The 240,389-nt window shown below is 43.4% G+C and overlaps 3 protein-coding genes across 9 annotated transcripts; 1 reads left to right on the top strand and 2 right to left on the bottom strand.

Moving 5' to 3' along the window:
- The first annotated feature begins 27,209 nt into the window (after window positions 1-27,209).
- Window positions 27,210-39,374, top strand: Inip (INTS3 and NABP interacting protein). The gene is made up of 4 exons (XM_051162766.1): window positions 27,210-27,670; window positions 35,495-35,597; window positions 37,691-37,781; window positions 39,107-39,374. The coding sequence occupies exons 1-4, from the start codon at window positions 27,646-27,648 to the stop codon at window positions 39,200-39,202; spliced, it is 315 nt and encodes a 104-aa protein (XP_051018723.1). The 5' UTR covers window positions 27,210-27,645; the 3' UTR covers window positions 39,203-39,374.
- Window positions 39,375-61,169: 21,795 nt separating this feature from the next.
- Window positions 61,170-189,593, bottom strand: Kiaa1958 (KIAA1958 ortholog). Of its 7 annotated transcripts, XM_051162743.1 has the most exons (5): window positions 146,951-147,368; window positions 126,390-127,584; window positions 97,250-97,333; window positions 77,909-78,081; window positions 61,170-61,987 (listed from the first exon to the last, which is right to left on the bottom strand). In XM_051162743.1, the coding sequence occupies exons 2-5, from the start codon at window positions 127,558-127,560 to the stop codon at window positions 61,181-61,183; spliced, it is 2,235 nt and encodes a 744-aa protein (XP_051018700.1). In that variant the 5' UTR covers window positions 127,561-127,584; window positions 146,951-147,368; the 3' UTR covers window positions 61,170-61,180. The 7 variants fall into 7 exon arrangements, with proteins under 7 accessions (XP_051018700.1, XP_051018683.1, XP_051018692.1 ...); XM_051162726.1 differs by lacking the exon at window positions 97,250-97,333 and having other exon boundaries at window positions 146,951-147,365; XM_051162735.1 differs by lacking the exons at window positions 61,170-61,987; window positions 97,250-97,333 and adding an exon at window positions 67,945-68,057 and having other exon boundaries at window positions 146,951-147,358.
- A 12,427-nt stretch (window positions 189,594-202,020) lies between these two features.
- Hsdl2 (hydroxysteroid dehydrogenase like 2) lies at window positions 202,021-238,861 on the bottom strand. The gene is made up of 11 exons (XM_051162789.1): window positions 238,685-238,861; window positions 229,952-230,115; window positions 229,701-229,799; window positions 228,068-228,182; window positions 225,242-225,345; window positions 222,982-223,080; window positions 218,446-218,640; window positions 215,336-215,407; window positions 209,885-210,250; window positions 207,568-207,696; window positions 202,021-202,481 (listed from the first exon to the last, which is right to left on the bottom strand). Exons 1-11 carry the CDS (start codon window positions 238,699-238,701, stop codon window positions 202,369-202,371), a joined length of 1,473 nt encoding a protein of 490 aa, XP_051018746.1. The 5' UTR covers window positions 238,702-238,861; the 3' UTR covers window positions 202,021-202,368.
- Window positions 238,862-240,389: the final 1,528 nt, after the last annotated feature.

The raw sequence follows: 240,389 nt of genomic DNA, 5'->3' as shown, positions 1-240,389 counted from the left end.
CTGTCTGGCTTCTGTAGCTAAGGTGGGTTTATGTAAGTCGAAACCTCAGAAGCGTGAGCATCCGTAAATAGCGTGTGCTGCGAATGATTTATGGCCCTTACGCGCACACTTAGCCAACCAGTGTTCTGCAAGAACCGTGAGGTTCCAGTTATTTTTCATGCATTAATGCTTCCTATCCTGGCCTTGGGCCGAGCTGCATCCTCGGCTTTTATTTGCTGGCATGATGGAGACAGTAAAGGCTTTACTTACACTCTTTAGAGTGTATGTTTGTCCCTTTTTTCCACTTACCTGTCATTGAGCTTCTGTCCGGGAAGGCCAAGTTAGAGGATCGTCTGCCCATCTGGCGAAGATTTAAGTCCTGTTTGTGGCTCACTGTGAGGAGACACGTTTCCAATCCCCAAACTCCTTAGGGTTGTCCAGGTTGCCTGTTAAAAACGCTGGCAGGGCTTGACATTGGGATTCACAAAGGGTTCTATCTGCCACACTTTCTCTAGAAACAAAAACTGGGAAATGCAGACTTGAAACCAACCCAAAATAACTATCAGAGTCCCATTTAACTTCGGTTGCCTCCCTCAGGCATAGGCCGAAGAGTTGAACCCTGTAGCTGTTGTTTTTTTTTAAATCTCCTTCAGAGGCATCTACCTTGATTAGTACTATTCAATACTTGATATAGTATTGAAAGGACATTAACAGCAATGTTAAGTGTTGCATCTGTCTCATGGGAGTATTTGGGTCTGATCCTCTTAGTTGGGCAAAATTGTCACTTCCTTTATATTTAGGAGCTGCCTAAAGGTATTACATATCCAATTATAGTTATAATATAACTAGAAATGATATCTCAGCCGGGTGTGGTGACACACACCTTTAATCCCAGCACTCGGGAGGCAGAGGCAGGCAGATCGCTGTGAGTTCGAAGCCAGCCTGATCTACAAAGCGAGTCCAGGGCAGCCAAGGCTACACAGAGAATCCCTGTCTCGGAAAAAAAAAATGACAACTATAGATATCTGGCAGATTTTCTTATTTATGTATTTTATCAATAGGGCCCCCTCAACATAATAGAGCTCTTAAAATTTCACAGAAGTGGGGCTGAAGAGATAGCTCAGTGGTTAAGAACATTGATTTCACCGGGTGTGGTGGCGCAAGCCTTTAATCAAAGCACTTGGGAGGCACTGGCAGGTGGATTGATGTGAGTTCAAGCCCAACCTGGTCTACAAAGCGAGTCCAGGACAGCCAAGGCTACACAGAGAAACCCTGTCTCGAAAAATAAAAAAATAAAAAATAAAAACAAACAAACAAACAAACAAAAAAACCACTGACTTTTCTTATAAGGGACCTAGATTCAACAACACCCATTAGATAGATAGATAGATAGACAGATAGATAGATATCAAAAGAAAATTCCATAGAAGAGCAAATTACAGGCTCAGTAGGTAAAAGAACTTGCCACCCATGCCTGAGGACCAGAGTTCAGTCCCCAGTACCCACATGAAAAGCCAGATGTGGTGGCATTCTTTGATCCCGGCACTTCTTTTGTAAGATGGAGGGCACAAGCGAATCACCCAGAAGCTCTCTCTCTACTCTTCTAGCCTGGAGTAGCCAGTGCTGCACCCTCAACAGAAACCTAAGAAAAGGCAGCCACAGTGAGACATGTGTCTCCTAGCCTACCAAGCAGAGTGAGCGGTGCAGAGAGTAAGTAGTACATGAGACCACTGTGGGAGTCAGCCAGGACTCGCAAGATCAAGGCCATTGCTGGATGTTAAGAGCTCCCTAAATGTTAATGCCCTTTCTTCCCCTCAGGTTTTCCCCTCTACAACCACCACAGAACACCCATAAATTATATGCTGCATTCCAAACTCCATTTCCTTAGTTTGAGTGAAAAATGACATTTTTGTATGCCTCCCTACAGAGGAAGGTGAGGAAGAGAAAAGAGGAGAAAGAAAGAAAGAAAAAAGAACCAGAGTTCCTAAAAGGCCATATGAAAGATTCCTTATTTACTTTCCTGGTCAGGCAGAGGCATCTGGCCACAATGATCCAAGGGTGGTAGTCATCAAAATTAGAGAAAGTGAACCATGGGAAATAGTGTTGGTGGAAAGTTCCAGCATTCATTTGCAGCTGAGGCCTGCCTGTTCCTGTCCACTGTTTCCTGTTTCATGTCAGTGTTCCTTGTGGTAAGGAATAGTTCCTGAAATAACCCAAGTCCCAGAGCACGTGACTCCGTGCCTAGAGCAACATGGTGGTGAAGAAGAAATGTGGCACGTTTATCGGAGCAGAAGTCTGTGGTATTGGTTGGAATTTATGGAGGGAAACTTGGATTTCTAGGGCTGAGTTCTGAGAAAGACACGGGAGTTTGTAGGATGCCCACAATGTCTCTACAATCCTCAACCATCTTGGGAAACTCTCTGGGAAAGCCTATCTACGTTGAAGATTCCACAGACTAAATGATTACAACTTTGGGGTGTTGGTATGTTGCAGATCGTCCATATCCCTCTTTAGTCTCCTTAACAGTCATTTATTGCTGGACATGGTGGCACATGCCTTTAATCCCAGCAGAGGCAGGTAGATCACTGAGCTCAAGGCTAGCCTAGTGTACAGAGAGAGTACCAGGGATGCCAGGACTACACAGAGAAACCTTGTGTCTTTAAAAAAAAAAAAAAAAAAAAAGCCATTTACTCCTAACCTCTGTATCTGACCTAACTGCCTTTTGACTATCGAGTAGAATCTTTAGGATGTGTTAACTCACTAAACCACAAGCTTCCGCCACTCCAAACGCAGAGAAACAGTCATCAGAGAGCATCTGAGGCCTATAGCAGAGATGTCCCTACTTCGCTATAGCCTACCTAACTGATGTCCCCACCAATGTATTTGGTAAACACATTGATTTTTCACTTTGTTGTTCTGTGACTATAAAGACTCATCTAAGTCTGAATATGATGACACATGCCTTTAATTTCAGCAGTGGGGAGGCAAGCGGATCTCTAGGAGGCCAGCTTAGTTTACAGAAGTGAATTCCAGGCCAGCCAGGGCTACATAGTGAAATCCTGCCTAAAAAAAAAAAAAAAATCATGTATTCCACAGTAGAACTTGGCATTAAAGGAGCCCTCAACATGCGTGGTGGTACACACCTTTAATCCCAGCACTCAAGGGAGGTGGGAGGCCAGGCTGGAACCCTGTCTCAAACAAACAAACAAAAGAGTACCCTCAACAGCTGGGCACACCTTTAATCCCAGCCCTCAAGAGGGAGAGGCAGGTGGATCTCTGTGAGTTTGAGGTCAGCTGCATCTACAGAGCAAGTTCCAGGACAACCAGGGCCACACACAGAGAGACCCTGTCTCAAAAAAAAAAAAAAAAAAAAAGAGCCAGTTGTACATGCCTTCCCCATCCACAAAGAGTGCTGGGCACTTAGCCTGGAATCTATCAGGAGATAGGGCCCTGGACCCCACAGTTAGTAACTTTGCCAAACAGGAACCCCCAATTGCCTTGCCCGGGTGTGATGGCTTTTTATTGGTCAAACAGGAATAAGCTCTTAGCGAGGTAAAACACTTTGGGGTACATTAGTCTGCTCATCTGGGCAGACCAGACCAACCTCCAGCAACCTGTCAACCCTACTAGCAAGTCTGTCGCTGCATGTGAGTGCTCAGTGCTCAGATACCGAGCAGTGCCAGCAAGGCAGTGTCCCACCTCTCCCTTGGTACAGAGTGTGCTTAGGCATTCTTGGTGTTTGTATTAGCTGCTTATCCCCCTCTGGCTTCTAATACAATCATAGCTTTCTTCTGTATGGCATCCCAAACCCTGCCTCAAAATAACGCCACCACTTGTGAATGGATGGCTGGTGAGGACAAAGGAGGTTTTCAGAGAACATGCAGAGTGACATGTAACAAGTCACAGAGGGCTGCCTCAAACAAAGGGACGGGTCCCCAGCTGAGAAGGCACAGCCCCCACAGAGAGAAATCTGTGTGGACAGTTTAATTCAGCTGGTGATGTCGCAGGAAAAAAGGCAAATCCACTTGAGGCCAGAACCTGAAGAGTCTTGCAAACAAGAAATTATAGATCACGCTCCAGAGATGCAGGCAGATGAGTTTGGGGGTAACTGGCAGGATCATTTTGCCTCTCCATATCAGAACACTGTGACATGATGGGTGAAAGTGCTTGCTGTGCAAGTATGAAGGCCTGAGTTCAAATCCAACTCATTCACCATGTATGCCTATTTTCTTTTCTTTTATTTTGGTTTTTCAAGACAGGGTTTCTTTGTGTAGCCCTGGCTGTCCTGGACTCACTTTGTAGACAAGGCTGGCCTCAAACTCACAGAGATCCACCTGCCTCTGCTTTCCAGAGTGCTAGGACTAAAGGTGTGTGCCACCATGCCCTGCAAATAAATAAATCTTAAGGGAAAAAAAAAAAAAAAAAGAGTCAAGTACAACAGCAGAGAGGAGAAAACAATTGGATCCTGGAGGCTCGCTGGGCAGTCAGGCTAACCAAATTCGTGAGCTCCAGGCTCCACCACCACCGGGCACTAGCCAAGAACTTCTGATCCACTTACCTCAACCTCCCCTAGTGCTGGGATTACAGGCATATGCCACCAAACCTGGCTTAAGTGGAAGCAGAGATTGAACAGCAGGTATCCTGCATGGTAGGCAAGCTCTCTACCAACTGAGCTACATCTCCAGCCCACCCTAAAATGATTACATCTTGTTTGAGTGGTGGTGTGGTTTTTAGTTTAGGGTTTGTTTGTTTGTTTTTTTTTTTTTTAAAGATTTATTTATTTATTATATATACAGTGTTTCGCCTGCACATCGGAAGAGGGCACCAGATCTCATTACAGATGATTGTGAGCCACCATGTGGTTGCTGGGAATTGAACCCAGGATCATTGGAAGAGTAGCCAGTGCTCTAAACCTCTGAGCCACTCCTCTAGCCTGGTTTGCTTTGTCTAAACATTTATCAGGTGCTTAAACTTTAGAAGTCAGGCAGAGGCTTGCTCTGACTACTTTTCATAGTCCTGGACAGGAGAAGGTGTGGAGGTGACAAGTACAAGGAAACACACCAGGAAATGTTATCAGCAGTGATTCTTTGCTGAGGATGGATATGCCTCATGATGGCATTAGGGTCATCACTAGGAAGTGCCACTAGCAGCATCTAAAAGTTGGACTTTCAGACATTATATGATCTCTAGAAAACATCTCAGGGGCCTGAGGCTGGTGGATTAGGAGTTGGGGCACAGCCTGGGCTACAAAGTCAGTTTCAGGCCAGTCTGGGCTATATATGGAGACTGTGTCTCAGAACAGAGAAAGTTCTGGGATTTTGTTTGGTTTTGTTTCCATTAATTAATTAATTAATTAACTTTACCTCCCAGTAGGAAGTTCCCTTCCCTTCCTCTCCTCCCAGTCCCCTCCTTCTCACCTCCCCTTCCCTCCCTCTGGGCCCTCTCCTTTTCTTCTAGGAGAATGGGAGACTTCCCATGGGTAACAACCTATCTAGGCATATCAAGTATGACTGGGCCCATCTTCTTCTATTGAGGCTTGATAAGACCACCCCCCTCCAAAAAAAGAAAGAAAGAAAGAAGAAGAAGGAAAAAAAAGAAAGAAAGCATTTTGTTTGTAAGGTTTGTGCTGTTAGGGTGTTTCTAGAAGACATTATGTTATGTCTAGAGAAAAAAAAAATTCTACCCTCTTTCCTGGTTGCTTTTTTTGTTTGCTTGCTTGCTTGCTTGCCCAAGACAGGGTTTCTCTGTGTGGCCTTGGCTGTCCTGGCCTCACTTTGTAGACCAGGCTGGCCTAGAACTCACAGCGATCCACCTGCCTCTGCCTCTCGACTGCTAGGATTAAAGGTGTGTGCCACCACACCGAGCTCCAGGTTGCTTTTAGTTCCTGTGAATGAATTGCAGAATTTAACAAAGTTTACTGTTTAAAATAAATAAATAAATAAACTGGGCATGATGGCGCATGCCTGTAATCCTAGCACTCAAGGGAGGCAGGCAAATCTCTGTGAGTTCAAGGCCAGCCTGGTCTACAAAGTGAGTCTAGGACAGCCAGTGATGCACAGAGAAACCCTGTCTCAAAAAACAAAACAAAACAAAAAAATCTAGAACAAACAAACAAACAAAAAAAGTTCTGGGTCTGTGTAGGCCTTTGTTTATCTCCTCTTCAGGTCTGGTGGCACATGCCTTTAATGACAGCACTCACAAGGAGAGGCTTGAGGCCTGCTTGGTCTACATAGCAAGTTCCAGGACAGCTAGGGCAACATAGAAAGACCCCCATATTAGCCGGGCATGGTGGCACACGCCTTTAATCCCAGCACTTGGGAGGCAGAGGCAGGTAGATCGTTGTGAGTTCGAGGCCAGCCAGGTCTACAAAGCGAGTCCAGGACAGCCAAGGCTACACAGAGAAACCCTGTCTCAAAAAACCAAAAGAAAGAAAAAGAGCCAGGTATAGTGGCACATGCCTTTAATCCCAGCACTCAGGAGGCAGAGGCAGGGGGATCTCCGTGAGTTCAAGGCCAGCCTGGTCTACAAAGTGAGTCCAGGACAGCCAAGGCTATACAGAGAAACCTTGTCTTGAAAAAAAAAAACAAACAACAACAACAAAACAAAAACAAACAAAAAATCAGAGGAGGGAGGGAGAAGGAAGAGGAAGAGGAGAGAGAAGGGGGAGGAGGTTGGGGAGGAGGGACAGATGATGGGGTGGGGGGCAGCAAGAGGCATACTTTTTTTTGCCAGATGGACCACAGCACTAGGCAACGTGGCTCAGCCATTAAGAGTGTTTGCTGCACAACGTGAGCACCTGAGTTAGAACCCACAGGAAAGGCTGAGCAGGGTTGAGTGCAGCCTATAACCTCACACTGTAAGGATGAGAGCGGGAAAAGCATGGCTGGGGCTGGAAGGCAGCCTAGTCCAAGGTTCAGTGAGAGACCTTACCAAGAGAATGAGAGTGACACAACAGGACACCTGATGTCTTCCTGTGGCTTCCATACACACATGCGCATACACGGCACTCATCTACCACACCACATACAAAAAGACAGGGGGATAAAACTAAAAGGAGCTTTCATGACTTAGCACCACTGTAATACATAAGTAAATGGGTGTGTGTGAATAACAGAATATCACACGTCCATAAGAATAAAGGACTACTTTAATCCCAGTACTCAGGAGGCAAGGGCAGAGGCAGGCGAATCTTTGTGAGTTCAAAGCCAGCCCGAGCTACAAAGCGAGTCCAGACTACACAGACAAAGCCTATCTTGAAAAAAACAAAACAAAACAAAACAAAAACAAAAACAAAAAGCCCAATAAATAAAGTGAAATGAATATATGGTAAATGAGTCTCACAAATAATGATTAATGAAAGAAGCCAGGCACAAAAGAACATCGACTCTATGGTTCTATTTACATAAGATTAAAACAGGCAAAACCAATGTATAGTGCTGAGAACACTTGTACGTCTATAGGGAGTTCTGGGGGGGTAATTATAAGGTTCTTTTTGTGTGTGTGTCAGGGGGGTGGTTTCTCTGTGCAGCCTTGACTGTCCTGGACTCACTTTGTAGACCAGGCTGGCCTCGAACTCACAGAGATCCACTTGCCTCTGCCTCCCGAGTGCTGGGATTAAAGGTGTGTGCCCCCATACCGGGCATGATAAGGTTGCTATTTCTAAGACTCCAAGCAGTACATATATGACTTGTGAACCTTGATGGTCTATTGCATTAACTTTATATTTTAGGCCCAGCAAGATGTCACAGGGCAGGTAAAGACACTTTGCTGTCAAAACTGATGATCTGAGTTCAACCCCTGGGACCCACATGAACAAGGAGAGAACTGACCCTACAAGCTGTCTCAGCATCCTCATTGTACATGCACAATAAATAAATGCAATGAAATGTTTGCTATTAAAATGCATGTACTTGGCCAGGCGTGCTGGCGCACACCTTTAATCCCGGCACTCGGGAGGCAGAGGCCAGCAGACTGCTGTGAGTTCAAAGCCACCCTGGTCTACAAAGTGAGTTCAGGACAGCCAAGGCTACACAGAGAAACCCTGTCTCGAAAAACCACCTGAGGTCAATCAGTCCTCTCTTCTGCTTGGTTTCATGTTGGTGGACGCCTGAGTGTAGGAGCAGGCTAGTTTAGGTAAAGCTAGGAAGCCGTGGCTATAGCTCAGTGGTAAGACTGCGTGCTTGTCCTTCAGGGACGCAGCCCCGAGAGGCCACCCATGCACAGCTGGCAGCACTGAGTAGACTGAGTGGGTTTCAAACAAACGAATAGACAGACAGACATAAAATCAGAGGGAATAGTGTGGGGGTGACCAGAGGGGAGTGAATGGGCAATGGAGTAATCAAAATACAGTATAATCATATATAAAATCCTCAAACAGTAGAAGAAAAGGAGGAGGAGGAGGAGAAGGAGGAGGAGGAGGAGGAAAAGGAGAAGAAGGAGGAGAAGGAGGAGAAAGAGAAGATGTTCTTAGCATGTGTGAGGCCTGGGTGCCAGCTACAACAACTAAAGCTGCCCATCAGTCATTTGCCCTTCTGCAGTGTCTCATTGGCTTCTTGCTTGTAGCCTGCCACTGTCTCTTCCTTTCCAGATGCAGGCAGGTGTGGACTGGCACCTGGTGCTACTGCAGTCACGAGCAGGGCCACTGCTGTTTCGAGTAAGTGGGGAGAGCGCGAGTCTTTGAGGATGTCTAGTTTGCTTTTTGTTGCTGTGGCAGAAATTCCTTGACCAAAAGCAAATTGGGGAAGAAAGGGTTTCTTTCATCTTATACTTCTAGATCACAGTCCATCACTGAGGGAAGTCAGGGCAGGAACTAAAACAAAAGCCATGGATGGATGGTGCATGCTGTCTAGCCTCGTGACTTGCTCTCTGCTGTCTTTCCTATACCTGCCTACCTACCTAGGGATGATGTCACCCACAGTGCACTAGACCCTCCCACTTTACTCATCCGTCGAGACACCCTCTCACAGATATGGCCACAGATCAATTTGATCTGTGAAATTCCTCAATTAAAGTTCCCTCTCCTTAGGTGATGCAAGGTCCCACATCATACTGACAATAAAAACTAACCAGCATAGATCGCCCCCATTATATTAGTCGTGTGTGTGTGTGTGTGTGTGTGTGTGTGTGTGTGTGTGTGTGTGTGTGTGAGATTGTGACACAGTACAAATGTGGCAGAGGACAATGTGTGGGAATTGGTCCTCTCCTCCCTCCATATGGGTTTCAGGGTTCAAACTCAGGCCAGCAGACCTTGCAGGAGGTGCTTTTATTGGCTGAGTCATCTTTCCAGCTCACACCAGACTTAACTGTTTATTGTTTCAGAGGCTTAATCGATTGTCATAATCACGGCAGGGAGAATGGCATGGGAGCTATAGCTGAGAACTACACTCTGATCTGTAGGCAGAGAGAGAGAGAGAGATTGAGAGAGAGAGAGAGAGAGGCGTGCTGGAGAGCTGGGGTGGGCTTTTGAAAGCTAAGTCCATCCCATCCCACCCCCAGTAACACACTTCTTCTAACAAGACCATAGCTCCTGATCCTTCTCAAATAGCCCCATTCCCTAATGGCTTAGCATTCAAACAGCACAGCACGAGCCTATGGCTGCCATTCTTATGCAAACTACCGCAGGGGGTAATAAGGAAAAAACTGTAAGCATGCTGGAAACCTTCCAAAACGGAGGGGGAACGGTGTCTCTAGGTTCTGAGGGCAGAGTTCTGGCTTCTTCCCAAAGGCTCTGAACTCCTCATTCTCAGAGCCACTGTGCCAGCTCCTGCCAGGCAGCTCTGCTCACTCCCTCTTGAGTTCTGTAACACAGGTGACAAAAGATTATGCAGGTCCACAGATGAGCCCTCACTACATAGATCAGGAGACTATTTATGACACAAGTCCTTGCTCTGTGTAACTCTAAACAGTGGAACAAAGGGTTTAGGGCCATAGTAAGAAAACTATAATCAGGGCTTGGGCATGTAGCTCAGTTGGTAGAATGTTTAACCTGGAATGCCCAAGGCCTTTGGCACTATTCCTAACACCATAAACCAGACACAGTGGCGTACACCCGTAATTGCAGCACTCAGAAGGTGAAGGTGAGCAGATCGGAAGTTCAAGGTCACCCTTCACTACTTCAAGAGTTTGCGTAGCCTGGGCTAGAGACTCCCAGCTCAAAAATAGTCAGCTGCTCTATGACTTAGTTAGCAAAGTGACTTCCCACACGCACATATGAGGTAATTAATTATGTAGGAATTTTAGGATTCTTTGACTTGTTGGGAAGCTTACATTGCCCTGTGGAGGGCTTACTGTTTTGTGGCAAGAAGACCACTATCACTACCACTCGTGCAGAACATGGAAGGACCAGGAAGCTGCCCTTTACCATACCACGCATTCATCTGGCTTCCTCTGCTTGCTCAAACAGTAGCTTTGAAGTTGGGCTAGTAAATGGAAACATCTAGAAGTTTAGTCTGATGAAATGCTCAGATCTTAAAAATCAAATCCAGCCCTCTTCAAGACTTTGTAAACAAACTGGAGAGATGGCTCAGAGGTTAAGAGTGCTGTCAGCTCTTCCAAAGGCCCTGAGTTCGATTCCCAGCAACCACATGGTGGTTCACAACCATCTATAATGAGATCTGGTGCCCTTTTCTAGCCTGCAGGTGTACATGCAGGCAAAACATTGTATACATAATAAACAAATAAATCTTTTTTAAAAAGGGGAAAAAAAAAAAAAGACTTTGTAAACTACCCAGCCCTATGCTAGAATGAAGGTTTGTGCTGCTCCCAGTTTCTAGGGCATGCTGTCCATCTTGGTTTCTCCAGGTCAGCATCGTTGTGAAGCAGTCATCTCCCATATGTGCCTGTTCACCAACACCTTGGCATCAGGCCAAGGCAGGCCGCAAGTCTCCTCAAGAAACATCACACATACAGGAGGCGTTGATGCTAACAACTTAGCACTGGAGTGGGAGCAAGACTCTAGACTCACCTTAACCAGAGGATTTCTGCAGTCTCATGCAGCAGCGCCATTGCTACCCAGAATTCCTTGGGAGTACTGATTCATGACTGAGAAAGATACCTCATGGGCTCATTTGAACACTTGGTCCCTAGTGGGTGGCACTGTTTTCAGAGGTAGAGAAGTCAAGTTCTCGCTGCCACCACGTAGGCTCAGACTCAGGTCCTTAGGCTGGGTGACAAGCACGTTTAAAACACTGAGATAGCTCTGGAGCCCAAAGCCCAGCTACTCACATCTATACGAGTCCCATGTGTCCCATCGTGGAGAGGGTGCTCTTTATCTTCGATAATACAGCTGGTGATAGTATATGGAGCGTCTAATTTTCCAGTTATATCCCACAGCCGGCCTTGGGCTAGGAAAGCAAGCAAAGCAGGGGTGGAAGCAATGTCAAAAAAGAGCCAGGGCAGCCGGGCGTGGTGGTGCAAGCTTTAATCCCAGCACTTGGGAGGCAGAGGCAGGATTGCTGTGAGTTCAAGGCCACTCTGGTCTACAAAGTGAGTTCAGGGTAGCCAAAGCTACACAGAGAAACCTCGTCTCAAAAAACAAACAAACAAACAAAAGGAGCCAGGGCTCAAGAACCAGAAAGGGCACCACCTGGGAGGGACCGCTGAATACTGGGGTGGGTGAACGGCATGGCCTGGGACCGCTGATTGCTGGGGTAAGCAGGGCAGTTAGAATCCACGGTCACAGGCAGTGTCTCTGAGCTAGGTGTGGTGGTGGCAGTAAGTGTTAAGAAACGACTCCTCAAAATTCCTTCCTGACCATCCATATAATTTGTTCAAATTAAGCAATGGGTGTAGATGCATGGACTCTATTTCGGAAAGCCAGGTGCTTTTTTGGCTGAGCGAGGTGGCTTCAGGAAGGATGTGGCTAGAAGTAGTCATTGAACCCCTCTCTTTCACTGAAACCTTTTATTTTAGAATGCTTTTTTAAATGTCCAGAAAAGTTTGCAAAGGTGGCGCAGAGACTTTGTGCGTATGCCTCACTCAGTGTTTCTTGGTTATGGTATACTTGTCACAGCTAAGGAGCCAACTTGGTACACGGCTATTAGCTGGACTGCATTCTCCGTTCAGATTCCACTAGTGTTTCCTTAATATTCTTTGCCCAGTTCAGTATTCCACCCAGGATATGCCGTTATAGTGTGTGTGTGTGTGTGTGTGTGTGTGTGTGTGTGTGTGTGTGTGTGTGTGTGCACTATATGCATATGTGTGCCCACACATGCACAAGTGAAGGCGGGACACTGATGTGTCTTCCTCTATCGTTTGTTACCTCGTTTGTTAGTTTGCTAGTTTTTAAGATTTATTTATTTATCTTTATGTTCTGTTTATAGGGTTTTGCCTGAATACATGTCTGTTTACCATGCACATTGAGTACCTATGATACCTAGAACTGGAGTTACAGATGGCTGTGGGCAGCTGTGTGGGTGCTGGGGATCAAACCAAGGTCTCTGGAAGAGCGGTCAGCACTCCTTAACCGTCGGGCCAGTCCTCCAGCCTCACCATCTTGTTTTTGAGACCAAGTCTCTCACTTAATGAAGAGCATACCAACCAGCTAACCTGGCCAGTCAGCAGCAAGTCTTAGGATCATGTCTCTGCCTTCCAGTGCTGGGACATGTGTAATGCCAAATGGACCCAAAAAATTGTATTTATATAATAATTTACATGTGCACATGCATGTGTGTGTGTGTGTGTGTGTGTGTGTGTGTGTGTGTGTGTGTGTATAGCAAAAATAATCAAAGACAGAGAGGAAAGAGGCCATCAATTTGAGAGTGAGTGTGGGGGGGTGGCGTGAGAGTTGGAAGGAGGGACATGGGAGAAGTTGGAGGGAGGAAAGGAAAAGAGAAAAGTAGTGTAATTAGGTTTTCATTTAAAGGAAGAAATGGAGAAAAGAAAGAAAATGCCTTCACAGACTTGCATACAGACTAATTTTATGGAAGTAGTTTCTCAATTAATTGAGGTTCCCTCTTCCCAGTTGACCCCAGCTTGTGTCAAGTTGACAAAAAACCAACCAGCACAGAGCTCTTGCTGATCTTCCAGAGGACTCAAATTTAATTCCCAGTAAAAATAGCAGGCAGATCACAAACACATGTATGTAACTCCACCAAGGGGACCAGACACCATCTTCTGACCTCTGTGAGCATCCGTGTGCATGTGCGCACAGACTCAGAAGAGAAAAGAAGTAGAGCTCTATGTACTGGGAGGTCTGTGACATACTAAAGAAAAAGGCAAATGGCAAGTATTATGCAAGTTGCTGTGTGCTTTTGGAAAGAAGAAAGTGTTGTTTTAAAAACTGAAAATCCTGATCATTTGATTTTACCAATAAAGACTCATGAGCCAGATGCTGGGGTGAAAACCTGCTAGCTCAGGGAGGCAGAGAAATCACCCAGCTGACCTTCCTACTCACCTGATAGCCCAGGAGGAAAAGGCCAAAAGCCAAAGAGCTTGCTAGCTCAAAACTCAAAAGCCACTTCTGCTTCCCTCCCCCTACCCCTTCTTCTTCCCCCTCCCCCCTCCCCCTGCCCCTCCCCCGAGACAAGGTTTCTCTGTGTAGCCTTGGCTGTCCCGGACTCACTTTGTAGACTAGGCTGGCCTCAAACTCACAGGAATCCACCTGCCTCTGCCTCAGGAGCGCTAGGATTAAAGGCCTGTGTGCCACCACGCCCACTAACCCCTTCTTCTTATCCACACTGTCTTAAATACCCTTCAACTCAAAGTCCCTCCTACTCTTTAATGCCTGTCAGGTGGCTTCTTGCTCGGCCTCTTAACCCAGGGTTAACTTTATTAAATCCCCTGTACAGAAAGCTCTTGGTGTAAAGGTGTGTGTTAGGGCTGAATCACACCAAATGAAAGACAGGTTTTTACAGTTCACAATCTCAGGGTTCACAATGGGGCCAAATATCCTGCAACAAGAGAGCTGCTTCTAAGAGCCCTGACTGGTCTGCTGCTCTTCCAAAGGTCCAGAGTTCAATTCCCAGCAACCACATGGTGGCTCACAAGCATCTATAATGTGATCTGGTGCCCTCTTTTGTCATGCAGGCATACATGCCGGCAAAGCACAGTATACATAATAAATAAATAAATCTTAAAAAAAAAAAAAAAAAAAAGAGAGTTGCTTCATCCATACCTATTGCTACCCACACATTGCTACCTGCACACATATATGAATGCATCTGTGTAGAGGGCAGACATTTACGTGGAAAGACATGCACCAACCTGTTAAAGTTTTACCTCGGGAGGAGGACACAGCAGAGTGGAGGGGATGCATGGGGGGACAGGCCAGATTGCTTCCTGTCTACAACTTCATATTATTTATATCTATGCACTGCCATGATCATTTGCTTCTTTTTCAGTTCATAAATTTGAGTGAAAGCTTAAACATTAAAATGTAGGGAACCTATGCATTAAAAATATCCATAGTGCCTCCTACATCTTTCCCAAGACTATGCAATATATTAATATCTGGGATTTTTTTTTTCTTAACCTCTGAGCCAGTTCTCTAGCCCCAGTGGATTTTTTTACTTGTAAAAAATAATTATTTTTATTTCAAATTCTGTGTATGTGTGTGTGCTGTGTGAGGGGTATGGGCATGTGAATGCAGTTGCCCCAGAAGCCAGGAAAGGGTGTCAGATCCTCTGGAGTTATACAATCTTTTATTTTGTTTTGTTTTGCTTTTTAAAGACAAGGTTTCTCTGTGTAGCCTTGGCTGTCCTAGACTCGATTTGTAGACCAGCCTGACCTCGAACTCACAGAGCTCGGCCTGCCTCTGCCTGCAGAGTGCTGGGATTACAGACATGCAACACTGCAGCAGCTATACACTCTTAACTGCTGAGCCATCTCTCCAGCTCCTCTCCTTTCTTTCCTTCCATCGTTCCTTCCTTTCCTTTTTTTCTTTCTTTTGTCCTTCCTTCTTTCCTTCTCTCTCTCTCTCTCTCTCTCTCTCTCTCTCTCTCTCTCTCTCAAGTTTTTTTCTTTTGGTCGGTTTGGTTTGGTTTGGTTTTTTGAGCAGGGTCTCTCTGTGTAGCCTTGGCTGTCCTGGACTTGCTTTGTAGACCAGGCTGGCCTCGAACTCTCAAGTTATTTTTTACTTGTATGGGGTTTTTGATTTTTCTGAGAAAGGCTCTTACTATGTAGCCTAGAGTAACCTGGAACTTGATACACACACACACACACACACACACACACACACACACACACACACACACACACACCAAGCTGGCCTTGAACTTGCAGCAGTCTCCGCCTCAGCCTTTGGAGTACAGGCAAAGCATTTGTGACTCCAACTCCATGCCTATGTTTCTCCACTACAGAAGTGCTGGAATTCCCGAAGAACTATCCATGGCACCTTTGAGAACCTTGAATTCCGTGCTACTGTGTGCTAACGAGGACCGTGTCAACAAACAAGCCTGAAACTCCATCTTCCAGCTGTGTGGCCACCCTGTCCCCTACAAGCAATCTCTCTTTGAACAATGTATTTTGAAAACTGTGTTAACAAGGATAATTAAATTATGTCCTAGGATGTAAAGCCCATTATAGATTTTCAGTTTTTAAAAAAAGCTTCACTATTACTTCCAACTAGAATTTGTTTTTGTTTTTGTTTTTCTTTCAACTCCAGGGTTGTTTGTCATTTTGTTGTTACCCGTATAAGTATGGCGTATTCCTAACTGGAGCTGCCATGTACCCTCAATGTCTTCATTTAGATCAGTGGCTCTCAACCTTCCTAATGCAGTGCCCTTAATACAGCTCCTCATGTTGTGGTGACCCCAACCATAGAATTATTTCATTACCATTTGATATCGGCAATTTTGCTACTCTTAGAAATCGTAATGTAATTATCTGATCTGCAGGATATCCTGAATATATGCCCCCCCCAAGAAGGGTTGTTGTATCCCCAAACGGGTTTTGACTAACAGGTTGAGAAGTGATGATTTAGATAATGACTTTTCTGAAAACCTGAGTGTGAAATAGCAAGATATTCTCATGGGCTAGATGAGCCCCATTTTACTGACTAATAAAATGGATTATCTGTCCTGCATTTACATAAGATTAAGACATCACCTGGGCTGGGGCTCCCTGGTAAAGTGGTTGCTTTGCATATCTGGAAAATTTCCCAAGAGGCGGGTAGGGCCCCTCAGCAGGGCTATAGAAGCAAGAAACAGCTGCCAGGAGGAGAGCCTGGCCAGCTAGGCTGCCAAGTGGAGACTCCTGCCCTCTGGAGCCACCTGCAAGCTGTGCAAAGAGCTTCCCTGATTGTGGCTTTCCCAAGTCATCACCCGTGTTGGAGTGGGCTTTTTGGTAAAACTCCTTCACTTGAGTCATCGTTAGTCCCGTAAGTAACCCCAGCAAATGCCTGTTGCTTCACCAAGATGGACTTTGCCTCTTCAGTCTGTTATGGGCCCCCTAACTGGGTTGAATAGCTGTGTGTGTCATTTCATGTCACCAGAGGAAACGTCTCACATACAACATTCTCTGACTCCACATGGTTTGGTGTGGCACCCGTGTATTCACACACATACACATATATACAATAAATAAGTACAATTGTAATAAAATTTTCAAAGGAAATCAGGACAGATTTAGACCTAGGAAGGTCTAATGGCTTTTTTATTTTGGTAATGGTTAAGTGCATAATACCTATTCAAGCTGGGCATGGTAGTGAAACACACCTTTAATCCCAGCACTCAGGAGGCAGAGGCAGGCAGGGATCTCTGTGAGTTGGAGGCCAGCCTGGTCTACAAAGAGAGTTCCAGGACAGCCAGGGCTACACAGAGAAACCCTGTCTTGGGAAAAAAAGAAAAGAAAAAAAAGAAACCTACTCAATATTGAAAGTGTAAAATAAAAAATGTGAGGCTTCGCAGCCTCTGCTTCTAGCACCAATTCTAACCATGTATAAGGCCATTGAGTTGCACAGACTTTATGTTGGTTAATTTTGGTGTGTGAAATATTTGAGTTATTTGCAAGAGTTAAAAAAAAAAAACAAAAAACAAAAAACTCTTTTTGCCGCTGGGCAGTGATGGCTCATGCCTTTAATTCCAGCACATGGGAGGCAGAGGCATGCAGAGCTCTGTGAGTTCAAGGCCAGCCTGGTTTACAAAGCGAGTCCAGGACAGCTAAGGCTACACAGAGAAACCCTGTCTCAGGGGTGAAAAAAAAAAGGTGGCGCCCATGATGGACAGGAGCAGAAGTGGAACCTTTGGACCACCACAGCATTGCAGCGCATCTGCCTTCTGTTTCCAGTACATGTAGCAAGAGACCTAACATGCTTCCTTGGGGCCTAAATGATGTTCGCCACAGGGGACGACGCTCAAGACTCCATTTGTGCAGGGCTTGTGATGTACTTATTTGTTCCTTAATGTCCTGTTTTGCGTCAACTTGACACAAGCTAGAGTTGTAGGAAGAGAAACCTCAATTAAAAAAAAAAAAAACCACATCCATCTGAATGCCTGTAGGTGGGTCTGTGGGGCATTTTCTTGATTAATTATTGATGTGGGAGGACCCAGCCCACTGTGGGCGGTGCTACCCTGGGCTGGTGGTACAGGGTCATCTAAGAAAAGCAGACTTGAGCAAGCCATGGGCAGCAAGCCAGCAAGTAGCACTCCTCCACGGCCTCTGCTTCGGTTCCTGCTATGGTTTCCTCCTCAAGTTACTGCTTCCCGGAGTGATGCACCGTCTTGGGGAAATGTAAGCCAAATGAACCCTTTCTTCCCCAAGTTGCCTTCCACCACTGTCTTTATCACAGTAATAGAAAACAAACAAAGATACATAAAAAATGTATGTGTGTGCATGTGTCTCTATGAAACCCTCTAAAATGCGGGGGCAGGGGTTCCTCTTGCTTGGCCTTGCGGGTAGTGTTAGGTATACTGAAAGCCAGTGTCTTCAAATCTTGCCATATAAAGAAAACGTTGCGGTCCTTTCGGTAGAACATGTGGGAGAATTGAGTCACTCAGGTCACTCAGCAGTCTCACAGCGATGCATGCTATAGCTAAGGGCAGCCTCTTCATAAAGAGACATGTGGTGAACCCATCAATGACTCATAGAGCTTAGTGTGCTGGAGTCTTAAACCTCCCTTCCAAACCACCTACCCGACGGAGGAGAGAAAAGAGGTTAATGGGAACAGGAGAAGCAGACCTTTCAGACTCAGTTCCTTGGAGCAATTCTACTTTTCATCATCAGGATTCCAGCAGCCCCGTTAAACAGCAAACCTGCAACTCAGCAAAGGTGACTGCAACTGCTGTAGCTGGAATCGGAGCAGCAGCTGGAACCTGGAACCTCAAAGCATTCTCTGGGGCGTTTCTCTCTTGGAACCTCATGAAGAAGAGTGATGAACAGCCAAACAATAGGAGGCGATGGGGGGGGGGGGGGGGGGGGGGGGGGGGCCGGCGGGGAAGGCCAGGCCTCTTGTTTTGGGCACACACACACACACACACACACACACACAATTTCTGAAAATAGCAAATTGATTTCTCTTAGACTGCTCTAGGAAAACAGCAAATTTAAAAGAAGCCACGTGAGGATCAGCAAGAAATAGAATTTTACTTATCTAAACCTCGAGTAAATAATGGAAGGCACTAAGCAGGAAGTTTTCTTTAACACAGTAGGACAGGGCGGAAGAGTTGGTGTTTGCTGCTCTTCCAGAGGACCCAGGTCCTAGTTAATCGGGAAGTAACAAAACTCTCTTTGCTGTTGGCGAAATCACAAAACCAAGTCTTGAAGGTTGCTGTTGTTCCTCAGTTTTGGGGGTTTTGTTTGTTTGTTTTTGATACAAGGTTTCTCTGCTTAGCCTTGGCTGTCCTGGAACTCACTTTGTAGTCCAGGCTGGCCTTGAGCTCAGAGGTCTGCCTGTTTCTGCCTCCCAAGTGCTGGGATTAAAGGCGTACGCCATGCCACCGCACTTGGACTTTCAAATATTTTTTGGTAAGATATTTCAAATACCTTTTGGTGAAAGCGTGTCAGAAGTGACAATGATCTTGCTTTTCTCAGTTTTATGGTCACACCCCCTCCACCAAGACTCCTGCTTTCCAGTTCACCTTGGTTCTCTCCTGGAGAATGCTCAAAATTGGCAGCATCCATGATTCCTTCTACAGGATGGGTGCAGCCAAGTGTGAACTTTAAAATCTTCTTCTCCTCCTCCTCCTCCTCCTCCTCCTCCTCCTCCTCCTCCTTCTTCTTCTTCTTCTGCTGCTGCTTTTTTGAGACTAGGTTTATTTGTATAATAGCCCTGGCTATTCTGGACTCACTTTGTAGACCAGGCTGACCTTGAACTCACAGAGATCCACATGACTGCCTCCTGAATGCTAGGATTACAGGTGTGTGTCACCATGCCCTTTTTTTTTTTTTTTTTTTTGCCCCACTTTGCCACAAAGCTTTTTCATGGGTGCCATGGCAGCAGAGGTAGAAAGGGTGTAATATAGTTTTAAACACTGCAAATGATGCATATTTAATAAAGGTTTAAAATATTTCAAACAATGTAGTATATTTTTCAGAGATTTAGTGTAGTGGAGGTGTGTGTGTGTGTGTGTGTGTAACTGGAATATTAAAACCAACAAAACAGGCCGGGCAGTGTTGCGGGACAAACTTTAAACCCCGGCACTTGGGAGGGAGAGGCAGGTGGATCGCTGTGAGTTTGAGGTCAGCCTGGTCTACAAAGAGAGTCCGGGACAGCCAAGACTAACACAGAGAGACCCTGTCTTGAAAAACCAAAAAACAAACAAACAAAAAAATCCAACAAGACAAGTGAACAAAACAAAACAAACAAAACCCACCACCAATAACAAAAAACCATTTCAGGAGTCCCAAGGACTAGACTTGCAGTTTACCAAAAGCCCTCCCTGCATCACACACAACAGAGTCTTACTATGTAGCCCTTGCTCCTTTGGAACTCACTATGTAGGCCAGGCTGGCCTCAGATTCCGAGATCCTCTGCCTTTGCTGGTATTAAAGGTGTGTGCTACCACCACAAGTAGAAAAAGTATCTTAAGAGGACAAGAACACACTGTATCTTTCCAGTGCCTCACACAGCACGTGAGTCACTGAATATTTATCAAATGAGTGGTTTCAACATTTTTCTTCTGGAGGATTGAATTTAGGGCCCGAAGCATTAGGCAAGCACCCTACTGCTAGTGTACCTCTCCGGATCCACATCTCTACTTTAACTGGGTTTAAATTAAACATTAGTCAACACTGGACCTGCCTGACATTCTTCTAGGCACTTGGATAATACTAGAAGATACTGGAAACTTGGCTCTCTAGAGGTACTCAGATTAGAAGTAGGCGTTAGGAAATAATACATTGTCAATCATGCTGCCATTCCACAGGAAACCTAGTGCAGTTAGGTTTCTCTATACAACCCGCAGAAAACACCAGAGCTCAATATAGGCAATATTGAGACAGGCTCCAGTCTAATTACAAATTATCACACACTAAAGAATGGTTCGTATATGGCAGCTAGTAGCATATAGTCCTGTTTCACACTGTTAGCATTCTTTGTTTTGTTTTTTTTTTTGTTTTTTTGAGACAGAATTTCTCTGTGTCGCCTTAGCTATCCTGGACTCGCTTTGTAGATCAGGCTGGCCTCGAACTCAGTGATCCACCTGCCTCTACCTCCTGAGTGCTGGGATTAAAGGTGTGCACCACCACCACCTGGCTCTTTGTTTTGTTTTTCAAGACAAGGTTTCTCTGTGTAGCCCTGGCTGTCCAGGAACACGTTCTGTAGACCAGGTTATCCTGGAACTCAGAGATCCTCCTGCCTCTGCTTCCAGTGCTGGGATTAGAGGTGTGGGCCACCACCACACCTGGCACTACTAGTGTTCTTGAGTGTTCTTGATGGTGGTTCTAAACACAAAGGCGCGTCTTCTGCTGGATCATAAACAAACCAAACAACGTGGCATCTTGGACACATTGCTTTATTTCTCAAGTCTCAATGACCTTCACCTTTAACATAGGAAGATGACAACCACCAAAGCCTTCTGAAAGGTTGGTCTTGAGAAATGTATGAGGATGTTCTAGGACACAGCGAAGGTTTCCTAAATGACACTGACATCCCCTATGGTTTCTAGAAGTTTTCCTTCTGCCTCCCCGAATCATCAAGCCATGTACATTTGAACCTAAACCCGCCTCTCCTTTAAGGATAAACTTCTCTTGTGTTCATTTCATGCAACAGAGGAAATGTTCTTTGAGTCCAACCACATATTATCATGTATCTGGGCATGAGAGAGAGAGAGAGAGAGAGAGAGAGAGAGAGAGAGCGCGAGCCCATAGGCACCCAACATCCAATACCTTCACCGTCAGTTCCAAACTATTCATCTTCCACCGTGTGATGAGAGCACCGTTGCTCAGAAAGCTGCAGCGCTTGTACTGCCGCATGCTCTTGTCTTTGCTGCCATCTACAGTTCAAGTAAACGGAAGCCTCTCTTATCAGCCTTGCTGTCATCCTTGAGACTATCTCAAAGATAATTCTTTCTAAAGGAATCAGGCCATTTCCCTTAGCTAGATAATTCTCTCGGAAGGCTAACAATGTCAGACACGTTGTAGTACCCGTAGTACCAATAGGGGAGGATTACTTTTTTGATCTTGGTATTTTTTGATTGGTTTGTTTGTTGAGACAGGGTTTCTCTGTATAGCTTTGACTGTCCTGGACCAGGTTGGCCTCGAACTCACAGCAACCCACCTGTCTCTGCCTTCCAAGTGCTGGGATTAAAGGCATGCACCACCACTGCCCAGCTTGATCTTGGTATATTAATTATATATATTGTTATGTAGAGGATGAGAGCTCCTTGTGCTCACAGATAAGCACTGGGGAAACCAGGATTATTAAACATGCAGAGTTATCTCTTCAACAGAAGAGATGTATACCAATTTTCTGCCCAGATTGCTGGGAATGGGTGTAGTTAATAGCCTGGGCACATCCGCTATCAGCAGGGCCAGATCATACCTGAATCTCTCAGGCTGTTTTGTTTATCCCAACTCTTCCTCTCAGACCTTTATCTTAAGCATTGTTCCTCAGTCAATAGAACCCATCTTTGGGGCTGGAGAGATGGCTCAGAGGTTAAGAGCACTGCTTGCTCTTCCGATGGTTCTGAGTTCAATTCCTAGTAACCACATGATGGCTCACAACCATCTACAGTGCAATCTGGTGCCCTCTTCTGGCCTGCGGGTGTTACATGCAGGCAGAACATTGTATACGTAATAAATAAATCTTAAAAAAAAAAAAAAAAAAAGAACCCATCCTTATGGAAGATGCCATACCATAGCTTGCTGGCCTCTAGCTATCTGTATAGCAGAGACACACCAGCTCCTCTCCTGGGCCCTTAAGCTATAAAACACATCTCTATGGAAGAGATCACATGTGCTTTGCAGAAGAGTTTCAGTGTCATCATTCCTTAAGCTTTGCTGTGCACATGGGGATTGAGATCATTGTTACCAGGGAACTTAGTTCCAAAATTACACTGAGCTTAAATGCCCCAAATAACCAGCCAGTGTCACACTCTAGAAGTTTGAACCAACATTGGCTCCTGAGTCACGTTGAACTGGATTTCCTTCTTGCGTCACAAAGCTCCTTACTTTACAGGCTGTGGCATTTGCAGAGACAAGCCCCGACCCCCACACGTACATTAGTGTATATAGCCGGGCGTGGTGGCGCACGTCTTTAATCCCAGCTCTCGGGAGGCAGAGGCGGGCGGATCGCTGTGAGTTCGAGACCAGCCTGGTCTACAAAGCGAGTCCAGGACAGCCAAGGCTACATAGAGAAACCCTGTCTCGAAAAACCCAAAAAAAAAAACAAAACAAAACAAAAAACAAAAAAATAACATTAGTGTATAATGAGGCATCCCAAACTTTAGTAGCTTAAAGTGACAGGTATTTATTATCTTATATTGTTCCTGTGGACTAGAAGATCTTTAGCAGAGAGATACAATCAAGATGGTGATGACTAAGTGCTCTTCCAAAAGACCTAGGTTCCACTCCCAACATCCACAACCGCCGGTACATCCAGCTCCATGGAACCCAACACTCTTTCCTGGACACCACAGGCACCAGACATGCACATAGATACAAGCAGGCAACACACACACACACACACACACACACACACACACACACTTAAAATAAATAAATAGTAACCAATGGGTCATACATCCTAGCCCAGCTACTCTGAGAAGGTGGAGGCAGTGGTATTACTTGAGCCCAAAGTTTGAGAATAGCTCTGTCAACAAAAAAAAAAAAAAAAGAAAAAGAAAACGTGCAAATAGTTTCCTGGGTGGTTCTGTGGCTCATGCTCAGGGCTGTGAACAAGGCTGCGGGTAGCTGAAGGTCTGACTGGGGCTGAAGGAGGACAACTCACCCAGAGACCGGCCGCTCGGTACTGGTTGTGGGTGCAAGCGTTGCTTCAGCTCCCGCCATGTGGCCCTTTCCACAGCACTGCTTCAGTGACCTCCTGGCACGGAGGCTGATGGGCTTCCCTCAGAACAAGTGACCCAAAGTGGGAACGACAATGCAGTACACTAACATCTGCACACTATTCTGCCAGTCACATCGATGAATCTTTTTTTTTTTTTAAGATTTATTTATTTATTATGTATACAATGTTCGGCCTGCACATGTGCCTGCACTCCAGAAGAGGGCACCAGATCTCATTATAGATGGCTGTGAGCCACCATGTGGTTGCTGGGAATCAAACTCAGGACCTCTGGAAGAGCAGTCAGTGCTCTTAACCTCTGAGCCATCTCTCCAGCCCACATAGATGAATCTTATTCAGCCTTGCACACTACTCCTTTCGGTTGTACAAAATTTTCACAATATCTCCCTCCCCTTGTTTTTGAGACAGGGTCTCTCTATGCAGCCCTGGACGGCCTGCAGAAGTTCCAAAAACTCTCAAGGAGAAGACAGATGAGTTAAGGATTACTGTTCACTAAATAGAAGGCAAAGCAATTGGTTGTAAGTTAAATTTATCTTTCTCCCTATCGTGTCCCACCAACCCCGAGATATTGAATTGGCCAGGAAATTATGAAATGTTCTGGAAGAACTTTCCCCCACTCCTTAAACAAAGTTCTTTCAGAATGTCCATTATCTTAATGTGTTATTATTTTTATTGTACATATGTAGGCAGGAAGGTATAATAATATGTATGCATTCACCATGCCATGATCAGAGTAGCAAGCATTTTCATCTATTTAAACCTCTTTTTTTTTTTTCTTACTTAGAAACTAAGGAGCTTCCTGTGTCCTAGTTCCTGTACTGACTCGCCAGACAACGGAGAAAAAAAATATTTCTCCTAAGAAAATCCAGTCCAGAACAGCCAGGGTTATAATAACAAAGAGAAACCGTATCTCAAAAAACCAAAACCAAAACCAAAAAACCAAAACAAAACCAAACCAAAAGCAAATACAAAACCCCCAAAATCCTTGTTATTGAACTTACTGTTTCAGTCGTGAACTCTGTACAACAAAATTGTGCATCATAAAAATTAGCAAACACCAATTATTATTTTAGAAATAAGGTTTTGTGTAGTCAAGACTGACCTCAAAGTTGCTATGTAGCTAAGAATGCCCTTGGACAAAAGATCCTCCTTCCACTAAATTCTCAACACTGGATATGCACCTACCATGGCCAGTTTTTTTCCCTGAGACAGGGTCTCTCTGTTTAGCCTTGGTTGTCCTGGACTCATTTTGTAGACCAGGCTGGCCTCGAACTCACAGCGATCTGTCTGCCTCTGCCTCTGCCTCCCCAGTGCTGCGATTAAAGACGTGAGCCACTATGCCTGGCCCATAGCCAGTTTTAGGCGGTGCTAGGTATCAAATTCAGGACACCCTGTATGTTAGGCAAGTATCCTACCAACTTACTTACATCCCTAGCACCCAAACATTCACTCTTAAGAGCCCAGGTACAAGTTGTGGAAAGTGATTGGTGACCACAGAGTAAGTGATGCACATCAAAGCACGTTTACTTCTCTTTAGTTTGTTTCCTGATAGGGTTTCTCTGTATAGCCCTGTTGGTCTTGGAACTCACTCTGTAGACTATGCTGCATCAGGAAATTCCCAGTAGCTTCTTGGGTGTGACATTCACTTTCGTTTGCTTGCTTGCTTGCTTGCTTGCTTGCTTGCTTGCCTCTGGGGCAGGGTCTCCCTGTGCAGTCGTGACTATCGCTATGTAGACCAGGCTGGCTTCAAACTAAGAGGGATCCATTTCTGCCTCCAAAGAGTGCTGGGATTGAAGGTGTGTGCTACCACTCCAGACCGACACTTTCACTTTTAAAATGCATATTATGCACATTAGTGAAAACTGTATCTGTTTAGTGCTCTTCTTGTGTATAATTATTTATTCAGATCCTAAACAACAAAAATATTCCTGAGATGGTTGTGAAAACCAGAAAGCGGTGCCTGCCGGGTGTGGTGGTGCGCGCTTTTAATCTAATCCCAGCACTCGGGAGACAGAGCCAGGCGGATCGCTGTTGAGTTCTAGCCAGCCTGGTCTACAAAGTGAGTCCGGGACAGCGAAGACTACACAGAGAAACTCTGTCTCGAAAAAAACCAAAACCAAACCAAACCAGAAACTTGAAAGTGTGCTCAAACTCTCTCTGAGGTTCCGCTGAAGTGAATTAGCACCAGGGTCAAGTCCTGACAGCTAGTCTGCAAACCTGGAGGAAAAAAGGTCAGTTTAAGTGCTAGGGGCCCCGGCTCCTCCTGACCTATCAGCGTGGGGCCCCGCTCCCTGCCCCGCCCCGCCCCGTCACGCCCCGCCCCGCTCCCAGCAGGAGGGCCTGCATCTCCCGTGAGCCTCCTCGACTGTCATTCTTCGGAAGGGAAACCCTTTCCCACCGATGAAGCAATTAAACTACGAATCAACTGGAGTAAGCGCCCAGGCGGTAGGCGGGACTTCCGCTCCGTGGGCTCTGTCAGTCAGGAGGCGGAAGCTGGTGCCGGCGGGAATGTTGTAGTGCGGCGCATTGCTGTGCTCTCGCCGTGTTCTGCGTGGGCGCGCCCCCCTAACACAGAGGGAACCGGAATAGCGAGGCTTCTCGAGGCTCCTCGCATCCTGGTAAGTAAAACGGACAAGTGACCCCAGGAAAAGTGTGGCCCGAGTGCGGGGCCACGGCACAGCGGCCTCGCGTGGACTAGTGGGCGAAGGCTTCTCACTTCCCGTTTGGTTTCGCCCACCTCGCTGGCGGGTGGACTCCTAGGACACCCGGTCTCTTTCTCAGGGTGGCCCTGATTGTCCTCACAGTTAGCTCGGCTTCTCTCACGCTGTGCTCCAGCCTCCAGAGACGCGATTCGTATGCACCCGGCATCTGCTTTGACCCCGTGCCTTTGGCTCACAGTTCTTTACTTCCGCAACCCTGTTCGCGCCTTGTTTTTTTTTTTTTTTTTTTTTTTAATTAAATTTTATTTTATTTTATCTTATTTTATTTGAAGATAGGGACTGGCTGTGAAGCTCTGGCTGGCCTGTTACTTGGCGGTTCTTCTGTCTCATCCTCCCTAGTGCTGGAATTACCTCTTTGTGCCATTACGTTTTTAAAGAGCGCAAATTTGTTAAACTGCTTTTTTCTCCCCATCCCGTGTCTTGAATGAAACTCAAGGGCCGAGCTTCTCTTGTGATTTCGGCCCGGCCTAATACAAAACTTATTTCTAAACTTAGAAGTAAAAAGGCATGGGGTTGGAGCACGTGCTGCCCAAGCATTAGGGTCTGTTTTGGAATCCTCGCGAAGCCCATGTAGCTGTAGTGCCTGGACACCAGAGGCGAGGGAGGCGGAGACTGGAGGATCGGTGAAGATGGCTGGCTGCCAGCTTAGCTCCAGGCTCGAGAGACCCTGTTTCAAGGCAACAAGGTGGAGAGTGATAGAGCCAGGCATCCAATGCCCTTTTCTGACCTGCTCACACATGCGCACCGCTGGGTATACACCACACACACAAAGAAACCAGGAGCCCGAGTCGGCTTACTAGTTTTGTGACAGACAGCTGACCTCCATAGATACAAAAACGCTCATTAAAAACTTTGTTTGAAACATTTTACACAGTATATGTTGCAGAGTAGATACTTGTTAGATTCTTTCTTTCTTTCCTTTTTTGTTTTTTTTTTCCCTTTCACTAGCGCAGCAAATGATGGGATATGTTATTTAATGAATGGAGAGGTTTTTTTAAGAATTAAAAAACAAAACTTTAAAAACCGGGCGTGGTGGCGCATGCCTTTAATCCCAGCACTCGGGAGGCAGAGGCAGGTGGATTTCTGTGAGTCGATGCCAGCCTGGTCTACAGAGCGAGTCCAGGACAGCCAGGGCTACAAAAGAAACCCTGTGTCGAGGAAAAAAATAAAAGATTTTTTTTTTTTAAATAGAATTTTATTTTTCTTCCTTGCACTGATCATATGGATACTTTGAACAGGTTGATCTATTTGGTAAATACATCTTAATGATGTAAGTTAAAGTAATGCTAAATGTTGGTGTTAACAGCTTCAAGTGTTCTTTTAGTAAAGTGCATGAGGGATTTGCAGAGTTAAATTTCTGATTTAAGTCTGCTTTTTACATGTCTCTCTGAAGAGACTTAAGAAACCAAACCCAGCCCAGCTGTCCTTCACAATTTTGAGGCTGTGATTTAAGGCCAGTGCATTTTATGTGTGCACATAAATTTTTTTACAGATGACTGTAAAGTGCTGATCAGTGGCCACTGAATATAATTGAAACAGAATAGGAAGATGGCAACAAATCCTTCAGGACCAGGTAATGCATGCTGGGATTTCTGTTATTGCTAGGAACTCTTCCTCCCGTACAATGAATGTATTTGAAGTAGAGAAAATTTAATATAGAACAGTCACTACATCCAGAATTAAAGGATGAATAGCAAAGTGGAAACCCCCACTTTAAAATCACTTTAACACAGCTACACATTTTTTTTTAATATTACTAATCCTGTATTTTAACCTGTTAAGATTAGTGATTCACATCATAAACCTTTCCCCCTTTTCCATTTATTTTTGTATAGTGTGCATCTGTGTATGTGCATGTTTGCATGTGTGGGGGTGGGCATGTGTGCATGTGGAGACCGAGGTTGACCTCGGGGATCGCCTTCCATCACCCTTCACCTGATTCATTGAGGCAGGGTCTCTCAGTCAGATCCAGGGCTTGCTGACAGGCTCACTCCTGCTAGCCAGCCTGCTCTGGGGGTACGCTTGCCGCCTTCCACAGGTGCCCACACACCAGGCATGTGGGCTCTAGGGATCTAAGCTTGGTCCTCACACTTTTGGGAACAAGTACTTAACCACTGAGCCACCTCCCCAGCCTGCATCATCAGCTTTCTCCTCCAGCAGCTTCTCCTTGAAATCAGCGTTAAAGACTGTGCCTTTATCTTTGTTGCTGTAAACAGCTTCAGTCATTTCACCTGTTAATGTCTTTTTTAAAATTAATTTATTTATTCACTTTACATTCCAGTCATAGCCTTTCGCTCCTCCCAGTCTCATCCCCTCTCCCTCATCCCTCTCCCCTGCTCAGAAAAGGGAAGACCCCCTACCCACCCACCGCACTGTTACTATCTCTTAATGAAATCAAGTTAGGCACAAGTTGCTGTTAATTTTTTAAAACTGTTTTGCTCAAGCCAGGAGTAGTGACGCACATGTTTAATCCTATCGCTCGGGAGGCAGAGGTAGGCCTCTGTGAGTTCAAGGCCATCCTGGTCTACAAAGTGAGTCCAGGACAGCCAAGGCCACACAGAGAAACCCTGTCTCAAAGAACCAAAAAGGGGAGAAAAAATGCTGAAGAAAATGTATTTTGTTCAAAATTTTTTTGCAGCTTTTTGAGAGCTATGTGTTGAACCTGTGATCTTCCTGCTTCTGCTTCCCAATTGCTAGGATTATAAGTATGTGCCAGATTCAACTTAAAAGTTTATTTACTTATTTATTTATTTAGACAAGGTCTTGCTATGCTGTCTTGGTAGCCTGGAACTTATTGAATAGACCAGGCTGGCCTTCAACATAGAGATCTGCCTGCCTCCCTAGTGCTTGGATTAAAAGTATGTCCCACTACACCTGGCTTGTAAAATGTAGTCTTTAGAATGTATTAATTATCACTTTTTAAGTATTTTTATGCATAATACTTGAAGCAGGTCTTTTTCCATATCAGCTCTGAACTGTTTGCCTTTTAGGTATGTTTGACCCATTATCACAGGTAAACGTTACATATCTCTTTTAACTTCTTTTTAAAATTAAGTTAGAAAGGTTCAGACTAAAGTAATTTGTATTTGATCCTCAGTATGCCCCACCTCTTGCCAAAACTGAGCCAAAATGAAAACTAAGAAAAATCCGTTTAGGGAAGGAGAAAAAAAAAAAAAAATGCTAAAAAGGCACACAGTTTAGTCACAATGAAAACATATTTTAAATTTTCCTGTGCTTTTAATAAACTCTTCTGGTAATTTTTTTCTCTGCTTTAGAAACAGCTATTGTTAATACTGCTTTTGGTTGGCTCATAGTCAGGTCTACTATCATGCCACCAAAATCTAAGGAGTAGTTGGATCTATCATTTGACTTTCATTACTCTGTTAAGAATTGAAGCCAGGTGGTGGTGACACAGGTCTTAATCCCAGCACTGGGAGACAGAGGCAGGCGGGTTTCTGAGCTGGAGGCCAGCCTGGTCTACAGAGTGAGGTCCAGGACAGCCAAGAAACCCTGTCATGAAAAGCAAAACAAACAAATAAACAAAATTCTGTGGGTCTTAGCCATGTGTGGTGGCGCACACTTTTAATCCCAGCACTTAGGAGGCAGAGGCAGGTGGATCTTTGTGAGTTCGAGGCCAGCCTGGTCTACAAAGAGAATCCAGGATAGCCAGGGCTACACAGAGAAACCCTATATTGGAAAACAAAACAAAACAAAAAAAGACTTTTGTTGGTCTCTTGGAGCTGCTGCATTTGGACACCAGCAGAGGGAGTCCATTTCATGTTCTATAAACTTGCAGATTCACAGTAAATGTTTAAGAAAAGTAACATTTATTGATGTTTATTTATTTTGAAACAGGATCTCACTGTGTAGCCCTGGCTGTCCTGGAGCTCACTCTGTAGATCTGGCTGGACTTGGAACTCAGATCTACCTGCCTCTGCCTCCCAAGTGCTGGGATTAAAATTGTGTACCACCCCCACCACCTGGCTAACCTAGGACTCTATGTTACATCTTCGAATGTTTTGCCTGTGTGTATGTCTGTGCATCGCTTTGAGACTGACATTACAGTTGTGAGCCTCCATGTGGGTGCTGGAAGCCTAACCTGCGTCTGCTGAGATAGCCACAGTGCTCTTCATTGCTGAGCCATCTCTGCAGCTCCTCAGGAAAAAATTTAACATTTGTTATTTATTTTACCATGTATAGTAATACTTCTGCACTGTTGATGTGTATAGAAATTAGATGGAGGTTGATTGGCAAGTGCCTCAGATACTCTTAAGTAGTGACTGAATGAAACATGATTTACAAAAAAAAATCTCAATATATGACTTGTCATTATTAGCGCAGGGGCCAGACACCCATTGCGTTCTTGATTATTGGCTAGGTTGGACTGAGAGAGCCTAGAAGAAGGTGAAGCACGCTGGGTAGATCTGTGAAGGTATTTTAGAGGCACTTAAATCATAAGGAACCCAACTAATCAAGGACTTATTCAGCTGGTGGATTCAGAACTTAGAAAGACTGCTGCTAGGAGGTGCTGGGACTGAAAGGATGGGATGTAATTGGAGGAGGTGGGTTTTGGAGTTCGGGGAGGGCTTTGAATGTCTTAGCCCTGTTTTGTCTGCTTTCTAGCTGCCATGAAAGAAACCTCCTCTGCCATATCCACTTGCCACCATGAAATTATGTCTTACCTCACGCCCAAAACAGTCGATCCATACAGCCATGAGCAAACCCTCTGAAATAATGGGCTAAAATAAATCATTTATGTTTTTGTTTTCTCACATCATCTTCCTTCTTGTTCTTCTTCCTCTTCCTTCTCCTCCCCCTCCTTCTCTTCCTCCTGCTCTCTTCCTCCTCCTCCTTTTCTCTCTGTGTCTCTGTGCAGCCCTGGCTGTCCTGGACTCCCTCTGTAGACCAGGTTGTCCTCAAACTCACAGAGACCCAGTGTCCTCTGCCTCCTGAGATTGAAGGTATGTGCTACCATGCCTGGTTTCCTCTTTTTTAAAAAATATGTTTTAAAATTTAGGGCCTGGAGAGATGGCTCAGTGGCTAAGAGTAGTGGCTGCTTTTTCAGAAGGCCTGGTTGAGTTCCCAGTACCAATGTGACAGCTCATAATGGTCTATAATTTCAGTTTCAGGGGATTCGATGCCCTCATATGGCTTCCTCAGGCAGTGGACACACATGTAGTGCGTAGATATACATGCAGGCAAAACACCTATACACATAATACCTTTTTTAAAAAAATTGATTGGTATTTGTGTGCTTGTGCTATACATGTGTGTAGAAGTCAGGAGACAACTTATAGGAATTGGTTCTCTTCTTCCACCATATCTGATCTGGGATCAACCTTGGTTTGTCAGTAAGCCTCAAAAAAAGAAAAAAAACAAACAAAAAAACAAACAAAAAAACAAAAAAACTTAACCCTCTTTCAGATCTAGCAGTCTTTTTTTTTTTTTTTTTTCCTCGAGACAGGGTTTCTCTGTGTAGCCGTGGCTGTCCTGGACTCTCTTTGTAGACCAGGCTGGCCTTGAACTCACAGCGATCCGCCTGCCTCTGCCTCTGCCTCCGAAGTGCAGGGATTAAAGATGTGCACCAGCATGCCCGGCAAGATCTAGCAGTCTTCCATAGGATAGTAGTAGTCAGAATTTCTAAATTTGATAAGCTTTTGGCAGTCACTGAAGCCTTACTTTTCATAATGCAGGGAGTGCTGAACATCTGGTAGGTTCTCAATAATTACAGGATTCATAAGTTGATAAATTGTAATATCTTGAGAATTGTACCTGTTTTGGAGAAATTTGACATGCAGAGGCAAACCATCAAACTGGATTTGGCTGAGGTACCATTTCTGTATCCTTTTTATGTTTGTTTTTAGGTTGTTTACATGCAACATGTTTATGTATAGGCCGGTGTGCCCTGGTGTACATGTGGAAGTCAGGAGGCAGCTTTATAGAATCTGTTCTCTCCTTCCGCCTCTGTGTGGGGCCCAGTGTTGAACCCAGGCTGCCCAGCCTGTGTGCAAGTACCTTTCCTATTGAAACACCTACTCTGCCTCCCTATTTTATACCTTGGATGGTGTCTCAGTTCTTCCTTATTGGTAAATGTGGCAGCCAGATAAGTCTAGCTTGATTTCAGAAGAGCCTGAGTAATATGCATGGGAGGACTGGAGACTCTCATTTCAGTTTCCTCAGAAGAGTGGTAACTGGAAGACCTGGAGATGGGATGAGTACTGCTGACTTGGAGTCACTCTGCATGCTCTCTTCTGATTTTAGGGCTCTGTATAGGAATGGATTGGCATAGCTCCTGGGTGGGGTCCTGTTTGAGCCCTGCTTAGTTCCGAGTTTTAGCCGAGGGAATAAGGCTTGTGTTTTAAAGTGTAACCCTTCTCAAGCATTGCTGTGTTCTAGTGACGAGCATGAAAATTCTCTTAAACTTTTTGTATTTGTACCTTTTTTCCTTTATTTTTATTTTTTCGCTTTCTCGAAACAGTGTTTCTCTTTGTAGCCCAGGCTGGCCTTGGACCCCCTAGAGTGATGGGATTAGAGGAGTGTTCCACCATGCTTGGCTTGTATTTGAACCTTTTACGGAGTATAGATACAGGGCTGGAAAAGTACTGTTTTGTATAGGTTTGGGGTTGTGTTTTTTTTTTTTTTTCCTGTTTGTTTTTGTGTTTATGGGGGTGAGGGCTTCTCTGTGTAGCTTTGGCTGTCCTGGTACTCACTTGTGTGAAGACCAGGATGCCTTTGAACTCACAGAGATCCACCTACCTCTGCCACCTGAGTGCTAGGATTAAAGCTGTGTGTCCCCACTAGCTTGGCAAGGGTTTTTTTTGTTGTTGTTTTGTTTTAAACTTATTTTAATTTTATATGTAATGGTGTTTTGCCTGAATGTATGTCTGTAAGGGTGGTGGATCCTCTGGAATTTGGAGTTACAGACAATTGTGAGCTGCCGTGTAGGTAGTGGGAATTGAACCTAGGTCTTGAGCCATCTCTCCAGCATCTAAAAGCCCTGTTTTCAAAGCAGTATAATAGTTGTTATTAAGAAGTAGATTATTGGGGCCAGAGAGGTGAATCAGCAGTTAAGAGCACTTACTTCTCTTCCAGAGACCAGAACTCAGTTCCTAGGACCCACGTTGGGTATAGGAATGCCTGTAATCCTATAATTTCAGTTCCAGAGAATCCAGTGCCCTGTTCTGGCCTCCGGTGCACTGGCATGCATGTGTACACACACACACACACACACTTTTTTTCACGCACACATTTTTAAAAAACAGTTTTCTTTAAGGCAGTGGTTCTCAACCTGTTGGTTGCAATCCCTTTGTGGAGGTCAAAAAAAAAAAAAAGCCCTCAGGGGTCATATCAGATATCCAGAAAATCAGATATTTACTTTATGATTCATAACCATAGCAAAGTTATAGTATAAAGTAGCAGTGATAATAACTTTACGGTTGGGGGTTTACCATAAATGAGAAACTGTCCTAAAGATTCACGTTCGCAACATTAGGAAAGTTGAGAATCACTGCTTTAAGGGAAGCTCTGGTTTTTATTTTTGTTTTGTTTGTTTGTTTGTTTTTGGTTTTCTGAGACAGTGTTTCTCTGTGTAGCCTTGGCTGTCCTGGACTCGCTTTGTAGACCAGGCTGGCCTCGAACTCACAGAGATCTACCTGCCTCTGCCTCCCAAGTGCTGGCATTAAAGGCGTGCGCCACCACCGCCCGACGGAAGCTCTATATTTAAAAAGAGAAATAAGCCAGGCGGTGGTGGCGCACGCCTTTAATGCCAGCACTGGAGGTGGGGCGTGGGGGAAGGGGGCATGCCTGTAATCCTAGCACTCGGGGTGGGTTCATTTCTGAGTTTCAGGCCAGCCTGGTCTACAAAGCAAGTCCAGGACAGCCAAGGATACACAGAGAAACCCTGTCTCAAGAGAGGAAAAAAAAGTGACTGTGACTATCATCTCTTTTGTCCTAGATGTGCATCGAGAACTGGTTACTTGGGAATTTTTAGTGACATAGGAAAACATGGGAGTAAAATGTTTCTGTGAGTGTTAAAATGAGAATATGTAATTGTGAATGAGATAAAACTATCATTCAAAAATGAAAACATTTTAGCATGCTGATTCTAAGAAAATTGTATTCGACAGAGGTGAAGATATTACATAGTTCCTGAGATAATACACTAAATAATCCTTGTGCTTCTGAGAGTTAACACATTATAGCATGATCATAGGTATTGAAGAAAAATCTCACATAGTGAGTATAACCTTTTAAGTAGTTTATCTTTGAGTTTGTATGAATTCTGATGATGAGAGATGGTTACATCATATAACCAGACAGGCTACCTAGTTTGCCTTACATTTTAGGTTTGAAGTAAGCAACTAGTACTTAAATAGTACTTGTTGGCTTTTATATAGTTTCATAATGTAAATATTTTGCTCAAAACTCATACTCGAATAGTAGATTGTGTTGTTTGTTTTTTAGATTACATGAGGTTTATTAAGTGAACATGAGGAGAGAAGGAAAGAGGGCAAGGGGTACCCCAGGGCGGCCGGGGTGGGGGGTCGGGAACGACATGACAGAGACAGGTAAGAGAGCTTGCTGTTTGTTTTCGAGACAAGAGTCTCGGCCAACTGTAGACTTGGTGTTAGGAAATGAACCCCGGTCCCCTGGAAAGCAGCCAGTATTCCTTTTTTTTTTTTTTTTAGATTTATTTATTTATTATGTATACAGTGCTCTGCCTGCATGTACACCTGCATGTCAGAAGAGGGCATCAGATCACATTATAAATGGTTGTGAGCCACCATATGGTTGCTGGGAATTGAACTCAGGAGCCATCTCTCCAGCCTGCAGCCAGTGTTCTTAACTGCTGAGCCATCTCAACATTCCCCTACCCATATCCCTTTTCTTTTAGTGTCAAACTAGCCCTGGTTGGTCTGGAATTCACAGAAATCCTCTTGCCTCTGCCTCCTGAGAGCATTAGGATTAAAGTATATGCTGTCATTGCTGGGTTTTATTTCTTTTTTAATTATTTTTATTTTATGAACATTAATGTTTTGCCTGCATGTATGTCTCTGTGAAGGTGTCAGATCTTGGAGTTACAGACAGTTGTAAGGTGCCATGTGTGGGTGCTGTGAGTCCAGGACAGCCAAGGCCACACAGAGAAACCCTGTCTCGAAAGACAAACAAACAAAAAAGAGATAGGGTCTCATGTAGCCCAGGCTGACCTTGAAGTCTAACTCTCAAGTGCAGAGACTAGAGAGAACGGCCCGCCACATCTGGCACTGTATTATGCTTGGGAGAAAGACCTTACTTGTGGATTTGGGGCTGTGTTGGAGAATAGGAAGTTTGCTTTCTGGTTTCTACACGGCCTGGGTCTGAAATGCTTCTTATTCCCTTCCCTTCTTTTCTTCTTTAGGTTTTCAAAATAAAAATAGAGTTGCGATTTTGGCTGAACTGGACAAAGAGAAAAGAAAATTACTTATGCAGAACCAATCTTCAACAAGTCACCCTGGAGCTAGGTATTAACTGTTCTTTGGAGGTGCTGTTATTAATCACACGTACAGGGAAAGCCCTGCCTTGCACTCTTCGGGGGTCTCGCTTTACTGTTAGAATTAGGTCTGCACTTTCAGCTTCCCTACCATACTCCTAATTGTGTCCATAGTCCACTCAGTCCTGTTACGTCCCGTGCGGTCCATTTCATCACAGCTGCTGCTGTCTGAGATTTGTTCGGCATATCCACACAGCCCCAGTGTTTAGCACAGAGCCAACTTTCTAGTAGCTGCTTTAGAATCACGAACAGCCGGTGGCGCACGCCTTTAATCCCAGCCCTCAGGAGGTAGAGGCAGGCGGATCAATGTGAGTTTGAGGCCAGCCTGGTCTACAAAGCGAGTCCAGGACAGCCAGGGCTACACAGAGAAACTCTGTCTCAATAAACCAACCAACCAACAAACAGAATCGTGTGAAGAAGCAACTGTCAGTTTTTTTAAAATTCACAGTTGTTCAACCTGTGTGCAACATGGTTTTCATACATTTAATTATCATATGGACAGTGAAGTATGGTTCACTGTTGATGAGCATTGTGCTGTTTGTTAACAGTGTTTTAAAATGTTAAAGTCTGGTGTGGTGCTGCACGCCTTTAATCCTAGCACTCAGGTAGGCAAAGGCCAGCTGTGTCTACAGAATGAGTTCCAGGACAGCCAAGGGTACTCAGAGAAACTCTGTCTCAAAAAACAAGACAAAACAAAAATCCAAAAGAGTAAGTTAATAATATTAATAAGGATGATGATAGACTGAGGTTCTTCAAATATAGTTAAAAGTAGGGGACTATAAATTATGAAATCTATGTGATAGACTACTTGAAAGCCCATACAAATAACATAGGCTTTCTTCATATATTAATTATAGATAATGGGAAGAGGAGGGGAAGTGCTTTTAAGTTTTTTGTTTGTTTGGTTTGGGTTTCTTTTTGTTGTTGTTTCTGCATGCACTGGGGTGTATGTGTGTGTCTGCGTGATCCCCTGGAACTGGAGTTGGACAGTTGTCAGCTGCCATGTGGGTGCTAGGAATTAGACTCGGGGCCTCTGGAAGAGCAGACACTGTCCTCAACCACTAAGCTTCTCTCTCACCATAAATTTTTATTTATTAAGTTTTATGAGATATGGTTTGTTGTGTACTCTTGGCTGACTTGGAACTCAAGATTCTCCTGTGTCCACCCCTGAAATGCTGATACCATATGAGTGCACCACCATGTTCAGCTTAGAAATTGTTTTATTCCTACAAAGAATACACAGGGCTTGAGAGATGGCTCAGTGGACGAGACGGCTCTTGCCTCCAAGCCTGTCAACCTGAGCTCAATCCCCAGGACTCACAGGGGATAAAGAGCTGATCTCCAGATGTGTCTGACAAAAACCAAATAAATTGAAAAAAACTTTTTAAGTGCATACATAGTAAAAACTGTATGATTCATTGGAAGTCCTAAAGGCTTAGGGATTAGCTCAGTGGTTTGGTGTGCTGGAAACCTGGGGTGTGGTTTCTAGGACACACAAAAAAAACCTAACACACCAGATGCTGTCTCTTCAGATTTAGTACAGCATGGTGATTAGTTAATAATTGTGTACCTGAAAATTATTGAGATCTGTGTCCATAATAAAAGTATTAGCATATGACATGATGGATAGCTTTTTCAGCTTGATTTAATAATTTTATGTATATTAAAACATTACAGACCATAAATATATACAATTTAAAAATATTTTACTTATTTATGGCATATAAGTGCTCTATTTGCATGTACACCTGTATGCCAGAAGAGGGCATTACATCACATTATAGATGGTTGTGAGGCACCAAGTGGTTGGCCGGAATTGAACTCAGGACTTCTGGAAGAGCAGACAGTGCTCTTAACCGCTGAGCCATCTCTCCAGCCCCGATATGTATAATTTTTATGTGTTGGCTTTACCTCAGTTTTGAAAAAGTAGCTTACTATAATAAAAATGTGCCAATCTAATAAATCCCCTTGTATGTTTTTTATATTTTTATATTTTTTATTTTTATTTTTTTAAGGTAAGGATATATCTCTTTGGTAGCTAAGTAACTGAGATTTCCATTTTAGCATCTCCCTCTCCAGACCCTCTCTTAATAAGGACTTCCGGGACCATGCTGAGCAGCAGCACATTGCAGCCCAGCAGAAGGCAGCTTTGCAGGTGAGCAAAGGGACCTGACAGTCTGGTTTCATTGGAGAGTTCCAAGTTCCAGAAGCCAGCACGTACTGTCTGTATCTCAGGGGAGCCATATTAAGGAACTGGTTCCACACATCATTGCAGCGGTTTGCTGATGTTCACTTATGCTCAGAGGGATTGAAGGACCAGGACAGTAGTAATGAAAGTACTCATGATTGATTCTCTGCTGTGCTTTGCCAAGGGATTTCTTATTCACAAAAATATTCGCACAGAATGCTCTAGAAAATTGAACTGGCTAGTTTAATAATACCATATATATCTTTAAATTTGTCACACCATTACTCTGCTGAGTGTCTTACTGGTTTACTCTTTGGGTGTTTTCATAATGGTCTGCACTGCTTGCATGGAAAATATAGAAAGGCGCTTCCTGTTAGACTGTAAATGCGATGGTCCAGCTTGGAGACATTCTTCTTTAAAGTGATAGCTTCAGCATTACATTCATCTTGGGTAGCTGACGATGCCCACAGGCCTGGGGCTAAACATCTTTCTTTTTTAGGTAGGTTATCTGTATAACCCTGCAATATCAGCACTTCAGGGGTGCATATGGAAGGGTCTTGAGTTCCAGGCCAGCCTAGGCTACGTAGAAAAACCCAATGCACGCCTTTAGTCCCAGCACTCGGGAGGTAGAGGCAGGCAGATTGCTGTGAGTTCGAGGTCAGTGTGATCTTCAAAGTGAGTCCAGGACAGCCGAGGCTACACAGAGAAACCTTGTCTTGAAAAACAAAAACAAAACAAACAAACAAATAAATAAAAATTTGAGAGGTATAGTGTAATTATCTTTGCTTTTAAGCAGAATTCCAGAATTGGAAAGGATATCATAAAGACCATCTCACTTCAAATTACTAAAAACAGCCCTTTTTAAAAATTTTTAGCAAGAGGGAAATTACTGGTAGTTTTTAAAGTAGTTATATTCCAACATTGTCTCCTTGTTGGTGGATTTTAATCATAGTGGTCACTGTTCTCCCTTCTGAGGCTGCTCCTCTGTCTCGGGCTCCTTGTCTGCTACTTGTCTGCTACTTTTTCTCACTCCAAAGAAGAAAGCAATCCTGTCTGCTGATGGAAGAGTCCTGCGGAGATAGAAAGGCGCTAAAAGGGTGCCTGATGCAGTATGTTAATCTGAATTGTGTTATTCTATCTGTGTAAACAAAGCATTAGCAGTAATGCTTTTTAACAAATAAATTAGATCTTAGGAATTCAGAAAGGATAAGGAATTTTAATGCCTTGGTTGAAAAATTGTGAGTCTTAATAGCTTAACTGTTTCTGGGTTTTGTTCTGTTGCTCTTTCTCAGCACGCGCACGCACACTCATCTGGGTACTTCATCACCCAGGACTCTGCGTTTGGGAACCTTATTCTCCCCGTTTTACCTCGCCTTGACCCAGAATGAAGAAAGTGTCTGTGCTAAAGAGACTCTGTGATATCAAATGGCAAAGCTCTCACTCAGCTCTGTGCAAACTCTGACTTTCGGAATCTTGGGGAACTTAGTTTTTGTTTCTTTAAAGGAAAGACTAAGCGAGAGCGAAAACAGAAGAAGCCGAGATGCTGAGAACTTTGGAAGTGGTATTGTCGGAGGACTTGGCCGTGCTGGCCTTGACTAACTTTTTTGTGTTGCCATTTGACTTATCACTTTTGGACTCAGAATTGCTTAGCGTTGTAACATCTGCACCACCTTCAACAAGCTGGACTGAATGTATCATGCATGAAGCTCAGGGTCTGACCCCAGCACTGCACGAACAAGCTCTGACGGCACACGCCTGTAATCTCAGCTCGAGAGAAACAGACAGAAGATCAGAAGTTCAAAGCCATCCTTGCCTAGGTAGTGATTTTGAGACCAGTCTGAGGTCTGTGAGACTGCACCTCAAAAAAACAAAGAAACCCAAAAAAGCGAACAAATGAGCCATTAATAGCCCTAACTTAGAGAAAAGAGGATGCTTTTTAAAATGTGAATGATAGGCGTTAAGAAACAACATATCCAGAAATACGCTCTAAACTAAGAACTCATTATTCTACTCTGAATTTTAAAAGAAAACTCCAAGTAAAACTAAATTATCAGCTAATCCTAAATCTTTTTCAAATAAATGCTACTACAAATGATGTGACCAAATGCTGTTATGAAAAACAGCTAAAGTAATATGGTGGTTTTAAATGTATGTGCATTCTCACTTCATGTAAATAGTGTGCTTGAGTGGCTTTATTTTCTATTTGTGTCTCACTGAAAACCTAAAATTAGGCTGGGCATGGTGGTGCAAGCCTTTAATCCCAGCACTTGGGAGGCAGAGGCAGGCAGATCTCTGTGAGTTTGAGGCCACCCTTGTCTACAAAGTGAGTCCAGGACAGCCAGAGAAACCCTGTCTCAAAAAGAAAAAAAAAAAAAAAAAAAAAAAAAAAAAGAAAGAAAGAAAGAAAGAAAAGAAAACCTAAAATTAGGCAAATTAAGTCTTTTAAGTTATTTTAAATTAAAAAAAGAAAAAGAAAAAAAAAAAGAGACTTAGGTTAAGCAAGTTGTTTAACAGGGCCAAACTTTACCAAGAACTGAGGGCCTTATTTAAATCATACTTCCTGCTGCTCTCCTGTAGAATTAGCCTTTGATTAAGGGGTGAGAAGCATGGGCTAGAAAGTTCTATAACACATCTTGCACAGAAGTGTCAGAATCAAAGCTTTTTTTTGTTTTTCAAGACAGGGTTTTTCCGTGTTAGCCTTGGTTGTCCTGAACTCGCTTTGTAGAACAGGCTGGCCTTGAACTCACAGTGATCCACCATGCCTGGCCCTCAAAACAGTATTTTATAAGGGGGTTATTTTGTAAGGATCTCGGCATTTTCTGTTCTAAGGATGAACCTAAAGGGGTTTTTAAAGCAATGGAGGTGTTGTCACTGAGAAGCTAAAACCCCAATCCTCATAACCTCATGTAGCTAAGTGTCTTGTAGTTTCGTCCTCTCTGGTATTGGGGGAGTTTAGACAACATTTTTGTTGGGTTAATATTTAGCTACAGTTTTAGTCCCTTCTGATAGTTTGCTGTAGGTGTTTTCACCAGTCACATAGCACCATCCTGCTCAAAGTGAGCAATAGTGAGCAGCAGTTCCAGAAGAGGCTGTGTCGCTTAGGGCCTCGAGCTGATTTCTCCACTTGAGTAAGATGGAGCTATCGCAGCTATGACACCGCTTCCTGTTGCAGGGCGGCGCCTGTGTCTGCTGCTGACCAGGGACCCTCTCGGCTCCAAAAGCCCATCCAGGGTCAACTCAGGCCTCCTAATAGTCTTCATTTTCTTGAATTTCACTGGTTTCTCTTTTGTGTGACCCTTGGCGTGCTCACAGGATTTTAAATCTACCTGCTGATGTTTGGAAATTAAGACATGTATATATTTTTCTCACTGTGGAAGCCTTTGCCTACTGTGTGACTTTGTAATCTAAATGCCTATTTTCCTTTCCCGTGTCTGAGATAAGATACCCCGATGGAAACAATTTAAGGGAGAAAGGGCTTATCTTGACTCAGGGTTCAGGACATACACCGTCATTGTAGGGAAGATCAAGGGAGCTGGAGCTTGAAGCAGGTGGTCACATTTCATCCTCAGTCAAGAAGCAAAGAACAAAAAATGGATGCTGATGCTCTTTCTCTCTCTCTCTATACAAGGCAGGGAGTGGTGCCACTCAACAGTGGGTGAATTTTCTACCTCAGTTAATACTATCAGGGCAATTCCACAAGGCATGCCCTGAGGCTTTCCTCTAGCTGATTCTAGATTCAGTCATGCTGACAACGTCATTCTACTAAGTAGGAGGACTTTCCACTGGTTCTCTGCTTTGTGTAACATGCTCCTTTCTGTGTGTATCTATTAATACTGACTCTGGCGAGTACTGTGTTTGAGGGACAGAAAGATCACAGAGGCCTACATTGGGGGTGACATTGTTGAGGATCCTGCTCTGGCATTCAGGTAGTCACAAAACAAGCAGTTACGGCACAAGAGAGGCCTCTTGGCGTATACTGCAGTCTGGATATAGTTAGACATATGTAGGGATATAACTGGCAAGGGAGTGCCAGGCAGGCCAGAATTGCAGTCAAGCCCAGTGTGGTGGTTCATGCCTGTAATGCTAGCTCTCAGATGAGACAGAAGAATCACTACTAGTTCAAGGCCAGCCTAGGCTACAGAGTGAGAACCTGTACCCCACCCCCAACCCTCTCTCCCTAAAAAATATGAAAAAGAGTTTCAGGGATGAAACTGCAGTGTTAAACATAGGATTGGACTCAGTTGAAGCCTTGAGGTAAAATTCCAGTGTAGTTTCTCTGGGATCATGGGTAAATAAATTTAGGTTAATCACTTAAGCTTTCTGCATGCCATTCCATCTACACAATAGGAAGAGTATCAAGCAGTGGTGGCGCACACCTTTAATCCCAGCACTCAGGGGGCAGAGGCAGGCAGGTCTCTGAGTTTGAGGCCCCCTGGTCTACAGAGCTAATTCCAGGGCAGCCAGGGCTACACAGAGAAATCCTGTCTCAAAAACAAACAATTGGAACAGCACACAACTGACTATTGTCTCATACTTATTTAGGCCAGTATTTTTTTTTTTTTTTTAACAGTACAAGACATCCTGTTTATTAGTTGAGAAGGCAGCTTAGTAGTTTAATGCATTGTATCAGCCTTAAAGAAAAAGAAAACTACTGCAAGTGTTTAATAGGTGCTTTAGTTTCATGAATGTTTTGCAACTATAATGTATATTTAGTTTACATTCTGTTCTAGCATATACGTCTTCAAAGGTAAAGTTTGGATTTTGTTCCTCTGGTCCTACTCTACAATAATGTGCTCCACCTAGAATAATACCTGGTATACTGGGGGTATTTATACCGACTTGTTGAGGGAGTGAATATAAGAATACATGCCATACCCAACCTTGGTTGCAACATAAAAAATTTTCCTGTCTTCTTTTTGAAATAGGGTCTCCCACAGGACCTGGGCTCCTGATTTTGCTAGGCTGCAAGTCCCATGGATGATCCTCATCACTACTGGGATTACAGGCATGTGGGTGCTGGAGGTTGAATTTAGGTCCACATTGCTCGTAGTTTACAATTTGAGCCATCTCCCAAGCTCCCAAATAGGTAGTTTTGCATGTGTCTGTGTTTTTGTTTTTGTTTTTCTCTCTCTCTTTTTTAAATGGGGACACCAAACCATTGAGATGACAGTACTTTTTAGGATGCTAGAATAAAACTGTAGTGGCTCAGTAGTTTTAAAGGTAGGTATGGTTGTTTTTCCTTCCATGCTTGAATCTGAACTATTTCATCAAATCATCTCAATTCTTTGCTTTTGCAGGAGAAAGTCAGCCTTATATGAGGTCAAAACCTAGTTAGGCGAGGGCTTTGGCAAGCTACGGTTCTGAGAACAGAGGAGGAACAGAATGGGAGTGGCTAACTGGATTCAGCTCCCACCAACAAACAGATTCTCCCCGTGAGCACCAGGCCTCCTGCAGCAACGCTAGAGTCAGCCAGCAGTTCTGAAGTACCTCCTATCCACAGCAGTGCGTGGTGGCTGCTGCACACTCACTACATACCTTTGATTTTTTTTTCTTTTCTTTTCTTTCTTTCTTTCTTTTTTTTTCTTTTAAAGATTTATTTATTTGCTGGGCGTGGTGGCACACACCTTTAATCCCAGCACTCGGGAGGCAGAGGCAGGTGGATAACTGTGAGTTCGAGGCCAGCCTGGTCTACAAAGCGAGTGCAGGACAGCCAAGGCTAACGCAGAGAGACTGTTTCGAAAAACAAAAACCAAACAAATAAAAAGATTTATTTATTATATATACAGTGTTCTGCAGGCATACATGCAGGCAGAAGAGGGCACCAGATCTCATTATAGATGGTTGTGAGCCACTATGTGGTTGCTGGGAATTGAACTCAGGACCTTTGGAAGAGCAGAACAGGCAATGCTCGTAACCTCTGAGTCATCTCTCCAACTTCCTTCCTTCCTTCCTTCTTTCTTTTTTTTGGGGGGGGTAAGTAAGTAAAAAATGAACATGGACCCCCAGGAGGGGAGAAGAGTCACTGTACTAATGTCAGGCGAGAGTGAACATGGCGGGAATGTGTATTAGTGAGTGTGCCAAGACAACAGGGCATGAGCAGGAAAGGACTCGCGAAGGCTTTATCACACAGCAGCAGCTGAACTTAACTTACAAGACGGAATGGTCTGAGACAGGAAGAACAACATTCAAAGCAAAGGCGGTGTCTCCCTGGAGGCAGGGCGACGCCAGGTGCAGGGCTCACCATGGAGGAGCAAAGTGGAGAATGGATGTGTATAACACATTTTAGAAGTGACTCTTAGGTGGATGGGGAAGCTAGTTCATTGGTAGAGCTTAGTATACATGGGATCCTAAATTCAGTCCCCAGCAGTGGTACTTACAAAATGAACCCGAGTCTGGGATAGAGTCCCCACTTAGTACAAAGATGGGAGCCACTGGACATTTAGGGGCAGAGCCTGGTATAGAGATAAATACGCTTGGCCCTCATTGGCTCTTAGAAAAGGGGAACTTGGGAAATACCCAAGAACATGGCTAGTTCCGCTCACCTCTATGCCATTGATCTCTGCCGTCTTTTCCGTTTCAGTTTGGACCCCTTTGCTCTCCTCCTCTATCTACCTGCATTCTCTGCTGGTTTCTTCTTTAGCTCTGTCTCTAAGAACTGTTTAAGGAAAAGGCCAGGTATCATCAGATGGCATTAATTAACCGTTACACAGCTCTTCCTCCTATCCCATTCTTCCTAAAAGTCATTTTCTTGTATGGGAGCCAGTCCAGCCACCTCGGCAGAAATGGGCCTTACATGCCTCACAATCCAGCGTAATTCCCCGTTGCAAAGTACCAGTTTGGTAAGTCCCTCCTGTTACGTAAGTGCTGCCTGAGCTGGTCCCAGCATTTCCAGAACACAGAACTGGTTCAGATGAGACCCGGGAGAATCGGCTGGGGTTTTAGAAAAGTTGCATTCTCATCTTTATGAGAAAAGTTCCAAAAGGGATGCTCTTCAGATGGCAGCCAGGTGGCCATGAGTGGAGCCAAACTTAGGAATAAAGACACCACCCTAAATGGCAGAGCAGAGAGGTAAACCCTGTCGGTGACATTCAGTCTGTGACTGACATTACTTAGTTAAATAACCCCAAGATGCTGCTGGCTACCCTTCTGAAATGTCCAATTTGGCATGTGATAAACTCATTAAGTTGGACTTGAGTAGAGTTAGTTCAAGGTGTATTACTTTGCTGTCATCTCAGGCACATGGGGTAGGCAGCTTCTCTTTCTGACCACATAATGCTGTGTCAGCACACACTACGATGCTATCTTTGGTAGCCACAGAACTTGATAACTGATTCCTATGTCTCTTGCAGCTCAGCCTCCCCAGTACCTGCTGACCTTCCTTGACACACCCTTTCCTGATAAGTTCTCCACTGTAATGTGTGAAATCTTTGGTTCAATCACAAAAATCCACATATGCAACACAACTCTCACCCAGTGCCCCTGGCGCCTGCATTCTTACATGTATTCCTCTCTGGAGATAGCAAACGTTTTGGACCTCTCAAGAGAACACAGTTCAGGAGTCTATCCTGACTGTAAGTTCAGTTAGTCCCTGGCTCACAGTTGCCACTACAGGGATGTACAATGCCCAGGATACTCAGTTTGATTCCCATAACTTTTTAAGGACGTCCCCACGCACACCAGTGCCACTGTCAAGTGCTGTGTTTCTTTACATCTGGAAGAAGCTTCACTGCTGTTTCCTAGGCCTGTGACTATTGCTGCTGTCCTGGAGCCATCAACAGCCATGGCCACTGACGTCTGGCCCAGGGGATAACATAGCCTCCAGATCCTTGACTTCTTTTGCTCCAAAGGCTGCCCTGGGAGGAGACATGAGCTGGAAATGCGTGTCCCATCATGCCCCTCACCTGTGTCCTGTTGTAGGGCCACACACTGAGGTTGTAGTTACCACCCTCCCTTCCTGGTGTCCTTACAGAGCCATGCTTTCATCACGTCTATGTGTACATTGTTAAGGGCCTTCCGGTATGACCTGCCTGTCCAAGCTTGGGCCAACTGTCCCTTCCCCAGGAGACTTGACTACTACAGCAGCCTCCCACTAAAAATGTCCACTGGCTCGCCCTGGTGGCTGTCCTAATGTAGACATAAAGCGTTTGCACTCTTGTAAGGCTGTCTACGCTTGTCTTCTCTCGATTTACATCTCATTGTGTTTCTACTCCATCTCTCTCTCCCCACCTAACAAATTCCAAGAGTGGCCAGGGCTGGCTGACACCAATTCTCTCCTTGACTCTGCTGCACCCCTCCCCGCCAAGTTACGCTCCCAGGGTTCCTCCTGCCTTAGCAGCCACACCCTTTGCCCCATTGGCCAGCTTCTCTTTCCAAGTGCAGAACATTGGAAAGCCTTGAAGATGAGCTTTAAAAAGCCCTCTTGCTTATAGTCATCCCGAGTCAGTCTACCCAGCAGCACAGCTGCCAGACATTGAGGGAAGCGTTCATGTGCCTTCCTGATTGGCCCAGCCACCAATGGATGAGGTCAAATGACCCCAGCTGATGCCACAGGGACCAGTACTACCTAGACAAGCCCTGTCAACCCACAGAGCTACATAATAGAACCTGTCTCAAAAATCCAAAAAATTGCTCAGTGGTGGTGGTGCACACCTTTAATCCCAGCACTTGGGTGCGGGCAGAGGCATGTGGATCTGAGTTCGAGGCCAGCCTGGTCTACAGAGTGAGTTCTAGGGTAGCTCAGGCTACACATAGAAACTCTGTCTTGAAGACAATAAAAAAGACCATAAGTAGATAAATATTAAAATTAAAAATAAGTAAAATTACATTAAAATGTTTGATACTGAGCTATTAGGGAAATGCAAATCAGACCACAATCAAGTACTATGTCCCACTTGCTAGGATAGCTATAATTCCTGATTGTCTCATGGTTCTTCCTGATGTATGAGTTTATTTTATGTATGTGTAACAACAAAAATGTATATGTTAAAAAAAGAAACATAATAAAAAATCACACACACACAAAACAAAAACAAAAGCCAACCAAAAACCAACAGGGAAAGGTGTGGAAAACTGGAGGGCTCATGCATTCTGCTGGAGAAGCGAGCCCTGCAGTCACAAGGTCTTCTTCAGAATGTGTGGACCTCTGTATTAGCATTATGCACCTCAGCGAACCTTGGGGAGCTGAGAAAATAGGCCCTGAGTATTTTTGTGCGAGTCACACACCGACTGCAGTTGATTTAGTCTGCGTGTGCTAGGCTGTAGGGTGGGTGAGATCACCCAAACAACGTAAGATTGACTCTGTAAATGAACCTCAGGATGCGATGTCTGACGGAGAGTCGAGAGATGCAGCCGAAAACCCAGGAGAGTGCTGGCTTAGTCACGGCCACTGCAGCCCTGTCAGGGAAGCTGTTTAATGGAGCTGGCTCACAGCTCAGAGGGTTAGTCCGCTATCGTCACAGACATGGTGCTGGAGAGGGCGCTGGGAGTCCTACATCTGGATAGGCAGCAGGAAGAGAGAGAGACATACTTCCTCCATCCAACAAGGTCACGCTTCCTAATCCCTTCAAATAGTGCCATTCCCTGGTGACCAAGTATTCAACTCTCAAACATTTTGGGAAGGAAAAGGAGGAAAAGATGTCAAGTTATTGCCCAAGGTGACCCTGCTGTGCCACTGGAGGATGTGCATAGACAGAAGGCTGAGACCTTATGTGCATATTTCTAATACAAATTCCCGCATTTGTGTAGCAACAGCACATACAACCACAGCTAACATTAATACTTTATCCAGATAGTTACTGCATATGAGGCATTGTTCTGTGGGATTGCGTTAGCTAGATAGCCTATATATGTATGTGTGTGTGTGTGTGTGTGTGTGTGTGTGTATGTACGTATATATAATGTGTCTTAATCCTCACAACCCTATAAGATAAGATGTATGTGTTGCCCTCACTTTTGTTTTGTTTTTTTGAGATGGGGTTTCTCTGTGTAACCTGGCTGTCCTGGGCTCACTTTATAGACCAGGCTGGCTTCGAACTCACAGAGATCCACTTGCCCCTGCCTCCCCAGTGTGTGCCACCATGCCCAACTCTTGTTGCCCTCACTTTAAAGATGAAGAAATTGGAGCTGGAGAGATGGACCATGGTTAAAAGTACTTGCTGCTCTTGCAGAGGACCCAGGTTCAATTCCCAGCACCCACAACAGAGCACAACTGTCTAACTCCAGTTCTAGGGGATCCAGTGCTCTCTTCTGCCAGCAGCACTAGTAACTCATATGTAACACACACACACACACACATACATACATACATACATACATACATTCCCTGCCCAAATCATATGTAAATAAATCTGAAATTTCAAAAAAAGAAACAGGCACAGAAAGGCCAAATTCCTTGCTCAGGATCACAGAGCGGGAAGAGCCAAATTGGAATTTGAACCTGAGTATCGGAAGTTAATCATAGAGGCTCCTTTTGTTTGTTTGTTTAAGGCATTTTTTTTACTTCAATATAAATTCAAGATTTCTTTATTTGAGACAGGGTCACTCTTTGTAGCTCTGGCTGGCCTGGAACTTATGGCTTTCTACTCCCAGAGATCTACCTACTTTCACCTTTCACTTCCTGAGTGCTGAGATTTTCTCTGTGTAGCCTTGGCTGTCCTGGACTCACTTTGTAGACCAGGCTGGCCTCGAACTCACAGTGATCCACCTATCTCTGCCTCCCAAGTGCTGGGATTAAAGGCGTGCGCCACCACACCCGGCTAAGTTCAAGTTTTAAAGCAAGGGATAAGTGTAAATATAAAACATCAAATAAATAGTAGAGTAAGTGAACTTGTTATAACAAGAAGTGTGGGAGTTGCAGATAAAGTCTGACCCTTGGCACTGCATGCTGACTGGTAGTTGCACTGAGACAAATGAGAGAGCAAGAAAGTGACATGGACGTTCACTGTGCACAGTCAGCCTGTGACTGAGAATACAGGACAAAGGGGAAAATCAAGATCACACTTCCCTGCCTGGGAGGGGTCAAACTGCCAAATTGCATCCTTTCCATGCCGGGCTGTTATCCAAGGAACAGAGCAGTAACAAAGCACAGACACAGCATGCCCCTCCACTGTCAAAAGTGCGTTTGCTATTGCTGCAGTAGACTCTCTAATGCTGTCATAAAAAGATTGACTGGGTTCTTTAAATTTGGCCAAACTCTTAAAGATGATTATCACAGCTAAGCGTGTTAGAAACATGCTAAATTGCTTCCTTGATTGCACGCCGAGCATTTTAGCAGATGAGTACACTGTAAATACTCCAGCAGGAAATTCTGTCTCTCATCTTTATTTCTTCGGGAATCCCATGAGAAATATAAAGATCTTGTTTATTGTTGAAATGCTGCTTGTTTAATGTCTTTTACATCTGTCCCTAGTGTCTTACCAGAAAAAAATGGTAGTGAAAACGCCGCTAAGGCGAGGAAGGAATCAGACAGAACCCAAAAGAGGAGGAGGAGGAGGAAACGGGGAGAAGGGGAAGGAGGCCACATACCTGAGAGAAGCCCAAACACTCCTGTCAGGAAAGGCTCTAGGCCCTGGGAGACAGGACCCGAGCTATGCACGGTGCACAGCAGGCGGCCAAGGCCCGCATGCCTGCACCCTGGTCCCCACATCTGGCTGGTGCTCTCAGAGGGCACCTCCTCTACAACAGCACCTGGCCATCTGCTCTCCTTGCCAATCGGCAGGGGCCACGGGCATGAATGAAACACACATCTGTGCATCATCCCGGCACACTGTCTTAGGGCTACTGAGGAACCCACAGACCTACCTTACAGGAGCCAGGTTAGAGGGCACACACACGTTCACTGCATGCTTCTATCTCAGTACAGCCGTACTGCAGTCTTCATCTGTGTTGTTAACAGCACTGCTCCCATGTCTCTGGGGCCAACCTTTCAGCTGAAGATACTCACCTCTGAGGCTGGACCATCTCTAGGACAGCCTTTTGGTCTCCGGTGTTTGTTTGCTCACAATTGTCCTTGTGGAAAATGTCAGGCATACAAAAGAAGAGAGACATACAACGACTCTCACCTAGCTATTCCATTTTGCTTTGACATTTACCTGCTCAGCGTGTATGTCATTCATGTCTTCAATTATTCTGCCCTTCATTGAGTATTTTAGATGACGTCCCATAAAGCAACTGTCTTTGAAATATGTCCAGTGCAAGAGTTCTTTCTTTCTCTCTCTCTCTCTCTTTTTTTTTTTTTTTTTTTTTTTTTTTTTTGAGACAGGGTCTATATTGTCGTATCTATCCCAGGCTGGTTTCAAAATTGCTTATGCACCTTGAGTGTATTATTTTAGTTTACTTAGTTTAATGGATTCAATTTTGCTTTAATTTGTGGTACTGAGGGTTGAACCCAGGGCCTGGTTCATGAGAGGCAAGTATGCTAACTTTGAGCTACATCCTCTTTTCTCAGGTAATTATTTTTTTTTAAGATTTATTTATTTATTATGTATATAGTGCTTTGCCTGCATGTACACCTGTGTGCCAGAAGAGGGCACCAGATCTCATTATAGATGGTTGTGATCCACCATGTGGTTGCTGGGAATTGAATTCAGGACCTTTGGAAGAGCAGCCAGTGCTCTTAACCCCTGAGCCATCTCTGCAGCTCCGTCCCCAGGTATTTTTAAACCTAAAAAATTCTGTTTAAGTCTGTGATTATGTACCTGTGTATTTGGGTGCTCCTCAAAAGCAGGCAGAGTCAGACATCCTGAAGTGGAGTTTTGGACTTTTGTGAGCCACCCAGTGGGGGTGCTGTGAGTGTGCAGCAAGTGCTCTTACTATTCAATCGTCTCTCCAGTTGTTATTTTTGAAGAAACTGTCTTAGTTAGGGTTTCTTCTATTGCTGTGATAAAACACAACCAAAAGGAACTTGGGTAGGAAAGGCTTTACTTCATCTTACAACTCCCAGGCCACACTCCGTGGAAGATGCTGCTTACTGGATGCTCCCCGCCCAGGATGTTGACCCCCAAGGTGCTGGCCCTCAGGATGCTGACCCCCAGGATGCTGCCTTGATCTCGCTTCATAATGTACTGCAACTCTCAGATGAGAATAAACTCTTTCCTCCAAAAACCGCTTTTGGTCATAATGTTTACCATAGCAACAGAAACCTAACAAAACCCACCAAATTCTATTCTGCTGGAAATATTTATAAAATTTTGTTCCTTTGAGATGAGCTTAGCTGTTGCAATATAGAGAGCAACACATTGCCACTAGGAAGTTCTGAGGACTCAGTGTCTCCAAAGTAACTGGACGAGCTTAAAAACTTACAGGCATGAACACAGTGGCCAGCATATGACTGTGAGACCTTCCCTGCCTGGGACTCAGTTTGCAAAATTTTCAGAGGACCAGAGAAGGAGGCAGCTGAAACAACAGGACTTCAGGAGCATCCAATGTGGACAAGGAAGCACTCCTAACATGTCAACATTGCCACTTACAGAACTATGATGCAGGGTAAGAACACTCAAGGTGAGTGCTGCATAGCACTTTTAAATAACTAGGTTACTTTAAGAAAACAGACACCGGCAGCGGTGGCACACGCCTTTAATCCCAGCACTTAGGAGGCAGAGGCAGGTGGATCGCTGTGAGTTCAAGGCCAGCCTGGTCTACAAAGCAAAGTCCAGGACAGCCAAGGCTACATGGAGAAATCCTGTCTCGAAAAATCAAAACCCAAACCAAACCAAACAAAAAACAAACAAACCCAACCAATGAAACAAAACAGACATCAAGCAGGGCGGTGGTGGCACATGCCTTTAATCCCAGCACTTGGGAGGCAGAGGCAGGTGAATCTGTGCGTTCCAGGCCAGCCTGGTCTACAAAGCAAGTCCAGAACAGCCAAGGCTACACAGAGAAACCCTGTCTCAAGGAAAGAAAGAAAAAACAGACATCAAATATACATTATTTTTTTATTTTTTTTAAAATCTGGGTTAAACAGTAAAGCTGTATTAACATGAATAAAACCGACCAACAACTTAAAAACAAACAAACCAACCCCAAATATTGCAAATTATTAACAGACTCTACTAGACCATCAACCAGAGAAAAAACCTCTTCCAACACTGACAAAAAACAGATGCAAAGATTTCACACTCACAGGCTCCCAAGTGAACATTCCTGTGTTCTCAGGTGTGGCCACCAGGGGAGAGAAAAAGAGTACAACAAAACCAGTCCTTAGTGAATGAACACCAGCCAGGACCCTTCTAGTGTGTTTTAAAACACCCAGGAGAATATAAACAATTTTTGTTACAAAACAACAAAACAAACCGTCACATAGAAAATACTAGAATGTTAAGGAAAGACAACATATTACTTATCTAAGTGGTAAAATCAAACAGACTTGTCAATCACAGCTGAGCAAAAGAACCCTGGAAAGCTTACGTCTGGTCTCCACCCAGAAGAGACTGCTGGTCTCTGGGGAGAGGGTGTGCAGTATTTGAGAGTGACAAAATGAGTCCTGTATTGCTGACCTACAGTAAACATCTGGGATCACTGGAAATTTAGTTGAGAGCGTGAACTGGCCAGACAGCTGGGAGCGGGAGTCGAGCAGGAGCGAGTGAGGAAGCTGATGGCATCCTTGTTTCTGTTTTCAAGCATGTCCAGGGCAAGCGAATGAAAACAAGAGAACCCAATTTTAGTGCCAACACTGATGCTTAGGTTCTAGAAGTAGTTTTTTCTTGCTGCTTTTATTCTCTTACTGTGTGACCCCAAGCTGGGCATCAAAATTAGGGCCTGGCTGGGCACGGTGGCAGACACATTCAATCCCAGGACCTGGAGGAGGCAGGCAGGTGAATTTCTAGGAGTTTGACACCAGCCTGGTCTATATGAGTTCCAGGCCATCCAAGACTACATACTGAGAGCCCATATCAACCAACAACACAAAAACAAAAAAACCTAGGACCAGTGCTCTAGCACTGAGCTACATCCACAAGTTCATAATACTTAACTTTGACAGATGTCTATAATTTCAAGTATTGTTTAGGAAAGCACCACTGCCTTGGCCAGCTTCCTGCAGTTAAAAATCAAGCTTCTCTTTGCATCTTAGAACATACCATTTTCCTAATCCAGTTTTTAAACATTCATTTTTGGCTGGGTGTGGTGGCGCATGTCTTTAATTCCAGCACTTGGGAAGCAGAGGCAGATGGATCACTGTAAATTCGAGGCTTAGTCTGGTCTACAAAGCGAGTCCAGGATAGCCAAGGCTACACAGAGAAACACTGTCTTGGAAAAAGAAACTAAACAAACAAAAACCCATTTATTTTATGTGTTTTGTATGCATGTATATCTGTGCACCGCGGTCATGCCTGGTGCCTGCTGAGGCCAGAAGAAGGCTTTGGATGCCCTGGAATTGGAGTCATAGGTAGTTGTGAACTCCCATGTGGGTGTTGGGAATTGAACCTGGGTCCTCTGCAACAGCTGTCAGTGCTCTTCAGCACTGAGCCATCTCTCTAGCTCCCCTCCCTATATCTTTACCTGTCTACGTTTGTACCTGTTGTTACTGACTTGGGGGAGCAAAGCAGCACATGTGATGCGGTGAACAGGCCCAGTCCCGGCTTTGCGGCCCCCAGAACAGAGCTGGGAGAGGGGAATCCCTGGCCTTGGCCACTTGGAAGCAATGGGCTCTTTCACAGGAGTGTTTTGATGTTGGTAGGGAAAATCTAAAATACTTTAATTTTATTTGTTAAAGTTCTATTTATAACTGCCACGTAGTACGCAGTACTGTCACACTACACTTACTTTTAGATACATCTCATACTGACAGCACGTGCAAGGGAGGACTCGGCATTTCTGGACGCGCCTTCTAGCCTCATTGTCTATCTAAAAGCACACACTCGTTGCCTCAAGTAGGTAACAACCCAATGTTGTTTACTCCAGAGACACTGAAATCAGTGACCCACTTAATCCAGATGAGGTTTTATAGGCTGCGGGGTAGCTGGTATTTTCTTAAATTTTTATCATAACTAAAATAGTTGGGAAATCAAAATAAAAAATTACGAAGCTACAACCTCTCTCTTCAAAATTCCTACAGTTTCTCAGCACTTGCTGCTGAAGAGGACTGGAAGCCAGACTCTCTGCAGTTGCCACCTTGGGTGGACGTCTGGAGGACCCCAGGCATCTTTCATCCTCTATAATGCTTTAACATTCTCCCAGAAGTGTGAGGTACTTGTTTATGTTTCAGTGTGTGTGTGCAACTGGGATACACCGAGCCTTTAAAAATTTTATAAACACAGATGCTCATCTGTTCAAGGAAGATCCTGTTTCTCTATATAGTCTTTCCATTAAAAGCAAGTTGAAACCAGGCTGTGGTGGCACACATCTTTAATCCCAGCACTTGGAAGGCAGAGGCAGGCAGTTTGAAGCCAGCCTGGTCTACAGAGTGAGCTCCAGGACAGCCAGGGCTACACAGAGAAACTCTGTCTCAAAAAACCAAAACCAAAAATCAAAAACCAAACCAAACCAAAAAAAACTACTACCAACAACAACAGAAAACCAACAAAAACCAGAAGAAACAAAAGCAAGTTGAAGTTACTGTTGTTTTCCATATCCAATTATTTCATTAAAAACTTTTAAACAGGAAAGGTTCATTTGTCCCTCACATAACTGCCATTTTTTAAGGCTCAGTATTGCTCTTCTCTTCCAATATAGTTTTTCTTTCTTTCTCTTTCTTTCGTTCTTTCTTTCTGAGACAGGGTTTCTCTGTGTAGCCTTGGCTGTCCTGGACTGGCTTTGTAGACCAGGCTGGCCTCGAACTCACAGTGATCCACCTGACTCCGCTTCCCTGAGTGCTGGGATTAAAGGTGTGCGCCACCAGCCCGGCTGTAATCTCCTAGTGTTTTAACTTTCCTTACAGTCCTTTCTGATCTGTCTGCTTCCATCCCATTCTGCTGCTTTCCTTCCTAACCCTTTAAGGTAATTTACTACACACAGAAGCCTATTATTTTACAATTCTGACAAAGAGAATACTAAAATTTTGTTTCCTACATATGACACTTTAATTTCAAGAATGCTCTTGGTCAGATATGGTAACACCTGGAATCTGAGCAGGAGGACTGTATGAGTTCAAGCCAGTGACTCCATGAAATCCTGTGTCCCCAGTGCTTTGGAGGCTGTTCACTTTCCTCAGGCACACTCTTACTGAATTTGCTCTCCATTTCCACCCTTAAATTCGATTCTTTCTTCTCAGGCCCCGGCACTCACTTGTCAAATTCCCTTTTCAGTGAAGTCCTGGGTTCATGGTGAGGTCAGATGTGCAGGCTTCCATCCAGTTTCCAGTCTGGTGCAATTTACTGACCCGGCCTCCTACCGCCTGGTGGTAGTTTGAACCTCTGAACCAACATCATACAAGAAGTCCTAACATTTGCATTTCCTGGTATTCCGCCATTGGCTGTTTCTGCTTTTGCCTGAAGGCTTTATCCAGCAGTGCACTAGCGTCTAGCTCTCCCTTCAGCTTCCTAGTCATTGTAGCCCTGTGATTTGGGGTCTTGAACTAGAGTTCAAGTCTGGAGTTTTGTATATCTGTCTATGCAACATGTACTTGTGTAGTACCTGTTGAGGCCAGCAGAGGGCACTGGATACCCTGGGACTAGAGCTAGACAGTTGAGCGCCTCCATGTGGGTGCTAGGACCCAAACCCAGCCCCTTCTGCTAGACAGTGTGCTATTTATATTAATTTTTAAGTCCCAGTCTTCCCAGGTATGCTCTGGAGGAACAAGTTCACTAGTTTCCCAGGCCCGATTCTGCAACCTGCCCCTGGCTGGTTAGTTTTTAAATAGTTTTTGTTTGTTTTCTGCAGACAGGGTTTCAAGTAGCCCAAGCTAGCTTATGTAGCCAGGGATGACAAACTCCTGGTCCTCCCACCTCCAGCTCCCGCCTGCTGGGCTCCCAAGTGTGTGCCACCATGGCTGGGTAAGACTTGTCAAATTAAAATTTCAAAGTTAAATGGGCTTCAGTGGCCCTGAAGGGAGCAGTTTTTGTTTCCTAACAAACCGAACACTGGATTTGGAATCAGGATGTGATGCTGGCTTACGCTCTCCGACTTACTAGCTCTGTACGGATTTGGGAAGTTTAACTTGTCTGAGTCTTGGTTTCTGAACATCTAAACGGGAAAAATTAGATGCACTTTACAGAGATGTTGTGAATGTTAACAGGGAACGAGGCGGCCCAGGGCCCAGGGGAGCCCTCATCACGGTGGTCAGCTTGGAGTCTTCACCTGAAAACTGGGTGGACGCCATATACAGCTAGACATGAAACCACCCTACATGGAGCATGAAGCTTAGGAGCTTTCTTCCCTTTCAGTGGGGGAGGGGGAGTCTATGCAGTCAGTACGAACAGTGACGGACTACTGTGAACTTACCAACACACTGGGCAGTCTGTCTTTGGGGGTGGGGTGGTCTTAAGTACTTCCTGAAATGCTTAATTTCCATATAAGCTGCTATGGAGAATTTGAGTTGAATGCAACGAAGTGATTCTGATCAACAACATGAGGAAAGTCTCTTGGACCACACAGAGCCAGGGAGTGTGGAAACTCCTTGTTGGTAACAGTCACAAGGAGGACTTTCCAAGGATATTCATTTCCTTAATATCCTCCTGGCCTTGTCTCTCAGAGAGGAGGTGTAGCTACAGTCGCTACCATGGTGTCTCGCTTTATGTTTTATTTATTTGAGACAAGCTTTTGCTGTGTAGTTCGGGCTAGCCTTGGAGTTGCAATCCACCTGTCTCAGATCCCGAGTGCTGAGGTCAGAGGTGTGCACCACCACCTTTACCTGAAATTGACTCATTTACATACATAGATGAATACAACAAAGATCTTAACAACGTCTAAACAACAGAATGCTTTTCTTTTGACAGAGAATTAAATTTTTGTTTAGAAGTAAAATTATTTAAACTGTACAAATTTGAAATTTTTACTATGTTCTGTTCACAGCTGTTAGCAGCTCCAAACCAGGCTCAGCCTTAGCTTAGACTACAGCAGAGCTCGCCTAGGGCAAACCAGCAACTTTCTTGAGGTCTTGTTTGAATTATCAGTGCCTAAAGGTAACTGGCTACAAGCTCACCCTTTTTAAATTTTTTCTTTTTTAATTTAAAGAGCAGTCGATGGCTCATAAAATCAATAAAGTGATGAATACTTATTAAAGATGAGATTTAACCGTTCTGTTCATCTAGGAGGCAGCAATATGGCTACCATTAGCTTAAGCTGACACAATAGCATCCTGCTGTCTAGAGATAACAAAGTAACTTTAGAACTTCTGAAACTTGGAAACGTAAGAGAAACTTGTTTTCCAAGAAGACATGCTAGTGTACTGAGAAATGAGAGCCTAGTAGTCCGTCGCTGGCCCTCGAGAGGAGCCAGTCCACAGAGACCACTGCCTAGCCGAGGGTGCCTCCATCAGGAGCTGCCGCAGTGACGGAGCAGCCAGGCTCTGTCCAGACATTTCACTTTCCACACAAATTCTCTTAGTGAATGTGTCTTGGAACATACTGAAATGCCTGATGCTTTTAATAAGACTGAGTTAATTTAAAAAAATATATAATTTCACATTTTTTTTTCCCAAACACCATTTTTGGGTCTGAGCTGACAAAGCAGAATAAATTCCAAAGAAGGGACCATGCCATGTGGCCAGAGACCGTTTCTTTCACAGCTTTGGTTAGGTACAATATTTGTTGTTTTAAAACACAGAAAACAATGGAAAAACTTTCCTCTGAAGACGTCTTGGTTTTCCTTCTTGTTTTGCTTGTGTGTGAGGTATCAGGCTTGGTTGTGCTGGAGGTAGAATTCAGTGTAATCAGTGTGTTCACTGGACCAGCTATTGGGTTGGTTTCCTCTTCAAGTTTAAAAATGTAAGGAAGAAAATCTCAGCAATGGAGGAAATGAGTGATACATGTTACTAAAAGCTTTAACTAAAAAAACAAAGGGAAGGAAGGAAGGAAGGAAGGAAGGAAGGAAGGAAGGAAGGAAGGAAATGCCTTCCATGTCTAAGATATAGCAGTATGTTAAAGTCTTCATGTCAATGGGTCCCTTGCAGCAGGCTGATAATCTAGTACTTGGCAGACCATTCCCTGAAGGGAGGCCTGTGTGCTCGAGGGAGGTACCACCTACAACTGCTTTTAATTACTGTTTGTTTTTGTCTGTGTGGGTGTTTTACCTGCATGTATGTCTGTGCATTATGCTTGTGCCTGGTGCCCATAGGGGCCAGAAGCAGGTGTCAGATCCCCCCCAGGCCTGGAGTTTCCAGATGGCTGTGAACTGCCATGAGGTGTCAGGACTGGAACCCAAGTCTTCTCAACGGCCGAGCCATCTCTAGCCCTCTAATGAACTAATTTAAGTTTTTTGGGGACAAGGGCTCGCTCTGTAGCCCAAGGTAGCTTAACATTTACTATGTAGCCTAGGTCGGCCCTGAACTCACAGCAATCCTCCTGCTTCAGTTTCCTGAGCGCTGAGCTTGCAGTGTGAGCCACCATGCCTAACTCCGCTCCTTTTATAGCAATGTAAAGGGAGGTGTGACATGATCTCCCCCAAGAGTCCCTGGGGTCCTCTCGGACCACAGATGGCAACTTCCCTTATAAACGGCCCGGAGGCAGCTTGCGTCTGGGTGAACTAGTGAAACGGTTTCTTTCTTTAATGCTAGGAGTGGAACCCCAGGCCTTGCACATGCTAGGCCAGCATTTTGCCACTGAGCTACTGCCCCAGCTTCAAGTTCTTGACAATCATGACAACTCTAGTGCACAGAAACGCAAAGGTAGGTGGGACAGTGCTTGGGGCTTGCCACATCCCTTCCCCTGTCTTGCTTACGCACAGAGCTGACTGGGAAGAAAACAACTGCTTCCTTTGAACCTCAGCCACAGGCTCTCTGCTTCCTCCAGAGCATGGCCATCTATGCAGCCAGCCACAGGCTCTCTGCCTCCTCCAGAGCATGGCCATCTATGCAGCCAGCCACAGGCTCTCTTGGCCTCCTCCAGAGCATGGCCATCTATGCAGCCAGCTTCTTTGCCGTACCAGTGGCCCTCTCCAACTTTACCACACGTTGATTTAAAGTATGTTTCACACACACGTATTTGCACAAGTACACAGTAAAATTGTATATATGGCATACGGCAGCCCTTGAAGTAAGTGTTCTTCCTCACTCCCATGACCCAAGGAGGCGTAACTCAGAAGAATTCTTTCATCAACTGTAACTGAAAATTTGGCCCCTGAGTTTTTAGTATAATTGTTCCCTTCTGAATTCCAAGAATTTACAGTACATCAAGTAGGTAACAGGCAGCAAGCTGAGGCAGAAATGGTTATTCAAATGCTGAAAAGTCACAGTTAACAGGAATATCAACAGCCTCTGGTCAGTTATTGCTATGTTGGGGAATGTTGAAAAGATTCCAGCATACCTAATGGCAACATTTGAAGCTATTTAAAATAACATGAAGGTGTAATTAAGTTGCAGGCTTTGCAAGGTGGCCATACAAGTCATGCCTCCATCTTACATGCACAACAGACAAGATGACTGCTTTCCACAAAGTAACCTTTGGGTGTTTAGCCAACTAAAGAAGACAGACCCAATGTTTGGTGTCTATCTCTTCTCCCTGCAGCCCCTGCCCCCAAGACAGAGTTTCTCTGTGTAGCCCAGGGTGTTCTGGCACTAGCTCTGTAGACCAGGCTGGCCTTACAAAGATCCACCTGCCTTTGCCTCCCAACTGCTGGGATTAAAGGCATGTGCCATCACGCCCGGCTTGTCTATCTCTTCTAAACAAAAACCCTAAAATCACAATTGGAAGTCACTACAGACCAACACGCAGGATCAAGTCAGAACACTGATTATTAATTACCTGTTGTTTACACAGAGATACTAAACCCCATCACCACCCAGGGAAGGTCACCTAGCACACAGAACTATAAACATGTAGTCATTAGAAAGAGAACAACATGAGACCTTAAGGCAGCACTGGGCGAATCTTCTCTGGTAAAGCATCACACACTTCCATGACTAGTGAGTGACTTTAAAACAATGATTTCTAAATAAATACTTAAAAATGCTTTGAAAAGGAAATGACTACTTTAAAGACTCGTGCAATATGAATCTGCATTGGGATTTTAATTTAGGATTAGAAAGCATACACAGGAACACAATGGTACAATTAAAGCAGTCTTCCCTTGAATAGAAAATAGAGTAGAAATTACTACTATTAATTAGCACTCTTTGGGCTCCTTTTTAAAAACTTGTACTCACAGTAGTTACTAGAAAATTCTGCCACTTAAGTAACACATGGTCAGTTGAGTTTTATTAATGTGACATGATTCTTAAATGCACGAATGACCTTCTGTGATGCTCTGACCCAGTAACTACGTCCCTGTGCTGGGCTTGCTTTCCTGGCAGGCTGCCTAAACCAGTGTCCCAAGCATGGGTGCTGACCTGCAGGATCCCCAGGGTCCTTGCAAACGCCCTGGGGATGTGTTCTTCTTGTGGCTTACTCTGTTGGCTCTTCTGGTCAGGCACGAGCATCGAGGTTAGCTTTACATGTCCAGGGACCCTTGCCAACACAACAACTGCATGGTGTGAAAAACAGCTAAAAACAAAGCAAACAAACAAACAAACAAGGTTCAACCAGCAAGTGCTCTCACGGGAGAACTCGGTCAGACGCAGGCACTTCTGCTTCAGGAGGTTTCATGTCTGGGTCACAGGTGGCTTTCCAAGACCCCCTTCCACTAACTAGGAACTGTCACGGTACAGACCACCGAGGCCACTGCACGCCGTGTCACATACACACCCTTTTGGAGGACTTATCTTTCGTTCACGAAGCCGTCCCTATGGACAGATGGGAAATGTGTCTTTCATCTCGGTGAGCAGCCCCGCTGTACTAGCAGAGCATGCACCAACAAAAGCAAAGGGTGTTGAGTGCAAGCTTTCTGTAATATGTCTGCCTCTCTTGCTCTAGGTCCCTGTGTGAAGGAAACCCACAAAGTATATAAAAGTCTATATCAGTCTAAAGCTACTGGGCTACTGGGCTATTTTTTTAAAAGTAACTACTCAAAACATTTTTTTCTTTTCTTTTTTCTTTTTTCCCAAGAAAACCTGTGCTAAAAAGGCACTAGATAAAATGAATTTCTTCACTCTCGTATATAGTAATTATATACTATTAAGGGTCCATGATTTAACAAGGTGTCACACATTTAGATAAAACCCCAAATTATCCAGCTGTCTACTTTCATGTAATTTCAAGTCTGAGGAGTGGCCTGTTGCAGAAGCGGAGGCCAGCTGGACATGTCAGCCTCTGTCGCCTCAGAACCTGCTTGCTGATGCCTCTGGCCTTGGCCACATGAAGGAGGTCGCCCAGGTGAGCACGCAGGGCCCTGGCGGCTCACTGGCAGCAGCTGTGGGAGCCAAGCCGCCGGGAGACCTGAGTGAAGGAGACAAAGGTGAAGTTCTCGCAATTGTCCAGCTTGACCTTCCTGGCTAAGTTGGGAACAACTCCCCGCAGAGAGCGCAGCCCCATCCTCTGCTCCTCATACCACACACCGCCCACGTCTGTGGCCTCCTTCCGGGCTGTAAGGTAGAAGGGAGACTTGGCCTCCATTTGGGTGGGCGGCCGGTGGATGTACATGTACTTGTAAAGGAGGCAGTAAGGGCACTGCTTGTGTCCCCTCGAGTGCTCATGGTAGATCTTCCCATGACACACTCGGGTAGAACCACTCCGGCTCTCCCGCTTGACACTGTCCGTCCGGGCAAAGTAGGGCTGGTTTTGTGGGTCCTTGAGCAGCTCGATGTCCCCGTACATCAGATCCGCATGCTCCTGCAGCGTCCGCATATTCAGGTATTGGCTGTTGTACTTGACCACCGTGGACAGGAGAGTGATAGGACTGTCATCCCCCAGACACCCTGCCTGCCACATCTCCTCCTCATCAGAAAGGGAGAAGTAGACGATATTGCGAGACCGGGCGCCCGACATCCCTGCCTTACTCAGGACCCACAGCTTCTCCTTGAGTTTCTTGGTGGAAGAGCTGAAGGTGCTGCTGGTGATAGAAAAGCCCACGCCTGCGTTCTTCAGGATCCGGTCCAGGCCGCGGCGGATGGCATGGAGTGAGGTAGCCAGGAAGTCGGAGCCGTCACTCTTCTTGACGGTGACGTAGAAGTTCTCAAGCAGCTCATTCAGCTTCACGGCAGGGATCTCAAAGGAGACAAACACTGAGGTTATACACTTGAAGACGCCCCAACAGCTGCCCCCCCCCGGGGCTGCACTATAGAAAGGTTTCTTGACCTCTATGTGATATAGTAGAGAACCAGTGAATTTCAAACTGGACGATGTAGGTTTCATAGCTGGCCCCCTCTTAATTTCTTTGAAACACAGCATTTTAATCTGCAAAACAGAGCATATAGGCAGCCGCTGTCTCCGAGTAGACAGGGATGCGTACAGTAGATATGGACCATGGGTCTGGTCAGTAGCACTGACCTCCTTACAAATGTGTCTACAAGTACATACATGCGTACAGGTTACTATTATGGCTCGCCTTTTGTAACACTGACTGCTCCTCTCTGGAGGGTCCTTTCTTTTTGCTGGCAAATCATTTGCTTCCTTCTCTTCAAGTTCAGGCATCCTCTCTACAGGACTCCGTAAGGACCTTTTAATCATCCCAGCATTGATGGCCTCGACACCTGCCCTTACCGTTTGGTACCTGCTACTAAGCACGGCCTTCAGGAGAAGAGGACGGACACATGGATTTACACAGGAGCTTCATGCTCTCTAATCTTTCACTTGGACATATCCGAATAGATGCCAACATACCTCTAGCTTAATAACCAGCAGGTTTTCTGCTGCTGCTGAATATTAATAATTGATATTTAGTCACATATTTAGTGAAACCTTATTTATTCATTAATCAAAAATTTCTCTAAATATCTACACATTGAGACTATGATTCATTCAAAATTAAGCACAGAGGTGAACATAATCACTAATCTATTATCCCACTGTTAATTTATCTTCCTCCCAGCCAAGGTCCCAAGTACTTGCTGCGTTACTATCTTCTCTGGAACCCGTCCTTTCTACTCCTCTTCAGCGCCTTCTCCTCCAATCCACCCCCCCCCACCTCTGGCCTCATAACCTCAAAATCCCACCCCCTTCTCTTTTGTCAAATCTCAAGCTTCAGCATTTTTATTAACCAATCAACTGTAAGTTAGGTGGAGCAAGGGTGACACAACAAAGACAGTAATTAGCATTAAGATAGGAGGCTCCAGACCAACCCCCAACAGCTTTCAATATCAGCCTTACGAATTTGGCTCATAATAACTATTTGTATTCAATATGGAAATGTAAGAGCAAGCAGCCTTATTCTATCAGATCAGGCTATATTACAAATTGTTTGGGCAAAATGGAAATTCCGATAAAAATGTCTGAGTAGAAACTATACAGTTAGCACTCATTTTGCTGATAGCCCAAGAGTCAAAAGAAAATAAAAGATGAACTATGTATTAAAAATTAGCCCAATTACGGGCTGGAAAGACAGTGTCAATAGGATTACAAGTTCTTGCTGCTCTTGCAGAGAAAGAGTTCAGTTCCCAGCACAGATGTCAGTCAGGGGCTCACTGGCACCTCTAACTCCATCTCCAGGCATCAGATGCCCTCTTCTGGCCTGTGCAGGCACTCACATGTGCACATATACATATGCACACGCATGCACACACACATACACACACACACACACACACACACAGTTTGCGTATATTTTCAAGACAGGGTTTCTTTGTGTAGCCCTTGCTGTCCTGGAACTCTCTCTGTGGACCAGGCTGGCCTTGAACTCAGAGATTTGCCTGCCTCTGCCTCCTGAGTGCACCACCACTGCCTAGTCTTAAATAATATTCATGAAGAATTTGATTTAAAAACAAAAAACAAAAATTGACTAAACTATAATTATATATAAAACTGTATCTCACTTAGTATACTCAGATAACATAAATGAGAATGACTTGCTAGAAAACTTTATTCTCCGTAAGCAAACTGATTATGTACCTCAAAAGCTAGAAAAGTAAATAAAATTCAAAAGTAGTAAGCTGACCCAATAAAAACAAAAATCTAAATTAGGGAAGAAGGGAAACAACAGCCTTTGAAAAGACTTATCAACTTGACAAAGTCCTAACAGGTCTAATAGGAAGAGAAAAAGGCAGAGAAATGTACTTCAGAAATATTATAAATAAGAAGGGAAACATAGAATAAAAGTAAAGGACATAAAAATACTGCACATTACATTAATTAATGTACATGTAATACTGAACATTGCATTAATTTGAAAATCTATATAATCTGAATTATTTTATTTTTACATTTTTGTTTAGTGTGCATGTGTGCATTGTATGTGTGTGTGTTATGCCAGCTTGTATGTGGCCATGTAAGCCACTACACTTGTGTGATTTTACTCAAGTGCTAGGATCCACATCTATAGCCAAGACATATGAATGTCTAAACATAGGCAACTTAAAAAAAAAAAAAAAAGACTTATTTATTATGCAAAGTTCTGCCTGCATGTACACCTGCCCGCCAGAAAAGGGCACCAGATTTCATTACAGATGGTTGTGAGCCACCATGTGGTTGCTGGGAATTGAACTCAGGACCTATGGAAGAAAAGCCCGTGCTCTTAACCTCTGAGCCACCTCTCTAGGCCCCTAAACATAGGCAACTTTTATGTTGCTTACAACTATGTTGAATACGGTGTATTCAGATTAGCAGAATGTCAAGAAAGCAACGGCATGGTTGCAGAGATAGCTCAGTAGGTGATGCTCACTGTACAAGCCTGATGACCTGGTTCAAGCTCCAGAACTCACTATGTGGTGGCACAGATCTGTAATGCTAGCACTCCCGCAGTGAGATGGAGGGCAGAGACAGAACTGGCTGGAAGTGTCCAGGCCAGATAGTATGGAGTACTTAGTCAATAGAGCAGCAAGAGACCCTGCCTCAGAAAGAAAGATGGAAGGCAAGAGCTGGCTTCCACAATCTGCCCCTTGGCTATCACATGGACATCATGGCATGTATGTGTGCACAAATGCACAATAAACAAGCATTAAAGAGCGTGTGCAAATACAGTGGCTCTGGTGTATACAAGTTTTGGGTAACATGGTCCCTTGTAAGACACCAGCTGCCTGACCACTACGACACAGTCAAGATGTGGCATCTACCTTAAAGTTTTTAGAATTGAATTTGAACTGACATTGCAAGAAATAAATCCACTTAATAAAAATAAAAGAATTTTGCAGGCAAGAACTATAAAAATATACCCCTGGACTGGAGAGATGGCTTAGAGGTTAAGAACACTGCCTTCTCTTCTGAAGGTCCAGAGTTCAATTCCCAGCAACTACATGGCGGCTCACAACCATCTATAATGAGATCTGGTGCCCTCTTCTGGCCTGCAGGCAGAATACTGTATATATAATAAATAAATAAACCTTAAATACATATTAAATTAGGGCTAGAGAGATGGCTCAGAGGTTAAGGGCACTGACTGCTCCTCCAGAGGTCCTGAGTTCAACTCCTAGCAACCACATTGTGGCTCACCACTATCTATAATGTGACCTGATGCCCTCTTCTGGCCTGCAAGTGTACAGGCAGATAGAGTACTGTATGTATGTATGTGTGTATGTGTATATATATATTAAAATATTATTAAAGCCGGGCGGTGGTGGCCCACGCCTTTAATCCCAGCACTCGGGAGGCAGAGGCAGGCGGATCGCTGTGAGTTCGAGGCCAGCCTGGTCTACAAAGTGAGTCCAGGACGGCCAAGGCTACACAGAGAAACCCTGTCTCGAAAAACCAAAAAAAAAATAAATAAATAAATAAATAAATTTAAAAAATTAAAAAAATATACCCACAATGGAAACTAGATTTCTCCTTATGAAAACAGGCAGGGTGACATGCTGTATTAAGAAAAAAAAGAAGGAAAGAAGGAACACCATGAAAGGTCATTTTGATGATGTTAGCAGATTAGTTCAACAGATTAGAGCAACTGCGTACACAACGTAAGACTGGCTTCCTTATCAACAGAACAAAGCTAAAACAGTTAGTTGGGATTCCTTTGGTTGTAGGAAAAAAAAAAAAAAATCAAACCTGAACAAACCTAGACCTTAAGAAGGGCTAAAGAATTAGGAGATTCCAAAGACATTAGATAGTCTCTCCCCAGCCCCAATCTCTTTTTCTCTGGCTTGGGGGAAATTAAAATTCCATGAAATTCCACTCCACCCTCTCTACAATGACTAGCATTAAGAAAAGGAAGATAGATGATAACGAATGCTGGGCGGGATGTAGGGAAAGTGGAATGCTCATACACCTTGATGGGAAAATGTAAAACGATGCCGTTGTTGACAGCACATGCCCAAACAACAACAGCAACAACAACAACAACATATATATAAATGTTTGCTGTAGCGTTTTTCATAATGGCTGAAGTATGGAAAAAACTAAATGTCCATCAGTAGGAAAGCAGATAAACAAAATGAGGTGCATGTGTGTGTGTGTGTGTGTGTGTGTATGTGTGTGTGTGTATGTGTGTGTATGTGTGTGTGTATGTGTGTGTGTGTGTATGTGTGTGTGTATGTGTGTGTATGTGTGTGTGTGTGTGTATGTGTGTGTGTGTATGTGTGTGTGTGTGTATGTGTGTGTGTGTATGTGTGTGTATGTGTGTGTGTATGTGTGTGTGTATGTGTGTGTGTATGTGTGTGTGTGTGTATGTGTGTGTGTGTGTGTGTGTATATATATTTATATAGGAATACACATACACACATATATATGAATAGAATTTTCTTCAGTAATAAAAAGGAATGAATCTTGGAATGTTGTGCTAAACAAAGCTCACTCTTCCCACTTCTACAGACACAAGAGGACCAGTAAGTCATAAAGGACAGTAATAATTCTACTAATGTGCAGAATCTAGAGTAAGCAAATTCACAGGGGCAGACGGCGGAGAGTAGTTATCAGGGCAAAGAGGAAATGGGCGCTAGATTATTCAGTGAGTTGGGAGTTTCTATTTAGAAGGATGAAAAAATTCTGGGAATGAATAATAGTGATAGTTTGCAGAACACTGTGAATATAATAAATGCTACTAAGTTGTTCAGTTAAAATTAACCATCATGCCAAATATCTCCAAGGGTGCAATAGTAGCACTTTCTTATATCTGGTAAGCAATCAACAGCTATCTGACTGGAGTTAGTGCCAGCTCAATAGGAGAGAATTCATGCCGTGTGTGTGTGTGTGTGTGTGTGTGTGTGTGTGTGTGTGTGTGTGCGCGCGCGCGCACACACACACAAACACAATGCTGTCCTGCCTGCAAGATACACTAGTGCAATGGTGGCAGGTTTGTTGGAGTAACCAAGCAATATCTGAATTGATGTAAGGCTCACTCCACAAGATGGAACTCATACTGACACTGCTTGGATGACCAAGAATCAGAGACTAGATAGCCCAGGGTCCTAGGGTAAGACCAAATATTTCTGGTCTAAAAACAAAAAGGGAAACAAAACAACAAACAATGTATCAATAACATAACTACTAGGCCAGGTGTGGTGGCAAACGCCTTGGATCCTAGCACTCGGGAGGCAGAGGCAGGAGGAGCGACGTGAGTTTAGACCAGCCTGGTCTAAAAAAGGAGTCCAGGACAGCCAAGGCTACACAGAGAAACCCTGTCTTGAAAAACAAAACAAACAAACAAACAAAACCTACTAACGATATTCTGCTATACTCCTAGACCAGTGCCTTGCTCAACCATCTACAGAGAAGCTGCCTCCTGCGGCAGATGGCAACAAATACAGAGACCCACAGCCAGACAATATGCAGAGTGAGAGGCCTTGAAACACTCAGCCTTAAAAGTGATGTGTCCATCAAATGCCTCCCCTGAGGGATTAGGGAACTCTGCATAAGAGGAGGCAGAAAGAGTGTTAAGAGCTGGGCAGGGAGGATGGGGGTGGGAGGACCCCCCTAAAACAAGGCACTCTAAATCACCATGACCAAAGCTCATACAAACTCACAGCGACTGAGGCAGCATGGTGCCTGCAGGGGTCTGTACCAGGTCCTCTGCGTATATATTATGGCTTCCAGTTTAGGGTTTTTATGGGATTCCTGAGTGTGCACACAAGTGAGTCTCTGATTCTAGTGCCTTCTTTTGGGCTCTTTTCCTTCTGTTGGTTTGTCTTGTCCAACTCCAATGTGTTACTTTTGTTTTATTTTATTATTATCCCTTCCTTATAAGCATGTTGGTTTTCTAGAAAGACAGAAAGAGAGCAGATCTGAGTAGGAGGGGAGGGACTGAGAGGAGTGGAGAGAGGGGAGGAGGGGAGGGACTGAGAGGAGTAGAGAGGGGGGAGGAGGGGAGGGACTGAGAGGAGTGGAGAGAGGGGAGGAGGGGAGGGACTGAGAGGAGTGGAGAGAGGGGAGGAGGGGAAGGACTGAGAGGAGTGGAGAGAGGGGAAACCATAATCAGGATATACTACATGAGGAAGAAAGTCTATTTTCAATAAAAGGGAAAAACAAAAACAAAAAAGGAATCAACTCAAGGTATGTAAATCGTTTAATTGCATCTCTCAAGTATATGGCTTTGCCCTGGGTGAGCCTGCGACTACAGACTGAGCTGAGTGCACACGCTTGGGTCTCACAGTTTTCTGAGTCCACAGACTCACTGAGAAAGACACACATCAGTTAAGCGTCAACTTTAATTTTCAGCAAACTGAACTATCTGGGTTATTTTCCTGATTTACATATGAAAAATGATTGGTCTTGAGAAGACTTAATTTTTTTTTTTTTTTGAGACAGAGTTTCTCTGTGTAGCTTTGGCTGTCCTGGACTCACTTTGTAGACCAGGCTGGCCTCAAACTCACAGCGATCCGAATGCCTCTGCCTCCCGAGTGCTGGGATTAAAGGTGTGCGCCACCATGCCCAGCTTGAGAGGGCTTAATTTTGAGAAGAGTTAATTCTTTTATCTATTCTGCAAATTTCTTTTTAAAATAATATTTTTTTTATTATTTTAGGATTTTATACATAAGAACGTTGATGTCTTTTCTTCCCCAGTGGGCTGTATAAGAACCTTCTGGCACTATGAAAGCTAGCAGTGGGGAACAGGTGTCTTGGTCAGGTTTAAGCTTACTTCTCTCTGTCTGGTAACTTAAATATGTGGTGTCTTCAGCTGTATGTGCCTAACACATTGTAACAGCAGCAGAGACCGATGGCGACACCTAGGTGGCTTTGCAGTAGGGCGAAGAGGGACAAGCGGGGTATGGTGTCCCCTGCCTTTGCTGCCACCACTGTGGAGGCAGAGGCAGGAGGGTTGCTAGTTCAAGGGCAGCCTGGAGTGTATAGTAAGAGGCAGGTCTCAATTCTTTTTTCTAAGGAAGACAAGAAAAGAGATTAAGATCAGAGAATATAAGAGTCTGAACTGCTGAAAGCAGTCAGAGGGGGGTATTGCTACCAAGCTTACAAAACCTGAGAAAGGATTCTGTCAACTAGGCAGAGAAGGGGCCCACAGATGAGATGAACACATTCCCAGAAGACTCAAAACCAACAACAGCAAGAAAAGCTACCTTCCACAGCCCCCTTTGCCCTTGAGATCTGTTCCAACATGTTGACCTTGTGTGTTGACCCCTCATGCTGCACTGCTTGGGGACAGGGACATAACTGCAGCCTTTTTCCTGTCTCTACACATGTCATCAGCAAACTTGGCTGCTCTTCTACCTAAAATGCCTTTTCTTCTGTGAGAATATTTGAAAATGCTGTATGTGGTCTCACAGAAAGAGCTCCATTTCTTTCTCTTGTTTGTTTTTTGAGACAGGGCTTCTCTGTGTAGCCCTGGTTGTCCCAGACACTTTGTAGACCAGGCTGGTCTTGAACTCACAGAGATCTGCCTGCCTCTGCCTTTGCCTCCGCCTCCGAGTGCTGGGGTTAAAGGCGTGCGCCACCACACCTGGCTGTAGATCTGTTTCTACCTTTTCTCAACTCCCCTGGCCCTTGTATTTGTATTACAGTTCTGTGTTAGTTACATCTCTGGTCGCCATGACCAACTGCCACACAAGAAGCCACCTGATGGAGGAAACAATAAAGAACGGCAACAGGGGTGCGAGGCTTCTTGTTTACATCTGAGCGAATCAAGAACAGAGGAGTAACAACCCCCCCCCCCTTTTTCTATCTTGAGCCAACTGCCTTCACCTCCAGAGTGCTGGCTTCATAGGCGTGTACTGCCACTTCTGATTTACGTGGTGCTGGGGACAGACCCTGGCATTTCTGCAGGTTAGGCAAGCAACTGACCTACTGAGCTGCATCCCCAGCCCCCCTCTCTCCCTTTGTATTCAGTCCTGGACCCCAGCCCATGATTGGTGCTGTCCACAGAGTCCTCTAGAAACGTCTACTCTAGTGCCCTGAAGTCTCGGAGGAAGGTTAGCCAGGTGCTCCCCAGTGGCGTGTGGATTGTGTGCCTGTTGACTCAAACAGACTAAAGCTCCTTGAAGGCAAGAGCTGCACTTGATGACCGGTCTCCAACACCAACAAGAAGCCTGATTCGATAAAGGCAGCCTGTGTGCTGATAAATGTGTTAGGTAGCGGGAACACCCCGCAGACATACTTACAGAACATTTTTCTTGGTTCCCACAAAATACCATATGCTTCAAAATAAAACCACAGTAAGCAGGCAGTTCCAGAAGTGTCTGCCCACACAGAGCGTATTGTTTGCACACAAGAAGCGGTACATTCTGGTCTGCGCTTGCCACCCTATTTGTTTCTCACACTGGTTTGCTTGTCAAATACTTCCCATCGCTAAGGTCTTCCGTCTCCTAAAAAGACATTGCAAGAAGTAACTTTACTTCAACTACTGAGAGCTGACTTATTGTGTCATGCGGGGAAGGGCTGGCAGCAGTTTATAAACTTGGCTTTTTTCATGTAACAATGACCAACAGCAAGGCACGGTGACACACACACGTAAATCCCAGCATTCTGAACCACAGAGCAACCTGGGTAAACTATTTGCAAACTTCCCTCTCTCTCTCTTTCTGTCTCTTTCTCTCTGTCTCTCTCATTTGTTTTGTTTTTCAAGACAGGGACAATCTTATTTTCTTAAATAACCAACTCTTTGCGTCACTGATTTCTTTTGTTTGTTTCTACTGATTTCAGCCCTGAGTTTCATTCTTTTTGCTCTCTGGTACTTTTGTGTGTGATTCTTTTTTTTGTTCTAGTTACCAGCTGTGCTGTTAAGTTACTAGTGTGAGATCTCTTTCTCTTTTCTAACGTAGGCACTTAGTGCTATGAACGTGCCTCTTAGAATCACCTTCATTGTGACCCATAGGTCTGAGTGTGCTGTATATTCATTTCATTCCATTCTAAAATGTCTTATTTCTGCTTTGACTCATTTTCTACTCAGGGTGAGCTGTTCAGTTCCTGTGAGTTGGCAAGGTTTCTGCTGTCTCTGTTGTTGATATCCAGCTTTTAAAATAATACTACTAATAATATATTTTTTTTTATATTTTATTTTATTATCTTTTTTTTTTTTTTGAGCCAGGGTTTCTCTGTGTATCCTTGGCTGTCCTGGACTCACTCTGTAGACAAGTCTGGCCTCAAACTCACAGAGATCCACCTACCTCTGTCTCCCAAGTGCTGGGATTACAGGCATGCACCACCGTGGCTGGCTGTTCATATGCAGCTTTAATCTGTGTTGGCCAGATAAGATTCCTGTGTTGTTTTCATTTTATTCTATGTGTTGAGAATAGCTTTGTGTCTGAGTACGTGGTCAAGTTTTGAGAAAGCTGTATGACATACTGAAAAGGAGGTATATTCTTTTGCTTTGGTATTTGTTCTGTAAATATTTGTTCTGTAAATATCTCTTAGGTCCATTTGGGTTATGACATCAGTTAGTGCCAGCATTTCTGTTTTTGTCTGGATAATGTGTTTATTGGTGAGAGTGGTACTGAAGTCTCCCACTATCAGTGTGTGACTTAAGCTATAGTAACGTTTTTTTTACAAACCTGGTTGCCCTTGTCTTCTTGGAGGATTTTTCCTTTGATGAGCATCCAACGTCCTTCCCTACCTCTGCTGGTTAGCTTTTGTCTGAAGTCTATTCTGTCACATATTAAAATGGCTACGCGAGCTTGCTTCTTAGGTCCATTTGCTCAGAAGCCTTTTCCGTCCTTTCACCCTGTGGTGATGTCTACCCTTCACATGGTACCATGGAAGGTACAGAAGGATAGATCCTGGTTTCACATCAATTCTGTTTGTCTTTTTCTTGGGGGAACTGAGACTATCGATGTTGAGAGATATCAATCGACGACTGCTGACTCTTTTTATGTTGTTGCGTGTACTTTCCCGCTTTTGATTTGCTGGTCTGAGATGATTTATTCCTTGTTTTTTCTTGGGTGTAGTTAGCATCTTTAGTTTGGAATTTTTCTTCTAGTACCTTTTACTTTTAGGTCTAGATTTGTAGACAGTGCTTAAGTTTGGCTTTATCATTGGCTGTCTTGTTTTCTATGTCTATTGTGATAAAAACTTTTGCTGGGTATAGCAGTGAGGGCTGGCATCTGTAGTCTATTAGAGTCTGTAGAACATGTGTCCTGCACTTCTGGTTTTAGAATCTCCATTGAGAATTAGGTGTCATTCTAATAGGGTTACCTTTATGTTTCTTTTTGTTTTTCCCTTGCAGCTTTTAATATTCTTTGTTCTTTACCTTTAGTGTTTTGATTGTTATGTGCTGAGATGATTTTCTTTTCTGGTCTAGACTATTTGGTATTATGTATGCTTCCTTTACCTTAATGGGCATCTCCTTCAGAAACTGTCTTCTGTCTGTGATTTTGTTGGAAATACTTTCTGTGCCTTTGACCTGGGAAACTTTTCCTTCTACTATTTTTCTTATTCTTATATTTGGTCTTTTCACAGTGTCCCAGATTTCCTGGATGTTTTGTCCTAGTGTTTTGGATTTAACATGTGCTTTGCCTGAGATATCCATTTCTTCTACTGTGTCTTCAATGCCTGAGCTACTTTCTTCCATCTCTGATATTCTGTTGCTGGGGTTTGCCTCTGACATCACTGTTCTAGTCCCTAAAGTTTTCATTTCCAGATTTCCCTCAGTTTAGATTTTCTTTATTGATACTATTTCCACTCTCAGGTCTTGAACTGTCATATTCATTTCCTTCCACTGTTGGAGTTTTCATTGATTCCTTGAAGGAATTCATTAATTTCCTCTTTCAGGACCTCTATCGTATTCATAAGGTCTATCTTACAGCCTTTGTCTTGTGCTTCAGCTACATTGCAACACTCAGGGCCTGCTGTGGTAGGTTCACGGGGCTCAGATGGAGACATATTGTCCTGGCTCTTAGTTGGCTGTGGTCTTATGCTCACATCTAGGCATCTGGGATTGGGAAGATTGTAATTCCAGGTGCTGACATCTGGTCTTGCCTTTGTTCGGTGGATGTTTTGTTCCTTGGTGTCTGTTGCCCTAAGATGGTTCTCAGGAGAGTGTGGTGGCTGTGTGATGCCTGGTAGAAATCCTTCTGGGCTCCTGATAGGTGTGGTCACTGGCATTCCAGGTAAAATCTATTTCTGGGCACTGGGAGCTGACACTTAGGAATGGGGCTGGGCTGGGGAGGGAATAAGGAGGTCCACAGGAGGGAGGAAAGCAGGGTGTTCCACCAAGATCTGCTCAGTCGCCTGGGAACGGGGCAGTGAGGAGAGGCCACTGCTCCAGTGCTGGGGATGGTATTGAAGGTTGGACTTGGAAGAATGGAGGGAGGTGAAAATCTACAGGTAATGTGCTTGCTTCCCTGCTCAGAGTGGCCTGTGGGTTCCCTGGGAGTGTGTGCTGAAGTTGGGGTCTCAGATAAAGCAACGAGGGGGTGAGGGAGGTGAGGGGGAAGATGGGGGCTGTGATGGCTGTTCTTGGTTGTCAACTTGACTAAATCCGGAATGAACTACAGTCCAGCAATGGAGGGCATACCTGATCTGATCTTGAGGCAGGAAGACAACATGCCTTTGATCCAGAGCTTGAGGGAGACACATACTGTCTCCTTCTGCTGCCTGTGGATCAAGATGTAGAGCTCTCGGCTCCTCCAGCACCATGTCTGCCTGCATGCTGCTGTGCTTCCCACCATGATGATAATGGACTAAACCTCTGAATCTGTAAGGTAGCCCCAGTTAAATGTTTTCCTTTATAAGAATAGCTGTGGTCATGGTGTCTCTTCTCAGCAATGAAACCCCTAAGACAGGGGCAGAGGAGGAAGGGTGGCTGCAACGGGTGGTCTGCTGCAGAGCTGGGGATGAGAATGGGGGTGGGATTAGGTTTGGAGGAGCAGAAGGAAACATGAAGGTCTGCAGGCAGCCTACCTGCTTCCAGAGTATTCTACACATCCTAAGCTGTAGTTTAATTTTCATTTGATTCATGATATCTTATAATTTCCTTTGTGGTTTCTTTTTGATCTGTGGGTCATTTAATAACTTCCCAGAATGAGGGTCCTCTTAGCTAGTGATCTGCAATTTAATCCTGTTATGGACAGGGGCACATACAATTTCAATATCGTAAATCAAGGCTCTGTTACTGAGAACTTCTTTCTTGCCTGATGGGTTTTCCTTTGCTGCCATGTTTGCTTATGTCTTTGCAGTGCGAAATATTCCCCGCCTCTTCTCCCTGCTCTCTGTGCCCCCTCTCTCTCTTGTTTGTTTTTTGAGACAGGGGCTCTCTGTGTAGCCCTGGCTGTCCTGGAACTCTCTCTCTGTAGACCAGGCTGGCTTCAAATGCCTGCCTCAGCATCTTGAGTGCTGGGATTAAAGGAGTGTGCCACCACAGCCTGGCTAGTTCTTTTCTTTGAGAGAGAGGAGGGCAGGGAGAAAGAAAGAAGCGGGGGGGTGGGGGTGGGGGTCGGAGAGGGAAAGAGGAGGGGGGAGGAAGAAAAAGAGTTGGAGAAAGCAGAGAGGAGAGGCAGTGTAAAATTTTAGGTGGGTAGATTTCTTTTTGGCTGGTTACAAATGCGACCCCCTTGTTTGTAGCTTGCAGATTTGCTTATACAGAATTGGTTTTGCCCATTTTCTTCTTTTCTGGATCAATTCACTACTTATGTTCTATTTTATCTCATTGCTGTTTTTGTTTAGAAAGTCAATGATATTCCATGGGGAGATTTAAAGCACCCGCGTATTTACCCAGGAGCCGTGTTCCCTATACTTTCCCTCTGCTTGTGATGGACTAAATTCCCAGGTGCTTTCCTCCCCCTTTTCTATGGAGGCCAAAATGTCTCCAGGCATGGGTCTGCTGCTGCTGAATCCCCTCATCACCGAATGCTTCCCAAGGTGTTACTGCATCTTAGTTTTTAAAAAAAGGACTTGCTTATATTTATTTTATTGCCTACATATATGTCTATGTGAGGGTGTCTGATCCTCTGGAACTGGAGGTTCCTCCATGTGGGTGCTGGGAGAACTGAACCTGGGTCCTCTGGAAGAATAGCTAGTGCTGAGCCATCTCTCCAGGCCCTCATCTTACTTTCTGAAAGACGTTTTCACTGTGGATACTGAAATTATTTTCCCATCAATAATGAAAGCATCTGTCCCAATACCTTTTCATCTGCCTGGTTTCCAGTAACAGATCTCTCGTTCTTACCTTTGACTCTAGATAATCTCTCCTTTTGTTCTAGCTGCTCTTAAGTTTCTTTTATTACTAGTTAAGAACACGGTTATGATCTCTTTGTACAGCTCCTTCTCCCCTATGCATTTTTAAGATTTTGGTAAACATTTATTTTATTTTCTTTTCACTTATGTGTCTGTGTGTGGTACAGTCACATGAGTGCAGCTGTCTGCAGGATCCAAAAGAGAGCACTGACTGCTGCAATTACACAATATGAGTGAGTTACTCAGTTATGTGTGCTGGGAACTGAACCCAGGTCCTTAGCAAATGCAATGCCTGCTCTTCACCACTGATCTATCTCTCCAGCCCCCACCCCACCCCTTTTAGAAACAGAGACTCATAAATGTAGCTCAGCTTGGCTTCCCAGGTGTTCGGATTAGAAGTGAGTGCCACCAGCACAGACTTGATTCACTCTTTAAGGGTTATATTTCCTACTTTTTTCCATGTTTGGTAATTTTCACAAATGCCAGACACTGTGAACTTTAACATTTATTTTATGTGTATAGATGTTTTCTTTGTACCACATGCGTACGGTGCCTGTGGGAGCCAGAAGAGGGCACTGCATCCTCTGGAACTGGAATTATAGAAGGTTGTTGCCATGTACATGCCGAACTCAGGTTCTTACGGGAGAGCAGCAGATGCTCTTAACTGGCAGGCCACCCTCTCGCGCTGGCAATGATTCTTTATACAAGCACCTACTCAGCTGGTCTTAATTATCACAACCCCTCCAAGCCCACATTTTAGATATTTCCCTGAAAAGATCATTAACACATGACTGGTGGCCGCCAGAGCCTGCTTTTTACCTAGAATCAGTTCAACCAATCCATCTCCCTGTCTCAGATGAGTGTGTGTTTTTGTGTGTATACATATTCGTGAAGTAGTGTATACATATGGAGGCCATAGGTACATTGAAGCAGGGTCTCTCACTGAACTTGGGCCACTGAGCTCTAACTGGGCATCCACCATGCCAGCTTTTTCTGTGGGATGCTAGGGGTGCTGGGGATTGCAACTCAGGTCCCTGTGCTTTTATGGTGAGCGCTTTAACAAATGAACCTAGAACATTTTTAGGAGCCCAAAGTTCCTCCTCTATCAAATGCCATGCAGTCAGTCACTCATGTACCTGGCTCTTCCCTCCGTGACATTTCCAGTTTTGCCCTCTGAAGGAACCGTGATCACTGGTCAGTTTCACCTTCCTTCCTTTCCTTTGCTCTCACCCCAGGATGCCTCTATCCTCACGTGTGACAGAAAAGCCTCTCATACCACCTAGTGCACCATGCTGCCAGGGGAGAAACCCAGGTTTTCTATGGCAACTTTACTGATTCTCCAAGCACATCACCCAAACTCTGAAAGCTTACATGCCTCCAGGCTTCATGGAATGGCCTCTCTCTGTGAGACCTTTAGGTCTATGCTCCCAGCTTACCGTTTCCACCGTTTTAAACCTCACAACCCAACTACTTAGTGGACAGATCCACCTGCACCCTGGCTTAGAGTGACTGTATTCCCACCAAAACAGTGGCTTTCTATTCAACTTCCCCATGTTTCTGATTCCCCTACTATTAACAAATCTCAGATAATTGAAGACAGAAGAGCTCTTAACAGCACGCCTTTAATCCCAGCACTTGGGAGGCAGAGGCAGGAGGATCACTGTCAGTTCAAGGCCAGCCTGGTCTACAAAGTGAGTCCAGGACAGCCAAGGCTACACAGAGAAACCCTGTCTCGAAAAACAAACAAACAAACAAACAAACAAAAAAGAGCTCTTTTTACAAAGGAGTGGGGACTGGGGACCGAGAGTACTAAGTAACTATTTTGTTCATAGCTTCCACTTAGTTTCTCTAAAATACCATTTTTATTATGTTCCTTCCTGCTAAAAAAAAAAATTCTAACAGAGTCTTTTTTGCCTGACCCTAGATTCTCACAGCTCTTACAATCAGGTCCCGCAGTATGAAAAACCAAGAAATTTAAGTGTTTACAAGCCCCCGAGCTTGGTGGACGTGGTAGCACACACCTTTAATCCCAGCATTTGAGAGGTCGAGGCAGGTGGATGTCTGAGTTCAAGGCCTACAGAGTGAGTTTCAGGACAGCCAGGGCTATATGGAGAAACCATGTGTTGAAACACCAAACCAACCAAAGACCTGGAGCTTGTCACTTAAGAGCCACCGATGCCTGTTTTGGCCTCACCATGCTGTAGCAGTGGCTCTGTCCTTTCCATTTCACTCTTCCTCACACTGTTCGCTCTACTGGTCTCCTGTCTTCTAATTCTACCAACTCCCACCTCTTCCTGGAAATATGGCTGAGCTTACTCTTCTGAACATTGTAACAAACATACATTCATTAAATACTTTCTAAATTCTACTTGGTTCTGTGGACAATTTTCTTTGTATTTCATGTTCTTTCATGAGTGTTTCCCACAGCAGTTAGCACAGTGGCTGGCACCTGGAGGCTCAGTGAAGTCAGCCAAAAGACTTAGCAGCCCTTACCTTGGTGATGTCCGTGTGGTCTTTGAGCCCGTTGGTCATGCACCAGTAGCGCCACACATTTAGGGCGTACCTCGTGGCTTTGGTGGTGTTTGGGCTCACTGCACTGGTACACAGATCATTCAAGTCATCGTTAATATTAAATACAGGAAATTTGTTGAGCTTAGTAGAATAAGCTAGAAATAAAAACAATAAAAACATTAATTTGCCATTCCCTTCTTCAGTGAGCTTTATCCTGGGCTGATGTTAAAAAGCAAAGAACTCCAAAGAGACTGTTAAGAACTGAAATTTCTAGCCATCTCTAGTGGTGGGGCATACCGCTAATACCAGCTCTTGGGAGGCAGGCAGATCTCTGTGTGCTCGAGGCTAGCCTGGTCTACACAGTGAGACCATGTCTCAAGAAACTGTTCTCAGGTACAAGAATCTACACCTTGTATCTAGCCCTGATGGTTGTGCCTTGTGTACTGGCCGACACACTGATAAACATTTCAATAATAGGATGGAATACTAGAAGATTCGAAACTTTTCACTAGAAAAGGTAGCATTTCTACTGACAGTAAAAAAAAAAAAAAAAAAAAGAAAAAAAAAAAAAAAAAAAAAAAAAAAGAAAAAAGAAAAAAAAAACGAAGGAAATAAGTAGTTAGGGAATATTTTTTTTTTAAAGACGGGAGGGGGAAGACTGCAGAGAAGCTTCAGTGCACGAAGAATACTTGTCCCCTTGCTCCCTTGCTAATACAGCTCCAAACGGCCTGTGTGCCATCTGGAGCAGCCGTGAGTTCAGTGGAGCTAGCATTTCCTCTGAAGGCCACCCGCAAGGAATGATGTATACACACCCACACCCCACCCCATGCACATGGGCATGATGGGAGAGTTTGATTGATGTAAGCCTTGATGAGACAAACCATCAACTGTTTCAAATCAGAATGGAAGGCGAAATGACAACAGTGTTAAGAAAAGGAGGAGTACTCAGGATAGGCGCCCCCCCCCCCCGAAAGACAGTTTAAAATTGTCAAAAAGAAAACCAAGTCCGTAACCATTAGCTGCCCTTTCCTTACACTCTCGAATCTGGTGAAAACAAAGCATCCCTGAGTTATGTACATTCAAACACAAAATGATAAAGGTAGTTCAGTCTTCAAGTTGGTTTCAGTTCACCTAACCTACCTTGGTTTTCATGGTTCCCACTGAGGGAGGGCTTCCTCTGAACCAAACTCCCAGCATCCTGGGGACCCAGAATCCTCTGGCACCCAAGAACATCAAACACACCACACACACACACACACACACACACACACACACACACACACACAGAGAGAGAGAGAGAGAGAGAGAGAGAGAGAGAGAGAGAGAGAGAGAGAGAGAGAGAGAGAGACTGAGAAATGCTCCAGTCAACCAACATACTTTACAAAGTATTTATTTTAATGTATATGGTTGTTTTATCTGTATCTTTGTACCTACCATGTGTGTGCCTGGTGCCTGATGAGGCCAGAAGAGGGCATCGGGTTCCCTCGGGCTAGAGTTACAGATGGTTGCAAACTGCCACATGGGTGCTGAGACTCGAACCTCTAGAAGAGCAGCTGGTGTTCCTGACCATGAGCATCTCCGCAGCCCCTAACACACTCTGGTCAACACCACCTTGCTCCTAGAGAAGCTGTCTGCATACCAGAGCCTTCCTTTTCCATGTTCCCATATCTGCCTTCTCTTTCCTTAGGCACGTGCTCTGACGGTGATGCTCTCTATGCTCCTTAAAAACCTGACGTCACAGGGGCTGGAGAGATGGCTCAGTGGTTAAGAGCACTGCTCTTCCGGAGGAACTGGGTTCACCAGCACCCACATGGCAGCTCACAGCTGTCTGTAACTCACACAGACATACACGCAGGCAAAACACCAACGCACATTAAAAAAAAAAAAACCATAAAAGGAAAAAAACCACCGGATGTCACGTTCCACAATGTGATCTCGCACACAAGTGTGGGACACACCAACTGCTTACCAAGTACAGGTCCTGAGAGGAGTGAACGACGCTGGGCACAAGTGCTGTCCGAAGCACCATGAAGGCACATTCTTTCGCCACTTCCATCAACCCACCTAACTTCAGTATCTGCAGGACTTTCCTGACATTACTATGACCTGTGATTATCATAGCTAACAGCAACGGAAGCCTACTGTGTGTCCACAGTAACCCGGTGTGTAACCTGCAAACAAGTGCATGATTATATCTGTGTTACTGACAAGGAAAGAGCACCAGAAGCACAGCAGCTTCATACACGCATCAGATATATACCAATGATGCGTCACGGCAGAAGGAAGGTGCTGCTAATGCCATGAGCTAGCAACTGATAGAACCAGGACCTAGACTCAAGTTTGATGGTGTGTGCTGGCCACGACAGCAATGGACCAGGTATTGGAGGGACACAATCTCAGTGAGAATAATCTAGATAGCCCCCTCGACATAGTACAAATATCCTGGTTCCTCACATTTACTTGGACTAACCTTCAGAAAGGACAACAGTCACCGTCTGGGTGCTGGGAACCAAACCTGAGTTCTCTGAAAGAACAGCACCATACTCTGAATACACTAGGCCTTCCCTCTACCCCTGTGAGGGGAAACCTGTTTGAGAACCCACTACTGCTAGGGGAACTCCGTTAGCAGAGCCTGTGCTCAGCACTGCCGGCCGAAGGAGTTCTGTACAAATGTGTAAGTGGGAACCCTCAACAGTACTGAATTCCTACCAGTGACTACTAACTGGACTTGAGTTTGAAAACGTGAGCACAGGACATACCTAATGCTTGCCAAGGCACACAAGCACAGCAGTGGTCCCACACTCCTACTAGCCCCCCAAAGACAGTGAATTCACAAAACAGACCCCCCAGAACCCCTGAGATAATTGGATAACTGAGACCATGGCGTATCCTTACAAAAAGATGAGCCTCCACCATAAAGAAATAGGAACATAGCCAATGCTACCCACAGATATAAAAGTGCCATATTCATACATATAATAAACACTATCTTCTGAGACAGAGAGAATTCACCGGTAAGAAGGTATTTCAAACTGCATGGTGATGACAGCACAGCATGCCCTGGATCTAGGGCACATGGCACAAAGCAAATATAACATCAGCTGTAGAGATCTGAAAAGAAACTATCAAACTATATGGAAAAAGAAACAGAATACACTAAGATAAGTTGAAAGAAGGAACAAAATCAGAAATGAGTAGAATAGCAAATCTACAATAAAAAAAAAGAAATACCAAGACAAACATGAAAAGACAAGATTTTAAATACTAGCAAGGGACAGGAGAGGAAATAGAAATTTTCACACCAGAAGTGAAAATTATCACTAGAGCTTACAAAGAGTGAGTGGGGAAAAAAAAAAAAGCAAACAACTTGAGATCAATATACCTAAAAATTGAATAAGAAGCATAAATGCCTGCCAAGAAGATACAGTTTACCAAAACATATTAAAAAAAAAATTATAAAGTTAAAACAGTCTTCCATAGCTTACAAAAAGTGGATTGTAGGCATAAGGTTATTGTGTAGTCTAAATGCTGATTTCTTTACCCCTCATGTCTGGTTGAAAGCTTTGTTTGAGAATTTACTGTCTAAATGTGTAAATTCTGCTCCCCAATTGTCCCCCTGTTATTTCAATAAAGTAGCCAACATCCCAGCGATACTTGCACGTTGTAGCTTTTCTCATCTCCAGCTTCCTCCTTCTGGTCCTCCTTGGACCTCTACCTGTGGCTCAATCCCCACTCGGTCCCCTACTTCCTCTAACTCCACCCCCCCCCACGCCCTTCCCCCTGCTTTCTTTCTTGTTTTTGTTTCCCCCTGGCTTTATTTCCTTTCTTTTCTTTTTTAAAGATTTATTTATTACTATGTTTACAGTGCTCTGCCTGCATGTACACCTGCAAGCTAGAAGAGGGCATCGTATCACATTATAGATGGTTGTGACCCACCATGTGGTTCCTGGGAATTGAACTCAAGACCTCTGGAAGTGCAGTTGGCTCTTACCTGCTGAGCCATCTCTCCATCCCCTCCTCCTGGCTTTCTTAAGACTGGACAAGATACCAATTTTCTTTGGCCCTCCAAAAAGAAAACTACATGCCATTCCTGGGGGAAGAAGGGGTGAATGGCTTTTTGTCATTGTATGGGTGACAGATATTTATTATTGTTTTAAAGGGTTGGTTATAGGCATGATGAGTAAAAGGGTAGACTACTGAATCGACTTTTAGACCAAATAACATTAATAAGCCAAAAATATACTGGTATAGATCTTCATATGTTAATAAAGATTTAAGATGATATTTGGTTACAACTTGCTAAGGTATTATACCTATGTAATTCTTTTTTTTTTTTTTTTTCAAGACAGGGTTTCTCTGTGTAGCCTGACTGTCCTGGACTCACTCTGTAGACCAGGCTGGCCTTGAACTCAGAGAGATCCACTTGCCTTTGCCTCCTGAGTGCTAGGATTACACGTATGCACCACCACGCCTGGTGCAATGTTAAGTTCTATGCCTTTTGAAAGCTGTTATTACCAACTGTTTAGGATAAGTAAGAAGTGCATATTACCAATCAGACAAGCAAACTATTGGTCATGTTAGATACAAAAAAATATTTCCCAGATGGGCAGATGGAAAATAGCTAAAAACAAAAAACAAAACAAAAAAACAACAACCAAAAAACCCAAACAAACAATTCAGGTAAGACAGATAGTCTTTTAAAACCTCGGAGATCTACAGAATATGGCATTTAAAGATTTTAATTAACTTCGGGCTTTTTTGACATGTGGCAGGTCTGCTCCTGGCAGCATCCCATTCTACGTCAAAGAGCATCAAAGACTTCTTCATATGTGGCAAGATAGCGACAGAACGAGAAAATGTCCCTTTGTCAATTACAGACAGAATACTGTCCAACCGGGACAAACTGGATGTAGGAGAGCTGACTGCCAAGTTTGGCAAGGACAAAGTAGGCAGGTCCTTTATAATTCCTGCTTCACAGAAAAATCAGTAAAACTATATACTAATGATTTGTGCTTTTTTCCCCCTGTGCACTTTAAGCATAAAAACAACCCCAAACTCCTTAAGGTTAAAAATGCTTTCTGGATGTGGGTGAGAGCGGTCAATTAGGTATTTAATTTATTCAAGTAATCTTTAATTCAATTTAATCCTAACCCAAATCCTCCTGCTGTAATACTGGATAGGCTAATTTTAAAGCTTAGTAGAGAGAGTAAATTTTTTTTTGTAAATAAAGTTTAAAAAGAAGGCAGTTATAAAAACAATAATTGGGAGGCCTGGCCCTAAGATATAAATATGTTATAAAAATGTAATAAACTAAACAAAGCATAGTGGTGCACACCTTTAATCCTAGCACTGGGGAGGCAGAGGCAGGTGGATCTCTAAATTTAAGGTTAGCGTGTCTATACAGTAAGTTCCAGGATAACCAGGGCTACACAGAGAAACCTTCTTTTGAAAAACAAACAAAAATAATTAAAAAACCTGATAAACTGTCACTTACTAGTATAGAAACAGTCTTTGGTGTGTAAGTACATGCTAGACACACAGTAAAGGCTCAAAATCTGACTGCAGAACAAATATGGACTCTTCAGTGTGCTGTTTATTCTAATTAATTGGGTGTCAAGTCAGAAAAAAAACCAAATTGGTTCACATTTTAACTCCACCCAACACACACAGGCATACACATTTCTAAATGGCTTTTTACAAAGCTGTTTTCACAAGAAGACAATTTGCATAATTTGGGGAGTGCAGCAGTAAAGCCTCTGCACGATACAGCTCAGAGGCACACAGACGGGTAAGCAGATCAGACACTGGTGCTGAGGAAATTTAAAAGGCAGGGAGTCAAACAGAAAATATTTATAAAATATGCAACAAAGGACATAGGAAAAGCTTCTAGAAACCTATGAGGAAAAGACGGCTCACTAGGAGATGGACTCAGAATGACAGACAGGTATTCACAGAAGAAACACTAACACCAAGACACATTGACAACAGCCAGACATTAAAAATAAAACAAGATGCATTTCACTTAACAAACTGACAAAAACTTAAAACAAAACAAAAAGCCCAGTGCATACAAACACGGGGAGAATACAGGGAAGAGGCTGCATTCTCTGATTGTTGAGCAATTTTAGCTGAGTGTGGAAATAAGTATGCAAATATAAAGATGTCTACCAAAAGCTCATTAGTGGAGAAATAATTAAATAATGCTTGTTTATAGGCTATCATTAAAAGCTGCGCTACCCATTTCCATGCTAGTATGAAAACAGGCCCTCAATATATAAAGGAAAAAAGGAAATTTTACTTTGAAAGGGAAAACTTCAGATAACAATTTAATTGTTTATTTTTAATTGTCTATAACTTCATTTAGAAAGACTTGAAGGAAGTCAGGTGGTGGCGGCACACACCTTTAATCCCACCACTCAGGAGGCGGAGGCAGAGGCAGGTGGATCCTCTGTGGTTCAAGGCCAGCCTGGTCTACAGAGTGAGTTCCAGGGCAGCCAAAGCTACACACAGAGAAACTGTGTCTTGAAAAACAAACCAAAATCAAAGCCAAAAACCCACTAAGGTCCACCCAGGTATGGTGGTCCACACTTTCTTTTTTTTTTTTTAATTAATTTATTCTTGTTACATCTCAATGTTTATCCCATCCCTTGTATCCTCCCCATTCCCCCCCCCCCCATTTTCCCATTATTCCCTTCCCCTATGACTGTTCCTGAGGGGGATCACCTCCCCCTATATATTCTCATAGGGTATCAAGTCTCTTCTTGGCTACCTGCTGTCCTTCCTCTGAGTGCCACCAGGTCTCCCCCTCCAGGGGACATGGTCAAATGTGAGGCACCATAGTACGTGAGAAAGTCATATTACACTCTCCACTCAACTGTGGAGAATATTCTGACCATTGGCTAGATCTGGGAAGCGGTTTAAAGTTTACCTCCTGTATTGTCCTTGGCTGGTGCCTTAGTTTGAGCGGGACCCCTGGGCCCAAATCTGCCTATCATATTGTTCTACTTGTAGGTTTCTAGGACCCTCTGTATCCTTTTATCAAAGCCAAAAACCCACTAAGGTCCACCCAGGTATGGTGGTCCACACTTTCAATTCCAGCACTTGGGAGGCAGAGGAAGGCAGAGCTCTGAGTTTAAAGCCAGCCTGATCTACATGACAAGTTCTCCGTCAGCCAGGGCTACAAATCTCAACCCATCTTCCTCCCCTGCTGTCCTCATTCTGGGGATGAAACAGTAGACTCTGTGGCCCTGATGACGTCATGGATGGAACTTCCACATCCCAAATGAAAGGCTGCGAGAGTCTTATCTGTGAGGCAGTACCCAAGAATGATTTTTTTCCAGTTATCCTATCTGTTACTGTCTGCTCCCTACGTGCAGTGAGTGTCTTTGCTATACCGGTCATAAAGCACGAGAATGCTAAATACAGCAAATGCTGGTTTCACTTCCATTTAAAAACAAGTTTACAGGGCTGGAGATATGGCTCAGCGGTTAAGAGTACCAACTGCTTTTCCAGAGGTCCTGAGTTCAATTCCCAGCAACCACACGATGGCTTACAATCATCTGTAATGTGATCTGATGTGAACTGTATACATAATAAATAAATCCTTTAAAAAACCAACAAGTTTACATGTAGCGCTTGGTGGCACTCACCTTTAATCTCAGGACTCAGGATACAGAGGCAGTAGGATTTCTGTGAGTTCGAAGCCAGCCTGGTCTACAAAGCAAGTCCAGGACAGTCAAGGCTACACAGACAAACCCTGTCTCAGAAAAACCAAACCAAACCAAAAAAACAAAACCCCTAAAAGTTTACTCTGAATGTTTGCCATTTTCAACATTTGCTTTTAACAAACATTATTTTATACACATTAACCATTTCAGTAAAATAAAATCCTTTGTAAAATGAATAATCCAGGCCAGCCTGGTCTACAGAGCAAGTTCCAGGACAGCTAGAACTTGTCTCGAAAAACCTTAAAAAATGATTATAAATAAATTTAAAATAGAAACAATTTTATAACTTATACTGGATTCAACTTGAATTCTAATACTCTTTCCCTATAAGCAAAATAAGATTCGTCATAAGTATACAAATTGAAAACATATTTAAAGATGAGCTTCTTGCTTCTTGAAACACTATGAAAACCTTTATAGTTAGACCATCCACATGCCATCTCTATTTGGAATATTCAGCTGATAAATCTGGTGAATTATTCAGGTATGAAATAGGGTTACGTTTCAGCAAAATGCTATGAGCATTCTATTTTCAGGTGCTTGTTTTTTCTAAAGACCATTTTATTCTTAATCATATGTGTGGGGGGCAGTATATGCACAGGAGCCCTCAGAAGTTAGGCGTGTCAGACCCCCTAATCTCACTTATGAGCCAATTGACATGATTCTTGGAACTGAACTTAGCCTTTGGAGGCAAAATCTATAACGGCCCAGCTGTCTCCCTAGTGCCTGGCATTTTTATTATTAGATCACATTAGTGACCGACAAAGATGTCTACAATTAAACACTGAGGAACCATTTTCTATTTTGTTCAAAGAACACCGCACATGCCAAATGTAGTAAACAATACTCGGAGAATCCTGACTAAAAACATTTTTCTGAAGATAAGGAAGCCTAGGATCTGACACATGCTTGTTTTAAACCCCTCACCCCAGGGTTTTTCTGTATAGCCTTGGCTGTCCTCAAACTCACAATGATCCGCCTGCCTCTGCCTCCCCGAGTGCTGGAATTATAGGCGTGCGCCACTGCACCCGGCTCTTTTTGTTTTTCAAGACAAGGTTTCTTTAACAGTCCTGAAACTAATTTTGTAGACCAGACTGGCCTGAAACTCCCAGAGATGCACTTGCCTCTGCCTCTGGAGTGCTGGAACTAAAGGTGTGGCTTTAAAGAGTGTGTGTGTGTGCATTTATTCAATGTGTATGGGCATTTTACCTGCATGTATGTCTGTGCACCATGTATGTACTCGGTGCCTGCAGAGGTCAGAATGGGTGTCAGATCCCCTGGGACTGGGGTTACAGGCAGTTGTGGGGTACATGTAGATGCTGGGGACCCCACCCAGGCTGTGCTCTTAACTTCTGAGCTATCTCTCCAGTCTGCAGCTGCATACTTACATCAGTACAACTTTATCTTAAAAGCACAGAAACCCCTTTGTGGACGTAAAGAGAAAGGGCTAACAGGTCTACACACAGACAGAAACAGACCTGGAGATCCTAGTACATGAGGCAGACTCTACAGGATCAGTAGTCCGAGTCCACCTTCTGCTATGTAACAAATTTTAGGCCAGCCTAAGCTACGTATCATCTCAAAAATGAAAAGGTAAAATAAAAGCAGGTTGTAAAAGCACAAGGGGGCGTGAAAGCCTGGTTTGGGGGCTCTCGTGGGAGAGCCTGGTTCAGCGGCTCCCGTGTAGTGCTGGAGGACAGAGACAAAGGGATGCTGAGGGCTCAGTGGCTAGGCAACTGGAATAAAATCCAGCTCCTGGTTAATTGACAGATCCTGTCTCAAAAGTGGAGAAGCAACTGACAAGCACTTGACTCCGACCGTCGGCCTCCACACCCTCCACAGTCAACAAACCAACACAGCAGCCAGCTCACTATCTGCTGTGGAGCACTCTGCCCTGTACACAGTCCTTGGGCTACAGAAAACCCCATGAATACAGCAGCTAGAGATCCATTACTAAGGAATCTTATTACCTTCCGAGGCTTGTGTTAAGAGCTGTGTACATACATGCCCCCTCTTCCGGGACTGTCCCCTTCATGGCTATACATACATGTATACAGGGTGCTTAGCTTTGTACATCCCAGGGTCACTGCCGTCTACCAGGCCAACAATTTGATTCCCTCCACCCCTCCCCCATCTGTGGCCTGCTTTTAAATTGGTGGAATTACAAAAACAGCTACTTTGCAGAAAATAGTTTATTAACTAAAAACTGGTCATCATGCCCAAATACAGAAAAGATGGTGTGACTGAACAGGTTCTCACAGAGACACCATCAACATGCAGTGGCCGAAGTTATTGGACTATTTCCATACATCTTAGGCTGTACCAACAAATATATATATAAAAAAAGAAAATCTCACACATTAGAGGCAAACATTGTACACATGATGGAATCAACCACTGGGACACAAAACCAGAGTTTTATTTAAAACACAAGTACATGGACAGTCATGAAGCAAAAACAGTGAGCTGGTAAAAATGAAACATCTGAGTGTAAAGGTCAGTGAGCAGCGAAATAACAATGGAAGCAATACCATACACTCTTTCTTAGTCACAAAAAGTTCTAAATTATTACACACATTGACAGGCAGAGATCAAGTGACTTCAAGTGACTAAAGAGCATCATATGTCTGACACGTTAACACAGTTTCTCTCACTCCAACTCACCCTTCACTTCTTCCTGTTAGAACTGTAGCAGCTTAACAAAACTCAAAAATATTATTTGGGTGAAACGGACACATGTGTGGTTTCTTCCACATAAATCATATAGAAGCCAGTGGCTAAAAAGACACACAGAGAAACGACAATCTACCAGCCTAGGCAAGGAAACGCGTCCCTAAAGAGCTGAGCCCTATGTCTGTCCATGACGGTCCCCCAGTCCTGTGTCCATGATGGTCCCCTCAGCATTCACTGTGGTTATAGAATTTCCAAATAGATGCCTGCTCTTAAACCCTAGAAACTAAAATGATAAATCTGTCCTTTTATTCCCTAAGTCCTCGGTAACAGAAGAAAAAAATGATAAATCTGTCCTTTTATTCCCTAAGTCCTCGGTAACAGAAGAAAAGGAACTGCAAACACAGTTCTACAATTCCTAACAAAAGGAGCCTCACTGGAGCTGAACACAGCCCCAGGCCACTCAAGAGCACGATCTTCCTCTGTAGTACACACTTAGTCACATACTGATACTGGCAAACTTGAGTATGGCCAGCCAGAGTCTCTGCCAGCCTTCAGGCCTTTGGGGTTTTAGTTAAATGTCTATATTAACCACGCAAAGAGGGAAACAATCACTCAAAACAAGGCTGATCTGGCAGCTCTATGTCCAACTTTGGCAATGAATATGTTTATAGTCATGGGGAAAAATGGAAACTATAAATTAAAAACTTACCAAGTATACATACTATTTGTTCAAAATAATTGCTCTAGACATAAAGGACTTAGTATAAAGAGAGATTCAAAACAGAAGATCCAAGGGTGAAAAATAACTCTGAGAGCAGCATTAAAACATATGTCAACTGCTAACCCAGAGCTGTCACTATTGGGACGGACCATGCCAGTCTTTGGTGTCCGAAATCTTCCAGTTCGGCCATCAAGAGATGCTCTTGTGACTTGGGGGCAGGTGGCAATGGCAGTGCTGCCCCACACCACACAGAACTCAGTTTCTCTTTATTGCTTTATCACCTTGTAGAGGGGCAGGCATTCAAAGCATATTTTGGAAGAAATGGTCAGGGTTAAATCTGCCTTTTTCTCCAAGCCAGTGCTTCTCAACCTTCCCAATGGGGTGACCCTTTAATACAGCTCCTCCTGCGGTGGTGACCCCCAGCTATAAAACCCTCTCATGGTCCCTTCACAGCTGTAATCTTGCTACTGTTATGAATGGTAATGTAAACATCTGACATGCCACCCTCATGAAAGGGTCAGTCAGCCCCGCCCCTCCCCCTGCCCCCTGCGGGTTATGACTCAGAGGTTGGGAACTGCTGCTCTAAGCAAAGGCATGGCAGGGAACTTGATGAATTAGTTTTAATAATCTTAGAATTAAATCAGTTATTCCAGCACCAATGTGTCCAAATACAGCCCTGGCTGTCACTAACCCCCCGATAGTCACACAAAACGCCTCTCTCTAGCTCAGGAGATTATCTCTTCATTAAAGGAAGGCTTTAATTACCTTAGAATTATTACCTACAGAATTGACAGGAGGAAACCCTGTACTAAGTGAGGAATTTTGGCACGTTGTTGTAAAAAAGCTCTTTAAGAAGCAGTCCTCTTTGCTTAAGATTTTATACTAGTTTAATGTCCACTGTAAGAGAATAATAAGAGTATACTGATATTTGCCCATGTTGAATTTTGACCAAGTATAATGTGTTGAAGCTGTTTTCTTCGTCTTCAGAGTGCGTGCAGAACCACTGAGGCAAGTGGGAGACACCAGGAACCGAACTGCACAGATCTGAAAGACCTGACGGGCTTAGCACAAAACACACTCCACAGCCCTAAGTAAATACTGGATACAAAAGCTGACATCAGGAACTGGATGGTATAAATTATAAGTATTCTTTTTTAGATTCACTTTGTACTACTTTCAACTATGTGTAAGTATGTGCAGAGGTTTTGGCCTGATGTGGTAGCTGGGACTTGAACTTGGGTCCTCTGGAAGAGCCGTCTCTCCGGCCTCTCGACATTACTAGTTGTTCTTACAGATGCAATTCTAGTAGTGAGCCATGCTGAGCAGCTAGGATAATGTGTGCACCTCATAGGCGTCTGCTGCACACCGTTTAATCTAGAACTATCTGAGCCAGGGAGATTTGCTGCTCCACTGCCACCCTACTGGATTTCTTTCTGTAAAAATGCTCAAGTATAAAAGAATTTGAAGTCTCAGTGACAGAGTACTTAAAAACAAAACAGAATTCTTGCTTTCTTTTTTTTTTTCAGGTGTGTGGAAGGAAAGTTCTCTGGACTGGAATGATACACACGAGACAACAGTTTGGCATGACAACTACATTTCCTTCCACAGAAGCCAGCAAGCGCTGGCCCAAAATACTAGACAAAGCACTCCTATCTCCAGTTACACACACACACACACACACACACACACACACACACACAGAGCAGGCGACAGCAGCGATGGTTAATGACCCCACGGCACCTTTATGAGCAAGATGGGGGAGTATCTAGAACATGCCAAGCCTTGAAGTCACTCAGTTATCACACAATGCATAGAAATTGTAATGGTTTTTGGCAAGTTTTTTAAAAAAATAACAAATGCTTTATAAAGCAATTTTTAAAAAATTATAAATGCTATTTTAAAAGTTGTAACATGTTGGATTGTAGGTATAAAAGTTGAGTTAGATAAAGTTAATCTGGCTGGACTAATATTAGGTATGAACATCCAATATAAATAATCAATTATAAATTAATTAGGAAAGTAAGGTATGATTTATAAAATGTTACAACATGCAAAGTCAACAGACATTAAAACACTGTGCACAGTAAGTGTGAGGATTCTTTGTTAGCAATGCCTTCCTAATTCTACGTATCACAAATGAGGAAACTAGGCCAAAGCATTTTCAAAGCTCCCACCGAATGTAAATGCAAATGCAAAATGGTAAAAATGCTAATTCCAGTGTCATATCAAGACAGACATTCCATAAAAAGACAAGTAATTACACTTTTTAAAAAAAATCCTAAAATCTGATATTGTCTGCATTGATTCTTATAAATACTATTTGTAAATTATGTCTGTGAAATTTCTTATGCTTCAATTCCTTTTCAGAAGAAAAGTCAAGATAATACAAGAAGAGCTGGTGTGGTGGTGCACACCTTTAATCCCAGCACTCAGGAGGGAGGCAGGCAGATCACTGAGTTCACGCCAGCCTGCTCCACAAAGCAAGTCCAGGAAAGCCAAGGCTAACAGAGAAACCCTGTCTCGCAAAAACAAAAACAAAAATCAAGAAACACACTTTGCATTTCTAACCTCCCTGCTATAGACCTCTATCACTGGCTCCCGTTCCCCCCCTTACTGTCACTAAATTAATCCACTCAAGAAAGTTTTAATTATGTTGATGAAAATTTAATCCTTTTGACTGAAGGTGAAATAGTACACATCTCATCTCAAACCAATAATACGGACACTGTAGACCTGGATCTCCAAGAGAATGCCCAAGAAAAAGCAACTCCCTGCATCTGGAATCCAGTACTTGAAGATGTGGGTAGTGTGCCTTCCCATTTATAATTGAAAACCATAGTGGGACAAGCCGAGTGGCATTTGTTAAAAAACAATTACAGTAGATGTTATTCTAACACATTTCACAATGCAGTATGGCTAAAATCAAGACATAACTCTATACAATGAAAAGTTAAGTTTCACATTCAAATAGCCTATTAAAAAAACCAAACACGTGAGGGTTAATTCTGGGCATGGTGGTGCACACCTTTAATCCCAGCATTCCAGAAGCAGAGGCAGATGCAGGCAGATCTCTGTGCGTTCAAAGCCAAACTGGTCTACATGGAGTTCCAGCTAGCCAAAGCTATACAGTGAGACCTAATCTTAAAAAACAACCAACCAAACGAGTTTAAAATCCCGTTTGGAAAAGAAGCACTTTAGCTCAGAGTTAGCTTCCATGTGAGTGGGGCACCTCTAAAGTTATCACGTCTTTATATACGGATGGGGGGTCGGGGTGCCTGGGTTCACCCGGCTCTCCTGCTAACACGATGGGAGACACAGGTCCTAATCTCATCTCCCTGGGGCGGTTTCCTGTTGTGATGCCCACTCAGCACAGCCAGAAAGGCGCTCGAGAGCACACACGAACTTGTGTTCTTTCTGAGGCTCCAGTCAAAGCCCTTTCTCAAAAAACAAAACAAAACAACAACAACAACAACAAAACAACTGTCTTGCCCCAGGGATTTCATCAACAGCCTATCATTTCAGAGAGCCTACTACAGAATTAGCAGGAGCCCAAGCCTGGAACAGCCATGAGTGAAGGCCAGGACTTGTCACTCTGTGACATGGGCAGCCCATCCCATTTTCTACCTTACAAACGATGCTCACTAAAAATGACCACTGATAAGGGCAGCTGGAAGCCCCTGGTTCAGGACCCAGTGTACGTTCTAACAAAGGAATGCTACGACAGATCCTTACACTCTGGTGTGCATGTGCCCCTGTGGGCACAGGCATAGTACACAAATGGCTTCACCTTGTTACTGATTTTAAGAGAAGTTATAAGAAAAGTCTTCATAAAATACTCAAAGTGGGACACGCTCTGCAGCAAACTGGAATATTCAACGACTTAAGTAACCGTAGAAGCACAAAGTGTGGAAGACAATGCAGAACAGGGGCAGCACAGAGATTTCCCCCTGGGCTCTCAAAAATGAAACTTATTACAGAGTCTTTATATTTTCTTTGAGAACAGGAAGAATTTTATACATCTTTACAGACTTCTCACCAACTGGACAGTCAATAAATATTTGCTTATGTCACCATAGATTTTCATCTCAATAAATTCATTGATTTCATGGCTATGGATGTTAGTTACTATAAGAGTTCTCACTATTTTAAGAACCTAACGGAAAAACCTACATCAGAAAAAATGCAGGCGGGATACCGTAGCCAGGCAATACATTAATTTAGGGTAAACGAGCTGTGTATAGTGTTGCTGTAACCTCAGTACCCAGGATGTGGAGGGATGGGGAGGGTTAGAAGTCTCAGGCCATTAAGGCCTACACGGTGAAATCCTGTATCAAAAAGAACTAAATACAACACAATAACTTAGAAGAAAATGAATTAACAAGGAAAATTTAAGATAGTTAAAATTATGTAATAAATATTTAATAGTTGACATTTATTATGTATGAAACATTCCACATTAGCCCTAATAACGATAATAAATGCTGGCATGCACCTCTGCCACAGAGTGGAATACTTTTGTAAGTTAAAATTCCAAATGATAAAAGCATCATCTGGCAGTGGTATATCCTCAGTATTGTTTAGCTAAAAATACATGATTTAGAGGTAGTCACAGACTTTTATAATTTAATTAAAGAGATTCTAAATTGACTATGCTTCTTCTAGTAAGCCATTTTTCAAAAGATTTCTTACTCTAAATATCACAGTGTTCCTATTTGGTTAGTTGTCACAGCAAAACATAAATAAATAAAAAAAATTCACATTACTGATGCAATTGTCTTGATGAAAATATAGTATTTAAGATTAAACAGGACAGATGTCCCTGTCAGTCCTCAACAAACACAGCAAGGCCTCGGAACTGTCTAGTCTGTCCTCGCAGTGCAGTGCAGTGCAGCGCAGTGACAGGCCTTCTTCCTCAAAACAACATTCTGCTGTCAACACAATCAAGATTTTAAAACTGTCTCAGATAAGAGTTTTATAGAAACCTTAAAAATGACAGGTATGCCACATAAAAACAGCCTTAAAAAAGTCCCCTTACAGCGGGCTTGAAGTGTTGCAGAGGGACTGGGAGAGAGCAGCTGTGTGTTCAAGCAGAGGCAGTGGGAGGTGGTTAGAAGCCAGCAGACAGCCATGAAACATCACCCAGCATTCCTTTAAACCAGTCAGCCTTCAGCAGAGGGAAGACACTGTTCCTGTTTCTGGCTCAAACCACCTGAACCAACAACTAGCTCGTGTTGGGAAAAGGTGAATAGGAAAAGCTTGGGAGTAAGAAGACAGACTAAGCTGGGCATGGTGGCGCACGCCTTTAATCCCAGCACTCGGGAGGCAGAGGCAGGTGGATCGCTTTGAGTTCGAGGCCAGCCTGGTCTATAAAGTGAGTCCAGGACAGCCAAGGCTACACAGAGAAACCCTGTCTTGAAAACAAAACAAAACAAACAAACAAACAAACAAAAAGACAGACTACTCTTCATGTAGCCAAGTTATCATATTTCATTCTAAAATGAAGATAAATTACTTTCTCTTTAAGGTTGGTCACAGGATTTAGGTAATACCTGTATAGAAATATATACACCTTTTCTTAACAATGCTTCTCTTGGAAGGACAAGCTCACAGAGTCACACCTACCCAACACCAGCCCAGGTAGACCTGCCACTTTTGCACTAAAAGGCCACAGCCTCGAAGCCCTTGTGTGCTTATTACTTACTGATGCAGACCCACCTTGCCTTGAGAAGGCTGAGCTCTGCGACATTTATTTTAAAGCAAATTAGCTTGGAAGGTAGATGGTATTTTATATTATCTTATGATGAAAATACAAATACTCTTATGTGAGTTGCAAGGCTGACTTGAAGAATACACAAACACTTGCCCCAACTGGGTGCCAGATGTAACCAACGAATGCTGGTTTAGAGTCCTTATATATTACTGACTGCACAGGATTAGAAGGACCTCAGCTTGGTCTTATCATGGCTCTAATGTCTAAATTTACTTGATTTTTTTTAAGTGTCTTAACTGGTAATTTACTACAGTCTTCAAGACTGGAAAACAAAAACTGGAAAAACCATAACAAATGTTAAACTAAGACTATTACAGTTACAGAGCATCACAGATAAACGCCATTTCTATTTACTGAAAAGAAACTCAAGAATGCTTTGAGCTCTGCTGACCCTGGTAACAAAATACTGTGATTTAAAATGGGTGTCAATGTTCCTTTGATCTGCAGTGCAGAGTCCCCGGACCCCTTGGGGCAGAGAGCCGGACTGATGCCTGGACACAGTGACACGGGTGGAGCGTCCCGTCTCCACCAGTGTGTCAGATTCTTCAGCGGGGCCTCCATTCTCTCTCTGCCTTCAGCGGGGCCTCTGTTCTCTCTCTGCCTTCCCTTTCATGCTTGATGTACAACCTGACACTCAGAAAGATTTTAAGGTTTTGGATAGTGTTAAATTCCTTGTAAATCTGAGGGTCAAACTCATTTACACTGATTTAGGGACAGAGAACATTCTATTCAGATCCAAGCACAACACTAAAAATGAGCTGTGTAACAGTCTTTTGTGCCCCCCTCCCCCCACAGTATCAGACCTTGCATATTATTTTTAAGTGAGATATCTTCCAAAAAAGAATGGCACCTTTACTCCTTCTCCTATACCTCCCTCCCCAAAGAAAAGGTCTGTAAGTGTTGGGTTCCCCAATACGGTGAAGGATGAGGCACAGCTAACACTCTATACTAAAATATATAGAAAGTAACCTGACGCTGAGCTTATGATGCCGCTCCCGGGATCAGATCTGGCGCAGCAGCATTCTGCATGAGCAGGAACGCTGTCTCCTCCTGGTTCATACAGAATCTTTAAAAACTAAAAAAATAAAACCATCTATGAAGGAGACTAAGAGTGAGGGGGGGAGGGGAGGAGGACTTGAGGACACAGTGTCTTGGATGACTCTAGGTTTCCTTTTTGATGTTTTTTAAAAACGGAATTCTTTCTCTGCTGCTGCCTGAGAACCATTATGGTTTTGCCAAGTCCATAACAGCAATTATATGTAACCACCCACAAGCACACTTATTTGTCTCAAGCCTATAAATGCTATGTTAGTAATACTAAACTATTGCCATTGGCTTATCTGTAAAAAGAAAAATATAGATTTGCATTATATAAAGTCAGCACTGAGGGCAGGGAAGGTGGCGAAATGCAGTACACAATGAGAGTTTCTTGGGGCACAGAAACCAAAGTGAGGTCTTGAACAAGCCACCTGGTCAGGCCGTGTCTGAGGAAGAGTCGTAAGAGGAGACAATAAAATTGCCACTGTTGGAGTGGCCGGCCACTGACTGGGCAGCCTGCTGGCTCAGGTTGTTGCAGATGAGTACCAGCTGGTTGCTCTGGGCCTCAGACAAGGTGCTACAGCTCTGGTAGACACTGAAGTTGGTTTTCCTGCCAGGGATGTTGCCTTTCTCACACATGGTCTTCACCATCTTGGCTAGCTTGTTCTTGCCAAGAGCCTGACAGTTGTACCAGTGAAGAGCTGCCAAATTCACGACCGGCTTGATGGACAGGTAGAAGGGGGCGTCCTCGTAGCGCATAGCTGGAGGCCGCCGCTGGGCGTATTCCTTATAGTCCTGCACCGGGCAGGTCTGCGGGGCGTGCTGGGTGGCATAGACTCGTGAGTCCGCCCCTCCTCTCTTGGTCTTGGCATTCAGATCACCAGTGTCCTGGCCCATCCACTCCAAGTACTCGAGCCCAGTTTCCGTGACCCGCAGGCGGATATCGCCCCATTTCAAGGTGGATCCATGGAAGCCTGTGCAGTGTCCGAAAGCTTTTGTATTGTTGAGCCAAACAAGGTTGAGCAGACCCTCCGGGTTGTACCTGCTCAACAGTCCCCTCTTGCGCAGGATGAGCTCGTCGGCAAAGGTGAGCTTCATGGACTTGTGTGGCTTGTTGCCTTTCCCTTTGCAGCGGAGCTCTATCTGCTTCTGCTTCAGGGCCTCCTGGGAACGCTTGAACTCCTTGTCCCGCGTGATGCTGTAGCCATACCTGTGCTCTTTCAGGTACCGTTCCAGCCCACACTGGTAGTTCGCCAAGCTGTTGGGTTCGTACTCAGACCCATCCTTCTGCCTGGCATCCACGAAGAAGGAGGCAAGGTAGGCATCTAGCTCCTTGCAAGGGATGACATAGATCTCTCTGGTTTCAGAAGGGTACTTGGAGATGAGGAACTCTCGGAAGTTGCGGAGCGCAGTCTGTGTGCTCCGGATGGTTTTCTCGTTCTGCTCCCTGCTGAGCTCAGCTGCTCTTTCATCCTGGTCTGCAACAAACGGGGGAGGGGAGGGACAGAGAGGGTGTTGATGAGTTCACACAATGCACTTGCTACTCTGAAAATAAAGTTTCCTTTATAATGAAAAGGGGAAAGAAGGATCAATTCTTCAGAGAACAGTGATAAATGGTATCGATGGCCTGGGCTTGTTGCACTACTGAAGCCAAATTCAGTTTCACAAATGTACTGAACAAGATGTGGTCCATCATGACAAGGGAGAACTTCTGTTTCAAAATGTTAAATTTTGTTATTTTTTGTTATTATTGTGTGGTGTGCTGCATGATGTGTGTGATTGAGTGTAGTGCAAATCCATGGATGACAAGCACTTTTATCCTCCGGAGCCATCTTGCTAGCCCTGAGTCACACAATTTACTGAGTGAAGGTTTGTAGAAAGGGTGAAACTGAAGGTAGTCTTTTTGTTTGAAAACAAAAAACAAAAAACAAAAAGCATGGGGCAGAAATGTGCTGTGTGTCCTATGTGGCAGCGAGGCACCCCCGTCCCCCAGCTGTTAAAATCACTTCATTTGTGAAACTGGAGGCGGCACTGGTTCCACTGCTGCATTTGCTACTGCTGTCACTGTGCCACATCACTGCATGTCTTTTTATAGCAAATATCACTTGATATTTGCTGGTCTATAGGATTTCAGGCCAACACAACTTCTAAGTATTCCTATGGACAGCAAAACAGTTTGTAATTAAGTGAACAGAATCTACCTGGTATTTTAAAGGAAAACCAGGACAGAGCTTTATGATAACCAAAAAAAAAAAAAAAAAAAAAAAAAACAAAAAAAAAAAAAAAAAAAAAAAAAAAAAAAAGAAAGAAAGAAAAAGAGGAAAAAAAGAGGAAAAAAAAAAGAAAAAAAGAAAAAAAGAAATGTGAACGTTATAAATGAAGTGAAAGAAAGGGCCTGTCCTGGTTCAGTGGTGTGTTTTCTGATTTGTTATCTACCTTCTGCCTGAAGGACTTGTAGCATAAACTAGGGACCTTCCATTATGTGGCACTGGTGCAAGGTGGCAGGCCTCACACTTTACCACGCTTCAAACTTATGATGCTTTACCAAATACAGACGAGTGACGGCAAGCCTCGAACCTGCATTTTAGCCAGTACTCCTATGCTCCTGACGAGACTCAAAAGCATACCAGAGTAAACAAAGTTTTGGTGGATCAGCCTGTAATTAATTAACCGCCTCTAGAGAGAGGGGTCTCAAATTCAAAGGCTACCTAGACTCAGGAAAGTCAACTCTATTTTTCCCACTAAAAAAAAAAAGTTAAGAAACATTTAATTTAAACTTGAGACCTTAACATTAATCCCAGCACTTGGGAGGCAGAGGCAGGGACAGGGGTGGGGGCAGAGGCAGGGGCAGGGGCAGAGGCAGGGGCAGGGGCAGAGGCAGAGGCAGGGACAGGGGCAGAGGCAGGGACAGGGGCAGAGGCAGGGACAGGGGCAGAGGCAGGGACGGGACAGAGGCAGGGACAGGGGCAGAGGCAGAGGCAGGGACGGGGCAGAGGCAGGGACAGGGGCAGAGGCAGAGGCAGGGACAGGGGCAGAGGCAGGGGCAGGGGCAGGGGCAGGGGCAGAGGCAGGGACAGGGGCAGGGGCAGAGGCAGGGGCAGAGGCAGGGACAGGGGCAGAGGCAGGGACAGGGGCAGAGGCAGAGGCAGGGACAGGGGCAGGGGCAGAGGCAGGGACAGGGGCAGAGGCAGGGACAGGGGCAGAGGCAGAGGCAGGGACAGGGGCAGGGGCAGGGACAGGGGCAGAGGCAGGGACAGGGGCAGGGGCAGAGCAGGGACAGGGGCAGGGGCAGGGGCAGGGGCAGAGGCAGGGACAGGGGCAGAGGCAGGGACAGGGACAGGGGTAGAGGCAGGGGCAGGGGCAGGGGCAGGGACAGGGGCAGAGGCAGGGACAGGAGCAGAGGCAGAGGCAGGGACAGGGACAGGGGCAGGGACAGGGGCAGAAGAAGGGGAAGGGGCAAAAGAAGGGAAGGAAGAAGGAGGAAGGAAGAAGGAGGAGAAGGGAGAGAAGGAAGGGGGAAGGAGGAGAAGAGGAAGGAAGAGGAAGGAAGAGAGAAGAGAAGAAGAAGAAGAAGAAGAAGAGAAGAAGAAGAAGAGAAAAAGAAGAAGAAGAAGAAGAAGAAGAAGAAGAAGAAGAAGAAGAAGAAGAAGAAGAAGAAGAAAAATTTGGTTAAAAAATACCTGTTCTGTATGTCAGACAAAACTCAGAAATCCAAACTAGAACTATACAGTGGAAACAAGCCTGTCTACTAGTAAGTAATAGAGTTAGTTTTCCTACTGATTTTTAAGAGGGAAGCCCAGAAGATAATTTAAAACAACAAAAAATACAACTTAGGACTCTTGGGTATAAGGCAATAGCATTTTGTTTATTGAAAATATATAGAGAGAAAAACTTCAGGTTAATTTATAAGACTGCTCAGTGGAATTCTTTGTAATTACTATACTCAATAATTGAAACATTTTAATATGCTGAATTTTATTCACAGGATACTATTTTTTATAAGACATTACCACATATTACTATGTATCTATGAATAATCATGTTATTTTTAAACGACAATTCTAAGACAGATTTCCGAATTTCTTGTGTACACGGGCACACCTGAAAGATGACATTTCCAAAATTCAAGTGCACAGACGTCATGCTTCAACAGTTTAATGTTCAGTCTCTCTCTCTTTGTAGTTGAAACTGCTTATACATTCACAGTGAAGACGGCCCTCTCTCTCCAGTAAAAACAAAGAAGCAGGGGTAGAGTGCAACCTTCTACCCGCCGCTCCCTGACTGTTTTACACGTAAAGTCAGAAGCCAGCCTATGTTTACTCTGGCTGCTTATGCAAATATGTAAACCCAGTCTTCAAACTTCGAAGGTTTTCCAGGAAATAAGCAAACACAGGCAACTTCATGGGGAAAACTTTCAGCCCCTCAGCATTCATGTGGGCTCTTACACCGTGTCCCCTGAAATCCACTGCATCAAATCCCATCAAGACTCACTGATTACTTGGCCAGCACTTGTTTTTAGTTTGTAAAATATTCAGTACATCTACCTCCTTTACACACACACACAGACACACACACACACACACACACACACGGGTTCAGTGCTGATTTAAAGGTGGGAGATGGTTTCAGGACATGTGAGCAATACTCCCAGGCACACGGGCAGCCTGCTGCAGGGCAGCTGGTGAGATGGCTGTAAGTGGGCTCATGTGCTGCAGAGTCCTCACAGTAAACAGTCCTAACCCGGGCCAGCTCTCCTACATGCGCCTCTCTGCCACATTTTCAGCTCCAACCTAAACCACCCTGAGCTGACCGCCTCCAGTCATCCTCAGCTCAATCCTTCTCACAAGGCTTTCCCTCATTTCTGTTGGGTCTCAAGCCGAGTTAAGAACAAGAAGAACATCGTGATGGTTGGATCGGGGGCCCCGGGGGGGGGGGTCTGCTCAAATTACTGCACTAACCAAGGACAATACAATAGTAAACTTTGAACCCCTACTCTGATCTACCCAATGAACAGGACATTCTCCACAATTATGTGGAGAGTGGGGACTGAGTCTGACATGAACTCTGGTGCTCCATATTTGACCACCTCCCCTTGGTGGGAGGCCTGGTGGCACTCAGAGAAAGAATAAGCAGGCTACCAAGATTAAACTTGATAGCCTATGACCATGTAGTGGGGAGGAGGTCCCCCTCAGTCATAGACCTAGGGGAAGGGAATAGGGTGAAAGTGGGAGGGAAGGAGGAAGGGAGGAATGGGAGGAGACAAGTGATGGGATAATAATTGAGTTGTAATCTGAATAAATTAATTTTAAAAGAAAGAACGAACCAAGCTGCATCTGCTGGAGACCAACCCAAGAGAGCTGTGGCACTGCCTGCCTTTTCCAGCAGCTGGGAATGCACCACAGGAGGCAGCTGGAAGGGTAGAAGCCCTCACTCTGGGCAAAGAGATAGTTCTCAAACCCTGTACAAGTAATAAATAAGTTGTCAGCTAATAAGAAAAATCAAGTAAGAGAAAGTCAATAGTAAAACAAAAACAACAAGTATCATTTCTGCTCTACTCCTTTTAAAGGGTTTTAATTAGGTATAACATGCACAGAATATAGTCATTAAGTGCTCACAACTTTGACCAAGGGTCTTCACCTGGGAGCCTAGTCGCCATCTCAGAAGCATTCCTTCTTCCATCATTCGCTAGCTCCAAGGAAGCTGCTCTCCTGTAGTGTGTAATTTAGGATCTAAGGAGCTATCCTACAAAGCTTCACCTTCCACCCAGTCTCCTCCAACCCACCTGGGCAGCAGCCTGAAACCTCAGCAAGTTGGGCCACCTCACAAGTGACAGGTCAGGAACTGAGTGGCCTAGTCAACAAGTGCAATGTACACAGCTCTCACTTTGGGGGATTTAGCATCTAGTGGGAGGACCGTAACCAAAGTCAATCTTTACTATATTAGCCCAAGTGTTTGAAGAACACCAGCATTTTTAGGACATTTTGAAGTTCCTCACAGCCCAAGTCAAGAGTTTACACCCTCCCCATGCTCCATTAATCCAATTATTCTCTCCCTTGTTAAGGAGATGGCATGGAAACACACATAACTAGTGCAGTATCTTATGTTTTCATTTATTTTGAGATCTATGTTAGATTTAAACCAGACATATCTGCTTCTGTTGCTGCTGCATCAAATTTAAAATTAGCACAAACTTAGCTGTGGCATCTCTGTGTGCTGTTATTAAAGCAATCTATCTGCAGCAATAGTGAACCATTCCTGATGGTTAACTTCTCCTTTATTAGTTTCATGTACAACAAAGAGTAGTTTGTCTCATTTTTCACTTAGTAAAGGAATGTTCTAATTCTCTATAAACTAGTAAACAATAAGCCCATGAGCTTATTAAATAAGAATACATTTTACATTTGAAAAACAAAATATGTAGTGAGCAGATTTATATGTAGGAAGCTGAGGCTGGAATCAACAATGAGTCCACACTTGTGGGCATTATTAAGATCCCAGCATTTGAAGGATTTCCGTGGGTAAAAAGGCAAACCCTTAACTGTTGTGAGGATGACATCACACGCATGGCAACGTGAAGCGCTGCAGGGTCTGCAGGAGATGAGATCTTTAAGCTTACACTGTGAGGGAACATCATCTACTGCCCCTCCTCGGAGCGGGTGGAAGGTGTACTGGAAGGTCAGATACCGTTTGATCAAGCAACAAAGAAGGGTGGAGCATGCCTGGAAAAACTGCTTGAGCTAAGGGCAAAGATGAGAAAGAGCACATGAGCTCGTGATCATAAAGTGCCGCCTGTTGTTCAGGGTAGGGGACAGTCTGAATGGGGAGAAAGTGAGACCAGAGGGATGACCACAGAGACGATGCTAAGTGCCAAGAACACCAAATGTCAAAATCTGCCAGAGGTCCTTTCTAAATCAATAAATAGACCCACAGCCATTCCCCACCTTTGCTGTCCCTTACTCTGCTGTGACTGTCGTCCAGCAGCTAGCATCATCTGTCACCCTCTAACTTGTCTCTCTCTGCACAGCTGACTCCTTGGACCTCAACACATTATCACTCAGAGTCTGAGAAGGCGTCCGAGAAGTAACAGTGCTCAGTAAGTGGTGGTTGGCTGAGTCAGCACTCAAGGTGAAAGGACAGTTCCTGAGAACACTGTATTACTTGGATCAACTGTGCTGACTGCATTTAGAAAGCATTAAGAACAAAGCAAGGGGCACTGGTTTAAATGTGTGGTGTCACAATCAGACCTCACATGCTGGCTTGATCCTTCTGTAGGACTGTTAACAGTCAGCTGGGGTCAGAGCTGGTGGTATTGAATATCCATGATGGTATGAAATGGCGTAAGAGGCCCGAGTAGTTTTCCTCAGGGATATTTCCCTAGGAAATTAAAATTACCAGCCATCACTATAAACTGCTTGCTGAGCCTAGCAGTACAAGCCTGTGAGTTTAAGACCAGTGTAGGCTACATAATAAAACCATCTCAAACAAACACACAAAGTCAACCCACCCCCCTCCACCCCCGCCAAAAACAAACAACAAAAACTGCTACAAGATAGCATCTTCATCTTATCAGGGTAAGAAAACAAATAATGCTTTAACAAGGTTGTATCAGAATGTATGTATCCATAAAAGTGGGTGACAGCTTCCTCTTCCTTTTCTGATCTTTACTCTAAAGATAACGTACTGACAGCATAAGGCTGACAAAGTACTTTCTTCATAGAGACATCTTGTTTGAAAGAAACAAATTTCTTATGACTTTCTATGTGGAGAAATAAGAACCCTGTTTGACAATCTTAGGAAACAAACAACCTAAATTTCATTTGTTAATGGCTTTAAAAACTTACTTGTCCACTGAGCCATCTCCCAACAACCACATGGTGGCTCACAACCATCTATACCGGAATCTAGTGCCCTCTTCTGGCCTGCAGATGCAGACAGAGTGTTCATACATAAAATAAATAAAAATCTTTAAAAAAAAAAAAAAACTTACTTGGCAACACTTCACTTCTTTTTGTTGTTGTTGTTGTTGTTTTTTGAGATAGGGTTTCTCTGTGTAGCCTTGACTGTCTTGGACTTGCTTTGTAGACCAGGCTGGCCTTGAACTCACAGAGATCCACCTGCCTCTGCTTTCCGTGTGCTGGGATTAAAGGCGTGCGACACCACGCCTGGCTTACACTTCATTTTTTAAAAACAGCAATAGCTCTTAAAAGCCACAACAGTAAGCTATATTTGCCTTAAATGTAAAAAATAAATTGCGATATAATTTTACAATTGCTATAAAATACATTAAAAAGTCATTGGATTTCTTCTTTTTTAAGCCTGTTCCTTGCCCACTTTCTGCCTTTTGCTAAAACCTGAAACCCAGGCTAGGGTGTTAACATCATTAAGTGAAGCCAGGCGTCTCTCATATTGCAGTTCTTTGACCAGCAAATTATTTCTATGCTTGGTTAATCTTTTCTGATTGTAGTAAAACACATTTCATTCACACACACACACATACACACACACACACACACACACACACACACACACGCACACATACGGGCACACACACACACCTTTTTGAGAACATAAAACTTGAAACCACAGTGTACTTCATCTAATATGATTTTTTTGATAGTATCTTTTACTGAGGCACAAATAACTCAAAGGCATCCATCACCTGCTTATGATTCTGGGTAGGCACACCATGTGACTACACAGCCTCTGGAGAATTTCCTCAGCAGAAATTTAGGAAAAACAGCAAGAGTACAAAATTTTGTAGTATATATGAAATCACCACAGGGGTCTGAAGTGGGTGGAAAGGCCTGGTTCTTTCTTACCTGTGCCAGTAATTATTTCTATATGAATTAAATCAGACCACAAAGCTGTATGTTGAGAGGTGGGGTGAGACCATAGCATGGATTAACTATGCCTATCAGGGTGCAGTGCACTGCATTTTGACAAGTCCCCAGCTGGTTCCAATACAGGTGTGGCCTATGAGTGCACACTCTGAGTGCCTGGGAAGACCTCTTCCTCCTCCCAGGAAGCCCACACCCAAGCGTTTTCTCAGATACATTACCTGTATGGCATAGGGTTTATAGTCTGAGATTTTCACCTCCCAGGCAAGACACTTGCTAAACACTGAGGAGGCTTGTTTGCTGTTGTGCATGTTGTTCATGCACGTGACTAAGGAGGCCAGAAGAAGGAGTTGGATCCCTCAGAACTGCAGTTACAAGCAGTTGTGAACCATCATATAGGTGCCCAATACAGTACATACTCTTAACCACCAAGTCAACTCTCCAGCCGCTGGAATCATTCTTCTTCTTCTTTTTTTTTGGAGGGGGGTTGGGGGGAAGGGAGGTGTAGAGACAGGGTTTCTCTGTGTAGCCTTGGCTGTCCTGGACCCTGGACTTGCTTTGTAGACCAAGCTGGCCTCGAACTCACAGAAATACTCCTACCTCTACCTCCCCAAATTCTGTGATTAAAGGTATGTGCCACCAAGCCCAGCCTGGAATCAATCTTAAGTTAAACACTATTTACCTAACTGCAAGTCCACGTTTAAATCTTAATCTACTTGGCCCCGTGCACCTAACATAGGCAATGTGGCCACTGGTTAATAGATCTTTGCCAACATAATGCCCTTCCAATCTTAGAAGCCCTGCTTGAGCTGAGCTACATAAAACCATGTCTGTTTTTAAACTAAGCCTTAGTTTCCTTAACTGAAGAAGTTTTAATTGTATCTCTTAAGAGTTGTATGGGAGTTGGGTAAGATAGCAAAGAATATTACTTAGCTCAGTGTTGGGTACACAATGTATCAAGTTCAACCTTCTAAACACACAGCTACTTAGAACAGGGGTCCAACACAAGGAGTGCGCATCTCCCTATGGCGGCAGGAGGTGCAGCTCAATGGCAGAGCACTCGCCCATCGCCAGCATCGCCAGCACCGCAAACAGGTCATTCCATCTCAACTGAGTTCCACTGTTGCTACTTTTTTGTAACAAAACATTAGCTAATTTCCCTAAGCCATCCCTATATAAGTGAATACTTTGTTATGGGCAGTTGTGAACTGGAATTTATATCTTAGTCAGCTTTTTGGAGACCATTTATTCCCCAGCTTTATGTTGTCACTATGAGACAAGGTACGTTGACTGAATGAGTTCAGTATAGAATTAAACAATGGTATAATCGTAGATTTCTCTCTTCTGAGAATTGTGGCCTTTTAAAATAACAAAATAAAGACACTAAAAGGCAAAAAGGAGATTATCCAACAGGCTTAAAAACAAACTAGAAAAGGCTTAAATCTCAAAGTTAAGCCCTACCCATGGAAAGAAACTAAGCATTCTAAAGCACAGGCAGAAGAAGAAAAGGAGAATAAGTATTGTATGGTGTTAATCACAATAAGAAGCACTCTCATTCTGGCTGAAATGTACTCTTAAATCACCCTCAGAATGCGGCTGCATCTGTAGGCTTAACGGCATGAACGCCCCACGTCGGTAATTAATGTAATACATCATCCTGTGGGCTGTTCACAGAGCGTGACAGGGCCCATTGAGATATTGCTTATTAGAGACCAGAGAACGCCCACCCCCACCTTTTTATTATACTGCCAGACACTGAATCAAGAGGACCTTCTGATGTGTCTGAGTATCTGCCACTGGTGTAATATATAAAATATATAGTGAGCTGCTGCGACACAACACAGCATACACAATTTCCGAAAACAATCTTGCTTTCTCACTCTCACTTTCCAGGACTTGAGGCACTGGCTGAAGACACGGAACCATGGTAGAGTGAGCATTTGCATTTCCCAGATTCAGGAACGAAGGCTTGGCTGTGCCCTCACACAGCCTCTTACAGGTCATTCTATACTGATTTACATATACAGCACAGAATATCTTACACAGACATTTCCAACCAACCTACACGTTTTCCAGTGCTTTAAACATGACTCCTAAAAGAAACACATTAAGAAATTCAATAGTAAATTATTTCCCAAAGTAAAAATTAGTCTCTGCATAGTTGAGAAATTTAGTCTTGACAGCACTGCACCTTAGGGAGCTGGCAAATTCTTGAATTTGCTGTGAGTACCTAATTTCTAATTTCTAAGGAGCTGAACTTTAAAGAAATAAATGGTTGCCGGATGTGGTGGCGCACACCTTTAATCCCAGCACTTGGGAGGCAGAGGCAGGCGGATTGCTATGAGTTTGAGGCCAGTCTGGTCTACAAGGCTACACAGAGAAACCCTGTCTTGGGAAAAAAAAGAGAAAGAGAAAGAAATAGTTTAAAAGAGTAACTATTCATATATGAAAAGAGATTCTAAGATAATATAATTTTCCCCTCAGGAAATGAAAAATATAGCAAAGATTAAAACAACAATAAAAACAAAACAAACAAAACCCACACACACCAAAACCCTGTCCATAAATCCGTCACTGAGAGACTGTCTTTGGATACATTTTGATTTTCCAGTTACATTCTACCCACACCCTCAGCCTTCAGTGTAAAATTTAATTACAAATACTACCCATTAATTACCAAGAGCAGAGTCCATTCTGTCCTAATTACAGGCTTTGTTTTCCTTTTGTATCCTATTTTATTTTTCTCTGGCAATATTGCTTTGTCATATATTCAAAAGAAAAAGCACCGTCAACGTCTCCTGGCTCAGTTACCATTGCCGACACATTCCTTTTGATCACTCAGGGCTGCGGAAGGATTTGGAATTGACTCTACTATCCACAGCTGACTCAAATCCCTCCATAAGTGGCTCTAAGCATTTCCTATGCCCACTACCGTGCTGATCCAACTGTTCTCCTTCTAGGGAGCACACAGGGAGCCACTACAGTGGACAAGTGTGTGCTGGAAAGATGGGGGACAAGAGAAAAGTAAGTTGAGCACTTATGAAAAGTCGTGGAACAGGAGAGGAGAGAAAGAGCCTGTTGTAACAGCCTGTAGCCTGCCCTGCCACCTGAGGCCGCGGTGACCTCCCGGCCTGTGCTGCTGCTGAGGCCCTATCTGGGTCCACAGCCATGTAGTGGCGAGAGTTGGTGTCAATGTCTGCGGCTCATGTTACCACCAAAGGCCATGCAGACGTCCCTGGCGTGGGCTGCAGCCTGGGACCATGTTGATGTTCAAGGGCTGTGCACTAGGGAGAGGGAGCCTGGCAACACAGGAGAGCTGGTCCTGGTGGTAGGGGATGCTGGTGAGCTGGCCCTGCCTCCTGTCTACTGCTGTATTGGGTGAGCTAGCCTGGGCAGTGCTGGAGAACTCACCCTGGTGGTGTGGGTGCAGAGGAGCTGACAGGCTGACCAACTCGGCTACTAAGCCAGGCCCAGATCCAGGGCTCTGAGTTGGCCCACCCCAATATCTACACCACTTACAAAGTGCTGGACCAAGTAAAGGAGCCAGTCTGCAGATCCAAAGCTACAGGATCTCCATGATTCAGGGCAACAACAGGGTATCCGAGGAGTCCCAGCGAGGGTCCAGTATTGACAGTGTAGTAGAAACCAGAGGCCTCGAAATAGACCAATGACTCATGGCAACGAACATTTGTAAGTGACGATGCGTGGACAAAAGGGTATATTGTCTAACTCAGTACAGCTTCCACAAGGAGATTTTGTTTTCCTTTTGGCAGAGGGCAGATATGAAGGGACAGGAAGATGGGTAGGATTGGGGTGCGTGATGTGAAATTCACAAGGAATCAATAAAAAGTTAAAAAAAAAAAAGAGTAAGTCTTCTAACTTCCACGCCTGTCCATACCCCCATGAAATTCTACCGTAAAGCCTGCTCCACCTCCGCAGCCCACGCCTCACTGCAGCTCACAGCAGCACCCGTGCGTGTGTTCAAATGCCCTCCTCTCCTCACGGGGCAGTGCCTCTGTTTGAGGGCTTGCACAACACCAAGCCTCCTTCAGGAGCACACCTCTGCCCTCCGCTTCTCATGGCTTCAGCCTGCGTTCTCAGCCAGACGCTGCTCTCCTCAGGGAACCTTCCCAAACCGTCCTGACCCCAGCTGGTCCTCACGCCTTTCCTACCACAAACAGCACCTGTAACTGTGTATTACACATGTGTGATTTCATCTGACAACACCTGTGATTCGACCGTATAGTATAAGCGTCACGAAATAAGGGACTTTTTGTTTTCACCATGGGCTCACCCATGACTGAAGACGTGATTAGCAGGCACTGATAAACAGTTAAGTGAATTAATTTGAGCATCAGGGCATACACACTAAAACTGTGTAAGAAAAAATAAAGCCAAAAGCAAACAGAAAGTCACGTCTTCCTCTTCTGAAAATGATGCTATTATTACATTTGGTGAATGTGTGTGTCAGAGCGTTTATGTAGAGGTCAGAGAACAATGTTTGGGAATCAGTTCTCTCCTTACAGCGTGTGAAGCTTAGAGACTGACTCATGTCATCAGGACGGGTGACAAAGTACTTTTACCTGCTGAGCCACCTTGCAGACCGTATGTCCCTTTCCTTTCTTGAAATCTTCCTTTCTTTTCTTTTTTCTTCCTTCCTTTCTTTTCTTTTCCTTTTTTTTGGGTGGGGGGGTTGTTATTGTTGTTGTTGTTTTGCCCAGGTGTCTCTGTGTGGTCTTGACTGTCCTGGACTCGCTTTATAGATCAATCTGCCTGCCCCTGCCTCCCCGAGTGCTGGATTTACAGGCGTGTGCCACCATGCCAGGCTCTTTCTGGAAATCTATTTGTATACGTGCTTCAACTTTCAAAAAAAAAAAAAAAAAAAAATACCTTCAGTGCCTCTATGTAGGAGGCACAGCTTAAAGTGCCCCTGAGAATGTGCACTGAGGCTGCTAAAGCCCGAGTGTCATCTCTTCTGTGAGGACAAGTCAAGTAGTTAGGAAGAGAAGGGGCTTTGGCAGTGAGGCTTTTGGAGAAGATGCTGGTCCGGGTGCAGGGCACCGCTTTGCAGCTAAGGAGGACGCTGAGTCACAAGAGAGCCGCATGGTCAAGAGCACAGCCTGGGCACCAGACACCCAGGGTCAGAACCACACACCTCCCACCTGGTGCTGACAGTGTGACCGTCAGTCACTTTCATCTCCCTGCGACTTAGCTTCTTCATCTGTAAAGTGATGCATTCTATTGCCACAGCCTTGTGAGAGATGAATGATCATGAGGCATTAGAGGGATAAATAAGCACGTCCGTTACTGCCTCTGTTTTACACTCTCTAGCCAACATCCCCTCATCCTGAAAGGGCTGGGGAAGTTCAGTAAGCAGCGCTCTTTGTCGCCAGGACCATGACACTTGGGAGGCAAAGGCAGAAGGAATTCTGTAAATTACAGGCTGGCCTGGTCTACATAGTAAGTTTCAGGACAGCCAGGACTATATAGTGAGACCCACCTAAAAAAAAAACCAAGAGTTGCTCTCTGTCCTCAGTACAACAGAACTGAAGAGGGCAAACGTCCCCATCAGGAGCTGGTCAGCTGAGAGCAAGCAGGACACGAGGCACCATAGGATGGGCATGAAACGCGATATCCACTGCACAAACAACAGACACTTCTGACTGGATGCCACTGCTTCTTCTCCGCTTACACCTCATTTATATGCTGCATATTTTAGTCAGTACAAATAAAAATATGAAGATGTCTTGTATAGAGAATGCATAATAATGTAAAAAACAAAAAGCAGATATTAATCAACCTGAAGTAAAAGATGTATGGTGCATAAAGCACAAGGAAAACAAATAACATAAAAATGGAAATGTATAAAACTCTAATAAATTACCTCCTTCTGAATTGAGTTATTAATATTCATTAAATTCCACCCAAGAAGCAATAACCTAATGGACAGAGGGAAGATGCTAATTTCTCTAAGTGGGTCAGTGGTGACAATAAAGCCATTTCAGAAAACTTTATTGTAAAACAAAAAATCAAGTATTTTTTTTCTGTAGGTTAGTATTCTATCACTCAGTTATAAATACAAGCAACAGAGAAAAACAAGGCTTTTAGCAAGGAGATGACTGTTTCTCATAATAGGAAACAATTTAGAAGCATTAATTACAATAGTATTCTAAGTGTTAAAGTGCTAATGACCATTACATAAACCTTAGCATACTCCAGACTATAAATCTGTAAAATAAGATTCCAGACAGTGTTTTAAATATATATATATATATTTAAATATATATATATATATATATATATATATATACAGTTAAAAATTTTTTTAAACTACATAGTTGTGTACTTTGAACCAAATCTCAGACAAATTCACAGAAACAATAAATTATAATTTGTATCAAGTAATTTTTCCTGCTGAATGAAATATAGGCATTAAAGTAAGTAAGTTTATTTTAATTCTCAACTATTCTTAGCCACTTTATTTACTGACTATGTTAGAGGCCTTCAAATATTATTGATTATACATCTCTATATGTAAAATTGGATTTTTTGAAATTACCTTTTCTAGCTGGCATACAAAATAAATGAGTTTCATTATGACATTTTCATATGCACAGATCATTGGTGAAAAATTATTAGTGATGCCCCCCTCATTGTCTCTCCATCCACCCTGTTGTCATTCAATATATTAAAAAGCAATGAAGTTGAATTCTTAGTCTAAATAAAAAACAGGAAATCAAATATTTTCTTCAGGTGCTACAACAAATCACTGTGTCACTCTACTGTAAAGCACTGAGCTGTGTTGCCCAGAGATATTCCTTTACCATTTCAGTATTATTTTGTACTTGTATTTTATTATTCTTCAATTATTATGAGCTATATGTACTTCTATAGGGAAATCAACAACTTTGTTCCTATAAATCATTTGAGACGAAGAAAGAGGTGAATAATGGTTCACTTATATATACGTAATTATACTCAAGGCAGTGGGATTTATTAGTGATTGCTGAATTGAATGAAAAACACACAGACGCTTCTAATGTTTTTAAATTATTATTTACGTATGGCCAAAACAGTGAATATGCTCAAGTTTGTCATTCATTAGAGAACCGTCAATTGGAAGCAGAACGAGACACAGCACTTCAACCCAGTTTTGATTGGTGGTAGTTAAAGGCAGAGCGCAACATCCGTCTGCAAGGATTTAGGAGTTAGACCCACATATGCCGATGGCAAGTAAAATGGCACAACCATTTAGGAAAACAATACAGCAGTTCAAGATGGCAAACACAGAGGTACTACATATACAGTTTGCCAGACAGAGGCAAGTGGATCTCTGTGAGTTCAAGGCCAGCCTGGTCTACACAGTGAGTCCAGGACAGCCAACATTCACAGAGGAACCCTGTCTCTGATTCCCTGAGTGCTAGGATTAATTAAATTTTTAATTAATTAATTAAACCCCTTGAGCTTCACAAGTCCATTAATCAGAAAGAAAACACTGACGGCCACAGATGATGAGAGGATAAGCACAGTGGGCAGGCCTGTGCAATGGGCATTATCCAGCCTTAGACAGGAATAAAGGACTTAGACACACACGCAAAGAGAACAAATGAAGTCCAAGAGTTGATAAACTATGAAACCAGTTTATAATTTGGGTGGACAAATAGTATGTGTCTGAATAGGGAATGAGGAACGAGACTAGAATTAGGAAATTAACTACATCCTCAAAAACCAAAGCCAGGTCTCAAAAAGCCAAAACCAGAAAGAATCAAAAGCCAGATAAAACCAAGAACTTAAAACACTTCTTGAGACAAAACTAAAAAATAAAAATTTCCTGAATAATTCTGTATTAAACGGTATGATATAAGAAGTGTCTAAAAAGCCAAGTGTGGTGGTGCACACCTTTAATCCCAGTACTTGGAAGGCAGAGGCAGGAGGATCACTGAGTTCGAGGCCAGCCTAGTCTACAAAGTGAGTCTAGGACAACTAAAGCTACACAGAGAAACCCTGTCTTGAAAAAACAAAAATTAAAACAAACAAAAGAAAAGAAAAGAAAAAAAAAAGTGTCTAAACCAGGCAAACCCATAGGCACAAGGGTCATAGCTGTGCCAGAAAGTTCTGTGCAGGCCATTGTGCTGGTGGCATCTGTGGACTTACCCATATGCTATATAATACTGACCTGCCAGGTAAGATGTACCTACAATGTGGATTTGAGACTTGCTCCACAGGAGGGAATTTATGCCTGATGTTGTAAATTGGGTCAAAAGCCCATAGTTGGAGAGGTCATAATGCCATCCTGGGAAATTTGCTATTATTTTGCTCACTCATCATATTGTCAAACTGCCTTCTAAACATTCAGCTTATGTCCATACATTTCTGCTGCTCTCAATCTTGGACAGTCACCCAGTTGATGCAGAGACTCGTTACTTGGTCAAAGAACTGAGAATAAGTGATTGTTGAGTGCTCAGCCCTAAAATGGAACATTTACATTAAACTGCTTACAACTCAAACATTCAGAGAATATGATCCAAGAGGGGACAGCAACGTACGAGCCAGAGAAGATGGGGGAAATGCTGTGAACTGCCTTATGGACACGACACAGCTATCACACGCATATAAACTCAAAGCAGCTGTGACGACTGTACAAGATCAAGTGAGTCAAAACTCCAGAACCACAGGGAGGGGCTTGTGAGGGCCGCACCTTTAGCTGAGGAGCTATTAGCAGTCGAGGGCTGGTAAGGGGAATAGTCGCTTTCCTTTTGGGGTGAGGCCACTGGTAGGATGTTCATGCTCTAGGGTGGATGGCCACAAGCCCATGTGTGCATGAGTAGCACTAGCTGAACTGGTAAATTTCTGAGGGAAAAGGAAGGCGATGAAGTTGGGAGGCAAACACGAGGGAAGAGTCCAGGAGGGATCAGAGGGAGAAGGTGGGGTGTAAACTATACACTGGAGGGCTGGAAAGACGGTTCAGTGTTAAAAGCACTGGCTGATCTTCCAGAGCACCCACGCAGGTGCGATTCCCAGCACTTCCATGGTGGGTCACAACCATCCATAAATCCAGTTCCAGAGGATCTAACACCCTCCTCTGGCCTCCACGGGTACTAAGAACACACATGGGTGCAAACACATACATGCAAAACACCCACACACATAAAGTAAAACATACATCACAAACATAGATGAAATTCTTAAAAAATAAATAAAAACATTTTTAAAAAATCAGAAGAGCAAGCCAGGTGTGGTGGTGCATGCCATTAATCCCAGAACTCAGGGAGGCAGAGGCAGGTGGATCGCTATGAGTTCCAGGCCAGCCTGGTCTACAAAGTGAGTCCCAGATAGCCACGGTTTGTTACACAAAGAAACTCTGTCTCAGAAAAAAAAAAAAAAAAAAAAAAAGGAAAAAAGAAAATGAAAATCAGAAGAGCCTAATAAAGATGAAGGACTGAAGGTAAAGATAGAGGGGATGCAGTGAGAAATGGAGATGCATAATTCTGTCACTACAGTAGAAACCACCAAACTGCACCTGGGTGGGCCAATTTTACCATACATGAATTGTCTCAATAAGTGGGTAAATATTTTTCAAAAACTGCAAAGCTGTTCACCAAAACCCATTGTCCCCATCTCTGGAACTTCCTGGTTACACATGTATATGTCTCTCTTACAGGGGTGCTTGCTATCTGAATCTGTTTGCAGTTGGCTCTGGTCTGTGACAACTCATTTGACTTGCGACCTCTAGAGACATGGTCCTGTCCTACCTGTGCAGACTCACTGTCCAGTCAAACGAGTTCTTTTCATTCCTTTCAATGTTTGTCAGTTCTGAAACTAGTAATTCAAATGAAAAAAGGGTGGGTGTCTAGCTACTAATGAATCAACTGTTCTGAAGAAAAATCATTTGCAGCTTGTGTTGAGTTTTCCTCAGCCTTTGAATTTGTGTGTGAGCTGGTTATAGGCCGGCTATGCGGTCTGATTTCCAGGCAGCAGAGTTAACAAAGTCCTCACTGATACAACCGAGGGGGTGGGAAAACTTAACAGAAACAACAATAAAGTGAGTGTCACTTCCTCAGTCATTGCTTTTGGTAATTTAAAAACTTTAGTTTAAAAAAAAGGGGGAAAAAAAAATTTGCCAGCGATGGTGGTGGCATACACCTTCAATCCCAGCACTCAGAACTCTGAGAGCTCAAGGCCAGGCTGGTCTACAAAGCGAATCCAAGACAGCCAAGGCTAACACAGAGAAACCCTGTCTCGAAAAACAAAACAAAACAAAAACCAACCAACCAAAAATTTCATTGTAAAAAATTAAAGTAGAAAAACGTTTCTGCCTAATCCTGTTCAAAAGTCTGTCTTTAATTCTCGTTTTTCAGGAGTGCCCATCATAAATAAGCAGTCAAAGCTGGATGAGATGGCCAATGCCTTTCAGTGCCAGTACTCAGCAGGCGGATCTCCATGCAGCTTTACATAGTAAGTTCCAGGGTAGCCAAGAGCTACATAGTGAGACCCCATAAAGGGACAGTTTAAAGCTATAAAATGTTAGAGATAGTCTATAACTTGTAATATTAAAAGTTGCTTTCTAGTAGGCTGTAGTGGCGCACTCCTGTAATCCCAGCACTTGGGGAGGCAGAGGGAGGCGAGTCTGTGAGTTCAAGGCCAGCCTGGTCTACAAATCAAGTTCAGAACAGGCAGGGCTACACAGAGAACCCCTGTATTTAAAAAAAAAAAAAAAATTGCTTTCTAGGAGCTGGAGAGACAGCTCAGCAGTTAAAAGCAGTGGCCGCTCTTGCAGAGGACCTGGGGTTGCATTCCTAACACCCACACCATTAGTTATAACCACATAGCTCCGGTTCCGGGGCGCTGACACCCTGTTCTGGCCTCCTTGGGCACCAGGCACATGCAGTACGTAGGCAAACATCTGGGCAACACTCATATATGTAAAATAAAATAATCTAAGAAAAAAATTGAAGTTTCTTTCTACTGCATTAAGTGTGCAGCTATCAAGTCCAAGCAGATCCAGCACTTCAATCTATGTGGCTTTTACTTCAGAGTTACAGCACCGGCCAGGGATGGTGGCACACACCTTTTATCCCAGCACTTGGAGGCAAAGGCAGGAGAATTTCTGAGTCCCAGGCCATCCAGGGCTACATCGTAAGTGATAATATTTCTAAATCTTAGAGCTAAATTATCAGTTGTCTGTAAAAATAAAATTATAATTTTAATATAACCAGGCTTATTTGTAGCTGAGAAGAAAGTGTTTTGAATAAATTATGAGGACTGGCTCGCCTGTAGCTTCTCCTCTTTTAATTTCTGGCTAAGAAAGACTTGGCTTTCATTTATCATAGCAGCTTAATTGCTCATCTAGCCATTCCCTCTTAGTCATAAATCACCCTGAAATAGTCCTAATAAATGCTGTTATCTAACGGCAACCAATTCAGTCTTACAAAGTCATTCAATCTGATTAACAATATCACGCTTTACCAATTATTTGAGACCAAGTTTTGTTCTTTTAAAAATTTTTATTTTATTTTTTGAGACTGAGGCTTGACATTAACCCACACTGTGCTTATGCTGGCCATCCTGCTGAGTTCAGCCTCCCAGGTGTTGGAATTACAAGCGAGAGCCACCAAGCCAGCTGCTGAACAACCTAGGTTGTTTTCAGAGGGTAAGACCTGGGAGGTCTTTCTCCCAACTGTGTTAGTGCCGTCCAAGCTGAACTTGTCCCCCACCCCACCCCAGGCTCGCAGTGGAAGTTTGCTTAATTGGCACGAGAATGAATGGTCACAGCACGCTTTAGCGCGCCCATATGGAGAACTGCACACATGACTTCGCTGTAGATTTCTATGTCCTGGGTAGTTTTTGTAGCTGCATAAAACTGTGCTGTGCCTTTAAACAGGGAATGTGTAATTAACAAGGATCCCCAGAGGATTCTACACTCGGCCCTTGATGCCCATCTGTCTCCTCTTCTTCAACGCCTTCAGTTTTCTGTATGTGAAGAGTCACTCTTACCTGAGTCACTAATATCTAGAAAGCAGGATCTTCTAAGAGAATGAACTGTTTGGACACTATGACATCATATGCACAGCTTTCACAGGTGACCCCAGCTTGTCTTTTCAGCACCAGTCTCCCATCCCCCTGGAATCTGTGCTCAAGCCACACTCAACTCCTTGCCTTCTTTAACATTCTTGGTGTGTCCAGAGCCCTACTGTCTTTGTTCATGCTGTTCTAGCTGAAATGTTCTTCCATGTGTTCCTCAAGGCTGAGCCAACTGTTTCACATATGGGTTTCACCGCATCTTACGCACTAGAATAGCTGGTCTGCCTGCCCCTTTAAGTAAAGGTATCCCCACAGACAGGGGATTTGACCTTCATCTTTGATTCCTCACCACCCACCCCTGCACACGTGTTTGTCATATCACATAGCTAGCTGACGTGTGTGTGTGTGTGTGTGTGTGTGTGTGTGTGTGTACACATAAACAAAACTAAGACACACACTGCTTTCTTGCTTCTGATATACAGACTATCTAGGTCCTTTTAAAAAGGATTTTCAGAAAGATAAATGATTCTTTAAATCTATTGGGGATATCATCTAACAGCCTAACCTCTGGACAAGTAATGGGGTGATGTTTTTATGCACCATGTAAAGGACTGCCCTTGCATTATTCAAATGCTGATTTCTGTGTCCTAAGAGTTGGGTGCAGGCTGGACTCTGGTACTGTCATTTTTATTAAACATCGTCTGACTCAGTATTTCACAAACACTGTTCTCTATCATCTCCTGATTGGTGGGATAAAGAGCTGGAGGAGTCAGCAGCCAGATGCAGAGGGACAAACAGGGTGCCAGGACAGAGAGAATAAGAGGTAAGGGGCCATGTGTGGGATGGAGGCCAGGCTAGGATAGTCAGGTTAGAATAGCCAAGAACCTGCCTAGCTATAGTGCCTACAGTAATAAGAAATATGAAAGGTCTTTGTCATTATTTGGGGAGCTGGTGGTGCCAAAGAAAGTCCCATTTTAGCCTGGAGATAAGAGAGAGAGAGAGGAAGCAACAGCCCAGGCATGAAATCAGAGGGCTCAGAGCACTCAGTGCGCGCTCTAAGGACAATGAAACCGCTAACACAGTGGGAATTACTCAGTTTCTCCATGTTTATCATAGGTTAGGCCTTCTCCTTAGTGCTTTGCCTTACAATTTTACATTTGGTTTTTATAAAAATGCATTGCTAATTTGTAAACGTGGTTGCAAGGCAACAGCAGGAATCAATTCAAAAATATCTTATAAATTCTGTACAGCCAGGCTGCCTGCTATACAATTCTCAGACAAGCACTCTTTCATAAGAATTATGGTAAAATAGAACTTGAATTTATGTATTGTCTCTTATATCTTTCAATGCCTCTGTCTCATGTTTTCCTGTAAGGAAATATGAGAAAAGGTAAAGGGCGCCTCACTCCTTTTCTCAAGAAGAGGCACAGACATGTTGGAGGAATATGGCAACATTGAAAGAGTACGCACAAGTGTACATGCATGTGTTTGCACACATAAGTATACACACTTTATGGGGGTGTTGCTGGAGAGGCCGGAGCCTGGAGTATCTGGATAGCCCACTGAGCTCGGTATATTAAGACAGACTCCTTTTCTCAGCAGGGTTCTCTCTTCCACTGACCTGGGCACCTCAGATCTTTTAAGAAGCATCACATTGCCCTCAGAGAAAGATCACAGGTCCTTTAATCCTTTGCTGATAAGAAGACTGGTTTAACAAATACCTGGGGATTCCTGAAGTACCCTATGTTAAGGCGATCCTAGCCTTAAGCAAATGACCTTTAGCTGTACCTAGAAGTTCCCAGAGGATAATTAAATACTGTTTTCCTTCTTATGATAGGACTCTGTTCTACTGCATGTAAATGAGGTACTGTACCACTGTATGTAGATTAAGTATCTTGGCACCCCTTTGCCCCAGCAAATCAGACACATTCACCCACAAACCCCTCCCCACTGCCCAGGGTTTATAAGTAAAGGCTGGCTGGCTTGAAGTGTGTTCGCCATTCCTATTCCATGAGGAGGAGACTGCAGTCATTCAGGGTAAGAACCACCACTGGATGCTCCCAGGGAAGCACCTGCCTGGGCTTGTGTCTCATTTCGGACATCCACTGCCTCTGCAGTGCTCAGCACAGCAGCTAGAGGAAGAGCTGTAACACTTTTGGTATCATCACAGCTTGTGGCACTCCCAAGTCTTCACTGTTTCTGATACTAGCAATTTCGTTCCAAAAGAGATAAACTGTAACACCGGTGGAATATCATTTCCACCTCCCCCTGTGAGACTGGGAACCTGGGCTAGCAGCACCCAGGCCTCCAGCTTCACCCTGAGCCCTCAAAGCCACCCCTGAGTGAGAGATGGGAACTTGGGACCCTTGATCTCAAGGTCCATTTGTTCTTGTCTGAAAGCAAGCAGCACCTGGACCAGCTGGCCACCAGACATGGAAGCCAGGCCACCCCACTGCACTCAGAATGACATTTTACATGTTCCTATCCTTTAGAACACTGCTCAAGTACATGCCAGTATGTCTGTAAATGACATAACCCTTTCTCTCTGCCCAAACAAAACATTTAGACTCACTGCACATAACAGTAGGAGGTAGCTCTGTCTGTTCCTATCTCAAATACAGAACTTCCAAGAACAGTCTTGTCCTGTAAACTTCATGCTGACTCCTGTCTCTTGCTGTGTGACTAACCTAGGATTGAACTCAGTATTACTTCTGAGGTAGAGGCTTGAAGCTCCTAAGACTGGACCAGGGGTTAGTATATATGAGTTCCATCAACTGACAGACGTGTTAGCCCCCAGCACAACTAACTTCACTCCATACATCAATAAAGAATTAGAGATGGTCAGGTGCAGTGATGCACGCCTGTAATCCCGGCACTCAGGAGGCAAAGGCAGGTGGCTCTCTGTGAGTTCGAGGCCAGCCTGGTCTACTAAGTGAGTCCAGGACAGCCAAGGCTACACAGAGAAACCCTGTCTTGAATTAAAAAAAAAAAAAAAAAAAAAAGGAGAGGAAGAAATACTGTGCTAAGGAAGCCAAGGTTGGAAAATGGCAAAACTGACATCTGAATCCTGGAGGAATACTTGCTTGAAGATCTACAAGGCAATTAATTTCCTTCTTTGATTTAACTCAGTTTCTATTTCTGACAAAAGAAACCATTAATTATTCTGCCATCATAGACCAAATAATAGGAAGCAATATACACCTTTATTAATTTTTAGAAGCTCATTAAACTCAGCTTTACATTAGTAATTTTTCAAAAAGGACAGTAAACAATTTAAACAATACCAGTTCTTTTTGCTTGTAAAAATTATAAGAAAAAAAAATACAAAGAGATCAATGAAAGTAAGATCTACAGACTCAATTGTAAACAAAAATGATCCATTAATTCACCGGAAATGGGAATTATTCAATAAATTATTCTAGAACGTTAGAAAAACTAATGACACCAACCCCCCCCCCCCATAATATATTTTACTTTAGAGTTTTAAATGTCAAAAAAGAGCAGGAAAGGAGGACACAGAATAACCAGAGGAGTGGGTAGCAGCAGTTTGTGCGGCGGCTAGGCAGCGCGGTTCCGTGACTGGTTCGGCACCCCACGTCTCCCACCCCATGCTGCACACAGTGCCCACGAGGAACGTTAATGTGATAGAGCAGCTAAGGTGGAGCTCAAGTGCTGCTCTGAGAGGCTAAAAAGACCATGGGAAAGGATAAATCACCAGACAAAAAAGTGCCAGTTGAAGGGAGGGGCGGAGCAAAGAGCAAACAGGCTCAAGTGGCTGACCAGCCAACCACAGATCTGCCTGCAGAAAACGGAAAGACAGAAAACCAGAGTCCAGCCTCTGAAGGAGAAGAGAAGCCAAGTCTGGCTAACCGTCCATCGTGTCAGTGGTCCCTGCCTCCCTTTTTGTACAATCCAGAGGAATATTTTTATCAACTATTTTGTAAATGCGAGCTTTTCTAGTAGCTCCAGAGGCATTTTTAAGAGGTGAGGGGTATCCTACCTCATCCCATTTTTAAGTGTAAATGATTTTTTTTTTTTTTTTTGAGATAAGATTTTTCTGTTTTATCTTTGGCTGTCCTAGACTTGCTTTGTAGACCAGACTGGCCTCGAACTCATAGCAATCTGCCTGCCTCTGCCTCCTGAGCGCATACGCCACCATGCCGAGCAAAGACTGGAACTTTTACTGGACCATACAGACAAAATTAATAATCCATCTAAAGGTCACTTAAGACTGCTGTCCTACTGTGTGCTCAGTCTGTTTGTTTAACCCACCTTTAAGAGAACCATGTAATAACCAACCTTGTCTTGAGTTTTTCATGCACTCAACCTTTACAACTCAAGTTAATGCACTGCTGTAATCTTTTTTTTTTTTTTTTTTAGTCTCTGTACATAGCCCTAGCGCCTCTAGAGCTTACTATGTAGCTCAAGCTGGCCTCAGAGTTACAAAGTGCTGGAATCAAAGGTGTGCTGGCTCCTAGAGTCATGTCTGTGCATTTTAATAATCATTTGCTGAAAACAGTAAAAACGGAGGTTGAAAGCAATCTTATAAAATGATATCCACCATAACTGTTGAACGTAACATTCGGACGTTGCTTGATAAACAATGATATCTGTAATCTGGATCAGCCAGGGTCAGTGATGCAATTCCTTGTAAAAATCTGTTATAGCTTTTTTGTAAAGTATCCTTCAGTCCTTCCCCATGTGACGCTTTCTGAGCAAAGCCCTCTGTTTAGGAGAGACACAGACAAATTTACAAAACTGCCTGTGGGCAGGCACAGACTCAGACTCATTGGGCAGACAGACAGGGGCCTGGGGAGTCAAACACAAACTGGGTTCACGCCTGGTTAAATGACACCATTGGGAAGCGCTTTGACTTTTTCCCCTTGATGTGATACCTGAGCAATCATGGTGACTCTGAGTTTATTATTAATGTATTCAAACAGACTACACAATACCACTAAAAAATGGGACAATTTCTCTTTGTTTTAGGCTGGCTCAATGAGTGATTTTCAGGCTATTATTAAAATAGACTTTATAAACCCATGTAGTATTACTGTAATAATCTGATAAAGATTCAGGCTTTCACAGCTTCAAGTGCCTACTCTGTCTGTTTTCGAGGCAGAGTTTCTCTGTGTAGTCTTGGCTGTCCTGGACTCACTTTGTAGGCCAGGCTGGCATCCAACTCAAAGATCCACCTGCCTGTGCCTCCCCGAGCACTGGGATTATAGGCGTGCGCCACCACAACTGGCTCAAATGCCGATTCTTAATTTTGACTATGTTTTTTCCCAGAGCTATTCTCTTTTGTACAGTCCTAACTGTGCTTTATACATTAACTGTGTAGAGTCCACTTATAATGTAATCACATACATTTGTATATGCTGGATTATGTGTGTGAGAGAGATAATCAACTATAAATAAATACATAAACACAGATAAGTAAATAAGTTACAATTTATAATATAGAACCTAGATTGGGCTCTAGGAAGTAAAGGTGAATTATGTTAAGTTTATGTAACTCTCACCAAATGGAAGTGCCAATTGGGTTATTAATCTCACTGCTGTTTCCAGTCTAAGCAGTTTCTCTATAGCCAACAGCATGTTAAAATTTGGTATCTTTCCACAGAATGGTAAGTCAGAAAATGAGAACCAATGTTAGGGTTCAGGAATAGCCACACACTGACCACTCGAACACCAGACTCAGACTGATGGAAGTTTATTTGAACACTGAACAAGAACTGACCAGTCAGGGCCATAGCCTGTAAATTCAGATTGTGACGTTGGTAACAAGAACTGACAAGTCGGAACTTGGGAATCAGACTATGACGTTGGTCTGCTTCTAAGGCAGGTTTTTTTTTTGTTTTGTTTTTGTTTTTTGTTTTCCAAGACAGGGTTTTTTTCTCTGTGTAGCCTTGGCTGTCCTGGACTCGCTTTGTAGACCAGGCTGGCCTCAAACTCACAGAGATCCACCTGTCTCTGCCTCCCGAGTGCTGGGATTAAAGGTGTGTGCTACCACCACCCGATTAAGGCAGGTTTTTTAAATAAGAAAAACCATAACCAGGTAACCAGGTGGGAAGCAAGGGGAGGACAGCATTACATCACTTTGATTAGCTAAACACAAGAAGAATCAATTTTGTTCTGAGCACAATGTAAGCAGGTGGCTAGGCAAAGCATTTTAAGCTGACTGGCTAGGATTTGGGGTAGGAGAGCTCTTGGGGGCTTTCCAGGGTACAAGGCTTTCCAAGAAACATAGCAGGGTGCTGCGGCCTCAACTCTAATAGAACATCATTTATCTTTAACCCAAGCAGAACATGCATTCATCATCTATTGTTTCATTCTAAGCAGCACCATATTCAAAATGGAGACGTGGGGTCAAAATGGCTTTTGATATGTGAAGAGCTGTATTAACAGAGGCGCTACAGTCACACTGAGAACTAAAGCAGGTCTCAATGGAGGACACACAGAGTTTAAGCAGGTTACAGGTTACAACAGCATCTTAGAAACCTGCCATGACTGGGTCTACAGAGTGCATTTCTTGAGCATTCTACTCTAGGCCAAACTAATCTGCCCCCACCCCCACCCCCGCCCCCGTGACTGTAAAGTCAGATTAGTTCATGGCTCAATGTATTACATGCTTTCTTTGGTCATGCCTAATTTTTACAGATGATATAAGAGTTGCAATTTCAATAAATTAAGAAAGAACCCTAATGGAACACACATACTAATTAAATAATTAAAGCCACGCTTTTATCCCAGCACTGGGAAGGCAGAACCAGGTGGATCTCTGAGTTGAAGGCCAGCATGGTATACAGAGTGAGTTCCAAGACAGCCAGGGCTACACAGAGAAACCCTGTCTCAAAAAAACAAAACAAAACAAAAACCCCATATATTTTTCAAATAGGTTGGATTTCCTTCCTAAATCATTATATAGTGACATTCCAATGTAGTACACAGTTGTGTCCCCCCAGTTGCTTTATAGGGTCAGTGTGGACCAAAGCAGCAGTCTTAGTACACTGGTGAGCACACTAGTGGCTCTATAAAACTCTGCCAGGCTGTCTTGTATATTTAAAGGAGGGGATAAGCCAACTATTTAAATTGAAAGTACTGCTTGTACCTTCCATATGTTAAGAATTAGATTTCCTATTGCAAAGATGTTTGTTGCCTGACAGACATGTGTCCTGCAATGTGAAGATTATTAGCCTATGTCTACAGGATTATACAAAAATTAAAGAAAGAAAGCACGATTGAGTCATGCCTGTAATTCTAGCCCTTGGGAGGTCGAGGGAAGATCAAGGCTTTCCTCTGAGAGAGGGGAGGGGCAAGAAAGGGAGATGAGGGAGGAAGAATATATAATGAATAAATGAATGAATGAGAGCATGAACCTAAAGAACAGGAGAAAATACTTGCAAATCATGTAAAGGACTTACATCCAGAATACAGAGAATTCCTGTAACTCAAATTAGACGAGAGACTCTAACTGCAAAACAATCAAAGAATCTGAACATTTAAAAAGAATATATATGTATATTTATATTATATAGATGACCAATAAAAATATGAAAAATGCTCAATATCATTAGTTATTAGAATAATGCAGGTTAAATCACAAGAGCATTTCATACACGCAATAACATAGTGATTTTTTGTTTGTTTGTATGTTTTAAGATAGGGTCTTTTTATGTAGTCCTGGGTGGCTCAGAACTTGCTATATAGGCCAGGTTAGCCATGAACTCACAAAGATTTGCCTGCCTCTGTCTCCTGTGTGTTGGGAGTAAAGGAGAAAAAAAAACAAAACAAAACATTTTTTAAAGGTTTTTGAGACAGGGTTTCTCTGTGTAACAGTCCTGGCTGTCCTGGCCTCATTTTTGTAGACCGGGCTGGCCTCAAACTCACAGAGATCTGCCTGCCTCTGCCTCCCAAGTGCTGGGATTAAAAACGTGCGTCACCACAGCCTAGCAACAAGGATACATTTTTAAAACAGAAAATAATGTGTTGGTGATATACATAAAAACAGGAACCTTTGTGCATTAGTGCTAAGACTTAAAAGCACGTGGCTTTAGAAAACAGGTTAGTGGTGTTTCAAAACTCTTAAAACATAGCAAACATAGGCCCAGAAATCCCATACTGAGGCTTAATTACAGGAATTCCATGTCCACACAAAAATCAAAGCAAACGCTCACAAAGCAGCTTGTATATAAATGTTCAGAGTAGTAAACAGACCAAAGGTGGCAACAGCCCGCATGTTTGTCCATCAGCTGAAGAAGTATGACATATCTACAGTAAAATGTTATCAGGTAATAAAAATGCTCTAACATGAATTAATCCTGAAAATATCACACTAAATCAAAGTAGCCACAAAAGGTTATATGGTTTATATGAAATATTTAGAATAAGTAAATTCATAGAGAGTGCATTATTGGCACCAAGAACTGAGAGAAGAAAACAGTAACTGCTAATGACTAGGGGCTCTCTTGGGGCCAGGCAGCACTTTAAAAGAGCGCTTTAGAGACAGCTCAGCGGTTAGAGTACTTGTTGCTCTTAGAAAGGATGTGGGTTCAGTTGCCAGTACCCACACGATGATGCACAATCCGATGCTCATTTCTGACCTCCTTGGCACTAGGCAAGCATGTGGTTCACACATACACATACACACAAACACTCATAAAATAAAAATTTCAAAGAAAAAAGTGTCTTTTATGATGTGAATCACATTTCAATAAAACTGTTCAGAAAAACAACCAAATAAAAGTCTATGATTTTTCAGCTAGCGTAATTTTCAAAGCAACTGTATGAGTGGACTGTAACAGAAAGGTCTTCAGTGGTAAGTTCCCTTTGGAAACCTTGGGGCTGACACTGAAACTGTAATGTGTATCTGTAAAAGCAATGTAATTCTAGGAAGTTTCAGGCCAAAAGTACAGGTACCTCGGTCTTTTAAGGATGTTTCCCCCAAACACATGGCTCTTTCGAAAAGGACTAAATGTGCCACCGTGTTCTGCTTTCTACAGTCTCTGTGTCTGCTCACCCTTTGTCCATGTAGCTACCCATGTCTTTTTAGATTTCAATTGTGGACCCCAAAGTATGGGCATCAAACCCCCTTTATAGCACAATAACCAATGAGTATATGAAATAAAGACAATTAGAATTGTAGAGGTAATAGCCATGAATGATAATTCCACACTCCTGCAATGTGAATGCATTGAGCTAAGCTGGCCTACTTCAGAACTATATGTTATTTGATTCTTTTAAGTTTGAGAGACGGAATCAAATGCTTGTTTAAGAAGTTCCCTGTTGCTTTTTAAAAATCATTGTCAATTATCACACTAACTAAAATCAATGGCAAGAGGAAATTAGTTCAAATAAATAGTAACAAAACAATCTATTATCACAATCCATATTGAACAGCCTTGATATTTTTCAAAAATAAATTTACTTAAAGAAGTTCAGCTAAGGCTGGATATGAGCTTGAAGTCTGGCCATCAACAGCACAATCGTAGAGCCTGAACAGATGGTCTTCTTCAGACAGGCCTTACGTGCAATGTATTTATCCCTACTTCTATCTTCCTGAGGATGAAGAGAACTGCACCCTAGCAAACTAAACCAAGTGCTCTACAAGTGCTGACGGCGCAGAATTCCCGTTAGTACGCAGATGAGGGACTTATGGTCACCTCGCGTTCCATACCTGGAATGCATTGTGCAGTGGCCTCAGTGGTTATGCTTGGAGCAACAGGGGGCTGCTGTTGGCTGGAGCTCACTTCAGGCTCTGTGTTAACCGAGGGAGAAAGGGCAACCTCACAAGATGAGACCTGGCTAGGCATATGGGGCAGGAACTCCTCCGAAGCAACTTGCTCATCCTGTCCAGGCAGCTGCAGGGCAGACAAAGGGATACTGATCTGTTTGTTAGGATGTGATGTGCTCACAGGCGTCTGCATGGTCACCTGGTGGGCAGCACCATGGGTACCAGGGGGTCCTCTGTTGGGAGAAGCCAGAGATACCCTAGCAGCCTTTGGGATGATTGGTCTGGAGATCACAGAGGGGGATGCTGACATAATGTGTGGGTCTAGTTCCATGTTGATGGCAGATGTTACATGGGGAATCAGTTTACCAGACCCTACACAGGAAGGACCAGCATGAGTCTGGGGCTTGGGCTTTGCCATCTGTGTCAATGAAAGGGCTGGTCCATCCACTCCTCCAGTCAGCTCTGCATTTGCCACAATGTAATAGTCTTCTGGAATCTCTTGCTTGATTTTCTTGATGATGACATCATTACTGCACTCATCAACCATCTGTCCCTGGGAACTTGAATGGATGGAAGCTGGGACTATTCCTGGCCTTTTGCGAGCAATGCTTTGAGGCCTCTGGGTTTGGGGTTCAAAGTCACTGTCCTCATCTGTGACAGAAGACTCGCAAACCATGTCAAACAGTGTGTTTTCATCTTCATACTCCTCAGCAGCCTCGTCCAATTCAGAGGGCTCACTGCAGTAAGAGAAGTCACAAGAGTCTCTGGTGCGGTTACAGTCCAGCTTTGCTCTCACAGGCCTCCCAGAGTACCTTTCCACAGGGCTAGTCTGTGTCTCAGAAGGCACCCCAATTATACTGGGACTATCAGAATTAAAACTTCGGTTGTCCTGGAAACAAACCCTCTCTTGGGACCCGGCTCTGCAAGTAGCTGTCAGTGGCCAGTGGTAAGCATGGCCAGCACTACAGCCCCACATTGCAGTCAGGTTCCCATGGGACCCCTCAGAAAGCAAGTGTTTCAGGTTTGGGATGAGGCTGCAGATGGTCCCATGGCTGTGGGCCCAGCTGACCAATTTGGACAGATTCTCAGATGAGGTATGAAGACAATCCTCCATGTTACAGGATCAGCAGTGTCTTTCCTAAAGGGAGATAATCAAAACGAGAAGCTGTTATTACCCTGACACGCCCACATCACAGTTCATTTTTTCCAACTATAATCACTTGGAATAAAAAGAGAAACTGTACTTCTAAACTGCATGTAGAAACCACTGCTGCGTATGAGCGAACAGGGGTGGGAAAGGTGAAACAGCCGACTGTCCACACCGTACGGAATTTGAAGAAAAATCTGTTAGTTTCCTTTATTGCTATAACAATTCCTGCAAAGAAGAAAAGAAGCGATGAAGAGAGAGAAATGGGTGCAGGCGGGGAGGCGCATTTCTTCCTGGTGTATTTTCCTTCCCCACAGACAGGAGATTTGTTTGCTCAGTCCTTCATGAAATGTGCACATTACTCGCATTAAGCAAGAGGACTGCGCTTCGAATGGCACCATCTAGTAAACGTCATTACTGGAGGCAGAGCTGAGAACAAACTGTGGATCGTCAGAGAGGAAAGTCAGTCTGCTGCATGCTAGAAAACAAGGCAACTGCGAACCAAGGAGAGATTGAGGCACTACACAAGTGAGGAAGAAAGTCTCTGAGGAAAGAAACTTGCTGTGGGAGCAGGCGGTGGGCAAAGCAGCAGGGGCAGGCAGCCTGGGGTTCTCTAGCCACCAAGTTCCTGAAATGACTCCATGACAGCCCCAAGCAGAAACAGCTAAAACAGGATTAAATCTAAGTCCTGGGCTAGGTTATGAGGAGGCACAGAAGGATGGCAAGGGAAAGTGGAACGGGAAGATGGAGTCCTCAGGCGAGAGGAAAGGCTAGACAGGGAGGCACGGAGAACTTTCTGGTGCTTTATCTGCCCTGGTTACTCTAGAAAACTGAGCATGACTTCACACTGTCCTCCTCACACCTGCCGTGGCTGACGCGATAGATGCTCAACATTATAGAGTTAACACTAAATGTTAAAACAAAGGAGCCCAGGCTGGAAGAGTCCGCGTGTGAGATCTGACTCTCAACTAGAGAACAAGCCTCCGAGCCTTTATCATCACCCTGCATGGTAAGGTAAGCAAGAGACACTCCGCGCTCTCTTAATCAAAGTCAGAAACACGAACTGCAGAAGCAGCTGCTCCAACACCAAGGCCAACACCATCTATAGGCTTGGGTCTTTTCGAGGCAGGGTTTCTCCCTGTTGCTCTGGCTATCCTAGAATTTTCTCGGTAGAGCACGCTGGCCTCAAACTCAGACAGTCACCTGCCTCTGCCTCCCTGGCAGTGCTAGGATTAAAGGCGTGAGCCACCACCAACATTCAGTACTACTTCTCCCTCCCCACTCCCGACCCCCACCTCGTTTTTTAAAGAAAGGGTCTCTTTGTGTGGCCCTGGCTGTCCTGGAACGAACTCTGCAGATCAGGCTGGCCCCGAACTCAGAGATCCTCCTGACTCTGCCTCTCAAGTGCTGGGATTAAAGGCGCCACCTGGCTTCCATCTACAGGCTTGTACATCAACAATCAACGATGTAACACTACTTATTATTACACCTAATATTTATTGGCCAATTACTACTGTCAGGCATTGTTGTGGGGCTTGACATATAAACAGCCTAATTATTCGGATAATTCTAATTTGATTCAGTGAGTTAGATTAGTGCCTTATTTTTAAATGAGAGGAAATTAAAGTACTCAAACAAAGTAAGCAGCAGACCTAATATTTACCTTATGTTGTACTCTACAGTCTATGTCCTCCATAACATTCTATCTCCGGCAGTTTTTTAAGATTAATTTTTTAAAATTACATGTGTGTGGGTATGTCCATGTTGAGTGATAGTGACTCAGAGGCCAAAGGCATCAGACTCTGCCACAGCTGCCTGAGTCACCTAATATGAGTGCTGGGAACCAAATTTGGTTTCTCTCTAAGAGTAATACAAATTCAACTCCTAAGTCACGCCTGCAGCCTCAAAGGTATAATGTGACTGGCTTCAAACTCATGATCCTTTTGCCTCCACATCTTCAGTACATCTGCCAGCATGCACCAACACAACCAGCCAGCATATTAACAGCAGAATGATTCTGACTAAAGTCTGGGTCACTACCACATTAATATTGATTGAATTTATGTTGGTTTTACAGATTTGTTCAATTTTACATTCTTTTTAGGTTTATGCCTGAATCAGAACTATAAGTTCTATGGCTACATTATTTATTTATCTTTCATTTATTTTCTTTCCAAGAAATATATTTTGAAACCCCCAACCCAGTCTGGGCCACTAGCCCAATATCTATTAATTCTGTCCTCACCATAGTGAATAAACACCACAGCCAAATAGGCTCACCATTGCTCCTCCTATGAGAAGCAAGACTACACCTGGAATTAGAAACCAGTATTGGTAGAAGCCCACTGGGAAAGAAGCAGGCAGCCTGAAGTTGAACAAGATGCAGCAGAGGTTTTTGTCATCATCCTCACAGTGGACGGTTCCCAGGCAGGCACACACAGGATTTAGTCAAGCTGGGTAAAGGAGGCCCACACAACTTCCAAGGACTTTCACCAGACTCCAGGACTGAAGATCAGAGAAAGCCTCTGCCTGGATAGTCAGTTAAAGTCCACTAGAAGCAGAAGAGAAGAATACAGGGCTAGCTAGGACCCTGACTAGCTAGGACTTCTGCTTGCACTCTGTAGGGGGCTCCAAAGATCCTCCAAAGGAGCCCTCTGTTGGAGCAGTAGCCAGGGTTCACTCCCACCCTCCAGCCTGTGCTGCCTTCTGGAGCTTTAGCTCCTGCTCAGTGGGGCATTGAGGAAACGCCCAGGAGCCTCCTGGTGAGCAGGATCCCCGTCAGCTGCAGGAAAACCTTGTCCTTCCAAGGCTGAAGTCAGTCTCTCACTTTTGCTTGGGTGACCTCTAGTCAAAGGCAAAGTGTTAGCCGAAATGGGACTAAGTAAAACAGGGCAAATATTTGGGGTCTCACAGATCATACTGAAGGATAGATACTATGCCTTGGGAACCCAAGGGTGTGTTATGGTGACTGGCTGCCACTTGGTTGGCCATGCGCTATGCACATGTCCTGCACCACCACTGCCTTCAGCTTGCTATATTTGGATTCCTTCTTTCCACCCATGGTCTCCGCTGCTCCTTTTTGTGTGTCCCCCCAAATAGGCCTGAGCCACAGCCATTGTGGAATTCCTGAGGGATGTGGCCCAGGTACACAATGTCCTACCCCACCTGCTTCCTGTGGCAGGAGCCACATCTTCTATCCACACCCCTATTCTCTACCCTCTACACTGGGATTATAGGCATATGCTAGCATAGCTGGGTGCTAAGTGCAGGCACTTGGCCACTGAGCCATTGAGTAAACTTATCAATCTTGAGATAAAGACCATGGGAATACCTTTTCAGTAGCGTGAAAAAAATGTTTTACTGAAAATAATATTCAGACCTAAAAGCATTGTGCTACTTTCCCAAAACCCGAGGAAGCAGTCAACTGGTAGTGACAACCTGGCTGGCTTCCAGCTGGCATCAAACACCTCAACCTGCTGGACAACCTTTATAAGCTCTAACTCTTCAAAGCTTTTTCTTTTTCTTTTTCTTTTTAATTGCTTGGTTTAATTGTTTTTGGACTTTGTTGTAACAGCAAAGAATTATGTGATTGTAGGCAAGAAAGTGACTTTAGAGCCATTTTGATTACAGGAGGAAAAGATAAGACTAGAAGTAGGAATTCAAGTGAGATGTTAACAATAACCCGCCGTGAAAAGTGGCAGGTGGATGGGGGCAAAGAAAGAACAGATCTGAATGAACACTGAGTAGAAAGAAGATAAAACAAAACAACAACAACAACAACAGGGGGTGGGGGTGGAGGACAACAGCTCCGGTGTTGCTCACCCTCTCCTGAGATGCATGTGCACGCCATGCTAACTAGTTATGCCCTTCTCAAGGAAAACAACCTGGACTGGAGACACAGCTCCCGAGGATCTCTACAGCAGTTCTGACTACAGTTCCACAGGACACAGTGCCCTCCTGGCTTCCGCAGGCACACATTCAGTGCAGTTACATACGCATACATGCATACAGGCATAATTTACACACACAAAAATAGTTCAAAAACACTCTCAATACTTCAAAATTCTTAGCGAGTCTAATTCACAGTCGTAATTTTTACAGCTGACACTGACGAGGTCTTCGTTCTGGAGCCTCAGAAAAGGATAACGGGCAGTCCCAGAGGCATGACGACTATGCGCACTCACACTGCGCATTATGCCAACTTTCCCACGAGCCGCACCACACTCTCGGACACAGGAGATGTGACCCAAAGCCTCCTCCTGAGGATGAGCTGTCACCTATCAGAAGGTGCCATCCAAGCTGCCAAGGGAGAAAAGGAATCATGGTTCTACCCAGTTGTGAAGGCCATAAATCATAGAGGCCAGCACAGCAGGAGAGCCCCAAAGGTTCAAGAACACTTTTATCTTGGGGGTAACCAACAGCTGCCTAATTGAGCTTAGGGCCCACCCTGTTAGGATGGAGTCATGTTTGGTCCTGAAAACCTAGTGAGGTCATGGAACCTAGAGATGAACCTACTACTGCTACCTTTCCAAGCCAGAATAATCTCCCTGCATTCATAATCCTCAGCATTATGTGCACAGATAAGCGTAGCTCTTACCCCTCACCAACAATGCTTCTTTCTGCAGCAGACAGAATCCATTACACAAAACCAGAACTGGCCCGGGGTGCCTAGCCTGGTATATCTTCAACATGACCCCCACAGCCAGGGCTCAGGGAACATGGAGAAACAGGGGGAGGAAAGTGGCTAGGAGCCAAAGGGCTAGGAAGTCTGCTGCAAGACCCAGTCTTCTAGATACGGCAGGGAAACTACATCACATCTCAATATGGCTGTCTCAGCAGTGCCATTAGAAAAGCTAACATGGGCAGGAGAACTCGCACCAAGCACCACCTCTAGATGAAGAACCAGTCACTAACTGCTGAGAAGGGAAGAACTGGTCTTGCCAGGGATGAACTCTCAATTGGTCATCTATATCAAGTGGTTGAGCCCTAAAAATACACACTCCCAAGCAACACTGAATGGACTCAGCAGCTTGTATGTTTATACATATGAAACAATAAAAAGTAAAGAAAAGGAGGCCATGGATTTCAGAGGAGGAGGACTTGGGAGAGGTTGGAGGGAGGAGGAGAGAATATATATGAAATTTTAAAAAGAGAAAAAATGGTGTTCCGATCAGTGGGCATGACTTGACATGATGTTTGTTGTGAGCTGCCATGTGGATGCTGGGATTTGAACCTGGATCCTCTGGAAGAGCAATCAGTGCCCTTAACCGCTGAGCCATCTTTCCAGCCCTTCCAACACATTCTCTTATCCTTCCAAAGGACCCAACAGGGCTGGTTCAGTTCTGAAAACTCACTCAAGCCACTGGTTCTCAAAATTACTCAGTGTTACAGTCTGTGGTTTGCAGCACTGCAACCCTTCTCAAGCTCACAGAGACAGATGGAGCAGTCAGACAGAGGTGTGCTTTCTCTCTTACGCAGTAGCTGGCCTTTTTTAAATGTGGTAATGCTCTGCCTACAAAGTCTTCTATAAATTAACTCCTGACTGGCTCTCCGGAAGGGAAGGTGTCTGTCTCATGACCATGAGACACTTGCTCATGGCGGTGCGACCTGAAGCTACTCATCTCACACCAAGAGCTCCTCCCCTCTGACTTGTTGTAGGAACAAAATGGCAAGTGCTGGATGTGATGGTCACTGAACCGGAAGAGCTAGGTCGGCAGGTAATGGCGACACTGGAGTGAGTAACCTATTTTCACTCATAACAAACTCAGATCCAAAGTCACACTGAAACTTAATCTCCACTGTAACAGTATGAAGAGAGGCCCCAAGAAAATGGCTAAATCACACGTCAGCCCACGTAAACAGTGTCTGCAGACAGAGAGCTTAGGCAGTCTCTGCTCTTCTGCTTCAGTATCTTGTGAAGACAAGGCATTTAGCACCTGGTTGCGTCTTTCCTCTCCTACCTCCTGCCATGTGAGGCTATCAGTGAGCCAGCCCTCCTCACCAACGAATCCACCAGCACCTTCATCCTGACCTCGCAGCCCGATCTCAGGCGTTTTGTTACAGCAGAGTAAACAACTCAAGTACTTGATCACTAAGCGGTGCCTACTAAAGCCAAAGGGTGAACACTATGATATATATTACGCCCACAGCGTGGCACAGTGCCTCAGCTTTAGCTTGTCCCCCCAACTTTCTCAATCTGCTCAGGGTCTCAGCAATGTCTCTGGTGGTGGCTAAAGCTACAAATGAGTTCACTTCTCTTTTGCAAAGTTTGTCTTTTTTCTGTTTTGTTTCGTCGTTGTTAATTTGTTTTTGAAACAGGGTTAATCTGTGTAGCCCTGGCTGTCCTGAAACTCTGTAGACCAGGCTGGCCTTGAACTCAGCAATCAATCTGCCTCCTGAGTGCTGTGATTAAGGAGTGCGCCACCACTGCCCGGCCACATGTTTTTATTATTACAATTTTTATTTATTTTTATGTATGCGAGTGTTTTGCCTGCAGGCATGTCTGTGCATCACTTGTGCGCCTGGGGACAGCAGAGGCTAGAAGACGACACTGGATCCCCTGGAACTAGTCACAAGTGTTTGTGAACTGCCATGTGAGTGCTAGGAACCAAGCCCAGCCCCTCTGAAAGCAGTATCCAGTGCTCTCAGCCTCTGAGCCACCTCTCCAACCCACGTTCCCTGCCTGGAATAGGGTTTCTCTGTGTAGCCCTGACTGTCCTGGAACTCGATCTGTAAACCAGGCCAGCCTTGAACTCAGAGGTTTATTTTATGTCTATGAGTGGATATAAGGACTGAATCTGAAGTTTTGTGCAAGGAGCCAGCGGCGGCAACCTCCCCACCAGGCCCTAGAGTGGATATAAAGACATTTTGGGGTTTAAAAAAGTTCAAAGCCTACAAGGCACTGCTGCTATGACTTAAGGGACAGCCTGTGCTCTTTTTTGGAAAGCTCATCTCTAATTTGTCTGGGAAATGGCAGTGGTGGGGGCTTTTTCTTGGTCCACAACAATTAGCTTTCTGGGCCATCACCCACTCTGTGTATGTGTGTATGTGTGATGTCTTCCTTTCTTGGTTTCTAGATTTCTCACATATTTTGATTCTTTTTTTCTTAGTGGACCCTCCATCTGGTCTTAGGAGAGTAAAACCTTTGACATGGCTGACTCTAGACAACTGGAGTGCAAGCAACAGTGCTTCTCAAATCATACCAGCTCACACCACCTAGGGTTTTGTTGAAAGGGTGACCTGCTCATTAGGTTAGCCCAAGAGACTGACACGACGACAAGGAGGCTGGGCTTGGGATGTGTTTGTACCAACTCTGCAGTCAATACTAAGAATCTGCATTTGCACAGCATGACTCATTTGTGTGTCTCTGTGTGTACACATCTGTACAAGCACCCAGAGGCCAGAGCAGTTGTCGTTACATACGTGGTTGTAAGCTTGCATGGGTACCAGGAAATGAACTCTAGTCCTCTATAAGAGCAGCAATGGCTTTAACCCCTGGGCCATCTCTCCACCCCAACTCTACACAATTTTAATGATACATTAACTATGACTAACCAGGCTTTGAATTTTGGTTATATTCACTTAGTGTATATGTAACAATAAGCATCTTTTCTTCAACGTTTTTTAAGAAAAAATATTTTATTTTCATTTATTTACATGTGTGGGTTCCCTGCCCAAGGAAGCCAGAAGCCAGCACTGGCTGTCCTGGAGCTGGAGTCACAGGCAGCTGGCAGTGGGCCTTGCTACTCTGCAAGAGCATCATCACTGGGCCATCTCTCCAGCCCGCGGTCATCTTTTTAATACACCTCTGTTTTGTGATAAGTGCCGAGGTATAGAATAAAAATAGAGATCTTTAATTCTTTTACCCAAACTATCTTTAGAGTAGATGTGCATGACTCTTCTTCCAGTGTTTCTGTTTCCTCACCATTCTACCCTATTATTCTAAAAATCTTTGCTGCCTCTAGATGTATAATGGCATCCTCATTCTATAAATATTTCTTGAATATTTACCACAACTTGTGAATAATGTGAGCACAGTCCAACAAGGCAGTTCTCGCTCTTATGCAGAAATCAGCACCACCCAATAATCAGGCAGACACACTTAGCGAGGGGCACTTCTGATCAATACTGTGGCGGTTGTGCTAACCAAACTTTCTGAGCAGGGTGACCTTAGTGGGATGTCGGAAAAGACCCCAAGAACTGGCACTAGCAATAAAGACAGCAGCGAAGACACACACTGGCACGGCGCTCGCATAGGCACTGACCTCTATGGGGAGTGCCTTATTTTTCATCATTTTCATTTTCAAGGGGAGAACAAAGTCAGAATGCTCAATAAATGTGTCTGCTGTCACATACCCAGAAAGTGAGGCTGCTAACATGTCATTCAAAGCTCGCTGAGCAGTGGTGGTGAGGGCCTTAAACTGGGACAGACAGGCAGGCAGTTCTCTGAGTTCAAAGCCAGCATGGTCTACAGAGGGAGTTCCAGGACAGCCAGGGCTATACAGAGAAACCCTGTCTTGAAAAACAAAACAAAAAAGATTTAATGCAAAGCTAACTGCTACAGTGACACATTTTGGAGATGCCCCTGAACCTTGTCAGTTGTCCACACCAGTCTTGGTGGACAGCCCTGAGCTCTACCAGCTGGGAGCTGCTCTGAGGGCACACAAGCCCCATGATGACTCAGGCAATTAAGGTCTTTGGTTTTAAATCTTTATAATCCTCATGTCTGAAGCTAAATCAGCTTACACCGTTGAGAATAACCTGCCCACGGTGTTCGCAGACCTAAAGTGTTTAATATAAGTAGAAAACTATGACTACCAGAATTTGGAAATCCATCTTGAGGCTCTAGACACTGTTCAGTGGGGAGGTTTAAAGAAAATAAGAAGTGAATTTTTCTCTCATATCCTAGTGAAATAGTGCTTAACACTCAAACAAATTATTACAAATATGCTGTGACATATCATAAGCCTAAGTGCTTTTGTTTTCATCATTTTAAAAAAACAAGGAAACTAACCAGGTGCAGTGGCCCACGCCAGTAATCCCAGCACTCAGGGAAGCAGAGGTAGGCAGATCTCTGAGTTCAAAGCCAGCCTGATCTACAAAGTGAGTCCAGCTATGCTGAGAAACCCTGTCTTGAAAAACCAAGAAAAAAAGAAACAACAACAAAAAAAGAAAACTTCCCTTCCCTGTATCCTGGTCAGATGATGGCCTAGGCCTTGTAGGCCCAACCCTCACTCACATCTCCATATTTACAGAATTAATTTCACAGAAGCCAGAGGTGGAGGTAGCCTAGAGGTGCATACAGGCGAGAGAATGTGATATGAACACACACAGGGCCTCGATGGCTATAAGGACAATGGTATCGCGAGTATTTGAGGGACCAGCTGGACCTGGAAATCATCATACTAACGAAAATAAACCAGACTCAGAAAAACAGACACTGAAGATTTTTCCCTCATATGCAGACTGTGTGTGTGTGTGTGTGTGTGTGTGTGTGTGTGTGTGTGTGTGTGAGAGAGAGAGAGAGAGAGAGAGAGAGAGAAGACATATATAAATCTATGACATGAGAATTCAGAAAAACAATGAAAGGTGGGAGCAGGGACCAGGAAGGTCAGTGAGAGAACAAATATAAGCAAAGAAAAAATCATATAGATAAAAATGTCATAATAAAACCCAAAGGAAAATGTCCCAAAATGGGAGGAAGGGCTAAGAAGTAAATGGAATATGTTGTGGAACGCTGGCAAAGAGGAACTTACTGTAAAAAATAAAATAAAATAAAGTTCACAGAGGAAAAGAAGGCATCTTAATCAGGACAATAGACACATAAAAGGTTTAGTGTCCGTACACTTTGTTAGCTAAGGGAAAAGAAAGTAGCATAAACATCATAGGAAAAGATAAACTATTATTTAAAAAATATGTTCAAATGATTCTCATCTTTCAGCTAAAATTTTATAAACATTAATCATTTATAAAAAGGTTAATTCTAAGAATCTAGTATTTAGTCATTAAAAAATAAACATTTAGCATATGTTACATACTATAAAGTATGTTTAATCAGAAATTATAATTATTATAGCAGACAATATAAGCCAGACTTAAGATCATAGCTTCATAGTAAAGTCAATGAAGATAAGTGATTGACTGATCCTTTGTATAAACATTAGAAAATTGATATTATATGCAAAATATAGGCATAAGGTCTAACGCATAAGGTCTAATGAACACAATATCCACTTATATTTAATAATTTTTTTGCTTACTTTTGGGACCCATAAAATGTTGAGACTTAATAATATTTAGGTTGTTAAATGGGCTGAAAACGTGGAATGTTGCTGGCAACAAGTGTTTGAGTGAGCAGTGTTCAAGCTGCTCAGAGCTTCAATTCACCCAGCACAGAAACAAGCTGTGCAAAATACTTCACACTGGATCCCAGGGCACCACACTGTCTAAAGCCTTGGGGTTTCTTTCTGTGAATTTCTGAGACACTAAGATGAAGTGAGAAACATGCAGAGCAATTCATGTGACTTCCCAGCTTGCTTCTATTTTGAGTAAAATTAACTCATACCATTTTGCAGATGGTAACTATACTAAAGTCCTCAGCTCCTAAGAACAACCAAATACCATCAACAAAACAGTAAATTACATAAGAACAAGAGCTAGAGATGTGAAATAGATGATAATAAAAACAAAATGTATATATTTATACATACACATATATTTATTTTTGAATATTCCCTTTTGTACTACATTTCTCTCCAAGCAAAGCAGACCTATGGCTTATGATATAGTGTTTAATGTATGTGCATACCACACACGGGGGGCGTAAGTAGTGTCACCAAACTCACAAAAATGTAAATAGTAGCCTTATTCTTAACAAACTGTGCAAACAAACCACACTAGGGGGGGACACTATATTCACACACTAGCATCACAAGCAGGACTCACCGCTGATACATTTCACAGGAAATGTTGCATAATCCACGCACATGAATTCAAGAACAGGCAGAAGAAACCATGTGATAAAAATCAGTCTTGTCACCTCTACGAACGGGTGAGAGCTTTGTGGGTGACAGCAGGATTCTGATTTGATCGTACGGTGTGTATGAATTCATATATACGGAGGAATATAGCAACCTAGAGATTTCTGCTTTGCCACATGGAACCATACCTCACTGGGGAGGGGGAGTCAGTGAATGGCGGCTGCAGCCATCCAACCCAGAGCCTCTCTCCTCACTGCTGTCGCAGGGTGAACAGGACACCATCTGGAGTTCCAGTCTCACCAACCTGCGCACTCCATACCTAGAGGTCACACAATGACCCTGCCCCACTTCTCCCATGACTTCATTACGCTGTACTCAACAATCCAGCTATTTTCAAAATCCCTTTCCTTTTCTGTCTTTGTTTTCCCAGAGTAGACATGAAAATAAATGATGATTCATTTTAGGCTGAGAAAGGGGGCTCTAAATTAATTTGCAAGAACCATTTGCTGGGAGCCAATTCATCAACAGACCAATTTGCTGAATGTATAAAATTTAACTTCTTCCCTTTTTGAGGATTCCAGTGAAATTTTAGTACACTGATTTTTACTCTCTTCACAGCAGCTTTTAAGAACTCTTCAGTTTGCAAAAAAGCAAAAAGGACTTTAGGATATGCTGTACTCTTTTGAATATATTCTTTGTGAATATATTCAATAAATGTGAATATATTCTCTATAATGATTATATTCATGAATATATCCTCCTTATGAATATATTCATGAATACATTCTTCTTTGCCCTGTTGGGAAAACTTTTTTAATACAGTTTAAAATTAATGAACATGAATATATTCATGAACATTTTTATAAGTTTATATTCATATTCATGAACTTTGTTCTTGACCATATTGGGACATTTTAAAACCTAGTTTAAAATTTAATGAATATCAATATATTCACCAAGAATATATTCATGTTTTCATCAGCATATATTCATATTCATAGCCTGTATTCTTGACCATATTGGAAAAGCTTAGAACTCAGCTTTAAATTTAATAAATATTAATAGATTCATTAGGAATATATCCATAAGAATGCATTTATATACCTTGAATATGTTTAAGAACAGTATTCTTGCAAGTCAACTAATACATCTAATTGACAGAATGACCGTTCTGTAAAGCAGGGCTGAGAACATCATTTGCTTATATCTGGTAATGTGACTTACTTCTACATAGGTGGATTTTTCAGCCACACATCAGCCAGGCCTGGAGAGAGCAAATACAGAAGGCAAGCTGGTCTCTTCCTGTCCTGACCTTTGAATCCAAGACTCAGGAGCAGCCCCTGAGTTCTCCAGTTTCCAGTCCTAAAGTCAGAATTACGTCAGTTTCTCTGGTTCTGAGGCCTTCACGTTGGATGGAGTCACACTATAAGCATCCCAGGGCCTCCAGCTTAAATACAGCCATGGACTCTCCAGCCTCCATAATCATGGGAGCCAATCCCTAAAATGTCCCCTCACATCGCCATGTACAAAATCTAGTGACTGTCTCTCCAGAGAGCCCTAATAGACTTCCGTATCTGGGTGGCCCATATTGGCAGCCTAGTTTATGTATCCATATATATTTATTACATCCACACATATATTCATATGCAGTATTATTTTACAAACACAATCACATATGTGCACATGTGCACATATAAGCATAGCTATGCTCCTGTGTGGGAGTGTATGAAGGCTAAAGGTTAATTTTGGGGTGTCTTTCTCAACTACTTTTCTACTTTAATTTTTGAGACAGGTGTCTCTCCGAATCTCACTGTTTTAGCTAGGCTGGCTGGCCAGTGAGGCCTCAGGATCTGCCTGTCAAAAGCTCCTCACAAGCACTGGGCTCACATTGCCAGTGATTTTTGTGTGACTCCTTAGCATCGAAACTCAGGTCCTCCTAGTGCAACAGGTACTTGCACACTACTCCATCACCCACACAACCCTTGCAATCTTTACTCAAGAACACAGAGACAGGGTTTCTCTGTGTAGCCTTGGCTGTACTAGACTTACTTTGTAGACCAGCCTGGCCTTGAACTCACAAAAATCCACCTGCCTCTGCCTCCCAAGTGCTGGGATTAAAGGTGTGCACCACCACGCCCGGCTAGGGAACTCATTTAAAGTTAATAAATAATAACTAATTAATTTTATTTTGTTGTCAATAGCAACTGTATCAAGCTATATTTTAAAATACCATACCTCACATACTAATAAGTCATCAATTTCAGGCATATAATTCAACTGTTGCTGTTGTGTGTGCTTGCAAAATGTTCACCACAATCAATTTGGGAATACTTTTAGCTAGATATGACAATACATCCCTGTAACTGCAGCACTCAGGAAGCTGGGTCACATTTCAAGGCCAGTCTGGGCTACACAGTTTGACTATCTCTAAACAAGTAAATAAAATTAAGAGTATTTTTCATCTCCCTTAAAAGAAACCTTCTGTACATAGTAACATTTACTTCTAATTCTACCACGTATCACTAAAGTGTCTTAGACCTTTTTTTATCTAGCTCATGTAAATGAAATATGTAACCCTTCATGACTTCTCTCATTTAGCACATCATTCAGGTGAGTCCATATCACTGCACACATCCTCCTTTTATACGCAAACACTACCCCACTGTACAGAGACGCCACATTTTAATCACCTAGCAGTTGACAGGCATTTAGACTGTTGTGGGTTTTTGTTGTTTTTTAAAAAAGATTTATTTTATTTTATGTGTACAAGTACCTTGGCTGCATGAATGTCTGAACACGTCATGCGTGCCTGGTACCTGTAGAAGCCAGAAGAGGGTAACATATTCCCTGGAACTCAAGTTACAGATGGTTGTGCGCAATCATCTGGGTGCTAGGAACTGAACTTGAGTCCTCTGGGAGAGGAGCCAGTGCTCTTAATCATAGCTATCGCTTCAGCCCTAACTGATCTACTTTATAAATATAATTATGAGCATGCAGGTAAATCCAGGTATAGTAGCACACACTTGTAATCCCAGCACTTTGGGAGGCAGAGGCAGGCAGATCTCTGTGAGTTCAAGGCCAGCCTCATCTACAAAGCGAGTCCAGAACAGACAAGGCTACACAGAGAAACCCTGTCTCAAAAAACAAACAAACAAAACAACAACCCAACAAGAACATGCACGTTCAAGTTTGTTTTATGTAATATTAAGGATCAAGCCCAGGGGCCTTGTACAGGCTAGGCAAGTGCTCTATAGCTACACCCAGCCACATACAAGTTTTTATGGGCTGGGCAGTGGTGGCACACACCTTTAATCCCAGCACTCAGGAGGCAGAGGCAGGCGGATCGCTATGAGTTTGAGGCCAGCCTGGTCTACAAAGTGAGTCCAGGACAGTCAAGGCTACACAGAGAAACCCTATCTCAAAAAAAAAAAAAAAAAAACAAAACAACAAAAAAAAGTTTTTATGCACATATACACAGATACATGTGGTGTGTATATCAGAAGACAAGTTTGCAGGGCTCAGTTCTCTTCCTCCATCATGTAGGTTATGGGGACTGAACTCATGTTGTAAGACTTGGTAGCAAGCACCCACAGCAACTGTGCCATTTTACTGATACCTTGCTCCCACCTTTGCTTTCAACACTCATAGACACTAAGAATCTAGGAGTGGAATTTGCACTACATGGCAACCCAAGTTTAACTGGCTAAGAAAGGGCCAGACTGCTTCCAGAGCAGTTGCATCACATGACATTTCTAAGAGCAGTGCTTGGAATTTCGATTTCCATAGTTCCTCACAAAGCCCTCTGTGGCTGTGAAGCAGCAGCCCATGCTCTGTTCTGCATTTCCGCAACACGTAACAAGCACATATTTATTTGTGTATCTTCTCTGGGAAAACGACTCTGTTGAGTCTCGTAAGTTTTAGATAAAAGATCAACCACTTAACAATGTAAAGCAAAAAGGAAGAGAGTAGGCACCAAATATAGTCCAGCTAATATGTTTTATCACAATCACCGATTGCATTTAGTACCCCTAAATCCATACTGAAGAGTGCACAGAGGCAGCACACAGTACTGGAATGTTACCAAGTTCCCCTTCACCTGTTCTGTTTTTGCCTAATACGTTTTACACTCCATTCCTGATTACAGATTGAGCTGTCTATCACAAGTGCATGCAGCTTAAAATTGACTGTTTGCTTTTTGTTGCGGGGGTGTGTGTGTACTTCTAAATTTCTTATTTTTCCTACTCATGTTGCTTCCAGGAGTGCTTTAACATTCCCCTCCTCCTTGGCATCTCTTCCAAAAAGGGTCTCACTTTATAGCCCAGGCTGGCCTGGAACTCAAACTCAGAGATCCACCTACCTCTGTCTCCCTAGATCTGCCTTCCCAGTGCTGGAATTGAAGTGTGTAACCACACATAGGTGATCTAACTTACCTGTTAGTAGAAGAATTTAATTTGTTCACATTTAGTCTAATAATTAGCACACAGTCCCTGATTTTATTTCTTTCATTTTTATTTTTATTACTATACTATTTCCCCATTTCCCTTTCCCTCTATTTTTGTTAAGTTGCTCATACTTCTTTCCATGTTTTGTTTTGTTGTTATTATAGAAGGTTTTATTACATTTCTCCATTTGAAAGACATTTCTTTCATTTTGTGGCTCTGGGTGTTATTTCAAGACAAAATTTCCATTTATCCAGCTTTGGGAATGACTTTTATGCAGCACTCAGTGACTGGAGTTTTCCCAAGGGACTGTAACAGATTCTCCTACCCGCCCGCAGGGGTTCCCTGTCATGACTTTGTTAGCCAGGCCTGGAACATGCACTTCTCAATGTCTGAGACACCTTCGATAGCACTGACCTGGCTGTAGGAACTCCACTAAGGCTCTGCATATGAACCCCACTGTCAGTTCCCAGTGCTGGAGTAACCTGTCCCACCCACTCTGTGGCTTGCATTGCACTCTCTGGCACCAACGTAGTCCTATACCAAAGCGGTCCTGTTTATGTTATTTCCTTAATGACTTTGGCTTCTTGCTACTGTCTCAGATACCTGTGCCCATCTCACAGAGTAGGTATATCAGCCTCTCGGATGTTTACTTATTTTTACACTTAACATTTAGATCTAAAATTCCACTTAGAAATTTAGTGTCTAAGCTTGGTGTCAATATTATTCCATATAAATATCTAACGATTCACACTATGTATTGATGGGATCACAGATGTGTGGGTTAGGTTATGGTTTCCCATTGCCTTGCTTAACCATTGCTAGCAATTATCCTTGATTACAAAATGTTACAAGTCTTGATATCCTGCAGAGCTGAGGTGATCTTATAACCTGCAAGACATGCTATCTTGCTCATTAGAGAAGAGTATGGTGACCCTGCTACAGACTAAATCCTAAGTTGTACAGCTCTGTCCTTCTGTCTTCACTGTTTGTGGTCATCTGTATAGCCATATAATTTTTATAATAAATTCACCTCCCTCCCTCCTTTCCCCTCATAGTGCGCGCACGCTCTCCCGCTCCCCTCTCTCTCACACACACACACAAATCTGTGCACACACATGCACACACAGCACATGCACATGCGTTCTCTCTCTCTCTCACACACATACACAAAGTTGTGCACACACATGCACACACAGCATACGCACATACACATGCGTTCTCTCTCTCTCTCTCCCCCCCCCCCCCCCCGCCACTCCTCTCCCCTCGCCCTTTCATTCCTGAATCTGGAACAGTCTACATCCGCATTTGAAACTAAGAACATACAAGACTCACTATTTCTTGATCCAAATATTCATGGGAGAAAAGCCAGTTTCTCTTATATTCATTTGTGATGGAGCCAAAGGCTTCGGTTACATCCAGCTACTTGCTGAAAAGAGCAGTCGGCTTGCTTATAGAATAGAATGTGAGGGAAGGAAAGCAGCCAAATCCCCTTATGTTCAGTGTGTTCACAAATCCTCTCCTGTTTGGTTCCCAGGACCCACATCACAACCCTCTGTAATTCCGGCTCCAAGGGATCTGCCACCTCTGGGTTCTGCCAACTACACTATCTATCTATCTATCTATCTATCTATCTATCTATCTGGTGGGGCTCTGGGGGTTGTCTTGTTGTTGTTGTTGTTTTATTTTGTTTTTGAGATGCCTCACTATGTAGCTTGGCTGGTCTTGAACTCATTATGCAGACCAGGCATGCCTCAAACTCACAGAGATCCACCTATGTCTGTTGAGTGTTAGGATTAAAGGCGTATGACATCACAACTTGAGAACATATACATAATTTTAAAAATTATCTGGCAACATACATAGTTCTGTAAGTAAAAGTGCTTGCCCCCAGGCCTGAGCACCTGAGTTAGATCCTCAGAACTGACAAGATGGAGGAAAGAACAACTTCTCTGGACCCCACATGCCCACCTCCCTAAACACAAGGAGTAAGAAACAGGGAGGGGGAGAAAGAGGAAGTAGAGGAGGAAAAAACTCATTTTGGGCTAACAGCATGGCTCAGCAGGTAAAGGCGCTTGCCACTAAGCCATATACACATCATGGCAGGTACACATGCATGAATGCATGCACATGCAAAAATCCGTGTCACTAACAAATAATAATCAGTGCTGAGAACAAAAGTGAGCTCGCGTTTCACTCTGGTTTGCTGCTGGCCCTCTGTGTTGCCTAACATGCCTCTCTTGATGCTGTATCATCACCATATGGTGAAGACACCCAAACATGCGGCTTTATGGAAAGTAATCTTGAGATACAGCTTAATACTGTGACTGGGTGCTACAAAGACCCAGATTTCTTCTTTTAGCGGTTTACCCTAAAAGAACAACAGCAATAGTTTGCCAGCCCATCACTTAAAATCGGGACGCTAGACATGCTAGTCCATGCCCGTAATCCCAGCACCTGGAAGAGTGAGGAAGGGAAAACAGGAGTTTAGTGTCAGCCTGGGCTACACAGCAAGTTCAAAGCCAGCCTGAGTGATGTGGTTGAGATTCTGCCTTCAAAGACAAAGGCAGGGGAAGAGTCCTGCCACCAAGCCTGACAGCCTGAGCTTGATCCACAGAACCCACACGGCGGAAAGAGTTGTTCTCTTTCCCCCACACATGCTTTGAGACAACCATGACCCAACTCACACACCAAAAAAGACGAGAGAACGGAAGCTATTTTACAATCACATATTTAGTGAGATGCAGGTTAGATATACTTTAATACACATACATACGTTGTTTCATAAATCTAGAAGAATATACTTAACTTTGGAGGAAGAATGTAAAATTATTTAGGGAGATTTCATTTTTGTTAGAGTATCTGCACATTTAAATTTTGCTATACTAGCTGCGTATCTGAGAATGAGTACTAGAAAATGTCCACGTAGGGCTAGGACACAGCTCAGTGGGTGAAGTAAGCTGAGAGCAGCAGCCCCTTTCTAGTCTTAGTGCTCCTGGCAAGGTGAAGGGCAGAGGCAGGCCCCTAGCCCCAGGCCGGCTTGCCTGGCCTACACAGTGCACAGCACACAATTAGGCCCCCAGCCCCAGGCTAGCCTGGCCTACACAGTGCACAGCACACAATTAGGCCCCCAGCCCCAGGCCGGCTAGCCTGGCTTATTCTTACACAGTGCACAGCAAACAATTAGACCTGGCCTCAAACAAGGTAGATGGCAATTTTGTGGCTAAACAGACAAGTGGTTACAGTTGCTTTTAAAGCAACCTTGATACTATTATAAAAGAAACGGGTCTTTGTAGAGTTGTTGGTTAGCAGGTAGTGTCCTGGCAGGTCCCACTCTGAAAACTTTGAGTGCTGACAGGAGCACTCGCCTACTTACACTGCACTGTGGCACTCTGCAGACCTCAGGAACTAATCCACTAACACCATGAAACAAGACTGTCCAAATGCTGACCCAGTGTTTAGTGTTAGAATCCTAACTCCATCTGGGCCTACCAGATGCTATGATAATCCCTCCACTGTTTCACACACATGGTAAAACACACCACACCGATAATGCATCCAAGGAAGTGGCTGCCCCAGCCTCCACCGTCTTGCACGGATTTCCCAGGTAGAAAGAGGAAGAGACGGGGTACTTGGCACTAGCGACAAGACTCGTTTTACAAAAAGGGATGTCTTTGAATGTGTTTCTAAATGTAAAGTAAAAATGCATTGTTCATTAAGAGAAAAAGAAACAAGAGTAGATGGAGAGAGAAAAGTAGGTAGTTTAATTTACTAGGAAATTAAAAACCCATCTTTAATGGTACCTATTTGAACACATCTGCAGACTAGAACCCAGCTTTTAAAACTGTATACATGCCCCATCCCAAGGAAGCCTGGAATCAACAGCCTGAGAAGGCTGCTCTCTGCAAATTCCAAGCTTGAGTCATAAACTTTACTCACCTCCCCTCACCACCAGAAGCTGAAGAAAACCAAAACCAAAACAAACAAACAAACAAAACCCAAAAAAACCCTAGAGGCAGCTAGACAATGCTGGATATTTTTACTCCTCAAGGCTCCTGAGTATCTACTGAGGCCACCAGGCTCCTAAGAGAGGAATGTGGCATTATCTCACAAAGGTGTCTGACAGCACAACAGCCGGTGGTGACAGGCTGTGATCCTAACCAGAAGGTCTCCCACTCTGCCCCAGCCACTCAAGAATCCATGGAGGCTGAGTACATCAACTCTGGACGCTAACCTTTGTACCTGTCCATTCCCTGGTATGACAGAAGGGAGAGCCATTCAATACCAATTCTAGTAAACAAGATCCAGAAATCTGTAAAGGCTAAAGTGTTACAAAAATGAGTCAGTGAAGAATACAGCTACAACTGTGGCCTATTTTCAAAGGGCCTCTTCACTTTCAGTAGCTAGAATAAAACCCAAAAGAGGACCCAACAGACTTTGCTCTTTTCCATAATTCTTTCTAAATTAAAAAAAAAAGCTTCCATTTTCTCTTTCACAGTGCTACATGACAGTTTATTTCTCCTTTGAAAGCAGAAGTGCAGTGTCACAGTATCTTCTAAAAGGGCTGACTGCTAAGACTTCGGTTTTTCCTTCTAGTTCTTCATTTGTTCTTGGGTCAGTTTCCCTGAAGCACGGCGGTGGTCAAGCCTGCATCCCACTGCTATGTGGCATTTGACCAGCGTACCTCAGGGAAAGGAGAGCACCGCTGTATGACAGAATGACTTACAGTCTCATAACAGACTCTGAGATATTTAGCTAGAGAAAAACACATTAAGAATTCCAGGATTTTAAAAGCTAAACTTAATTTCTGGCAAGCATGACTGGTAATAACAACCAAAACCCAAATATTGTGGAGTCCATTTGTAGACAAAGCAACCTTCGCACTAGCACTGCGCACACAATCCCTGGAGCCCTTCTGGCAGACCGAGAGCTGGCCGGCTCCTCTAAGCCGGAGAGACAGCAAGCCTCTCTAATGTGACCTGGAAAGTGAAACTTGCATCTGAACAAACTGAATGCTCAGATTAAAGGAGTGTACCACCATGCTCAGAAATAGTGAAACTATTCCAATCTACTCATCCTGGGCCATAGATGCAAACCCATATATCCCAAAGCCTACAAAGAATCACTGAGATTATTTAAAATTTTCCAAACTGACAGCTGAGCAGAGTACCAGGGAAAAAAAAATTCTCAAAAAGCAGACTAATGAATATAGCAAAGGGACTGAGGAGCCAACTCAGAGTTCTCGAAGGCTAATAAAGCTAGAACAATTTGAGCAAAAAAATTAAATATTAGATTTTAGCCTAGAGTATCTATATGTTATGTGACTTTTCCTAGAGAGACACAGATCAAAGGAATTATTCCACTCAAGTATTGATTACTGAGTCAGTGAGATTACTGGAGCTATTTACAGAAGCATGGTGACTCAAAAGACACAAAATCACCCGGAAGCCCAATCCAGCATCATGACAACTTGCAGGCAGCCCCAGAATCTGCTTCACTGCAGCAACTGTTTACTGTTTTTATCACCTTCAAGCAGAACTTCCCAGTCTTCTAAGTTTTGTGAAGTTCCTGAGTGCAGTTCTTTGAAGAGAAATAGCCCCCATAAGCTTAGCTATTTGAACACTTGGTCCCCAGTGAGTGGCATTGTTTGGGAAGAACTTGTTGGAGGAGATGTGTCACTGGGGGCAGGCTTTGAGGTTTCAAAAGACTTAGGCCATCCCCAGTGTGCTCGCTTTGACTTCTGTGTATGGATCAAGATGTGAACTCTCAGCTCTTCCTGTCCCCGTGCCTTTGCTCTGTCAACATGGACTCCAGCCCTCTGTAAAAGTAAGACTGACTAAACACTTATTTTTAAAAAAATTTATTTATTTAGTATGTATACAGTGTTCTTGTCTGCATATACTCCTACACACCAGAAGAGAAACCATATCTCATTATACGTAGTTGTAAGTCACCATGTGGTTGTTCGGAATTGAACTCAGGACCTCTGGAAGAGCAGACAGTGCTCTTAAACTCTGAGCCATCTCTCCAGCCCAACCCTTTCTTTATAAGTTGCCTTGACCATGATGTTTTGTCACAAGTAACTAAGATATGAAACATTTAGAACCTGGAGCCTTGCATCACTGGAGGTGGGCTTTGAAAGCTTATAGCCTCACCTCATTTCCAATGTATATTCTCACATTCTCATATTCTCTCTCTCTCTCTCTCTCTCTCTCTCTCTCTTTCTCTCTCTCTCTCTCTCTCTCTCTCTGCTTCCAATGTGTGGCTGAGATGTGATACTTCAGCTGCCTGCTCCAACCTCTTGCTTGCAATGCCTTCCCAGTCATTATAGACTTCTAGCCCTGGAACAGTAAACAAAGCCAAACAATGACAACAACGCCTCTTTCTCCAAGAAACTGCTTTTAGTCTCGGTATTTTATCACAGCAACAGGAAAGTAGCTATATTCTTACTCTACTAAGCCACCCCCCATCACCATATGTCCATACTGACAGAAATGGATGCTCAATTAAGTAGCGGGGATACTCTATGTACAGAAGAATTTGGCTGATTTATACAGATGCTGCCACCTGAAGATGTTGAAGCACAGTTCCTCACCCATGAAGCAAAAGGCAAAAGTAGGTGGGAAAAAGACAACAATATAAAACCCAACAAACACCACCTCAGCCAAGTGAGCAGGGGCTAACAGTGCTAACCCACGCTGAGACCATATACCACTGGTGCAACATGAGAAAGATGACACTGTAAGGGACAGCGGGAAAACTCGGTGAGTCAAGGTGCTTTCTGCCAACCCTGATCCCTGGAACCCACATGGTGAAGGTGAAAACCAACTAACCAACTCTCACAAGCCGTCCTCTCATTTCCACATCTGGGTGTGTGGGGTGCACACACAAAATAAATATTTTAAAAAGAAAATTTAAAAGACATTTTTACCATGGTTCCTATTCCCAAGAACTCTAGTAAATGGGGAAAGTATCAGGTGACCCCAAATTGAGGACTATCTTATATTCTCTAGTATTCCTTCAAGGTCATCAAAATATTCTGAAAAACTCTAATAGTTCAGATAAGTCATGAGGAGTAAATGTAATATGGTGTGATGAGTAGTGGGAAGAGCCTAGTCAGAAGGAGACGTGAAGTAAAAACTAAGAATATCTGAGTTGGGCTGGAGAGAGGGCTCAGAAGTTAAGAGCACTGGCTGTTCTTCCAGAGGTCCTGAGTTCAATTCCCAGCAACCACATGGTGGCTCACAACCATCTATAATGAGATCTGGTACTCTCTGATTGGCAGGTAGAATACTGTAATAAATAAATAAATAAATAAATTTCAAGAATATCTGAATAAAGTACAGATTTCAGATAGCATCCATTTATCAATATTGGTTCATTAACACAAAGAGATATCACATTAACATACAATGTAGCAAAGATCTTGCACATGGAAACTCTTGAGTATCTAAATTTCCTGCAACTCTCAAAGTAGGTCTAGAAATTAAAGTCTGCACAAACCATTATGGCACGTGTATCAGATGGAAACCATAGACTGGGTGTTGGTAGGTACTGTGCATACACGTCTCAATTCCAACAAGGCAGGAAACTGGCTTGCTCTCTATACTCCATTGTTAGACATCTCCTATCATTCAATAAAGTTTTTTTTTCTCAATATTTTTGTAGATGGATGTTTTGTCTGCATGTATGTCTGTGCACCACAAGCATAGCTCTGGAGTTACAGGTGGTTGTGAGCTGCCATGTGGGTACTAGAGATTGAACTCTGGTCCCCTTAGGTCCTCAAAAAGAGCAATCAGTGTTCTTAACCTCTCTGAATCACAGTGTTCTTAGCATCTTTTGAAACACGACTTTTATCCCTGTTACTCATTATTACTCTTTTTTAGGAAAAGAAAGAAAATACAGGAAATATTTTCATTCACCAAAAGATGTTACAAAAAAAAAAAAGTATCAACTAATTCTGGTCAACAAATTAGCAATAACTGGGGTCAATGGTAGCTTAGCAAGCAAAGGAGCTTTGGAAAGTTCTATGACCTGAGTTTATTCCCTGACATCTCAAAGATGGAAAAATAAAAGCACTTCAAAGGTTTCTTCTGGCTTCTATGAGCACACTGTGGCATGTGCCACCCACCACACACAATAGATTTTAACTGACGATTATAAACAGATCTATCCAACAAACATTTGCTGTCTTTCCCAAAATCCAAAAAATGACATGGTACTGGGGGCATAAACAAACGAAACAACCCTACCACACTAAAATCAGTCTAACTGTGAGGAGGGGCACTGATAAATAAAGTAAGAACCAATACGAGAGTGAGGGTAAAGTTCTTGCTTTGGGTACCATAGGGCAGTGTATCACAAGCATTTGACCCCAGCACTCACCCCAGGGTGGTAAGCACAAAGGGTTCATCAGCAGAGCAGGGTAAATAGGCCCCAAACAAGTGGGGGGGCATGTGAAATGAAATGCTAGACAAAGCACAGTGGCAGGCACTGACTGAAAGCAGGAAGGCAAGAGGCCATCAAGAGGTCTGGACAGTCATGGGCATTTGAGGAGGGCAGTGGAACGGTAAGGGCGGTGACGTCACAGATCAGACTTCTCTGGACTTACAGTGGGGCAAGGACAAGGCAGAATGATCCATGTGAAGTTACAGAAGCAGAACAGAAGAAGATGGCAAACTACAACAGTGAAACCCATTCAGGCGCAAATACAGGCCGGCTGAGCCTTTGTTAAATTATAGTAACTTAAATAATTAACCTCCAATTCCATTCCAACCCTTGCCTTCTTCAAACCTCTCCCCTCAAAGAAGAAATAATTAACCTCCAATTCCATTCCACCCCTTGCCTTCTTCAAACCTCTCCCCTCAAAGAAGAAAGATTATCTCTCAAAAATGTAAAGCAGATCACCTCACTCCCAGTTTAAAACTCCCCAATGTCCTCCCATTACATATTCCAAAGTAAGCTCCTCAGCATAGCTGCTAAAACGTAATATAAGCAAGTTTCTGCTTTCTCTTCCAATTTCACCCTTGGCTATCCTCCAGCCATATTACTTTTCTTTTAATTCCTTTAAAAAAAAAAAAAACACACAACAACAACCTACAAACCGGGCTACAGAGCGGTCAAGCTAGCCACAGTTACACCCATCTCACAACAGAACGAACAAGAAACAGCAGTAGCAAAATTACAAACAAAGCAGGGGCTGGAAATGTGCTCAGTGGACAGGCTTGCCTAGAACAGGGCTTGATCCCCAACACGTAAGGGAGGGGCATTCCTCATGACTCAGACCCTCCATTATTTGTTCCATGGACCGCAACTTAAAATTGTTACTTCCCAAGAGGACCAAACTACAGAGGCCTCTTTCCTACACAATTACTCTCCATCAGAGCCCCCTATTTTTCTTTACCCTTAGAGTATGCAAATGGTATTTATTCTTGTGGTAGTTCCATTTGGTAAAGTCACTACGCGCAGTTTACCACCCACTGCTCCTAGAGGAAATACTTCATCAGCAGATTAGCAAGTATCTTTCATTATGTTCATACTAACTTTTGCTCACTCAGTTTTTGCCAACCAATCAGTATATAGCTTTTGTTTCAAACATGTCAATATATGTACACTGTTGATTCATTAGCATTGAACCCATGGCCAAGCGCTATAAACAATGGCAGAACAAAGCTTATCAAACATGCAAGGCACATCATCATAGCCTGTTTCTGCTCAGGACCACTACAACACTTAACACACACTTGGAACCACCACACACACAAAGTACAAAATTGTCCAAATCAGCCAGGCATGGTAGTGCAAGCCTTTAATCCCAGCACTTAGCAGGATCTCTGAGTTCAGGGCCAGCCTAGTCCACAGAGTTGAGTTCCAGGACAGCCAAGGCTACACAGAGAAACCCCGTCTAAAAAAGGAGGAGGAGGAGGAAGAGGCAGCGGTGGCGGCAAAATCATGGAAGCGCATAGAGCAGAGAAATACTTGTTTATAATGTGAGAACCAAAGTAAGAGGTGGCGTGTTTTCCTGTTGTAACTCAGCTGGGAAGAATGAGGACTGACTGTGTTTGACTAACACAGTTTGTTTTAAAAGTGTAAGACAAGGGCAGGCAAAGTTTCAAACAGGAAACATAATTAGGATGGTCAGGGAAGGCCACTCTCAAAAGGACTGCCTAAGCTAAAAACTGAGGGATGCAAAAGGCAAATTATATGAAGCTGAAGGCACAGAAAATTCCAGACAAAGTATAAGTAGGAATATGTCTTACTGTCTGAATAACATCATTAAATGCTCTTCTTAGGACTTAGAGAAGGAGTGACTTGTCCTGATTTAACACCTCCCCAGAGCTGTGCAGAGAACTCCTCTCTAAAACCTGCAAGGCAAGAGAAACTGCTACAGCTTGAATGTCCACTCCCTCCGAACGCCACTGATTTAACTGAGGGACCTTAAAGGAGCAGACTTGAATGTTGTGTCTCCACAGTGGAGTGGTGCCTTAGGGAAAGGGGAAGTTTGTTCCCTCCAGGCCCCCCTCACCTTCTCACGCTCTGCAGCATTACAGTGCAGTGAGGCCTTTGCCCACTGTCACCTCAGAGCTTCCTTGACAAATGTCTGCTCCACATAGATTGCAGTCTCAGCTATTCTGCTATAGTGGCATAAGAGGGACTAACATGGGTGCCAAGACTCCCGAGAGTCAACAACATGGATGAATTCCTTAGTGGAGAAAGAACAAAATAAAGGACACAGAAGGAACTTTCCAACTCACATCCAACAACTCTGCCTCTGCTTCTCCTCTGCACTCCCCACACTGAGATCTGTTTGCATTGTGGGTATGCAGTGTGGAAAGTGAGCAAAGCAGTGACAGTAATCAAGGACACGGGTTTTGTCATTCAGAGGAAATAAAATCGCAACGCCCTGTGGAAACTAGAAAGCTATTCGAGAAACATGTAATAAGTTCTACGTTATATAATAGGTGCTAGACAAAACTGCCTTTGCATATGAATAGCTGCAGCCAATCAACTCGGGTGAAGCAGCAGTGATGGTGTCATCAGCAACAGCACGAACAGACCACGTCACCATTACTGGAAATACGCCACTGCGAGTAAATGAGAACCACAGGAAATGCTCCTTTCCTCGAGATCCGTAATGCTGCAGGGAGGTCAACTGCTATGGACTCCGGAGAGAGTAAGTCTTAGTGTTTATAGTTCTGAGAGGATGGACTGCAAGTAACGGACTGGAAGTCAGGGCAGAGGGGAGAAGCATCAGGTTTGACTCTAGGACTGCACAGTAGTAACACTGTCTGATCCGTCCTGTGTAGAATACCTACCTAACCTTCACTGACAGAATCATCTCTGTCCCAACATCTGAAAGACTGTACCACTCCTTATACACGATGTGTTGCAATCTTTTGTGTGGGGAATTCTGAGGGGAAAAGAGCACAAAACGAGTCTGTTCAAAGAATCTGATGTCCAGGGGAGATCGGTAGCTTGGTGGTTAAAAGCCTTGGTTACTTTCCCTGAGGACCCAGGTTCAATTCCCAGCACCCACATGGTGGCTCACAAGCATCTCTAACTCCAGTTTCAAGAGCACTCTAGCACCAGGCATGAAAGTGGTGCCCAGGCATGCATGCACACAAAACACCCAGACACATAAAATAAATGTAAAAAAATGCAAAGACTCTAAGGTCTAAAGATGGTCAATCTTTACCATTATTACAGAGTGACTCTCAGCCCACTCCCATGACCACACGTACACAGCTAATACTAACATGTAAGGGAGTCAATCAGAAATGTATTATATCTGTGAGGAAATGCAATCCTTATTTACTACAGCAGCCGACTCCTGGTATCTCAGAGGCACAAAAGTCCAGTCCACCAGCAACCATAAGAGTTCTGGGTCCTATGGACTTTAAAGATGTGCTTTTTTTTTTTTTTTTGTTATTGGTTTTAGTTTTTGGAGACCAGGTTTCTTTGTAGCCCTGGCTGCCCTGGAACTTGTTCTGTAGATCAGGCTGGCCTCGAACTTACAATGATCCACCTGCCTCTGCCTCCCGAGTGCTGGGATTACAGGCGTGCGCCATCCCATGCCCTAAAGACTTGCTGAAGGTTGGGATCGAAACTCAGTGAAGGAGCACTTGCCCAGCATGTGCGACGCCCTGGACCCTATCCCAGGACCCCGTCAAACAGCGACACAAAACCAGCTAGTTCTCTTCTACATTGGATACATAAATTAAAAAATACATATAATTAAAAGCTGAGCTAGGGAAGTCGCTTGCTTGGTACAGTACTTGCCTAGCATGCATAGCCCTGGGTTCAATTCCCAGTACCACAAGTACTGGTGCTTCATACCTTTAATCCCAGCACTCAGGAGGGTCAGGAGTTAGGATCTCTTTGGCTGAATAGTAAATTGGAGGCTACCTTGGATTATATGATCCCTGTTCTGCTCTTCCTCTCCCCTAAAAAATATAGATAGTAGGCAATGCATTAACATTCAGATGATTAAATTTTAGGTTATGCATAGTTTATTACAACTTTTTAAAAAAGCATCTCTGTTATACTATCTGTGCATCCTAAGGTACAACAAGCTGTAACTGGTTTGTTTCACACTAAATACCTTTGATGCATGGAGCACCCAAAGGCAAAGATTTGTAAATGGCTATAACTAGACCTAAAGATCTAATTCCTGTCTTGCAGTTCTCCTATCTATGCTCTGCTTTTCTGGGTTTTCACACATCCTTGATTAGGTCTTACACTCATCAGTGAGGGGTCTCTGCAGAATGTCAGGAGAATGTCATCAGCGTGAGACAAGGAGGAGGTCTGGTTCCCACAACTCAGCACCCAGTGCTGGTTCAAACGTCAAGAGTCTGACAGCAGGCAGTTTATTTTAGGCATATTTAAGTACAGCACAATTTGGAAAAAAGTTTCCTGGTGATAAGTAACTCAGTCCCATGTGCACAAAAAAAGTTAAGGCGTGACTACCTCAAAACTCTTTGTAAAGTACATGTGACATCTTCCATAAAGATGGGCTTTATGAATTGACTACATGTGACATCTAAGGGGTGGGGGACCTGGTGTAGTCTGTCATACGGCAGTGCAAAAGTCACCAGGCTACTAACCATGTCCATTCCCAGCCTTCTGGGCAGGAAACAGGTTCTACATCGCTTCCTTTGAAGAGACAACCCTTTGATTAACATTCTTGTTTCCCCTCCACACCCACCCACCTTTGAAAAATAATGCTGTGTCCAGAACTACTCCTTAAATCTTCGCCTCTTACAATGCTTTTAGGCCTGTGTGTATCACTGAAACCTTAACTTCAGTGCCGTGAGGGATTCTGTTGCCTTTCTAACACATGGAAATGTGGATGGGAAACACTCAACCAACAAAGAACGATCCAGTCAATGAGACAGATCTTTTGTACAACCTCAGTGCCCTGCGAGGACCACTTCCTACCCCAAGTATGCAAATGAGTCAGTTCTCAGATGAGGGGCTATGTGTGAGGAGGGAAAATGCAGTTTCTAACGGGCGGCTGAGAGGATAGGATGGTGGTGGTGGAAGCAGCTGTGCTGTGGGCGGAGACGACACTGTCCAGCTATCATCAAATGCCCGTATCTTACTAACTCAAGCCATCTATACCCATTAACTTGGGTATACCCCACCTTCACCATCCATTCTAAAAGCAACCTAGACCATGGTGTTTCAAATTTCCATTCTACCCAGCGTGAAGAGGCAGGTGCTAAGTGCTGGGGCTCACGCAAGCCTGAGTTCCCGCACTAGCACTGGCGACTACCTCAACTTCTCCTGAGATAAGGTGTTAGCACATTCGGTTTTCATTTTGCTCAGCTTTTGGTCTGCAGTCTGGGTAAGGATGTTCAATTTTATGGCTCAAAGTAAATGTGTTAAACAGAAATAAAACGGGTCAAGGAAGGTAAGGGCCCATGGTCCAAGCACACAACAAGAATGACTGCCTTCAGCAAACCAATTGTACCCTTGGCCTAAAACCAAGGAGGGAATTGTGGGCCTCCTTAGAGGTACCAGGCTAGGTGCCAGCCCTAAGTAGATATTCAGCATAATGAAACCCAAGGACCAGAAAGATATCAAATGTGACTCAAATAAAAGGAAGAGGAGCTAAGAGCTCAATGTGAGGGAGAACAGAGAATGTAGTCTAGTCATATGAAAAGTAAATTAGAATCAGATGTGACTCAAATAAGAGGAAGAGGAGCTAATAGCTATTTAGCCAAGGCTGACTTCAAAATCAGAGACTACCTGCTTCTGCCTTTCTGCCGCCCCTGTGCTAGAACTGAAGACATGTACCACCACACCCAACTTAAGACGAGGAAGTTAGGCAAAGCAAAATCTCTCCAGGAGCCTCACTCCCAAATACTTTTGTGAAAATGTCAAGGAATAAACAGATTAAATATGAAGGTCAAGAAGCCTGAAAGATGATAAAACAAAACAAAAAACTACAGAGGAGCTTATAAGTAAAAGACAACCAGTGAAGCAGAAATTACTGAAGATGGTGCTGACTGCATCATGAAGGAAAAACACATCAAACATAAACTTAATCACCATTTCCTAACTATGCACACTATACGTCAGAAGGCCAACACAGCCTTCTTAGTGAGGCCACAGATGGTCCAGATACGGTTCCCATGATGAAAGGTCAGAACATAGGCATTTGTAGCTTCCATGTTTATTCTTACATATGTGCAGTATGCATGTATACGTGTTTGTGCATGCATAAATGCGAGTGGCATGTGCACATGTATGTGGAGACCAGAGGTCAGTGTTGGGTGGCTTCTTCCATCACTACTTTTTTTAAAAAGACAGGCTCTCTTCACCGAAGCAGGCGATCCCTGACTCAGCCGGCTGGCTAAGGAGCGCCTGGGGTCCACATCTGCCTCCTCCTGAGCCCTCCCACTCCACTTCCCCTGGAGGTTTTTACCTGGGTGCTGAGAAGTGCAGCTTGGGACCTCATGCTTGCGCAGGAAGCACCTTACCCACGGAGCTGCATCTTCAGCCATCATTTCTATTCTTCATACTTTGATTTTTGTTACTAAAAACTAAAAATTTGTATTTGATTTTTGTCAGAAGCTCGTACAGTGCGTAATTATAGTGGGGAAAATTCTGTTTCCCGCAGCTGCGCAGGTGTTTATTTCTCTGTTCTTTCACTTCTCTATCACTGGCTCTCTTCCCATCTGGAGTTTAAGTGGATGGTAATTCAAATAGAATATCAAAGTTCTTACTGTAAGAGTTGGCGCAGGACCTATAACTCCTAGAGTACAGATTTACATAGGCAGAGGTAAAAGCGCTAAGCATCTGCCGCTGCTTTATCAGACACAATAAATAATGCACAACTTTTGGGAGGTACCGATTTCCTTCTGTCCTTGGCTACTTGAGATTAGCACAGTCACATGCCGCCCCCAGCTGAAGGCAGCGCCTCCGCTCCAAGCCACTGATGTGAAGAGTGGATTAGACTCTCTTGGCAGGAACTCGCATGTGGTGTGCTCATCTTCCTGTCTTTGCTATGTCCACCCAGGGCTTGGAAACACAAGCGCTTTTAACTCACTGCGTCTTCTCTGCTAACCCATTCAATCCATGGCGCCCAAGTCTTCAATGACAATTGTTTCATTTGGGCATTTTCCCAAACAGAACTTAAGTATTCTTTGATCTTAATTAAGATGGTATCTATCACTAAGAGGCCGAGCCCCTCCTTTTCTTTTACATGGTCCACTTTCTGCAACACCATATAATTAGGAACAATGTGACGTTTATCAAGTTATAGAAGTATTACTGTAACAATCTATTAATATAGTCCACTGCCATAAAATTACTACTGCATACTGTTTATCAAAGCAAGTTATTACTCTTTTTAAAATGTACTTTAAAAGGTGTACCAGCACTTACTCATTGTATGTATGACTTGCAGAAATATGTACCCATTGGAAATGCCTCAGAGAACTAAAGGATCCCGCATTGCTACACGTAATTTGCTCCAAACAATATTTCCTTATCCTGTAAGCACCGAGCACCCATGACCAGACCTTAAGGAAAGCAAACTCAGGTACAGTAAAGTTCAGGAGATGAACAGGGAAGTTCAGAACAAGATCCTAAAAGCCTCCTTAAAAAAGAGATTTCTGTGTTTGTTATTTTTAAGTAATACAACACGATATCCTGATGATAACAAGCAAAAACAAAAACAAAACAAAACAAAAAAAACCACACACACACACACACAACTTCAAGCAGATCCTGTGAACAGTTCTGAGCTGTTATGACACGCTCAGCATCATAAAGGAACATCCCATTTATGTTAGATCCCGTGTTGTTTAGCAGACCTTATTAACAACACAAGATGCTTCACAAAACCACCAGCACAGAAACCATGACCTACAACAGCAGCCAAGAATGGGCTTGGCAGCCAGTCAATCGGGGCTAACATCTTCAGTTCACTGTTGGTTTTGGCACTCCTGCTATCTGCTTGGTAATGAGTTGCTTTCAAACTATGTTCTTTTATTACACTCAGCAGCTTTCTCTAGTTTAACTTTCAAAAACGGTTTCCTTAGGATATAACTAAAATACAATTAACTGTAAAGTCTAAAGGCATAATTTTGTAAGTTTTGGCATAGTTTGTGTTGTTTGTTTTTGAGCTTTTTGCTTTGTCTTGTCTTGGTTTTGGTTTTTTGAGACAGTTTCTCTGTAGACCAGGCTGGCCTTGAACTCAAAGAGATCTACCTGCCTCCGCCTCCCAAGTACTGGGATTAAAGCCTTGCGCCACCACAGCCTGCTTGACGTATGTTTTTTAAAAAGCTATTGGGCAGAGGAGTTCATGAGATCACTCCATTGGTAAAGTACTCACTGAGTTCAGATCCCCAGAAGGGACAGGGGGTATCTGGGGCTTGCAGGCCAGCAGGGCTAGCCTAGCCAGCAGCTCCAGTTTCAATGACAACCTGTCTGGAAAAACAACGTTGACTGCACTGGCTGCCCACATGTAAAGTGCTCTAGAAAAACAGGAGTGGGCCTGCTGCCTTTGCTCCTTGACAGAAAGCATGTCGGTCCCAAGTGCTACAGTGTCCCCTGCCCTCCACTGCTGACAGCAAAGCTCAACTGCTCTGGCCGTCCAGAGTGGACTGAAGACCTGGAACTCTGCAAGAAACAAGGCCATCAGTGCCAAACCGGGAGTGCTAAGGCGTCAGCTTCATGAGCTGGTTCTCTGCTCCTCCAATGTTCAGGAGGCCACTGTTCCTCCATGCAGCCCCTCAGGTAATATTACCATAAAATGAGTATGGTGAGGAGTAGCAACTAGGGGCAAAGACACACATGCACGTCCACCACGAAACACGCTATCAGCATACTGTAACGGTGACGATTCCCACATTTCCTTAAGATCTTTCGTAACCCTGCCCTCCTTTCCTAGCCTATGTCCCTTCCTAAGGTAACCATACACCTGTTTCCCATCTATAAAATTAAATTTCACTTTCCGGAATTTAAATAAGAATCATAAAGGATGTGCTTTTTATTTAGCTTGGCCTCTTTCTAACACTCAGCCCAAGAGTAAGTATTTTCAATTTCCCCATGTTGTCAGTTCCTTCCTAACTGAGTGTTGCAGTTCACTCCTGCAATCCCAGAACTCAGGAGGCCACAGCAGGGGAACTGCTGAGTCTGAGGCTAGCCCAGGCTAAGACTGAGACCCCATCCCCCTAAACAAAAACAAAATCCAGCTCATTTACCAAGAAATATGGCACTATATTATTATATCACTTTTTTTTAAGATAGGGTCTCTTCATTATGTAGTTCTGGATGTCCTCAAGCTCCATCTGCCTCTCCCTCCTGAGTGTTGGGATTAAAGGTGTGGACCATCACATCCAATCATCATAATTATTTCTAACCACTCACTTATGGTGAACTTTTATTTCCAGGTTTCGTCCATTACAAGATGAATTCTATGAACATTCATGCATAGATAAGTCTTCATAAAGACACATGTCTTCCTTTTTGCTGAGCACCACATGGAAGGAGCATGATTTTTAAGGTTTGGGGAATGTTTGTTTTGGTTTTGTCTCTGCATAGCTCTTGTTGCCCTGAGGCTCTCTATGTAGACTTGGGCTAGCCTTGAACCCAGAGATCTGTTTGCCTCTGCTGGGTTGAAAGGTGTGGGCCACCACACAAGGCTGATTTTAAGTTTTAATTAATTATATTTATAGGGGTTTGCCTGCATGTATGTCTGTGCACATGTGTGCTTTGTGCCTCAGTGGAGGCCAGAAAAACGTATGTGATCTCCTGGAACTGAAGTTTCAGATAGCTGTGAGCCACCATGTGGGTTCTGGGAGTCAAACTCAAGACCGCTGGAAGAGCAGCCAGTGCAATTAACCACTGAGTCATCTCTCTAGTCCCAGGTTTGCTTTTTTTCCTTACGTTTCTTAATTAGTATGTGTGTTTGCATTGGCATCCAGGTGCGGCTGCTCATGTGTGGAGGTCTCAGGACAGCTTCTGGGAGTTAGTTCTCTCCTTCCAGCATGTGGATTCCAGGCTGACTGGATCCCCAGAGCCCAGATAAAAGATAGACAGGCATGGTTAGCTGCCTGTAACCCAGCACTGGGCAGTACAGAAAGGAGATTCCTCATGTCAAACTAGCTAGCCAGACTAGCCAACTTGTAAGCTCTAGTTCAGCGGGAGAGCTGCAGTAAATAACATGGAGACCAATCAGAGAAGACCTAATGCCAACTTCAAGCCTCCACATGCATCTGCACCCATGCATACATACCCCACATGTAAACATGCATACACAGTGACACGCATCACACACACACACACACACACACACACACACACACGATATTCTGCATGTGGATATCCAATTATTTGAGCATTATTTAAAGATTACCATAAACAAACAAAGATAGATTACTGTTGGCCAGGCTAAGGTAAAGCATGACCATAACCCAAGACTGAGTCCAGCGTGGGTAACAGTAAAACTGTCTTAAAATTATTCTTTCCCACTGAATTACCTTTATACCTTTACTAAAAGTTAATGGGTCATTTCTGGGGACTATTTCTCATCACCCTGTTGTTCCCCTATTTACATTAATAATGTACTGATAGGTTTACACGTGACTTCATAAATCCAGGAAACGAGTATAATACAACTGCATTCTTTTTCAAAAATGACTTTGCTCCGCTAAGATGGCTGCATTTTTGAAAATGTTTGAGTACCAATTTGTCCATTTCCAGCAAATAATTTGCTGGGGTATGGACTGAGCCTGCATGGAAACTACAGTATGTAGCTGGGAAGAGCCAATCTCCTATTGCTCAATGCATAAACATGCTAACACGCTACATCACTTGATTTATTTAAGCTTTTACATTTCTATCAGCTGTGCATTATAATACAAAGTATATAATCTCACGTGTGTTTTGTTACCTTTATTTCTACATAATTACTTTTTTGGGATGCTCCTAGAAATAGTACATTAAATGTTAATGCCTAACTGTTTTTGTTAATCTACAGATAGGCAATTGAGTTTTATACATTTAATTTATATTCTGCAACCTTCTCAAGCTGTGCCATTTTAGTATTGCTTTCATACATGCCACATGATGCGGCAAAAATCGTGTGACCAGTGAACACAGAAGTATTAACTCTTCCCAGCTGCACTACTTTTCTCTCTCATCGCGGTTTTTCTTCCCTAAGCTCACTGACTAGAAGAAACTCTAGACCAAGCTGAATGCTCCTCATCAGACTTTCACCACGCCACTACTTAAAACGATGTGCCTTCACTGGGAGAGAAGACCCTATTCCCCTAGCCTGCAGACAGCAGCTGTTTTTAAGGAGGAATGGAGGTCCAATTCTGTCAATATTTTTTTCTGTGCAGAGGGTAACATAGGCCTTTTTTACACTGTTAACATAATAAGCTGCATTTCTGGAATCTTGAGTGTTCAGCCAACCTTAGACTCCTGGGAGTAAACCTCACTTGGTCAAAATATATTTTCCTTTTCTGTAATTTTCTAAATTTCATTTGTAATAATTTTGTTAGGAGTTTAGCTATATTCATGACAGACACCAACTTGTAGTGTCTGTGCTACATAAACACTAGGAAATAGTCTCTCTGTTTCAATAGCCTAAAAGTGTGTATATAACTGATATCATCTTTTCCTTAAATCTTTGGAGGGATTCCTTGATAAAGCCATGTGGGCCTACAGTCTTGGTATTTGTTTGTTTTTCTGTAGGGTTTTTAACTACAAATACATTTCCTACAACAGTGGTAAGAGCTCTGGAGGTTTGGGACTCATGGGTTATTGACTTACAGTACTAAGTTGTTCCTTACAAGGGAAATATATTTTTTAAATTTTCTAGAATTATCAACAGGCTTCTCAAAGAGCTCACTCTTTTACTTGTATATTTAAATTTATTTTATGTGTATGATCGTTGGCCTGCATGTAGGTATGTGCACCACATGTGTACCAGGTACCCATGGAAGTCAAGAGGGACCATCAAATTCCTTGGATATGGAATTACAGATAGTTATGGGCCACTGTATGGATGTTAGAGACCGAACTCCAGGCCTGTGCAAGAGCAGCAAATGCTCTGAACTACTGGCATCTCTTCGGTCCCCAAAGAGCGAATTCTTGATTTCGTTTTTCTGTCTTCTCTTTCAGATTTTGGTTCTGAAATTATACTTTTCTCAATTGTCATTGCTTTTTTCTTGACCATCTTCTTTTTATGGGCTGGAAGCTAAGACTGGGTGTGTATTTGCTACAGATTTCTACAGTGTCTTCTAGCTGCTTCTCACAAACGTTTGTGTATTTCTGCTGTTTAGGTCTGCATTTGCCTTAGTGTTTGATTTTGAAATAAGGTTTCAGGGTGTGTAGTGATCTTCCTGCCTCTTCTTTCCAAATGCTGGGTTACAGTGATGGGCAACCATGTCTGGTTGTGTTTCCATTTCATTTAACTCCAAACAATTAATTACCCCACAGCCCCAAGGCAGGTCTCATCATGTTATCCAGGCTATGCAGACTTAAACCCTTGAGCTCACACGACTGCATCAGGCTGTCAAGTGCTGGGACTATGGGGACATGCCACCACACTGGCTGGTTCCATTTTCTCCTTTTCTTATTTGACTCAGGGTTACACAGAGCATGTTGTCTTAAGTATTTGAGGGTTTCCCAGGTATCTTTCACTATTTTCCACTGCTTCCAACTGTGGTCACAGAACTACTTTGTATGATTCAAACATTTCCAATTTACTAAGACCTACACATTAAGTCATCTTTAAGGCCAGGGTGTGGACTACTTCTTGTCAATGTTCTGCAAAGAGAATGTCTTTGCTATTACTGACTGGAATGTTCTACAACTATCAATTACAATTACATGAAGTGGGTTGATGAGTTTTTTTGTTTAGTCTGCATTCTTACTGATTTTCTGGCTTCTTATCTATCAATTATTAGTAATTAATATTTCTGATATTTTATGTTTTAAAATTTGATGACTCCCAGTTAGTTTTCCCTCCACTGCCCTTCTGTCATTATTCTGTTGGTGTCACTTCTACTGTATATGGACAAATCCAAGGTCATGAAGATTCACTCTATTTTATTTTCTAAACACTTTATGGTTGTAATTCACACCTAGATGGCTGATCTATTTTGAGGTGCTGCTTATATAAGGAGTGAAGGACATGGATGACTTCAGCACAACATGATAACCTCTTCTTTCCTTTACTGCATAAACATGGCACTCGCTCCGAAAGTCAACTGGGCGCAGACATTACTGTTTTTATGGACTGTCAATTTTATTCCATTGGTCCATATGGTACCACACAGTTTCATTAAAGCTTTCAAGTAAGTACAGAAGTCATGATCTATGAGTCCTCTGACTTTCTTGTTCTTTTTCAAGGCTGTTTTGGCCATTCCAGGCCTCTTGCAATTCCAAATTAATTCAGAGATCTAGTTTTCCATTTCAAAACAATTTTAATAGGAATAGCTTTGGAGAATCCTGACATGTTAAACAATATTGTATTTCCACCAATGAACACAGAATATATTTCCATTTATTTAGGTATTCTTTCGCAGTATTTTGTAATTTTCAGTGTACAAGTCTTTTACCACCCTGATTAAATAAATTTCAGTGTATTTTATTCTCTGAAATGCTACTGTAAATGAAACTGCTTTCTCCTCCCCGGGTTTTGTGTGATAGAAACAGCTGATCTGCATTCTGATCTTATGCCCTGCAACTTCCCTTCCTTGTGTCCTTCTGACTCTCTTGGGTTTCATCTCTACGGAACCATGGTATCTTAGAAACCACAGTGTGGCCCCATAGACTCATGTATTTGACTGCTTGGCCATAAAAGTGGCACTATTAGGAGGTGTGGCCTGTTGGAGAAGTGTGTCACTATGGGACAGGCTATGAGGTCTTACATGCTCAAGTTATGTCCAGTGTGACACACTGTCTCTCCTTCTGCTGCCTGCAGATCAAGATGTAGAACTCTCAGCTCCAGCACTGTGTCTGCCTGCGTGCTTCTCACAATGATAAAAATGGACTAAACCTCTGAAACTGTAAGCCAGCCTCAATTAAATGTCCTTTATAAGAGTTGCCCTGGTCATGGTGTCTCTTCATAGCAATAGAACACTGACTCAGAGAGCCAGTTTTGTTTCCCAGGAACTTTACTGACTCTAGGAATGTAGCACTCAGCTTGGCTTCCTCAGACTCCCAGTTTCACCTTCTTAAACCTGGCAGCCATGCAGCCTCCACCCCCAGCTAGTGTGGCGAGGCAGTCACCTCTTAGAGATCACGATCCTTGCTATCTTATTAATTTTGTTCATCATTCAGATGATGTGATGGTTAAGTTTACGTGTTTTCTTGACCAGTGGGCACTTGGACATTTTGTCAAACATTACTGTGTGTGTATACACAAGTTAAGTGTCAATGAAATTAACATCTAAACCAAGTAAAGCGAACTGCCCCACCCCAAAGGTTAATAAATAAGGCAGAGTAAGAGGAAACTCTTGTTGCTTTTTCACCTGAGACATCTTTTCTCTGTCTTTGGTCAGGGACACCAGCACTTCTTAGGCCCCAAGTCTAAAATTTCCAATAGGGATTTATGCCATTGGCTTTCCTAGGGCTCCAAGGCAACTGTCATTTCCCAGTCTTCATAATTATGTAGGTCAATTTTTATCATAATAAACCTCTTTACAAACAAACTCACACACGAAAACAACAACAAAATGCCTCACCACAGCCAACACAACAAACTGGTTCTGTGTCTGGGTACAGTACTCCCAGTCACGCTGCCACTGCCTTTAGCTTAAGCCTGGTACATTTCTGAGGTAGTATTTTATTATTAGGCAAGTGATTACAGTAGTCACCAATACCTTTCCCACACTCTTCTACAAGATTTGTATTTTTTTTCATAGCTCTGAGGCAAAGTTCTTTATAACTCATAAATAAAATGCAAGCTACAAAAGGGGAAAGGTAGTGTAAAAACAGCGTTCCATACACGAGAACCAAGCACTGCACAGTCGATGGGATCTCTATAAGTTTACTTATGCTCTGAGCAACCACAAGGCTCAACGGCCAGGCACTCAAGTTCTGTAATGATGCCAAAACTCGTTCAGGTTACAAGACTTACCCAAGACCAAATACAAATAAATGCACACAGCTTTATCTCAGCACTCTAAAGGTGAAGACAGGAGAACCATAAGTTCAAAACCAGCCTGGGCTACACAGGGGGATAAAGCAGTCCAAGAAACAATAGTAATAAATTAAAAGAACAACAACAGCAAACTCTCAATTAAACACTGCTTCTTCTAACAGACCATTCTAGAGTCAAGAAACACAGCAGGAAATTGGGAAGCCTGCGATTCAGAGCCAGTCAGATCTATGTCAGAGTTCCTTTCATGGAACTCAATTTGACTCAATAGATCCCACCATTTGTTCACCGTCCTCCACGCCCTGTCCTCATGTCTTTCTTGATGCAGCTTAGGATTTACAGTACATCATTTACAACAGCCCCTTGTGTAGTCAGCCCCCTCTCCCCTCCTCGCTCCAATGGAACCTATACACTGCTTTTACACAAAGGTTAGGACCACCAAGTCAAAGTGAGTCCTTAGTGTTCCCTGCTAACTGTTCTTACCTCCTCTGCCCAGTGCCTCTCAAAACTTCTATGCACCGAAATCACCCAGTGGGCTTAAGAAAAGAGTTTCATCCTCAACAGTTTTGAATCAGTTTTTGCTTAATCTGCAAAAACTTCCAGTGCTCGTCCTCAAACACACCACTTCTGTCAATACTGCCAGGGCTTCATAATATCTGCTTAGAATGCTACCAACACCTGCACGGTCTGTCCCTCCACTTCAAGTCCACTTAAGTGTCACTATAGAAAGGCCTTCCTAGACTGCACTACAAAATGAATAAACCTGGAGGCTGGAGAGACGCCCTTAGTTAAGAGTGCTTGCTACTCTTACACAGGACCTGAGTGTAGTTCCCAGGACCCTATAGTGGCTCACAGCTGTCAGTAACTCCAGGGGATCTGATGACCTTTTCTGACATCTGCAAGCAAACACACACGTGGTACACTGTGTATACAGGCAAAACACTGATACACATAAAACAAAAATAAATAAATACAGAAAGCCTGTCCTACGTGTATCTGATGCTGCCTGTCCTACTACCTTGAACTACTAACTGCCATTTGACAGTTGACTTAGGTTTACTTGTCTATGTTCAGCTATGTGGGATCTTTGAGTAGAAAGGAGACGCTGTCCATTCTCTATGAATAGAGATATAAAGGTAAGAAAATAAATAGTGCATGCAGCCCATTTAGCTGAGACATGTGTCCATGAAATAAAACGAGGATATGCTACTGTGGGCACAAGTACAGGTTCCTCAAGACACAGAGACAACTAAAGGCAGGGCAAGACCAGTGTGGACATAAGAAACTGAGCACTTGCTCAGTCAGCATCTCGAAGATGGGTTCAGCCTCCAATACCACACGCAGCAGCAGTCATCACAGTAAATGAAACTCTTTAAGTGCTCAGAAGAAACAGACTCCCACAAGTTTTAAGTTTACAAAGGTACCTGGAGCTAGGATGATGGCTCACTGCAAAAGCACTTGTGCACAACACATGCCCAACAGCCAGAGTCCAGATCACCAGAACTCAAGTAAATGCCAGACTTGGAAGCACAAACATCTATACTCCCACAATAACACTGCAGGGAGAAATGAGCGTGGCTGATGCAGCAGCAAAGAGAAGCTGTCTCAAACAGGGTGGAAAGATGAGGAGTGATTCCCAAAGGTTGTCCTCTGAACTCCACCCAAGCCCATAGCACATGCACACCCCTTCACACGAACACAAAGAAGGACACACGTTTTTCTCCCTCCCACAAACATACAATGTGTAACCACACACAAACAGAAAAACAACTGAACAACAGACCATATATAATCCTAAGAGTATATCCTATATAAGGTACTGTGAAGAAACAGTTTATACACTTATCTAGGCCTTTTGTACACAACTAAAAATGTCCTACAAATTCGTCCAGTATAAAAACACTGCTGGTGGTCTATACTTGTGCATAATTGGACCATACTGATTGGACTGGCTGGGATGACGATGACGACGACGAGGACAATAAAGGGCATGAAACTGGAAGGAAAATGTAGGAGGGCATCTGAGAGGAACTGGAGAGGAGTGTATGTGTGGGTTGAGTATAATCAAAATACATTGCATGCAGACATGAAATTCTCAAAGAACAAATAATATAATTAAAATTATCATGCAGGGTTTTTTTCTAAACAATTTCAGCCTTTCGTACCTTACAGGCAATATAGAGCCTCTAAGTCAGGGTCTTACGCAGTCAAACATCAGCTTTCAGGAGGCAGACCCAGTTCCTTAACCATGCAGGCATTTTTTGCAATCCATTGCTTACGCTGACATCCAGGGCCACCTGTTCATGGGAAGCCACTGCTGTTGGCTGACTGCTGTGTCTTATTAATTTGCCCTCACACGCACTCCTGGAGATATTCCAAGTCGTGTTTTCATCATAGCAACTGTTTAAAATCCTTTTTCCTTAGTCTCATTAGTTCAATTTCACCCTCACCTCCCACTCCATGCTTAGCAAAAAGCCTTCACTCATCACAAATATGGACACACTAGAAAAGAGTTTAGCCTCTTCTCCCTCTACCTCCAGCTTTCTTCTCACTCACAAATATTCCTCTTTGCCATCTCTTTTTGTGCAAATGGCAATCAATGCACAGTTTCCTGTGCAAGAGTTCTAGCTCCTTCCTCGCCTGCCTTACACAGCAGGACTTCTAGAACAGCATGGTGATGACACCCTTATCTTCTGCTGCCTTAGCCTGCAGGTCTTTAGTGTCTTCCCTAACACATGCCCTCAGTGTTTCCACAGGAAGAACAGGCCTGGCTCCCAGCACCCAGGGAGGCAGAGGCAGGCAGGTCCTGAGAGTTCAAGGCCAGCCTGGTCTACACAGTTGAGTCCAGGACGGCCAAGGCTACACAGAGAAACCCTGTCTCAAAAAATCAAAAAAGAATAGGCCTGGCTACTGGCGTCTCACAATCATGTTTATTAAATGTCTCAAAGACAAAATAGCCACAAGGAGTCAGTTCCAGGCTCATGAAAAACCTTTCTTTATTAAAAATAAAAAGTAAAACAAAAACAAAAACAAAAAACTGCCACATACTGTTCTTTTTTGGTGTTTGTTTTTTCAAGATAGGTTTTCTCTGTGTGGCCCTGGTCATCCTGAAACTTGCTCTGTAGACCAGGCTAGCCTCAAACTCATCCACCTGCCTCTGCCTCTCAAGTACTGGGATTGCAGGTGTGCGCCACCACGCCCGGCTGCCACACACTATTCTTTGGGTAAGACATTAAACATACCTACATTATGCTTTTTTTAAAAAATCTGTTTTGGTGTTTTTGAGACAGGGTTTCTCAGTGCAGTTCTAGCTATCCTGGAACTCACTCTGTAGACCAGGCTGGCCTTAAACTCAAAAGAGATCTCACTGCCTCTGCCTCCTAAATGCTGGGATTAAAGGCGTGTACCATCTTGCTGGGGCAAAATATAAAAAATAAAAATGTCAAGGCCTTTGCTGCCAAGCCTGATCTGGGAACTCACATGATAGGAGGAAAGCACTGACTCCTACAGGCTACCCTCTGACCTTACACATGCAACACGTCATCTATGCACGCACGCACACACACACACACACACACACACACACACACACACACACACACCCCAAACAGATAAATCAAAACATGCTTTTAAAACTTTATAATACATTATCTTTCTGGGCACTTTAGCCATAAGTCAGCTAATTGCTGAAAGGTTTATTTCCGTCTGGGATTTTTACTGCTGAACAGTTTTCCTGTGATAACTATGAATGCAGATTATTCTGATCACTTCACAAAAGCATAACATAGGTGAATGAATGCCTTATAAAACTGAAAAAGTTTTAAATTGAACCATATAATTTAACTATTGGCCAAAAGAGCCAAGTAATCTTATATAAAAATCTTATTAGAAAAAAAAAAAAAGATCGGGCTTCAGCTTTACAGTACAAACCAGCCAACAGAAAACTAATTCCAAAACCAATCTCAGGATGTTTAATAATGTATACTTTTATGACATGACATTCAGCTGTTGTTTTACCTTCCAGCTAGACTGAATCGAATTTTAACCACCCTTTTGCCATTGCACATATGCAGGCAGCAAATGCAATCCACTGAAGCAAAGCAGTGTGTGTAAAAGGGCTCAATTAAATGGTGGAATGTTTCTTGTAAATTAAAGCCCTACTGAATAATCATCTTCCATGCAAATTATCTTTCTTGGGGTGTTCGACAATATGCCATCATCATATGTAGCTGCTTTAATACATGCTTATTTGTCATGCTTGACATAATGAATTCTCCCTCTTTATTCCCTTAGAAATGAAAATGAGAATGTAAGCTTTTTAATTTTTCCCTGCTAGACTGCTTTTGTGAACACACCAGTAGGGAGACGCTGTATCTTTATAACCGATAGTATAGAGAATTATTTAATCACATGTACAATAGTACTTTTATCTGGAAATTTTTTAATAGATTTCTTATGAAAAATAACATTGTCAATCTTTCCTCTCGCAAGAAAAGTAAATTTCCCCAGAAGCCCAGCTCATTCTCCTTACCCTAATCTTACACCTTAAGTTTGTATTCTTAGGAGAAAGCCACATGCTAAGCTGCAAGCACACACAGTAGAGATCAGAGAAGCCCACATACACCCTGAATGTCATACACCACTGTATACTGTAGGGCTCAGTAGCTAAGCATCTGCCTAGCAAGCAGAAACCCTGGGCTTGGTGGCAATACTAAAGCAAACTGTATGTCCAGCTGGATGTGTGGTCAGTGCCTGAAATCCCTCCCAAGGGAGGCTGAGGGCAGGAGGACTGCTGTGAGTCCAAGGTCACCTTGGGCTACAGTGATTTCCAGGTTAGCCAGGGCTATAGTGTGCCTGACACAGAATACATACAATACAAAACGAAATTGTATGGTGTGTGTGTGTGTGTTTGTGTATGTGTCAAAGTTGTTATCAAATTCTCAAAGGAGTTCAGAAAAATTAAGTACCAAATAAAGCTGTGAGATGCAGCGTGTGTGGGTAGCTGGACAGAGAGCAGCTTGGTGTCCCCAGGGAACAGACTCAGCTCCTCTGGTGCTAATGCTTCACTTCCTGTAACAAAACTCCCCACTCAAAAACCAAACCAAACCAAACATTCATTCAAAGTAATGTCTGACAGCTCCTGCTTCCACACATCCTCCTGAGCATTCCTTTCTTGTCTGTTTTTCTTATTTCTTCTGGGTTTTTTTTTGTTTTGTTTTGTTTTTTGTTTTTGTTTTTTTTTTTCCTTTTTGGTTTTTTGAGATAAGGTTTCTCCATTTTAGCTCTAGTTTTCTTGGAACTCACTCTGTAAACCAGGCTGTCCTCAACTCACAGAGATCTATCTGGCTCCGCCTCTGCCTCCCAAGTGCAGGGATTAAAGGAGCATGCTGCCACCATCACTGCCCTGAGTATTCTTATGCACACAGTGTCAACTCAAACCCAGAAGAGAGTACAGGTGTCTTCTTGAGGAAACCAAGTCACAAGCCAGCCCTTGGACCTGCGCCTGGCTCAGCAGGAGAGCCGGGAAGAAAAGCTAATTCCATATCATAATTGCATGATTCATGAGGGGCTTTGTTGATGCATTCCTTCCTTCCTTCCACCCCCAAACACTTCTAAATGCCCTCAGCTTGCCTACTAAGTCATAAATGTTAATTGCACCTTAAAAATAACTTCTCAGAGGCCTGTTCACAAGGAAAATTCCAAGTGACCTCTAGGTTCAATTAAATACCACAACCGTTAATAAGAGCAATAATAATTAGGTATGTAAGTACCTCAGACCTGTCAGGAACGCTACAAAAACCACCATACTTAATAGCTGAGCACAACTTCGGGTCTTAGGCCCAGCTAATATGCCCCCAGAAGTCCTACATTACGAGACAACAAACATGTCTGCATTGGGCTAGTGTAGCAGAAATTCCTGCTCTCTAATTGCATTTGTCCTCTTTAAAGTTGAACAAGAGCATTATGGGCTACATATAGTGTTCCCCATGAACGCTTGTGTATTGAAGGCTTGGTAGCCAGATGATGACTTTCTGGAAGCATCTGGACCCTGAGGGCCCTGAACTGTTGATGATTAACCCACTAACAGAGCTCTAGCATGATGGCATTACTGCACTGCAGTGGAGACTTAGGGATGGGGCCTGGGGAGAGGAGGGAGGCCACTGGGGGCTTTGCCTTTGAAGGGAGCATTGTGTTCCCAGACCTCCCCTATCCTCTGCTTCTCCCCTGAGGCAGTCACTGCTCATCACACCCTGTGGCCACAATGTTCTATTTCATTACAGCCCAGAAACAATGGAGCCAGTAAGCCTCTTAAAGGTTTAGTATCGGAAAAAATAAAATAAAATCAACAATGCAAAGTTATTCCTATTTTTCTTAATAGAAACTAGTAACATTCTGCACAATCCCCAAGTAGCCACAAACACAAACTAGAATAGATAGCCTACAGATAAAAAGTTATCAGTTAGTTCACAAGTCGATCCCAATAGCCGGCCTCTAGGTTGCCTAGCAACGCTGATGTCATCACCTGCCTCCTGCCAGATAAAGGCGGCTGGCCCGCCTCCTCTCTCAGCCTGTCTCTCTGCCTGCCCCTCTGAATGTCTGTCTTCCATTTTGTACATTTGTCTCTCTCATGGCTCACTCAGCTACACCTTCTCCCCCCTCCCCTGCCCTTCTCACGATAAACTTCCGTGTACCACCCCTGTTGTGCAGCATATAGTTTATACACCATAACAGTCTATCCTTAACCACCATGAAGACATAGAATCTCAGTCTTATCTCCACAGTCTTTGATAATACACCGAGCTATGTTTCATTTTCTCCAACTTTCCATTTCACCATCCATTGCCATATGTTTTAATTTTTTTAAACTTGTAAATTATTTATTCTTAATTATATTATGTGAGTTCAGTGGTCTTTAGCATCTGAGGTAAGATGTTGGTCTGATTACTTTGATGCTAATTAATAAAAAGCCATCACACCTGGGCAGGGCAAATGCGATAGCCGTGGCTAAGGTTCCTGGGCTTGAGGAGACAGAGAGAATCTTGGGAAGAGGCCGAGAGACCCAAGGAGAGAGGAGAAGGCTGCCATGGGTTAGATGGAGGAGAAGCACGTGGCAGGTGTGGATGGAGACTTGGCCCAGATGAAGAGCACTGGCAAGTATATGGGATGATGGATGGGAGGGAGCTTGATAGGAATTATTAGAACTAGACGCCATAGGATTGGGACAGGTATCCCATACCTGCCTCACTATGGGAGGTAGTTTAGAGGATTAATATCTGCCCTGCCCCAGGTTAACTAAGGCTATTTTGAAATATAACAGGTGTCTGTGTCTTGATTGATTGCTAGTAGGTTAGAAAATACTGCTGTAAAAATAATAATAGGCCTGATAATAAACGTTATTAGATCTTACTGGTAAACTAACAACAACAGTTAGAGACTATGCAAATACCAGAACTGTGGTGTCCTGTTTGAGGGATGTTCACATCTTCATCCACCACCCTCCACTGGATCCCGCTGACCTAAATACTCACAGAGCAAGTCCTTGCATACTCCAGGAAATGAGCAGCCTTTCAAGAGCTGCCCTTTGCCATTCAATCCTGCCCCACATTTCATAACACTGTCACTTTGGTAAACATCACAATGTCTTTCTCACTCAAATAAAACAAGCATCGTTCTCTCAAAATTCAGTAACTAACTGGGAAGGCTGCCACTCAGTCCACAAATGAACAGGACTTGATAATACTGCATTAAGATGGCTAGTTTAAAAAATGTTCATAATAAATTATCTGCATGGCCTGTGAAAGACACAAGCACAGTATTTTAAATAAAAACATGCTTTAAGACAAATGTACTTGGAGGCCTGGAGAGATGGCTTTAAGGATATAAATATTTACATATTTAAAAATTTAAGTGTATGAGTGTTTGCCTGTGTGCATATATATGCACCACTCCTGTGCCTGGTACCCAAGGATACCAGAAGAGAGAGGTGGGCACCCTAGAACTGTCATTAGAAATGTGGTTACCAGGAAACAAAGCTGGGGCCTCTCGAAGAGCAGCCAGTACTCTTAACCACTGAGTCATCTCTCCAGTCGCTTAGAGATTTCTTGAATTCCATTTTCTCAGCATCCAGATTTGTGTGGTGGAGTGGGAGATGAGAGTCTTCCAGATATTTAAACTTCAGTACTAATAATCTTATGTGCTTGGCACTCTACCCTCATGAATGCGCTTCAGCCTTAACAACACGATGAAGCACGTCCTCGGTACCACCACTGTGAACGTGGGAACACAAGCAGACACCAAACATTCACAACGGCCAGAAAGCAATGAACAGGGACCGATGAGTGTTGAGGCCAGAAACACTGAATCCAACCTTTGCCCTTCATTAGCAAAGCCTGTTACTGACACCAGAAATGCTGTGCTGGTTTATGAAACAGACTTACATTTTTTTCCCCCCAAAGACTTTATTTTTTCAACAAAGATTAGCTAAATTATTAATCGCAAAAGCGACTCGGGTGCTAGAAAGCCTGAGATTAAATAATGATGAAAGATGTGAACAGCATCAGAAAGAGGCGGAGCCTGCTTGCTTCCCTTCTGCAGAGTGCTCCTCCATCGTAAAGCGGGTATGAAAATAGTCTCCATAGTCCCTTTCGGTTCAAACCCATCAACAACAACAAACACCACCCCCACCACAGCTCAGATGGCGGAAGACGCTGCCATGCGCTCTCAGTACTCACACTGTGCCCACTTTGGGACAATCAAAAATGTTTGATTTCAAATTTTTCCAAAGTCACAAATATACAAAATTTTTCATGCTTTTAAAAATACTTAAAATCTGTATGCAGTGTAACCCAGCCTCTGTGCTCCTGGAAGGGGTAACGGGTAGCCCACAGTGGCAAGAATGCACCCCTAAAAAGCTGTCCTCTGGCCTATACATGCACTCTCTTAAATATAATAATAAAACATAGAAATATTCCACAAGTATGGTGAAAAAAAACTATATTCATAACTGTACAGTCTCTTATCCAAAGATAGTACATGTGCCCAGAAATCACAGTTTAACCCACCTGAAGCTGGACTATAAAAGGATTTCCGGTAGTTAAGATAAAAGCCAGCATTCCTCAGGAACTTTTGACAAGGTTCCTTTTGGCAAAAGGAGTCACTTCCCTTGCCTTTGCAGAAGGGACACTGACTTACACCTGTGGCTGTTTACCAAGGCCCATGCTGGCCTCCAGGCTCCTACAGTGTTCATACATCAAAGGCCCCACGCTGGCATCCTAGCCCTTCTCAGCTCTCTCCAGAACGCCAAGTTCCCCACACTATATCTCCACTACCTTTCTCTCTATTCTCCCTTTGCTCACAGCCCTAGCCATGTCCAGTCTGTTTATTTTTCTCTCAGCTCTGGAATCTTCCAGATGCCTCTGGCTGTTCCCGCCCCCCCGCCCCCCCCCCCCGTCCCCTTCTCTCTCCCCTCTCCCCCTTCTCTCAGCTGCAATCAAAACCTTCCCCCCAACCGAGCAACCATTTCAGTGGTTTCTTTACTGTGCCCCTCTACACATATAGCACATTAAGACTGTTAGTTTTTGGTGTATTTTCTTTATGCGTATTTAAATACTGACATAATTAGGGAGATTTAAAAGACAGAAGAGTGCTCCTTTCCTCTCCCATCTGACAACTTTACAGCAAGGATTTTCCTTTTGCCACAAGCTTCTACATGGTCTGGCCATCTCACACCCGCCACCGGTCCCCTCCAATTATCTCTCCAGTCACTTCTTCCACTCACCTGTCACTCAGCTGAAGGTCTGAGTGTCACCAGACACATTTCTATGTACTTACTCCAGATATCTCACTTTATTTTAAGTCCATACATAAAAGTCGCTTTTTAAGTGAGTTCTTTTTTTGGTTTTTCTTTGTGTGTGTGTGTGTGTGTGCGCGCGCACGCGCGCGCGCGTGCTATTTTTGTGTTTGTTTGTTTGAAAGGGTCTCACTATGTAGTCCTGGCTGCCCTGGAGCTCACTATGTTGACCTCAAACTCCCAGAGAACTACCAGCCTCTGCCTCTCAAGTGTTGGGCCATCATGTTTAACTAACTCTACCTCAAATACCCAGCCCTAAGCCTGAAATATCTCCTAGCCCTTCCCTGATACTTCCTCTAACCACCTACAATTTATGAGTTCTTTTGTCTTGTTTGGTCTCTCTGCCCTACTCAAATTAAATTTTTATAAAGGCAGATGGCTGTCTTTACTAAATTCCTAGAACCAAGTAGAGTACCTAACACATAGCAACTGCCTAATAAATATTTTCTGGTTGAAGGATATGTATAGTTATTGCTGTAAATGGCTCTAACAATTTGAACAAGGGTTTACCCAACAATTCCCCAACTGCTAAGTGTGCCAGTTATTGTCCAGCTTTAATGAGGGATCAGCAAGTCCTCTCTCAGGTGGGTCAGATAGTAAATATTTTCGGTTCTGCAAGGAACCTACTCAATTCTACAAGGCACAGAGAAGCAACCAGAGTTGGGCATGCTGGCATACCATAACCCCAGGGTTTAGAAGATTCAGGAAGAATGCAAACACTAGGCCAGTACGAACTACATAACAAATTCAAGTCTAGCCTCAACTAAGTAACAGACAAGTAACCACAGACAACAGACGATTTGGTGTTCTCAGCTCTGACAACTGTTTTTTTACGTGTACTTTTTTCTATCCTTTGAATTAGAATTACTCTTAAACTAGTATGGCTAGTATTTATGGCTCTTGAAACTTTCTGTCATGTCCTTAACACTTACCCAAGTTTTGGGACCAGTTCTCTATCAAAGGAGCCATTTCCTTATCACTGTCAGAAGGGACAAAAGGCTATCTGTGGTGCCTATTAGCATACCAAAGAGGATGCTGGCCTCAGGCTCATAGAGTACACCACAAGTACCCTGGCTCTTCTCACCCCGCCCCACCCTAAAACCTTCTCCAGCTTGTAGGCTTTTCTCCCCGTTTCTCATTCCCTCACAAGCCTATGGTTTCAGCCACAGTCTCTTTTCTCTTCCTTTCTTGCTCTCCTTTCTCTCTGTCTTCCTCTATTGCTCTACACTCCCCACCCCACATCCCCAGGGCCCAATCCAATCTGCTGGTGATGTTCAGTTTACTATTCTCTCTCTCTGCTCTGGAGTCTTCCAGATAGATGCCTCTGGCTGTACTCTCCCTCATAGCTACAATAAAATCCTTCCCCTGAAACATACCTAAAGCTGTGAAGACACCATGACCAAAGCAACTCTTACGAGGCAGTTTAATGATTTTCTAGTCCAAAGTCTCAGCGTCTTCTATATTCCTCCAAAAAACCCACCATGGTCAGGCCTGTCACATTCCCTGGTACAAACCTCTGTTGTGATCACTGTTCTACTGCTGTGAAGAGACACCATGACCAAGGTAACTCTTACAAAGGGAAGCATTTAACTGGAAGCTGGGTTACTGCTTCAGACATTTAGCCGACTGCCATCATAATGGGGAGCACAGCAGTATGCAGACAGACGTGGTGCTGGAGAAGACACCGAGAGTTCTACATCCAGATCTGCAGGCAGCCAGAAGAGAACAGAGACTGGGCTTGACATGGGCTTCTGAAACTTCAAAGAAGTGACACATGTCCTCCAACAAGGCCACACCTACATGAGTTTATGGGGGCAAAAGGGAGTCATTCTTATTTAAACCACCACTGGTCTGTTTGGCCAACCGATCTAGTCTACTTGTAGGTCAGCCATTGACCCTTTCTGAAAGCAAGAAAAGAAAAAAAAAAGATTGTGGATGGAGCCTAAAAAATGACACCCAGAGTTGGAATGGTGGTGCAAGCTATTAATCCCAGCACTCAGGAGGCAGAGGCAGGTGGATCACTGTAAGTTCAAAGCCAGCCTGGTCTACAAAGCAAGTCCAGGACAGCCAAGGATACACAGAGAAACCCTGTCTCAAAAAACAAAAACAACAACAACAAAAACAACAAAGACACCCAGAGTTATCCTCTGATCCCAGCTCAGGCACACACATCCATGTGCACCTCTCATCGATAATGGCACATACACACAAAGAATGTACTTGAAGGCTTAACAGCCAAAATGACCTAAAAAGAAAAGCAATACGATAAATTTATAAAGTTATTATATTTTTTTAAGGCGGGATCTCCTGTGCAGCCCCTAAGCTGCCTTCCAGCAAGAGATCCTGCTGCCTCCCTGTCCCAGGTGCTGGCATTACAGACACGTGTCACCACACCTGGCTTTAAAACTGATTTTTAAAAGGAAAATTAATTCCTTAATGGAAGGTAGAGGTTTTATATCAATGTAGATATCATTAAAGAAGTATATATAGAAAACATATTTTGTGGTAAGACTTTTGACTGCCAGAAAGAACATAGCCAGTTGGCTAAAAAGCAATTTAAGTAGAATATATACAAATCAAAAATTCGTATCAAATATGTTCACAAGTATATTCATAGGCACAATGCTATTTATAAGGCTACGCATCTTTCCATATGTTCTAGAGGAGAGATACTTGCAAGACTAAGCTATCAGACAATGCTTGTCTCTCAAGGGTGTTCTGCAGGAAGAACAGGGGTGCTTTCAGCTAACATTTCACAGGTATCTCATCAAAGGCTAGTCAAATAAGACTTGGGTAAATCAGTAAATTTAGTGGACTTGTCAGAAGCGCTGACTGATCCTTTCTGGAACTGGTTGCAGAAAACAGGATTAAAGATAGAAAACTTCAAAGGTAAGAAACTTGAGACAACTGTACAGCGAAAGAAAAAGATAATTTTAAGTGTTTCTGTTTCTTGATCCAGATTTCCAAAAGCAAATAAAGGCATGATTGACTTTACTTAAACTTAACTCAGAAAATATGTTCACAAAAAAGTTAAAATAGTGAATTTTCCTCACAATGTTAATTTTCACTATTTGAGAAACCCACTAATGTTGAGCTCTTAGTTTTCTGAAAACAGCCAGATAACATGAATTTCTAAACCAAACTGCCATGAAAACATTAACGAACCTGTCATTACAAAAGAATTAAATTCACTTCAGTGAATATGTATTGGTTTATCACTTAAAGTTAGGTAAACTGGAAACACTAATCATTTAGGTAGGATCAAAAGGGTGTGTGTTTGTTAGAGTGAGAGTCGGTTCTGCTAATTTGAAAAGACAGGGAACAAGAAATTTCCAAAACTTGCCCCTTAACAAGACATATCCCATTTAAATAAAATTGCATCTATGAACAACCAGGATGCTCAAGCTTCCAGGCCATCACAAATGTTGGCCCAGTTATCAACACTACTGCATTGGTTTCCTGCTCTCCTGATCTCCCCAACTCAAGGGGAGAAGACTAATTTTGGCTCACAGTTTCAGGGCTCACAGTCTGTGCACCACATAGGAGAAGGTGTGGCAGGGCAGGGCAGAGCAGCACAGGAAGCAGAGAGAAGGAACAGAGAGGCCAGAGCAAGAACACGCCCCCAGGGATGCACAGCCACCAGCTGGCCTTACCTCAGAAAGTGCCCAGAACTTGAAAACAGCACCAGCAACTCAGAACCAAACACATCAGCCTCCAACCATAATACTGACTTTAGAGACGCTGGGAAGAAAACTGTTAGCACAAGTCAAGCAACCGAAGAGGACTGAGTGAGACAAAGGAGAGAAAGGAAAGGCCACCTCAGAGAACATTACAGAAGAGGCTCCATGAAAGGGTCCTTCTATTGCCCTTTGTGTTCAATCATAATCTGCAATCAGAAAAGAACAGGAATAATGAGGAAATACCTTACTATACTTCACAACATTCTACTACAGAGCCCACAGCCAAATTATGGGACATTCCTTGCATTCAAAGGGCCCCTAGTTCTCCTTTGTTTTTACTACTTTCCCCCTAGGTAGTTGTATTGAAACACACACACACACACACACACACACACACACACTGCTATGGCACTGAGGTTTGCTAATATCCATTTGACCAAAGCAGACCATTGGAGAAGGAGACAAAGGTATCAATTCTATGAGATGTGATTTATTTGGGTATGTCAACCTAACACTTTTCCACATACGGTAGCAACGGTCACTGTGAAGAGTTCCATCTGAGGATATTATAAATAGTGCTATGAACATTCACTCTAGTACATTTACTTTGATGGTGTGTATCTCCAAGTGGAATTGCTGAACCATAAGGGATGTATGTGTTTAGTTTTAGTAGATACTGCCAAACAGCTTTCTAATTTGTTCGTTCCAATTTACATTATCATACCAATGTATAATTCCCCACCGCAATGCAGAAATCAGTTGCTGTATGTTCTCACAACACTTGCTAATTTTCATCTTTTTTTTTTTTTCATTCTAGTGAGTGTACAATACTTCATTTTGAGTTTTTTGAGTGGCCATATCTTAAAATACTTCACAAAAGCAATAAAGGAGAAAAATCTTGAACCATGAAACTAGGACAACTTCCTATCCCTAGCATAGCAAGCTCATGCCTAAAATACAGGCATAGCCATCTAATTTAAATATAAACACGAGAAAAGAATCCAGCTATCCCAGGAAAGGTACAATGAAAATAACCAACAAGGACCAAATAATGAAACTAATAAAGGCCTTCCACAAGACACGGCACAATGCGGACACACTGTAGCACAGCATTTCAGTGCCTGTACTCCAGCCACTGGGAGGTAGAAAAAGGAGTTGTCCAAGTCATCCTTGGCTATGTAGTGAGTTCAAGAACAGCCTGGTTTAGAAGACGACAGAAAGATAGAGACAGAAAGAAAAGCTGGGGTAGGGAGTGGAAGGACGGAGAGAAACAGAAAAGCTAAAAACGTAACGCTGGCTAGACAACAAAAGGATGCACAGAGAAAAAGGACAGCATTCTGGGCAGCTTAAGAAGGAAGAGGAGGAAGACCAGGAACATTTAAAGGAACACCAGGGCTTATCAGACTGACATCACAGAAAGACTAGTGAGGGGACTAAAGAACAGGGAATGGCCAGGCACAGTGGCACAGGTCTGCTACCCCAGCACTCAGCAGACATGAGAACCCAACTCCACAATGTTGTCTTCTGACCTCATATGCACAATGTCACACACTCACACACGCTCCATACACACGTTCAAGAACAATCTATGTGTTTTTAAAGTAAAGCAGCTGGACGGGTAGAGAGATGCAGTGCAGTTAGGAGTGTTTGCTGCTCTTCCGAAGGACCTGAGCTCAGCTCCAAGCACAACGCCAGGCTGCTCACATCTGCCTGTAACTGCAGAGCTCCTAGGGAGCCAACTCCCTCCTCGGGTCCTTGATGGGCACCCTCACACATGTGACGCCTGAGAGCGCGTGTGCACACGCACACACACACAAAGTAAATAAATATTTTAGAAGAAAAAGTAAAGCAGTGCTGGCAAGGTGACCTAGTGGGTAAGAGCTGAGTTCAATCCCACAGTAAGAGGAGAGAACCTACCCCAAAAACCTGTCCTCTGACCCCTATATCTGGAGGGATACTTCACACACAAATATAAAAGTTCAATTTTTTTTTTACAGTGACTTTTAAAAAATATAATTGGCCAGGTATAATAGCATAGTCTTTTCAATTTCAACCCAGGCAGATCTGTGAGTTAGAGGCCAGCCTGGTCTACATAACAAGTTCCAGGGTAGCTTTGGCTACATAGCGACACTCTATTTTAAAAAAAAGAAAAAGAAAGGAAAAGCTGTATGCATAAAGGAGAAGCAAGGATGATCTAGCATATATAACACAGAAGCCCTCACAAAGAAAATAAAGATAATGAAATACAATTAATACTAAAAGTTACAACAGATTAAAATATTTGGACCAATATAGTAAAATACATTATATATCTGGGAAAATTAACAAAGAACAGTTAATACTCTCTCTGGGCTTTTATATGTATACTCCCTTCTCTGAGTCCTCAGAATTAAACTAACTGCAGCTGGCAAAGACCACGCCCCTCTCAGAGCCACAGGAGGCAATTATCAGCTGTGAACAAACTAAAAGCAGTTCCATATCCCAAGTTTGGGATTAAATCAAAAACCTGTTTATATAACATAGCTAAGTTTTTAAAGAAACCAAAATTTCCACTACAGCTATAAACAGTTTTATTTATAAAAAGTAAGAAATATTTTTCACATGAGTCATTTATAAGGATTTAATGAGCTTCTAACTATAATGATTACAGAAGTGCTAGCATAAGGGTTCGTGCTACATATGAAAAATACTACGTATCTGTGTGTGTGCAAATTGAGGATGAGACCTAAGGCCTTGCGCATGGTGAGTGTGTGTTGTACCCCGAGCTAGACCTATACTCTGCTTATATTCAACAGTAAACTTAAGAGCAATTGGAAACATTAACTAAAATCTTGGAAACCACAGCCGATGACTCTAGGGGCTTGGTTATATACAGAAGATAGGCCTGAGGATAAGGAGAATCAGCCCCTGAACTCCTGTTTAAATTAAATGGCTAATCGCAGGATGGCACATAACTCCCTAGAAAGCAGCACGATAGTACCAAACAGACCAAAGGACGCGTATTCTCAGAAGTCACAGAACAGGGAAGCATTCACACGTCCACTAAATCTGGTCACACTTACAATCCTCTGGCATTCTAGAACTTCTAATTTAACCATTTATAACGAACATGAAAAGTATGTACAAAATAAAGCCCTCGCCTCCTTTATTTTTAATAGCAGAGAGTTGACACGTTGCTTCTTTTTTGAGCCTGGTACTCAAGTGACAAATCATAATAGATTTAAAAACCCAACCCACAGCTTAGGGTAGCCACGGAGCTCCTGCTGGCCACGAGCCCTGACCCATCGAATTCATGTGCAAAAGAACGGTGCAATCAACAGTGCCAGCATCCCGGAAGGGACACAGATGGTTCAGTGGACTTCTACTTGGGCACTGGATATATACACACTAGAAAAGAGCACAACACAAAGAAATCTGACAAGACGTATACTCCCCCTGGCAGTGAAGCCCAGGCAGGAACTCTGGTAGCTAACACAAAAAGCCAGACACTGCATCTGCTTCTGCCTGGGCCAAGTGTCCATTCTTCCGTTCAAATCTGGTAAAAGCACGGACTATGCCACACACTCAGTGATTCATCAACTGTAAGGCCTAGAGTCAACTCTACACAATAGAGGCTGACCCATCAGCTCAACCTTTGAGTCTTGTGTTTAGTAACGGGAAGACTCTGTACTAGTTTGTTATAAAAGCAACTAGCAAAACAGCTTATGTTTATTTTCTATTCCACACTGCTCGTCTTCCCGCCACCACCCCCCCAAACCCATTCCTGGGGCTGGGGAGGTAGTGCAGACATGAGCACCTGAGTTCAGAGCCCTAGTATTTTCATGTATAAAGTCTGGCACAGCAGTACACAGCTGTAATCCCAATCCCAACAATGTGGCAGACACAGCAGGATCCGTGGAACACACTAGTTCACCTGTCAAACTGACCCAGTAAGCTCCCAGCTCGGCAAGCAATCCTATCTCAAAAATTAAGGACAAGATGGAAAGTAACTGAGGGAGAGAGCACCAGCAGGAACTCATCCACACACATACAAATACATAACACATACAAACCACATGTGTGTGTGCATGCACACATCTACGTGCTACACAAGCATATGCGCGCCCCATTCCTTTAAAAAAGTAAACTCTGGGGCTGGGGAGACGGCTCAGTAGTCAGAAGCACGTGCTGCTTCCATAGAGGAATAGAGTTCAATTCCTAGTACTCACATGGAGACTCACAACAGACTTTAATCCCAGTTTCAGGGATCCAACTACCTCTCTGGCCTCCACAGGTACTGCACACATGTGGTGTGCATCATGCATGCATGCATACATACACATAAAATAAAAATGAATCTTAAAAAAAAAATAAACCTGTGGGAAATGTGAAAAAGTAAAGACATAAAAGATAAAGCCACCAGAAATCACTGAACAGAATGAAATGAATATGTAGTTAAGGCTCCGGGTGAGTACAAGCACAGCTGTGCATCTTGCAAGTCCTAACTGCCAGCACCTCCAACAGAAACTTATCTGTGGAGCTAAGGCCTCCAAAAGAATTAAGGTAAAATGAAGTCATATCAAGGTAGCCTAACCCTTCTTGTAATGACTCATGTCTTTATAAATTAGGACATAGACAGGCAGAAGGAAACCAATCCAAGGAGCACTCAGCAGAACCCAGATCTCACGCTTCTGACCTTAAGAATCCTCAGAAAATAGCCTCTTGTTTAAGCCACCCAGAAGCTGTGTAGAGGGGGGCCTCAACTCACAAACATCTTAACTGTGACTTAGACATAGCAAGTCTCACAGTGGGAAAGGAGAGGCTTTGGTGAGGGTTTGTTTGTTTCAAGGCACGGTCTCTCTGTGTAGCCCTGGCTCTCCTGGAACTCACTCTGCAGACCAGGCTGGCCTCAAACTCGCTTTGCGATCTGCCTGCCTCTGCCTCTGAGTGCTAGGATTAAAAGTGTACACCACCACTACCCAGTGGAAAAGAGGGGTTTTCTGATAGATGATAATTATGCTTTAAATAATGCAATGGTAAAAATTTAAAAGCCATAGCAGTATTTATAAGAAAAGCTAAAGGGGCACAGTATCTGCAATTAAAAAAGGAATGAAGGAAGCCTGGCATGCTGACGCTCGCCTTTAATGCCAGCACTTGGGAGACAGAGGCAGGTGGATTGTTGTGAGTTCCAGGCCAGCCTGGTCTACAGGGCGAGTTTCAGGACAGCCAGAGCTGTTGCACAGAGAAACCCTGTCTTGAAAAAACAAACAAACAAACAAACAAAATCCTTGCTGATTCACAAACAAGAAATATTTTCAGGCATCAAATGAAAAGACAATTACATGCCAACATGGTGGTATACGGCTTTAATCCCAGCACTCAGGACACAGAGGCAGGAGGATCTCTGTGAGTGTAAGGCCAGGCTGGTCTATAAAGCAAGTCGAGGACAGCCAGGACTACACAGAGAAACCCTGTCCCCCACCAAAAAAAAAAAAAAGCTGTCTGCAGTGGTTCCAGTGGGTTCTGATTCTCTGTCAGCTTCTTCTTTCCACCAGCAGCCGCACGATGCTTTGCTTTTTCATCTTGTATCTAGAGCCACAGAGTAGAGAGGAAAGCTGGTTTCCAACTTGCAGTTTTGGAGCAAAATTCAGACAGATCAGAAGGAAAAACAAGCAGATTATAAATATATCAGCGTGTGATAAGATTTTGGTGTATTTTTTTTAGAAGTTTCTCTAATATTTTTAAGTTTTTAAAGTTCTATTTCATGTGAAGTTGCATAGTTTTCTTTGAAATATACATGTTACTTCCTTCTAGGTATAAAAATGTACCTGTATTATGCCTATTCCCCGCCTTCACTCTCTATATGTTTTACAAGTGTAATAGCACATTCCTGAAACACATCCCATTGTCACTTCAGCCACCAGCATCACCAGTATGAAATACCAAAAGATCCCCCCAACTGCTTTAAGTAGAAGACTTAGCAAAACAGATGAACACTTCTGGGAAACTCACCTTCCTCCAGAAAAGCCTATTAAAACTTTGTCGGCACTGGATACAAAATAAAATCTCCAAATTTGCATTTTTCAGTGCTTTTGCTTTCTTGACCTTTATCTGAATTTGAGACTAAGCTTTACCAAACAACAGAATTGTCACTAGCCAACCACAGTCCTCATTATGGAATCTATGCAGTGCATTTGTTTCCAGGGAAACCGACCAGAGCACAGACAGAGTGCAATTTCAGACTAGCAAAAGGATTCTCCAATCATGCTGGTAAATAACGTCCATAAATCAACTAATCAGAAGCAAACTCAAGAAGCACCACGGAACCTAAGCTCTGTGGAAACTTTTTAAAGGAGGAAAAAAAAAAGCCTGTAGAGCTTCTTTGGGTACTATGTAGATCCCTCAAATAAATATTATGAGCAGGTTTCTTTATAAACACAAACTGTCATGGAATAAACTGTTCAAAATAAATGGCTTCCCTCCAATCTTCAGCTTCTCTATTTTTGACGGTATTTAGGAGGGCGGCTCCCTCTGAGCCAGCCTCACGCATTTGGTGCCAGGATAGTACTCCAAGAATGAACTCTGCGTTTCAGCAAGCAGCTCTTAGAACACAATGGCAAAAAGCTGCAAGGAGCAGCTTCTATCAAACCTCTCATCCCGGCTGGCTTCCTCATCAGGCCACAAGGAACTGTGTGGTGGGGGGCGGGGCGAGGGGACACGATCACAACACAGGATGGGACAAGCACACGACCAAAAGTCACAGATTTATAAAGAACAAATCTGTTACCTCCCAGTTTTCTGTTTTGTTGTGCTAGTATCAAACACAGGAAAGTGCTGGAAAAGCCTGTAGACTTTTAAGTCTCCCAGATTTAACTGAGGACAGCTTAGTGTTGCTTAGAAAAAGGAAAAAAAAAAAAAAAAAAAAAAAAAAAAAAAAAAACAGATAAATGTCAACTTCATTTAAAGGCCAATTTACACAAATCCAAATTTTCTGCAAGGAGCATTTATTTGTCGGAAGGTTTAAAAAAAAAATGAAGCATCAAGACAAAAATTAATTTACATGCCCTCTTAGACACCAACTGACCAAAAGGGAAATAAGTTAAAAATATGTAAGCCACTCTGAAATGCTGCTGACACACCATTATTAGTTACACAGAAAGAAAAATATTAACATCTACACACCAGTCACAAAGAAACAAAAAGGCAGGGGATTATCTCTCAGCCGGTGCAGATAAAGACACTATAGTGCTGATCCAAGAAAACTGTTAGACACAAGTACCACTCTGCCAACGCATTCCCAACACAGCCCTGGCACTGTCAGCTTTTTCCCCCCCTGCATTTACACAGAGATGCTTTGTTAAGGCTTATCACTACCACCGACAGTCTAATAAATACACAAACAAGCCATTCAATTTGTTAGCCTGTCTTCTTTAGTAATTTCAACCAGTGCCAAAGAGCTGCAACTCTGATGGTGTTCTAGAACTCCCTGTTCCAGATAACACCAGACCTAATTCAAGACTCCTCTTTAAGCTATTTATAAGGGAGAGCAGACAGGTTTAGGCCAGGGTGGACCAGAGACACACACTAAGTTCTGCGCCTTTGTGTAGTTTAAATGCATTTACCTAATTTAGACCGGAAGTCACAGCAAAACCTGATCCACCATGGTAGATGCTGCTGCTTCTAAGACACTAAGCATACACAAATGTATAGTCTGATAACACAAAAATTCAGCATGCAATCCAATGTAACTGGGGCAAGAATCTAGGGTAAATTTTTCTCCAAAAAAAAAAAAAAAAAAAATCACTATTTTAAGCATATTAAGCTTTTATGATAAAAATAGTGTACCTGAATAAAAGTGCATTGGATTGTATTTTTTTCTTGAACTTTTAACAACTTAATGGAAATTTAAGTAGCTTTCCCATCACAGTATTTTTCCTTCAAATATATATATTTAAAGGAAGCTTCCACGTTCTCCAAATGGGTGCACCTAGCATTGTTTAGTATTCCTCAAAACTACTAAAAAAAAAAAAAAAAAAAAAAAAAAAAAAAAAAAAAAAAAAGAACCTTCCAGGTTACATTCTGACATATATATGTTCATATGAATTTTCACGGCATACAAAAATAAAGTTTCTACAAGTGAGGAACAGATTAACATAAGGACATAATCCCATACCTACAAAGTAAACATTAGTCTGTGAAACGAATTTTACGAATGAATCCTGGACTTCACTTACCATTAAATTATCTATGAACACATAGAAATTCTTCAAGAAGTTAGCCAGACAATCAAGCAAGAAAAATCTACTTTACATTTTTCAAAACACTATATCCAACATATACAACTACCCAGTCCTTGGTTTGTATGCATCGAATGCATAAATGCTTCATGTAAAAGAAGGAAATACAGGTGGGAAAAACAACTTCTAACATCACGTTCTCCTCCCATGCTATCAAGCTATCAATAACCTCCTATCTTAAAACACAAAACAAAGGCTTTAGCCTGCATGGAAACACTACCAACGTGTCTCACTCTCTAATGCCCTTGTGTAGAAGCTGTTACTAGTCACTACCTGACACGACAGTTAACTAACTGTTCATTTAATAGGTAGACTACTCTGTCAGTGATAATTCTAACGACCATGACAGAAAACTTTACTCCAAAACTTCGAAACAAAAATAAAATTGTTTAAAAAAAAAAATCAGCCATGTACAATTTTCCCCATTTAAGTGACTATCTGACCTTTAAAAATGAAAGATAGCCGTAAGGAAACCACGAACATTTTTTGTTTGTTTGTTTGTTTGTTTGTTTGATCTGATATGCCCAACCTCCTCTCCCCAGGACCCCAGGTTTCTTGATCTATTTGATAACAAACACAAACCACTGTGCGCAGCCTCGGATTGGGGGAGGGAGCCTTTGGGAGAAAGCCCTCCTCCGTTAGAAACAATAAATATAAGGGAGCGAAGCGCCGCACGTTCCTTCACACGCCCCACACGCACCTCCCGGTACCTCCCGACAACCAGGCTTGTCCGGCAGAGCCCCGAAGCGCCTCAGACTCTAAAACTAGCTGGGCAGACCATCCCTCCCTCGTCCCGCCCTCCTGCCCGGCTCGAGGACGCCGGCGCAGGGACAGTGCCCCGCCGCGACGCCGCGGGCCGCGAACCCGCGCGCGCCCGGCCCGGCGCCCGCAGACCTCTCCGCCCCTAGCGCCCTCCCGCCTCGCTGGCCCGGAGCAGACAAAAGGAAGGTTCGGAGGGTCACGGCGCGGCCGGCCACACACAAAGAGGCCCCGCGCCCGCGTGCTCCCCGGCCCCGCGCGGGCTCTCACCCACCTGCAGGTGTCTGTGCGTCTGTCCATAGGAACGCGGGCTGTGGGGCCTGCGGGAGCCGGGCGGCCCGGGCTGGACGGGGCGGGACGGCGGGATGGTGGGCGGCAGCACTACGGCCGGAGGCCCGGGCGCCGGAGCCGGTGCAGCGGGAAGGGCGCCCCGCGGGCTGCGCGGAGGATGGGGGGGGACGGCGGTGGAGCGGTGGGGGCGCGGGGGCCAGCCTGGCTCGGCTACCGGCGCGCGCCGCTCCGTGCGCCCCGGGCTCCGCGCGCCCGGCTTGGAGCGCGGGGGCGGGGCCGCGCGGGGCGGGGCGGGGCCGGAGAGGGGCGGGGCGGGGGCTCGGACCGCGGCTTGAGCCGGCACCGGAAGCGCTCGGCGGGCGGCGGGACCTACAGGAAGTGTGTAGCGACGCCCGCGGGAGGCGCTCGACCCGGGGCTCTCGTTACCCTAAAGGGGCGCGGGCCAAGCTCCTGCCACCGACGCGCGCAGCCCTGAGCTGGCCCGGCTGAGTCCCCGCCACTCTGACAAGTGCAGAACCCGCGTCTCAGCCATTTTCCACGCGGGTCCGCCGTCCCTCGTCTCCATGCCTAAACACTCGAAGTAAGCTCAGCAAGCTGACTTGCTGACACTTGCTTATTTGACACCTCAGAGGTGTGCCAGGTGGCCTGCGACCCACCGTGTACTCACTCCATAGTCCTAAGGCCCCACCGCATCACACACACACACACACACACACACACACCCCTGTAATAAACTGGACATCTCAGAAAAAGGAAAAAAAAAAGGATGCTGCACAGTGTTAAAGATTCTACAGGCTAAATAATTTAGCTTCATGATTAGGAAGAATTAAAATGTTGCAAATCAGATCCAAATTATCTTGGACGTTTTTTAGTTCCGTTGGAAGCCATTTATTGCCTACCTAACGAAAACCTTTTGTTTGTTTGGTTGGTTGGTTTTCGAGACATGGTTTCTCTGTGTAGTCTTGACTGTCCTGGACTCACTTTGTAGACCAGGCTGGCCTTGAACTCACAGTGATCCGCCTGCCTGTGCCTCCCAGTGCTGGGATTAAAGGTGTGGGCTACCACCGCCACCCAGCACCTAATACTAATCTTTAAAATGTTATTTTTAGGAGAGGCTAGAGAGATAGTTCAGTGGTTACAAGCACTGTGCTTCCAGAACACCCAAGTTTGATTCCACACCCAGGTGTGATTCCCAGCAGTGGCTCAAACAGTCTGTAACTCCAGGGTCTCTGCTGCCTCTTCTCTAGTCAGTCCACACAAGTGATACACAGACACACATGCAGGTGGTGGTGGTGATGATGATGTGTTGTCGACTGACTACTAGCTTCCACCAAACCCAAAGCTGTAAATCTCATCAGCACCTGAAACCTGTAACTTTGACCCACTTTGCTGTAACACACCTGTAGTCCCTTGATTTTATGACTTTCGTTGCCTGTAACTAATAAAGACAATCTCATCTAACTACTTCCACAGTGAAGCATGTATTTCAGGGCAATCTGAATAATCCATGTTGCTGGCCATCATCATTTATACTTGCCTAAAGGATAGACTCCCTGAGCTGAAAGCTGTATTTTTGCATCTACACTCTCATTCCACCCTGGGAGTGGGGCTGTGTGAAAACCCAGGTACAAGATGCCTAGGGCATGCAGAAACTCAAAAATGAGAGTTTGTGTAAGTGTGAAAACCCAGGTACAAGATGCCCAGGATATGCATAAACTCAAAAATGAGAGTTTGTGTAAGTGTGAAAACCCAGGTACAAGATGCCCAGGATATGCAAAAACTCTAAAATGAGAGTTTATATAAAGTTTAAAAGGTGAAAACGTCCATCCCCCCAATGGAGAGAACAGATGAGACAAAAACACCTTCAATAAATGTAAAAACCCAGTTACAAGATGCCTAGGGTATGCATAATTTTAATTAAGGCTTAATGCCTCTTCATTTGCTCAGGGCAACTGTCTTGTCTCTAAAACAGAATACATTTTTCTCGGGAGACAGGTATCAGTCTGGCCATACATCATGCACCACAGAGCCTAGAGAAGGACATTTAGAACTATACAATCTTGGTTTGATTTCAATTAAATAACGATTGTATGTTCTTTGGTAATGGTGATATTCTATTTCTTCTTTGAAATAGGTCAAAATGAAACAGACCTGGATAAAAGAAAGACTGCTAACTTAAGTCAGTCTATACTTACATGAATTCAAACTGCAGAACCAGCCTTGATTGTTCTGTGCATCCTGCACACCTCATGCACTTATAATTTTAGAACTGGATAATGCTTGTGAGAAATTGTATATTTTCAGAACAAAAGTACCAGACACTGATGCTGCATCAGACCCAACAGGATGCATCGTCCAGCATGCTGAGATGCTGACATCCTGCATTCCTCATGTTCCATCTACAAGTGCTTCGGTTGCTGTTGTCATCAGAACAGAACATCTCCCAGGACAGCTTTGAAGAAAGCTCCTGATTCCAATTGGTCCAGCATTTCAGACTGTCCCACACAGGACTTTTAGTAAGCCTGAATTTTTCAACATTTAGAGACTGGACCACAAAAGCTATCTCTAGTTTGTTTAACCATTTTCCCAGTTTTATTTGGGCCCCTACATAGGTATTATTCACCCCAAATCAGCCTGAAGAAGCCTTAAAAAGAAAATGCCGTCCCATTTCCCTTAAAGGGGGGTTGGGTAAGGTTTTGGGATATGGATGTTTATTTTCACTGGGAATTGGTTGTATTTTTATTGGTCATATTCAGAGAGAATGAGATAGGACTCATGGATTTTTCTCTGAGAAGATAGAAATATATAGGGATGACAGGACCAAAGGTAGATTATTGAATCTACTCTTCAGCTTAAGGCCTTGATTGTTAGTCACAATGCTATTTTTAGCATTGGTATAGAAAAGTATATATTGATGTAAAATAAGTTTATTTTGAATTCATTATACTATTCAATTTTATCACAAGAATATACATCCTAGGTTCAGTAGATAGATAAGGTAAACTATTTAGATAAGATCTTCGAAAACCTCAGAGACCTACAGAATATGACATTTCAAGAAATTTTTATTGTTTTGAGGATTCTTTGGAAATGAGACAGGTTGACTCCTGGCAACACCCAGACTGCTTCAAAGAAGGTAATGAGCATCGAGGAACCTCCTTATGGAGATGGCTTCAGATGTGGCAAACCAGCCGCTGGGCAAACATGTCCTTGTTTTCTTCCACAGACAGAATTCTGCTTGAAATGGGCAAGCATGGATGCAGGTGGGGTTGACGGCCAAACTCTGCCAAGACACAGTAAGCAAGTCCTCAGTAGCCCCTGCCTCATAGATATACCTGTCAGATATATTGGGCCAGGTGGCTGAAGATGATGCTCCAACGTGTTAAAGAGTTTTGAGTGACTGTTCAAGTAGCAAAGTGTCCCTGTCATGTTTTTTCATTTTGGAAGCTGCTAACCTGCACTTCCTATTTACTCAGCTAATTAATTTTATTCCTTCTCAAATCTCTGATGGGGTTGAAGACAGCAAAACATTTTGAGTATAACATAAATATAACGATTGTTTTGTGGTTCTTGTGTGTGTATATTGTATATTGGTGTATTAATATAAATATATAGGTAAAAGGTTTTTTTTTATTATTAGACTAAAAAGGGGAATTGTGGAGGAATGTCTTGAATGGATGTAACAACTGTCAATAAAGTGCTGTTTACCAATCAGCTGGGCAGAAGGACAGGAAGTGGAAGGTGGGACTTCCTGGGGAAGAAGTGGAGCCAAGATTGAGAGTTGAGAGGGAAAAAAAGATGGTTGATGGTTGACATGGAAGGAGAAGTATTGTTTTAAAATTACATGTATTATCAATAGGCCCAGTTAGTAATCAATCAAGACCTAGACACTTGTTGTATTTTAAAATAGCCTTAGTTTACCTGGGACAGGACAGATATCAATCCTCTAAACTACCTCTCATAGTGGGGCGGGCATGGGATCCCTGTCTCAATCCCATGCCATCTGTTTCCAATAATGTCTATCAAGCTACCTCCCACGTATAATCTCAAATACTTGTTAATGTTTTTCATCTGGGCCAAATTCTTCATCCACGCCGGCCATGTGCTTCTTCTTTAGCCAACCCATGGCAGCTTTCCTCTCCTCTCCTCAGGTCTCTCTCTTTTTTCTCCCCGTGGCAGTCTTTTTTCTTTCCAGAATTCCTCTCTCTCTCTCTCTCTCTCTCTCTCTCTCTCTCTCTCTCTCTCTCCCTCCCTCCCTCCCTCTCTCTCTCTCTCTCTCTCTCTCTCTCTCTCTCTCTCTCTCTCTCTCTCTGTCTGTCTCTCTCCTAGCCTCACCTATCTCCTGTCCTGTCCAGGTGGGATGGCTTTTTTTTTTTTTTAAACAAAAGGTGGGTCACAAAGACAACAAACAGTAATTAACATCAAAATACATAAAACCATCCCCCAACAGAGGAAAGAAGTCTCTGAGGATCTTAGTAGCAAGTGCTTGGGATATATGTACGTTATGAGCTTTAGAGTAGTTTATGTTAGTTTTCGAGTAGATTTGTACCAGTTTAAATTCTGCCCTGCTTAGTGCTCTCAGCTTTAAAGTACCTTTCAGTCTCTCTGTGTCAGTTATTGGCTTTGTAGGCCGAAGTGATACAATTTACTGTAACAGATTACCTCCTCAGCATGGCAGTACTGCGGCAAGGCTGCACCTTTAATAACTTTTTTATAGCACTTACCAGATGCTCAGGTTTGCAGTGGGTTAGCAATTCATTTGGTTCTAGGAACTCTACAAAGATGGTGCTATTAACATGACCATTTTGTGAAAGATTTGTTAAAGTTTTTGTTGTTATGTGTATGGGTATTTTGCATGCATGTATGCCTCAGTGTGTGTGTGGCTGGTGCCTTTATAGGACAGTAGAGGTTGTCAAATGCCCTGGAATTGGAGTTACAGATGGTGGTGAGCTGCCTCGGGAGTGTTGGAAATCAAACCCAGGTCTTCTGGTGTTGGGGTACACTGTGTGAAAGTATGTCTGTAGGCCCTAGTTGTTAAACTATTTTGTTTGGGTTTTCTTAATGCCTCTGCCTCCCTTCCAACCCCAATCCTAGGTAGGAGAGAAAGAAGGTTGGAAGGGATAGGAAACATAGACCTCTTTAGACTTAGTTCTGGCTGGTTAAGGTCATTGTGTTCTTTGGGAAAATACCAATCTCGGTTGTCAGGATATCCAGCAGACCTAGAAGCCTTCTTCTTTTTCTATCTCCTCCAATTGTTCTCTCTCTGTCTCTGTCTCTCTGTCTCTGTCTCTCTGTCTCTCTCACAGCATCCTCAGATTATCCTTCTCTCTCTGGGCTCTGCTATTTATACCCTCTCACAGTCCTCAAAATTAAACTCTCCCCACCTGGCAAGACAATGCCTTCTCCAAGACTCACAAGGCTGTTTTCAGCTGGCATAGACCATGCCCCACACAAGGCAATTATCAGCTGTGGACAAACAAAGAGTAGCTCAATAGCCCACATTTAGTATTAAAGCAAAAATATTTGCCTTTAATCCCAGCACTTGGGAGGCAGAGGTAGGCAGATCGCTGTGAGTTCAACGCCAGCCTGGTCCACAAAGCTAGTCCAGGACAGCCAGGGCTACACAAAGAAACCCTGTCTGGAAAAACAAAACAAAACAAAAATCTACATAACATAACTGAGGCTTTTTTTTAAAAAAAGGTTTATTTATTACTATGTATATAGTGTTCTACCTGCGTGTACACCTGCAGAAGAGGGCACCAGATCTCATTATAGATGGTTGTGAGCCTCCATGTGGTTGCTGGGAATTGAACCCAGGACCTCTGGAAGAGCAGTTAGTGCTCTTAACCTCTGAGCCATCTCTCCAGCCCCCATAACTGAGTATTGGTTTGGTTTGGTATTTTTTGGTTTTTCAATACTATGTTTCTCTGTGTAACAACTCTGACTGTCCTGGAACTCGCTCTGTAGCTCAGGCTGGCCTTGAACTCACAGAGATCCACTTGCCTCTTTACTGAATTTTTAAAGAAACCAAAACTTCTACTACATGTGTCTCTATACATTCAATTACTGCTGCCCCAAAACTGTACTGGCAGAGAGCCTAGCTGGATCCTGCTAGTTTCATGGCCCATCACCAGTCTCATATTTTGTAAATATTTATCCTTCCTCATTTGTCTATTGGCTATAATAAAGATCTAACAGCCTATATCTGATCAGGAAGTGGAGAACAGAGCTTCTAGGCAGAGAGGAAGGGACCCTGGGAGAAGAAATCAAAGGCAGGAGATTCACCACTGGACCCTGGGGAGGGTGTGTATGAATAGATGGGCCAGAGCAGAGCAGAGCAGAGAGGCAGGATGTTGTACCAGGGTTAGTTTGTGTTAGAGTAGTTGGGAGACTGCACAGAAAAAGCAGGTCTTATTACTCCCCTGTAATTGGTGCCCAACATGGGGAGGAACTTAAGCAGAAAGCTTTACACAGATTTAGGCATTAGGGTAAAAGTCCCGGGCAGAAAGCAGGAAAGCAACAGTGTGTGTGTTTGTGTGTGTGTGTGTGTGTGTGTGTGTGTGTGTGTGTGTGTGTGTGTGTGTGTAAAGAACTTAAAAAAACTGAATATAGTCAGTCATAAAAGGAAAATGTTAGCCAGGTGTGGTGACACACACCTGTAATCCCAGCACTTGGGGAGGCAGAGAAAGGCAGATCACTGGGAGTTTGAGGCCAGACTGGTCTACAAAGCAAGTTCAGGACAGCCAAGGCTACACAGAGAAACCTTGTCTCAAAAAAACCAAAAAAGGAAAAAGAAAAAGGAAAAAAAGAAAGAAAAATATGAAGTCTCCAGAAGAAGGAGAGAGAAAATAAATACGTAAAGATGTTTTGTTGTATGTGCATAGAAAACTCTCTGAAGGAAGGAGAGAGCTAGCCAGATTAAAAAGAAAATATTTTCCATGTTAAAAAATGGACAACACTATGGAGGAGGGCATTTTGACCCAATGTAGTTTGGTTTTAGTTTCTGCAGTCATGGAATTAATTACAATATGTTCAACAATCATCACAATTTTCTTTATCCTCTCTAAGAAAGATCAAAATAAAACAGACATAGATAAGGAGAGGACTGAGAGTGGAATGCTAAATTACAAGTGATAGGGACAGAGAAAAGAAAAAGGCTCTTCCCAACAGGAAAAACACACTGATGGCAGCTGGAACTCAGAGCTCTCTGGCTGCAAGATGCCTGTCAGCTCTTTCTTCTAAGGGACCGCCTAACAGAACAGGGATGACAGACAAGCCTTTGCTGCTGCAGCATGAGATAACATAACTGGTCCAGAACTTAGAATTTTCTTGCTTCTTTGCTTGATATTTGTTTGAATGTTTTTTTCCCCTAATAGTTGGAATAATTCAGTATTAAAGGTCCCTTTGTGGGAAATATTTTTCCCCTAATAGCAAGATCATTATCAATTGTCCCTTCATGAGAGAGAAATTTTAGAGTAAGCTATCCATTTACTTTAAGGTGTCTTAAATTCACAATGGAAATTTTAAAACTGTATTGCACTGGGGAAGAGAATATGCTCTTATTTCAACAGGAAATGAAAAGCTATGGATTTCTTCCAAAAACAAAAAAAAAACTAAGATTAGATTTGGCTAGACCTCCTGAAAATCTTAGCTGCTGACATGGAAAGAGAGACGCGGAAGAACAACAGAACAGGAGGCACGAAGACTAGTTCCCCTACGTGGGATTAGCTCGGGAGACTAGGTGAGACGTGAATGCCCTTGCAGAAGCCAATAAATCATTGTGACTTGTTATTATTTGCCATCCTTTCATCTAGATGGGGATTTATAACACCCTATTACAATTTGGTTATGCAATCCAAACAGACTTACAGATGCCTTTCACCTGCTCAAACATAGAGCAGAGAATCATCATCAACTAATTTATGTACATCACATATTCCATATATGTGTTAATGCAGAAATGTACCTAAAATATTGCCTTTAGAAGTTTGTGTGTTCTCAGAGCAAAAGGACCAAACACAATGAAGATAAAGCAAGTATCCCAGATGATTCAGCCTCACAGACTGCCTCGGTTGCTGTTTCCTAAAAAATTACATCCAGGAGCTAGGTGGTGGCGCATGCCTTACTCCCAGCACTCAGGAGGCAGGAGCAGGCTCATCTGTAAGTTTGAGGCTAGCCTGGTCTATTGAATGAGTTCTAGGATAGTCAAGGGAACACAGAAAAACCCTGTCTTGAAAAACAACAACAAACCAAAATTATATCCAGACAACGTCAAAGAGGCTATCCCGAATGGTCTAGTCTCACAGACTGCTACAGCCAGGACTTAGCCAATATCCCAATTTTCTTAGGGTCCCCAAAAACGTCTTCATCCCTAGACATGAGGGATGAAGAACACAACACTTTCCTTCCTGAGAGATGGGGTGCGTGGTCTTTGGTTGTTCCGTGGGTTATAGGTGTTGGTCTTCATGTAGAGGAGTTGGTTGCAAGTTGTTTATGGTTTTGTCCAGGGAGGAAACAAAGGAAGATAGAGTCAGGGATCTCCTTCTCTTCCTTCTACCCTCCTTTCTCTCCTATCTCGTGTTAGGAGATGAAAAGTGATGAAAGGAGGGATATAGGGATATAAGGACCAAAAGGGATAGATTATTATATCTCCTTGAAGAAGAAAGGTGGATTATTGTATAGCCTTTTAGACTAAAAAGCAACAAGAAGTGTCAAATATTTTATCCTGATACGGATTATTGTATATTGATGGAAATTTAAGGTTATATTTGCTACAATATGCTGTATATATGTTATGCAACTCATTTAAAAATGTAACATAAAGTTCTAGTCCTGTGAAAGCTACTATTCTTCTCTGGGAGAAGAAATCAGAGGCAGGAGGTTCGCCACTGGGCATGAGGGTCGGGGTGAACAGACAGACCAGAGCAGAGCAGAGAGGTAAACCTGGCTACATGTCAGGACATGGTGCCAGGATTAGTCAGGTTAGAGTAGTCGGGACACTGCCCAGCAAAAGGCCTACGCTTTAAAACATTAACAAGCCTCTGTGTCATTATTTATATCACTGGCAGATCCAATAGTCCCACTGTACTCTGGAAGAGTAACTCGTGATCCTAGCCACTAAGCCATCTCTCCAGCCCCACATTTTCAGGTATGTACTGAGAAGTGATATTGCAGTTCATAAAATAACTTTAGGTTTCAGAAACTGAGGCTTAGAGAAACTAAGAAAATTTTGTTGTTGCTGTTGGTTTGGTTTGGTTTTTTGAGACAGGGTTGGGCTGGAGAGATGGCTCAGAGGTTAAGAGCACAGTCTGTTCTTCCGAAGGTCCTGAGTTCAATTCCCAGCAACCACATGGTGGCTCACAAGCATCTATAATGAGATCTGGCGTCCTCTTCTGGCATGCAGGCATACATGCAGGCAGAATACTGAATAAATAATGCAATATTTTCAAAGATAAATAAATAGAAGAAACAGGGTTTCTCTGTGCAGCCCTGGCTGTCCTAGAACTCACTCTGTAGAGCAGGCTGGCCTTGAACTCACAGGGATCAGCCTACTTCTCCCTCCCAAATGCTAGGTTTAAAGGCATGCACCACCACCACCGAGCTAAACTAAGAAATCTTAACACAGTTTGTTGGAACTTAGATTCATCCCAGACAATCTGGCTCTAGCCTCCCTTTTCTCCTGACAGCACTAAGTGGTTTCCAAAACATTTATAGTGGTAGGAAGTCATATTTAGAGCATGACCTGACTAGGCGTATGTACTACCCTCATATTGGCCTCACCTCTCCTATGATAGGAAATCTCAGTCATTCCTACCTCTGAGGTGTGTGACAGATCAGAGTATGGCGGAGACTGTGAACAAAGTATCCAGGGTTGTGAATGTTGTTTTCATTTCCTCAGATGAGGGGGTGAGATGAGAGCCACTCCCAAGCCTTTCTAGCTCTTTCTGAACTCTTTCTGGCTGGTTCAACTCAAGTGTTCCGGCCTAAGCTCCTCTCCAAGCTGATTTATTCAAACTGACTTCTTTTGACTTCTCAGTGAACTGCTCTGCCTAATCTCAAACTAATTCTAGAAATACGTTCTAATATTCTGGCTCTTTTTTATTGTCTGGCTTGTCTGTCTTCACTTGTGTTTCTCTTGTTCTCCCTGCAATGTCTCTGTAAAACTGTCCTGGTTAAAATAAATTAAATAAATAAATAATAAAAATAAAAACTCCTCTCTCCCTGTCTCCCTGTGCTGCTCTTACATAGCCTCTCTTTCCTGTCCTGTCCTTGTGAGAGTTTGGCTTATCCTGTCTCTGACTCATTTTTCTAATATTTCTCCAATTCATCACTTTGTCTGCCCCTCAAGAGACATCACTTTCTTTTTTGTTTTTTCAAGACAGGGCTTCTCTGTATAGCCTTGGCTGTTCTAGACTCACTTTGTAGACCAGGCTGGCCTTGAACTCACAGCAATCAACCTGCCTCTGCCTCCTGAGTGCTGGGATTAAAGGAGTGTGCCACCATCATCTGGCTAGACATCACTTTCAAACACACCTGCTTCCTTCTATAAACTAAACTTCCTTTCATTGTTTGTGCAAAACAAAATGGGAGCTCCTCAAAAGTAAAAAAGTTGAAGTATATGACCTACTGGTCTCACTTCTACATATGTGTCCAAAAGACAAAGTCTTAAAGAGATGTTGGCATCACAGTATCCCAAGATGTGTGGTCAGCCCAGATGCCCATTAGAAATAATGAATAAAGAAAATGGAACGGTTACGGATTGGGGGGTTTAAAGAAACATTGGCAAAAGAGAATTTCCCAAGACTACGATATACAGTTATTTTTTTGGTTGCTGTTTTTTTTTTTTTTTGTTTTTTGTTTTTTTTTTTTTGAGGGGCGGGTGGGTTGAGACAGAGTCTCTCTGGTTAGCCTTGACTGTCCTGGATTCGCTTTGTAGACCAGGCTGGCCTCAAACTCACAGGGATCCGTCTGCCTCTGCCTCCCAGGTGCTGGGATTAAAGATATGTGCCCCCACTGCCCGGCTTGCTGTACAGGTGTTTTACTAGGTATTTTTTGTTTTGTTTTGTTTTTTAATTGTGGTTATTAGCTATCAAGTATGTTGGGTTTGAGTCACTGGCAAAAAAAAAAAAAAAAAAAAAAAAACAAAACCAACAACAACAAACAAGCAAACTGTATCATAAACCACTGTAGCAGAATTTTAGCAGAGCCATTATATCTAGCATGAATTCTTGAGTAAGAAAGTTTTGAGTGGGCCAAAAGGGTTTCAAGTAACTTGGATGTCAATGCAACAAATGTATCAAATTATGACATTGATAGGCATGAATAGGCCTTGAAAATATTATGTCAAGTGAAGGAAGCCCATCAGGAAAGTGATAAAGTGTGACTCTATACATATGTCCAGAATAGGCGAGTTAATAGCAAGAGGAAATTGATTTGTTGCATAGGACTCGAGTATTTTGTTGATACAGGACATCTGCTAAAGTGTAGTGTTTGGGAGGGTGATAAAACATTCTGATTGGTGCAGTACATAAAGGATCTCGCTGCCAGCCTTGATGGCCTGAGTTCAGTCCTGAGGACCCACATGGGAGAAGGGGAGAACTGGTTCCCCAACTCCACACAGGACACAAAGGACAGAAGGATGGAGGGAGAGGAAGGAATTGTGATAAGGGTTAGTCTGGGGTGGAGAGGACAGTGTGTTATACACGTAGTGAATGGAGCTGATAGTGATTTACAGATTAGATAACACTGGTCTTGTTTTGTGCTGTTGTATTTTTGAGACAGGTCTCACTGTGTCGTCAGGCTCAGGTACCCACTCTTACCATCAGCATTCACCATTATATTGGTGGGTCTAACAGGGCAATCTGACAAGGAAAAAAAAAAGGCACACAGAATGGGGAAAAAAGATAAATCCATCTTTATTTGAAGCTGACATGATTTAAAGAATGTTTTTAAAAGCTGTTAGAGGTAATGAGTCGCTCTAACTATTGCAGGGCCTAAGGCATACTCAAAACCTTGATTACATTTCTATACATTAGCAATTGAAAACAATTTAATCAGGCCCACTGTGGTTCAAGTCTATAATCATAGCACTAAGAAAGATGAGGCAGGAGGACTGACCTGAGTTAAAGGTCAGTTGGGTTACCCCATCTGGAAGAAAAAAGGAAAAGCTAAAAATGTAAAGATGTCTAGGATAGTATCAATAATATAAAATGTTTATGGTAAGTTAAATAAAATTTTGCCTATAAGTATTATGCACTAAAGTCTATAAAACACTGCTTGGCAAAACAAAAGCCCTTAAAAAAAATCCAGATGGTAGTGACACATGCCTTTAATGCCAGTATTCAGGAGGCTGAGGCAGGTGGATCTCTGAGTTTGAGGCCAGCCTGGTCTATGGAGTGCATTCTAGGTTAGCCAGGACTACACAGAAAGACCCTGTATTGAAACCCCTCACCGCCCCCCCCAAAAGGATAGGGGCAGTGGGTAAGAGTGACATTGCAGTCCCTCACCCAATTGTCTCTGTGAAGATGAAGTGGCTTCATTTTACACGAGAAGTTTGTAACAGCTAATTTTATTATTTGATTCTCATTAGTTATTCATGATACATATTTTTCCTGCAAGAAGGCAATGAATGAAATACAGGCTTAGAGGAAAATATTGGGGGAAAAAAAAACCACAATATGTTAGGATGCCATTTAATGCAACTTATACTTGATTGGTTAGTTGTTTTAATTATAATTTCAAGTCTTATAGATACACAAACTCTACTTTTTCTAGAACAAACATGTGTCCCTATGAGACCGTGGAGGAGCCAGTATTTTTAACTGCTGAGCCTTTTACTTCAGAGGAGAACAGCTGACGCTTTTGCTTCTCGCCCCTCACAGCCTGGAGTTCATCTGGGTCATCAGCTTCTCCAATCTGATTGCTAGGGCCATGTTTCCTTTAATCTTCAGTTTTCCTGACATGAACGCCATGGTTGGCTTTAGTTTCCCTAAAATGATAAATGAGACAGAGAACGCAGCATTAATGTCCTAAGGGATATGCCACTTCAAGAAGACGCATTCTCAGAAGAATTTGCAGTTATGTAAGTCCCAGAGCACAGAAACTTCTTGACAGCATTGCGTTTTACTATCTAGGGAGTCTCAGCTTCTGACTTGGACGTGAACAATACCCTATAATACAAAAGATAACGTAAGAAGCAGCCTCTAATGAATTCTGGTAGGCAAATTTTATGTTACTTAATTTTCCAATTTGTTATATCGCGTTAAACTCTATTTCAAGTTTAAATTCAATTATGTAAATTATGTAAAAAATGTACCAAATATTTACAAATTATTTGGGAGTGGTGTTGAGACAGGGTTTCTCTGTGTAGCCCTGGGTATCCTGGACTCGCTTTATAGACCAGGCTGGCCTCAAACTCACAGAGATCCACCTGCCTCTGCCTCCTGAGTGCTGAAAGATGTGTGTCACCATGCCAGCTACAAATGATTTTTAAGCTGGGCATGGCAGCACACATCTTTGTGACCCCAGCACTTGGGGGCTGAATCAGGAGGATTCAGCCAGCCTGAACTAAACAGTGACACCACATGTGTCAAAACAAACAACTAAGGCTATTAAATATATAGTGGTTAGGAGCTGGGAGATGGCTCAGAGTAAAGTACTTGCTGCACAAGTGTAAGGGCCTCAGTGAAGATCCGCAGAGCCTAAGTAAACCTGGTGCCCCCTGGGGGCACATCTGTAATCCAGTGTTCCCACTTTGAGATGGGAGTCAGGGATAGGAGAACCCATGGAAGCTAGTGGACAGCTAGCGTGGCACACACAGCAATGAACAACAAAGACATCCTAGCTAAAGGTAGAAGGTGACAACAGACACCCAAGGTTGTTCTCTGACCTCTGCGCATGCACAGTGGTGCCCAAATGCGTACTGATGTGAACATGCCAGAACATAGACAATACAATGTTTGTATAATGTGTGCAGGGCTGGAGAAATGGCTCAGTGGTTAAGAACCTATACAGTTCTTTAAGATGGTCTGGCTGGGCGTCTTGGCACACACCTGTAATCCTAACCCTTGGGAGGCAGAGGCAGAGACAGGTGGAACTCTGTAAGTGCAAGGCCAACCTGGTCTAAAAAGTGAGTCCAGGACAGCCAGGGCTACACAGAGAGTCCCTGTCTCGAAAAACAAAACAACAAAACAAAACAAGGTCTGAGTTTTTGTTTCCTAGCACCCATGCCCAGTGGCTCACAAATGCCCACCACAGCAGTTCCAGGGGACCTGGCGCTGCTGGTCTCTGCAGATACTTGTAATACATGGGCATGTCCACATACAGACACACACACACACGCTATTTAAGAAATGAGCTTTTTTAGAAGTATAGTCTATGAACACAAAAGCATGTTCGCATTTTTCTTTTCTTTCTTTCTCTCTCTCTTTTTTTTTTTTTTTTTTTTTTTTGGTTTTTCAAGACAGGGTCTCTCTGTGTAGCCTTGGCTGTCCTAGACTTGCTTTGTAGACCAGGCTGGCCTCGAACTCACACCGATCCGCCTGCCTCTGCCTCCAGAGTGCTGGGAGTGTTAGCATTTTTCAACCAGAGAAATGTAAGAATTAAAAATAGAATTGTATTGAGTGGAGAGTGGGGTACTCTGGTGCCTCATATTTGACCATGTCTCCTGGAAGGGGAGACCTGGTGGCACTCAAAGGAAGGATAGCAGGCTTCCAAGAAGAGACTTGATACCCTATGAGCATATACAGGGGGAGGAAGTCCCCCTTAGGCGCAGTCATAGGGGAAGGAGTAAGGGGAAAATGGGAGGGAGGGAAGAATGGGAGGTTACAAGGGATGGGATAACCATTGAGATGTAACAAGAATAAATTAATAATAAAAAAAAACAAAAATAAAATAAAATAAAGTCAACAACAACAAAAAAAATAGAATTGTAGCCGGGCAGTGGTGGAACACGCAGATAGGTCTCTGAGTTCAAGGACAGCCTGGTTTACAGAGTGAGTTTTGGAATAGCCAGGGCTACACAAAGAAACCCTGTCTCCAAAAAGTTAAAAAAAAAAATTGTAGCTACTAACAAATAATATTAGCTCTGTAGAGAAAAGACACTGTTTTTCTTTCTACTATTAATTGATTGAAGGCCACTTCAGTCTGGAGCACAGGGGTAACAGGAAAACTGAGGGTCAAAGAGGGTTTTACTTTGCCCAAAGCCACACAGCTTGTACAAAGCAGTGCTTTAATTCTTGGCCAGGTGTGCCCAACTATCATTTATGACTTCCTTACATTCTGCTAGTTTAGACACTGCTCATGTCTCCTAGAGGGTACAATATGTGTCTGTTACATTAGTGGCCTATCCAACCTCTCACCTCTGTGACATATGCAGGCTCAAAACAAAGCAAAAACCTGGGACAAAAGAAGCAATTTAAAGTTAGTAGGAAATGCAGGTGCAGAAGAAAAAACAAAATAATTCATGCTTTTGGATATAATAATATTTAGGCATATATGTCTGTGCAGCATTTGAGTATAGTGCCTGCAAAGGCCAGAGAGGGGGTCAAGTCCCCTGGGACTAGAGTTATAGAAAGTTGTTAACCACAATGTGGCTGCTGGGAACTAAACCCAGGTCCTCTGGGAGAGCAGTCAGCCCTTTTAAGCACTGAGCCATCTCTCTAGCCCCAGTGAAAACCACTTTAGCTCAAACTAAGTGTATTCTTTTTTCCCCCCTTAGTTATTTGAGACAGGGTTTCTCTGTCCCTGGCTCGCTTTGTAGACCAGGCTGGCATCGAACTCACTGAGATCTGCCTACCTCTGCTTCCCCAGTGCTGAGATTAAAGGTGTGCGCCACGACTACCCAGCCTAAGTTTATTCTTAACCCACAGCAGTTACACAGTAATATTAGGTATGTTTAACTTATTTCAGCTTAGATGTTGACAATGCCTTTTTGTTTCATTTTGCTAATTGAAAGAGGATGTTGCTAGACAACCCTGGATGGCCTCTGCCTCCCCAAGTAGGCTCCTGAACTCAGAATCTCCCCCTCCTTCGCCTCCCAAGTGCTGAGATTATAAGCACCATTTTAAATTTAAATTGTCTTTAAGTTTAAAAATCTGTGATTCATATAACATTTAGGCTGAGTATGGTTGTGTACACCTTCAATCCCAGTACTCAGGCGGCAGATGCCGGGGGATATCTGTTAATTCAATGCCAGTCTGGCCTCCAGAGCAAGTTCTGAAACAACCAGGAATACATAGAAAGATCCTATCTCAAAATACAAAAACACAACTAAGAAACAAACATTTACTGATCATTGGATGTGTCAAAAATGCTATTTAACCTCTAGTAAAATATAGTTTTTGATAAACCAAACTACTATAAATGACTGGAGGCAAACATTCATTAAGATGTTGTAATATACGATTTGAAAAGATCATTAAATGTTATAATGATTTAATTTTGCTTTTATAAGTGTGCATATATATATAGAAATACATGCATGTAAGATGATAATCCAAATTAACTGATGCTTGTTTTTCTTCTTTTTTTTTTAATCTTTATTTAGTTTTATTTTATGTGCATAGGCTTGGAACTGGAATTACAGACAGTTGTGAACTGCCATGTGGGTGCTGGGAGTTGAACCCAGGTCCTCTGGAAGATCAGATAGTGCTCTTAACCACTGAGCCATCTCTCCAGCCGCCTGATGCTTGTTTTTCAGTGGTTTAGTAACAATAACTGTATTTTCTTTTTTCTTACTTTTTTTTCCTAATTCTTGTTTAATAAACACATAATACTACTATAAAAGTTAAAGAGTGTAGGGAGATGGTTTGGTGGGTAAGAGTGTTTGCTGCACAGGCTTGAGGACTCGAGTTAAAATCCCCAATACCTATATAATGAGCCTGTAACTCCAGTGTGAGGAGACCTGAGAAAGGAGCATTGCTGGTGTTTGCTAGCTACCTCAGGAGAGGCCATCTCAGAATAGAATATGGAAGAGCATGGTACAGCAGAACACCAGACATCCGTATTTGGCCTCTACATGTGTGTACATATTTGGGCATTTGCACCCAAACCCACATATACCTAGAGAACACACACACACACACACACACACACACACACACACACACACGTTACACTTTGGTCACTGGGACATCATATACAAACTGGCTCATTTACAGTGTAGGCCACTAGCATTCTTTATTAGAATTGGAAAAGAGGACTTGGAGGGTACAGAATATACTTTGATATCATTCAACAAGATTTAAGAAGAACAAACGTATGAGTGATAGTTTATGATTCATTACAATTAAGATTTTAGGTTGGGGCTGGAGAGAGGCTCAGAGGTTAAGAGCACTGACTGCTCTTCCAGAGGTCCTGAGTTCAATTCCCAGCAATCACATGGTGGCTCACAACCATCTGATGCCCTCTTCTGGCGTGCAGGTGTACACGCAGGCAGAACACTCTATACATAATAAATAAATAAATAAATAAATAAATAAATAAATAAAACTTTAAAAAAAGATTTTTAGGTTAGAATATCATAATCCTTAGTTGAGTACTGCTCTTAATTTTTTTAGAATTTGTTTTAACTTATCAGTTTGAGTAATAGCACTTTTAGAGCTAAATGGACAGAACATAAAATCGTGCAAAAAATTCTCTGAGATAGAGATTCCACAAAAACAGGGCACTGGGGCAAAGGGAGCTGGCTCCTGCCTCGTTTCTAGCATCTGGTGAGGCTGAAGTGCGCTATTACTGATTTCTAGCCTCCGGTGTCCACACCTGAAAGCACAGTATTTCACCTGAACTCAAGTTCAGGTAGAACGAAGCCTACTTAAGTAATCCTTTACAATTACATTATTAGCTTCTCAGTGATGAGAAAAGAAAGATCTACCATCAATTTTCCATTAGTCAGATGAGGTAGAAGTGGGAGCAGAGGCAGCCTGTGAGCAGCCTTCCCAAGACTACATGCTTTTCAGCACAGAGCTCCCACAGTGAGCAACATTTCTGAACCTTGATTATCTAGAAAAGGAGAAAGTGGAATATCCAAATTTTTCCACTTGAAACAAGTGAACTAAAAGGCTTTGAAAACTTACCTGAAAACATTCTGACAAAATCATCAGTGGTCATGCTCATCACTACGTCTGCCCGGCTGGAAGGCTCTCCGTGCCCAACTTTCCCACCCTTACTCTTCAGGTCAAGAAACCATGTGCCACCGTCTTCACCTGTAGAGACAAGTGCATGGAAATAAGCAATCATTGCTATGGTTTAACAATCGCCTACCATTGTCCTAGTTAAAATCCTCAGGCTACCGTCAAACTCAGCACTTCCTGCGGTTCATGTATTGTGCTACATTATGAGGCAGGTTCTTCTCCAAAGAGGAATCAGAGGTGATGTGGGTGTGTTAACAGAGGGAGAGCAAAGCTGGAGCAGTGACATTCACACAGTAGTTACAGCAGTGTGTAAGAGTGGCTGGAGCGAAGGAAATGGCTCGGTGTTCACTGTACGTAACATTCACTTTGGAGGCTGACGGTGGTCAAGAAAGCAGAGGCTGTTGAGGAGGAGGAGGCCCCAGAAAGGGGCATTTGAAGAGTGATTAACAGCCTCAGATCCTGCAGAGGTGTTATGGGAGGGATGACAAACAGCCACTGGTGGCACAGGATCATCTAGGACCATGAGGAAAATAAATTCTGTGGAACAGAGAAAAATTGGAGGGAGAATACTATGTTCGATAGAGTGAGCTGCAGACAAAAAATACGTGTGGCTCTGCAAGACAGACAGGGAACAGGGTTTGGGATTATTGTCACATTGTTTTAAAAATATAATATGGTTGAAAACTCTAAAATAACTGCTGGGGAGGGGGCTGCAGGGCACAGAGAAGGCACAGATAGCCAAACAGTGGCTGAGGAGGCCAGAGGAAATGGCATTTACAACTCAGATACTGCCAGTGTGACCCATGAACTACTTTACTGTCACCATCTTGTCAGAGATGGAGACACTCAGATCCACCGTGACCAGCTGGATCAAACTGTCCATCTGAGGAGAGGTCTAGGTACAGTTAAGCAAGCTTGGGGTGCACTGGTGGGGAGCTAAGCTCCATGCCATTGGGAAGAAAAGGAGGGCGTTTGGAGGCCAATTTGCATCTGACGGCAAGAAGCGGGAGTCATTGCTACATGCAGGTTTTTGAAAATAACTTTCTGTGGAAAATGAGGCAGTAAGCTGGCAAGAGACAAGTCTCAGGTGCTGCTTAGACCATCTGGAGAGGGATAAAAGATGAATCTCCACAAGACCAGCTGACATTACTGTTTGGTTTTTTAAGGTTTCTCTGTGTAACAGTTCTGGCTGTCCCACACTCGCCATGTAGACCAGGCTGCTAGTGTTTTGTTTTTGTCTAACAAGATTTGGCAGCCTTGATGCAACTCTGGGGCAACCAGATAATTTGATTCATGCAGAACTAAGCCTTTGATAGAGACGCCACGACATAAGCATGAAGGGTTCAACATGTTTAGGATGTCAGCAAAAAAAAAAAAATGACTGAAGCAACAGACCATGAGTTCAGAAAAAAAATGAAGAAGAAAGGCAGGTTACGATAAGGCAGACGACAGCATACAGGATGACTTGCACATTGCAGAACTAAGGTAGAGTTTTGGGTTTTGTGGGGTTTTTGTTGTTGTTGTTATTGTTGTTGTTTTTCAAAATGTAGTTTCTCTGTGTCCTTGGCTATCCTGGACTCAAGCTATAGACCAGGCTGCCCTCTAACTCACAAAGATCTGCCTGCTTCTGCCTCCTGAGTGCTGGAATTAAAGGTACACACCACCACCACCCAGCACTAAAGTAGTACTTAAAACTACCATTAGTCAGTTACTTTTATTATATAGGAAAACATGTGATGAGGTTTTTTTTGGTTTGGTGTTTTTAGACAGGGTCTCTCTCTATAGCCCTGGCTACTCTCTCTGTAGACCAGGCTGGCCTTAAACTTACAGAGATCCACCTACTTCTGCCAACCCCGCTCCCAACTGAATGCTACGATTAAAGAGGTATGCCACCATGCCTGCATCATGTGTGGAGGTTAATACTATATTCATACTGACCTAACTCAAAGATTAAAAAAAAAAATTTTATTATATAACCTGTCACAATGCATATGTCCATCTTTGTAGGATTGCCTCTCTATTATATATGCCAAGGAGTTATTTAACACTGAAAATATATGCTGTGAAAATGTATTCTACATATGTTTTCATATAAGAAAGTCTTAACTCAAAAATACAAATTGATAGTTACTGTTTTTGAGTATCTATATTCAATAGTCCTAGATATAGCTAACTATCCAGGTACCAAAGGCTGGTTTTCTTCCAACAAAAATGTCCCACTGTTTCATAAAAGCTCCAGATCATCAGACACAGAAATTACCTGAGAGTTCAAACTGATAGACAGCTTGTGTGGCTTTAACAACTTCATCACTCAGAGAGTCCTTAACAATTCTAAATGTTTCTTCCACGGCTCCAAAATGTGGTCTTGGTAGTGGCTGCAGATACATCTGTGGTTGTGGCTGTGGTTGCACCTGTGGCTGTGGCTGCAGCAGTGGCTGGGGCTGTGGTGGTGGCTGTTGCTGCAGCTCTGATTGCAGCCGCGGTGGTGGCTGTGGTTGCAGCTCTGACTGCAGCTGCGGTGGTGGCTGTGGTTGCAGCTCTGACTGCAACTGCGGTGGTGGCTGTGGTTGGGACTGCAGCTGTGGCTGCGGCTGCGGCTGCTCTTCTTTTACTTCTGGCACAGTGTCTACAAAATAGAATTTACATAAACGGACTTAATGCCTTGGCACTGTAAGGTCAAACGCACAACTAAAGCAAACACAGACTTGGCCTAATGATTTTCAGTGCATTCAGGGGCATCTAAACGCATGAATCTAACTGATGAGAAAAGCAGCCAACCACGTCAGTTATGGGTATGAATGCTATGAAGCTACCTCTCTTAAGTAAAAGGCTGGTTTTTAAAATAGGTTACAAAAACCCGAACCAAAGCCGCTCCTAAACAATACGATGTTCACACAAACTGCGATTTGAGAAATGAATCATCTTTTTGGATGGCCCACCAAGGCTATAAAGCCAAATGAGAAAAAAAGATGCTACGGTAAGAAAGATGGAGATCTGCAAGACTTGGCTTGAATTAGTAGCCAAGTAAATATTAGTTTGTCTGTAAGTAAATGTGGTCACCCAATCCATCCCCACATACTGAAACTAAGTTTCATTTCTAAACAGGAGAGAACCATCTTCCAAGAAGTTTCCCACTTCCAAATGTATGCCATGCAACATGCATAGCTGTGTGTGTGTGCTTGCATGTGCGTGTGCACATGCGCATGCACATATGCACAGACACCTAGACCCATTCACAATCTACTATATGACTCTAGGAAATAACTCTATGGTTTACAGACTCAACATAGTAAACACAGGCCTGCTGTGCTTTGGCTTATGAACGCTCTCAAAGCAGAACAGCTCAACCTATTTAAATAAAGGAGAAAGGCACGAGCATCTTTAAGCCTCTGGATTAGAGTCTGGGCTTATCCTTTTGTTTGACAGATGCCTCTTTTCAAGATGACTCAATATTATTCTTCCTTCTCATCTTTTAAATCCAAGTTCAAACCGTATAGTTCCCAAAGGAGAAGAGCAGACAGTAGAGGAGGAGGAGGAGCGGGGGTGGGACAGTCTGCCACAAGGGAGCTGGGGGTAGGGGAAGACCTTATGGAAAGGAGCCTTGTGCCGAACACTACCGTGGGGAAGGTGGTGCTTCACGGAAAGTACATGCGCACAGCTAGCCTGATAAAAATGGGGGAGGCAGGGGCTAGAGACATGGCTCAGCAGTTAAGAGCACTTGCTGCTCTGACAGAAGACCTGGGTTGGGTTCTCAGCACCCACATGGTGGTTCAAAACCATCTGTAATGCAAGTTACAGGGGATCAAATACTCTCTACAAGTCTCAGCAGGCACTAGGTACATGTGATGTGTGTGTGTGTGTGTGTGTGTGTGTGTGTGCGTGCGTGCGTGCGTGTGTGTGTGGTGTGTGTATATATATGCAGGTAGGTAAAAACTCATACACATAAATGGTAAAAGCAAGAAGAGAAATTTTGTTTTTCTTTTCTTTTTTAAAAAATATTTTATTTATTATGTATGCAGTGTTCTGTCTGTATGTACCAGATCTCATTAGAGATGGTTATAAGCCATCATGTGGTTGCTGGGAATTGAACTCAGGGCCACAAGCAGTCAGTGCTCTTAACCTCTGAGCCATCTCTGCAGCCCAAGAAGAAGAATTTTCTTGCAGAGGTGAAGGACTTATGTCAGCCTTGTTCCGTGGTCCTAGCTGAGAACCCGCATAGTAAGGAATCCCATCCCAAGGGCAGAGTGGAACAAAAGCAACAAGTATATCCCTGCATCTCATTCCACTAGCGCCAGGATAGCTCCTATAAGAGAACAGAGTAACACGAATGAGACACTAACCCACTGCTGTGAAAACATTATCACACTGAGGTGGGAGTAAATTATGCTGAAAAAAATCCAAAGTCTACTTACACAGCAGTTTACTAGGAAACTAAAAACGTCATTTGAAAGCTATGCTTGAGATGTGTTGGTCTCACCTGTTAATAAGCACAGGCCATGGAGGAGTGTGGGGGCTGCATCAGGCAAGGGGCACAGAGGGCTGTCTGGCCCCTTCCTCTGAGTGTGGTGTGACGCTGAGGTGCTCTGAAGCCTCGGGCTTACAGACACACTGAGAGATGGGTGCTAGACACCATGCGCCACTGGCTTAGGCAGAGCAAACCAAGTCTGAAGGGAGAAACTTGACAAACAGAAGCACAGCAGCGGCACTGGTTCTTTTGTTTTGTTTCTTCTTGGTTTTTTGAGACAGGGTCTCTCTGTGTAGCCCTGGCTGTCCTGGACTCACTCTGTAGACCAGGCTGGCCTCCAACTCACAGATCTGCCTGCCTCTGCCTCCCAAGTGCTGGGATTAAAGGTGTTCGCCACCACTGCCTGTCTGTGACACTGTTCCTAATGTACACAAACTGAACAGGAAAAAAAAAACTGTAGAGAATCATGACAAACTTGACAAGGGTTTCCAAAATGAAGAAGATGAATAATGAGGGGCGCTGCTAGCTATAGGGTAAGGGCAGCCAAGCTAGGACTGCACAGTTCAGAGAACTCAGAGTGAGCAGAACATAAGCAACTAAAACCATAACAAAAATAAACTACAAAAGACTAAGTAGGCTCCCTGTGTTCCATCAGGGAGCAGAGATAAGGAATGAAAAAAAAAAAAATGGCAATAATGTGTTCATGGTAAAAGGTAAAATTCCATTAATTTAAAGCCATGTACAATGTTTACTGTTTACATACCCCCTTCTCTCTCTCCCAAATACACATAAATCTGTACCATATATATTAACTTGCATCATACACAGAGGGGGGGGGCACACTTCCAGAAGTGGCACAGCTAAGTGTCAACAGGGGCTGTTATCAGTAGTGGATTCAAAAGAAATGTGAACCTCTTACCAGGAAGATGAGGGCTCCACACTGGGCCTTTTGAGTTAAAATAGACAGCAAACATGGCAGTGGATCTGCATATGCGCACGAAAAGCCACCTACCAAAGATGGGTCCCACCCCGGGCCAGCTGCACTAGCCACTGCCTGTGAAAACACACTACTATGCTGTCAGGAAATGTCAATTACAACTGCTAGTAATGACATGAGAAAGGCAAAGAGAGCTATGGAGCTAACTGCTGTCCCTAGCATCATGTGGAGAAGGCTGCAAAGGACAGGAGCATTCTGACCTCAAGGGTGGGAAGAAAGAGCAGTTCTGCAGTGGAAGTTGATGGGGACAAATGCGCCCATCAAAGCTTAACGTCCATGTCTCACGACCTACTCTTGAACCCTCTTGTTCTGACTGCACAGCCACAAATGACCGTCACATTATGACACTGTTCCTTAATGATACCCAAAGGGAGAGAGCGTGCTGCACACAGCAACTACACACTTAGTCCCTGAGGTGGCAACTCCTCATTATAAATTAATATACGTACTACTGGGGACTTTTAAGAATTCGGGCTTTAAGAACACCAATTAATGTAAATGGTTAAAGACAGACAGACTTTTGGATCTCAAAAAATCAAGCCCCCAACCGCCCCCACCAAACAAAACAAAACAAAACAAAAAACAAAAACAAAACAAAACGGCATAGGCCTTGGAAACAGAAAAACAAGAACCTAAATCCTGGTTCTGCCACCTGCCAGCTGTGTGACTGCAGCTCTGGTGAGGCCTTTGGTATCAAATGATGTAGACAAGCAAGCTGCCACAGCATTCACACGCAGGCGGCCACAGAGAGGAGAGGATGACCAACCAGACGGTTCTTAATCGAAATTGGGAACTTAGATACACTCAATCCACGTGTCTCCCTCCAAGGACAAATTCAATATTAGGGTTTTGGGCAAACAACAGGACGTGGGATCTCTTGCCTTGAAGACCAGACTGGAAGATTTAAGAATTCTGGGTGCTTTCTGCCTTTCTATATGAAGCCTTTTGACAAAAACATTGATGATCTTGTTTTCTTTGTTTTTTCCTCCAGGAGAATTGATGATCTAATTTTTAAACCAGTATTCTCTGGGTTGTAGACCTCACTATTTTCTTTTCTTTGGCTTTTATTCTCTTTTATTGTATAAAAAATGTCCCTAATTTTTTAAAACTTTTCAAAAAGTTAGATAAAGCATAGACACATAAAAGATATGACTAATTTGGCAATAAAGGTTGGCTGTAAATGCATCAAGGCTCTACAGATATCAAAGGCTGAGAAAATTTGTTTTTGAAAACTTTCATTACAAAATGTTCCAATAAACTACAAGTGTTCTGCTAAATAGATCCCAAAGATTAAAGTGTAACGCACACACACATTCAAAGCCCACTGTTTCTGAGTTACAAAAAACAAAAGAAGTATACCCCCGAAACCTCTCTTGAAATGAACTCCTTTCATAAAGTAGTCACATAGCACGAACTAAATACAGTATTATATATACTCTAGTATGGCATGTCTTCCTCCAAATACAACATAAAATACTTAACGATTGTGATCAAGGAAAAAACAAAACAAAACAAAACTTGGGACAGCTGCAAAAACAAAAAAAAACCAAAATGTCTTTTTTCTAGAATTAGCTGAGGATTTAACATAAGTTTAAGTCACAGAATAGAGTTGGTCAAGACTCCTTTCACAGGCATATTAGATACTTACATTACAATTCATAGCAGTTACACAATTACAGCTTTGAGGTAGCAACAAAATGATTTTATGGTTGTGGCTCACCATAACATGAGAACTGTATTAAAGGATTGCACCATTAGAAAGGCTGAGAACCACTGGTTTAGAGGCAGAGGGCAAAAATATCATTGATATAACATCAATTCTATGTTTTACAAGAAACAGTAAGTTAGTGTTTCTGTTTTTCTATTTAAAATATGATTTACCGAGACATACGGTACATGCCTTTAATCCCAGCACTTGGAAGGCCCAGACAGGCAGATCTCTAGCAGTTTAAGACATCCAAAGTTACACAGTGAGACTTTGTAAATAAGTTAATTAACTAATTAATTAATAGATTATGCTCTAGAATCTCAGTGCTGGAGAGATGGCTCAGCAGTTAAGAACACTAGCTATTTTCCAGAGGGCCCTAGTCAATTTCCTGCATGCATGTGGCAGCTCACAACCATTTCTAACTCCAGTTCACTTGGGAATCCAACACCTTCCTCTGGCCTCTGAACACCAGGTGTGCTTGTGGTGTAAGACGTACGTGCAGGCAAAAGTGAAAATAAAATAAAATGTGCTAGAATCTTACCATGTGATTCTTTTTCCTTCATAAGTGCATCTGGCTCTTCATCTAAGAAGAAATCTGGTAACAAGGGATGGCCTGAAACAACCCCAAAAATCAAGTTATAATAATTATATAATAATGACCACAATATGGTAAGATTTGAAAACTTTTAAATAAAATTCATATTTTTGCTGGGTGCAATGGTGCTCGTGTGTAATCCCAACATCCGGGGAGGCAGAGGCAGGAGGATTCCTGTGAGTTCGAGGACAGCCTAGTCTACAAAGCGAGTCCAGTATAGCCAAGGCTACACAGAGAAACCCTGTCTCAAAAAAAAGTAATAATAAATAAGTGGGCGTGGTGGCGCAAGCCTTTAACCCCAGCACTCGGGAGGCAGAGGCAGGTGAGTTTGAGGCCAGCCCGGTCTACAAAGCGAGTCCAGGACAGACAGGGCTATTACACAGAGAAACCCTGTCTTGAAAACAAAAGAAAAAAAAATATATAAAATTCATCTTTAAAAAAAAAAAAAAAAAAAGCCTTGTCCATGGAAAGACAACTGTTAAACTATTTGATCTGATTTATTCAATTTTTTCTGTAACTCAGTTATTCTTTACTTTTATGACAAATTTTATTTTAAGATTTAATTATTTTTTATTACTTTATTTATTATGTATTTAGTTAATTAGTTTTTTGAGACAGGGTTTCTCTGTGTTATAGAGCCATGGCTGTCTTGGACTTACTTTGTAAACCAGGCTGGATCCAAATTCCAGAGATGTGCCTGTCTCTGACACCACTGCCTAGCTTTAAAAAACCTAATTTTAAAAACCTTGCTTCATTTTGCCTTCTAACAAAGTCTCACTAGATCTGGCTAGCCTACAACTCCCCATAAAGATCAGGAAACTTGCAGCAATCCTCCTGCCTCTACCTTTCAAGCACTGGTATTACAAGTACATGTGACTATGGCCATATATCTATTTGTTTGTGGGGATATATACGCATGTGTGTCCACATGTGTACCTGTGCACACCCGTGTCTCTGTGTTTGCAGAGACCGGAAGTCAACATGTATCTTCCTCTATCATTCTCCGCCTGTTGTTTTAGAAAGAGCCTCTCACTGATTCAGTTACACGGTGGCCCAGCAAGTCCCTGTCCCCCAGCTCTGGGGTTAGAAGTGTGCAAAATACACTCAGCTTTTCACTCTGAGGCTGGGTATCCAAACTCAAATCTTCATGACTGTGCAGGAAGCATTTCACATGTCCAAACCATTTCCCCAGACCCCTGCAGGCCTACTTTCTTTTCTTTTGAGACATAATCTCCCTGGGTAGGCCATGCTGGCCTTACACTCACTGCCTCCTAAATGCTGGAATTAAAGACGTGTATCACCATCCTGGCTGAGATCTGATTGGTACAAACTAACCTGTCTCTTTATTTGACTGTCCATTCGATTCATTAACCCGTTTACTGAGGGGGTGTCTAATTTCTGCAGTTCTTTTTTCTTTTTTTTCCAAGATAGTGTTTCTCTGTGTAATAGTCCTGACTGTCCTGGACTCACTTTGTGGACCAGGCTGGCCTCAAACTCACAGAAACCCACCTGCCTCTGCCTCCCGAGGGCAGTTATTAAAGGCCTGTGCCACCACCCCTAGCTTCTGTATATTTATTTTTAAACCTACCTGCCATTTGCTCACTGGCCTTCTGGCTAAGACTGACTATAAAACAAAACAAACCCTGTTCTGTAAGGCTGCTGTCTACCTGTAGCCCAGGAGCTTGTGTCCTTATTGTCCTTATAACCTGTCATCCTCATCCTCCAACGCACTCAAGATTAATTTCTTACTTGGTCCTGAGAGCAGAGGGCTGTAATTAAGGTCTTGCTTCTTAGCATCCATGTATTTGGATCTTTTCTCTTTTCATTTTTCTTTGTATCATCATGAAAACTAAGCTAAGCTATTTTTCTTCACTGGGTCTTTTCTCAACTAACAGCTGTGGTTAAAAAATAAGTTAACATCAGGGTTGTTACACATAGAAACCCTGTCTCAAAAAACCAAAAATAAGTAAGTTACCTAAGTATTATCTTAATATAAACTTTATATCTTAATATAAAATATAAGACATATACATGAGAGGCTCCTCATGAGGGTCACAGAGACCTCAAACTTGTAGGTTATCCTCCCCCACCCAGGGCAAGAGTAACCTAGTTTTTCTTATACCCTAAAATCATAGTACCTCATCATATTTGGTTCTTGATACTTGGCAGGATTTGGGGGAAAGGAGATCTTCTGCTTCTACCCCAAAGTACTAAGATTGCAGGCCACAGGCTGGGCAGTGGTGGCACACGCCTTTAATGCCAGCATTCGAGAGGCAGAGGCAGGTAGATCTCTGTGAGTTCAAGGCCAGCCTAGTCTACAAAGCAAGTCCAGGACAACCAAGGCCACACAGAGAAAGCCTGTCTTGAAAAACCAAAAAAAGAGAGGGGGGAGGGGCTGAAGTGATGGCACAGTGGCTAAGAACAATGACTGCTCTTCCAGAGGTCCTGAGTTCAAATCCCAGCAACTACAACTACACAGTGGCTCACAACCATCGACAATGCGATCTGATGCCTTCTGTCTGATGCCCTCTTCTATCATGAAGCATACCTGCAAACAGAGCCATTTGTATACATAAATAAATCTTTAAAAAGAATTTATTTTTTTTAAATAAGAATAAAAAACTACTCCTGTAGCATTTGTCATACATCTGAATAAAATCTTCACTCTGATTTCCAAGAGTAACTTTTAAACGCTTAGTTTCCTAATTTGGAAATGGATAATAACTGAAACAACCTACATTATATAATGTCAAAAGCCCTAATCTCACTTCTATTTGTTTTTTTATCCCTCCCTCTTTTTTATTTTTTCTTTTGTAGGACAGCCTGGCCTTGAACTTACGGAATCCATCTGCCTCTGCCTCCCGAGTGCTGGGATTAAAGACGTGTGCCACCACACCCGGCCTGTTTCTCATCTTTTAAGGTAGAGATGGTGTGGAGATAACGGAAAATAGCTTGTAAAAGAATATGCTCATTTTATAATCGCACAAACACACATGAAACAGGTGTGTTCACTGCATAAAATGTGGAAAAACACTTTCAACAACTGTAAGCATTACCTGGTGCAATTGCATATACATCAAAATCTTTTATGCCCTCTTCTTTTAAGATATTTTCATCAATAATAAAGTTGCCAGTAAAGCTTTTTGGTCTTTTGAAGATGGCATACGCAGCGTCTGCAATGATGTCAACTTTCCTACACTGGCTTTCCACACCAGAGCCTCCTAGCATATCCATAGCAGCAGTGTGTATGGCTGCAGAGAGAACACACACAGGACTCCATGAGACTGAGGTAGCCAGACAGGACCACTGTTGTAAAGTGCCAAGGTCAGGGAGCTCACAAAACGTTCCAGAGACACAGTCAGGGTGGGGAGGGCGACAAAGAAACACACACATCGGTTGCTCAACACAGACGGCAGTGCACAAGTCCTTCGTGAGACGCTCAGCAAGCCTCCTTCAACTTCTGATCTAGAATGTTCAAGAGTTTGTAGAGCAACCTTGAGAGTTTAAAAAGGCAATAAGAGCTAACCAAAAGGGCACTGAGCTGAAAGGTGGGTGGGCGAGTGACACTTTAAAACCAATTGGGTTTTGGCTATCTCAACACCTCTGGGCTCGGCTTCCTGTCTCTAAAATATGAAACTTCCTTCCCAATGTTTTCATCTCTGCTGTCTGCAGTAGAAAACACAGGCAAGCAGAACGGCCAGCCGGCGGCGACCCTGCTCTCTGCTGCCACTACCTAATCAGTAGCTACACCTCCCAGGCGGCCTCATCTCCTCATGCAGAAAAATCTGTTCCCAAGTGGCCTTTCCCATTCCCAAGAGTTAAGAGGCAGTCACTAATTCCCTCTCCTCAGCAGGAACCATGGAAAGATCTTGTAAGAAAAAAGAGGAAGAAAGGTGTCCCTGCCCCCAGTCCCTTCTCTGCACATGTTGAACTCATCCGAGGCAAGGTCCTGAAGGCAGGAGAGCACGGCAGTCGGTGTGGAGAGGCAACGGTGACTCCAGACAAGGCAGACAGGGAGCTAGGACACATGGTATTGGGTATCCACTCCACCAAGCAGGATGAAAAAAGATGTCACAGAGGGAGATCACATAGTCCTTACACAGGAGGGAATGACTCCCCACCCCGGCTGGAGTTTCTCTACCCCCTAAATCTACTTTCATCTCTCCTCACTCATGAATAATGCAGCACTGTCAGCTCCCTTCCCACCTCCTGAGTTACCTGACATGTTGGATTAAATGTCCTTCGTAAAAACTATGGCTTTATTGCACCTGCTTACCACCACCACCACCACCACCACCACCACCACCACCCCCCCACCCCCCACCACCTCCCCATTCCACCCCCCCCACCACCACCCCACCCCACCCCACACCACCACCACCCCATCCCACCCCACACCACCACCACCACCACCACCCCACCCCACCCCACCACCACCACTACCACCCCACCCCACCACCACCACCACCCCCCCACCCCCCCCCACCCCCCCACCACCACCCCCCACCACCACCACCACCCCACCCCACCCCACCACCACCCCACCCCACCACCACCACCACCCCACCCCACCACCACCACCACCCCATCCCACCCTGCTCATTATTAACACTCTCTTCTCTTTAAATCTTCCCAATAGCTCTCGACTGAATCTACTTGGTTCAAGCTGCCGAGCCAGGGAGTACTTGCCTACCATATGTGAGGCCTGTGTTCAAACCTCTGCACCAAAAAGTGAGAAAAAAGTCTAGTTGCTTAAATTGGCAAATTAGACCAAAGTCTGAGTTCACCCATCTGGGCTCCCACCACCCAACAGTCTAATGAATCTGAAGTGTGAATCTGAATCTGAGACACAGTGGGAAAGGACAGGCAACAACCTATCACAGCACAGCGCCCCAGCTCCCTGGCCCAGGCCCCGTGCTGCATGTGATTGACTGCCTCATGCTCCTGCTGTCCATGAAGGTCTTGCCTAGTTTTCTTCCTGCTAATCCAACATCTCCTGCAGATCACATTTCAATTTATATCTCTATCTGAAACTTTTCTTAATTATTTATTTTGCCGGGCATGGTGGCACACGCCTTTAATCCCAGCACCCTGGAGGCAGAGGCAGGTGGGTTCGCTGTGAGTTCCAGGCCAGCCTGGTCTACAAAGTGAGTCCAGGACAGCCAAGGCTACACAGAGAAACTCTGTCTCGAAAAACCAAAAAAAAAAAAAAAAAAAAAAAAAAAATTTATTTTATGTACATTGGTATTCTGCCTGCTTGTATGTGTGTAAGGGTGTCAGATCCCCTGGAACTGGAGTTACAGTTGTGAGCTGCCATGTGGGTGCTAGGAATTGAACCTGGGTCCTTTGAAAGAGCAGCCAATGGTCTTAGCCACGGAGCCATCTCTCCAGGCCCTGAAACTCTTTCTTAACTCTAACATAGCTACATGGCCCTCCTGCTGGGATTCCAGAGCACTCTGTATGCAATTCCTCAAACTGTGCACCACAAGGAGAACACTGTAAATTCAACATGTGTTATCATGTCTAGGGCCTAATGATACCACTGGCTCCTAAGTTTCTAGTAAAACACCTAAAACAAATGCCTGAGAGTCAAAGCAAAGGCGTCGGCAAAGCCTGCCAATCGTGCGGCGGTCTACCCATTACATAAGCTTGTGCAGAGAGCCTAGTTTAGATCATACTGCACACTCAACCAACATTTACAATAGTCACTGAAATCTAGGGCTGGAGAGAGGGCTCAATGCTTCAGAGCACTGGCTGCTTTCCCAGAGGTCCTGAGTTCAATTCCCAGTAACCGCATGGCAGCTGACAAATGTTTATAACTATAGTCTCATGGGATCCTATGCCCTCTTTTGGTGTGTAGATGTACATGCAGACAAAATACCCATGTATATAAAATACATGAATAAATCTTCTAAAAACTAATCACTGAAAGCTACAATGACTACAGTAAGGTGGACCCAGAAGACACTGTCTTCCTCCTCAAGTTTTCATTCTGTTAAGGAAGGCACTAGACAACCATACTTATAAACTAATCATTAAATTATGTCATAAGTGACATAAAAGATATATAGATTAGAAAAACTAATGGTGACTCCTAATCTTATAAGAATTATCATCAATATTGGTACAAATGATCGCTTCCTCTCATCAGTTCACCCTACCTCACCCGTGGAGGATTTCTTTCCAAACCAGTCATGCTGCAATGACAACAGTCCTCTCTCTACTTCTTAGATGTCACCTAATCTTGAGACTTTATATCACCATTCCCTGCTGATAATCTGCACATGCTTAGCTAACCCTCAGACTCATAAGCGCAGCTGCCTACCATTAATCTGGATGCTCCAACACAAGCCGCTAGTTAAGTTCTAATCTTGCATTCCACCTTACTCCGCGTACAGCTTTCTTCGTCTCTGTCAGACCCACTGTTCTGGTTACTCCAGCCAGAAGTCTTTCAGTCTTATCTCTCTCCTGCTGGTGCTACCTTCAGATCACCTCTCCCCACCTTTACTGCTACCATCCTGGTCTTGGCCACCAGCATCAGTGACTTTGTTATTTCAGTAACCTCTACATGGTTTTTCCTTTTGCTTCTTCAGAATCTAGCTCACCAGTCATTCCACTCAGTGAGGTGCCCATCTGGCCTTCACTTCCTCACTGATGTCAGAAGCTCATTTCCTGCTCCTGTGGCTGCACTTCCGCTGCACTGGTCTTCTCCCTGTCCCTGGATCCTGACACCAGGCATTGCCTTCTACAGGATCTTTGCACTGGCTACATCCTTGAACACTTTTCTCTCAGCAATAAGGCTAACTCCAATCACTTCCAAATCTATGCTTAAAAGCCACATTCTCAAAAAGGTGAAACCTTTCTACCCTGTTAGAAGTTAAAACCTGGCCAGGCGTGGTAGCGCACCCCTTTAATCCCAGTACTCAGAGAGAGAAACAGGAGGATTGCTGTGAGTTTGAGGCCAGCCTGGTCTACAGAGGGAGTTCCAGGTCAGCCATGGCTACACAGAGAAACCCTGTCTTGAAACAAACAAACAAACAAACAAGTGTTAAAACCTTCTCTCTTCAATAGCCGTAACATGCTAGAGACACATTATTTTCCTGATTTTGTTTTAATTTTACACGCGTTATTGCCTTCTGACATACTATCAACTCCTGTGCCCAAGGGATCCTTCCGCCTCAGCCTCCAGAGTGGCTGGGGCTACAGGCATTCATATGCCTACCCGCAACTGCCTCTTCTTAATAAGCCTTTCGGTCTGGACACTCTAAGAGAATTTGCTCAAAACACTTTTGTTGGCTTCCGTGAGACCCTCCAAATGTTCTGGTGCGGCGCTCCCATCATCGCTGCCTCTACAGAGCCAGTCACTAGTCCAAGTTAAGGCTGGAAGATGAACGGCAAGGCTGTTTGCACTGCACAGTAAACAGCTGACCTTGTTTCCCAAAACACTCAGGTGACCTAGATGTTTCCCAAGGTGTCAATGACAGGGCTGGAGAAGTAGTTCACGGGTAGAGTGCTCACCTACACACTGGGCTTGCGCATGGCGCGGAGGAGGAGGGACACACATGTAACGAAAGGATGTCTTAAGTACACACCTGTTCTGGGCCATAAGGCATTGACAGCAATTTCACCTCTAAATTCTTCTGCCATTCCAAGCACACACATAGACATGCCATACTTGGCAATGGTATAAGCTGAAAAGAAACCACAAAGAATAATAATTCAGTTGAGAAACTAATTTTTGAGTAGAAACAACCATTTTTCTGTTACTATTTTCTCCCTGAGAAATTTTTGACAGATTATTTTCACAATATAGAACATGCATGATGATTCTTTACATAGGTTAAAAATGACTCTGAACTCCTGATTCCCCTGCCTCAACCTCCCAAGTACTGGGACTGTGGTTCAGCACATTTGAGCAAATATGCTGGGGGGTTGTTTGTTTCTTTTAAGGATTTTATTAGTGTGAGTTACCTATGGGCATCTGTGTGTGTGTGCCACTGAGTGTCTGGGTAAGCCGAGCGTCAGGTGGCCCTGGGCTGGAGGTGCAGACAGTTGCGAGCTGCCTGATGTGAGGGTTAGAGACCAGCCTCGAGTCCTCTGCAAGAGCAGCTCATGCTCTTAACCCCAAATGTGTTCTGTTTTAAAACAGTTTTTTAAAAAGTAATTGACCAGAGGTGTCTTATATTGTTTCCATCCTAATGTTTCACTAACATTAATCTCTTCTTTTTCTTTTCTTGTTCCTTTTTTGAGACAGTAGACTCCTATGTACTAGGATACTGACATATGCAACCACACATAACTTTTTAAAGAATGAATGTTCTGGGCACAGAACTTGGGACACAGAGGCAGGTGGATGGATCTCTGTTAGTTCAAGGCTAGCCTAGTCTATATAGTGAGTTCCAGGATAGCCAGAGCTACACAGTGAGACCCTATCTCACAGACAAAGCAAGCAGAAAAACAAGCAAAGAATGAGAGTGAGTATTTACTGAGAAAGCTTCACTCACAAATCAACAAAACAGGTATGGTGTGGCTCAGCGGTAGAACATGTGCTCAGTATTTGTGAGGCCCTGGCTTTCAACTCCAGCACCACAAAACAGAAGAAATTGGGGGCTGGAGAAATGGCTCAGCAGTTAAGGGAGACATTCTTCTTGCAGAGAGCCTGAGTTCAAATTCCAGCACCCATGCCAGGCAGCTCACAACTGCCTCTACCTCCAGCTCCAGGGGATCTGATGCCTCTGGCCATTGAGGGCACCTGCACACTATATGCACATACACACACAGAGACACACATACAATTTAAAACATAAAGGCTTCCAATTCACTTAACCTCATCAGCTAGACCACAACTTTCAATGCCTTCCTGAATGTGTGTGCTTTAGAATAAGAACTAAATGTCTGCTACCACTTTAAGTGAGGAACAGTAACAATACACAGCTCCTGTAACCTATTACAGCCATCTTGCACCATTCCTTTGTTATGAAAAGTAAAGTAGCCAGGCTTGGAGGATAAAGTGGCAGATGAAGTGGAATTGCTCTGTATTTTAAGACTAGACTGGCTACGTAGTAAATTCTAGGCTAACTTAACCTATGTAATGATACTGTCTCAAAAAGAAAAGAGAAAAACAGTAACCAAAACCAAGCCTCTAGCTGGGCATGGTGACCCACGTCTTTAATCCCAGCACTTGGGAGGCAGAAGCAGGCGGATCGCTGTGAGCTCGAGGCCAGCCTGGTCTACAAAGTGAGTCCAGGACAGCCAAGGCTACACAGATAAACCCTGTCTTGAAAGGAAAAAAAAAAAAAAAAGGAAAGTATTTCATAGCTATTTTCATTTTGTTTTGTTTTGGTTTTTTTGAGACAGGGTTTCTCTGTATAACAGCCCTGGCTATCCTGGAACTTGCTTTGTAGACCAGGCTAGCCTTGAACTCACATAGACTCACCTGCCTCTGCCTCCCAAATGTTAGGATTACAGGCATGTGCCACCATGCCTGTCTTCATAGCTATTTTCAACTAACTTTATTAATGAATAAATTACATGTAAATAACACATCTACTGAGACATGAAAGATGGTAGAAAGTAATATCATAACTTGAGTAATGGTTACACAGGTGTGTGTGTGTGTGTGTGTGTGTGTGTGTGTGTATTTGCCAAAATTAAGTAAATCAAGCCATTAAGACTTGTGAATTGTATCAGGTACAAATTAAACTTCAAACTTTTGAATTACAGATAAATAAGAATTTACTTTGGGGATCACTGGCATGGCAAGTTTTATACCCCAATTGTGATTACGTAATGAACACACTGGTTAATGCTAACCAAATTAGCCACAAACTTATCCCCTTGGCTCACGCTTACCACAGTGCTGCTTGAACCACAGTGGGTTTAAGTTGAGGGGTGGGCTGAGGTTGAGGATATGAGCCACTTTGCTCTTTTGTAAAAAAGGAATACATGCTTTGGACCTGAAAGTGAAAGAAAACACACGTTAGGTTCACAGCTTACGTTTTAAAGTCCTTCTACAGAGCGACTGAATTTGCTCAGTGATCTGTCTAGTACATTTTGTTTAAAGACTACTTTTGTTTTCTAGAATGAAGATAATAAAAGGAACTGACTTCCGTGCTTTGAAATCATGCTTCATGTTCTGACCACATGATCTGCTTGATGGAAAAAAATAAAATACTTGTCTATATTAGCTTTATGCTGACTAAGGATGTCTTCAAACATAACTGTCTCAAATTCGCCCACCCCAACACATACTCTTAATTTTCGGAAGCAGTTTAATATACTTGACAGACAGTCATTGGTTCAAATCCTGCTTCTGACTCTATGTATGTTACTGGGTAAATCGGCTTCCTAATTCTCAGAACTGTTAGTATAAGGTGGGTAAAACCCTCTGCCATCTAGGGCTGAACCACGGATTCAGTGTATATGCTAAAAAGTTGCTATGGGTGGCATCACATGTGCTTGGTACAAAATACGATATGACTCTGAAAGCAATAGGTAATTTAGAGGCTTGGCTTTTTTTTTTCCAAGACAGGGTCTCTCTGTGTAGCCTTGGCTGTCTTGGACTCACTTGTAGACCAGGCTGGCCTCAAACTCACAGTGATCCATCTGCCTCTGCCTCCTGAGTGCTGGGATTAAAGGTGTGCACCACCATGCCCAGCTAGAGGCTTGGTTTTGATTACTGTTTTTCTTTTTTCTTTTTGAGACAGTATCATTATATAGGTTAAGTTAGCCTAGAATTTACTACGTCACCAGTCTAGTTTTAAAATACGGAGCAATTCCACTTCAGCTGCCTCCTGGGTATTGAGATTATACATATGTGCCCCCATGAGGACTGTATTTGGTTTTCTGAGACAGGGTTTCTCTATATAGCCCTGGCTGTTCTGGAACTTGCTCTGTAGACCAGGCTGACCCCAAACTCACAGAGATCTGCCTGCCTCTGCCTCCCCAGTGTTGGGATTAAAGGTGTGTGCCACCACCGCCCAGCTCTAATTTTATTTTTAACTGCTTATTAAAATACATTGTTTATTTTATTAAAGACTTATATCTAATATTTTCACAATTGTAGGTATTAAAGTCATAACATCATATAGCTAAAAACATTGACATATGTAGCTCAATTATAGTTTTATTTCATATTCAAAGATATCTAAGAGTGCCAAGCGTGGCAATACATGACTAATCGCAGCATTCAAGAGGCTGAGGCTGGGGGATTGCCAAGTTGTAGGCCAACCTGAGCTGCAGAGGGAAACCCTGTCTCAAAAGCACAACAAAAGAAATTCTTGAGGTTGGGGCTACAGTTCAGTGGTAGAGCATCTGCCTACAACGCATAAGGTATAAAGTTCAAGTCCAGCACTGAAGTTAAAAAAAAAAAAAAAAAAAAGAGGACTGTGAACTAAACCATTCTTCTTTCAGGTCAGCTGTTTATTGTTGTTGTTTCCAAATACAAAACTCTGTTACCAATTCCAACTTTTTTTCTTTTTGTATTTTTTTTTTTTTTTTTTTTGAGACAGGGTTTTTCTGTGTAGCTCTGGCTGTTTTGAAATTCACTCTGTAGCCCAGGCTGGCCTAGAACTCAGAGATTTACCTGTCTCTGCCTCCCAAGTGTGGATTAAAGGTGTGTGCCACCTGGCCCAACCAGTCCAGCATGTTTTAAAGACAATCAACACCACTATAGAGTTTTTGTGTAAACTGTTTTTCATTTCCAACAGTGTTTCACTTTTACACAAGTGAAATGAGGACAGGCAAATAATATTACAGCTGATTTTCACATTAAACTGAAACTGTACTTCAACCAATCAATAGGAAAAAAAAAAATCTGAGTCCATTCTAGCAATAAGATCAAACTACAGGCGGGCGTGGTGGTACATGCCTTTAATTCCAGCACTTGGGAGGCAGAGGCAGAGACAGGCGGATCACTGTAAGTTCGAGGCCAGCCTGGTCTACAAAGTGAGTCTAGGACAGCCAAGGCTACACAGGGAAGCCCTGTCTCAAAAACAAACAAAGAAACAAACAACCCAAGAAAAACCCAACCAACCAAACTGCACTCAGAGGAAGGAGCTCCTCTCACTTACATCACAAGCGTCAGCTTTCCTGTGACCTACTGGACAAAACCTTGCCAGCAGCACTTTGCTCGCCAGCAGTGACATCAACATGACAAATCCCATCTTACAACAAGCTCTATCTTATCCACCATAGTGAAACTCCCAGCTCCACACTTAGATATTGTGGTGGCCAGTCCAACTTAACACAAGCTAAAGTCACCTGAGAGGAGGGAACCTGACCAAGATCAGGCTGTAATTGGTGACTGATATGGGAGAACCCAGTCCACCGTGGGCGGTGCCACCTGTGGGCTAGTGGTCTTGGTTCTGTAGGAAAGCAGACTGAGACAGCCAGTAAGCAGCACCCCTCCGTGGCCTCTGCATCGCCTCTTGGCCCCACGTTCTTGCCCTGTTGAGCTCCTGTCCTGGCTTCCTTCAGTGATGAACTAGGGTGTGGAAGTGTAAGCCAAATAAACTCTTTCCTCTCCAGCTGGCTTTTGCCATGGTGTTTTATCACAGCAATAGGGCCCTAACTAGGACAAATACTACTATCATTAGCTTAATTAGATAGTAAACATACCAAGGAGATTCTAAACTCTTTATGTGTAGGTACGCTCTCCAAGAACACAGTAGGACTCACGTAAGATAGGTGCCCCTGGTGTTCACATTCATCATCAAGTCCACTCTCTTGGTAGGAGTTTCCAATGTGTTGGTCAAGCTAATAGCACTGGCGTTGTTCACCAAAATATCAATTCCTGTTTCCAAAGGAAACCGTTCCATTAAACGCAAGCCAGAGTTAATCTTTATCTCTCTCCCTCTCCCCCTTCTCTCTCTCATAAATACAAAACATTTCCCCTCTAGGGTTGATCCCTCAGCTGATTGACAAGGACATACACACATACATGCATACATGCATGCATGCATACATACATACATATAAAGCCAAACAGAAGCTGGGCATGATGGCACATGCCTATAATCCCAGCACTCAGGGGGCAGAGGCAGGCAGATCTCTGTGAGTTCGAGGCCAGCCTGGTCTACAAGCAAGTCAAGAACAGCGAAGGCTACAAAGAGAAACCCTGTCTTGGAAAAATAAATAAATATGGTCATATAGGTCTATCTCTCTCTCACACACACACACACACACACACACACACACACACACACACACAAACTGACCAATATAACAATGCCAGACTCAGTAACTCTTTCAAAACAGCATCTTCTGATTTTTCTTTCTTTCTTTCTTTCTTTCTTTCTTTTTTTTTTTTTTTTGGTTGTTGTTGTTTTGTTTTCAAGGCAGGGTTTCTCTGTGTTATCTTAGTTGTCCTGGACTCGCTTTGTAGACCAGGCTGGCCTTGAACTCAAAGATCTGCCTGCCTCTGCCTCCCAAGTGCTGGAATTACAGGTGTGCACCACCCCACCTGGCTTCACTTCTGATATTCACTGGCATGGTGCAGACACAGCCAGTTACCAGAGCTCTACGGAAAACTGCAAGGAGGCTTAGTCCTCCCTTGACCCTTAAGTCCTTCTCTCAATGGCACCAGGCATGCTGGGCCAAATCCTGCCTAGTCCTCTCCAGGACCATGGCCTTTCCAGGTACACTCGTCTCCTCTCCACAAAGTTCATCTCTTAAAGAAAAGGGCTCCTTTCTGGTCTTGGAAACTGGGGAAAGAGAATGATCTTGAGTTTCAAATCCCAAACAAAACTTTTTTAGTGACTCATATACAGAAACATACACATGTGCATACACACACATACACACCTAAAATAATCCCAATTTCTGTGTACTCTATCCAGTTTCTATGTATATGCAATATATCTTGTTTCCAGTTATATGTTTAACAAAAATAGCATTAAATGAAAATTTCAGTGAAAAGGTAAAAGTTCTCTACTTCAGGGGAAATCCTGCTATGCAGAGGGTGCTAATTACGTCTAAGGTAACACTGCTGTTTGTGACTTGTGAAGTTACAAGAACCTGGGCTAACACCAGCTGCATCCGTGAGTTATGCACCCAACTGCAGGTTCCAGCGGAAGGAAGACACCACAGTCACAACTTTCACTCCACTACACCGCCTCACTGCTCCATCTTACTAATGCTGTTCGTCTCTAACTGGGATGGTTTGTGTAACAGTTGTCACAGGTATGCAGGTGTAGGGGGAAACCCGCACCAATAGAGTCGAGAACCACCTATGGTCTCAGGCATCCACTGGAGGGTCTTACATCTATATTTTTACCGATGTTCAACATGCATTTCAGAATCAAGGGACTACCTCCGAATTTCTCCACAGCTTTTTCCACTGCATTGTTGATTTGCTGTTCATCTCTCACGTCAACAACACATGGCAAGGCCTTTCCCCCGGCTGCTTCAACTGCAGAGAAACAAACAAGCAGCATTACAATATTTAGAACTACACCTTCATTCCGACGCAATGGCAGTAGAAAGAAAAGGTTCCCGTTTCTAGAGAAATTGAGATAAATATCAAGGTCTTACAACCCTAACAGACAGGGCTGTCACACTCACTCTCTCGGGCAGCAGTGTAGATTGTGCCTAGGAGTTTCGGGTGTGTCTGGGTAGTCTTCGCAGCAATGACAATATTTGCTCCATCCTTTGCTGCTTTCAAAGCAATAGCTTTGCCAATGCCTCGGCTTGCACCTGTGATAAAGACTGTGCATCCTGCTAGCATCCTACAGAGCAAAGGTGATCTTATTAGAAATTTCATTTATACCAGCTCATACACATTTTCATGACTTCCTCTATACCCCCTAACAGCTAATAACCCTACTATATTATTATTTATAACAACTGCAGTTGGCCAATCTTACTGAGATCTGGCTAACAGAATCTGCTCAAATACATCAAAGACATGCAATTTTTTTCCCACAAGGCTGTGTGGTGAATAGAACATATGTGGAGGATATACATTCCTTAGTGGATGCGCAGAGACCAGGTACCCTTCTGTAACCACTCTCTACTCCAAGTCTCTTGACACAGAGTCTCTAGCCTACAGCAAGCTGGCCAGGGGTAATCTACGGGATACCCAGCTTTGGGACTTAAACTCAAGGTCTCAGCCTTACACAGCAAGCACTTTTACCCACAGCCTCATCCCCCAGCCCTGAGATATTTGGATTTGTTGTTGTTTGGAGAGTCTCTGCAGCACAGGCTGGCCTTGATCCCCTAATCCTTCTGCTTCTACCTTCCAAGTAATGGGAGTACAGGCACATACCACCATGCCTGTCAACAAGGCTTGTTTGCTTGCGAGTGGCAGACTGACACAGATTTTTATCATCCTTTATATTCTATAGCACTTTTCAAATTTTCTACAAATACATAACACTTGATATTTTAAAAATTCTCTTAAAAAGTAGGTAAAGAGAGAAAACCCCAAATACAGATCAACTAATGAACAGATAAATATAAGTGGTTTACTCTCAAAATGGAATAGTGTTCAGTAATGGAATGGAACGAATTACTAAGATATACCACAATACGGATAAACTAAGAAAAATAAAGTGATCATACAGATTACATCATTAAGGCTGCATTCTAAGGCCTGGGCAGAAAAGTCAACCCTGTAGAGACTCACAATCAGCAGCTGCCTAGATCAGGAGTGGGAGGGTTTAGAGCTGCCAGCTCAGGGGTAGCAGTGTCTTTCTGGTTTTAAATAGATGGTGGTGATGGTATCTTCTGTGCAGATGCAGAGCCACTAGCTGATTGCTGGAGGAATTACATCTCAGAAAAACTGCTAAACAAGCCTAAAAGGAGAACAGGCTGACTAGAAATGGCCATGATTCAAGTATCCTGACTTCCCTATCTCCCATTTCTTTCTCTATACCTTCTGTGGTAGTTTGGATTGAAAATGACACCATAGGTTCATAAGGAATGGCGCTATCGGAAGGTACAGCCTTGTTGGAGTAGGCGTGACCTCGTTGGAGGAAGTGTGTCACTGGAAGCAGAAGCTCAAGCCAGGCCTGGTGTGCCCCATTCTCTTCCTGCCAGTCAGCTGTAGAGCTCTCGGCTCCTCCTCCAGCACCATGTCTGCCTGCATGTGGCCATGCTTCCCACCGCGACAAGGGATTAAAGCTCTGAAACTACAAGCCAGCCTTAGTCACACATTTTTCTTTAGAAGAGTTGCCTGGGTCATGGTGGCTCTTCACAGCAAGAGATGGCCAAACTAATATACTTTCCATCTTAACCTTACATTTTCTACTTACTCTGCTGTTAGGTGACAACAAGAAAAGCGGTAACAGGATGGGTAGGTGACTTTGTTAAAAATGAACAGAAGGTTCCTGCTGGTCCTGAACGATTACACTGAAGTGGGACATTATAGGTGCAGGCAGGGATGGTTTTGACATAAGGAATAATCATGTATTAGCTACCTTTATGTTGCTGTGATAAAACAGAAGAGGAAAGGTTTCTGTGGTCTTCCGGTGCCAGAGAGGAAGACTCCATCCCCATCAGAGCAGGGAAGAGTGGCAGCAGGAAGCAAACTGGGAACTCACATCTTAACTACAAGCAGGAAGCAGAGAGCTCAAATTGTGAATGGTGGTTTGGTTCTGAGGCTTCATGCTTCCTCCAGAAAGGCCACATATCCTAAACCTACTCAAATAGCACTGCCACCTGGGGATCAAGGAGTCAAAACTCTGTGCTTACAGGGAACACTGTCATCAAATCATCATAACTCACTTTGATGGGAAGAATCCAAAGCAGAGAAGTGTAAAAGAGGCATAATTAGTAAAATATAGTAAACATGCCAAAAGCATGTAAAATGAGCATAGAACGCCTAAATAAAAATAAGGAATGGAGAGCTAGAGAGATGGCTCAGTGGTGAAGAGCACTCACTGTCTTGCTTTTCCAAAGGTCCTGAGTTCAATTCCCAGCAACCACATGGTGGCTCACAACCGTCTATAATGTGATCTGGTGCCCTCTTCTGGCCTGCAGGTGTACATGCAGACAGAGCACTCACATCAAAAAGTAAATCTTAAGAAAAAGAAAAGAAGCCAAGGCAAGGTGGCGCATGCCTTTAATCTCAGCACTCAGGAGGCAGAGGCAAGCGGATCTCTGAGTTTAAGGCCAGCCTGGTCTACAAAGCAAGTCCAGGACAGCCAAGACTGTTATGCAGAGAAACCCTGTTTCGAAAAACCAAAAAGGGAAAAGAAAAAAAAAAAGAAACAATGGTGTATTGAAGTGGAAGTTTTGGGTTTCTTTTAAAACCTCAGCTGTGTCATGTGATATTTTTCTAGAAGCTGTCTTGTGAGAGGGCACATGATGTTTTTCTGGAAGCTGTTTTGTGAGAGGGCACATGATGTTTTGCTGAAAACAGATGCGTACAAGGGTGCATGATGTTTAGAAAGACTGTAGCTAGAACCCCACAGACAGTGAGGCGACGCTTTTGCACTGTTTGCCATGCAATGCTTTGCTGCTCTTCACTTCATGGAGAGAAACGCAGCAGAGAACTTCCTGTGATACTCCAGCTGTTCTGGCTGCTTCCAATGACTGTGCAGATTTGGCGGAGCCTTGCTGTTTCTGCTGGATCATGCCATCGCTACTAACCCAAAACTTGTACTTTTTGTTTCTTTTTTGTTTGTTTCGAGACAGGGTCTCTCTGTGTAGCCCTAAGTGTCCTGGACTCTCTTTGTAGACCATGCTAGCCTTGAACTCACAGAGATCCACCTGCCTCTGCCTCCCAAGGGATGGTATTTTTTGTTTCTTTGCTTGAGTTTTGTCTGTTGGAGTTACAATAATATGTAATTGAAAGGCAGATCTCTGAGTTCTGGATCAGCCTGATTTACACAATTGAGTCAGGGTAGAAACCCCAGCTGATAAGATAAAGCTGCTTTCTGCAGCCCCTGCTGCAGGAAAAAGTGGACAGTTTAAGATTTTCTGGGCGGGAACTTCCTGCTGATAAACTGCTTCACAGAGACAGTCTAGGATTCAAAATGACAAAATTTTCCTTAAAGTTACTATGTAAGTTCCTTTTTCTTTGTTGTTTTTGTTTGTTTGTTTGTTTTGTTTTGTTTTTCGAGACAGGGTTTCTCTGTGTAGCCTTGGCTGTCCTGGACTCGCTTTGTAGACCAGGCTGGCCTCGAACTCACAGCGATCCGCCTGCCTCTGCCTTTTAAGTGCTGGGATTAAAGGCATGCGCCACCATGCCCGGCTTTTTTGTTTGTTTGTTTGTTTGTTTTTAAGTTCCTTTTTCTTAATAATGGATTACATGTCCTTACTGAACTAAAGGATGGATACACATCAATCTCAGGTTTATGTTAGGAGAAATGTCACATTGCTCTGAAAAGGCCAGCCACTCTCCCTAGCAAGTGCGGCTCCCACTGGAGAACTGGTGCCAAAGGGCATTTTGGCCTGAGAGATATGTTCTGTTGGTCAGTGTAAGGATGCAAGGTTAGGCTGGGAGACAAACATGCAAGCTGCATGCCTCTCACGTCAGTAAGATTTTGAGTGCTGACCAGTTGAGCCATCAGACTGCTCTGGAAGCTGGCTTATCCCTTTAAACATAAGACATTTTTGGGGGTGGGGTAGGGAACAAGAGGTGGTCACGTGCGATGCAGAGACACACAGGGAACCATATAGGTGGCAAAGTAGATGCCAGCCTAGATAGGTTTTAAATTGTCAAAGGCTCTAACATATATGTTTACAAGGCGGAACCGTCCATCCCATGTAGAGGAAAGGGGGTGGGGTGAAAATAGCTGAAACAAACATAAAAACCCAGGTACAAGATGCCTAGGGTTATGCTTAAACTGTGAAATTTAAAAAGAGTTTATATAAGGTTTATTTATGCCTTCTCTACTGTGAATGGCAACTGGCTTATCTCTTTAAACAGGAGGCCTTCTCACAGGAGACAGGTGGCTGCTTGGCCTAACACAACAGGTGCCCGAGAGCCCAGCGAGCCCAGAAGAGGTTATTTAGATCTATTCAACCTTGCTTTGATTTCAACATGATAATGGTAACATACATCCCCTTTGAGAGAGGTCAAAATAAAACAGGCCCAGGTGAAAAGGAGACTGCTAAATCATATCAGTCTACACTTCTATGACTTCAAGCTGCAGAACAAGCAGGTAACATAATTTGCTGATCCCTTCGCTCTAAGAGTGACTTAGACATCAAAGTGTCTCGAGCCAGGACTTCAGCTGTGCACGGCCAATAAGTCTTTGGCTGGGGAACCCTCGGAACTTATCATGCCATTCTTTTAAATAGCATAGATAAAAATCAGGCAGCTCATAATGAGCCACTGCTGTAGCTCCAGGGAACCTGACAGCCTCTTATCGCCTCCATGGGCACCGAACACTCATGATGCACACACACATAAAGACAAGATGCAAATACAGAGAAAGAGATGTTAACTATTAAGTATTCACATCAAAATGCCTGTGAACTATTGATTTACAGGGCTTATCCCTTTGTCTGGAATACAGCTGGACTGGATCCCAGTAGGATAAAGGGCATGCTCCTCCTCACCCAGAGCCCAGGGCATTGGCAGCAGGAGTGGCAAAGGCAGCCAGCCCTGTCCAACTAAGAAGGTCCTCAGACTGCAGAACACCAGGACCAGAATGCCAATGGCAAGGCCATTCTTCTTATTGTCATGGCAAGTAACTAAAATTTGCAAATGCAGACATAGCGCAAATGTTGATTTACTAAGAGTCCCTCAAAATCATAGTAAATGTGATGAAATTTTTAACCATTAAGAAAAAAAAAATAATAATAACAACTTCTTTTAAAAAATTCTAGCAAGTGTCAAGTTCTGATGTTTCAAAAACTAAATACCCAAGAACAGCTAGGAAGAGTCTAAAATATAATCCGAATGAGGAGAATTGGCTTTTCCAGATTCTTAGTTTATAAATATAGAGTATTTTAAATTATTTGACTCTAACACATAAAAGGACAGACTAAGTAACAGCGGATAGAGTCTAGTAAACAGATCCCTATGCACACAAATTCTTCATTTATGATAGTGGTAAAAGTACGGCAGGAGAAAAGAGTTAATGATTGGGTTAATTTGGCTGTGGTAATGAAAAAGCCATGTCAATCAAAATGAAGTAGGCTTCCTAACTTAACTTTCCAGGCCAAAATAACTCTCAGGTGGATGAGAAAAGGTGACTATAGTACATATATATACATATTTGTCATAAAATATGAAATATTTATTAAAAGTATAAAAGTAAGGGATGAGGGGGTTAGGTCAGGAGAACTTGTCTACAGCATGTGAATCCCTGAGTTTAATCCCTGGCATCACAAAGGTAGACACTAGACAGTAAGACTATAACATATTAGAGAACCGCCTTAAATAAAAGGTCTTAGTAGAGTGTGGGCTTCTGGACATGTCACAAAAACAAGACAGCCTTCAAAGAGCAGGGTGGTCATTCTGATTTTGTAAAAGCATATTTATGCATGTTCAATAAGCACCATAGTCAAAACCAAATGCTTTAAAAAAAAAAAAAAAACCCAAAAGATACGTGTGACATAGGATGCAGTATAAAACTTCTCAAATAAATATGCGAGTTCTCAGAGATCAATCAAAAATCGTCATGCTGCTAGCTCTACCGGGGCCAAGGAACCGAAAAGGCACTTGCCTAACGGGCCAGGGATTCTGTCCCAGGTCTCACAATGACACAGTGACAAACGCACATTATTGATTAAAGCAGGTAAATAAAAAGATACAGATTTGGCTTTAAGCCACACTTCCCCAGTCTCTCCTCAGCTGTCCTATTGGACTGGACAATCCTGCTGACAGGGGCTTCTTTTTCTTATTATTTGTAAGTGGTTTACATTTATCTAGTGGCTGCAGTCTCTTATTGGCTTAGCATCTCCTTTTTTTTTTTTTTTTTTGGTTTTTCAAGATAGGGTTTCTCTTCGTAGCCTTGGCTGTTCTAGACTCACTCTGTTAAGCAGGCTGGCCTAGAACTCACAGAGATCCGCCTGCCTCTGCTTCTGCTGGGAATTCAGGCATGCGCCACCACACCTGGCTAGCATCTCCTTTTGACTGTGGTGCTCGCAGTCTTCTCAGATAGACAAATTATCTCACCTTCACTAGTGAAAAAATAAATACAAATGTTAACTTTAATGACATTATCATTGCGCCCCCCCCCCTTAACTTGTATTATCCAAATACTTTATTACTTCGTCTGTCTACTTATGTATTAGGGTTATTTTAACTACTCTAGTTTTATAAACTATTCAAATATCTGGAAAAGCCAATTTGCCTCGGTTTTTCCCCTGCCTATTCTTAGGTATTTAGTTTTTCAAACTTTAGAACCTGAAATTGAAGGCCGAGCAGTGGTGGCGCACACCTTTGATCCCAGCACTCAAGAGGCAGAGGCAGGCGGGTTGCTGTGAGTTCGAGGCCAGCCTGGTCTACAAAGTGAGTCCAGGACAGCCAAGGCTACACAGAGAGACCCTGTCTTGGAAAAAAAAAAAAAAAAAAAAGAACCTGAGATTGGCTAAATTGAATTCAGTGCTCTCATTCATGCTTTTGACACTGCAGTCCTTTTGGTGGTAAAAACCTATCTGCCTTTGCAATATCAAAATTTAAAATGTATATTCAGTTTGATCCAGCAATTTCACTTTGAAGAATTTATCTTAGATGGTACATTCATCTATGTGTAAACAGACACATAGAAGACGGACAAGGAAGCCAGGCATGGTGGCACACGCCTTTAAAACCAGCACCTGGAAGGCAAAGGCAGGCAGATCTCTGTGAGTTCGAGGCCAGCCTTGTCTATTTAACAAGTTCAAAGACAGCCAGGGCTACACTTAAAACAAATGGAGTCTACAAAGCCAGTCCAGCCAAGGACAGGCAGGCCAGGACATCCAAGGCTACACAGAGAAACCCTGCTAGAAAAAACAAAACAAAACAAAAGAATAATGGAGGCAAAGATGGAAAAACAACGCCAACAAAAGGATAACAAAGTAATGGAAATGATTTAGTACCCAACAACAGGGAACAGGTTAAGAAAATGATGGTCTTCAATAATAATCTGGAGACATTAAAGAGGACAAGGACGTGGTGCACTAGAAACCTATGTATACCCCACCCCCAGGACATGTCAGGAAAAAACAACAAGCCCAAAATGGAGTTTGCTACTATTGTCTAAAAAAAAAAGGAGGGTGTCCCTGTAAGGTGTTTAAAAAAAAAAAAAATATATATATATATATATATATATATATATATATATATATATATATATATATATCTATGTGTGTGTGTGTGTTTATATTTTCACTTATACCCTTTTGAACTATTTAAATCTTTTAGCTGTCTATATGTGTCAAGCTGGTTAACATAATGGACGTGTCACTCCACTTAAGATACTCAAATTTCATAGAACATAGTAGACCTTGCTTAGTTTGGCAGGGACTAAGTGGGGCAAAAAGAAATTGGAAGAACAAGCTGGGCAAGGTGACTCACCCTTCTAATCCCAGCACTCAGAGAGGCAGAGGCAGGAAAAGAGCTGTGAATTCAAGACCAGCCTGATCTACAGAGTGAGTTCCAGGACAGCCAAGGCTGCACAGAAAAACCCTGTCTCGGAAAATAAGAGAGAGAAAACGTAAGAACATTGTTTAATGGCTATTTGTTTTGACTTTTCAAAACCCGGGTGACAGGCTGCACAACCGTGTAGATAAATATACGGGCTTTTGCGGGGGGAGGGGGGTACAGACAGGTTCTCTCTCTGTAGCCTTTGTTGATCTAGCACATTCACTGTGTAGACAGGGTAGCTTTGAACTCAATAGATTCTTCTCCCTCTTCCTGGTCAGGGATTAAAAGAAGGTGCCACTGATCTGTCTAGGCTGGGGGTAAATACACTTAAAGTTAAAAAAAAAAAATTCCGTCCAAAAGATATTCGTATTGTAACATTTTTAACTCGCTATTAACCTGAAAAGCATTTTCAAGACACCCCATCCTTTTATTATTTTACAATCAAGCAAACAGAACATAATAGAAAAGCTAAAGTCACTAACTACCCCAAGCGACCTTTCACCTAGAAGCTGAAAACTCTCACGATGCCAAGCTAATGACAAGGACGTGAAGGTGGCAGGGACACCGCTGCGCCTCCCCCCATTATATACAACTTTGGGTCCCTGTAGCACATAACTTTGGGTTCCAGTGCACGCGCAGGTCCCAGCGACTCAACTCCTCTCCGCGAACCGGAGTTCCGGAGAGCGCGGCAGCTCCACGGTTCCTCCCCGCGCCCGCCGGGTAGCGCGGGCAACCTCGCGACTCGCCCCCTCCCGACTCCGTCCCCTTACCCGGTGTTGGGCACCATGACCTTCGCGGCTCAGAAAACTTGGTGGCAGTGGGACCGCGGCGAGCTGTGAGTGACAGGCGAACCTTCCCTCCGCATGGAGCCGCGCCCCTTGCCTCTCCCCGAGACCCGCTCGGGAACCGGCTCACCTACAGAACCGAGATCGCAGAGTGCGCCTGCGCCCGCTGGGCGCTGGGCGGGTCTTTCCACGGTTTCACAAACAACACCCAGGAAACCACCGCTCAGCGCATGCGCTTTGGAAGACACTCCGCCCCGCCCCTCTCCCGGGTCTGGTGGTGACAATCGGTCTCTCCCGAGGGTCGCCGGCATGTCCAGAGCATCAGTCCTACGTAGGCTTTTCCTCGCTGGCCGCATCGGCACGCCACGGCTCCGAGCCAGCAGGATGGCCGATTGAGGGGCACACCGGACGGGCTTGCGGTTGCTGGGCGTCGTTTTTCCCTGCCCGTCCTCGAGCTAGGGCGCTCGCTTCGAGGAACGCTTATAGACATCCTGAAAAATGTTTTTCCAAAAGCTGATCAGCGTCGCGTTCTCACTGCCAACGAATTTGGACTTAGCCAGCCTGACCTCCAGGGTCCGGAGATAGCTGGCGAGCTTCTGGGGGACATCTTTGCAAAGGTCACCCACAAGAAGCCAAGTTTGGAGAAGGAATTCTTAGTCTTGAAATGAATACTGGAATGAGGTGGATTCTGGGATTCAGTTTCGTTCTTGGAGTTCTACCTAACACAGCGCCTCTGGAAATGAAATTGTTTTGTATTTTGTACCGGTAGAAAAAGATGTTAAGGAGATTGTTGTCTGGTTCAAGAAACTAACCTAAGATAGGTATGTACTCTCCCATTTGTCACAGGCTCTAACTGGACCTGTGGCTGTTTGCTCTTTTATCACCTTGACCGTCATCTGTTGACGCGTGAGTTTGTGAGCTATGATAATGATTCTTTGAGACTCCAGAAGAATATACTTATTCAACAAATACGAGTACCTCTTAAGTGACTTACTTGAGGGACACGGTCTCTGCCCTTACATAGGAGATGCGAGTAGCCAGTCTGTCTTTGTAAATTACAAATGTTTCAGAAAACCAGAGACAGATGAAATGTGCCATTTGCTCTTGGCTGCTTTTACTGAACGGTCTGTATATTTGTCTGGTAACAATCAGTTCTCAGTAGTGAGATGACCTTTCTCCATGAGTCTAAAGTGTTTCAGACTTTTGAAAGTTTTAGTGTCCTAGGTCTCTTTCTTCAATAATGTCGCATTTCCATTTGTTGCAGGCGGATCGCTGTGAGTTCGAGGCCAGCCTGGTCTAAAAGCAGGTCCAGGACAGCCAAGGCTACACAGAGAGACCCTGTCTTGAAACAAACAAACAAACAAACAAACAAACAGAGAGAGGAGGAAGATAGAGCTCAGCTAAGACTCAAATTAAAAGAAAAAAAAGTTGTGAATTTTTCAGTCATAAAAACTGGCATTTTGTAAACCCAACACCTAGACTTGCGTTATTTGGAAGGAGTGGTCATCTGTGAAAAGTAAGTTTATTCCTGAATTATTGGTGGTAATTTTTCTAGGCAAATGTTTATAGGTGTTTTGCCTATTTGCATGTCTGTGCACCTCCTGTGTACACTGCCCGAAGAAGCCAGAAGAGGGTGTCAGGATCCCTGGCACTGGAGTTACAGCTGGTAGTTAACTGCAGTTGAGTGCTG

The sequence above is a fragment of the Acomys russatus genome, chromosome 2 (assembly GCF_903995435.1).
Source record: "Acomys russatus chromosome 2, mAcoRus1.1, whole genome shotgun sequence".
NCBI classification, from domain to species: Eukaryota; Metazoa; Chordata; class Mammalia; order Rodentia; family Muridae; genus Acomys; species Acomys russatus.
Note: the sequence above shows the minus strand (reverse complement) of the source record. Positions and strands in the feature narration are given on the sequence as shown.

Coding starts and splice junctions, on each gene's coding strand:
- Hsdl2 (XM_051162789.1), bottom strand. Junction 215,408..218,445: donor TGTATATGCAATTGCACCAG/GTAATGCTTACA, acceptor GGGTTGTTTCAG/GCCATCCCTTGTTACCAGAT. Junction 202,482..207,567: donor TTTTGTCAGAATGTTTTCAG/GTAAGTTTTCAA, acceptor TTATCATTTTAG/GGAAACTAAAGCCAACCATG.
- Inip (XM_051162766.1), top strand. CDS start 27,646: ATGGCAACAAATCCTTCAGGACCAG. Junction 27,671..35,494: donor AACAAATCCTTCAGGACCAG/GTAATGCATGCT, acceptor TTTCTTCTTTAG/GTTTTCAAAATAAAAATAGA. Junction 35,598..37,690: donor ACAAGTCACCCTGGAGCTAG/GTATTAACTGTT, acceptor TTTCCATTTTAG/CATCTCCCTCTCCAGACCCT.
- Kiaa1958 (XM_051162743.1), bottom strand. CDS start 127,560: ATGGAGGATTGTCTTCATACCTCATCTGAGAATCTGTCCAAATTGGTC. Junction 97,334..126,389: donor CACTGCACAATGCATTCCAG/GTATGGAACGCG, acceptor CGTTTGTTGCAG/ACCAGGATGAAAGAGCAGCT. Junction 78,082..97,249: donor GACTGCGCTCCGCAACTTCC/GAGAGTTCCTCA, acceptor TTTTATTTCTAG/CTTATTCTACTAAGCTCAAC.